This window comes from Cotesia glomerata, linkage group LG3 (genome assembly GCF_020080835.1).
Source record: "Cotesia glomerata isolate CgM1 linkage group LG3, MPM_Cglom_v2.3, whole genome shotgun sequence".
NCBI lineage: Eukaryota > Metazoa > Arthropoda > Insecta > Hymenoptera > Braconidae > Cotesia > Cotesia glomerata.
Window position 1 is genome coordinate 6,204,151 of NC_058160.1, and position 288,358 is coordinate 6,492,508.

The window sequence follows — 288,358 nt, forward strand, 5'->3', positions numbered from 1 at the left end:
ATTCGCTCAGCCCTTTTTTTATCTCGTCTTCTATCAATTCCATATCTTCATTGCCATATATCATTTTTATTATGTTTTCACATTTCATTTCTTTCATTATATTTTCTATTTGTTTTCCCCATTTTGTTGGATGTTTATTTAACACACCTCTTATTTCTTCTCTTAAACATATTTTCGGCCATCTTTCATCATCCATTTTTATTATTTCTAATATATATCTCCATACTCTTTCTTTCACTATCACTTCTATCATTAAGTTTTTAATTTAATAAACATTAAAGTAAAAGTTCATTTCATATTTTATGAATTCTTGCATAACAAAATATATCCGACAAAAACAGTAGCTTTAATAATTTCATTTGTTCAAGTGCATTATAGCTTAACTGATTACAAAGAACCTTTAGATGTTTCTTCATTTATAATGTAATAAAAGTTCAAAATTACAATAACTTAATGATGAATTTTTTTTTATTTAGTGGTAAGTGCATTTCAATGTAAATAAATGATATTTGATTTCTTTTAGTATAAGATACTTATAATTTCCTTTCTTTTATATAAATTTTTACTGAACAATGATAAATATATAATACAATAATGTATTTAAGAAATAATAATGAGTTCCAGGTATTAAAAAATTGTTCTGCATTGAGACTCCTTTCTTATGCAAGCTGATCAATAAAATGTATACTTGGGTTTGGATGCATGATAATATTGAACTAGCCTAGCACATTTCTAACATGTGCTCCTGAAGCAAAAAATAGTATAATGTAATTTTTGAATTTTTATTAAAAAAATTTACGAAGTTTTATTTAAGTATTTTATTTTTAATTTTACAAGCTAATTTATTATTTAATAGCAAAATTTCGTTTAACTTTATAAATACGTAGAAAGAATATAGCCTAAAGTGCCAACTCCTAAACACGGCGTTATGAATTATAATATTCTATTAAATAATATTTCCATGGTTATACGTGTATAATTACATTAATTTTGTTGAATGATAAAAACAAAAAAAAAATTTTCAAATTTCTGTTATTTTCTAAATCATTCACATTAAAGTATTATAATACTTTTCAGAATGTGACGAAGAAAAAAATTTTGTTTTTTTAATGGAAATTTCATTTTTCTCACATAAAGTCGATAAAATTTTTAACGACGGAACTACTATAGGGGAAGGTAGTCTAAAGTGAGTAAACTAACTATGGAGACTATACACAGGAGACCGAACTTGGGCTAAGCAAAACGGGAAAAAAGTGAGTTTCGTTGCTAGTTCTTGTTCTAGTGTATAATCTCCATAAAACTAACATTGAAGGCTCAAAAATTATTACTTATATTTGTCTATAATACACTGAAAAAAAAAAGTTTTCTGCTCGGCGCCATCTACTGTATTGCAACGAAAGTATCGTGACAGGTACAATTCGTAAAGCTACGCTTAGCAGTCTGGATAGCGACCATCGCGATCCATTCGGGTGCTATTCACGATAGTATTGTTATCGTTAGTATATCGTTTTCCTATAACCTCACTATCCTCTAGATAACAACGTGTGTATCGCGACAATAGCAATATCGTATCGTGCAGAGCAGAAATATTATATTACACTTCAAGGGCAGAAAGTATGAAATTCTTGCGCTGCGGGTTATGATGCCCGAGGTAGAGTCAAGGTATAACGAAATAGTATTTTTCTTACCTAGGGCAGGAGAATAAGAAATGTCTCAGATTACATGTAATTGTTGACCGAGGCGAAGCCGAGGTCGACAAACATGTAATCTGAGGCTTTTTTATTTCCTGCCCGTGGTGAGAATACTATTTTTCTCCTCGACGGAGGCGGAAAGCGGCATTTTCATTTAGAGCAGCGGGCGGAAAATTGACGCTTTCCGCCCGGAGGGGAAAAGACTTTTTTCAGTGTAGTAAATTTTTTTCCATTCAATCGGAGAGTTATCGAACTTCGAAATAGAACAAAAATATCGTATCATTTTAAACATAAAGTTATTTATTAATACACGAAAAAAAAAAATAACTTAAATCAAGAAGAAAATTCTTGAGCTAAGAAAATTTTTTTAGAGTTTCACTGTCTTAAATTAAGAAGAAAAATGTTTGATTCGAGTAAAATTTACCAAAGCCAAGAAAAATTTCTCAGTTCGAGAATTTTTCTACTTAAATCAAGACGATAGAGTTCTTCAAGATAATTTTCTTGATTCAAGCTAATTTTTTTCTGTGTAAGAAATAATAACTCTTCAAAAACTAATTCACCCCAACCTCCTAACTTAATGTAGGTAAACACTATAAACTAAACAAATCTTGATCAAAACTAATTTTAACACCTTAGTAATGTATCTAACCATCATTAAGAAAAGAATTCCTATAAGTCATACTGATTTAAATAATGATCCCAAAACTCATTTGATTAGTCTTTAGCTATAAGAGGAATTTTCTACTGCAATTAGCATTATAGTCTCATCCTAGGGCAAAGCGGAACTCAATTCGCTTTTCCCAAAAGCTTGTTTTTTAGTTAATGAATTATAAACTCAAAAATATAAAAAATATCACCAGTCCTTTTATCTTTTCTTAAAGTTAAATAATATTAAAACAATATATTATTCACAATATTATAGACATACTAAGAAATTTTTTTTTCTGCCTAATAACGTCATTTTGCGATCGAAAATTACCGTGATGCCTGATCGGAACTCACCGAAACTCGAGTGTTAGGAAAATCTTGGCGCACTCTCTTACTGATACTGGCGTTTTAATAGACAATATTTACGATCGCATGATACCCACTTGAGGCAGGCTACCTGCTTTGAGCTAGTATCTCTTACTTGAATAAAAAATGTGGAGCTCTCAAAAGAAACGAAATCACTTTTAGGTTAACCAATTTCGAACTTATTTTTTTGGTTTAAATTATTTCTTTCTAATCAAGTTAGTTGAAACTATTTTTTATCGATGTATAAATTATTTCTGTCACAAAAATAGATTTAAAATTTGTAAGAAATAAGCAATACTTTCGATATCAAAATCATAATTTCGAGATACTAATAAAAAAGTTAACTTGATTCAAGAGAAATAATCTTAGAGTACTATTTTGAAGAAAATGAATGTCTTGAACCAAGAAAAAAAATTATTATTAGTTCAAATAAATTTTTCTTGGTTTAAGAAAATTTTCTCCTGACTAAAAAAATCATTTTCTTCAAAATGATATTTTTGGTTCAAAATTTTTGTTTGAATCAAGTTAACTTTTTTGTCAGTGCATATAATAAAAAAAAAATAAAAAATTCAATTTTGTACCAATAAATTAATAAACAATTTAAGAAAATATAGTGCAAACAGTTCTTATAAATACAAATGAACAAAAAGTATAATAATGTTATTAAAATTTCTTCAGCATTGAAAGTATAAACCAAGGGTAACAAAAAGAGCCCTCAACAGTAAATAGCTGTATAATAAGCGGCAAGTTTAAAATAAAAGATAACAATTAGAGTTAAAATACTGTGAAGACGATCTATAAAGATAAGAATAAGGAAAGGAGAGTGATCGTTTAACCCACGTGTACGTTTTTTGATTTTGGTTAGATGTAGCGAGGGATAGGATGTAAGGAGGGTAGTTGTGACGCTTGTGCTCGAAAATCTCCATGAATTAAGTTGAAATATGCAGCCTGGTGGCTACGTGCACCGGCCGGGCATAGAATCCCAGCACCCAGGCCCACCTGTTTTGGCCACCCGTTCACTCTTTCGTCCGTCTGTGCTTCTCGGATGTGCCCCAGTTGGCACAGGTGTTCATTTAACTCACTTCGAAAGCAGTTCACCGTCTTGTTCGATTCATTATGACACGAGCGCCACTGGTACGTGTGGTGTGGCCTAATACAAAAAAGATAACTAAATACAAAACAAGCCCCGATAAAGAGAGGGAATAATAGATCAGAAATTATGATACCAATGTCTTTAACAGATCATCCTTAAGGCAACACTACACACACAAGATAATACACCTACTAACAAAGTGGTAGCATCTGTCTGTCAATGTATTATAGACCTATAAAATATAATATAATATGTGAGGAGAAATGAAAAAGGTATTAAAAAATAATAATTTATTGTCACGGTTTAAAAAAGATAAATGATTGCTGGCGAGCCAGTTTACTGTCTGTCATAATCATAATATAAACTATATACAATACACCATATTCATACATAATAATTATAAATGTATGTATAGATCAATAAGAAGTATTAACTTTAATTCTCATCTGTTCATTGCCTTAATAATATATTTACTTAAGATTACTCCATGTGCATTCTTAACCTTTTTTTTTCTCATATTTTATCGTATTAATTCTATTTTTATATCATAAATTGTTATATAATGTTTTAGATGCATTAGTAGGTTCATAGAAGTTGAGTTTTTTATATCATTACACTGAAAAAAAATTATTGAATCAAGAGAAAAATTCTGAACGAAGAAAATAATTTTAAAGAGTTTTATTATCTTAAATCAAGATGAAAAATTCTTGAATCAAGTAAAATTTACACAACCAAAAAAAATTTTTTAGTTTAAGGATTTTTCTAACTCAAATCAACAAAATGAATTTAATTATTTACTTGATTGAAGTTAATTTTTTTTCCGTGTACAATAGACTTTAGAATTGAAATCAAAATTTGTCAAATAAAAAATGAATTTCTTTACAAATTGAAAAAAATAATTTCGTAATTTTTTTTAGCGTCAGAGATAGCCACGCAGCACGCGTCTGACTCTAACGATCACCCAAGCTAAGCAACATTTACTGTGGTTAGTACTTGGATGGGTGACCACCTAGTCCAGCGCTTTTCCCATGTAACTATCTCAAGAACCTAGGAAGAGGTAAGGAATAGGCCGAATGCAGTACAGAATGCACCAGTCGGTCCACAGCCGCAAAAATTAAAAAGATTGAAGCATAGTCAGGTGGAACGTGCTAAGATCCAATATGAGAATGAAAAGGCTTTGTAGAGCTAGGAGAAAGAGTAATATTAGCCTTATAAGAACCGAGAGGGTGTACAAGTAAAATGATAATAATAAATAAATAAATAATTTCATAATTTTTCAAAGCAGTGTTTTATTATTGAAACTTAAAAATCCAACACCAATTACCGTATTCACTACCCCTTAACGTAGACTATTTTTGGTACTATCTATTTATCTGCTATACAACATCGTTGACTTTCTAACAATTTTTACTAACAATAATAACTTTTTTATTGTATCAAATTAGAAATGCCTTAATCAAAAATGTTAATTAATTGATTAAAAGATAAATATGTGAATAAAATCAATTCATGCGACCGTTAAAGTTAAAGATGCATTTTATGAAAAGGAAGTGAAAGCGTGTAGTGACTCGATGAGATGATTGGAGCTATAAAGTGCGCGTAAAAAATTTTTAGGGATTGAAATTATATTCGTTATATTTTACGAAAGTTAAATCAAAATTTTTAATAAAAATGATTAGAATATATACTTCTCACGTGTAAGTGGAAAATAAAAACTCTATACAGCGTATTAAAGCAGAATAAATTTTTTTCTCACGATTCCATTAAACGTAACCCTTTCTTACGTAAATAATTGATAGGGTTAAAAGGGGTGATGCATAAAACATGTAAAAATAGAGGAGGGGAGGCAAAACGGGATACTCCAAAAATTTATAAATAAAATTTTTTTTTCTTCATTTTTAATGTCATCATGCATCATATAAAATTTTTTTTTTTTTTATTAAGATTTTTCTCAAAAAAAAATATTTTTTGTTAACATTTTAGAGGCGTTTGACAATGTTCAATTAGGAGTATACTGGCCTCCAAAAATTTCTTAAAACATTAACTTCCCTATCCATATAAGCTAAAATGCAATCAGTAAAACAAAATTTTTGAAGTCTCACTTTTTTTGACGTTCTTTAAGGCAATTAAGCAATATTGAAAGTAGAAAAAAAAATTTTTTACGTGATGGTTTAGCTAGAAGAAATTTTTTTTCAAACTCCTAATAGACAAAAAGAAAGAATGAAGAAACAATATGTTTTTTTTTTCGTGCTACATTTTAGAACTCTTTTATTTTATCTTGAAATCAATTTTTACTTAAACATACCCCACCAAAAATTTTGAAATTTATTTTGCTGCCTTAATTTTATTAGAAGTGTATTTCTTTCAGCTGATAATTTTTCTTCTTTGTACGATTTTATAATCTGTCTGGGTTTTTTTAGTAAAATTATTGACAAGAAAAAAAAAATTTTAACTTCCCGCTAAGAAAATTGAAAATTTTCAAAAATCGAGGTTATTGTTTTTACCCCGTTTTTCGAAAATCGAGTTTTCATCAGATCTCGACGTTTTGAGGTCCTAGGAAGCTTCCCTGACTATTCCCGCGATGGTGTCCGTGCGGCTGTATGTATGTATGTGTGTGTGAGTGGGTGTGTGTGTGTGTAAACCTCTTATAACTTTTGAACGGCTCGGCCGATCGGATCGAAATAGGTGGTGATCCAAAGAGTATCATTGCCATTAAATTTCGTGAAAATTTGAATCGATTCAATTCGCTAGATTTTGAGAAATCTCAAAAATAGAGTTTTCAAAAAATTGTTTTCTTGGAATAACTTCTAAACGGCTTTACCGATCAATTCCAAAAACTACTCAGCTCTTAAGCTTAAAAAACCACTTCGATTGCCACCAGTCCCATCAAAATCGGTTGATTCGTTCGAGAGTTATCGAAAACGAAAAATTTCTAAAAAAGTGTTTTTTTCACATAACTTCGACATTTCTTTTTGGATCATTTTTGACAAAATGGAATAATTATTAGAGCTCAAAAAAATCACGTCGATCGCCACCAAGAACGTGAAAATTGGTTGATTGGTTCGTGAGTTATCGTTGTCTAAAAATTCGGAAAAAGTGAATTTTTCAAATTTCTCTAAGATTTTCGGTTCGATCAGTTTGTGTTGGAAAATATATCATAGATTTTTGAAAAAGTGCGTGGAATACTGCCAACCGCGTGAAAATCGATTCATTCATTTAAAAATTATTGCAGTTTGAAAATTCAAAAAATACTGTTTTATTAAATTTCTATCAGCCTTTTGAGCTCGAAGAGCTCAAAAGCATACAAAAGCTATTTCTTTGAGCTCGGAGAGCTCAAAATAACTTATAAATATAAATTGTATTTTTGAGCTCGAAGAGCTCAGAAACGTCATAAATGCAATTTCAAGCGTTTAGGTATGGAATTGGCGGGAAGTTGCAGGGATGGCCTTTAGAGTCAACCGTTTTCCAGATTTTTTTTTTCAAGTTTATTTCATTTTCTGAAAATAAATTTTTTCTTTCTTTTTTAGGATGTACCTACTTTATTTTTTTTCTAAAAAATAAAAAACATTTTTTTTTTACGTAAACTGAAAATTTTTATAACATACTTTGACGATAATTTAAAAAGAAACGATTCAGCGTATTTGAGCCTATAATAAGTTTGTATATCCTAAAGTATCCCTCCCCCTAAATTAACTATTTTTTTTCTCTCAAAATAATGTGCATTTCTTTTACAAAACATTTTTACTGACTCTCTGTTGTTTGGAACCTGGTAAAAAAATATAAGAATTTACCTTTACAGTACATGATTTATCAATAAAATACATCCATTCATTCCACTATCACAATAATTGGTAAAATATAAAAAGATGCAACTTTTATTGAAAAGACGATTCATATGAGCGCTATAAATGTTCCATTAGACACCAAGAATAATAGCTTCAAATAAAATAGTAAATATACATCTAAACATGTAAATAAAATACAAACGTAAAAACTTAATCTTTTGGAGGTAAAAAATAAGATAAAAGCTTCTGTGGTTAGTAAAGAAGTATAGCTACCTTAACCGTATACAGTTTTTTTTTTTTTAAAAAAAAGGTTAATTCAACTCTTTTAACCACTTCTTTGTACAAAAAAGTACTTAAGATCGCACGCACATAATCGTTATAAAAATCAACCTAACATAAATAATTGCATTTAAAGTCACAATAAGAGTACTGAAAGAAGAAATTATATGCATTTTTTTTATTTTTCAGTATAGTGTATTTCATAATGATATTGTAAACGTATAATCATCATTGAATATCATAACAACAATCAACAGAAATTATAAGCAGGAATATCCACACAAGAGAAAAATAAAAAATAAAAAACAAGAAGAACTGTCTGAAAGGAATAACTGTCTCGGACTCGAATGTAGATATAATTCATTTCCGTTGTTATATGTGCATACTTACAATTTAAAGCATACAAGAAGATGATGTCGACCTCATTATATTCCAGTATTATTCCAGGTTTTTATTAAAACTTTTAAGAATCAATAAACGAAGCGCGTTGCTTCCGGTTTATGGGTATTTATTGGGCGGGTGACACATCCTGTTACAGTAATACACAGGAAAGATGGAATTATACATTGATAAATATATATTCGTACATGTATATTTACACTTGTATTTATGTATCTGTGATCCATCATCGCCTAAATGCCGAAACCGCAGCGAAGAACCAGATGTTAGTGCCTTTCGTTGATGTGGCTCTTCATTTAAGTCTTTTTTTTCCCTGTGACCAGGTGCTTGAGTCTTGTGCTATTCTTTATATCTTTCACAACAACCAACAACACATAAGTATAACATAAGTCGGTAGTCCAGTATGATGTATATAGTATATAGTAGGCAGAGGAGGTAGCGGTAGAGGTAGACTGACTATATAACTCATGCATCACACACTATCACTCGCACGCTCGAGCTCACCTCCATGCTACATTTATCAATGGATCTTTGTATAATAAGCTAATCGGATGTATTATAAGGGGCGGCGTTCTTCCAACTCTTAAGTATACATTAGCTACTTCAACTCCGGGTAGAGTTAAGAGTCACGGGAAGAGTTAAGAGGAAGGTATTAAGTAAGGCGAGAAAAACAATGAGAGGAAGTCAAGGTCCAATGAGTACGTCGGTTTTGTTCCTTCGTATTCGATTCCACGGTTCTTTCTGTTTATAAATATAAAATATACATATATCTCTATGTTATGTCTTGTGTCTTTCTTTGTAATGTACTCTATGTAGTGCTGTAGATGTAGAGTAAAGTTTAGCAAATATGTTTGCATTCTCCTCATCTGTTCCTTTACTTCCATATTATTATTATATGGTTGCTTTACTTGGGTGATTCTTATAGAAAGGCACCCAGGCATATGTCCTATTATCACTCGTCGCAATTGTAATAGTGAGCGCCATCAAAAACTCTAACATCCATATACATACTATTTATCCTTATTTGCATTACCGCTATTTTTCAGCCGTTAATTGTTATTGTTTCACATGTTTAGTTCTAATCGTGAATTTTTAATTGAAAAAAAAAATTTTTATTGCTTCAATGTTTTTTTTTTTTTTTTTTTTATAAAATTGGAGTATCAATTTATAACCCTTATAATTATATCTGATAAAAAAATTGGTAATTATTTAGAAGTGGCTTTTTAAAAATAGAATAATATTTAAAAAAAAAAAAATTTTTTATTTCGATTTTTTTTTACTCTTTTAAAAATCCGTAAAATTAAGAAATTGACATTTCAAAATAGTTTTTTCATAGTATATTTATTTGGATAAGTTTTATTAATGATTTTTAGTAAATATTGAATTGTTTTCTATTTCAGAAGTTTCTAATCAATTTGATAAATTCATATTTTATTATTTTCCTGGTTCTCACTTTGAATGTGACGTAAAAATAAATAGTTGAAAATTTCCGAAACAGAAGCAGATTTTGACTGGTTGTTATTGCAGACACTGAGAGGTGAACCAGTACAAGAAATTTGCTAACTAGTCGGTAAATTTCTAAAACTCACAAGAGAAGGGAATGATCCCTTGCGGGAAAATCATAATGCAGCAGCCCAACAAGTCCCGAACGAAGGTAAGTAGATGGCAGCCAAAGAAGAAGACACCCAGTGCAGTAAATTTGTTATTCATAAGTGCCTCAAAGAGGCTATATATTCCTTTAATTTTAGACAACAAGTGCCCTAAAAGTTAGTCTGTAGATTCTTTAATGTAATGTAATATGATTTATCCTAAAATAATTTAAAAATTATTGTTAACATGAAATGAAATACTTAAGTAAATATGGTGCTAGAACCAGAGCTTTAAGTAACTATTAAGATGCAGAATAAATTAAGACATTGTGATGAAAAAATTGTAAAAAGCAGTTCTTACTGTTGTACAATGCTAAATAAATCTATCAAGTTGAAAATTTCCGAAAATTTGTATTTTTATTACTGAAAATAGAGAGGTCTTTTTCAATATAGTTGCCAAAAAATTGATCGTTTTAAAAAAAATCTTGAATCTAAGAATTAATTCTCTTGTTTCAACCAAAAAAATTTTTGAACAACCAATAATATTTCTAGTTTTAAATAAATTTTACTAGGTCCAAAATCTTTTCTATTTGATTCAATGCGATTAAATTCTTCAAAATAATTTTCTTGGTTTAAACAAAACACCCGTTCTCCAAACTAAATTATAACTCAGATAATAATACTATATAATTATTATTTCGATTATATTATATATTATTTGTTATAATAGAATAATGACATAATTTTCATAAATTGTCCAGTTTGATTTTTTATCAATATTATATAATTATTTGTCCCCGCAATCCCACATGTTGTAATGAATCGTACTATTATATATAATATGACAAAATGTCCACACATTGTGACTATAAAACTTAATAAGAGCTTACATTGCTCATCATGTGGCTTCCCCTAATATTTTATTTAACGTATCCACAACCCTCAAAACTATCGAGTATAAAGAAAACAAAACTATACTATAATTTTGATTACACGCAGACAGAATCAGGATTAAAAAATGATAATTACACACTTGTACATAATGATGAGTTGAAACTATCAACTAGCATATAGTGCATTTACCTATTCGAAGATTATAAGCTGATCACTACGATCAAAACTTACTGAACAGCTGGCTTCATTTTTGCAAACATATCAATCATCAACGAATAATATATCTCTTCCGAAGAAATCCAAATTAAAAATTCAATATCCATTGTACATCATAGCAAATCTTCTATTGCATAATAATTTGTAATTTAATGATTAGTTAATGTTGAATTAAATTTAATCGTAAATTAGTAGATAATACCTAACAGAATATGTACTTATTTAATTATAGTTATAACCTGTAATTATATATTGTAAAAAAAAAATTGCAAAATAAGCGCAGATTAAATACGGATAAGATATGATTTTTTATTTAAGTTAGTTTAGTTTTTAATATATATTATTGACAAAAACTTTTAAGGGGTAAAAATTTAGATATTAAATCATCACAACAATAAGTTTTTTAATTTTTCGCTTGGAAAATTAATCATTTTCAAAAGTAAGAAGCTATAGATTTCGGTCCGATTTTGATAATGCGGATTTTCATCAGATCTTTAAGTTTTGAGGTCCTACACTGAAAAAAAAGTTAACTTTTGATTCAAGAGAAAAATTCTTGAACCAAGAATATAATTTTGAAGAGGATAATTGTCTTGAATCAAGACGAAAAATTCTTGAATCAAGTAAAATTTCTTTAAATCAATAATTTTTCTACTCAAATCAAGAATATTAAGTTCTTCAAAATTATATACTTGATTCAAAAACATTTTTTTTTCTGTGTTGGAAGCCATTGCGACTATTTCCGGCTAGACGTCCGGCTATGTGTGTATGTGTCAACAGATTAACCGATTAAGATGAACGACACGGTGTTCAATAGTGTTCATTGAGACTTCGAGCTGAATAGATTTAAAGTCAATCGGTTGAATTTTTTCAAAGATATTCAAAAAATAAAAACTAAAAGAAAATTTTTTAAGTACATTTTTTTTTTGGTTTGGTAAAAATTTTTGAAAAAATTCTAAAAAACATCTTTTACAGAGTAGGAAAGGACAAAAAAATTTTCAGACTATTTAAAGGGGTTGGGATCAAAAGTGATCGATTTTGCGTGAAATACCCCTATATAATTATAATCAATATTAGATATATTTTATCCTGCGCGAAATTCGAATCTATTTAGAACTACTGCAAAAACTTATCATAATAAATTATTAACTACTGCTAGAAACTATATGAACCCTTGAAATTCAGGTCAAGACCTTTGTAATGATATTAAATATAATTTAAAAAATAATTATTTTATATGAATACGCCGACACAATATTTTCCTTGCAAGGAAAACATGTATGTTTTCTTAATTATAGATAGACTATTCATTTATCTACGCTCTCTGTATTTAATTTACAATATTCAAATTTATCATCTTTCCCATAATAACGCCACTTATTAATTATAACAAAGAATTTTATTTTTCAATAATTGATCAATTTTTTTAAATTATTTATTTTTTTATTAACTAGTTAGTGAATGAAGGAAAAATCTATAATATTCTTTCTCTGCTTCAAAATCATGATACTTATTCTTTCATATTTCTTCAATAATGAATATTTAAAAAAAATTTTTCGTTTCATAGTTTTTGCAAAAAATAATGATAACAACCTGAACTTTATTGAAATTACTAGCATAGCGATCTCATTGAGAGATCTCATGTAGGTTCTGCTGTGTAAACGCGTGGACCTTAAAAATAAAAAAAATTATTTTTCAAAGTAATATATTATAAGCCTGCGATATGTTTAACTTCGGACCGATAATATTAAAATAGTATAGAAATTAAAAAAATAAATCTCAATTATTAATAATTAAATACTAAATATCTTAAATCGAGATTAAAATAAAGACATTCATAATCCCTCCGAAGTCTCTGACTTTTATTTTGACAATATAAAAAAATGAACATTTCTTTTATAAAAAAATATTCATTTTAATTAAATAATAACACTCAATTTAATTTTTTAATTTATAAAACAAATTTTATTGCGTAATTTATATATAAACATCTGTTTCATCAATTATTAACAAATTACCGAGATAAAAAAAATTAAACCAAACTTTCATCGGCTGTTTATTTACATACACACCTGGTTAATTAAATCCTTTTATTCATTATTCATCCTTATATGTGCAAAATGTAATTTAACGAAAAGATTGATCTATATATCGATAAAATCAGTACAATAGTACAGCTAAAAAAATTAAAAATGATAAAAACTGTACTCCAATGATTAATTTGTTTAAGAAATTTCAATAAATGAACGATAAATAAGGCTATTAACGTTATTAATTGAGCAAAAAAAGTGAAGATAAAATAATTGAAATATGACGGTATACTTTTTAAATTGTCCAGGTTGTCATCATAACGTTAATGTATGCAATACACATCTGCACTGAATCACGACTCAGTGTGAAATCAGAAAGACTCAACTTATTACAATCTGGCCCCTCGCTCTTGTTAATTACCGATATTCTACAGATGTACGTGCTAATAATTTGGAGCAAGAAAAAGCTTGCATCTGGCAACAACTTTTACGACGATAAAGTGAAATTACTTTCCGCTTGCTCCAGATTTAATTATTACCTCGTTAATATATTGTGTATATTAAATAGTATATGACTTACTTTCAATGAAAAAAAAAAAATGTCTTCCTGAAAATCCATAAACTGCAAGATATATTTAACTTGGTGCTTATATTTGCTTGGATTGACACAAAAATTTTAAAATCCATAATTACAAGCAGCCGTTTATTATTTATTTTTTTTAATTTTTGATAAAATCGTGACTTGTTACAATGTTATAATTACTAAACCATTAAATTGATACTTTTAATTTTTATAGCATAATGCACCTGCTTACACTAAAATTTTTTGTTTTATTTTATCACAAATTTTCATTGTCAAGTATAAAAAATTCAGGTCAAAGTTTCTGAAAAAAAGAACTTTAATTGTAAGTAAATTGTACCCGAGTTTATATGGTGCAATAAAAAATTCTTATTTTTTAATTTGTTCTAATAAAAAATAATATATTCTGTAACTTTATTAATTTTTTGGCACGAAAATTTTTAAACTTTTAAATAGTATAGGATAAAATGACAACTGCCTACTCATAACATATTTTTTTACAGTTTAGCCCTGGTTAGCCATTTTAACCCCGGGTTTGCCGATGATTCATGTTACTAGATGATTTATTAAGCATTCAAATCGTTTCATTAAAATTTCTTGTCGGAATTCCGAATTTTTTTTAAAACGAAATTATTTCAAGCGATCGTGACTCACTATTTAATATTAATAACTCATAATTATACAAATTTGCATCGAATTATCGATTATAAAAAGTTTTTTATTTTTTTGATTGTTAATTGACTAAATTAAAAGTTGTAAAAAACATTATCAAATGTTTTTGAAAATAAAAAAAAAATATTTTTTAAGAAATTTTAAGCTTTTACTCTGAAAAAATGTTTTTTTCATATTAATTACAAAAATAATAAATAATTAATCATAAATATACTATTTCCAACATATATTTATATATATAAAATCTTGTACATAAAATATACAATCATAAATCATTTATTTTTAAATAAAATAAAAATGGTTGCAAAAATTATATCAAAAGTGATACTAATAATCTAACGTATCACTAAAATATAAAGATTTATACTTTTCGAAGACAAGTTTTGTATAATCTCATTAAAAAAAAAAATTATAAATGACATTGGATATATATCACTTCAAGGAAGCTTTTAGTTTTTTTTTTTTTTTTATAGCAATGTTAGTAAACTAATTAACAACAAACTTCGTTCTCTAAATTGATAATTAAAACAATGGATGTATAAATCTTTTTATTTCAATTTATCTACAATAACTGGGTATTAAGTCACACTAAAGTCTTATTATAAATTATTTACTTTTTCTATAATCATAATAAAGTAATCATATGCAAAAATAACCGCTACATAGGCGATTTAACAACTAGAAATACCATATTATCTAACATGGCATCGATCACAACTAATATCAACTAAAAATAAAACGCAAATCTGTTAGCAAGAGATTATAATTCTTTAATTTTTTGGTTTTAATCATTACTCATTTTTATAAACATATAAATATAGAAAATTACAAAAAAATCATTAGATTATTCGTGGTATTGACTTTTTTTTTAATTTATCGTAGATTTAAATATATAAATCGATTTAATTAGTTTATCAAAAACATGTACGCATACAAGCTAATTTATATAGTTTTTCACAGTTTAGATATGTATCAGATCTGGGAATTTTTTAACAAAATTGAATTTTTTTGCCTCAAAAATATTTCAGCAAAACTTGCTTTGAGAAATTCATAAATAATTTTTTATATATGATGTGCAAAATTATTAAATAATTTTTCATTTTTCATAAAGTTTCATTACAACCTTTCGTTACAAGCTATTAATTTTATAATTCAAATAAAAACAGCATATATAGATTCAAGTCTAAAAATGTTGTAAATTATCTAACGATAATTAAATATCTGACGAAAATAAATTTTTTTAACAATTTACATACAATTAATAGTAGGTATAGATAAATTAAATTTATCTACCTGGAAGTCCATAATTGATAAATAACCACAGACATTGTCAATGTGTATTATATATATATATGATTGGCATTAATATAAATGCGTTATATGTAATTATAATAGTAATGTTATATAAACTTAATAAATAAATAACTTATAATTATGGTAATAAATGATATTACTTTCCACATAATATATAAATGAACACAGATTATAACGTTGAAATTCCAACAATGATAATTAAATTTAGATGTAAATAAATATTAATAATATTACAATAAAATAAAAAATTTATAAATAAATTTAAACGTAAATTTTGTTGTATAATCATCAAACTGGAGTACTGTCGTCTGAATTTTTTATTGAAGCAGCTGCTTTAACAATATCCCCATCACATTGATTCAGCATTACTTTACACTCCTCAAGACCTATAAACTTATTTTCTTTCTTCAATAACGCCTGAAGACGTTCTAATTTAATAGCCGCTAATATATCCCAATTAGCGACATTGAGAGCGGTAACACAGGATTCAGGTGTTGATTGATCTTGCAAAACTTTCAACATTATACGAACCTCATCTGACTGAGCTCCATTATGGGGGCCACGAGTTCTACGTACATTTGGTCTGTCGCACGCAAATTCAAGTAAATCTTCACATGATACATGGTCAGACTGACGATAAAGATCACTTCCACGTGCGCTTCTATCATCAGTTTCTTGTATTTTCGATACGTTACCTGTTGTTGTTTTTGGTGATTTAAATTTTTGATCTTCATCTGAATCTGATTCATTCGCGGTTACATTAGCATCAAAGAGATTCAATGGACTTGATGTTTTATTTTGTAAATAACTAAATTCAGTTAATGCCAGCGCGTTCGATTTAACTGGCGCTAAAGCATCAGATTCGTCCCCATTCGAATTCAAGCTGGTTGATCGTAGGCTATTTACGTCATCTGTGATATTTTTGCTATCTGAATGGGTCTCAGTTACTACATCAAATGATAATTTGATGACGTTTTTATTTTGAGAGTTTTCAGAATTTATTAAATAATTTGAATTTTTAACAGCATCACTGTCTATTTTTTTGTGATTATGTTTTGAACTATCATCTGATAAATCGGAATTCTCGAGCAAATCTTCAGAAATCATTCCGCAAGGATGCGAACAATTATTTTCAAGAGACAGTGAGTCTAAAGCTGCTAGTTCAGAATCGATGCGTCGCTCGAATTCATCTGGACTGCAACAAAATTCATTTGGATGTTTAAATTTTTAATATTTAATATATTGTTACATATTATTAATAATTGCCTTGAATCCAAATTTACAGATTAGAAAATAAACATCTTTTTTAAAATTGATTATTTTATTAAAAAATGTTTTCTGGGCTTGTAACATTTTACATGGAATTAATTTGACTAATAACTATTTTGTTGATGTTGTAACAATTATTTTTTTTTCTTTTTATATAAAACAATAATATGGTACTTTGAATTTGATACAGCATAAAAAAATTATGATTCACTATGAATTCTATATAGAATTTAAATTTTGAAATTAAATTGACTTAAGGTAGTTGGGTCCTACGAGCAAAATTTCAAGAAACCTTCCAAATTTATAATATAAGTAATTAAATGCATAATCTATAGGTTGGGAAAGAACTACCTTAATAAAGAATTTGTCAAAAAATCATTTTTTTTCTTATAGAAATATTTAAGAAAAATTATTTCAAATTTTATGAATTTTTTTCATACGTTAAATATAGATTCTAAATTATGTGAAAATTTTTAAAAAACTAATTTTAATCTGTCAATAATCAAACTAATATTACCGATAGCATTTTTCTGTATTCATTCAAAATTTTACTTTAATATCAAATTTTTAAATTAAAAAATTCGGCTTTTTTGTTTCATTTATAAAAAAAATTTCATTTAATCTAAAATCCGTGTTTGAAGTATAAAAAAAATTTCTTTAAATTCGACTCACTCTTTTTTTTCTCTATTACATTTTGATAATAATATTAAAATGATTTCATGCAAAATTTAAAATTTTTTCAAAATCTACATTTTATATAAAATTCATAATTAATAAAAAAATTTTTTGCACGTGAAACAGAAATTATATAAATTATTTTTCATCCATCAAAAAATTCTATTGATAATTTAATTACCTATTAGGTGCTGGATTATTTGAAAGACTAGTTGTCGGAATCATTTGCGTTGAAAAAGATACATTTGGATTGGACAAATTGATGGAAGGAACAACTCCATCAATTTGATCTTCAACTGATGAGGTTGCAATAGCTTTGGCTAATGTCCGAGAGATTCCACCTCCAGGAATAATCAATGGGTGCTTGCGTTGGTGTCGTGGCAAATTGGATTTCGATTGCAAAGTTCTTGACCGATCACGAGGCGGCAGTGGAATAGGATTCTCCTCGAAATTATTTTGATTCTGACTATTTTCAATATTCATCAACGAGTTATGCCGTTCTAAAGACTGCGTTGAGAAAATAGGAAGCGAATTGTTTACCAACTCGCCCGTCTTTGGAAATGTTGATGAGCCAACCTGATAGAAATCGGTCGACAGTTTACTGTTATCAGATAATCCGACCGTTTCGTCGATCTGCGGAGTTGTAAGGCCCAAACTGAGTTGTTTGTTTCCGCGTACACGAGGCCTCACTGGTAATCCGGATCTCAACATTCGCAGAGGATTTGTGTCGGTTGTGCTGTCTAATGCTTGAGCTTCCACCAGGCTGTTGTACACTTCCTTAGCCTCTTCTGACAAGGTTGCCTAAGTAAGTTGCAGGAAGAAAAAAATAGATTTGGGATAAAATAAAATAAATAAAACAAAATATTGGTTTGAAGGGTAAATTATAAGATAAAAAAATTTATAAACTAAAAAATTATTTTATATATGAGAAAAAAAAACAAAGTTTGAGTATGCAATATAAATATAAGCAGTTCTTATACTTTTAGGACAAAGCAACAGAAAATTGTATTTTTATTTTTTATAATTAGTTAGAAATGCAAAAAAAAATTATTTATAACTTCTTTAATTAGGATATTATACGAAACTCCGGTTTAAAATATTTGAGCGATTGTTGAATTGTTTTTTTAATTTTGTTGTGATTTTTTGGAGGAAAAAAAGGGGGAGGTACTACAATACTAACAAATCTATTTTTCACATTGATAGTTTTTGATATTCTTCAAAGTTATACATAAATTAGTTGGCTCCCCGCCTTTATTAATCCGCAAAAATTACCCACGTCAAAATTTCTCATACAACAATATCTCAAGTAAAATAATTTATCACAAATTTATCTCAAAACAAAATTTATCACAACATAAATTAATCTGACGAAAATTAATCATCATTTGTGTGTGTTTATTCGATATTAGACCAACACATAAACTTGTTACCTCATTGTGCCCTTTTATCATGGTTTTTGTGTGTGTGTTTATCTAAAAATAGGCCAACACATAAGCTATAAATATTTAAATAAATTTTTATATAATAAAATAATACTGAATAAATTTTGACAATGACAAATAAAGCCTTTAAGAAAATATTGTGCAAGAAATTATTGCTGAGAATTTTTGTCGCGAGAAAATTTCGCATGAAAAAAAAGAGCCAACTTAATTTCCTCTCTTTACAGTGGAACTCGTACGTGTTTAATAAATATTCATTAAAATAATCAAGAATTCGGACTCAACAATCGATTTTGAATTTCAAAAGTTACAACTGTTGGTTTATTTTCAAACTTCATCAGACATCTACAATAAAGTTACAAATAAATAAATAAAAAATAATCAAATAAAAATCATGATGTAATGATTGACTTGGTAATATGAACCAGAGAACTGTTACGATGTTAAACTCGAATATAAATATTGAATAATTATCCTATTTTTTATTTGATTTTTTATTCTGTATCTGTATTTTATAAAAATTTATACTTTGTAACTATTTTTTATAGATTTATTTGTAACTTAATTGTAAATCCTTAATTAAGTTTGAAAAGAAACCAACGAAACGTCGTAACTTTTAAAATTTACGTCGATTTTTAAGTTTCCGATTATTTTACTCTTGTGTCAACTTTTCCAAGTTTTTTAAATAATTTTAATGTCTGAACAATTTCTCTTGCATTTTAAGCAAATATTATATTTCTTCTGTATTTTTATTGTAACTCTTTTAAGGTAAAGCTGCTGTTCTCGTGCACTGCCAATTTAATATTTGTCTTTAACCAAATAAACTCATTTTGCCATTAACTTACATAATTTTCTAATAATTTAACAATTTAAATTGTAAAAACAACTATTCAGTAATTTTTTGATTTTTAAAATTGAAAACTGTGAAAAGTTGTAGAAAAAAAAATGTTTGTTAGCATTGCAGCGTCTCTCCTAAAAAAAAATATGAATAAATATGGATTTAATTTTCCTATTTCAAAAATAAACGAACACGTTTTTCTTGCAGAAGTATCTATAATAATAATTATAATAAGAAGGATATAAGTAATGAATATTAATTGCGTTTAGTATAACTGTAGAATATCTTCTATATTTTATATATATAATGAGCATACAAATGAGCTATAAAAAAACCAAAAGGGCATAATTTAATGCAATAAATAAATTCCAATCAATCAATCATTTAATCATCGATTAAAATAAAGAAATGTATTTATAGTAATAAAAATGATAATATTTATGTATAAAATTTGTTGAATATAAAAATAAAAAAATATATGTACCATTCAAATCATTCATGCAACAGAATTTAAGCTGTTTCATTCTCATAAAATTTATAAAAAATTACAATTATGCCCATTTGTTCCTCAACTTTTAAATTGTAAAAAATTTGTAAATTTTATATATAAAAAATTCAATCACATGATGATCAGATTACTGTCGTTGATATAGTACAAGCATTATAGCATTCTAAGCGTTTATAAATAAGAAATATATGTAAAACATAGTCACATGTATGATAATTATGTTTAAATATGTATATATCGTCTCGACAAACCGGCCCCCAACAACGCAAGAATTTTAAAATTTTTTACTCCTATTTTCTCTACTATAAATTTAGACATTGTTTTTAAAAACACTAATCTAGTCTTAATATACTTTTAATCAATTTATCACTTAATTTCTCACCTACCCGATTTTTAAAATCAATAAATTATTAATACAATTTTTTTTAGTAAATACAAAAATATTTCTAATTATTTAAACAATTATTTTATCATAAAAAATATACATCATAAAAAAAAGTTTGCTCGGATAAAAGAATTATCAAATATTATCGTACAGTAATTAATTAAAAGACAAAATAAAGTAGAGGAAACAATATATAAATTAATATTCGAAAGTCTGATTGTTAATTCGATCCTATTTTCTTACGGCTGTCGGTCTAGTCTAAGTAGCCGAGGTCGATAAACCACACCGACCTTTAATCCATGATCACTGTATATACATTCAATACAGTTTCCGTTCCATTCGCACGCAGTACTTGATAAAACTTGAGGGGTTTATAGCCAGTGAAGATCGATCCGACGCTTCACTTTCTCTTACCATTATATTACTTATTATTTATTGTTATTAAGTCTTCTTATTGTCTATTGTGACTTTAACTAAATGTAAATCAAATGCCTCGAATGTTTGGTAGGTTAACTGATTAACAGACCATTAATAAACTATCAACTTACATTAATATAAAATAATAACTAATAAAATAACTCTTATTAAATATTCCTCATAACTCACAAATAAGTAATAAACTTTCTCAACGATCACTGTGTACAATAAATGATTCCAGTAATTAGCAAATGAAAATAACAGATTATTAAACGATAATTGGTATGTTATATTTTGCAAATTGAAATTTCATTTTTAATACTGTATTTAAAAAATTATAAGTCAATTTCTTAACTTTTATTACGTTATTGTGCATAATGATAAATGTCTTGAGAGAAAGCCAGCAAAATGTAATTAAATATAACTGAATAATTTATAATAAAAATTCTTAACGTCAAGTACAAAATTATTTGATTTTCTTCTTCCGTACTAAAACAATATCAGGCCATTTTAAAATTAGAGCAATGCAGATATTCATTATCCAGTCTAGTCATTGTAATCAGTAATAATTACAATTACCTCATAAATATTTAAAAAATAAATTCATGTGTCATTCATAAATTCTGAGTACTCGGAACTAGTGTCAGAGTCTAAATCTGAATTACTAGTGAAAGTTTGACTTGAACTTGGTGCACTCTCTGGCCAAGATACCGTCTGATTGCATAATGAAAATTGGGACGATAAAGAATTCAAAAAACTCGTTGAAGGCAGTGGTGATTTTTCAGAATTCTGAATAATCGAGTAAGATGATGCAACGTCATTTGGATAAACGCCTAAAGATTCCCGGTTCTTTTTATTGTAACCAACTTTTGAGTTTCCGGATACTTTTTTACGCCGTCGCTGAAATTTCAACCGGCTCCGTATGTCTGTGTCGGAATAAAAAATTGAATCTGAATCATCACTGCACTGACTGCTCGAGTAAAATGATCTGATGCTTTTTCTCGTGGTGTTTTTAACGGCATCTGACAAAGAAAAAGTACGTGGACGACATAAATTTTTATCTATATCTACTTTGTTATTGTCTATTGATCCAGGTTGTTTTATTAGTTTATTATTTCTATTAATTATTTCATTACGACAGCGTCTAGGGAATTCTAATAAACGCTGATGTGTCTTTGAATTAATTCCCATTTTATTACGTACTGCTGCATTCAAATGTAATTCTAACCCCGTGGCATTGCCTTCATTCATTAATTTCGGCTGCGCAATGTTATTAACACGATTCGGCTGATCGCGCATCGGGATATTTTCACTAGCCAAAATAAATTGTTCATTTGCTGGTAAATCAATACCGGTATTTAACTCAGACTTAATACCCGGCAATAATTCCAAATTTCTCGAATTACGTGCGATATTTTTGTTATCAAATTGTGTCACCGCGATATTTTGTGACAACTTTGACGGATCCTCAGTGCGCTTCTTATCATCTGGATAATGCTTAACATTTTTTGAAGTAAAAACTCCACATTGAAAATTATCTCCCATTGAAATTTTACTATTCAATTGAATTTGATTTTTAGTTTCAATATCCGACTGTAATCTCAAACGTTCAAAGTTTAATCTCAAACTTTCGGAACCGCTGCTGCTAATATCAATGTCTTTTTTAATTGGTTCTGAAATAAAAAGAGGATTGTGTAAAATTGAATACGGCAATAAATCACTTTTTTTCTTGAAATCATTTTTCGGATAATTTTGACCAGCTCTTATTGCATTGACATAATCATTTGAATTATCGGCAATTGAAGTTACAGGTTTTAAATTAGTTATTCTATTTGTTTGTAATCCGCAAGCAATATTTTGATCTTGAAGAGTAGTAGGCAATGCAGCAGCACCCGCAGAAGCGTTTACTTCTTTAATATTTTTAATTCCATCTCCATTAACATTTTTCTTAGAAAATTTATCAAAAATGTCAAAGTCAGTACGTTTATTAGGCACGGAATTTTTTATCCTCTCCTCAACCTGATATTTATTTAACAAACCACTATTGGATGAGTTTTGATTGAGCGTTTCAGCGATATACGAATTTCTTCGTAAATTACGAATGTCATCTAGCTTAGATTTATTAATTATCTGGTGTAAATATTTAGGATCATCAGTCAGTGTATATTTAGGCTCGTCAATTAATGTGTACTTGTAAAAATTATTAGCAAATTGATCATTACTGTCCGTAAGAGTACTAGTAGTTTTTAAATCTCTATCAGACATGTTTTCTTTGTAACAATCAAACGTTTCGGTCGGACATTCTAACGCGTTATCAGTATCGTAATTTTGTGATTGTTCGAAATAACGATCGATGTAACTAGTCGATATTCGTCGCGCCTCTTTACCGACATTGAGGTTTGGACTCGATAGACGCGAAGCTTTGCCATTCATACCTTGGGTTGAATTACGCGAATTACCTAGTGCGATATTACTGTAATTAATGGAACCTTTGTTATTACTGTTACTAGCCTCGAGAAATTCTGTTGATTTAACTAGATTTTGTTTCATTGCTTTGTTATTCAACATGTGATTGTCAAACGCCATGTCCATATAGGTGGTCCATGCATTTGATTTTGTTAAAAGTTCACGGGATTTAGCAAAACAAAATTCTGCTGAAGCTTTGTCCCACAAAGGTAACTTTAGAGTCGAAGGTGCTCCAAGTGATTCTAAACTTGAAACGGTGGATGATAATGATTGCAAACTCGAACATAGCCACTTTAGAAGTAGTATTTTGTGAATGAAAATTAATGAATATATTTGCAGAGAAAACAAAAAATTAATTTAGTGTTTAATTTAAAAGACAGTTATGTAATAAATTAGTTAAATGGTTCAAATAAATACATATGAGTAAAGAAAATATTTTTAGAAATAAGTAATTAAAATTAAAATATAATAATGGATGAGGATCGGGAAAAAGTGAAAAAAAATATAATTATTAGTCATTTTTTTTTCTAACTACCAAATGCTAGTATTTAAAAATATAAAATCTTTGCGATTTTTTATTTATATTCAAGTTATGTTAATTAAAAAGTAGGATATGATTGATTTTCATTTAAATATCTTTATCAAATTTTAAGTGCTGACGAACAAAAGGGCATGTTTTAATAAAACAATATAAATTGGTAACAATAGTTATTTTTAATGCTAAAAGCATTGATTTTTGTTGTAAATCACGATCTTATAATGCAAAATAATAAAATAAAAGCACCTTTATTCGTTAGCTTTTGTATAGAAGTAAAATAGCAATATTATTTTCAAATTTTGATTGAAATAAAAAATGTTTTTGGTTTGTTCAATATAAAATTTGTATATTCTTTGAGTTATGTTGAATAAATAAACATTAAGGCTTATATTGAACATGAAAAACTTTATTATAATCAATCAATGATTGCAATAAATAAATCCGATTGTTTTTAAATACTCGGGCCAAACTAGCAAAATGAAATATGCAAATTTACAAAAAAATATATCACGTACCTGGATATCTGGTATACTAGCAGCTTCTTCAGCGAAATGTCGTCTATCAGGTTTAGGGCTGTGCTGATGTGGTAATTTAAAAGAAAACTTCCTTCGTCGCGACGGACTTGAAGTTGTTACAGGCGACTCTGGTGGGTATTCAAGGTCTGTCATTGACCGAGCAGTTAACTCTTGCGCCATTGCTATCGCTGAATAAAGTGTCTTTTGGTCAGCTGCTGATATTGGTTTTACCTGTGATAAATTAAAACGATTTAATATAAAATAATAATTGATCAATTTAACACTCTAGTTGTGAAAAATAAAAACTTACCGTAGCCTGTTTCTTCTTGCTGCCTTGCTTTGATTGCATTTCACGAAGTTCATTCTTAACATTACTCGACTCATGTTCTGCAGATGTTGAATGTCCTTGTGGAGATGAAGGAGACGAAGTTCCTGTTATGAATATATCTGGTTATTTATATAATCATATAATATTAATTGCGGGAATTTTTAATTCTACTTACCTAATGATCGAAACATTTGATCCATTTCATCCAATAAACTTGGCCCAAAATCAAAATCAAGTGGCTTATCGAATCTCAATGCATTATCTTGATTCTCTTCATCACTTATTTCATGATACTCGTGATCGTTATTACCGGCATTATCAATATTCGTAGAAATAATAGATTGATCCTCATTTTTGTGAGTCATGTCAACGTGTGTAAGTCCGGAAGCTGCGTCTGACCACAGATTATCTGAAAGATAAATAAATGAATAATACTTTAAGAATATTAATCTATATTATTAAGAAAATAAGAAAATTTTTGGGTCCAGGATAGTCATATGACAAAATCAGTTTTTTTAGTGAAATTTAATGTCATTGCAAAGGTCTTGATTTGAATTTGTGCCTTTTCAAGGTTTCATATCATCCTGACCGATAATCAATTTATGATAAGTATTTAGGCTGCATTCGAAAATGCTCTATCTCTAGATACGTAATTAAGAAATGACCTTTTATCTTGTGAAATATTGAGATTTTTAAAGAGATAAACTCATCCTGACATTACACTCATCGAGACCTTTCATTTGAGTACCCACATCAATTTTTCATAGATATATATATATATATATATATATATATATATATATATATATATATATATATATATATATATATATATGTATGTATGTAAAATATATCAAAAATGTATGTGGGTACTCAAATGAAAGCTCTTGATGAGTGTAACATCGGAATGAGCTTATATCTTTAAAAACATCAATATTTAAGAAATTACAGTGCAATTTAACATAAGTCATTATTTAATAAAGCAAAATTTTATTTATTTATAGTTCACGAGTCACGGTAGTCAGATAGTGACTGCAAGGTTGCTAGTATTAATAAAATTAGTAGATAGACATAATATAATTACCATTTTTAGTTTGCATATCGAATGACGCATGTTTATTATTATTGACATTTGCGTTATCACGGTTACTATTATCATGATTATTTGAGTCTTGATAAAAAATTTGACTAGAATTAATAGCTGCATCTTCCTGTGGTTTATAGGGAGTTACAATTTGTCGTGGTAAATGAGGATATTTACCACCAAGAAAACTAATGTCGCCAAAATAAGCTCCGTCTAAGCCAACATGTCCAGTGTGCCGTAAATCGCCTTGCGGTGATGAAATCATATCAGTTCTTATTTTACGGCGATGAGATGAAAATGCATTTTTACCATCTCCTCGTAAAAATTCACCGGGTTTATTGCTTGGTAAATTAGATCCTAAATAAGCAATTGTATGAGCTGGACTAAATAATCCAGTTTTACCATTACTCAGTACACCTTTCCACAGTACATTATTAACTCCTTTAGTGAGTACTGTGATAACGTCACCTTGGCGATACGTCAATTGTCCAATTTCATTATTATCTTGTACGGCTTGTACTTGTTCGGGTTTTAAATCCGGTAATAATTCAATGAGCTCAGAAAATTTAGGGCGCTTCGACGGTTCATGTTGCCAGCATTGTTGCATAAGTGTATAATATTCTTTGGGACAACAATCGGGTTGCTCGAGACGTTGAAAATTTGGTTCATCGATAGCTTCTAAAATTTGATGGCCTGTAAGGGCAGCCCACGGTTGGAATCCGTAACTAAACATTTCCCAAAGTGTTACACCGTAGGCCCAAACATCACTGGAAGACGTAAATTTTAAGTATGATATACATTCAGGTGCACACCAAGCTATCGGTAATTTTAAATTAACGTTGAAATTTGTCTGATAATAATCTTTTCCAACGCCTAACGCTCTTGACAACCCGAAATCAGATATTTTAACTTTATTTTTCGAAAAGACAAGAATATTTCTTGCCGCTAAATCACGATGAATCAGTCTTTTTGCTTCGAGATATTGCATACCATCAGCTATTTGAATAGCAAAATCACATAATGATATTACTGGAAAACTCACACGTAGACTAGGTTGCTTCAAGCATTCCAATAATGATCTCAGAGGTGCTAATTCTGTAACAAGCATCAGTGAATTTGTATCTAAGACAACACCGTACAATCTTACGATGTGTTCATGATCAATAGCGTGCATAATCGCTGCTTCTTTTAAAAACTCAATTGGATTATTTTGCATACGCTCACGCGATAAACATTTTATCGCAACTTGAATTCTTTCTCCGTCGTTACTCCACACGCCTTGTTGTACGATACCAAACTCACCGATACCCAATTCTTTGTTGACAATAATAGCGTCCGCTGGTATCATGTGTTTATTTGGGACTTTTATTGGTGGCTTATCTTGTTTTTCAATAGATAGTACATTTATCGCTCCTGGAGGCGGTTCTTCACGTTTAGGTAGGAGCATTTTCTTGAATTTAGATAAATAATTTTGCGGGAAATGTCTTTGAAAGTATTTCTTCAAGCGACGCATCTCCGGCTTACTCATCCCGATAGCAGTCAAATCTTCTTCTGTCACATATTTCAACTGTGCAGTCGATTGGACCTTTAGATCTCCTTAAAACAAAATTTTTTTTTTTTTTTTTTCAATTATTAATTTTAATAACAATAAATTAATTTTACACTGAGAAAAAAAAATACTTTTACTCAATTAACAATTTCGTGATTCAAGAAATTCGATGACGATCAAATATTCTATTATTATCAATTATTAATTTCTGAAGAGAAGAGCATCAATATTTATCTTTGAATAATAGATAAACGAGAGAATAGCTTTATTTAAATTAAGTAAAAATTATTTCAATCAATTTAACAAGTTCTTGAGTTAAGAATATATATTCTTGAAAATTTTCAAGAACATGAATTCTTGTATCAAGAAAATTTTCTTAATAAAAGTATTTTTTTTTTCTCAGTGTAATATTTCACTTTTTTACTTACCTTTAATACCTGTATAATACTGTTGCAGCTCAGCCTCCATGAGAAATTCATACAACCCTGGACCAGAGTTGCGATAAAGTCCTCCTTGTGATTCTGAAGTCATTGAAAATAGATTTAGAAATATTGAAAATTCTCTAACGTGTAAAAAGTAAATAAATAAAATGAAAAAATGGAGAAAATAACATTTTTTGTCGTGATTTATCTACAAGTTATTAAAAAAAAAAAATTATTCTGCATGTAGAATAAATTCTTGAAGAATATTTATTTTCAGTATCTCCTTTGTATGTATATGCTTTTTGAATTCCAAGTAACTATTTTAGTAGAACAATTTCACTTCGACATTCTCTATTCATGACGTCTCTACTTAATAATGAACGCTCGAATTTTTTAAAATCACCATCACCTTAAAATATTTTACAATACTTATTCCGTTATTTACATTCATCCGTTGGCAAACTAAATAGAAATTACAAAAATACAATTAAATAAAATAATTACAGTCATTACTATATTGCTCCATAATTTTTTACAACAAAAAGTTGAAATGTTTTTATGAGTCAATTTCCTAGAAGTAAATAAAAAATTATTTCTTCATCATAAGCATTAAAAAAAAAATGCTAATGCGACAAAAATTTCATTCCTTATTGATCAGCAAATAATTACTTTCAAGACCTCATACACAGGCATCCGACGTGATTCATTCACCATACAATGCATGTACCCACTCAATATTACTGTTCTACATATAAGTACGTGAGAAACTATGAAAATCTATTAAAAAACAGCTCCTTATATTTTTGGACCCGACCGGTACTGGAATGAGGTGACGAGTCTATGAATATTTTTCCAAAAAAAAAATGTTATATTCTCATAATATTTAAATTAATTACCTATTAAAGTAAAAAATAATAAAAGTATATTTGTTTAAAAATAAATAAAAAAAATGAATAACTTACCCATTGTAAAATGAAGAATGCCTCAGAAATTTTTGTATTATAAAATCAAGACTCGTTGATAAATTATTAAGCAAATATTTGTAAAAAATAATTTGCAATTATTTGGTAATTGTATTTAGTCATTATTTTAAAAAAGTCAATGTCATGGATGTAATGTTATGGATACGATGTGCGTAAAAAATTTTTATCACCAGAATTACACAGTTATTATTATCTTATGACTGTTATTATCAATTAACGAATTAATTATTAGTATAAATATATAAAAATGGATTATAAAACCTAGTAATTATAACTATAACTATCAAATATATTTATTATTTTAATCATTAACTATCTTCTATGAACCGTCCACTTTCACCCCAGCCTCCGACTCCACCAATATCGCTTTTACATATACATGTCCTATGTCCTGATACATAGGTACACTTTTATGTGCATATATGAGATTTCACGGACTGTGTGTGATGCACAGGATGCACAGTGCTTACAACTACATACTCATTGCTTAAGACTCTTTTCAACGGTCGTGACTAGAACGACTAATATTTACTAATTTCTTTCAGACCCCGGTTTAATATAAATTTTTCATTGGTTTAAAATTCTCTTTTATTTTCCGATTGGACAGTTTGTAAAGATCCAAGAGAAACTACGAATTAAAAAATGGTATTCTATTTTATTTACCAATGACAGATTTAGTTTTGTAATTGGTACCACTGAGTTCAGTATCGGGACAATAAGCCAATACATGAATTTTGACGACTAGAAAAAAATAAAATAATGAAAAGTCGGAGGCCTTAACTCCGATTTTGAGTTAAGGTGCTTAAAAACATCTAATCAACATATTTTTTTTTTCTTAAGTGTTCGTAAATTGCATTTTATATTCCTGTGAAAATTATGTTTATTTCAATACTTTAATTAAGTAATTAAAAAATAATGTTGATGAATATGGCAGTACCACTTCGTTTAGGTCACTCAAAATTGTTCAAATCTGGACTTATTAGTGGATTATGTAAGGTTAGTAATAATTATTTTATTATTTTTTGTATTATATACCTTATAATTAATTATCTTATAGCTGCTATTTGTAATTGTCATGTAGATTTTTATTATTCATTGTTATTCAAGTATTTTATTTGTAAATATTTTCAATTATTGGTGATATTTATGTTTATTCATTTATTGATTAATTTTTCTTTATTAATCTCAATATAATAAAATTATAAATTCCTAACTCACCTATTTTTTTTTCTATAATTTAAGATTCTATGCTGTTAAATTTCTATTTATATATTTAATAATTAATTATGAAATTTTTTTTAGAAATAATAAAATTTCAGAAATTATTGATACAAAAATGACAATTTTTAACCTCTGAATCAACATACGTTGAAAATTATTTTTTTGATGGTTATTTATTAATTAAGATTTATATTCACATCCATGATGTTAAATTTAATAGTATAATTATCAGGAACTTGGACAGAAAAAAATTCAAATGCTAAATTTTAAAATACTATAACGTTTCGTTGTATTTCAAAACTTCTTCAGGCAAACTGTATAAATAAAAACAAAATGTTATTGAACAATACAACCAAATTAACAAAAATATAAATTAAAATAACACTAAGGGTCAGTTTTTCAATCCGAGATAAAATTTTATCCAAGGTATAATTATTATTGTCAGTTTATCGGTATATCTATGTACCTAAAATATATAGATATATTTTAGCATTGAATAAAATTTTGTCCTGGATTGAAAAACTGGCCCTAAAAATCTTTTTAACATTTTTACAAACGTTGCAGTATTTGAAAATTTAGCACTTGAATTTTTTTCTGTCCAAGTTCCTGATAATTATTCTATTATTTATTAATTGACATCGTTTAAATTGTTCTAATAGATCTAATGACTTTTAATGGTAAAATATTAAATGCTTATTAAACTTATTGATGATTAAATTATAAACTTTAAAAAACGAAACAAAGTATTTGAACTACTCAATTTTATACTACAAATAACATAATAATTATTTTATTTTTTAGTTAAGTCAACAAAAAAATGTGGCAAAAACACAAGTCGCATTTATCACTGGGAAAGTTATGCGACAAGACCGACCACCTCGTCCAGCGCCTTACGACTACATGAACAAAGATTATTCATTTTGGGATGTGTTTTTCGATCCTATGGAAGAGAGATTTGATGATAATACTAAAATAGTTGTTATTGAAGGACTACCGGGTGTAGGAAAAGATAAATTTGCGCGACAACTTGCTGAAGAACTAGAAATGTGTTACATGCCTCCATACAGCTGGGATGAATTTTTAATCACTCCATATGGATTTGATATGAGAAATCTCAATTCAAAGCTACCGATTGACGCGCAGTACTTTGATTTAAATATGTTCCTCAAGGATCCAAAGGGCCGAAACAGCGCATCTATACAGCATGGATATTATATGATGAGATACCGTCAATATATTAGGGCGTTGCAGCATCTGTTTTCAACAGGAGAAGGTGTTATTTTGCAGCGTTGTCCATGGTCTGACATGGTCTTTGCCAATGCAATGTTCCAGAGTGGATATATATCTAGAGGTGGTCTTACTTACTACAATAGTGTAAGAACCAACAGCCTTTACCATCTTTTCAGACCACATTTAGTTATATACTTGGACGCACAGATTCAAACGATAAAGGTAATTAATTTAAGAATCAATTAAACTAAAATAAATTCACCAATTTAACATTTAAAATAATTAAAAATTATTTTTTGTAGAATCGTATTCAAAGAAATGGAACACCGGAAGAGAAAAGCACGAAAGCATTCACTACTAAATATCTGAGTGACATTGATAAATTTTACAAAGAAAAATATATACCAAATATTTCAAAGCATGCCCATGTGTTGTTTTATGACTGGACTGAAGAAGGCGACATGCCAACAATTGTTGATGAAATTCAACAATTGGAATTCGATGATTTTGACAGAGAAACTGAAAAAATGGATGATTGGAAATTTACAACTCTAGATGCACAACGGGCAGCGAGAGGTGTCTTTTGTAACCAAGCTGAGGCATTGACTCACTCAACACTTGTCATGCGTTATGATATTCCAGATGTGATTGTATCAGGACAGGATCTCCATGATCACCATCTAGTATTAGCAAACCATCAAGAAACTGTTAGTATTAATTTGATATTTGTTTTTCTTTTATACTCTTAAATAACATGTGTGTAATACTAAACCAATTAAATTTTTTTTTCAGGAAGGAGGTGTTCAATACGCACCGGGATACGATCCACAACTCGACAAAGGTGTTTTGTTTAAAACTAAAGAAGAACATAAAATCAGATAAACTAACACAAATTTATTTATATGAAGTGGTAAAGCTGAAGCTGTTTATAGTCTTCTCTCGATATTATTTAGTCATTATGGCTTAGTTGTGAAATAATTCATTGTAAAATTCATTAAACCATTCGAGAGAATAAATCTTTTTTTTTTTAATTAAATTCACCTCTTTATAATCTTACAATTTAATTTAATCAATATGAAGTAATCTATATTTTCAAAAAACTTTAGGTAAGATAATTATCACCTTTAATTAAAAAAACATCTTTCAACTTATAGTCGTGGTTAAGTATAAAAAAATAATAGATCTTTATAATAACAATGAAACAATTATTTATTCTCGTCATTATTTTTTTTACATCCAACACCGATCAATTCAATGGCATTTAATTTATACTGTCAAAATAATTTTTTTACAAATATCTCACGGTCATAAAAAATAAAGAATTATCTACTGTTTATAAAAAGTTCAGTGCATCTAAATTAATTATTAGTCTCAGTAAATTAAATCACTCTAAACTATTCAATTGTTACTAGAAAAAAAAAAAAACGCCTGACTTTAAATTATTCTCATCGACAACACATTAAAAATTATATAAAAACTGGAAATTTTCTAGGTATTCATAATTAATTTTCTAAATAAAATTTTTGTATTTTTTTTTTTTTTTACAAATGAGTTATTAATTGAATGTCACAATGAAGAGATCAATTGTTTTACAAAATTTAAAGTTTTAGTAATAATTAAACTAATTAAAATTTCTCTCAGTGTATAAATACATCGAAATTTTTTTAAACACTGAAATTTTATTTAAAATTTAATTCATAATAAATATAAAAAAAAAACAATTTTCCTTGTTTCATTATCAACTTAATGAATAATAAAAGCTTAAAATTAATTCGCATATAAGAATATTATTTTACAGAGAATGTATCTTCTTATAAATATACTGAAGATTAACTTAAAATGGAATTATTTTGACAGCGTAAAAAAAATTTTTTTTTTTTTATATATATATATATATATATATAATGATATTTATATATAATATAATTTATGTAAACGTCTTTATTGTACATTTGTTAGGTATATACCATGAATATATGATATTTTAAGCTGTCAAACTGCAGCAAGAATTAGTTTTACGTGCAGTTTTATAAAATGCTTTAGATTGTATACTCAGACCTTCTGATTTTTGAACTAAATCATCCAATTTTTCACCTCTTTGTAATACTGCTTCTAAAGTGCTGTGCTGAAAATTATAAAAAGAAATTATTACTTACTATAGCTATTCAAACAACAATTGATTTATTAAAAATTGTTTTAATAACATACAAGTATGATTTTAGTTTCGTCCAGATCATTTTGCATTTTAGTCAATGAGTCAGCTTCCCGAGGATTTTGATACTTAGCAAGATAAACATTAGCTTGTGGAAAATCACAAGTCGGTTCATTCAATGTTGGCCATGAATTAGAAGGATACTTTGCTGCAAATTCATCTAATACTTTGGTAATAAGTGTATGTGACACTCTGTTCGGATATTCATGATCCGAAATTAAAACGCCAGCTAAACTGTCACCTCTTACGTAAACATGACACATATATTCTGTAAATGATAATTTTTTAATAAATAACTTTGTTAACTAACTTAATTTCAATCAATTTATACTCAATAAATATTAAAAATGGATAAATTTAATAATACATTTAAGTAACAATGGATTTATTGAGATAAAAAATTTTCAGCTCCAATAAATATATAACTTTTATAACAAGTGAGTGATTTTCAATTGATAAGTTTTTGAATAATGTAAAATCCTTGATATACTTTAATACCTTTGAATAACCCTAAACCTTCAGTTAAGTATAATCAATAATTTACATTCATACATTACAGAATTGCTTGATATTATCAAATGCAAAAATAATAGAAATATTTTTTAATAGAAAAAAATTCTATAAATTGTTTCAATGAATTAATGTTGTACAAATATTAAACAATAATAAAATAAATTGTAAAAAATTTGTATTGATTAGAAAGTGAAAATATTTATAATTTTTTTAAAAAAAGCAAAACATGAATTTTTAAATACTTATATTTATTTATTAATAAAAAAAAATTACCTCCTTCTTTAACACTTTGTCGTGATGCAATTTGAGTTCTCTCAGTTATTGTCTTACTCACAAATCCCATAAATTCTTTGACACTTCCACGTTGAAAATAGGAAAATGAATCAACGTCATAAACAGATTTTAAAGCTGTCGCTGATGTTGGACCTTTGTACAGTATTGTTAAAGCATATAATTTAACCATTTTTATCTAAAAAAAATTTATTTACATATATTAATTGATAAATAAACACAGTTAAAAATATTTTATATATAAATATAAATTCAATAAGTAGTACTTTTAACTAACAATTCGTCAAAAATTTCATATGGATTTTCTAATAACTATGTTATTAGATTCTATAAACAATTGACAGTGAAAAACGTCAAAATAGTATTTATATAGGTTATTATAACACAACTGTCGACCAAACCCTAATTTCTACTAATGCGAAATCAATTGGCCATTAACATTAACAAAGACAATAATTGTCTTCAATAAACTATAAAATATTGTTAACAAAAAAACTAATATGATGAGATTTGTCACTACTTGTCTTTTCTGTTTAAAAGAAAAAAAAATTATGACGTGTACAGTTGATAAGAAAATTACAAATTTTCTTCCGTGCCGGTAGTAAATTCGAATATTTTCTTACTTATTACTCACGTGCTTAATATTGTTTAATTTTTTCGATGACAATCATCGCAAGTTGCAATAATTTAATATAAAAATTTGATAAAACAACTGTCAAATATGATTTCAGCGAGAAATGTTCATTTAATATTCCGTAGATTACAAATCAATACCATTGGAAGGCATTGTAAATTCAGTTCAACACATTTACAAGGTAATGATATTTATTTTTAATTATCATAGGTTAAACTTTGATTTATTTATTTATTTATTTATTTATTTATCAACATATACCCATCGGCAATAGACCTCAATAGAAAATTTTGAAAATTAAATAACATTAATTAAAAAAATTAATTAGAATTTAATTAAAGAAAAAAAAATGAGAAAAAGTCTATATAGTATGAAAATTAAGTTAGCCGACATTTCAAAATTTTTAGAAATTTTTTATTGAAAAAATTTTACGTGTAAAAAACTCAAAAAACTATAAGTACAATTTTTTATAAATATCTTTTTAGTTGTAATTTAATTAATAAAAAAAATCAAAAATTTTTAGACGTCTGCTAACTTCAGTGTCATCTATATAGTTTATACGTAAATAAACAATTGTTTTTAAATATTTAACAAAAATGCACTGAATGTGCCACCGTAGAATTCCACTTCACCATTTAGAATGTTCACAAGATTTACTATTCTATCATGTGGTTCATTTACCACATAGCTTTTTATTGATTTACTTGTTGTCAGCAATCTTTTATGTAGTGAGATTAAAAGAAAATTGATCATTATGATGATTCTATACAACGCAGATATTAATCTATTTTCTATTAATTATTTTGTAGAAGACCAACGTGACCCAGGACCAGTATTTATAAATGATGAAGTACAAAAACTACTTAAAACACTTACGAGACCAGATTTGCAAAAAGTTTACCGTAAACGTAAAGACGGTCAACCCATAAAAGATCCTCAGTATAAGTTTATGACTGATGAAGAGCTTCAAGATCTAATGAAGAAAGTACAAGCTAGAGTTGATGAAAAATTACAAATGCCACCAGTGGTAAAAAAACGTAAGCCAATAACAGAAGTTATATCAAAAGACCCCGAAATCCAAGGGCATGATACGACTAAGTACGTTTTTACTGATATTACTTATGGAGTGAGCGCTGTTGATAGACTAATAGCCGTCAGAGATCCTGATGGTACTTTGAGAAAAGCTAATTGGGAGGAAAGGTTTCGTATGAACCAAACTTACTTTCCTGTTAAAGGACGTGAATTGGTTACACCTAGAATGTTTCAAGATGAATATTTAAAAGTAATTTACTTATTTATTTTATTACTTAATACAAAATACTTGATGATTAATACTTTATTGATTAATTTCAGGATTTATTAAAAAGAGAAGAGTACGAATTTGTACTAGACCGTGCGTGCTTGCAATTTGATCCAGATGATCCTGATTTTCATCGAGTTACATCTGCTGTTTATGAAGCAGTTAATAATACAAGTCAATTTAAAGTACTCCGATCAACGAGACACTATGGGCCGTTAGTGTTTTATTTAACCTGGAATAAAAACATAAATAATTTGTTACTCGAAAATATAACAAATGGCTTTATCGAAGATGCTGTACTGCTGATAAAATTGTACAATAAAATAAATCCGTCTTCTAAAGCAGTGGATATTACCCACGACGGAGATGATCTTAAGTTCATTCAAAATTTCGCTGATTTAGAATCACCTATTAGAGGTAAATTGATAGCTGCTATTCAATCATATAAAGAGTTAGCAGAAGCACGGAAGAAAGTTGAAAAAGGTGTAAAAGCAGCACATGGTATTGAATAATGTATATAATTTTATGAATAAATTTTTTATAAGTTATCTTTAGTTACTTTTTGTAATAATTACTTAATAATATTATTCCACTTAAAATATATTGCATTATTTGTTATCAGATCCTTCACTAATACTTATAATAATAATAATTGTTGTAATTTTCAACTGGACTCGAGCAGTTTCAATCTATAAAAGTATTTATTGACAAGTGATTTTAAAGTCAGTTGAAATTTATCAATTAATGTCATTATTAAAGATACGTACTTAGTTATGTAAATTAACGGAATCAAATTAAAACAGATTTATTTAAAATTAAATTTTTTCACTTAAACATTTTCTTATGTCGACAATAGTTTAACTAAAACATTAGTTTGTCGAGCGACGGATTTATCAACATCTTTTATTCTATTTAATGTTTTAATTTATAGGTTTTAAGATAATAAACAAAATCAGGTGCCTGTAGAAAATAAAATTTTTAAAAATTCATAACTGCCTTATTGAGAAAAATATAGCATTTATTGCAGAGATTATACTTACTAAACTTTCAAAAACTTGAGCGAATAATTTATTGGTATCTTTGAGGGTCAGTTTTACAAACCAGGTTTTTTATTAAAATTGAATTTATTTTTCTTTTATCAAAATACGAAGAAAACTTGATTTTAATACCAAATCTGTTTTGAAAAACTGATACTAAACAAATGTTCATAAAGTTTTGCATCATGACTTGATGCAAATTGATCTGTGAATAATTCGCAAACTGATAATTTTAACTTCCTAACTTAGGATATTGAATTTAATGATACTAAGGTTAACCAATATTTTTAATTTTTTGATTTTTTTTCATTTATTAAATTAGAAGTAAAAAATATTTTTTTAAAAGTGCACTTGAAGTTTTAAAAATTTTTTTTTTTTGAAATTGAATACTTACTGTCAATTTTTTTGATTTCTCTAACAACTAAATTATTATCAATAAAACTTTTAAGTCCAGTTTTTTAATTCAGGATAAAACTATTATTATTATTGCCAGTATATTTATGTATAGATATATTTCATCATTGGATAAAATTTTATTCTGGATTGAAAAACTGGTCCTTGGAGTCCACGTCTAGAAATTAAAAAAAAAAATAAAAAGTGCAAATTTTTAAAAAATATATTTTTTTTATAATGGATTTGTTATAAAAATTAAAAAAATTTTCAGATGTCTGCTGATTTCAGTATCATACTAATTTACTCTATTCTTTTCAAATATTTGATTAATTTTCATTAAATTTACCACAAATTTTAATTTCGTGACATGTAGGCGCGCTTTTATTTCAACCAATGAGGATTAAAAGACAAATTTTTCTTCCATAATTCGTTACTATCGATCATGAAATCTAGACAGCGCTCGTAGCGCCTCTACCACGTGCTCTTTACGGAGCGAAAGGATGCACATGGCGCCCTCCCCCCCCTCCAAAATATTAATTCCAAAACTTGGAGTTTAGACACTAGATGTCGTCAGCCATTTTGCATTTAATTTCATTTTTGCATTTAGTTGTGATAGGTTGTGTTTATGTTTATTTTCTGATTGCATGAAATAGAGAATTTATTTAATTAATTATGAATTCTAAAGAAAAAGAAAAATATATTGAAGAATTTGATTTTCCTCATTGTGACGAATCCGCAAAATATGAAAAAGTTGCTAAAATTGGTCAGGGTACCTTTGGGTATGTAAAAATAACCTTTTAAATAAAAAAATATTTTTTTCTAGGTTAAAAAATAAAAAAAAAATTCCTTTAAAATCAATCAAATTTCACCTATTCTAAATAGGTCTATAAATTATTATTTTTATTTTAATTTTTCAGGGAGGTGTTCAAAGCAAGGGACAAAAAGAATAGTAAGAAATTTGTTGCCATGAAAAAAGTCCTGATGGATAATGAAAAAGAAGGGGTAAATATATTTGTTTTGTTAATTTTTTTATTTGATGTTGAAGATAATCCTATTAATATTTTTTTATTGAAATTGTCAATAGAATTTATTAAAATTAATTATTTTATATGAATTAATTATTTTTTAAATTAATTATTTTATATGAATTTTTTCAGTTCCCCATCACTGCCTTACGAGAAATTAGAATACTCCAATTGCTCAAACATGAAAACGTCGTTAATTTAATTGAAATTTGTCGAACAAAAGCCACTCAATATAATCGTTATCGTTCTACATTTTACCTCGTTTTTGATTTCTGCGAACATGATCTGGCTGGTTTACTTTCTAATGTCAATGTAAAATTTAGTTTAGGCGAAATTAAAAAAGTAATGCAACAATTGTTAAATGGTCTATATTACATTCATAGTAATAAGGTAATTATTTTCATCTGGTTCATTTTATGGTTACGATTTTTAATGAAATTCATTGCAATGATTAATCACTGCGATTATTTTGAATAGATCCTACACCGAGACATGAAAGCAGCAAATGTTCTCATAACCAAAAATGGTATTTTAAAACTAGCTGATTTTGGGTTAGCAAGAGCGTTTAGTGTAAGTAAACCTGGACAAGCAAATCGCTATACCAACCGTGTCGTAACACTGTGGTACCGGCCGCCAGAGTTACTGCTAGGAGATCGAAACTATGGGCCTCCCGTTGATTTGTGGGGTGCAGGCTGCATAATGGCTGAAATGTGGACGAGGTATGTACTTACTTTTGATTAAAAAATACATTGTAATTTACATTTAATTGTCAGTCTAATTTTTATTGCTATTAAAAAAGTTATGACATTAAAGTTAGCAGTCACTTGACAATTTTTTATTTTTGTTAATTTCTGGATGTAAATTTTTTTTTTGCCACAATTTAGTTATAAAATTTTTAAAATTATTAAATATATGCTACATTAATTTTCATAAAAAAGTTAGAGAAAAATTATTTTTATATATTGATATTACTCATTTAAAATTATAAAAATCATAAATGTATTATCGATTTGTATTGATGAAATTTCTGTAATTTATTTTTCAGATCTCCCATCATGCAAGGTAACACTGAACAACAACAATTAACATTAATATCGCAACTATGCGGATCAATTACCACAGAAGTTTGGCCCGGAGTTGAAAGTCTAGATTTGTTTAACAAAATGGATCTACCCAAAGGACAAAAAAGAAAAGTAAGCGGATCTAATAATTTAATCCCGGAAAAAATAGACCTGGAAAAAATTTTAAAGTTATGAAAAATTCATATTATTCCATTAAAATTATTATAAAATAATAATAATATTTTTTTTTTATTTTTTTTTTTTGTAACAAAAAATGGAGCAATCATTCTAGGGGTGCTTGTTTTTCAGGAAAATTGTGGGTGTGATACAATTATTATTATTATAATTTTTATTATATAATAATTTTAATGAAATAATATGAATTTTTCATAACTTTAAAATTTTTTCCAGGTCTATTTTTTTCGATTACCCCAATAATTACATGGAACAATTCAGTACTCCAAATCAAAATTAATATGTAATAATTAAAATTTTTAACTCATACTTATATTAAAAATAAAAATTTTATTTCAGGTCAAAGAACGACTAAAGCCATATGTCAAAGATGCGTATGCATGTGATTTACTGGACAAACTTTTAATTCTTGATCCAAGTAAAAGATACGACTCTGACTCAGCGTTGAACCATGACTTTTTTTGGACCGACCCTATGCCTTCTGACTTGAGCAAAATGTTGGCTCAACACACACAAAGTATGTTCGAATTCTTGGCACCTCCACGAAGACCAGGACATATGCGACATCCTCATCATCCAGCACCTGCTGGCCCAACCAGACCTACTACCAGTGTAACCGACAGTGGTTATCAAGATCGTGTTTTCTAAAGTATATTACATATATTATAATGTTATTTATAATGCAATATTTTAGTAACGAGTAAATTTAAGGTTTGAAAAAAATTAAATTGTTGATCAATATATTTTAGCTTACATTCTTTTGATAGCAATACATATTTTGTATTAATAATTGTATGTCAACCATACATTCTAAATGACTGAGAACATATGTAGGGAAAAATAAGTTTTTTTTATAAAAAATCATATTAACTTTCTTATTTTTCTGCTGTAAGAAATTTTTAAGCAATGTGAAGATATTTAATTTTTTTTATTCAATGACAACTCACTATAGTTAATTTAAGTCATAGAATTAATATAACTAATTATTAATAAAATAAAAAATAACTGGATTAAATTATGTTTTTTTTTAGTACACAAAAAGTTTCTTCTATAAGCTTGTACTTTGTTTAGCACCGTTTCATGTACATAACAAAACAACCAGTTTTAATACTCATCGCTTCATATAAGTAAATTTACATATATATTTAGAGAGAGAGAGAGAGAGAGAAAAAATAATGATTTTATAAAATAATAAAACATTTTTATATATTTAAGTTACAACGATTCATGTATCAATTATTTAACTATTTTTTATAAGAGTAAAAAAATTTGTTTTTAAATTACAAACAAGGTAAAAAAAATTATAAGTAATTAAAATTAGTATAAAATAGTTTTACTAATTTATAAAATCATACATGTATCTATATATAATCCTTGAAATCACTAGTTTTTAGCATAAGATCAATAAAAGTTATAAAAATTCGTATCACATATGACACTTAATCATCCGCATTGAGAAATTGATCAAGTGGATTCGGACCTAATCTCCGAGGCTTCAACGTTGAAGTATTTGTCGAACTTTCAACTGAAAAAAAAATGATAAATTTATTTATATATAAATTTATTGTATTATACACTGAAAAAAAAAAAGTACTACTCTTCAGAAAATTTTCTTGTCACAAGAATATATCGACAGTACTTTGGTAAAACCACGTATCTTCTATGTATTTTAAATGAGAGATACGAGGTTTTACCAAAGTACCGTTGATATGGGGTATTCCATGCCAAATCGACCACTTTTGAACCCGACCCCTTTATATTTAGCTGAAACTTTTCTATTCTTTTCTACCCTTTGAAAAACATTTTTGAAAATTTTTTCATCCAACCCAAAAAAAGTTATGAATTTCCCAAAAAAGTGGCTTTTTTATTTTCAAATAGCCATAACTTTTTTAGACATTTTAAAAAAAATGTTTATTTTTGAATGAACTTTTCGAAAAAATACACAAAAAAAATTAAATATGATCAATTCTATAAAATAATCGGTTTTTTTTGGGCAAAATCGTTATTTTTTCAAAGTTGGTCACTTTTTTTCTTTTTTTTTTTTTTTTTTTTTTTTTTTTTCCCAAAAAAAACTTCAGTCAATTTGACAACTATTCCCGCTCATCCCGGGCAGGGTCGATTTTTTTATATATTTTTTTTATTTAATTGAAAAAAAAATTGTTAAATTTTCTAAAAAAAAAAAAAATTTTTTTTTTTCAATTAAATAAATTAAACCCCATATATTCTTAATAATTTTAAAGAATATATTTTCTTGTTTTAAGAATTGATCGAATTAATCGAATTATTTTTTGTTTAATTCAAGTGAACCTATTCGTTTGTTAATCTATCAAAATTAATGCCAATACTTTATTATCATGATAGATATTAATATTCTTTTGTCAAAAAACCAAAATTTATTTTAAACGATTCTTAAGCCAAGATATTTTTTTCTGGACAAAATTTTTTTTTTCTCAGTGTACATTAAGAGAATCTAAATCTATTTACCTGGATTTGGTTGTTGAGCATGCAAACAACTAAGCCACTCGGTCATACTGATCCTTCGATCATTATTTATGTCGCAATATCTCGGTAATTTTTTCCCGCATCTCCGCAAATGCCGATTGCTCGCAACCATAGTACGGAAGCTCTTCCATTCTTTTCTTTCAAGTACTTTATTTTTATTTTTATCAAGCATAACAAAGTGCCAAGTAGCTATCCTCTCTTCTTGAGACGCTGGCCACTTGTCGGTTGCCTCAACCGAGTCTGCGCTGGATGTTTTCATTTTTTTGTCCATCAGATCAATCAAGTCTCTGAGAAATTGTTTCTTTTTTTCATCTGGGCATCCTATTTCATTAATTTTCAATGAATAAATTTAATACTGAAACAGTTTTATTTATTATAAATTAAATAATGAACTACCTTTCATTGGTCTATTTGGTGGAGGTGCTGGGTGACAATTAGGAGTTGGTTCTTTTGATGAAGTCCCTGGAATCGGTTTTCCTGTATCCTGGTCCACGCAGAAGCAATAACTTGAATAACATTGAACCTTCAGGTATCTTCCATCCGGTGTGCACTCTGGTACGTAGAACGATTGGCTGCTGTGTTTTGAGTCTTCTAGTGCCGATTTTCTATCCGTAATACAGTCAATAGCTAAAAAAAATTTTAATCTGAAAAATAAACTACTCAACTTTAACTTAAATAATTAATTATATATTTTTATACCATCACTTTCTTCTTTAGTCGTAGAGTCGTCATTAAATGTTGGCCGGGTATGAACTGGCGATGGATTTTCCTTCAAAACTGGCAATAAAAATAACAAAATATATATTTATCATTAACAAATAAATATTAAATAATAAATAAGATAAAAGACAGTAAAAAATATTAGTCACTGCAAAATTGAAATTTATAAAACCATATTCATGCTATTAGAAGAAAATACACTGAAAAAAAAATTAACTTGATTCAAGAGAAAAATTCTTGAACCAAGAATATAATTTTGAAGAGGGTAATTGTCTTGAATCAAGACGAAAAATTCTTGAATAAAGTAAAATTTCCTTAAATCAAGAATTTTTCTACTCAAATCAAGAATATTAAGTTCTTCAAAATTATATACTTGATTAAAGAAAAATTTTTTTTCTGTGTACTGACAAGATTTTGAATTGAGGTAAAAATAAATTAATAGCCAATCACATATCCATGGTTATCAACATGCTTTCTTGGAGATAAACAATAGTCCTAAATAATTTGACCAATAAAATGCTTGAAGCCTAACATGAGCTAGATGAAGAAATTTAAACTAAAAAAAAATATTTCATCTGATAAAATAATTAAGCCAAATACAGAGATGGTGGGCAATAACTTTTCGGGGATCGAATTTCATGGCAAAAGGACTCACCTTGGTCCAAGGCCCGAGTCTTCAGGGCTTCAGAGACCTCACGCCGTCCTTCTGCGCCATTGAGTGACAAGAACAAAAGTACTAAATGATAATAAATCTATGTATACGTTAGTTAGCGAGTTACAATAAATGTCTAACTTGAGATTGAGGCATCAGAAATCAAAATTATCAATATTTAGTCCGTTTACTTTTTTTTCGGGTGAATTTACGTTTACCTTAAACGATATTAAAAATTAAAATTACTCATAATTTTTATCATCATCATTATTGTGATCTTCATTATCAGGAAGCTAAATAAAAGAAAATAAAGTAAATGAAAGACGATATTAACAGATTACTGCAGACATGATAATATTAGCAAACATAATAACTTCCGGACGTGGGAAGGGATGATTTACGAATGGCATAACTAATCCGAGCAATCATACATAAACTTTTGTCAGCTACCACCACGGCTAACTTCTTTATCCTCAATTACCTTAATTTCTTTGCTATGTGACTGCGTGTGGGCACAAACTTCCGGTTGGATTTACAAGTGTGACCGGAGTTCAAACTGTCTGTCAACAACATCCTGCTTTTATTCGTTTCCCTGACTCATTATATCAATTGTTATTATATTTTTAAACTTCATTTAAACATTTGCTCTTCAACTTCTATTATTTCTTAACTTCATTTTTATTAAACTACTATTTACCCGCACTCGTGTAAAAAAAAGTTTAATCCTTCCGGCAAGTCTATACTAGTTTTCATTAAATAGTCATATAATTTAATAGTCAAAGGAAGAAATCATCATTAAGTCGAAAGTCGGATGAATTGAATGTTTTTTACACGAGTATGTAAGAAGATAATTATTCCGGATGGCAATATGCTAAATTATAAAATAAATTAACTATCTAATCGATGAAACTTAAAAAATATATTTAGTTATGAAGGATAAGATGAGTAGAACCAAGAGCCACCAGTATTATGTAAAAAAACACTGTTAGAAAAATATTAAATAACATATATCGCATCAGACTTACGTGTAAAGTCATTGGCTAGACAAGTACTCCACTCTTGTCTAGACAACTTGAGATCATGATTGAGATCACAATTTTTAGCAAAAGTTCTCGCACATTTCTTCGGGCGTATAGCTTTCTTAGCAAGTTTTCTTAGCTCTTTATACTCAGCGCGGTCCAGATATCCATCCTCGTCTTTATCCAAGCTCGTAAACTTCCAGGTAAGTATACGTTCGACATTTTTATCACCTGTGAATCAATTATCCAGTTATTTTCAGAGTTATTTATTTGGACTTTAAAGTGGCATTAATCTATAAATATACATAAACAGCTTAACTATTTTTTTTTTTCAATTATTTGTACTATCTTTTTTTTATTCACAATTATAAAAGTCATCAATAAATATATGTAATGTTAATGGAAAATTAATGCTTAAAATTAAGGCAAGAGAAATGAAGAAATTGATAAAAATAAAAATATAATACGCGGTAAGTATGTTGACTCGAACAAGAAACCTGTAATCAGATGCATTTCAAACCCGACAATAATCACTTTAATTACATCGCCGTGACAACCAGCAATTACTCCTCTTTAAGATTTTACTTTTTTTTTAAGCTTTTAATTCGCTTCTTTACTACCTAGCGATGCCCAATACTCTTTTTTTAAGAACCTTTTCCATTTTTTTTATTTATTTCAGTTTGCTTTCAATAACTAGTAACATGCAAACTTCTAAGAAAAGGCTACTCAGTGATAAAGGACCTGTTCCATGATACACGTAAGCTGTCCTTGGCATATTTCGCAGGTTTTAAAAAAGCACTTTTATCTTTACTTTAATTTGGAGACCATATAATATTATATCTATTTATTTATACTGACGCCAATCGGCAATATACATTAAGAATTACAGAAATTATGAAGAGTATTAGAGAAAAATTCAAGCGATTAATTAATTAAAATTATATATAGTATATTGAAACAAAAAATTACTTGTAGAAAGAAAATCGATTTAAAAAATAGTGTAATATATAATCGAATTTTATCAATTTAAAAAAATTTTTTTAGATCGATAAATTAAAAAATAAAATTAAAAAATTAAAAACTAAAAATATGCATTTGTAGAAAATTTCTAAAACTGTAAAAATAATTTTTTAATTTTTTGGTTTGTAATTTTTTATTTATTTTAAAAAAGCCAAATAAATATCAGAAGTCTGCTGGATTCAATATCAAATTTTTTTTTAAGTGTCTAGGTTTTTGATTTAAGATATCTAAATTTTTTCAAAAGAAAAAAGTCAAAAGTTATTGATTGATTTAAAAAAATACAAAATCATTAAGTTTTAAATTTATATCGAATTTCTTGAATGAAAAAAATAATTTTGAAAACTTTTACAAATTTGTAACAAAAATGTATTTTTCAAAAATTCATGCTAAGAAAATTGAAAATTTTCAAAAATCGGGAAGTTATTGTTTTCACCCCGTTTTTCGAAAATCGAGTTTTTATCAGATCTCGACGTTTTGAGGTCCTAGGAAGCTTTCCTCACTATTTCCACGGTGATATCACCGTATCTGTGTGTGTGTGTGTGTGTGTGTGTGTGTGTGTGTGTGTGTGTGTGTGTGTGTGTGTAAATGTCTCATAACTTTTGAACGGATTATCCGATTCGATCAAAATAAGCGGCGTTCTGAAGAGTTTTTTTGCCCCTATAATTCTGATACTAATTTACAGAATTTAAGTCGATCAATTTTGAGAAATCTCAAAAATAAAATTTCGAAAAAATTCGTTTTTTGAAATATCTTTCAAATGGCTTAACCTCAAAAACCACGTCGATTGCCACCAGTCCGATCAAAATCGGTTGATTTGTTCGTGAGATATCGTTGTCGAAAAAAATTGAAAAAAATGTTTTTTTCAGAATTTCTATGAAATTTTTAGTCTGACCAGTTTACTCTTAAAAATTTTTTAAAGAACTCAAAAAACTTCGTTGAATGCCGTAAACCGTGAGAAAATCGGTTAATTCATTCAAAAGTTATTGTGGTTTGAAAATCCAAAAAATAGTGTTCTATAAAACTTCCAGTAGCCTTTTGAGCTCGAAGAACTCAAAAGCACAGAACAGCGATTTATTTGAGCTCGGAGAGCTCAAAATTACACAAAAATTATATTTTTGAGCTCGAAGAGCTTAAAAAATAAGTGAATTGTTGAGCACTTAGTTATGGAGGTAGCGGGAAGTTGCAGGGATGGTCTTTAGGGTCAACCTTTTTCCTAATTTTTTTTTATTAAAACTAGTCTCCACATATCAATAATTATTTTTAAAAAATATTTATTTACCATTATTAGAATTATTAGTCCGTCGGTACTCAATTTTAAAATTTTCAATGAGATTGCTATTGAATTTAGCCTTTTCAGTACGATCACAATTATTTCTGTGCCTGTTGTTAAATTGTCTCTTTTGTTTCCGTTTAGGTGTACGTCTTCTCTCACTAGAATTAGGCATGTCATCCAGAAGCTTTTCTGGAGATCGACTGGAAGTATCTAAGTAATCCAACGTCGAGGAAGTTGAAGACAGCCTTTTTTCGGGGCATTTTGGTTTTTGATACTTCACCGAAGTGCCCAAAAGCGGCCGACCTTGAGGAGTAACGCACCAACAATATCCAGTTTCCTTGTGGCACTGAACTGGTGCATAAGTACCATCCGGACGACAAATTGGTCTGTCTGTTGGACGGGCTGTTACTCTTGCAGAAAAGCAGGCCGGTGTCTCTGAAATTTTTTTTATATTAAATTAAACTCAATATAATATTTAGTAATACTTAATAGTTAATTATTTTTTATTATGATATGATTAATTACATAATAAATGATAAATATCTGAAGGAATTACCTGGACAAGGACCTTTGTGTTTGATGAGAATTGACTCGCCTTCACATTGTCTTGAAATAACTTGGCATTGAGAAGGATATGTCACCCCATCACTGCCGCAAACTGGTGTATCTGCTTTACCAAACATTGAACATTCTGCGATTTTTTTTCGACATTCTTCCTAAAAATATGAGTAAAAAAATTAGAACTTAATTTTTATAGAATGGGTCAATTATTAAAAGTTAAGCATTATAAGACTTTTTATAAAAATTTTCAAGTACTAATCAAAAATCTAAATAAATTAATTATAACAGAATTATTGAATAAAAAAGTCTAAAAGTTTAAATATGTTAAAATGAAGTTAAAACAATTTTTTAAATTCATAATTTATCTTCAAATAAAAAAAATTAACTTGCTTCAAAAAAAAATTTGAACCAAGAAAATAATTTTGAAATTTATAATATTTTAAATTGAACATAATAGTTTTACATTTAAATAAATTTACTTAAAAAATATTTTTTAAATTAATTTTCTTCGTCCAAGATTTCTTCTCTTGAATTAAGATAATTTTCTTATCAGTGGAATAATTAATAAAATTAAATACTGATGCGATGAAAATTATTTATAAAAGTTTCAAGTCTAAATTCTAGATAAAAAATTAGTAAGATAAATAACAAGTAATTTTTCTCAAGTTTAGTTCCATTTTTCAAACTTTTAAGCTTCAAAAATTAATAATAAAAAAATTGATTACATAAACAAACCATCATAAATCATGATTAACATTTTTTTTATCAACGCATAATTAGTCATTTATGTATAAAATATCGAAATACTATTTGAATATTTATAAAAACCATCATTTACAATCAAGCATCAAGATAAATAAAAGTTAATTAACAACAATAGATTATAAACATATCAATCATCTTGTTGAAAATTATTATTATCATAAAATCAATTTAAAAGATAATAAACTCATTAAATATGCATCAGTGTAGTAGTTACAGCTATACAATAATTGACTGTGAATAAACGAATTTTTTTAATAAGCGCCGCACATTAAAGATTGATAGGATAAAGAAATCAAAAGAGACTTGACAATAAAAAAATTAATGCATACATATTTATCATGTTTGGCTCACAAATCTCTTAAGCATACTAATTGATTACGGAACTCGAATGATTTTAAATTTCTGTTTACTTCTAGTATTTTAACAAAAATTTTATCTCTATAAAATAAAAAGAATCTAATGAAAAAATATTGATTGTCTTTCATGTAAAAATTGTAATGCAACTTTACTTGAATTAAAAAAGTCAAATGTTAAAATTAAAATTTTCAAACAATAGAATCCTTGACATTATTTAAAATATTTACTATTAGCAATAAATTATCTATATATATAATTTTGTTGCAGAATAAAAAAAATTTGTCTTTCATAACTGTAAAACCTTTCTTGTACTATAATATATGTATATGTAAAACTGATACAATCAGAAATTATAGTTTATAAAAAAAATTTCAGTAAAATTAAACGATTTGATTTCATCATTAAATTATATATCACTTTTATAAAAATTATGAAGTTTATTTGTGTCCATACATTCATACTCAATCGAGTCAGGTATTATACATGTATATATAAGTAAAAAAAAAAAATATGAAACATAGAGTGGTAAACATATATCTATTAAAAAGTGACTAATGGTTATCGTGTACATAAGTATATAAATATCTTAAACTTTGATGTTTTTTCATTGACTTAGATGAATAATATAATAGTAGTCTTGCTTTTTCTTGTTATATATATTTCTTAATATAAGATATAGCTTCTTAGTGGCGCCGAGTTAATCATTGCCATCGATCATTTTGCACTTGGCAAGTGATAATGACTATATACAAGTAAAGTAATCCTTTTTGGATTTTGTGGATCGATTTGTTATCACAGCCGTCACTCTTCTTTATGATCGTTCTACTTACTTCCCTCTTTCCTTATATTCATTTTATTTTTATCATTATCATAGTTATAACCACTCATTTTTTATTTCAATTTTTAATTATTATTAATGATTTTTTTTTAATCTATGATTTAATTTTTAAATTAAAAAACAACAAATTTTAACATCTAAAGAGTTTCGACTATGACCAATAAAAAAAAATAATCTTTTTTTAAACTTTTAATTTCGTAAAATTTTTATTATTTTGCATTACTGAGAATGTGTAGCGATGCGCTGGCAACAGTTTCCGGCAATTTTTTTACGCATTTCAAAGAAATTAAATTATCATTTTATTATTCACTCTCTCTACAAAGATAATTTAAAAAAAAATAAAAAAATTGATGACAAGGTGTATCGATGTAGTGGTGAATAATTTGTACAGATTGATTGGTTACAGCGTATAATTAAAATATTACATGCATGTTGATTGGTATGATATATGATCTATCATTTATCAATACATATATGTATGAAGATATGTGCGTAATCTATAAATAATATTAACGCAAGGACATCCGGTTATTTTAGCTACACTGTTTAAGTACTACGTCAGATATTTTTACCGTCCGTTGTAATTCTCTGGCGCCTGCAAGAATCGATCTGTTAATCGATAATTAAAACACTTATATAGTGACCGCTTTATGTCATTTCCTTGTTATGTAGTGTTAAAACCACATCGTAATTATAATTTACAACATAATAACTGATGTTACAGTGATAATTTCATGATAATTTATATCAAATCATTATAAGGTAAAAGCCCCAGTATATGATCATATACTGGTACATCTGGCCTTACGCCTAGATTTGTCATTTTATTTTGATCAGATTAATATCTTGAGATTTATCTAAGCTTTAAGTTTTGATTTGATGTAAAAAAAAATACTGATCATTGATCAAATGTAATCACAACTTGTTTTCGTATTTAGACGATTATAAATATTTTATATTATCTAGTTTGAATCTACAACTCCCGTATCGCAGAAAATATGCAGACACTTGAAAATAATTTGATATTTTGTTTTCAATTGTTTATAGTGTAGAAAAGAAAGGAAAGGAATTTTAAGTTAAAATAATTGTAAGCTGCACGCGATCGTAATTGACATAATAGCAAATGATTCCGTTTAACTTATGTCATAATAATAGTCTTTAATTGAAAAATAATAAATTTGTGCATTTATTTATTTACATTTGTAGATGTTGTTTTTTTGTTAAGCAATATACCTGTTTAATTTAATATAAATTGTAAAATTATATGTTTAAAAATCATTGGTGTCAGTTAATGCTCAGAATTTAATTGTATTTTTATTTATGGAAAATTTTTTTATCTGAAATAAAATTTAATACATAAAACTAAAATTAACACATATTTGATAATTTTTTAGTAAAAAAAAATTCCATTTCTGTAGATATTATAAAAAATTATGGATGCAAATTTTTTAATAATATTTGAACCTATGAATTCAAACTTGAAAAAAAAAATTATTTAAGAAATAACTATAAAAAAATAAAATCAATTTTTTAAGAACTATTTTATCAAATTATTAAAACGAAAAATTGAAATTTTCAGTACTTTTACATCCAAAAATTGAATGAATAAGTCTAATTACCTCTAACTTTAATTATTGTAATTTGATTGCAGCTAAAAATTTCACTTCTAAACAAATTTCCCTAGCGGTTTTGTAAATGCCGAAAAAATGTCGCAATTATACAGTATTAATGCGGTATTTTTTCAGCATTTTTTTGGTTGTTTTGGTCAGTTTTTTTATCGAAAAATTACGGAACATTTACCGTAAAAATGCGATACATTTACGCTGAAAATGCGGCATATTTACGGTAATAAGGCGGTAAAATGACTGTATTAAAACCATATTTAAAAAATGGTGTCAAATTAAATAACGCTCGGACTGGGATTCGAACCCAGAACCCCCTGGGGACATGTCGGCTACTCTACCATTTGAGCTACCCGGTCTATACCATATTGTTTTTTTACTTATTCTATATAAATTAAACCACACCGTCCATCTTACGATAAGCATATTTAAAATTAAATAATATAATTATATATGTGAAACAATATAACTTTTCGATTTTAGAAAATTTGCAATTTTCTAAGTGAGAAATTAGAAATTGAAATTAAAATTAGAATATATTTACTTAACATATGTATTATTTTATATTAATTATCGCTAAATACCTAATTAAAAAATAATATTCTACATATTTTTTATTCAAAAACAGTATTTGTTTTTGCAAAGTAGCGATGGAGAATAAAAAGCAAAATTTGAAATTTTTCATTTTATTCATTTCTAACATAGAAGTGAACTAAAAATAAAACTAAATCTTTAATAATTGTCCATTATGTCAGAAAATATTCGGCAAAATTACTGTATTATTACGGTATATATTTGGAATTTTTTGGGTAAAATTTTTGGGCATTAATGCAGTAATTGTATAGTATATTTTTGGTAACTGTACAGCATAAGTACAGTATACATACTGGATAACTACAGTATAAAAACTGGCCAAAACAACTATAGTTTAACCGCATTATTACCGAATTATAACGGTAAATATACGGTATGAGCATAAATGCCGAAAAATTACGGTATTTTTACGGCATTATCAAAACCGCGAGGGTTAATTTTACTAAGATCTAAAGTTCAATCACTGCCAATAAATCTGTTGAAAAAAAAAAATTTTATTGAAAACTAAAAACGAGCATTTGATTGATGTGATATAAATTTTCAATTCCAGATAAAAAATGAATATTTATAAATTACAAAGAGTCTCAATTGAATAATTTCATCCTCAATAAAATATTAATCAATACTGTTCTGAATAATTAATAAATAATTAATGAGAAGTTATTTGCTTGTATATTATCAAATTTATTGGCACAAACGATAAAACTAAAAATAAACTGACAAAAATAAATTTCCATTGATATCATTTGATCTTCAATAATAGATTATTCTTAAGAAATAAGAATATGTACAATTAAATAATATTAAGTAAAACATCACATGCCCTTATTCCTTCAATATAAATGAACTCAACTTACACTCATCTCAATTACAGCATTAGATGACTATCGTTTAAATTCGAACCAAGATATCTCATCTTTGTAATTGATCGATTGTAATAAGAAAAATAATCTTTCAATGAGGCTTAATAACCTACAGATAGAAAGTTCTCCAGTTAAATGAATGAAAAAATAAATAATAGTGGTCGTTAGAATGTAATAAACTTATTGTTTTACTTGTTACATACGATTTATCATGTTTGTGGTGTTAGACCTCAGAATATATATGTATACATGAGTTTTAACACATTTTGAGTATTTTTGTGAATGAATATAAAAAGGGCTGATTTATGGTACGGTAACTGAGTCAAATGGTCACGAGCATACGATAAAAGTTATCAACTCGTAAAAAATGGGTGAAGTAATACATTCTCATAACAAAAATAAATCCAAGATCTTCAAATCGAATAAAAAATATCTTTACTTTTTTTGTCAATGGAATGATAATTTTTTTTTTTAATTATGTTAAGTTGTCGCATTAAATTTTATATCTGTTTACACGTGGTATTAAGTAAGAATTACAAAAACGGAAATCAACAAAATTTAATTTAATTAACGGATAATAAATTTTAGTTTTTTAGTGTTTCTATTATCAAATACATAAAATTGGATGTTTATGAGTTTTTTTACGAATTATTGATATGTTTAATCAATTATTATCGAATTCATGTAACTTATAGAAATAAAACTAATTTCTTCAAAATTTTCCATTTCGTCTAATTCAGACTATTTTTATTTTGTATAAAAAATTGATTCGTAGAATTTATTAAAAAATGATAATATATGAAAATTTAATGAAAGGTTCTAATTATTAAGTTACTGATGTAATTTTTTATGAGTCTAAAGAAGAGATGATTAAAAAATTACATTATTATAAAGTTTGATTTAAACTTTCGAGGTAGACAATTTTCACTAAATAAACAAATAAAATTGCACCTTTATTGCAATAGTTTTAACAATAACTGAATATTTAATTAACATTGCATAAATTAATGAAATAATTATCACACAATGATAACGATAAAGCGTGTATAAATTTATTAATCTTGTAAGCACGAGATACAAATAACAATCTTGTAAATTTGTAAACTATCAAATGTTAACTTTCCATGCATATAAACTGTGCAAATATACACAAAGGCAGTGTAAATATTTGAATGGAAGCATAAATACATAATATTGCTTTCGTCATAAAGGCAAAGACTTTTACAAATTTACTGAGTGTCGTGTTTTTCTACTTTGCATACATCTCTTATACTTCGGTAAATAGATTATGATTGTATATAATATAAATTGTTTTAATAGTTAGTCAATTTTTAATTATAAAAGTATATAAATCTACAGTTTTTTTAACTTTTAATGAATGACAAAAAAAATTTAATAATTCACAAATTTTATAAAGCTTAATCAGTATATTTTCAATTAAAATCAATTTCTTTTGTCAACAAAATTCATTGAGACAAATTTATCTTGAATTATAAATTTTAAATATATTATAAATTATAATACTATACAAGTAATGCATCTTTCAGTATTGTGCGTATTTTTAGCTCAATTATATTCAATGCGCTTCGGAAAAATACGATTTTTAAAATAGTTTTTAAAAAAATTCATGTTAAAGTTTAATCTTCATAACATTTTATTTATTATTATATTTTATAAAAAAAAGTATCAATAAGGAATAAATTGTTAGATAATTTTATTTTTCCTATTTTTTTCATAAAATTAAAACTTTTCTATTTGATAATTTATTGGCTACTCATCATTTTATCATGAACATTTTAAATAAATCTTATCTAGTGTATTCATTTATTAATAATAAATAATTAACTGTATAGAATATGAAATACCAAAATTTGGATCTCCATATAAGAATTTATTTTATATTAAATTAAGATTGTTTAACAAAAAAAAAAAAATCAATAATTAAACTGAAAATATTTTAGTGCTGAAAATGTTGACAATATTGAAAATAGCCGACTTTGGAAAATTTTTATAATGATTAAAAACTAAATAAAATATTAATAGAGAAAAAAAAAATGATAAAAAAATATTTTTAAAAATTAATGTAAATGTTTTGAAACACTTCTTCCTAATAAAAGATAATTCGTCAATGATAAAAACTAATTATCGGATGTCCCTTACTTTCCCCAAAATATTAAAAACTTTCTACTTTTTAAAAGTTTCTGTTAGTTAAAATTATAAATAAACAAGATTAGTTTCTTTGCTGCAAAAAAAAAACATAATTAACAAATAAATGAAATAAAATTAATTACCTTGGCAATCGCAACGGTTGTATTTCCTACTACTTGACAATCTTTGAAAGCCAGCGATAAAACCACAAAAAATAAAATCATTTTTAGAATAAACGAGTTCCAAGTTTCCATTGTTTTTTTTTTATAACTTAATAAATTATAAAAATGTTTTATTAAAATAAATATTAACCACTTTATTTCAATGCAACATTTATTTAAGTAAAAAATACAATAAATAGAACCTTATCACAATCATATTCACTCAATTGCATGTAACTCTTGGGCACATACGATCGCTTCGTAAATTTCACCGATATTACACGTCGTTTCAAAATAAAATCCGTTTAAAATACTCATAATTACAGGGGAGAAAAACTCCCTCTACAATACTTTCATTGCATTTTTTAAATTTTATTATTTTTTCTTCACACTAAATTCACAGTTTGCGAATAAAAAAAATTTTTTTTTAAATTCCTTAGCATAAAATAGAGTTGAAAAAATAAAATAAAATAATTAAATTTATGACCTGTTGCCGAAATATAAAATATCGAATTAATATAAACTCCAATCGTGGCAAATGCTGGTAAGCAACTGGCACTTGCTACTCAGTATTGGAGCCTGGTGTCTGAGAGCTCTGCTCTGCTCAGTTGGTCTTGACAGGGTTTACTGTCTAACAGAGTGGAGAAATGAAGATGGAGAGAAGCGTGTGCGATATCAAAGAAAATAAGTCAGCCGGGATGGGATGGGAGAAGAGGAGGCAGACACCCAACATTTTATATACACTCTCTCAATTTAATGTCTGTACCAGTAGACTTCATTTTTGTTTTATTTATTACATTACATTATATCACATATATCATTACTTAAACTATCATATATATACATAATAATTCATATCGAAATTATTTGTTTCAGATACAAGATTAATAATAAATTGTTATTTTTATTCTTGCCAATCATCAGCTTCTTCATACATTAAAAAAAAAAATCAAGTGTTCAATCCAACCCTCACACAGAAAAAAAAATTAATTTGAATCAAGAGAAAAATTCTTGAACCGAGAAAATAATTTTGAAGAGTTTTATTATTTTAGATCAAGAAAAAAAATTCGTGAATTAAGTAAAATTTATTTAAACTAAGAAAAATTTCTTAGTTTAAGAATTTTTTTACTTGAATAAAGATCAAGACATTCTCCAAAATTATTTTCTTGATTTAAGTAAATTTTTTTTCTGTGCATGTGAATGTAGAAAAAAAAATAATTTTTACTTTTTTATTATGTTGTAAGTTTTCATAATTGCGAAATTTTATATCAATCAAAATTTCAACTTTTTGAATTGATTGATTGATAAAAAAAAATACTTAATTGAATAAAAAAGTTTACAATATTTAATTTTTTAGGCTAACATTCTTAAAAAAAATGAAGATTATATAATACTGAAATTAGAAGACATCTGACAAGTTTTTGAATTTTTATAACCAATCAATTATTATAAAAAAAAATACTTTAAAAAATTCGCAGTTATATTTTTTTTTAATCTCTGCATGTCGACGATCTAATTAGCAATTGGTCTCTCCTTATTTTTTTGAAGGTAAATTTTTAAGATTTTGATGCACCAATAATCTAATTATAAATTATTTGAATGATCCAAATCAAAATATTATACCTCTATTAGATATTAAATTGTTTTTTTAAAATGATAATAAATTCCGACCTAATTGTTTTTTCGTACAAATGGAAGATTCTCTAAAATAGAGTTAGACAATTTGCTAATTAGAACGTCGATGTGTTTTTCTCGTTAAATATTTTTCGTTATAATTTAATTGTTATAAAAATTATTAGATGTTTGTTAAATTTTGTATCATAGAATTTATTTATATCTTAATAGAGTATCTTGACAAAGTAATACGTGTTAACTGTGTGTAAGCTGACTAGTTTTTTTACTTATTTATTGTTACAACTATTATTATAATTTTTGCTAAATATTTGTTGTATGTTGGATAACTTCTTTATGGTTAGTATGATGAAAAAATACCTGACATGTATGGATATCATGGTATATAAAGCTAAGTAATAATAAGTATTAAGCTATCTCTTTAAAAGCCTGAAGAAGCTATAAATAAATAGCGAAATATTGCAATTAAAGGTTTGATAATTGGTGCTTACTGTTTTTGATCCTGAATACAAATATTAAACATGCGATCTGATTTTTTTTAAAAATTATATTGTAATGAATTTTTTAATTTCTGCTAATAACTTTAGTACCATAAAAATTTTTGTTTAAATAAATTTCTTCTTTAATTATAAATTTTTAAAGCGATCGTAAATTTCAAACGTTCACGATTGAAGTGTAGAGCATATGTTTTTTATTTCTTGCGATGGTGATGAAACTGATTGCTACCCTGTGTATAAATAAATTGTAACAAATAAAAAATACTTTTAGATATGGTGAGATGCAAAAATTCACCTGAAATTATATAGTCAACCAAACTGGAAGGTACACTGATAGAAGGATTTGTTTATAGTTAAAAATATTTGTTAATATTTAACAAATCATTTATTAGAGACCACTTTTAGTCCTTAACAAATATTTCTTAGTATTTAAATAGTATTTTTTCTAGGGCAGGAAAATAAGAAATGTCTCAGATTACATGTAATTGTTGACCGAGGCGAAGCCGAGGTCGACAAACATATGATTTGAGGCTTTCTTATTTCCTGCCCGAGGTGAGAATACTATTTTTTTCCTTGACGGAGGCGGAAATCGGCATTTTCATTTAGCGCAGCGGGCGGAAAATTGACGCTTTCCGCCCGGAGGGGAGAAAAGATTTATTAATATTTAATAAATGAAGATATGATTTATTAAATACAAACAAATCATTTTAAATACTAAGAAATATTTGTTTGATACTAAAAAATGGTCTCTAATAAATGATTTGTTAACTATTAACAAATATTTTTTTAATACAAATAAATCCTTCTATCAGTGTATACAGTCAACGCTCTCTGTATTGGACCTCTGTATTTGACCGCTCTCTGTATTTGACCACATTCTTCCTCTGTATTTGACGATTTTACACAGCTCTTATGGACAAGGACGAGTAAGACGAGTCAAATACAAATAGCGTTGACTGTACAGTCGACACTCTCTGTATTGGACCTCTCTGTATTTGACCGCTCTCTGTATTTGACCACATTCTTCCTCTGTATTTGACGATTTTACACAGCTCTTATGGACAAGGACGAGTCAAATACAGAGAATGGTCCTGTACGGGCGAGTCAAATACAGAGAGCGTTGACTGTATTATAAAAAGGTTATGCGCTTACAAGAGAATGAATAGGGAAATCCTGGATCCAAGAATTACGTATAGAAAAAAAGTAACAATAACATTTGGTCGAGACTGTTCGGCGACAACCTGATGTGTTATTCGAGTAGACTATAACTTAAAATCGTTGAGACGAAAGTTTTCAGATGGATGAAGTGTGACGATTTGAAAGTCGATACAGAGAGAGAAAGATAAAAAGAGTCTAAAGATTTTGGGGTCTCTTCTCTTCTTTATACTTTGTTTTCTTTCTCTCTTTTCACTTATTATTTTTTTTTTATTTTTTATTTTTTTCTCCAGACTCCGAAGGTTGTCAAGACATTCCCTTCTTTCAACGATAACGATTTCTCAGTAAATAAATAATAAAAATTCATTTATACATAAAAGATCAGACGATATAAAATAAATGGATAATTAATATATATAAAATTGCCTTGATTATTCAATTGAAGAATATGAGAAGTAATTAAATTTGAATAATCTAAAAGTAAAAGATAGAGTTAAAATTATCTTGAGTCTATTAATTGATCGTTAATCATTAGTAACTATCAAACAGTGACTAATATGTAATATTATGATTCGAACAACTTTTTTATTTTATGAAGATGATATTAAAAGCATAATATCTATGTAAAGAGATACTATAAACGAAAAGAGGATTTACAATAGTTATTATTGTAAATCATTTGGCCTGGTGGGAGTGGGAGGCTCTCAAAAACGATTCAAAACTGGTTACAGCCATTGGAATGTAGCTTTTAACACGATCCGCGGGCTATCCACGTTCAGAAGATCCCGCAGAGTGTTAGATACTCAGTCGACATCTCATCTACTCGTTCTATCTCATCTCTTTCACGGCGAATTTCAACAAGTTTGAAAAAAAAAGAAAGATAGATTAAGATACAAATAAAATAAATAAAGAGACGTTACGTTACACATGTACTTATACAAAGGAATAAAAGGAGTATGGGGGAGAGTGAAAAATGAGAACACATATTCACCAAAGTTAATCCTAGTTTTGTGGCTCGTTAAATTTTAATCAATGTCCTGATTTATTACATATCGACGTTCTAATTAGAAAATTGTCCAACTCCATTTTAGAAAAAATTCTCGTACTTCTATTTGTACGAAAAAACAATTAGTTCGAAATTTATTATCTTTAAAAAACAATTTAATATCTAATAGAGGTGTAATATTTTGATTTGGATCATTCAAATAATTTATAATCAGATTATTGGTGCATCAAAATCTTAAAAATTTACCCTCCAAAAAATGAGGAGAGACCAATTACTAATTAGACCGTCGACAGGTATTGATTATTTATTCAATTTGAATAAGTGTCCCCTAAGGACCGTAAAGTACAGAATATTATATTCATAATGAGTAATTTTATATACATAAAAGTAAAACATATTATATATAATATATAATGTTAATTAATTTTAATTAGATTAAGTTAAGCTATTGGAGCATTTTATTAAATGGCTTTATTAAAAAACTGAATTTAATACAGTTAGTAATGATTTTTTTTTAAACACACTTATTGATATCAAATTTAGTTTCCAATGAAGAAATAATTATTTTTCAATGAGTTTTTGATGTCAAATGTGAAAAAATTAAATTTTTCATCTCAGCTCCAATTGATAAATTATTTATTTGTAAATTGTAATGAAAATTAAAAGTTTATATAATGTAACAATAAAATAAGGTTAGTGTAATATTTATAAATAAATATATTATTTAAAAAACTCGAGTTGTTGAATGGGTTTTGTTAAGTATTCAATGCTTGAAATGGTTCAATAGATCATTAATTTTTGCACTCTTCAGTGCTCCAGATACTTCAATCGTTATTATTCATAGAGTTATAATTAGCGTGTTGATTTTAGTATTTGATTGAATAAAAATATATATTAATATAGAAAAAAATTTTGAATTAAAATAAATAAATTTATTTAATAATTTTTAACGCTCTTTTTTATACCAATTATTAAATGTTAATATTTTAGATAACTTTTAATAATTCTATTAAGAAGGTAATAATCGATGACATAACATTAAATAAATAAATCTTTACTTGAGAAAAAAATGAACATGTATTTTAAAAAAAAAAATATGTAATACATCAGTTATGATTTAATTAGCGCACTAGAAGCGAGTACATAAATATGAGTGATGCAAAAAATTCCGATGTGAAACGACAATAAGTGAACGTTAATTGGCAAGATCGAGATACGATAAAGATTGTAAGAGAATCGACGTCATAGAGTAAAAAATAAAAAAAATCAAGGAGCAAATATATATTTAATATATGTGGTGGTGTTTCTGGTCGTGCAAGAAATACAGAGTAGATCTTTAACAGCACTTTAAGCCACGTGGTTTGACCCACTACCGACGCGATGCAACAAATGGACCTATAATTACTACCAGTAAATAGTGTAAGACATCCTGCTGGTCTGCAAAATTTAATGTAGATTAAAAATATAATCGAAGATGCGAGATTAGATTTCAATCTTAGAAATTCTAGTGATGTAAAATAAATTATTTTGTCTAGTCTAATATAAAGATTATGTAAAATAGTGTTCTGTTTAAATTTATGAGAAGAAATATTAACACAAGTAAATTACAGATGCTTGAATTAAAAAAAGCTAATGACTAATAAATATTTGAAGCTATTAAAAATCAGACGATTTAAAATATATTATACAATAAATACAGAGAGATCATTAACAGGTACTGCTGTTCATCAATTGGACAGGTAAGCACACCTGTTCGGCAAGGTATGTCGAGGGCTTACCACCGACCGTCTTGTTTTCATCCAACAAGATACACTTTTTTTTTGCCAATTTGATGTTCTTAAATATATTTTATTATTATTATTACTATTTAAGGTGTTAATCAAACAAAAGATACAGGTTCGAGTCCTGGTCTGGGCTGTCCGAATTATTTTTTCGGTTACTGAAAAAAGTTACACTGAGTAAAAAATTACATCTTTTTCTAACAAAAAATTGTCGAAACAAAATTTTAATTGTTATTTTTACCTAAATTTTCTCTGATGATATGAGACCTCATATCGATAAAATATTATGGTGAAGGAATAATAATCAAAAATTATTCAGTCTTCAAGAATTTGGATCGGGAGAGTTCAGCTTAGAATAATAACTATCAATCTTTATTAATTATAATAATTATTATTATTATTAAAAAAAGAGTTTAAAAGGACTTGACACTCGTTTTCTATTCAGTCAAAGTGAATATCGTTTAAATATAATAATAAAAGAAAAAAATTAATATTTTGAGATAAATAAAAAAGTAATATTACCAAAAAAGAATTTAAGACGGATCATAATGATGAGAACAATAATTTAACAGGGTCCAAACTGAAACGGTTTCGTTTTGTGTGTTGAATAAAAAAGAATAATAAAAAAAGATTAGAGGATAACTGCCGCGACAGGGGTCTGCCCAGGTGGATCTGAGAGATGTTAAGACGGCAAAGATGGAAAGACCCTGGTACATTGGTGAAGCCAGACAATAGGACGCCAGAAGATGTTGCTTTTTCTTTCTTACGCATTATTATCCTTCTCGCTCGAGGATTCTCGGGCTTGTTGAGACCTTTGCATTATACTCGAATCGCCTTCTTCTTCTTCTTCTTCTTGGCCGTCTTTACTTCTTCTGTCCACTCTTGTTGGTCGTGTTGGTTCTTGATTCTTGGACCTTGCCTCTACTCGAAAACTTGAGAGCAGCGGCGTGTTCAACTCACCGCGTGAAACCATAATTTACGGGTCGTGTTTACGTACGTGGGCATATACCAGCCGATTCCATACGCCATGGGGCTACTTTCCTTCACGTACAAGCTACCTTATAAGCGAAATCCTGCTTTGTACGGAAAAAGTCTCGTGAGGGTTAAGTTAAGTATCCGTGTGACCTGTTCCGTACTTATGGTCTGCACAGGTGTGCACTGTCTATTTTATTTTATTTTTTTGTTCCACGAGCTTTTTTTTTTTATCTTTCTCTTATACTCTTATGCGTCTTTAATCTTTATATTTATCGACAAATACATACTCCATTTAATTTTGGGTCTTTTCAAAGTGCTATGAATACTTTCAATAAGATTTATTTTAAATAATCTACGCTGGTAAAAAAGTTTTAACAATAATTTAATGACCAAGTTTTTCAAATTCAAACATAAATTTACTTACTACCTTTGTAATATAACTGAGAGCGACAACTACATTATGTTATTTCTTAACAAAAGTTTTCTTTTTTCCAGAAAGTTTTAAAACTACTTAAAGATTCTAAGAAATCTACAAAATTACGGGAAATTACAAAACCGTTGGAAAATTTTCAAGGACTTATAAACTTCTCAAATTACTAGAAGCAATAAAAAGCGATTTTATGGTTGTTTAAATTTTAAATGTAGTAGAATGTGATCAACCGTAGATCAAAGAATTAATGGCCGAGATTACATAATAATTTTAATTTTAATAATGACTAGCAACCTTGCAGTCACTATGTGAGCTATAAAAAATTAAAATTTTGCTTTATTAAATAATAACTTTTGTTACATTGCACTTTACTTTCTCAAATATTGACATTTTTAAAGATATAAGCTCATCCCGGTGTTACACTCATCAAGAGCTTTCATTTGAGTACCCACATGGATTTTGATATATTTTTCATATATTCATATATATATTATATAAATATATAAAATATATGAAAAATTGATGTGGGTACTCAAATGAAAGGTCTCGATGAGTGTAATGTCAGGGTGAGCTTATATCTTTAAAAATGTCAATATTTCACAAGATACAAGGTCATTTCTTAATTATGTATCTAGAGATAGAGCATTTTCGAATGCAGCCTAAATACTTATCATAATAAATTGACTGTCGTTGAGAATGAAATGAAATCTTGAAAAGGCACAAATTCAAGTCAAGACCTTTGCAATGACACTAAATTTCACTAAAAAAACCGATTTTATCATATAACTATCCTGGAAACAAAATTGTTCTTATTCTCTTGATAATATAGATTAAAAAGTAATCATTATATTTTAAATGTTCTAAAATAATAAAAATATTAATTTTTGCTAGAACACGCATGATAATTTATAAATTAATCGATTTTATGAATACAAAAAAAAATGGAGCGTAAATTTTTTCAATTTTAAACTAATTACAATACTATGCTTAAAAATTCGATACTGATTTGGATTATAAAATTCCCGATCCATTGATAATTCTTGAAGTTTGTGCAATCAATCGGAGTTTTATGATAATAATCAATCTGTAGTAACACAATAATCTTATTTCATATGAAAGTAAAATTCAAGAAAAATTAATTTGCATTCAACGTATCAATAGTCAGTTTTCTAAAAAATAAAAAAATTCAATACTTTATTTTTAAAAAATTTTTATTTTTAATAATCGGTCATGAAAAAGTAGCTATGAAAATAGCTTTGTTGATTTATTTTTAATTTTCTATTAAATGCGGAAGCTTTCATCTCTCAGAAAATTTATGAATAATTGATTACTTAAGTATTTAAAAAAATTTTCTCGATTCCATAGCAATATCATAGTAGATATCATTATCATAATGATGTTTGCAATGTAATACAAGACTAGATATATGTATATGTTTATCGATACAAATCACTTTTTAAAATTTATAAATAAACAATTCCTGGTAAAATTCAATTCGTTGAATTGTGTTGTCCCTAATTTATTACTCTTGATTTGTGTAAATTTGTTATAGAAGATAAACTCATTAACTTACATCTATTTTAGTTACAATTGATAAACTCAAATGATGAAAATAGCAAATGTCCAACGTTTTTTTTTATTTTTAAAAATAAATTACTTATTAGAAAAATCTATGTAGAAGTTCTTCCCAATTGTTTACATGAATTTTATTTTATAAAAGTCATTAATTAAAAAATAAAAATAAAACGGGAAGTCTGCGGTTTTTTCTATCATAAATTATCACTTTTAAATAAATTAAAGATAAAATTAAGGAATTGTTCTCTAATTAAAAACTTTCAAGACAAAAATGTAATCATAAAAATTCAATGACAAAAAAAATGGACTATAAATTTGTAAGTTTATTGAGTTTTATTGTAAATACTCATGTGATTACACAATAATTGGAGTTGGTGGAGGTGCATCCTTAGCAGTTTTGATTTCAGAGCTAGGTTGTTGGTGAATGACCTCTTCTTTAGGTTCAACAACGTTAACGTTGTCAGGTAACGGCTTCTTGGGTCCAATTTTGCCATTTGGATCCCATGGCAACATGATCTTAACTTTAATACCTAATACTCCTTGTCTGAGGAGTACGTGCCGAGTGGCGGTATCGACATAATCTGCAGTTGGCTCACCAGAGTGGATCATCAATCCGTCAACGAATTTCATGCTCTTGGCACGTTGACCTCTCAATTTACCGCTGACCACTACTTCGCATCCTTTAGCACCGGATTCCATGATGAAACGGAGTACACCGTAACATGCTCTGCAATACAAGCAAACACGAATTGTAATTACAATTATATAAAGAAATAATTAATGACAATTATCAAAACAAATTTAAAAACAAAAAATACCTTCTGACAGCAAGACCTCCGATCAACTTGTAACGGAGAGACTCCGCTTGAGCGATAGCGCAGAGACCACGGGTGGCGACTTTTTCAGCGTACAATTCAACTGTTTGATCCTTAAAATTGAATCGTTTCTGAACGACGGAAGTCAATTCACGAATTCTGCGACCTTTTTCTCCAAGGACGCTTTGGGTGTGTGTGGCCATGAGGATGATCTCAGTACGAGTCGGGGTGACACGTACTTCGACTCCGGAGTAGCCATCCTCAGCGAGTTCACGAGTTAAAAACTCGTTCAATTCCGCTTTGAAAACTCCGTCAGCGACGAACTGTTGATTAAAAAATTTTTATTAGTCGATGTGAAAAACTTATTTTTTATCACCAATACTTAAACTATTGTCACGTGTAATTAACTTTAGGCGTTAACCTCAAAATTTGTTTATAGTTACTACGATCGTATTAAAATTAGATTAGTATGAAAAAATTATCCAGTTTTAATAATTGATTAATAAGACAAAAAAACACGGTTTATTTTTTTTTTTATTTTTAACAATTTTAAAGATAAATAATAGCGATAACATTCGTGACAGCCGAAGACAGTAGTTAATCACTAGTAATCCGAATGAACAAACATATTCCACCAATTAAATTATAAAATAATTAAAGATTAACATTCACGTCTTTCTCTTAACATATTATTTTTTCTTAAAAAATCCACTTAGAATTGTTATTTTTTACAAACCTTGCGCTTTTTTGAGATAGACCGTGCGGCCGCCATTATATTGAAAGAGAGAAAGAGCGAAAAAGAGCTGAAAAGACCGTACGACGGTCACGCGTGCACTGTCACAATTAAGCCCTACACCGGAAGTTCTAGTAACATTTTAACAACTAATATGTAAGAAAAATTTTTTTTAATTTAAAAAAAAACAATCAAAGTGATTAAAATTATTAAACTAAAAAATGAGTTATCGTTATTAAAATATTATTATAAAATTTAATTCGGTTTTTTGTATGTTAAAAAATTATAAATAGATATAATATATAATGGCGCGAAATCTAACCAATCGAACCAATCTAACCAATCTAACCAATCGAAGGTAGTATTTTGAATTTATAATTATGGAATCTTGGACACCTTACACGATTATAAAAGTATTTTAGGTGAAAATAACTACGTGCAAATATAAATTATCATATTAATACATAATGACAATAATGATAATAAGGGAGACAGATAAATTTTAGTTCATTTTATTATCCGTAATATTCAATTAATGTTCATATGGTACATGTAGTTATTTGTAAACACTATTGATTATTTCCATGATTTTTAATAATAAGAACATTTGTGTATATTTTATAAACATTTTTAATTATTCATAATCAATCGATTTGTTTTTAATAACATTTCTATCGAATTATATTTTTTTTTTGTTCATTTTCACGTCTTATTTTCTACAAAGATAAATGTTACTTTCTTTTAATAGTAATTCATTTTTTTCAAAATCATATCGCAATATGCTTTTTGATAAAAATTTTATTTTGATACAATTAAATGATAGTTTATAATACTCCTGTTAATTATGAGTGTAAAATAGCATTGTAAGCTTGGAAAACGCCTCCTGCTACTTCTACGGAACGTGATTTCAATGACAACTGAAAAAAATAAAAATATGTTTTTTTAGTTTTTACATTAACTGTCCAAAATAAACTATACAAAACAAATTCATGAATTTTTTTTGTATAGATTATTTGGTTTTAAAGCTCTATTGTACAAATCTGGAAAACTTACTGTAACATCTGGATTTCCTGGTTCGAATTTTAATTCAATAAGCACCCAAACATTATTCGTTAGTTTCAGAGATTGATAGAGCATATCTTGGCCTTCAACATTTCTTTTAGCGATAGTAAAAACATTACTTTGTTGCATTTTTTGGACTACTTGATCAGCTGTCAGTAATACTCCATTAAGCGTGTATTGAACCTAAAAACATATTGATATTAAATTTTTTCGATAGTGATATAAATAAAAAATATAATATTAAAATATCGACCTCATTTTGAGCTGGAATGTCTTTCCATGTTGACAGAAATACTCTTTTGTCTAATTGGCCGTCTTCCGTGAAATAAACATGCATGGGAACAAGACAAGCAAAGTAAAACACATCAATATTATTTTTAATAGCAACTTGAAGATTGTTCAATGGATCCATTCGTTGAACTGCACCGGTTGTTGTAAGTATCACATTAACTTCTACGCTTGAACCAGGACCCAGAGGAGCTGGTACTTGAAGAGGAGCAGAAAGAGTAAGTCCAAAGCTATTTTTATTCAATTGAATAGCAAAACCACCCATTGCTTGCATTGCTTTATTTGTGAATGTCATATCCATACTAATTTGTCCGTTCCTGAAAATCAAAATATAGTTATTTTTTTATAATGATAATAAAAATTTAATTTGATTAAATATATTAATTATTAGAGTGTTCCAAATTTAAACTTCAATGATGGACCTCTTAAAATTAGAATTTTGAGTTCCGCTCTTAACAGAAGTTGTGTTTGGACATTTCCTGAGATATTTTGAGCATAAGAGATTTATTTGATTTTTATATAATTTTTTAACAGGAGTTTTGTTTGGCCAAATTTTGAAATTTTGAAATTTTAGCAAAAATGCCTAAACAAAACTCTTGTTAAAAAATTCTATGATAATCAAATAAATCCTTTACGCTCAAAATATCTCAGAAAATGCCCAAACACAACTCCTGTTAAAAGCGGAACTCAAAATTCCAATTTTAAGAGGGCCATCACGGAAGGTTAAATTTAGCACACCATATTAATTATATTATACAACTTACTTTCTTGAGAAAGTACCCCAAATATCAAAACCTTTTCCTTTCTCAGCTGGAAGCCAATTAACTTTGGGAGGTACATAAGAAGTGATAGCTTGATTGAATCCAAATATATCACCAAGAAGACCTGTCGTTGTTTGAGAAACAGCTGGTGCTGAAGTGTCTGTTCCACCAAGTATTCCTTCCAAACCGTCTCCTAAAAGATCTAAACCTGTTGAAGCTACAGGTGCTGGTGGAACAATCGGTGGTCCACCTAAAAGTATTAAAAAAAAAAATTAACAAAGATATAAATATTTGGGGAATAAATAAAAACAAAATCCTAATGCTTTGAGATCCTTGTAATCATATAATTAATCAAAGTTGAGAGGATGTAGGATCTTAATAAAATACTAAGAAACTTTATTATTTAGCGACATTTCGTGCACTTTATTTGCACTTCCTCAGACTTCTGTTGTCAACAGAATTATTTTTTTCTGTTGTTAGCTAATTTGTGCTCATTTCAATTAATTAAACCGTGACCAATTATCGTGATCGGCATAGTATGAATTGTGACAAGAAATGTAATATTAGGTTGACGATGCTGAGATTATATTATTATATGTTTGTTATTGTAACTTGGTTTAAATTTATACGTCAATGAACTGTGTTGATTAATTCTATGTTATATTTGTATCTGCAGATAGCCTGAGGAAGTGCAAATAAAGTGAACGAAACGTCGCTAAATAATAAAGTTTCTTAGCGTTTTATTAAGATCCCACATCCTTTCAACTTTGATTAATTATAAAAAAAATTACTAACCGATATCCATACTGAGAAGATCTCCAATGAGAGAATCTTGAGCTGGAATAACTTGAGCTGCTGGTTGACTTCTAGCTTCATCATTAGAACTATTTCTAGCTGGCAATGATTTTCTGGCTCCAGCTGATCTACCCTCGACAAAGGCAGACGGTGGTTTATGATAAACTGACGCGAGACTTGAAATATGACAAATAAGTTCGTCAAGTAGCGTGGGCTCTAGTAAATCTGTTTCTTCGGAAATCAATGGTTTTTCAGCGAGTACAACTTCTTTAGCAGCTGCGGGATCCGTACTCAACAACCGCCAGTAAATGAATCCACGATCACGAAGATCTGGATTATCAGAATCTTGTGTCGCGAGACTCAAAACTTGCTGTACCAATTCTTGGGTATCAGTTGGACGTTTCAAGAAAAGTTTTACAATTGCAGTCAAAAGTTGCAACTGTACTTGAGTATTTTCATCATGGAAACCTTCTAAGAAACTTTCTAATAACTCGTCAGCATTATCAATACGCTCCGCGTATTCTCCAATAATCCAGATCATTGACGCACGTGCTTCTGGTTCATCCAAAGTATCGAGATTCTCACAAAGAGTCGAGATTATACTCTCATATTTGTTTGGATATTTACGGAAAATATCTTTTATAACAACAATAGCTTCTTGAACGACGTAATTGACCTAAAATAATTAAAATTAAAAAAATTATACATTGATTTGTTAAAATATATAAAACTGTATCAACTAATTACTTTTGTTTGAATAAGATCTAAAAGTGTAGACACACATCGCTCAGCAGATGGTTCAACTTTTATTGCGCATCTTCCAATAGCTCTGACAGCTTTTCTTACAAAGTCAACGTCAACTTCAGTAGCGTACTCTTTCAATTCCGATAAAACTTGTGCAATGTTAGCTTGAGATGCTAATCTAATCATAATGTCTAGTTTTTCTAATTTAACATAAATTGGGTCGTTGTATTTAACGAAAAATACTTTCATTTCGTGTTTTAAAATGTCTGGACGCTTTTGAACAATCAAATTAATATTTCTCAGAGCGACGTATTGAACTTCTGGCTCGGAACTGAGAAGAGTTACCAATGGGGGTGCCAGTTTTTTAGTCAGTGTAGCTACAAAATCTGATTCTGATTGTAACATTTCCATGAGCTTCATGAGAACCTAAATAATTTTTATTAAAATTAGATTGAAATTTGAATATTATCCACATGTATATGAATAAAAAAAATGATGCAAAACCTTGACTGCTGATAAAACAACTGCAGCATTGGCATGAGCTAATCGTGGAGTTATACGCTCACAAATACTTTGAGCTTCACGATCATCCTTCGGTGAATAATTAGCTAAAGAATCTAAAATAAAAACTTGTCCCCATTCAGTACATTCATTAAGAGCAGTCAACAATTTATTTATTGTCTGCGCATTCATTTCAACAAGTGGTTGTCCACTAGGACTGGCTTCATTGATCTCTGACAGCGCAGCCACAGCATTAGCTACAACCTTTTGACAGAAAAAACAAAAAATAGTAAATTATTAAACTCAAAAATAATTAATTAAAGGAAAAAAAAATAATGAAATTGTTGTGACACAAAATAAAAAAAAAAAATAATACCATTGGATTACTATCTGATAAAAGATCTTTCAATTGATCCAAAAATCCTTGGTCTTCAACCAATCCAGCGTTAATATCGTACAATTTAGCAACGCAAACGGCTGCTGTTTTTCTTACATACGGATCCTCGTCCCTCAGACATTTTCTCAATGGTTCACAAAGATATTCTGTTATTTTGTCGACACGAATGCAGCCCATAGTTCGTACAGCCAATGCACGAATCAGTGGATTTGGATCCTCACAGTCCTGCGCAAAAAATCGGGCAAGCCAGGGATTCAAGTCTAGTCATAATAAATACTAACTACTGATTTTATATTTACTAAAAACGACCTAACAAAAATTATTTATTTTTATTTGTCTTCTATTATTATTATTTTTTTTTCTATTAATATTTAATGATTATTATAATTTTTAAAAATTGCAAATTTTTGTTTTTTAACGAGATATAAAGTTTGGTATGGTACCTTTGTCATCGGAGATGTTGCTAGCTCCTTTTAGCGTGTCAGAACGAAAAAGGTCAAATTGGTCACCGTCACCATTTTTTAATATAATTAATTATATAATAATAAAACACGACACGAATCGATCACTTTTCAAAGAGCACGAGTTTTTCTTACTATTCGTTTATGTTCTTTTTAGTTATTGTAAAACAATCTTTCGTTCTGTTGTTCTTTTTTTTTTTTTTTTTAATATTTGAAAATGATATGGAATATTGTTTATATTTTGTTATTTATGTTTTATTAGTAAATAGAAAGACATTGTCACCTTGCAATAGTTAATATCACACATATCATTACACACAAACATACATTACACATTTAATAATATAAATTTAACGAAAAAATATTTTAATAAAATATTTACAACCAAATTAATTTATATTGATATTAATTGTAAAATAGTTGACACATAAAATTTTTTGAGATAGTAAAAAATATATACGTGCAATCAGCATTAGCAATGCGTAATCAGGCATTTTGAATGCAATAGACAGAAAAAATAGATTATATATTTTATTATTATTTATGTTAATTTATTAAATAACATATATAAAACCTGCATGCTGATTTTTTGAATTAAATTAATTAATTGAAATTTAAAATTTTTGTTAATAAAATTTTATGTAAGTATTTATTCATGCTAAATTTATATTATTATTGTATATACGTCTGTGCATAAACATACATTTATATTTTTATTTTTTAACATATAGAAACAAAATTGGTATGAGTAATATTAAATTTGTATTTAAACTTAATTATCGCGATATTTTTTCGAATTATTTTCGCTGGAATTTGGATTGACGACTAGAAAGTTAATTAGTGCTTAATTGTATAAATAATTACAATCGGATGAATATATTTTTTAAAAATAAATTATTAAATGCCGATACCAAATTCCAGTCTCGTGCTCTTTGAAATATAAGCGATTCTTTTGTCGATAAAAAAATCCATTCCATTATATTTTATAACGCAGACAGCCCTGTGCAAACTTATTTTATTTGCAAAGCACGGTCCATTTTATTTAATGAGACAAATTGATTAGTTTATAATTATTAATTATTAATCTAATATTATTTATATTGTAAATTTTCATAAATTTAGTTGAATAAAAATTTGGAATAAATTCATCTTATTAATGAGATAAAAATTACTGACAATTTGTCTCTGATAAAACAATTAAAATAGTGTAGTATGTATACAAAAAATAGCAAAGGTGCGTTAAAATAAATGTTCATATTGGTAATGAATTTATTATTTTAAAAATGATATTAATTTATTAAATTACCTTTACGAATGTGTTAACTGCCATGATAGCCATATCAGGTTGGCTCTTCGCATAATTCATTAGATAAAGATACACAAGTTTCTTTAACTCTAAATTATCTGTCTGCATGCAGTTGACGACATCGGGGAATAATGCTGATACATCTTTACCCACAGTCATCGACGCAATCACCTGAAAATTAATAAAAAAAATAATTTTTAATTGTGTAACATTGATAGATTAAAATTGAAAAAATTATGACAATTGCAATAGTGATGTTCAATTGATTTTTCTATATTTAATTTTATTTATGAAAATTAATTTAGCTTATATTTAATAATTTTAAAAATTTCATAGCAAATAAATTATGACAAAAAAAAATTAGAAAAAAAAAATTGACATGTAGAAATTTTAGAAAAATAAAAAATGCAATTTTTTAAAAATAATTTTTTTGATAAATAAAATAAAAAAATTATTAAGTGACTGCTAACTTTAATGTCATATTTTATTTTAATTTTTCAAGTACTTGTTAATAAACAGTTATGCGGCATAATCAAGTGAATAACCCTTAATTTAATTTATAATTTTCAATTATGCTACCCGGCTTCACACATAATTTAAATATGAATTTTTAACTTTTTTTTAAATTTAATTTCGCATGCAATTAGTACTAAATTTTATTTACACTCCAAAATTTTTTGATGAATGGTAATTTAAGTATTGTGGTGATAATTAAATTATCAAATAATTTTGGAGTAAATAAAAAATAAAATAAATTAATTTTAATTATATATTTAATAAATTACCTTCTTTACAGCTTCCTTTTTCTTTTCTTTTTTATCATTGTTTAATTCTGATTTCAATTCGAAAATTTCTCCCTTCTTCGTCGTTGTAAAATATTTCGAGTCCGACATTTTGCTATTAAAAATAAAAAAATAAAAAAAAAAGCAATTAGTTAAATCATCAGCAGTCGAGATATAACGTAAATAAAATTGGATTGATCCTGAACTATATAGTGTGCAAAGAATGGATCAATGTTTCACTACGTACTAATAATAATAACTCCAAAATTAACTATCAATATACACACTATAGGTAGTATATAGAATAATTTATATAATTTTTTTAATTGATAATCAATTAATGTAAAGTCGTAATTTATAAAATAAATGTAATTATTTTTTTTTGTTTTTCATCACAAATTGATTATTTCTCCTGACACCGAATGGAGTATGGAGATAAAATATAAATAAAATGAAAAGATAAATATAAAACTAATTATTACTTATTACAGAAATCAATTCGAAGAATGGGTATTGTTAGAGAAAAAATTAAAAAACAATTGAAGTATTTACCTAAACTAATAATAATTAACTGTCAAATATAAAAAATAACGATTTACTTGACAGCAACCACTACGGCAAAACGCCCCGCCTGGGCTATTGAAGTAGTACGTGAATACGTATTCACTTCCATTATTACCAACGTAAAAGTAACCAGACAGTATACACTTTTAATTTCTTGATATTGTTGAACATTATCGAGCCAATTGTTGCTTTGTTCAGTCAAGTAACCGCCTTGACTTCACGTGATATTCAAACTTCTCAGCTGATTGTTTATACTAGTACATCCGTACAATTTTTGTTTACTTTTTTTTATTTATATAATCATTAATTAAAAAATGAATTTATTTGATGAATTTTTAAACGCTGTGAATGATGTTAAGCTTGGGTTTATCGTGGCAATGGTAATTGGCTATAGTTTTTACCGTTTTGGCAAGAAAAGTATTCCTAATACAGTAGAAAAAAAACCTGAAGAAGTGGTATGTATTTGTTTAATAAATAAGTATTTTATTAAATATAAAATACAATTAAATTTATAATAATATATTTTAAATTAATTGCAGTTAATGGAGGCTAGTGATGATGATGATGATTATAAAATGGTTTTGGTTGTTAGAAACGATTTGAAAATGGGCAAAGGCAAAGTTGCAGCTCAGTGTGCTCATGCTGCTGTTAGTAATTACAAAGCTGCTAGAAAATATCCTAAAATTTTAGCCGGATGGGAAGATTGTGGTCAGAAAAAAATTGCATTAAAAGTAGCTACTCATTTTATAATTATTTATGCATTGATTGTATTTCTGTTTACTCAAATGGATTTAATTGCTTGTACAGGTGGATAACGTTGAGCAGCTGGAAGAAATAGCCAAGAATGCGAGAGCAGTTGGACTTATTGCCAGAGTAATTCAAGATGCTGGTCACACACAAGTCGAACCTGGCTCCAAAACAGTCTGTGGTGTTGGTCCTGGTCCTGCTCATTTAATTGATCAAGTAACTGGTCACTTAAAATTGTATTAAATTATACTGAATCAGTATATAAACATTATTAATTAAAATATTAATTATTTTTTGAAAATCAAATCAATAAATTTTCATTTAAATAACAAAAGTATGTTTTATTTTCAAAAAATGATTTATTAACACTGCTATTGCAGTAAATATAAATATATTATTAAATTATTATTGTTTGGAATGTTGCTTCGCTACATAAATATTTAAATCTACGATTTTGATAAAAATTTTAAGAAATAATTCACATGATTTAATAATTATCTTTTCATTGATTGTGCTTTATTTAATTAAATTAAATTAAAAATTAAATTCATTTTTTAAATTATCCGTTTTATAAAAAAAAAATAGTCAATTCAGTTGAAAAATTAACTACTAATTTTCACAATCATTTATATAAAAGAGGATTGTAATTAAATGATTAATTAGCAAATCTAGTTTTTGTTTTAGGCAAGCTCAATTCAGTCTCCATGCAACGATTGATTTTTTTCAAATATATTCGTATAAAATACTTGATTGAAAGTTAAAATCAATTTATTATTAATTTATCGTAAAAATTAAAATTTATCCTATAAAATTTTCTATTGTCAATATATAATAACAATAATATACACTTTTTATTAAAATGCAGTTATCAACCCATCATTCAAACTGAATTTAGTTTAGAATAATTATTAAATATAATAATTGAAATAAAGTTAATAATTAATTAGTTGTTACTTCAATTACTATAACGGGTTAAATATTTTCACAATAATTACATAAATAGTAACCAACAAAATTTACTTTTTTTCCTACATGAAATGTTAAATAAATTTTTTTTTTTGTATAAAAAAAAAAGTAAAGAACAGTAAAAATAATTAATTAATTAGTTAACTTGATTACACAGGAGGAGGTGGTGCTTTTCTGTGTATTTTGTTAAAACTAGTTGCACTACATTGTGATTCCGCAATAGATCTGCCATCTGCTTCATCTCTCCGACAAAGTTCTGGTTCATTTTGTAACCAGTTTTGTGTTTGACTTTGTTCAGATCTTGAAAGTTGACGTTGTTCACTTTCAGTAACATTACCAACTTCTTCAAGAAGTTTTGATAGAGATGGTGCTAGTCCCAATCCAATATTTCTCTCGTGATAAACTTCAGACATTGTCGGTGTCAATTCACGAGTTAAGCTTGTCAATGAAGTTGCTAAATTTCTTATATTGTGTGGAATACTTTCATTAGTTTGTGGTGTCTCAGGTTGATGATTAATTTCTTCGTTAGTATTATTAGTTGTTGGCATTCGTAATTTTCTTGACGCAATCGATCCTATTTCAGTGCGGACACTTAGTCTATCCAGGACTGCTGGTGGTAAAGGTGGTACCGGTTGTCGTCTTAATATCGTATTATGACCATTTTCCCAGTCTGTTACTGAACTGCTAGAACTGGAGTCAGGTCGTACTGTTTGTTCTTGATACAAATTTCTAATACGAGTTTGATGATTCAATGTCAGAGCAACTGGCGGACTTGGAGTAAACGCAACATCAGATTCACCTACAAGCAAAATAATATTACCAATTTTTTTTTATTAAACAATCAAATTTTAATACAAAAAATATATTTACCTCCTTCATTTGGATACGTCTGCCGTGGATTAGAAGCATTGGGTGCTTCATTAGTTTTACCATCAGGCTCACCCCGATGTCTCACGTAGCTTGCAAATGCTCCACCAAGTCTCGGCCGCTCGAGAAGACTATTTTTCTCCGGTTGTGAAACAGAAACAAGACTTTCCATTGAACTGCCTGAGTCTAAGCTCAAGCTTTTGGGAGCTTCTTGAGTATCTGGTATAATTATTAATAATTAAAAGTAAATCATTTAATTTGTAGACTAATTAGTAGGGTGGCGCAAAAAAAAAACCGACTATTTTTTTTTTAAGTCTCGAGTGAAAAAATGTTAGTTTTTGATGTTTTAAGAGCTCTCTCCAAAGGACAGCTTAAAAAAAATTTTTTAAGAGGTCGATCCAAATTTTTTTAAATTTAAAAAATCGTCAAAAATTGAATTTTTTTTTTTAATTTTTTTTCTCGTTACGTCATAATTTTATAAACCAAAAAAAAAAAAAGGTTTTCCTGAAAGATTCAGTTCAAAATGTGAATTTTAAAAGGTCGATCATAATTTTTTTTAATTTATTATAATGACTATTTAATTGAATTAGCATTTTTTTACTCTGAAATTTAAAAAAAACTATGAGCGACCTTTCAAAATTTAAATTTTGAATTGAAACTTTCAGGTACTTATTTTTTTTTTTTTTTGTCTATAAAATTATGACGTAACGAAAAAAAAAATTAAAAAAGAAAAAAAATTTCGATTTTTGACGACTTTTGAAATTAAAAAAAATTTGGAGCGACTCTTAAAATTTTTTTTTGAGCTGTTCTTTGGAGAGGGCTCTTAAAACATCAAAAACTGACTTTTTTTTCACTCGAGGCTCGAAAAAAAAAAAAAAAGCCAGTTTTTTTGCGCCACCCTACTAATTAGTAATTAAAAAAAAAGTTTCTTACCAAATAATGCTAACAACGCTTGTAAAGCAAATTGAACTGCCCGTCGAGATGCTTGTTTACTACTTCTAAGTGTAACTTCAGATTGTCCAACTTCCATTAGATCGAATCCTAAGCTAGCAAATAGCTCATGAGAACCCGATGCTCGCCAAACTTTAACTGGCAACGACACTTCTTGACCTTCAGTCGCGCAACTGGCTTTTCTCATTGCAGAAATAACATCTTCAGCTGCTTCTGGTACCTACAAAAAATATGAAGAGTGAAAAAAAATACATATTAAATAAATAACTAAATATCTCGCTGAGAAAAATGATGGTACCTGTAATAAACGAACAAGAGCATGCAAAGAAGCTGGTCCCAATCCTAATAACGCTTGTAAACTAGCACTACATCTAGTCAATCTTTCTTCTGGATCACTTTGAGGGAAAAATACTGACGAAGGAATACCATTACCTGCTGGCTCAAAACGGAATCCAACAGACATTAACAATTCTTTCCAACCAGTTGCCGAACCAACTTTGTTTTCAATACTACGTTGAGTTGTGTACATAGCATTTTTCTGACCACGGTGAATACGTTGAAGAGATTTCTCTACTAAATGTAACGTAACGCGTAATGCATCTCGACTCATTTCTGGTCCACTGCGTAGTAACTCTGCCAGAGCTTGGCCCATTAATGCAACTTTGTTGGAAAGTCTAGCGTCTCCGCCAAGTAACAGCCATCCAGCCCAATTCAGCGGGTGTGCAAAGTGTCTTGTGTGTTGAACGGTTTGCATGGCTTCTGCTAAAGCTCTCGACGCACGAGCACCTTGTAACATTGCGCTGTAGAACGCTCGTAGTAAAATACTACCAGCTGTTGAAGGTACAGGCCACATTGCAATGAGAACACACTGTGCGCCGGCATTTAAAAGACTCTTTGCTATTGCTTCAATGCCATCGGTAGTTATTTTGGTTGAACTTTCATCATTGTTCCAGCAATGCCCTGAAGATAATACAACTAAACGAGCAGTTAATCTCTGTCTCATTATTTCTGCTGGAGATACCAAAAATTCAGGACGCTGTGTATTTTCTTCGCTTTGATCGGGTGTAAATGTTAGGCTAGCTGAGTTCCATAAGATTGGTATGGTAAGGTGAATACATTCTGCGTCGGGAAGAGATCTTAGTACTGCAGATCTTGAAGCTTCAATGCCTATTAAATAAAAATAATAAGTAATGAGTATGAATTATTAATGTTAATTATTAAAAATATCAACCTGTTAGAGGACGTGACTCCAAAATCTCAGCAACGATTCCGGCTTCACTTTCTGCGGAGGCAACAGTCTCAGGCCATCCGTGTTCATCTCGTAATTCTTCAGGAAGTACTGGATTACCAACAACAAGAGCTGCAACTGTGGCACCACCCTCTGGCATCGGCGTACGGGACCTTTTCTTCAAAGCCGCTAAAGATGGTACCACCAACAAAGAAAATCTTTCACAGAGATAATCTTCACCAGAGGCTGCTTGTAAAGCCGGAAGAGGTGCGAGGTAAAGAGATTTCTCAACAACTAAAACTAGTTCTTTTCTCACTGGAGGAAGTAAATCTTCAAATGGCGCTAGAAGAATATCGTAAAGTGATTGAATTGAAACAGGTGTCTGCCAAGCAGGATCTTTGGATCCACGACCCCATCGTGCGCTTCCAGCTCGAGAACTTGCAGAACCAACACTAAAGAGACTACTTAAACTATAGGAACTAGCATTAAATCTGTTTCCTCTTAACGGCATTTTAGAACTCTCGTCAATCAAATCTGGCGATTCATCGAGTAATGCTTCTCGTGCTTGATTTACTTGTTGCTCAAGAGTCATTCCATTAGGCATGGTTGTTGAATGGAACCTCAAGAGTCCACGACTCGGCGCTAAACACCAGACATGTAATTCATTTTCAACCTCACTGCAAAATAATAATTGTTACAATTTGTAGACTGGACATTAGAATATTTTAATCTAATTAATAAAAAAAATAAAACATACCTGTAATATAAAACGATTCCTCTTTGCCGGTCGATAATTTCTGAGTAATGAGTAACATCTTCAAGATTAATACTCTTTGATCTTCGAGATCTTTCAGCCCAATTTAGCGCTTCTTCAGCACGGTTTAAACTTACTAATACTTTTTGCAGCATTCCATAAATTTCGACAAGTAAATCAGATTTTTTAGTCTGATTTGTTAAAATACTAGATGAACCATCGAGTGATTCTAATAAATTAGCAGCTTTCTCGAGTTGTTCAACAGCAATAGAAGCTTCTCCGGTTTGCCAATGAACAAGACCAAGTCGATGATGCAGTCGTGCAACTTCTTCGCGCCTCCCAAGACCTTCAGACAGTGAAAGGCCTGATTGGAGATAACTCAAAGCGCGAGGAAAGTCACCACAGAGATGATGTAGCCTTCCAAGACTAGAAAATGCAATAGCTCGTGCTGCTTGATCACCAGCTGCTGCTGCTAAACTTAACGACTGTTCTTGCAATCTTATTGCCTCTTCATATTGACCAAGAGCTTCTTGTGTTGCGCCAAGATTAGCACAGGCACGGGCTTGTAGTCCAGCAGCATCTAGATCTTCGGCTAAAGACAACTCTAATTGATGATGCCTAAATGCGGAATCTGGATCATCCATTAAAAGATGAACGACTCCTAAACCACTTGCAGCTTCTGCTTCTGCTACTTTATCACCTAGACCTCGTGCTAAAGCCAGTTGATGTGACAAGCAACTGACAGCTTGTTCGTGATTTCCTAACGCAGCATGGACTCGTCCTAAATCACCATAAGCTGAACCTCTTGCTTCTGGGCTTTCGACTTCATGAGCAGCTACAAGTCTTTTCTCGAAACACACTAGTGCCTCTTGTAGATTACCCGAAGCTTCACGCGCCCTTCCAAGCCCCCGATATGCTTTCTCTTGGTCTATTATACTTCGTAATCGTATAGCAGCTGCTAATTGCTGTTCATGACACTTGACAGCTTCTTCAGGGTCACCTAGAGCTTCATAACAATCTCCGAGATTTCCTAATGCTCTTGCTTTATCAAACAATGCTGTTCCAGTTGTCAAGGGTTCTAAAGTTGCTAACTGCTGCTCGAAATATCCTATTGCATCTTCATAATATGCCATATTTAATCTTGCGATTCCTAAATTTCCTAGCGCTTGAGCTTCAATTCCAGAATCCACTAGCTCTCTCGCACGATCTAATTGTTCTTGATAACACTTAAGAGCATGAGTATACTGACCCAAAGCCATATGAACTGCACCGAGATTTCCATGTGCTCTACATTCACCTCTAAGATCACTAGACTCTTGACGTAAGGTAAGTTCTTGGGTATGAAATCCCAGTGCTTTATCAAAGTTCCTTGTAGCGCGATGAGCGATTCCAAGTGCTCCATAGGCAGCTGCTTCTAAACTTCTATCAGCCGCTTGACGGGCTAAATTCAACTGACGTTGATGAATTTTAATGGCTTCTTCAGTCTCACCGAGTCTTAAAAGACAGTCACCCATATTACCCAAAGCTCGAAATTTTCCTGAGAGATGTTTCATCATATGAGCTATTGCTAAATAATATTTTTGACACTCGAGCGCAGTATCCAAATTTCCAAGTGCAAGATGAGCAAGACCAAGATTACAGTATGCTCGTCCCATACCTGATTTATCTTGTAAATCTTTAGCTAACGCTAAATCTTGATCATAATATCTAACTGCTTCTCGATGATTACCTAGACAATAATGTGCGTAGCCTAAAAAATGACACGCTTTGGCTTCCCCTTCAACATCATGAAGCTCTTGGGAAAGCATAAGATAATTTTCATAATAAGGTACCGCTTCTTCAAATCTTCCTCTTGATGATAAACAATTGGCTAAATTTAAAAGAGCACACGCTTCACCAGCAGCATCTTTTAGTTCTCTGGCTATTACCAGATGCGCTCTATAATGTCTCAATGCAGTTTCATGTCCTTGTACAGCTTGATAAGCAACTGCTAAATTTCCATGAGTACTTGCCTCGGAACTGCGGTCATTAACTTCTTTACTTATTGTCAATTCTTGCTTATGGTACTTGATTGCTTGTTCATAGTAACCTAAAGCATTGTATGCATTACCAATATTACCATAAGCCCGTCCCATTCCCGCTTTATCACCAAGTGATCGAGCTATTCCTAAGTGCGCTTGATGTAACTTTAATGCCGCGTCATGCTCACCTAAAAGTTGATAAACAATTCCTAAATTAGAGCAAGCACGACCTTCAGCAACCTTATCTTTTGTCGTCAAAGCAACATCTAGTTGACGCTGATGCCAAAGCTTTGCTTGTGCCAAATCACCTGCACACCGTGCTGCATGACCTAGTCCAGCATACGCTCTCGTTTCAATGGCTTTATCGCCAAGTTCTTGGGCTATTTTTAGTACATTTTCGTGGTAAGTCATAGCCTGTCCAAAATTACGACGATAATGATGAGAAGATCCAAGGTTACTGAAAGCACGAGCTTCTTCAACACGGTCTCCAAGTCTTCTTGCTATTCTCAAATGTTGAGTATGACAATCAACCGCACTCTCAAACTCTCCCATCGCCAAATAAACAGCTCCAACGTTACCTATCTCTCTGGCTTCTTGGAGACGATCTCCCATCTGTTTGACTAATTGAACACATTGTTTGTGTGACGCCAGAGCATTAGGCAAGTCCCCGATTGCAGTGTAAACATGCCCAAGACTTGTCAAAGCAGATGCTGCTGCTTGTGCGTCCTTACATTTCATCGCCAGGACTAATTGATATCTATGAGCTGTAAGAGCTTCTTTGTACGTTCCTTTACTGAAATAAGCTGATCCTAAATTACCGTGGGCTCGACATTCACCTTGGGTGTCGCCAAGCGATCTTGCTACTCCTAAAAATTTTAATGCAATTAAATAACTTAATCTAAGAGCTTAAAGAGTATAAAATTTTTTGACAGTCGTTATACAAACCTAAATCTTGCTGCATATAATTTATAGCTTTGTCGAGCGAATTAAGCGCCCAGTAAGCACTAGACAGTGCTGAAAATACGGAACCACGTAATTTTAAACTACATGTCCCGATCGCAAGAGCTGCTTCTAGCACTCCAGCTGCAGCTTTATACTGTCCAGCACCAAGAAGCTCTTGTCCAACAACTGAAATTACTACGAACGGAGATTCATCAAGCTTCATAGCTCGTAGTTGCTGGAATGTAGGCTCCAGTGTTGAACGCAGTGGAGATTTCAGTGAAGCTTCTACCAGTCCAGATAATAGTTGGGAATTGGATGGATCTCGAGCGAGACCAGTGGCAAAAGCCACAAGAGCTTCGCCATGACGTCCTAAACATTGTAATGCAACTCCTTGACGATAATAAGCCTGAAATAATTTTTTATCTTTATTTCGATTATATTTAAATATAATATGATAAACTGACAGAAATTTGATGAATAAATTATAATACTGTGATTAAATTATAAATTTAATTACAATAAAAAAATGCTTCTAAAAATCTTTACTTGTAATTTTTATTAATTTTCACATGTGAAATTTTTTAATTAAATTTTTTTTATAATAATTTAATTGCCATAAAGTTCTAAGAATATTTTTTATGTCTGTCAACTTCAGTGTCATAATAAATTGATAAAATTTATGAATAAGTCGTCTTACCTTTGGCCATTGAGGAACAAGTTCTGTAGCACGTACAGCATCCTGTAATGCTAATGCAAATAAACCCATTTTAAGACGTGCCGCAGATCTATTCGAATATAGTACATGACTAAGTGGATCCAAAGCAAGTGCTTCAGTGTACAATGTTGCTGCCAGTGCGTAATCCCCATTTTGACAGGCTGTATTACTTTTGCGTACTGTCTCTAGAAATAGAGCTCTTGATCCAGCAGCCAAGGCCGACGTACCTTCGGGCTCCACCTGTTATTTAAATTAATATTTTTTTATTATTATATTTTTAAATATCCAACTTGACTTTCAACGCAACGAAAAATATTTATTTGTATTTTACTTCACACTTTTATCACTATTTTTTTTTGTCAATCATGGAGTCGATATAACGGCAAAGAATAATTAAAGTAATAATTAATATTTACCTCAGAGATATCCCGATGAGACATTGTTTAAGACGAGCCGGTTGCATCGTCTTGCATAAGCATTATCCAGATCCTAAGTGTACTCACTTGGCCTTCGCGGCAGTATTCTCAAATATATATCACCCTCGAAAATTATAATAATAAATATATTATAATACGGAATAAATAAATATAATATATCACATTAAATATTATGTATAAACGTGTATGTTAACTAAAATTTGATGAATGTTTGAAATATATATGTATTATCAATTTAAATAGATTAAATTGGTTTAGTTAATAAAAAAGGAGGGAGGAAAGCGTCTTAGGGGGGCACCCACTGCATTCCTCAGGTACAGCCATCTTGGAATGTGACCTCTGGTCCCATCGTTGGGCCCAACAGGAGTGGGGGATCGGGGCCTGGTGGCCCCACTACATCACCACAATACACGGTACCACTACAGCTCCATGTAATCTACAGGTATACGCTAATATTATCAACATTAACATCAACACATTCTTTTTGCACTAATACCATGCCTTTATGGAACGTTAATCTTCATCTATAATAAATATACACCATTCATTTCATTCTGATCATCACACATTCACAACTGATCATTTTTATTGCTGTAAACCTTTCAATTATTTTTATTTTCACCCTTATTGCTCTTTATTTACACAACAATATTTATTGTTAATGAAAATTTATAGTGAAAGTATCTATGTTAATTATAATTAAATAGAACGCTTTGATTAAATTAAATAATTTCATTTATATTATCATAAATATTAAGATTTATTTGTTATAACTTTAACATAATATGCGTATATATAAAATAAAATTTAAATTTAATTATAAATTTTTTAAATTAACATCATTGAAATAATATAATGGTAGTTAAGATTTTGTATAATGGCAAAAATTAATCTGTATATACATATACTTGTGAATCTATTTGCAACATTTTTAAATATCTATGAATAAGCAAATATTGATATTTAATTGAGATTCTCGATTATAATAATAAATATTTTTGACAATTGATTGTTTCAAAAAACACAATAAAATATCAATCTTGTCTCAAGTTGTATATATTAGTTTGGAATGATTTGTGGAATGTTTTCAGTAGATGTTTTACTTAATTCATAATTAAAATTTCACTTCACCAACAATTCTCATGATATTATTATATTGCTTGATGAACAATAGATAATGTGACAAAGTTAATAATAAAGAGAAAAATTTGTATTAATTTTTTTTCCTTTCCAAATAAATCTAAGTATATAATTATAAATAAACTTTTTTTCCCATTTTAATTGATGGTACGGTAAGAAAAATATTATTCAACAAAGTAATAAACATAAAATTTTTATATAAATCTCTTAAAAAAACTTTTCTTGATTAAAAAAATTATTGCAAGATGAACTTTGGTTTTTTCTATAGTTTATAGGCATGAATATTCATATATTACTAAATATGAATATTTTTTACACATTTACATTATTAAATTACTCTATTATACCATCGCAAATAAAAAAAAAAATCTGTACAACGTGATAATTAATTAAAGTTTGAATTAACCCAGTTATAAATAATATTTAAGCTCGCTATTTTTTTATGTTGTATATCTTACTTTATAAATTTTTCTGTATAAAAATCATTGTCACTACTATCAAAGATTTAGTAAGAAATAAATTCAAAATATCGATGATTTTGTGCAATTTTTTGACACAATTATTTGTTTAGGGGGCACTTTGTATGTAAAATATATTACATAAATATGTGATAGATATAGTTTATGGCCATACTTTCTTAAAGAGATCCATAAATGAATCATAAATCATAAATGTTATGGCAACATCAAGACATACTCTTCCTAATCGTGGAACAGTTCCTTTGTAAAATGCACGTGGACCTTCTTTTTTCCAAACTTGTACAGCGCAATCTAAACTTCCTTTGTATTTATATGCTTCCAAACCCTGAAAGTTGAAATTAAATAAATTTACAAATATAAAACAAATATTTATTTCGAACACTGAAACGATTGATTATTACCTGCATCCTTGTTTTCACTACATCGATTGGAGTATTTCCAAATACTGATGCAGCACCAGCGCAAGCTCCAAATATACCGACAACCACCTTAGGTACTTGTTTATTATTGTCTCCACCACGATACCAATCTTTCATTGTCTCCATAACAAAAAATCTTATAGCTTGATTAGAACCCTGTTTCATTATTGTCGGCACTACTCCTTGATAGACTCCTTTCAAACCTGATAAAAACATATTTTTTTAGGTTTATCAAATTTTATTAATAGATTTTACACTCCAGCCTTGCGTCAGAGATTGGATTTATTTATAGAAATATGAAATAACTGGTCGATTTTATATAAAAATAAAATATTTTTTGAAAGAAAATATTTTTTATTTGCATATTGTCAGTATGCCAAATAATAAATAGTAAGTTAAAATTTTATTTCTTCGCGAGGTATATAAAAGTAGCCAAGAACTTTGACCATCCATCCGTTTTTTAATGATTTGGAATACGATTTAATTATTCAAGGTAAAAGTTTAATTTCTAGCAATTTTTTTTCTCAATTATCTTGTGTAAAGTTTGCTGAACGAAAAATATATACACAAAGTGATAAAGATGAGATACTAATACATTTATTATCCATGATTAGTATTTCCTTATCATTTTTATTATACTACTACACAGAAGATAAAATCTATTGAGTAAATACATTACATAATAAATAACGAATTATTTTAAATTTGAATGCTAGTATTGTACGTAATTGTTTCAAGGATTAAACAATAATAATAATAATAATAATATCTTTCAGCAACTATGCTGATTATAAAAAATATAAGGATGATTAAATTATGACTTTATGGCGTTAAATTAAATTATAAATGTATAAAACTTACCTTGCTCTTTTACAATAAGCTTAACTCCATGAAAAAAACTACGAAATTGAGGATTAGCAGATCGTTGATCATTGATAAATTTAACTTTGACAGTTTCCATTGGTGTTACAGCAAGTATTGCTTCACAAATACCAGCACATAGACCAGCTAAAAGTCGACGTTGTGCATTTAATGAACCATCAGCATCAACTAGTTGATTTTTAACAGTTTCAAATGCACCAAATCGCACAGCTGACTTTGGTATAGAACCATAAAGAAGAACAGGTAGACCGCGATATAGGCCAAAAAATCCATTTGTTTTTACTGTTTTTGTGACACAGTCCCATATTCCTGAATATTGTTTACCAGCACCAGCTTTCCCATCTAATTGCAATTGGGTCTTAACATATTCCGTTGGGTATGTAATACAAATCTCAATACCACCAGTTATTCCTCCTGTAAATAAGCATACATCAAATAAAAATTTATTAATAATCGTATGATAATTTATTACAGTATTATCGCAATAATACTTTTATAATTTACAAACAAATAGCACAAGGCCGTGCAATTAGTCATTTATTGACTTCAAAACTTATTTAAAATTTTATAATTTAAGTGAATTTAAGAAAAAAATTTACTGTCTGAATATCTGTACATTTTTATCAGTATTATTTATAAAAAAATACCGGCAATGATTCCTTTGACTCCAATATTAGATGATGCTGGAGCAGCAGCAGCACGATCCTGTAACCAGGGCCTTGATGGGAACGGATTACCTGGTACTCCTTTAGGACTGTCTTTATAATTAGACATTGATTGAGCAAATGATATAAAATCCATGCTTGCAAAATTTAATTAATTAAACAAGCAAACACGTTTATCCTGGTAACCTTACCCACCTCCAACCGGCAAATGCTGGAGGCAAACTAAACTCAATTCATCATGACACTAATTCTACAGCGAGGTCAATATCTTTTTTAAGCTATTTGTCGCTCCATGTAAATTCTTAGCTCCCACGTCATCTATTCTGTTGTTACTGGTACTGGTACTCGTAGCAAATAGCAAATTCCTTTTATTATAAAAAGTGTCAACCACTTGATATACACAGACACTAATTCACATATATGTAACATTCAAGTTTATTCATTGAAGAAAATGAGCTGTAATTGCTTCACTCATTATTGTGAAAGTTACATAGTTTTTACTATTTTCAGAATTTATGTAACTTGTTGAAAGTATATATTTTTACTTCTAGATGTTTTTTCATTTGAAAAATTACTTACTCGTGATATTCAACAATTAAAAATTGTAAAATGTTATAAAAATATTTATTTAACTAAAGAGAAATCAAATTAATTTATATTTATCAATTTTTAATATCTCATTTAAGTTCATATTTAATTATACGTTTGTTTGCATGTAACAAAAGAAAAGAAATGATGAAATTAATTAAATAAATTTATATAATCAATATTTACTTTTGAATGACTAAATTATTAAAATACAAGAGTTAAGTTTTATTTAAGTCTATGTTTTAGGATTACTTAAATTTTCAAATATTTTTTCTAAAACAATATTTGTTGTTCTAATTTAAGAATATTAAAACTAATCTTTTTGCTTGCTTAGCAAGATTCTAATCTTTTAATGAGAATTTTTTTTGATACAGCTTTTCCTCGATTAAATCTTAAATTAATAAATTAATGTGCTATGCTATCAACTATTTTAAGCAATATTTCAATTAGTTTGAGGTGAAATAATTAAAAATTTCAATACATAAATTGATAAATTTTAATAAAAAATCAGAGCAATATATGAAATATTTGAATTGCTCTGCACACGATAATTGTACAATTGTGAAATGAACAAATTTTTTATCAATTGATTAAATGTTTAGATTACAGATTATGAATTCTTAAATTTATGGTACATAAATGGGAAAATTATCTGGAACTGTTTACCATCCTGGTGTAGTATTGGCTAGTCGTCGCATACGCCTGTGAATTAAAAAGAAAAAAAAACAAATATTAAAAGTTGCATTGCAATTAAAATATTTTACAATTATAAATAACGAAAAATTACCGAGTATTTCTGTCTTGATCTCGTATTTTCTTTTCCATTTCAGCATCGGTAAGTGTTTCTAAGAATGGTGCCCATTGATCTGCTTCAGAAGGTGGTCTAAACGGAACTTCAACTGTGGGTAATGGAGCTTCAGAGAAAGCATAAGTTCTTTGATGCCAAGATAATTGTCCTCGTACACTAAAAATATATGTATATATAAATTATTTATGACACTAAAAATGGAGTAATTAAGAGAAAAAATTATTATTTTACCTGTAAGCAATAGCAGTGACAAATTCACCACCGAGACCTAACTCAGCGCAAAGCTTCATAGCAAATTTTTCAGGATTATTTTCCTTTTCCGACATGTCCCACTCAACTTGATCAACTAGCGATGTATTACCTACATGAATGTTTAATTTAATGATAACACGTTGATCACACTGGTCATCTAAAATAGTTTCCTGAGGGAATGCATCAATCTGTTGTCTAATTGCTTGTGCTATTGCTGGTACAAATGTCAAAGGGTTTAAATCCAAATCATCGCATAAAACTTCTGCAAATTGCTCTGGAGTTATTAAACTTTCTAAAATTTAAAATTAATAAATATTTAATCATTAAATCCATCGATATAATTTTTAAATAATAAAAAAATATATATATAAAAAAAAAAAAAATACCATTTTTATTCCACGTGAATGTATCACGAAGTTTTTGTCCTTCAATTTCCATATCTAAACGAATAGGAACAAGCATTTCTTGCTGAAGAGCATTCTCAAGATTAACTGATGGGTCGGTATCATCAAAGCTAAAATATTGATTAAAAAATCCATTTAAATTTATTCAAACATAGTCAATAGCTATCAATAAGTGTAGTACATACCACAGTGGAAAAGTTCTAACTTTTTTATTGTGAACTCTATTGCGATTGATCGGAGTTGCTTGAGGTACAGCGTCCAAGTGAGAACTATTTGGCAAACTAGGTACCCAAGCCATTGATTTTTTAGTTTTTCCTTCTCGTGGTGCTGGAAGCTCAGTGGAATGAACCGAAACAGCTTTATATTTCTCATCGTTACCCTCAATAATGTCTTCAACTTCACTTGCTCTCAACAAAGAAACGCTTGATGCTAGTACATGCTGACTCAATCCCAACTCAACTAATTTTTTTCGCTCCTCATTAGTTATAGATCTTCGGTACATTCCAGGGTAACGTTTATATAATGACCCGCGAAAAAGTCGCAAGTAATTACCGACTTCCGACCCAATACAATAATACTCTCCATTTTCTTCAACTTGAAAACTTATTGGTTTGTCACCGTACGTACGTAAAGCCATGATCGACTGTTTTTATTCAATTTATTACCCCAAGATAAATCTGAATTAAAAAAAAAATTTATATAAGTATGTCAATTAAAAACAATTAAATATGATGAATAAATTGGTAAAATACCATTTATTATTACTTGAAAAAGCTTTAATTTGAAAATAATAATATAAAAAATTACAAAATACCGACTACAATTATCAAAATAGGTTTATTGATTAATGGATTATCAAATAGCCAGTATTTTACCAGTAAAATTATAATTATAGAAATTTAAGGATAATTACCAAAATTTTATTAGTATCAATATCAATAAAAACAATTATTTTCAGCAATAACTCCAAAATAATTGAAACATTTATTTTTATTTATGTACCTACAACAACAACCGGAACTCTAACCAAACTTTTGATTATTTATGCCCCTGTCAAGGCGTCGATGGAGAATACTTGAATACTTTTCTTTTAAAAAAAATAGTGTTGGTACCACTGCTGATAAAAATTCGCGCCAAAGCATGTATTGAGTATAAAATATAGAAAGACATTATCAATTATACAGGTATCTATATATCTCCAATTATATCTTTCACAAAAAAATAGAAGATAAATTGGGAGTTAACAAAATACATTTAGTAAATAAATAAGAAATATTTATAAAATTACACATAAAGACATTATTAGATGAAAATAAAGTTAGCCGACATCTAAAAATTTTTATGATTTTTTTTATTAAAAAATTATTACAAAAAAATAAAAATATTTTTTCATTAATTAAAAACTCCAAAAACTATAAGTGCAATTTTTAAAAAATATTCTTTAGTTATAATTTGATAAATTAAGCAAAATAAAAAAATAAAAAATGTCGGCTAACTTTATTATTATCATTTTTAGAATCTTTACGTTAATATTTTTATTTCCAATATTGAAAATCAAAAATTTCTATTACAATTTAAAAACGTAATTTAATTTTATTGTAATTAGAAAATGATACTAAAATACAATTTTAATACCTCATTGTGTTAATACTTCTTAACTAATTTAATTGATCCCGGAAACTCAAGATTTAATAAACTTAAAATCTAATAGATACTTGTGATAATCACTTTATTAAATCATGTATGAGAATAGTGTTTGTAATTTTAATCATCAATCAATATTTGATTTAATAAAAATGACAGATCATAAAAGAATTACTTTTTCTTAAAGACTTAGTAAATAATGATTTATATCAATTATAAAGTGAAATGCTTAAGTAATTAACAAGTTTATTAAAAACAAAAAAATAATAAAAAAATTCGAGGAGATACGTAACTGCAATTGGCTTTTGTATTAAACCAATCACTCCAACGCATGCGCATTTAAAATCTAATTTTAATTCACCCTTTTCACTCCCACTGACATCGAATTATTTATACCTATATTGTATACAGATATAAACGTACCTTTTAAATATATATACATATATAAAAGCAGAGAGTAAGCAAGCAATAGTTACTGAGATCATACAACGAGTAAGTTAAAGCTGTTGGTTGTAACAGCAACCAACATCAATTGCCAAGTGCGAGTGGCCATTTTTTAATGGAATTTATCAGCCAAGTGAAAGGTTTATAAATACATATTTGTATGTATTGCAATTTACAATAAATTACAACTACAACAAAAAAATATAATCCAAAAGTGATGAATTTAACTCTAAAGAATTGTAGTTTTGGACGGCTCAGCAGGTAAGACTGCTTCTATTAGATTTTTTTCTTCATATATTTTGTTATACATATATATTCACAATGTAAGTATCTCCCATACGATAGGTGAAGTTTTATGACCCGGGACAAGAAGAGTTGAGTTCTTTAAGGGCCAGGGGCCATCGAGTCACGTGATCTATGTTTACTAAAATGGTGACCCATTGCAATTGACAAACAATTGTGTGCTTGTCATCACAAATATTCACCTTATGTGTTAGTTTCCTTTGTTACTTCTGTTATATGACTTGAGCATTATTAGTTTCAAGAGTTTTTTTATTATTAGTTTAATGTTATACTGCAGTTATTTGTATAATGCGCTACGCATCGGTGCTCGAAAAATTTCTCTTTCTGCATTTTAAAGTTACAAAAAAAGTGTTAGAAACTCTAATAATACAGTTGAGAAAATGATCTATATTTATGGGTTTCATTATTTGGGTTTCAAGTGTTTTTTTTTTTTTTTTTTTTTTTTTCACTGATATGTTGATATCATATGATGATTATTAAAACTGTTAATCTTTTATTTAATAGAAATGTATTTGTTTTCTTATTTTATTATTTGTTTTAATAGGTCCAGTGTATTTGTTTGTAATTAAGAATAATTGAATTATTCTATTCAACTGAATAAATGTATAAATATTGATGAAGAAAAGTAATCATACACGAGTGACTTGATTTATTGATAACAAGTGGTAATTTGAATATCTACAATTCAAGTTATAATTGATAAATATGTTTAATGTAGAAGAGTTCAGGTACTTATTATTATTTATTTAATTTTTTTTTTATGCTTGATGATTTAATAATAAGTGATATTTTTTATGCCCAAAGAATAGTTTACAGATGATCTTAGATGCAAGTAGGTGCCAATGGACAGAAATTTGAGAAAGGACATATAAATGTCATAGTACCCTCGCACTGTACCAACAAACGCCTGCGGCCAGCTGATTCTTAAAGATGGCCACTAATCAAGTTGATTATCAGTGGTTAGAAGAAATATTAATACCATGAGATGAGCATTCGGTCCGGACCGAAAATGTCTTTTCTTAATAATTATGATAATACAAATATAGAACATGTCAGCCTTGAAAATTTATGAATTTTTATTTCAGGGCTTATTCCATTATGGATTCGTCTAGAGTATCCACTTTCCTGATTTCGATTTTGCTAATCGTTTATGGAAGTTTTCGATCTCTTAATATGGAACAAGAAGCGAGAGAAAGAGAGAAAGAAAAAGAGCGAAAAAATTTGCTCAGTGGAATAGTTAGTGGTACTGGTGGTGCCGATAGTTCTGCTAGTTCTGGTGTACAAACTCTGGATACCATGCACGCTCTTTGTTTACCTCTTGGTGCTTCCATATCTCTACTTATCATGTTTTTCTTTTTTGATAGTATGCAAATGCTGTTTGCTATTTGCACAGCAAGTAAGTTCAATTGTTATTATAATTACTTATCTACTTCTAATCTATCTTTTCTATTTAACAGTTATTGCGACGGTCGCACTAGCATTTCTTCTTCTACCTATGTGTCAGTATATCATACGACCGTGTTCCGATGGAAACAAAATATCATTTGGAGTTTGCGGGAGGTTTACCAGTGCTGAGTTGTTATCATTCTCACTTAGTGTCAGTATAGTATGTATTTGGGTATTGACAGGACACTGGTTACTGATGGACGCAATGGGTATGGGTTTATGTGTCGCTTTCATAGCATTTGTAAGACTACCCAGTCTGAAGGTATCTACACTGTTACTCACTGGATTACTTATTTACGACGTTTTCTGGGTTTTCTTTTCATCTTATATATTTAGTACAAACGTCATGGTTAAGGTAAAATACATTATTATTATTGTTATTTTTATTATTATTATTATTATTATTATTAAAGAGCATTTTATTATTGTAAGACAGCTTTCCCGATCCAAATGATGGTAGACTAATTCAATTTTCATTTATTCACTATTTTCACCACACTATTGTCGGTATGAGCACTAGGGTGGCGCAAAAAAAAAAAAACCGACTATTTTTTTTTTTTTGAGTCTCGAATGAAAAATGTCAGTTTTTTATGTTTTAAGAGCCCTTTCCAAAGAACAGCTCAAAAAAAATTTTTAAGAAGTCGCTCGAAATTTTTTTAAATTTCAAAAATCGAAATTTTTTTTTTTTTTAATTTTTTTTCTCGTTACGTCATATTTTTATAGACAAAAAAAAATAAGTTCCTGAAAGTTTCAATTCAAAATTAAAATTTTGAAAGGTCGCTCATAATTTTTTTTAAATTTCAGAGTCAAAAAATGCTAATCCAATTAAATAGTCACTAATAAATTAAAAAAAAATTATGAGCGACCTTTTAAAATTCACATTTTGAACTGAAACTTTCAGGAAAACCTTTTTTTTTTGTCTATAAAATTATGACGTAACGAGAAAAAAAAATTAAAAAAAAAAAAATTCGATTTTTAACGATTTTTGAAATTAAAAAAAATTTGGAGCGACCTCTTAAAATTTTTTTTTAAGCTGTCCTTTGGAGAGAGCTCTTAAAACATCAAAAACTAACATTTTTTCACTCGAGACTCAAAAAAAAAAAAAATAGTCGGTTTTTTTGCGCCACCCTAATAAACACTCATACCATCTTCGGGTGAATATATATAATAATTGAAAATTTTTTACGACAATTTTAGTTAGGATTATATAAAGATGTTATTTTTTAACATATAAAGAAAAAAAATCTAAAATTTTTTATTCGAAAAATCTAGGTTCGAGTCCTGGTCTGAGCCTTCCGAATTATTTTTTCGGTTACCGAAAAAAGTTTCACTGAGTAAAAAATAACATCTTTATATGATCTTAACGAAAATTGTCGTAAAAAATTTTTAATTATTATATATATTCACCCGAAGATGGTATGAGTGCTCATACCGACAATAGTGTGGTGAAAATAGTTAATGAATGAAAATTAAATTAATCTACCATCATTTGAATTGGGAAAGATGGCTTACAATAATAAGATGCTCTTTAATATTAGTAAAATCACCGATCTTAGAAATACTGTTGAATAGTTATTATTATTTATTTATTTATTTATTTATTTATTTATTACTCATTAAATCTATTTTATTCTTTTAATAATAATTTTAATATAATTTTATTTTTAGGTAGCCACTAGGCCAGCCGATAATCCCGTTGGACTCGTAGCAAGACGATTACATCTTGGTGGAGTTGCACGTGAAGCTCCTAAGCTTTCTTTACCTGGCAAACTGGTTTTCCCATCAATGCATCAAGCCGGCCACTTCTCAATGCTCGGTCTTGGTGACGTTGTTATGCCTGGGCTTTTACTATGCTTTGTCTTACGTTACGATGCTTATAAAAAAAGCCAACTAATTCCCGGTGGTTGTGAAGCTGGAGTACCACCTCCAAGACATCTTGGTCGTATCAGTTACTTCCACTGTTCACTCATCGGTTATTTTCTTGGTCTACTCACTGCCACAGTAAGCTCTGAGGTTTTTAAAGCTGCGCAGCCCGCATTACTTTATCTCGTACCGTTTACGCTTTTGCCGTTACTTACGATGGCATATCTTAAGGTATAATAATTTTTAAATATTATTGATTATTAAATATTTATAGTTTCATAGTTGATGATTCTTAATTTTCATTATTATAATTTTTTTTTTAAAGGGGGATTTAAGAAGAATGTGGAGTGAACCATTTATAACTCATCCGCAAACAAAACATATGGATGTTTGACAACTGTCGTGGAATCGCACATTTCAAGTATTTCGCCATAAGAACAAAAAATTTAATACGTATGTAGTATCATATTTCAATTTAATACTCCTAGTTTTCATCAGTATCATACATACGTAAGTAAAATTCGCTTACATTTATTTAAGAAACATTTTTTTAAATAATTATTATTGTTTTTATACTAACATATATTTCATCATTTTAATTCAAGTTATGAAAAAAAAGAAAACTAAAAAAAAAAAAAAAATGCAATGAAATTACTTCACTTATTCATGTTATCGTTTGAATATTGTAAAAATGCACTATGAAGATTCAACGATATGTAGAATTTAGGTGTAAAACCATAAGTTATTAATGATCTTTAATTTAATAATTGATAATATTATATACATGGAGTATGGCTGACTGAGAAGAAAAAAAAAATGCGATTAAATTTTTTTTTATTTTCAAATAAGTGAATAATTAAGCGTACTCAATATTATTTACTCCGGAAAAATGTGATGTAAAAAAGAAAAAGATAATACTGAAAGTATCTATAAATCCAGAGAAATTATATTAGAGTCACTCAGTTTATATGTGTTCTACGTAAAATAATCGTAAATTAAACGGACAAATTTGTAATTAGTCAAATTATTTTTGCCCTAAATATTTTTTTTCTTTTTTTCTTTTATATTTTATTTATTTTGTATAAGAATTATATATTTAAACATAAATATTGAGGCAATAGTTCAAATCATTAAAATTGTAAATAATTGACATTTAATCGATTATATCGACATGTCAATTCAATTGTAAAGAAACGCGTATTGGTTGTGACTTTATTTAATGAACACGAAAATGCTTTTTATTTTTTTTTAATCTTATAAAAGCAACAATGTTATGTATATATAAATATTAATTATAAATAATTTTCTTTAGTGTTTAATTACACTTAAAGTTTTGGTAATTCTTTTAATGAAGAATTTGGTGATTATTCTGAGATAAAAAAAATAAATAAATGTGCCGAAACATTTTTCGTTTGTATCTTAAAGAATTATTTAAAAAAAAGTATAATAAAATTTAAGAAATAGAAAATTCTTTAAATTATATTGTTTATGTTGTTTGACTTGAATTTGTTGATTATTTAATTTATATTTAAAAATTTTGCAGCCACATGAACAAATTTTATTTTTAATCGTAGGAAAATTAAAAAAACTCTCTGCCTAAGTTTTTTTTCAATCTAATTAAAAAATACTGCTAATGAATATTGATAAGTAATTTATCGATAAAAACAATCTTTATTAATTTAATATTTTATTTTTAAATACAATGCAGACGGAATTTTTATTATATAATTTATTTAAAGTTTCTTCCATTTGACAATAATACTTTATTGATTTTTTAGGCAATAATTATATAATGATAAATTTGACTTTATTTTTCATTGAGAATTTATCCTATTTATACCATGGTATTCAATTAATATTTCATGCAGTGTAATTCCGTCGCATTAATAATAAATAACAAGAAATTTATAAATATACGATTGTTTTATAAATTAAATATAGTTTTTTATTTTATTCTATTTATTATTATTTGAAGAAATACGTTAAAAAAAATTATAACTACCAAGTAGCTGAAATAAAACTTTTTTTTACTATGACTAATAATTTTTTATTTATCATTAAATAAAATTTGTTGTACGTGAATCACTAAATTACATCGTTAAAAATAAATTTTTGTAATTAAAAAAATTTCGTTGCCACAGAATATCATTTTTATACAACTAAAACTATGTAATAATTATTCTTTGTACACAGTATTGATTACTTTAGGATCTATAAATTTTCTCGGTTTACCACAAAATTTACCATTTAACAATCTCATAAACACTGTAATAGTATTATATTGAATAAGATCAGTATAAAATAAAAATCTATTATAATTTGGGTATATTTAAAATATCCACTACTTATAATATATAAAAATTATTAAACTAATTAAAAAATATAAAAGTTTGATTTTATTGCTTTATATTAAATCGTAAACCGAGTAAAAATTAAAGAGTTATGAACAAAGACAAAATAGAAAAAAAAAAAAATAATAAAAACCATTGAACGAATACATCGTTAACAATAATATAATTAATTATTATTAAATTATAATTATTAATTAATAACTACTGTAAGGGCACTTGCTTGTGCTGTTGCAACTCAAAAATTGCATGTTTACAGCCATGTACATTTTTTTTATATATAAAAAAAAGAACAAATAAATCACGTTCACGTTTCAACGCGAATCATGTATTGTTAACATCTAATATCCTTGTCTTATATTTTCTTACTGTCATAATTATATTAATTATCAAATTAGTCATAATTAAATTAATATGAAACAAATTAAGCTATAATAATTAATTGTTTAAGAAATTGAGGAGAAAAGCGCACTTTCAAACAATATGATTTTTTATGAATTATTTAATTAATTTACATTATTAAATGAAGGTCGAACCGAGTTTTTCAAAGTTTTGTTTGGAATTATAAACAATTTAAAGTGACTCAATATACTTATTTGTTTGAAATTGTTTTTTATCTTCTGTAAATCTTTAATTATACTTATTAAATTAATCAAACAGAACTTTGATTAACAGCAACATTATCTAAATGTTTTTTAATACTCTCTAGTTCTTCCATATCAGTCACAGACGCTTCGCACTTGAAAACAACTAATGAGTGATAAAAATGTACGGCAAACGCAACAAATACAATTAATACAGGAATTACAATAATGGTGCTAGCCATCGCGGCCATAAATGAATAATCCCAAAATTTAACCCAGCACAATATTGCAATTTCAACGAGAAATAGAAATAGTCCAAGGACCGTTGAAAATGCCCAGGCTAATTCAATAAAACCTCTCATTCGTTCATGAGGTGACTCGGTTATTAAACGTGATATTTGAAGTTTACTAATAGCTTCAATATTTGGTAATAAATAAGTGCTTATCATTAATGCAAAAATATGTACGGATACTAATACTGTTGTGCAGACAGCGAACATTACAAAAAGCCATTCAGGTACTTCTGTTGGTTCGTTTATTTGAAGTTCAACCATTGCTACCTAGAACAAAGAATTTTTAACAAAATTTTTAATTATACATATTTATCATTATTGTAATTTTTTCCATTAAATACGAAGATAAATATTTTAATTTTTCATTATAATGTAAAAGAAGTTTAAAGAAGACTTAAGAATTATTCACCGGTGTTTACGATGCTCATTTATTCGATTTTCTTATCTTATTGGATAAATTATTGATGCAATACTAAGTGAAAAATAATATACATAATTAATGCTGACATAATAATTTACATACGATTATTGAAATTCCCAGAAGTGTTTAAATTTTGTATCTTAATTTTTCCATAACCGTATGCTATAATTTAAAAAATTTATTATATCTTATGAATCCTTGAAGAAGTTCCAATGAAAAAAATAACTTTGATGAGTAAGATTATTATCGCAATTCTTATATTATAAGAAATTCTGATTAAACCACAGTACTGTGAAGAAAAAACAAACATTAATTTTTTCTTGTAATTAATAAGATGATACGTGAAAAAAAATGTTATTTATTGTTTGTCTTTGCCTTATGTAATTTTCGATCTAATCGTCAATTAGCAATATACTCATAACGCCATATAGTCATATCAGAATTATTCGCGACTTGGACAATTAATTGGATAATTCAGGAAACACCTCTCATAATCAAACTAACATGAAATACCTTTGTCAAGCCAGTATTATTATTTGTTTTTTTTTTTTTTTATAATTAATGACATTAATTATTTTTTTATACTGTGAATTATATGAAAATAATTTCAATCCCAACACATTTTTTAAATTTATATTGTTACCTAGTAAATTACGGCAATTTATTCATTATTTTTTAATAGTAGTTCATAAAAAAAAAATAACAATTTGCAATGAATTTTAATTGCAGCAGTATGTTGGTAAATTATTTGAAATAATAGTAATAATAATAAAAATTATAATCATAAACAAACCATAGCAAATCCACTGAGTAATTCTGAAGTAGTAGCAGTTGCTTTTAGTTTAGCTCGACTCATATGAAGTCTTCGCCACGACAACCCTTGAGGACCTTCTGATTCATTTTGTTGTAAGTTCGGTGAATGACTAGACATTCCATTATTATAATTACAATTACAGCAATTAGCACAATAAGAATGATTAGCAGACAAATTATTGGTTGAGTATGACGAAGTAGTAGTGAAAGGTGAATTAGATATTTTAGCAATATCTATTGCAACAAATTTACCGGAATTATTATTATTACCAACTTTCGGAGACTTTAATGGCGACAAAGTAACTTCACTTTGGGAAGAATACAATAAACTTTTGGAACTATTGCCAATAGAGCAATTAGAATTGCTGTATAAGTGTGATTTAGATAAAAATCCAGCTGAAAGTGGCCTATTTCTCGACACTTGATTATAACTTGGCGTTTGTCTCCAATTCATCTGCCAAAAATCGATTTGTGTTGACTTACTGCATTTACCACTGACTGTTTCTTCATTAATACGTCCTCGTTTATCACTACTACTTATTACTATTCCAGTCTCGGAATTATTCGGACTCATCTCAACGGTACTCGTTAGATCTTTATTACTTAAGTAATTACTCGAATGGTCACTCGACATTGTAATTATTATTTTATGTATTGTTAATATCTCATCGTATAATCGTAAACCTTGTTAACTTTAATTGATAATTATTTTTTTTCTCTTTTTTTAAACATAAATCCTTCTGTTATATTTTTAAAGTATTTGATATGATAGATAACAAGATCGACTGTTTTATAAATCTCTGTGAGATAAGATTTCAAATCACATTCGCTCTATTAAATAAAATAATTCATTTGCACATAAATTTGTAATCACTTATTAAAATCTGGGCTATTAAATTTATAAAATACAGCCACTTATCACAATAAGACAAACAATTCATTGTGACACTTAAGCAATGCTGTCTATTTAAAGATAACGATAGCAGTACTGCAGAATGTTGACCGGTAACTGAATTTTGAGTCTCCGCACTCACTCTCAATGCTTACTGTCATGTGGGCAGCATAAAAAGTAACACACTGTACTCCCTACCCAGAGGAAATCATAACAATAGCATTAATTGCCTTGGAGTCATATCAGCCGCATAATAACCGGCTATATGTACAATTTCTAAGTGAGCGTTTTCCTTGCTCATATATTCTTACTATACTTGTAGCCAACGATCTTAAGCGATTTGCAGAATAGGTGATGCAAGACATTTTTACCTGCTAAATTTCTTCTCAGGTATTTGACTTTGATCATTTTATCATTACGACTTACTGTCGTACTTATAGTACAAGTCTAAGGTCAATGATATTAACATTCATTACGAAACTATTTTGTCTAGTTTTTTTTATCTGTCGCCAGTTAACATGTTAGAGTCTGCGTTAATCCGCATTTTTTATTACAAAAAATGATATCAAAATTCGATAAGGTGAAGAAATATTATTGTAACGTTTTTTAAGAAGAAAAACAGGAAAATTTATGATACAATAATTCAAGTATGAAATTTATTGTAGGCGTAGAATATTCAACTTTCATATGTTTGATAGAATTAGTATTATGATGCAATACTGAATTATCGGCATGAACAGTCTATTTATTTGATACATTAACATTATAAAGATTGTATGTCTAGTAAATATTATATTGTAACATAATAATTTTTAAATTAATTCTCATGGAAACATCTAACTTATTTATTTTAATCCATGAAGATAAAACAAAATAATTTAATTTAAAAAATAATTACTCAACATAATTTTATTTTACCGCATACTTCATACGAGAAGAATAAGTTTTGAGTTCAAAAATTTGAATATTTATTCAATTAAACGGTATAAACAATTTTAATAATTTTTAATTATTGGTAATTAATTTTTTTACACGAATTTGTTTTATCATTTGAAACATAAATAAATTTCTTGCTATAAAATTAGCGATAAGATGTAACGTTACTGACAAAGTATAAAAAAAGATGTTTATTAAAAAATATCCTTATGAAATTTGAAAAATGATTTGAGTCTTATATAATCATTGCATGCACGTATGACGTTGCGTCCAGAATATATACGTGTACATCATACCAAACATCCGGTAAGGATCTATATTTTTATGCATTATATACTTTTGATAGATTTTCTAAGATTTTAGAATTGACAACACTTATTTTATCTATTTCTCAGAAGCCGCTTATTAATAAGAACATCGAGCTAAAATTTTTCTGACTACTAAACCAGATGTATTGACACTAAGCTCATCAGAAGACTTCTGAAAGTTACTTGAATTTTTTATTATTAGAGCATGGGGATAAATTTTTAATTGAAAAATGTGCATCTAAAGCTTTTTAAAATACATCTTCTCGGATGAAACTAAAATTATCTGATATCTAAAATTTTTCTTTGTTTTTATTACAGATTAATTATAAATAAAAATATTTTTTCAAAATTTACACGTGTAATTTTTTTTAATTTTTAGATCTGGAATTTTTTTATTAAAATTATTTCATTATAATTTGGTCATTATAAAAACCCCAAAAATTGACAGATGTCTGTTGATTTCAGTATTATCTTCCAGGTTACTGAATTATCTTAAAAAAGCTAATGTTTTACGATAATACTTTGTTTAATAAAATAATTTTTTTTTTTTCAACAAAAAACTTCCAAGCACTTACTGCAAAAGAGGTTTTTGATGATTTTTTTGTGGAATTTATTTGACAATAAATTATATCCGAACAAACATTCCAACTGTGTTAGCTTTTATAGATTTGGCTAAAGCCTTCGACACGGTAAATCATAACATTTTACTTGATAAGCTTTGGAAATACGGTATACGTGGTATACCACACCAACTTCTGAAAAATTACTTGAGCAATAGAACACAATGTATTAAATTAAATAACCATACTAGTGAAACTAAAACTATTAAAGTTGGGGTTCCGCAAGGCACGATTCTTGGGCCTTTGCTGTTTTTATTATACATAAATGATATTTTTAAAGTGATACCAAGCAATGCTATAGTTTCCTATGCTGACGACACAGCTATTTCTTGTACTGGAAATAGCTGGAATGAAGTCAAATATAAATTAACTGAGTGGCTTAATAAAATAGATACATGGCTCAGGGAAAACCAACTATCTCTTAATGTAGAAAAATCTACTTTTATTACCTTTGGAAGCTACATAGACAGTATCCCAAATAAGTTTGATTTACAAATAAATGGTAAGCCTCTGACAAGAGTTGATAATTGTAAATATTTAGGGATATATTTTGATAAACACTTGAAGTGGGATAAACATGCCTATGAATTATCTAAGAAGCTTAACTATTTCACTTTCCTTTTTTACAAGCTTAGCCAGGTACTTAATTCTTCTATTTTAAAAACTATTTATCATGGACTGTTTGAAAGCATAATAAACTATGGCATTGTTGCATGGGGAGGAGCCTATAACAATTCAATTAAACCTGTCACATCTCTTCAACATAAAATAATTAAAAAGCTATGTAAAAATAATTACAACAATATCCCCTTGACAATTAGAAACTCATTTATAATAAATGCATTAACTTACTACTATCAAGAATGTAAAAGCCTATTCTATGAAAAATGTACAAATACAAGATCTAAGTTGTTAGTTCTACCAAAAATAAACAAAACTATTAGTACTCAGAATGCTTATTATGTAGCAATTAAATATTATAACAAACTCCCTGCTGATATGAAAACTATAGTCTGTAGTAAAAAATTGTTAAAAAAAAAGTTAAGTTACTGGATAAGAAACCTTAATGGTTAACATGCTTAAAAAATGTAATGGAAAATGCGAGTATTTGATTGGATATTTCTTTTTATGATAATTATCTATAATTTTGTATTTCTTTCTATATAAATTTATTACTTTTGTACTTATTATCTCTTTGGATTGTATTATCGACAAAAATTTTGTAAAAATTATATATATTGTAAAATTGGTATTTTTGTACTGGTTCTATAAACAGGTGTCTTTACACCTCGATAGAATTCTTTACCAGATAAATAAATAAATAAAATAAATAAAAAAACTTCAAGAGATGAAAAGTAAACACAGAACGAGAAATATCTACGAGTTTTTAAGAATTTTTTAATGTAATGTAAAATAATTTTTACCAGGAATAAAAACGATAAATCAAATATGAAATATTGTAAACTATATTTATGTGAGATAATGGTTTATTGATTTATTTTATTTTCATTTCTGTCTCAAAATTTTCATTTAAAATAAAGAATTGATATTTGATAGACTATTAAAAGCTAAACTTCAATGGTATGTATCCAAAACAATGAAATAAATTTAGATTTGCTTGCAGTAACAATCGTTAAATCTCTTATGAAACTTTGAGCGTTTCGATGAAATTGTAGTTAAAAATGAATGAGTACTAAAAAAAGCTATTTGAAAAATTCAATTTTCAGTTTATAAAAATTAAATTAGCCGACAACCTAAAATTTTTATAATTTGTTTTATTGAAAAAATTATTATAAAAAAATTAAAAGAAAATATTTCACATGTCGGATATTTGAAAAATTATACGTGTAATTTTTTTAAATATTTTTTGCTTGTAATTTAATTGATGAAAAAAATAAAAAATCATTTACAGTTTTTTAGAATTTCAACATGTAAATTTTTTAAAATATTAACTTGATAAAAAAATTGTCTGTCAATTTTAAAATTAGGTATCATTGCGCTGAATGAATTTATTTAAATTAAAGAAAAAAAAAAACGCGCGTAAAATAAAACAATGATGGCAGTATATTTACAATTGATAAAAAAGGCGTTTTGATAAAAAAATACCGACCGATCAAGAAACTAGATGACATCGACATGACATAGTTTTTATTTTTGTTGTATGTTTTCACCTAGCAATTTAAAAACATATAGGTATAGATGATGTGTATATAAATGTTGACGTTCAAAATGGCGACTACGGCGACAGCATATAACGGATGATGTCGACGTGGATATTGTGGTCCGATTATTAACGTGTTAAAGTGTGGCCGTTTATTTACAATCTATAAAATAATAAAAAATAAAAAATAAACAAAAACAAATAAATTATTTGTTAAAAATGGGTGAAGCTAAGCCACAACACGGCGCTCAAGAAATGAAGGGTTGGCTTTTTAAGTGGACTAATTATCTCAAAGGTTACCAACGGAGGTGGTTCGTCCTGTCAAATGGCCTCTTGTCATACTATAGGTATTTTTATTAATTGTCAATAATTATTTATTGTAATATGCTTTGTCATTTCACAAATCTCTGGCATCATCATATTTATATTATAATTTTTTCTTTAATGTCTATTGTACATGCTAATTATTGTGCCAAATAATATTTATTAACTTCCTGATATTTTACATTCTAACACAAGTTTCAATGACCTTCATGTTAGTAAATATAAACTACTGTGTTTTTGCATAATATAAACACAGTTTTCATTATTAAAACATCTGTCATAGTATTTATTAATTATATAAATATATTTCATTTATTTATTATTCAGTAATTCTGCAGATTGTAGGTCTTTAGTCTTAACTTAATTTAATAGCTCCTTATAATTTTTTTAATTTATACCCCTTTTTAACAATTAATTATGCTTTTATTGTCTGGGTGATTTTTTGTTATTTATCGGGTATTTCATTTTTTTCTAAGTTTATTTTAGGGCTACAAATTACTCCATCTGGAAGATTATTGGTTGCTTATTACTAATACATTGCAATGTATGCTAATAGAGTTGTTGTCTCACTAAATGCTCATTTCAATGGCTATTATTTTCTCTCTGGGTATTTAATTATTGTTAATTAATCTTTTCAACTGTGTTTCAATATCATTGCTGCGTAATATTTTATTTTTAACTTATATTTTTTCATCTATATACATATTATTTAAGTATTTTACTTAACACTTGTTCTGTAATTTTTTTTTATTCTTCGAATATTTATTTTTTAAATTGATGTTAATTTTTTACTGCTGTAACTAAAATATTAAAAAAAAATTTTTTTAATTATTTGAATATTTCACAGATTGATTTTTAAATTCAAATTATTTATGTAAATGAAATTTCGTCACTCTAAAGTATTAGATACAAATTTTATTATAAATTATTCATGTAATTATAAAGAGTTGTTTACAAATTTAGCCCTTTAATGTTCTGGAAGCGCAATGAATCTCAGTGTGAGCTGTTAGGGGAGAGAGCCAATCATAGACCGTTATGCGGTTGTGTGAAAGACGGTTTAGTTGTAGTAGTGTGTCCACGTGTCCCTTTCTACTACTTTTCTGGTCCCCTCTCCAAGAAAAAGACTATAGCTCTCTCACTTAAAGAAAAAGACATATGACTCGAATTAAGAGTGAGGATTCAAGGCCGAACATTAAAGGGTTAGAGTATTAAAAAACCATGAAACATGAATTAAAATATTTGACAAATCCTCAAGGTATAGAATCAAATTTATGGAGTAAACAGATTGAATTTCAAAATTAAACAATCAACAAATAATAATAAAATTGTATGTACTTGCTGATAACATTCTTGTTATCTATTTTTTTATTGTATAAAAAACCTGTCAATAAACGCGTTAAATTGTAATATTAATAATGTCAATTTTAATTTAATAAATGAAAAAAATCAACAACTATTTTTGTCAATTATAATGAATTAAATTCATATTATTACAAGTACGGTAGTAAAAAATTAATAAATTAAAAACGTTTATATAGATGAAAGTAAAATTTTTCGTTGACTAACAAATTATAATTTTTTAAATAAAATTTAGAGCGTAGCATTATCATTTACAATTGTTTATCACCATCTCTCCTAAATATTATGAAAATAATAATCATATTAGCAAAAAAAAACCTTAAAGTTTTCAAAATTTTGTTCATACATTTATGAAACTAAATTTTGTTTAGCTAACTAAAAAAAAATGAAGCAAAATTAGCACAAAGTGAATGTGGGCCTATTTGTTTTATGAATTGTTTAGGGCTGAACCAAAGGGGGGGCCAAAGATTTCGACACGACGCAAGCGGAGGGCTGGCAGTGCCTCCGAGTAAGTAAAAAATACCAAAAAAAGAATAAAAAAAAAGAAAAAACAACAAACATTTTTAAAAAATAGGAATTTCAAAATTCGATTTGATATTTCTTAATTGGATTTCATTTGTTTAATCTTCCATAAGTATGGTAATGGATGTTTATTCTTCAATATTCACTTATTATTGCTTGGAAACCCAATTTTTTTACTAAGTATTTTTTAATTTTATTATTTTTTCGCCTCTTTTCTGTTTTAAAATTCACGAATTATAAATATTTTTATTCAAACCATATTAAAAAAAAATTAGAAAAAATAAAAAAATTAATTTTTAATACGCTTTCAAGCTATTTGTACAAAAGCCCAATTATTTTGGCGTTTGATTTGCCCATTAGTTGCATAATGTTATGTATATATATTAAAATCTATACTATATAGTTATTCGAATAACTTTGGGGCTCAAGTTATTTCGATCATTTGTAAATATAAATCTAGATATTTATTAAATTTTATATAATTTCATTTACATTTACTTAAATCACCAGACGTTCACTGTTTATTATTTCGTTAAAGTAAAGTAAAGTTAAAAATATTTTTACCAGAACTACACCTTTTTAACTTTTAAACATTATCAGCTATGTAAATATTTATGTGGTGATAAATTATTTTTTAGGATATACATGCGTGCACACATCACATTATATATCACATCTATTGTACAAATTTTTTGTTCATAAATTAATTTAATTAATAACAGTTCATGCCTCGCATAGTTTGTAAAGTTTAAACTTTATAGTTTGACATACTTAAACGCAACTTTTTTATTTCAAACAAACACTCAAAAATTTTAAGTATAATTAAAAAAAAAATAAAATACATGAGTATAGTCTAATTAATTATCAATATTTAATGCATGGAGTTGAAACAGCACTACTTAATTACATTATTAACACAGCACAGTTGTATTTCTACGAGATTTGCATTTTTTTATTTTACAAGTAGTTTTTTTTTGTTTTTTTTTTTTTCAATTATAAAATATCCATTTTGTTCAGTTATAAATTTATATTTAAATTATAATTCTAGTCACAAGTGAACATATATTAATAAAAAAATAATTTGATATTTAATTTATTTATTTAAAAGAAATTAAAAAAAATATTTATTGTGTAAGTAATAAAAATAGTAATATGTGAATATGTGTTGACTGTGTAACTAGTTTTCTATACTTTTGGATATAACTTGGGCGAGTAGCATAGAGAAACTCGTGTGTTCATATGGTTTGTTTAGGAATCCTGCCGAAATGGCTCACACATGCAGAGGGGCTATATCACTTCATGGGGCCTTAATTCACACTGTGGATGCATGTACTTTCGTTGTAAGCAATGGTGGTACTCAAACATTTCACATAAAAGCGGCGACTGAGGTGGAAAGACAACAATGGGTCACTGCTTTAGAATTAGCCAAAGCTAAAGCAATACAAGCCATGGAGTCAGGTTTGATAATTAAATATTCTCTTTACCTAAAAATAATAAAAAATAAGACAAGTTAGTTGATTCAATTTAAATGTATTAAAAAACGTTTAATAAAACGTTAAATTAAAGTCCATAAATAAATGTATAAATTAGTACTTAGCGGAGAAGGACAAATCTCACTTCATGAGAGCATCGCTTCGTTTCAGAAGAAGAGGAGGAAGAATACCAAGACAATGACAATCAGAAAGGAGAGAACACATCAATAATTAAAGACCTGACTGAGCGGTTGAAGGATTTACAAACTTGCTACGAACTTATATCTAAACGTGGCACCCTTTTGACGAGATCTTTGGTAGATCTAGAATCACTTGAATCAGCGAGTCCAGATACTGCTTCGAAAATAAAAACTGTCAGTGAACGTGCTACGTTATTTCGTATTGCTGCTAATGCAATGATAAGTGTAAGTTCTATTATTATGTCTGCTTTTCAATAAATCAGTACCTGCAGTAGTTAATTTTGCGCTATTATTACTGTGATATGTATAAATAGTGTTTAGCTATAAAAAAAAAAAAATTTTTTTTTACAATATAAATCAGAAGTAAAGTAATGTCAGAAAATTAATTTCTTTCGACTAAATTCGGAAAGCTACGTATATATTCAATATTTAATGTCTTTTTAGCTGTCACATGTCCAATAGTTTATAACAATAAAAGCTTTGGTCAAAGTTATTTAACATTAGTATCGGGAAAATATTTGAGTAAAATAGTTTTATTATTATTTGAATACGCAGCATTACTTCTTTTTTATTTTTTTTTTAATTTACAGTAATTTGGAGTTTGTTTAAAAGCACGAGACTATTATTTAACAGTGCTTCAATGCGAGTGTTGAAAATTATATGTGAATTTGTATTATGTAACTTTTTTTGCATTAAATGATTATTGAGACTACTACTTCACGATAAAATGATAATAATAATATAATTAACTTGAATGATGTAGACGAGTAATGATTATCTTCAATTGGCCCAACAACAAGAACCAAAATGGAAAAAAATGCTCCAACATGAACGAGATCAAAAGGTACGAATAGAAAAAATGGTTGAACAACTAGCACGTCAACATTCTCATCTAGAAGAGGCTGCACAACATGCTTTACCACCTGGAATACCTGCAGGAAATCATCGATCAACACGTAATAATGATTCACAATATTTACAATACAGCTGAAACGATTCATTTTGATGATTGATTTAATATTAAAAAAATTATATGACTTTGAAGACATCATTCGAATTTTCGCGGTAGCGCGTCAGCATTTACAATCCGCGAAACAACATGAGATAGCACATTTACCATGCCATTGAGAGAGGAACATTTTCGTGTTATTTTTTTTGGAGTATCATTGTGAGTTTTATCTTACGATGATAAACTATATGTTTCTTATTTATGTTAAACTTCTGTCATTGGTTTATTTACTCAAATACTTAAATACTGTACAATACTAACCTTATCTGACTAACATATGTAGGTGTTATCCGTATGATTATTAATGCATGTTGTAACATACATGTAGTTATTGTTATATATGTCGAGACTAAATAAACCAATCACAGAAGTGAACCGAAGTGAGTAAAGAGACAAATCTAACTCGAGCCAACTTATACTTACTATTTGTTTAGTCGTTTTTTTGTGGTTATCTTCATAAAAATCTTACTAGTAATATAAAACAAGTTTCAAGTACAAAAACAATTACAAGCTAGGTTTGACAAACATTTAATTGTTTAAAAAGCTAAATTTTTTATTACCAATATTATTTCATAATATTTTTATGTAATTTGATTAAACAAATAGCTATGATTAATTTAATTAGCTTTTATAAATAAACTACATAGATTTTATTAGTGGGAAACAAAATGTCTGAACTAGATTTTTTTTATTACCGATAGAATTCAATTAAGTAATTGTTTACTACATGCTTATAGAAAACAATAGAAAATTTTACATCATGATCATTTTTTGTTATTTTATATTCTACTTATAGCAATTAAATTTAAAGTGTTTCAATGAAATTAGAGTTTGAAAAAAATTTATTTGTAAAAAAAATTTAATTATTTTTCTAATAAGGATATAACTACTTAATTATATAATTTTTTTATAAATGACATGTTAGTTACCCAATTAAGTTTATTGCTTATCTATCTAAAATTAAAATAACGTATTTTTCTTTTAAGATAATATGAATGTTAGTTTTTCTTTCATTTTTATTTATATGTTTAAATAATAAATTTTAATTGATTAATTGCATATAGATTCAGTGGCAAATACTTCACCATCAGAGGACGACGAAGACAATGTAGAATTTTATGACGCCGAAGAGTCTGACACATTCACACTAGCTATTCCTGGCAGTACAACCGGTAACTCGCTGTCACGTGAACGTGTTCGAAACGATTCACAAGGGAGTGATGATGGATCTAGTTCTGAAGGAGATCCAGCACCAATGTCTACCAACGATCCATCCCGAACCGATTCGTTCCACATCGTGACCGATTCTTCAGTATTGTCACAAACATCCAGAAATACTGCCGATCTGGATAATGTAAATGCTTACTTTATGATTTTTTCCGGGATTCAAAAAATTATAAAGATTCTTATGATTTTCTGAATCCCGGAAAAAATAGACCTGGAAAAAATTTTTAATTCATGAAAAATTCATATTATTTCAGATTTACTAAATTATTATTATTATTATATAATAATTTTAATGAAATAATATGAATTTTTCATAATTTAAAAATTTTTTTCGAGTCTATTTTTTACGATTACCCGATTTTTTAATTTATATTTTGTTTTCTACTTGACTGTAAATTACAATGTTGTTTTTGACTTTTAGTCGGATTGGAAAAGTGATAATGATGGCAATAATACCGGGATGAAGACTGTAAGTAAACGAATCCGAAGAACCCGGGTACCTGAAAAACCAAATTATCCATTAAATTTATGGAGCATTATGAAAAACTGTATTGGGAAAGAATTGTCGAAAATACCGATGCCAGTTAATTTTTCTGAGCCTCTTAGTATGCTACAGCGTTTAACTGAAGATTATGAATATGCCGAAATCCTTGACAGGTATTTTTTTTAATTAAGAATATAATTATCAATTTTATATGTTCAATAAATTTAATTTAAATTATTTTATTTCTATAACAGAGCAGCTGAATGTACAGATGCTTGTGAACAAATGGCATACGTTGCTGCTTTTACCGTTTCCAGTTACTCAACAACGGCATCTAGAACTGGTAAACCCTTCAACCCTCTTTTAGGTGAAACGTATGAATGTGATCGAACGGAAGATCTTGGATGGCGGGCAATATCGGAACAAGTATCTCATCATCCTCCAATGGTTGCTCAATTTTGTGAAGGTCGAGCGTGGCAATGCTGGCAGGAATTTACTATGGCTTCCAAATTCCGTGGTAAATATCTTCAAGTAAGTAAAACAAGCCTGACTGAATAAAGAATGTAAAGAAATTTGACAAACTGATAAATATTAATATCATTTAGGTAATACCTTTGGGTACTGCACATTTAGAGTTCAACAAAAAAATAGGAGACAAGTGTCCTCATTACACGTGGCGAAAAGTTACAACCACTGTGCACAATATTATTGTAGGTAAACTATGGGTAGATCAAAGTGGTGACATGGATATTATTAATCATACTGACGGTACTAAATGTCACCTTAAGTACATTCCGTACTCATATTTTTCACGTGATAGTCAACGAAAGGTTAAAGGTGTTGTTATGAATGCTGACAAAGAAGTTAAATGGGTTGTTCAGGGTACTTGGGATTCAAAAATTGAAATTGCACCTGTCATAAGTACTTCTGGTAGTCCAGATAATCCAATTTACAAAACAGGTCCATACACTCTTGCTTGGAAACGACATATGCCTCCGTAAGTTTTATTTTTATCTATGAAAAATATCGCATTTGGAAATTATTCTTATTAATTTAAAATATATTTTTTAATACAGAGATGATTGTGAAAAATATTATTCATTTACTGAGTTAGCCTGTCAATTAAATGAACCTGAAGACGGTGTAGCACCAACAGATTCGCGGATCAGACCTGATCAAAGGTTAATGGAAAATGGGCACTGGGATGAAGCCAATAAAGAAAAATTACGCCTCGAAGAGAAACAAAGAGCAGTACGACGAGCACGTGAAAGTGAAGCTGAAAAAGCAGCTGCTGAAGGTATATAAAAATATTTTTTTAAACTTTATCTGTAATAGAATGAGTCAAAGACAAAAATAATTTTTAATATATCTTGTATTTTAGGATTGCCATATACTGCTTATGAACCAGTATGGTTTTCAAAACAGGAAGACAAGATTACGGGTAGCTTATGTCATACTTACAACCATGAATATTGGGAATGTAAAAATAAAGGAGACTGGTCACGATGTCCAAATATATTTTAACATAATTATAATTATTATGAATTATTTATGGTTATGTACTTGCGATTAAACTTCCAAGAACTATGATAAATACAATTTATTTTAGAGATGAAAATACATTTGGCAAGTATTTATAAAAATAGTAATAAGCTTATTTTATTAATCAAATTTTATTCAATCATTGACAATTATTAATATTTGATTTATCATATATCAAAGAGCTTGATTTTCTCTTTAAAATTTTACAAAAAAATTTTTTTATTATCAAAAAGCTTTTAATCTTTTTTCTTGTTTATAAAAATTTATGTATAATAATTGAAACAATTGCCATTAATCGAAGTCGTTGATGATTAATAATAAATTACTATTTGAGTAAATGATTGAATGAGTAAGTTAGTATAAAAAATAACTGTATGTGTGAGTGCGATAAATGGGTGAAGAAAAACGAATTAATTAAATAAAATACACTATACGAACTTCCAAGATATTCATTTAATAAAACTTTCAAAGTTCTGTACACGACATAATGTAGAAATTTATAATATATATTTGCCTATTAATATTTATATATCATTGATTGATATAGATATATATACATATGCACGACATACGTAAGACCTAATCACTAATCAGTGTATGTGCATATCAATTAATATATAAATTGAAAAAAAAAAATTGTATATTCTCACAGTTGATAGGCTGCGTTCGATTTATTCACTTTGTTTATTCAGTTAATAATAATATGTTTATATTAAATACTCGCTTATTCTTATGAAAAAAAGAAAAAATAAACAAAAGATCAGAGTTTCAGAAAATTAAGTGAAAACAGTGGTCTATGATTTATTATTTACAATCGTCATAACTAATGAACTGTATCATAATTTTAATAATTCATTACCGATAACAAAGATACATTTTATGTACACAATATAAATAAATGAATAAAGTAAATTGAAAAAATAAAAGAAAATTAATAAAATGATGTAGAAAACTATCGTCTATATAAGAGATAATTATCCAACGCAATTTAAATGTTAATGCTTTTGTAGAATATTTAATTGATGCAAATTTATTAATTTTATTGTAAATTGTTATTTAAACTATTCAGCTAAATTTGAAAAGAAAAACCAAGACAATGCAGTGTAATTGTAAGTGTCATTTTATGTTATTAAACTGTTATTGTAAAATTATGACTAAAGCACAAGTATAAAATCAGTATTTGAGTTAAAAGAAAAAAATTACAACCTGAAAATGTAAAGTAGAAAAAAAGTAAATATTCAGCGATATCTTTTACAGTCTAAATTTATTAGTTCATCATAAGTGCCTACGGTTTTCAGTTGAATAAATATTTAAATAAATAAGGAAAGGTAATCAATAATAATATATCAATTTCTCAAATTACTCTGAATGCCAACTGGTTAAAGAAAAAAAATATTTAGATAGATTATAAATCGAATAGTTTTTTTTTTGTTACAAAAGATTTTTTGTTTTTTCTATAATTATTTATTTTTAAAAGTATGAAATAAACGACTGGGACAATGTACAATGTTTAACAAATACATCAGATAATTGTTATGATTTTTTATATAGAATGACATTAACTTGAAGAAAAAATTTATATGTATAAAAATCAAAATTAAAAAAGGTTTTTGTTACAATAATTCTGCAGCTATCTGTCCAACGAAATCAATCACAAAAAATAGTTGACAATATGCTTTGCCAATATGAATAACAATACGATCAATAACTTGCTACTACAAAATTAATACAACCTACATATGTACAGTGATTACAAGTAAAAACAATTGCGTGATAAGTAATATTTTAAATCTATTCAGCAGAGAATTCAGTTGCCTAAAATTTTATTGCTTTCTGTATCAGTCATTTACAATATTTTTACAAATAATACAGTTGCATATTACACAATTATTATTAATTTTTTTTATTAAAATTAATTACCTATATTACCTTATAACAATACAAATGTATAATGCACAAATATTTATATTCACTTGTCATCTAGCGTTACTTTAACGATCACACGTGATTTGATCTGACAGAATACTAGGAAACTTTTTTGCTCAAAATAATTTACAAATAAAATTCTCATGACAGCAATTTGATCCAATATTAATAATTGTGCATGTTATGTTTGTATTTATTTAAAAATATTTTTGAATAAAAATCGAGTGTTTTTACATTAAATTTCAATAAATTTTCTGAAGTAAGTGTTTTAATATAAATATAAGTACTGAAATGAGAATTCAGCCTTTTCACAATTTTTTAATTATTAATAGCAAGTAATTTGTAAATTTATATCAATTTTCTAATAATTGATATTTTCAGTATCAGTGAAAATATTAGATTGATATTAAAAAAAAATTATCATAATTATAAATAACACTAAAGTTAGCCGACTTTTTTCAATTTTTTGATTTTTTTTTAATTATTAAATTAGAGCTAAAAAATATTTTTTAAAAATTGCACTTGAAGTTTTTCAAGTTTTTTATAAATGAAATTTTTTTTTAATTATTTTGCAATAATTTTTTCAATAAAAAAAAATTCTAAAAATTTTTAAATGTCGGCTAACTTAATTTTCATTAATTATAATTGATTTTTTTTTTTTTAATTTTAAACTATTAATTGTAAATTATTTAAAATACTAATTAATAAGAAAATATTTTATTTATTTAATTTTTCTATGATGTAATATAAATTCTTTAAATTAATAATTAAAAAAAAAAAAAAAAAAAAAAACAGCAATCCAGTAAATATTTTACAAATACTCGATAAAAAAATTTTCAAAAAAACCCGCCAGATAAAATATGGATATTTTTCAAGTTGTGCATAAAACTGAAGTATGGAATTATGGGTATTTACGTCACGATAGAAATAAAAGTTGGTATTTGTGATAATTAAACTAATGATTATTTAAATAAAAAGTAGTCACCGTTCTGCGCAAGTAATTGCAGTAAGTAAAATAAAAATAACATATAAAATAAGAAAAGAGTTAACTAAAAATGTGGAATAAAGAGTATAATAAAATAAGTTTTAGATAAAAGAGTAGGAGACCGGGGCAGGTGTTTCCATTCTATCATCCCTGGATTCTTTTGGATAAAACGTGACGTCATACTAACGCGTAGTAATACCATTTACCATACAGTCGTTGCTCGATACAGTTGATGTAAAGTGGAAGAAGGAAGGTCTGACTCTGACGCTTGTAGCGTTTGGATTCTGCGCTTAGCCAGGAACTGCTTTCGATTGTTGGCGGGCGCCGCCATCTTGGTCAGTGAGCTCACGAGCGGCAGTACGAGAAGCCGTTGTTAGTTATAACAAAACCTATCCTCATTGTAATACCACATATTAATTTATATATTTACAAGTAATATTTCAAGTCGTTTATTTCCGTTCATATTTATATTTAATAATATAAATAATGGCTGAACGTGAGGATAATGTCTACAAGGCAAAGCTTGCCGAACAGGCGGAGCGTTATGATGGTGAGCACACATTTTACATTTTCATTTATTTTATTATTTTCATGTCTTTTAGCTCAATAATATATTTATAACATCCTCGATCATATTATTGAAAATAATTACCTCGACTATCATCTGTTTAACATTATAAATTTATTTATTTATCACAATTATATATTTAATAATAATTGAGTCATGGTGATCAGGATACCGGAAAGCGTCGAGGGTAGATAGGGTGCATGACAAGGACACAAGTGTGTACGTGCTAATAATATTTCATCAAGTACAATTACTGTATAAACCTAAAAATATTTAACCAATTTTGGTAATTGTTTTAACAATTTATAGACTAATCAATAATTTGGGTATTTTAGGTGATACGTATCCAGAAAAAGAAAAAGTTATTTTGCAATAATATAAATTAATGGAAGGTTCTCGGTGGCATTCAGTACTTGTCTCTCTCGCTCCCAGTTACGTTCTCTCTCACTCTTTCTCTTCAGCTTTAGCTTTATCTCTTTCTCAAGCGCTTTCTCTCTTCTTTATTCGGTTGATTCTGTCGCTTAGCCTATACCACATACTCATGACAAGAGAATCGAAAGAGCTCCTCGGATACGACGTTGCTAGGCGGCGTGCTCCAACTCATACTAAAGCTAAGATAGATATCTCGAAAGGTTTTACTTTTAAAATCCAACCATCAGCATGCTACTGTCTACTATCTATGTTATTTCGTTAATCACCAGGCTCATGACGCAGGACAATTCAATATTCAGTTCATCAACATGGTTTACTATGTACGTAGTAATGTGTTGTGCGCATCTTCTTTCTCGTTCTCTCTCTATTCTCCTTATTTTACCTTTCCTGTTGACCTCGGCCTTGAGAAATCGACCATGGGAAAAATCACAGTAGCCTTTAAGATTTTTTAAAAATCTTTCCTTTTTTATCTATAACTCATTTTTCACCCTAAAATTTTATTTTCATTATTCAATCTATAATAAATTTTTTTTAATCCGGGTAATTGGGTGATATTTTATATTGTTATTACAAATGATTAATTTAATATCTCAAATAATTTTTTTATATATATATTTTATCAATCAGTTAAAATATTAATCAATACTGATAATTAAGGAGCAATAAAAAAAAATTATTTTTTTAAATATTGTTGATAAGAAATTAATTACTTTGGGCATATTTATAATTTTTAGATCTTTTTTCTCTAGCATTCGTGTCATCTTTATAAATATGTTACGTCGCAATTTTAGTATAGAAGTAATAACTATATTTAACTACTGTGATATCTCTAATAGTAAAAATCGCTTAACTGTATATTTCAACTGAATCATTTACAGCTAAAAAATATGATTTTTAGTACTGTTTTTATGTTAATATTAAGATACTGCAGCCGTTGATTTTATCGAACAAAAATAAGAAAAAGTAGTTTCGACAATAACTTGTATTTTATTGATTTTTGCTAGTCGAGGAATTTAAAGTGGACAAGATTTATATGGGACAGTTTGATTAATAGCAAGTATACTTTTTTATCGGTAATAACATATATTTTTATGCTAAAAAACAAAAATTAACGGGAACAATTGAGGTAGAAAATAGGATTAAAATCTTTAACAATTACTTGAGCAATTCTTTATAAATGGTTAGATTTAAGTAACAGGATTATTACTGTTAAATAAATAGATAAAAAAGATGAAGAATAGTTAAGTACGTAAAGTGGCTCAAAAAATATTTGAATAGTAGTATTTAAAAGAATGAAAAGGTGTAAAAAAGTTGGGGTTAAATTTGAGGGTTCTGAAAGACGACAGAGGGTGCGCTTGAGACGGGTAGTGGGGTGTAAAAAGGGAGGTCATAGCTGAAGGAAAGTATTGATCTGCACCCGCTATCCTCTGTTTCTGTATTCTACAAACTACTATATACCACCTCTATACTCATTCTCAGCCTCATTACATAAATTTCGCTACACTTTATTTACTTTTGTTTACTTTACAACCATAAAGAAATGCTCTATTCAATAAAAAAAAAAAATAATAATAATAATAATCACTAATAAATGACAATATATCATTGTTAAATGCTACAATTTTACAGAATAATATCTGATGGATGAATGAATTTATTATTTTGTTTATGTACTTTCTTTTTCTTTATTAATTATTGAGTAAAAATTTTTTTTATCATTACAGAAATGGTTGAGGCAATGAAAAAAGTTGCTTCACTGGACGTTGAATTAACTGTTGAGGAAAGAAATTTACTGTCAGTTGCATACAAGAATGTTATTGGTGCTAGAAGAGCTTCCTGGCGAATAATTTCTAGTATTGAACAAAAAGAAGAGAATAAAGGAGCGGAAGAAAAACTCGAAATGATTCGTCAATACAGATCTCAAGTTGAAAAAGAGCTTAGAGACATTTGCGCGGACATACTCGATGTCCTCGATAAGCATCTCATTCCTTGCGCCTCAACAGGCGAGTCCAAAGTCTTCTATTACAAAATGTAAGAAATTTATATATATACATATATTTTTTATCCATTAATTAAACAATTACTTCTTTGTTGACAAATTTTTTAAAAGGAAAACTTTTAATGAAATTATAAAATAAAAAGTTTCCTTTCAGCAGCGATATCACTTTGTTTCACTCTATTGGAATTTTATTAAGCTCTGATGCTACGAGTTTATAAAATTAAAATTCAATACAAAGTATAAAATAGAACTAAATATAAATATAGAGCTATTGCTTTCTATTGTTGAATAGTATTGAATATATTTAACTAAAAAAGGATAAAAATAATAATAATAAAATATTTTTAGGAAGGGTGATTATCATCGTTACCTGGCAGAATTCGCGATTGGCACTGACAGGAAAGAAGCCGCTGAGAAATCCTTAATAGCATACAAAGAAGCGAGTGAAATCGCAATGACTGGACTCCCTCCCACTCATCCAATTCGTTTAGGATTAGCCCTCAACTTCTCCGTCTTTTATTATGAAATATTGAATAGTCCGGACCGAGCATGTCGTTTGGCAAAAGCAGCCTTTGATGATGCTATCGCCGAACTTGATACTCTATCTGAAGAGAGTTACAAAGATTCTACCCTCATTATGCAACTACTCAGGGACAACCTCACTTTATGGACCTCGGACATGCAGGGAGATGGTATGATACTCAATTGCTTTCCGATAAATTTATAAATAAACTTTTACCCTTACTATTTATTATTTTCTTCAATTACCTTGAAAAAAATATATATGGATGTATTCCTTTGAAATCCAGAGTCTGATACTGAACAACCGTTACTGCATGTTGACAATCCTGTATCCGATGACAATGATACTCATCCTTAAATTTATTCTACTTCCTTGTCTTTATTTTTCCTCTGTTATTTCTTCTACTTCTTGCTTGGTATGCTCAATAATAGATCATTTATTTCTATTAATAATATTATTGTTTATTAATTATTTATTTTTTTTCATTTCAATAGGTGAGGGAGAACAAAAGGAACAAACGCAAGATGTAGACGATCAGGATGTATCGTAACTTTAGTTTCAGTGAGTGTTATTTGCGCATACAATTGGGACACAATAAAAATAAAACAACAACAAATAAACTCTTATTAATTAAGTAAATAAACAAACAAAACCAACAAAAAATAATTAATAATAATAAAATGAAAAAAAGAAAGAAATAAAATTGAGGGGGTTGAATGTCGCGGTGGGAAGAAAAGAAGAGAAAAGAGGGAGGGTTAAAACGACTATGAAAGAGGGTGGAGATAAAAAAATAATGTGAGATCTTTAGTTACTTACAGTTATAACTCGTTAATATTACAACCTTATTAAAAAACAAAACCTATATTTAATAATTGGAAATGAAAATAAATCTTGTGGTAAGTTAAAATTTTTAACAACTATATTTACAATATGTGCACATGTATACAAAAACATAATAATAATAATAATTACTGAGTACATGAAAAAAAAAATTATAATTATTATTGTATTGTGTATAATGTACTCTTTTATTGATGTGACGTTTTTGCGCGAAGAAACATTAAAAATTTTTACATATCGAAGATTTACTTAACCATTTATTATTATTATTTTTATTATAATTATTATTCAATATGTTTTAAAGTTTAATTTTTATAATTTCAGTTGTTCTTTTTATTCTATTTTTTATTGTAAACATAAAACCGATGAAATTTTTTATGGTACTCATTGTATGAAAATTGATTTAAATTTAAAAGAGTAAAACTTACATTATTAAACATATTATTTTTTTTTATTTGATGAAAATATCTCTGTCTCTATAATATATATTATATTATCCAATTGTTGTATAAAATGTTCCTTCTCGCAATTCACATAATTTATTAATTATAAATATTATACTGATAAAAAAAAAGTCATCGTGATTACTAATACTCTGCTCTTTTCGTTCAAAACCCTCTTACTAACAATCGCGATACTTTGTGAACGTTCTCAAAACGTTTGTTGTCCCATATCGATAAAAAAAAAAAAAAATAAAAAAAAAACAGCGGCACGAAATAATTGATGCATGAATTAAAATGAATTATATCGCGACGAAAAGGAATTTAAAAAAAATAGCATTAAGGATCTCAAACCCATCGCAATAAATAAACAATCTCGTCGGTATAGCTTAGCACCTGTAATCATTAAATAAATAAAATAAAATAAAATAAGAAAATAGAGCTTACTACAGGGCAATTTATTCGTTTTAACTATGCATCTACTTTTCAATATTCCGAAACAAAAAGGTATTTAATTTATATTTATGTAAGCTAATTTTTCGTGAGATTTATAATAGTTATATCACAAGTCTACTTCTCATTGATTGTGATGGATGATATTAAATTTTTATTAATTGTGAGAATAATTGTAAAGAAAAGAACGAATATTAAGTAGATACATTTCTGGTCATATTTTATTAACGATAAAACGTTTTTCTTTTTTTATTGTATTTTTTCCTCATGAAAAAAATAAATCCTATGCCGACAACTACAATAAATAAATTTTAAAAATAAACAATCTCAAATATGTATACATGACCTTATTGAAAATTAATAACATAACTAATTGTTTAAAAAGCAATGAAAAATTATACAATAAAAAATAACTATAAAAATCTCCTGAATCTGTACTATAATTTTTTTTTTATTTTTCATATAATTAGTTGCTTTAATTATATTCAGTAGTATAGTATAAAAGGTAATAAATGAATCAATCGCTCTTTATATATTGTGGATTGTCGAGAATTACTTCTTTTCAATTCATATATATTGACGATTATGAATGTATATACTTTTACCTCCATTATTTTCTCTTTGGATTTTTTCAATCTCCCCCCGTGACATTTTATTTATTTAAATTGAAAAATGAGTGAGTAAATGTTTGGAAGAGGGAAAAAAATTTTTCTGTATAACGTTAAGTACGTGTTTTATTTTTAAAATATTGCGATTATTGTATGAGTAACAATATAATTCCATTATAAATTCAGGTACCACTTAAGTAGTTTTTTTTAATAAAATACTAATATGTTATATAAAAATAAATTATTTAGATTTGACTTTTTTTTTTTAGAATTTACAAACAAATTTTTGTTGAAAAAATACTTTTAGTATTACTCATCATAAAAGTATTATCATTATATTTTAGATAATTTTTTTTTTATATGAAAGAACGTAGTAAGGAGGATAAATTGATTAATTTTCTATACAAGAATAACTTTTTTTTTTTTCTCAATAAATTGAAAATAACAAATTAATACGATGGAAGTTTTCTTATAAGAGAATGGAGGATTAATGATTAAGAATTTAAAATATAATTGTAGACAAAATACATATTGAGATCAACTAGTCCGTATTTTACATTTAAAATTATTTTCGAATTCTCAGTAAATATTAAGCATAAATTTTTCACTGCAATTTATTTCAAGAAAATAAATTAATTAAACTGTAAAGCCGTATAATAAATGCTATGAATAAAAATATTATTGAAAAAAAAATTATTTTTTTTATGTAATTCAAATAATGTAGTTTTTGTAGTAACAAAAGTACATATTTTTTAGTACGAATATTTTATAAGTAATTTCAAAATAAATTCAAGCGAAATATTATATCAAAATTAATACTTGTTTAATTTTAATTTTCAAAAATTAATTTTTTTTTTTGTTAAGGTCTCAAAGTTTCCATGACTCAACATTCTCCAGAAAGAAGAGATTGATGAGATTTAATTAATTACCAGTTTTAAGAGTATAATTATCTTTCTCTTCGTGGTTTAGATTTTTGATTAACCTAAGCTTGACATTTTGAAGCATTTCTAATGATATCTCAGGTCGAGGTAATAAAAGATGATCCCTTTATATATATTTTATTAATAATATGAAGATACTCACTAGATGGTATAAGATTTCAACTCATTACAATAGACTAACTATTCATAATCAAGTACGCATTACTTACTTATTTTATTACAATATGCGAATTATTTCCAGGTAATAATATTAGTATCAACCCAAGCGGCACAAATTTTTTTTTGTTAATGTTTTGTTGAATTTAAGTTGACGATTATTAATTTTTTAACTTCTTATTGAGTGAAATCTATCAAAAAGTCAACATTTTTGTGTGACGCTTGGGAATCAAACATTTTAACTATTTATTTTAAAAACATATAATTTTTTTAAGCAGTAATTTATTTATCAAGTTACCAGAGTTAAAAAAAATTCTATCGCTTGAGTGTTCCAGTAATAAAAATGGTCATTAGATAAGCGAAAATCGGCTGAAAATAGATAGATTGGAATTGTAGATTTATTCGAGCATTGCAGATTTATTTGGGCATTTCGGGCTAAAAAGATCTGCCGATTTCACGCAGCGAAAAAATATTTACGCTTTTATATTTATCCATACAGTAGTCAACTATTGTTGAGTTCTTAGTGGATTATGGATGTAATCATGAAGTGCGGAACACCAGTGGTCCGTACTGTGGCTACACTCTATTTCATCTTGCCTGCATGCAAAAAAATGATATTGGAGAATTAATCAAAATATATAACGATGATTTCAATGCAGTTGCTGAAGGCAACTGTCAAACAATTTAGCTTTTATTTACAGTCGGAAAACAATTATTTATAAAGTGTTTGTTGGATGTACTTGAGAAAAAAAATAGTAATTGTTCTATTTTCGTTGAAGAATTGAATATTAAAATATTATTGCTGAAAAGAATTGATATTAAAAGAAAGTCTACAAAAATTGAAGATGCTGTTGATCCTACGTACAATTCATTGAGGCTTGAAATGAATGTTGAATATTGCGAGGAAGAAATGTCTCATGGCCATGATGTAGATCAGCGATAAAAAATTTAAGAGATTTAAAAGAATCTAAAAAACTTTTTGAAGCTTTTCTTTCAAAACGTGAAATTTTTTCGGTCGGGTACTTACAGATAGATTAAAAAAAAAACACCTAAAATCTTCGATAAATATAATAATATTCCAATTATTATCATTAAAACTTTTTATTTATCATACGATTGTTTATCTAATATAATTAATTGTTTTTATAATAACGATTTAACAAATTATAAATTCATTTTTGATGTTCTAACTACTTAAAAATAAACATAAATTATTATAATTTAATAAAAAAATTCTTTGATTTTATCTTAGAATAAGTGAAGTCTTTCAGTCTCAATAAAAAACACATTTTGAATGTTAAATTGCTCAAATTAAATTACTCAAAAAAAATCAACCTGCGTCTTTGAACAAGTTTTGTCAAGTTTAATTAGAAACATGTTTAATGAGTTTCTTCATCTTCTCGAGGACTCACAAGTATTTTTCTCGGTCTTCGTCTAACGCCTTCTCCACGACTCAAAATTCTACTCAAAGGACTAACAGCTCCGGCCATAATTGGCGAGAGATTTACATTTTGAAACCTGTTGCGATTTTTAAGACCGATTGGAGATCTTACTTTATAATTTTGACTTCGTTGTTTGATTGATTTAAGCTTGACATTTTTAAGCATTTCTAAAGATATTACAGGCCGAGGATCTGAAGCTGAAGCCTTTGGTTTTTCCTGTAATCAAAATTTCTCATCTATTCTTCATTTTCTAACAATAAATAAGATAATAAGAATTATGGTAACATTACCTTGTCAATCTTAGGTGCTTTTCGTAATGTCACTTTAAGAAGATCATCCATCGTAATAACAGGTCTTTTCTCTATCTGTGGTATAGAGGATTTTCTTGGAGTAAGCATTTTATTATTTTTAGGAGTTTTCTGCGAGGATAACGGCGATGGGAGAGGTGGAGGCGGTGGCGGTGGTGGTATGCCTCCAGAAGCTTGTTTTTCAGCAGTTTTCGAATTAAACTGAACTACTTCCAACATTTGAGATAACTTTTTCAGTTCTTTTACTAATGTATCATTGTCATCAGATATTTTTTTATTGGAAATTTTCAGGCTTTGTACTTCACTTACTAACGAAGAAAATGTAGTTTCACTTGCAGCGCGAATCTGAAAATAAATTTTTATAAAAATTCATACACTTATAATTTTTTTGAATTATTACTTACCTCAAATATTTCTTGATTCATGCGGTCAAATTTTTCAATCAGTAATGATAACATTCTATTAATCTCAGTTATTTGTTTATGTGGTAATCTTACTTCAGTTTTTGGATAAATTTGTATCTCTGAATTGAATAATGAATAATAAACTTTCTTACATGCCTGTTGGATGAAAACGTCAATTAGTAATAGAATTTTTTATTTTAAATTTATATTAGTTTAATTTAAATTAGTTAATGATACTGAAATCAAGAGATATTAAAAAATTATTTGGCTTTCTTTCTTTAATTAAATTAAAGATGAAAATTAAGTTAGCCGACATCTAAAAATTTTTAGAATTTTTTTTTACTGAAAAAATGATTACAAAATAAAAAAAGATTTTCATTTGTAAAAAATTTGATAAACTGTAAGTGCAATTTTTAAACAATATTTTTTAGTTCTAATTTAATAATTAAAAAAAAATCAAAAAATTAAAAACGTCGATTAATTTTAGTATTATAAATTAAAGATAAAAAAATAGCAGTTATAGTTTTGCAAATTTTCTACACGTTAAATTTTTTTTTTTCATTTTTTTGTCATAATTTATTTAATTAAGGAAATCTTAAAATTTTTTAGATATCTGCTGACTATTTTAGTTGATATTTTTTATTCTTTGAAACTTATCATTCATATTTATCCGATCAAAGTCAATTTTTATTGCAACATTTTCAAATTATGCTGGTGTGAAACTTGATCGTCAATATTACAGAAATTAGTGACTGATCAGATGACAAAAAATTATTTATTTTAATTAATTTATTATTTTTACTATTTCATTAAATTATTATTTTCTTTTTGTAATTTATTTTAATTTTAAACTATTATTATACAGATGAATTTCTAAAGAAACTAATATTAATAATAAAAAATATTTACCTTTTTAAAAATATTTTGTATCCAATCACTGAAGAAAAATACTTTAATAAATGGTATTATTAACCATTCAAATATCATAAATGAATTTAAAGTATTCCTTAATACAATACTATCATTCATACTTCGTTCAAATGATATGATCGCTTTAGTCGGCTGTGAATATAAATGCAAATAAAATTGAATATTCAAGTACAATTTAAATTAATTGAAAGAAAGTATAAGTTGCGTTTATCAAATATATAATTTTAATAACTTACTTTCGTCATTTTAGATTCAGAATTTCGAATAAAATTAACAGGTTTTATCAATTCAAGTGAATCAGTCAAGTGTGTCCTCACTAGGTGTTGAAAATGATTGTTGTTCTCATTAAATTCGACTTCATACTTATTTATCATCTCAGGAGTAAGTTGAGTATTTTTTTCAACTAAAGATTGTCGCTGAAGTTTATTCAAACTTTTATAATTAGGATTGTACATTGCCACAATATTTTTACTAGCCAACATCTCGTCAAATATTTTAAGCTGGCCTGTTTTTATAATATTATCACAGTTCAATATATTAACATCGCCTATAAGACCTGAATTAAATTTTAAGTTCTGTAGTGCAAAAATATTTAGATTAAATTTGTTTTTAGTCAACCAATACTCCGAAGTCATTATTTTTTATCAAATTTAAAGTTATTATTTATTTAATCAAATTTCTTGAGACGTTTTATTCTCAAACTCAAATAACCAATTACTATTAAATATACAATAAATGATAATTTATAATAATACAATATGAAGTACTGCCCCAGTGTAACACAAATTACTTACTACTTAATGCTATTTTCAATTGAGTATTCAATCAAAGTATACTATTTTTGTTGATTGATGTATACTTTGAACACAGACGTGACACTGTCGAAAAGTAATTATAGTATTTGACACTTTGAAATAAGTCGGAATGTAAACAAACCAAATTCAATATAATGATAAAATGTAGTCAATATTATTTGCTCTTAAAATAATTTTAATACAAAATAAAATATAAAATTCAAGTTATTCTTCTATTGATCAGTTTTATTTATTCTTTGTACTATTTTACATTAACTTAGAACGCAAATTGAGTACTATTTTATGTAATTTAACATTTTTAACGCTAGTTGCAGTAAATGCGAAAATTTTTCTTTTTTTTTTCTGAAATACATGCCAATTAGATTTTAATACGAATTGTTACAATTGTTATTTATTTATTATTATTTTTTTTTTTTTTACTTGAAACGTATATTAATATACGTGTTTTAATAATCTATTATTCATTTACACAGATGTTCACTTCTTATTCACAAAGTCTTCACCCTTTTGAATGTTCTTCTTGAGTTCTGGAATCGCAGCAGCCAATAATTTTTCTTCAAAGGCACTCAGTTTTCCCAAACCAAGATTCTTTTCTACTCCATTTTTCTATAGATAAAGTAAGAAAATAAATTAATATTATAATTAACAATGATGTAGTCATAAATTGATGAGTTATTTATTCAAACTTACGCCAAGGAGAACAGGAGTTGAGAAATATTTGGCTTCGGTAACGTTAGATCTCACGTACGCGCACTCGACGACATTTTGTTCGCCATTGAGTGCTCGAATCAGTGAAAATCCAAAACGGGCACCAGCGTACGCCATTGACAGAGTAGCTGATCCAGTTCCAGCTTTAGCTTTAACAACTTCTGTTCCAGCTTCTTGGATTCTCTCAGTAAGTGCCTTGAGTTTATCATCTGGGAATGAAACACTTGGTTTCGCTTGCGAGATGACAGGAATAATAGTAATACCACTGTGACCACCAATTACTGGTACAGATACTTTTTGAGGGTCCAATCCCTGTTTAGAAAAATATAATTTCAATGATAAAAAAAATAAATCAACTTTTGTTGATAAAAATAATCTAATCTGATGAAATATACCTTAGCTTCACCAATGAATGCATTAGATCTGACGATATCCAATGTGGTGACTCCAAAAATCCTGTTTGGGTCGTAAACACCAGCTTTTTGCATAACTTCACTGGCAATAGGTACTGTACTGTTAACAGGGTTTGAAATGATGGCAATGAAAGCCTTTGGTGCTACTTCAGCAACGGCTTGTGCTAAATCCCGAACAATTGATGCATTCGTGTTGAAAAGATCATCACGAGTCATTCCTGGTTTACGAGGTACACCAGCTGGGATGATTACGACCTTAACAAATTAAATAAAAATATATTTATGATGATAAGTATTTAGGTTGCATTCGAAGATTCTCTATCTTTAGATACATAATTAAGAAATGACCTTGTATCTTGTGAACTATTGACATTTTTAAAGATATAAGCTCATCCCGATGTTACACTCATCATGACCTTTTATTTGAGTACCCACATCAATTTTTTATATATTTATATATATGTATATATGAAAAATATATCAAAAATGCATGTGGGTACTCAAATGAAAGCTCTTGATGAGTGTAACATCAGGATGAGCTCATATCTTTGAAAATGTCAATAGTTAAAAAAGTGCAGTGCAATTTAACAAAATTCATTATTTAATAAACTAAAATTTTTAATTTTTATAGTACACGTTACGGAAGTCACATAGTGACTCCAAGATTACTAGTCATAATTAAAATTTGATTAAAATGATCTACCTGAACACCTCGGAGAGAATCTTTCAATTGATCCGGGCCAGCAAAACCCTTAACTTTTGAGTGGGTATCGATGTGAGACAGATCAGCAGCAACTCCAGGAGTATTGACAATATCATAAAGCGATAATTCTGTTACGAGAGGTGATTGCTTGAGCAGAAGTGATAAAGGTTGTCCAATACCACCACTGGCACCCATGACAGCGACCTTGGCATTTCGCTGAAAAATTAAAAAACAATTAATTACGCTTTATTTACATCCGATTTTATTAATCACAAAAAAAAAAGAAAGGAAATTTTAATGAATGAAATAAATTGATACAAAAATTATGCATTTCTAAAATCAGTTGCATAATTCATTGGATAACTTATCAATTTAAAAATTATACTGCCCACGTGAAAATTATCATTTATAAAAAATTAATAATAAATTGTGATTACATATATGAATTAATGAACGGAGATTACGATTAAATAATAGTGGCAATCATTAGATAACTTCAAGGCTTTATTAAATAATGTCAAATTCAATACAATAAAGACAAGAAATATTTTTTACCTGAGAGCTAGTTGACAATTGTTTGGCTCCTTGAGCAATAACTGAAGGTTTAAGAAGACGTGGCAACATTTTTGATATTTTTTAAATTTATTTAGTGGGAAAAAAATAAATCAAATTAATATTGCTGATCAATTTATAAATTTTATGTGATTTAGTTCAATTAGTCGATAACCCCTGAATGACGCCCGAACGACCTTCTACAATACACGTCGCTGCTGGCCCTCTTTCGTAGCTCCAAGTGGCTCCAAGCAAGTTGATTGTCGGATGATGTTGGATCTGAGAATTGATCTTGGTGGTAGGCCTAGTGAGATTTCATCCATCGATGACTTAAAGTCTAGTTTTGAATCGCTTTAAATTCTGTCTAGACCAATTAAAGTCTTGGAACTCCTGATAATTTCTGTTTTTTATCTGCGGCTGCTGTAGCTAACTGTAAAAAAAATATACTAGGTACTTTTTTTTATCGTAAACACACTGTATTTTCGCGCGCTCATTTATATCCACACTATTTAACTATGGAAGGTAAGGAAGGTATATAGAAGTACTTCTACCCTCCATATATTTAACATACATATGAAATATGGAATAGTGATTATTGATTTTTATTTGTATCATTGGCTGCGTCAAGTTTACTAAGTTCTTAGCAGATCTAAGCATATCTTGTAGCAACAACTTAAAATAACTATATTATTTTTTTTTTAAATCTCTAATAAAACAATGCAAGGTACTTATATTTATTTAAGTGTGTCTAAAATTAATTTTTTTGGTAGATAAAGTCAGCCCTGCTCAGAACTTAGTAAACCTGAACGCAGCCATTATATTCATATGCTAATATTTTCGTATTGTTTAATTAGCTTTGCGTACTTGTTTGTTGGATTAATGGATCATACTGTCATATATTAAATATGAAGGTAATGACATATAGTAATAAATACTTTTTTAGTGCAATAATAAATGATTTATAAAACACGCATTTATAAGAAAAATTTACTATTGATTAAATAATAAAACCTTGAGTTAATTTGTTAATCAATTTAGTTCTAATAGATTAATTTATCTTGAATTTTTTTTTTTTAATTATACTCAACAAAAATTTATTATTATTTTGTAAATAATTAAATACTTACGATTTATGTTGTAATCGAATTAGAAGTTATTAAGCTTGCAAAAAAAAATTTAAATAAAAATATATATTAATTAGGTTAAGCTTAATGTGAAAAATGGATAAATAAAATTTTTGGTTTAAAAATATAAGATCCGTTATGTATTTTTTAAATGAAAGATTTCTTCTTTACCGAGGATCCATCTTGGATACTCGCACACACACGAACTAATGCATAAAAATATTTATACGCGATTTCATGTCATATAAATATTTATAAAACTAATTAATTAGATTAATTTGACACTCAATGAAGAAATAATAAAGAAGCTATCAAAGTCTTCGAATGATAAAAATAAATTGATCATAAAATTGATGTTTGTATTGATTAGAAAACATAATTTATTACATACATATTCACATTTTCAGTAAACGAAATTGGAGGGTATAGGTATGTGTGTATAAAATATATGTAGTATGTATAATGAGCAAATGTGCGCAAATAGCGCTTCTATTCATCGCTTTATAAGGAAACTACTAAAAGTTGTGAAATAATATGCCAGCTAAAAAGTGATTGAAACAAATAATTTTGTAATCTCGAATACAAAGAAAACAGCCTGGATAATAATATTAATATTTATTTAATATTATTTTTTTCTAATTTTTGTCCTCGTGATTATTTTGTTGAAGAGAACTATATGGCTGCATAATCGTTTATCCATTAGCCGCATGGTTTGTAACTAATTACTTTGTAATTTATTTTACCCGTACTATAATTATAATTATTGTTGTTATTATTATAAGCTGTCGTTAAAGCAATGGTATCACTAACAGATCTAGTGTAGTTTGTTTATGTGTGTTTACAGTGAGTTCATTTACAATGTTAAATAAAACATAAAACTTATTTGTTTATATATCTCATAAAAATAATATTGATGACATCAAATATTGCGTTACATCACGGTTATTATTGCACATCAAAAAACAAATCATTATTTTATTGATAAAAATATGTAGACCTAAAAAGTTTGGTTATGTTGACGATATATACATTTTTCTGTCATATAAAACAGTTGTATCATTGTTGAGTACTTATTTATATAAAATATAAATAAAATTTTAATTATTTATTTAAATTACAACCTCTTGAGTGAGTTTTATATTTAAATTATTTTTGTATCAATGACAAAAATAATAATAAATACATTTTAATAGTTAGTTAATTAGTATTGATAAATGAATAATTATTCCATATGTTTTAGAAGTTAATGAGAGATGGCGGAACGGCAACAATCGCCATCTGAATCAAAGCGTATGTCATTGGATAAAATAATAGATGCAATGACTGCGGACTTGAAGAATCCAAGTGAAAATTATGTGCAATTCGGAGCAACACAGTCACAAACAACGACACCGAGTTGGGGACACTATTTGACAAGTAATAGCAGAAATTATTCAGCAAATCAATCACCTCCGCTGTCGCATCAAGTTCACCATCCAAATTCAACTCCAAATATATTACCGGTTAACTCTGTATCCCCGCCGATTTATATGCAAGATGTTCCAAGATACAACAACACCAATAATATTGGAGATCCTATTTATTTTTCATCACAAGCAGTTAATCATTTGGGAATAAATGAAAATAATGATTTGATTGGTACAATCGATGTTGGCGGTGGCAATTATATCAACGTGATTTACGGTAATGGACCAGTGATTGTTTCAGATCAATGCCAAGTTAATAATTTATCTGGGTATAATGGGCATCAGAGCGTTGCTAGAGATCGTGAGTATGGGCTTTTCAATGAACCGCGAGTACCTGTTCAACATAACAGCAATTGCCATCAAAATACAAATGGCAAACAACTTATTGATAATCTTGTTGGTAATTGGGTACCAAACCAATCAGGTACTTACAGTCCATTTGGTAGCTCGCCGAATGTTACTCCAGTACAAAATTCTATTAGTGTTGGCGCAGTTGAACAAAAAAAAGAGGTTGAAGAATTACCCAAGAGCTCGCCTCATTCACAGCCGAAAAAACAGAGAATTGTTGCTGAAGTTAAACCAATGAGACCATCATACTCATCTGTACTCACTAAATCAGCTCCATCACCTTCATTGCCTCTAAATACATTGACTGCTAAAACACAATCGGATAATGGATTGAAAAAAACAGCTGGTAAAAATTCTAAAAGCAAGAATAAAATCGGTTCATTAAAGCGACAGAATTCTTCGGGAAGTGACGATCATGGTTCACCTAAAATTCAAGTTCCTAAAAAATCAATTGATAATAAAAATCATAATAATTTATCACGACGTTGGGTTTCATTGGATAATCTTGAAATACACAGTGAATCTCATGAAATGGATGCATTTAATAGATCTGATCAATTTGAGAAACGTAAAAGCATTAAGACTTCTAAGAAAAATGATAAAGATGAAACTTTGTATAATAATAAATTACAAAATGGCAATATTAAATCACCTGGTAATATACAAAAACGTCCAATTCAAATAAATAATAATCTTAATAATTCGTTCAGTAATTTTAATCAAGCAACGATGACAGAAAAAATTGATAAAAATCAGCAGCTCAATAATAGCAGCAGCAGCAGCAACACTAATAATAATATTAACAATAATAATAACAGTAGTAATAGTAGTAAAAGTAATAAAGAGGAAAAAAAATTAATAAAGGATAAAAATTCAAAACGTTTTCATGCTGAAAAAGCTCAGCAAATAAAAAAAGGTCAGAAATATCGGAAACGTGATAATCGTGATTTTCCCATAAAAGATTTTTGTAAAAATTTAAACAAATATGCAAATCGTTGGTGTAAAGTTTTTTTAAAAATTTGTACATGGTTACTACATCTAATTTCAGATGTAGTAAGTATGAGTACTAATCTTGTGATACAATTTTTAAAATGCATGTGGTTTCACACTGTATTATATTTAAAATACTCATGGGGTTATGTAGTGTCAACATTTCCCAAAATACGTTTTTTAAATGCCATAGGAAAACGAATAGACGGCTGGCTTGGTAATAGCAGATTTGCATTCTGGCGACGTATCAAAGCAAATAATAAAAAATTAGATAGAGAAGAAAATACAAATTGGATACCAGGTAGATTGGAAACAAATATATCACTGCCAAGCACCGGAGAAGAAGCAATGAAAAGGTTATTAGCTTGTAAAGGAAAAGATCCTTACAGTATACTAGGAGTTACTCCGACGTGCTCGGATGATGACATTAAAAAGTATTATAAACGACAGGCCTTTTTAGTTCACCCAGACAAAAATAGTCAACCAGGTGCAGAAGAAGCATTTAAAATTCTTGTTCATGCTTTCGACATTATAGGCGAACCGGTAAGTTATTTAATACTTACTTAATTATTATTGTTACATACTTATATACTTGATTTTCCAATTATTGAGATTTTTTTTTCTCTAGGAACGAAGACAAGCATTCGATCAGTCGAGGCAAGTTGAAGCGGCTTGGGGAGAATTAAGTGATTTATTATCTCAATTACATCGAAAAATGGAACAAGCGGCTAATACAATTAGATGTACGAACTGCGGATTGAGGCACAAACGAATTCCTACTCAAAGACCTTGTTATGCAGCAAGATTTTGTAGTCAATGTAAAATTCGTCATAGTGCAAAAGAAGTAAGACTGATGAGTCTTATATTTAAGGGGACCCGGTAGTCTAGCGGCCTAAAATTTAAGCTATTTTAAAAATTTTATTTCTATATGAAAGTAATGACTAATACTTCCAATTTTTTTTACACTTATTCTATTACTCATTAACTACACAAAAATGAAAATCAAAACAAAAAAAAAATTTTTTTATAAATTAGAAAAATAACGCTGAAGTTCCCCTCTCCAAAAAAATGGACCTGACTGATGCGTGTCGATTGATCTCTCCCTCTGATCTGAAATAAAAAAAAAAAGACAGATTTTTAATTAGTATAAGTATAGTTATCGCCGGAACTAGAATGATAAAAAAAAGCATTTGACAATATGGCGCGTAGTTAAAAGTACGAATCTGAAACTAGTTTTCAAAAAATACTTTTAACTACGTGCCATTTTGTTAAATATATTTTTTTTTCATTCTAGTTCCGACGACAACTAACTTATACTAATTAAAAATCCGTCATTTTTTTTTTTTTCAGATTAGAGGGAGAGATCAATCGACACGCACCAGTCAGGTCCATTTTTTTTTTGAGAAGGGAACTTCAGCGCCATTTTTCTAATTTAAAAAAAATTTTTTTTTGTTTTGATTTTCATTTTTGTGTAGTTGATAAGTAATGAAATAAGTTTAAAAAAAATTGAAAGCATTAGTCATTACCTTCATATAGAAATAAAATTTTTTAAAATAGCTTAAATTTTAGGCCGCTAGACCACCGTGTCCCGTTAAGTATAAAATGTCAAAATAATGAGTAATTATTCATTTATAATTTTTATTAGGGCGATATTTGGGCAGAATCACGAGTTATGGGTTTTTTATGGCATTATTACGCTTGTATGGAAGGAGCTGTGTATGACGTAACCGATTGGGCTGCTTGTCAAGCTGGTAATCTCAAACATTTACGGGCAAATACACATAGTGTTCAATACCGGATTGTCTTGGGACAACGTCCGTCGACTCAGTCACCCAGCAGTGGTAACAAAAAGCGACAACATATGGACTCTAATCCAACGTACGTTTTTTTTTTCTTACTTATTTAAATTAATTGTTCATCATGATCATGAGTTAATTAAAATATTTTTTTTTTTGCAGTGACGCTGATTTTGAAGATTTTTTAAATAATCTGTACACACACAATAAATCGGGCACGTCGACTACTACTACTACTACTACTACAGAACAACCGACTGCAAAAAGTGATAACCGTCGACGAAAAACAAAACGCAAATAAGGGATATAATGTTAATACATGGGTGTTTTTATGATCTCTTAGCAATGCACTTTGTATATCGTTATCGATAATGGCTAATGGATCCACTTTTTATTTTTTGTGTACTCATAACAATTCTTTTTTCTGCCCTCCAGGCGGAAAGTGGCAACTTTCGGCCCGCTGCGCTAAACGAAATTGCCGCTTTCCGCCTCTGTCGGACAGAAAAATAGTATACAAACCTATGGCAGGAAAATAATAAATATCTCAGATCACATATATGTCGACCTCGGCTTCGCCTCGGGCAACATATATGTGTTCTGAGACATTTCTCATTTTCTTGCCACAGGTGTGTAATATACTATTCTTTTTCATATCCATTTCTTATATCAACTTTGTTTTTTATATCCCATCGTTTTTTCACACTATTGTTAACTGATATTTAAATGTTGACCACTCTCGTCAATCAGTGATACTATAAATGAACAAAAAATGAGATCATATTTTCTCAATTAAAAAAAGAGGAACAAAAATCAATCGAATTTGGCTACATAAAAAAATTTTTTTCTTATTTAATTATTAGTAAAGTAAATAAACATTGATAATTAAAAGTAAAAAATTTATTTTATTTATTGGAATTATTATAAAAATACTTTGGTTACTTAAAAATAATATTAAATAAATTATGTCCACTGTTCCAACATTCCTTCTAAAAATGCAAGTGCATCGATATTATCAATAGCTTGTTGCAAGTCCTTTTTTTGAACTGTTTTTTTTCTCGCCTGAACTGTATACTTATAAGCTTCTTTTGCTATTGAATCAATGAATAACTCCTGTAAAAAAAAAAAAAAAAAAATATTGTTAAATTGACTTGAAATTTCAATGAATCAAGAGTATTTTGAATACAATTAAAATGAATAATCAAACCAATTATTTTTATAACCAAAATTTTATGAGCATTGTCTTTAAAATTTGATTAATTTATAAAAAAAAAGTCATGAAATTTTTCAATTTATTAAATGATTTGATAGTTGATTTAAGTTTGTCCAAAGTAATCTTAATTTATAATTAGCTGAGATAAAAACAGATGTTAAGTCTTTAGAATTACCGTTGATTTAGTTATAAGAAACATTGCTTCCTGATTAATTAAGTTAACTTCTGGATCAGTTTTAGCAATAATTTTAACTCTTCCCACAGGTAATTTCAGCAACTTTTCTTTGGCTTCTTCATCAGCTACAGGTACACTTTCAGGTTCTTCTGGAGTTTCTTGCTCATCTGGTAGATCAGCTGTTTGATTTAATTGCTCTTCTACATTTAATTCCTCTTCTTGAATTTCCATAATTTATTTTGTCTCGTATTCAATCTGAAAAAAAAAAAACTTTATTGAATCAAATTTAATTAGAAAATCTCAGTGATGAATTTGAAACAATTTTTTAAACCAAACGAATATTTTTAACTAATAAAAGAAATTGAATTGTTGGTAATTTACATCAATTTTATTTTTCAGTTGAAAAATTCTATAAAATAATTTTTTAAATAAACAATTAAATATTTGCTTAAAAATAATTGCATACGTGCTCTCAATTATCTGATTACCTGTTTACAAAACGTTGTTTGGTTTATGAGAAAAAAAATATTGTGCAATGTATGAACAAAAAAACTAGATTTAAAAAAGTTACTATGCACGTGCTCTCGTTTTACCTAGTAAAATAAATAATGATTAACAAACTATTTATTTAGTAAAAAGTAAAAAACTCTGAAAGAACAGTTAATAAATAATTTTGAAGGTAAATAAATAACTTATACCTTTAAGTAACTGTATGAAGCTTAAGAATATTTTCAATGAACGACTAGCAAATAAACACACCCTACAACCGAGAAAAAATTCTAAAGTAATAATAATGTTACTCCTTAGGTATGTATTTTGGTGCCGGTTACATTTTTTAGGTTAAATATTAATAAAACCTAATAATATCTAAATGATATATTTTGAATTAATAAAAAGTGTTGTTGACGAAAATGGACAATAGAGTGACAATATACAACCCAGATGATGATGAAGAAGATATTAATAATGAAATATTTGCTGATATTCAACCAGTAACTTGGATGAATGATTATGAGGATGATGATAATTTAAACTATGATCTAGATGAGATTAATAATTTTTTTCATAGAGTTGACTCTGATCAAATAATTTATGCTGAAAAAAAGAAACGGTGTAAATTAATTGGTAAATATGTTATGGGCGATTTACTTGGTGAAGGTAGTTATGGCAAAGTTAAGGAGGTACTCGATTCAGAAACATTATTTAGACGAGCTGTCAAAATATTAAAAAAACGTAAATTACGAAGGATACCTAATGGTGAACAAAATGTACAAAGGTATATTTGTTAAACTAATTATTTCTTATCCATTTTTTAAATTTAGTTTAATCAATAACATCTACAGGCTTTGACATTCTTTGAGTTGACAAGAAAAACAATGTCATTAAATGTTATTTTTAGACACTAGAACTGGCGACTATTTTTAATTAAAATATCTATTTTCAATTTAATAAAAAATTATATTGTTAAAATTTTATTTTCTGCTTTTTAAAAATATAACTGAATTTATTTTTAGTCTCGCAATAGTAGTAACTTATATAAAAATTAATTTTTTATATCTATGCAGTTTTATAAGACGTTTAATTTTATTTAACTGCTATCTAGACACTTGAACTTGATAATAATTTATTAATCCTTTTTTTTTTAATTACAGAGAAATACAATTATTAAAGAGACTAAAACATAAGAATGTTATTGAATTAATTGATGTATTATACAATGAAGAAAAAGAAAAAATGTATTTAGTTATGGAATTTTGCGTTTGTGGACTTCAAGTAAGTTGTTATTTCATTCAATAATTATTTAATAATGTAGATAAATAATACATAAAAAATATCTATGAAATAATTAACAGGATATGTTAGAAAGTACGGCCAATAAGAGGTTTCCGATATGGCAAGCACATGGATACTTTACACAACTCTTAGATGGTCTAGAATATCTCCATAGCAAACGAATTATTCACAAAGATATTAAACCGGGAAATTTATTACTTAGCCTTGATGGTACTTTAAAAATAAGTGATTTTGGTGTTGCAGAGGTATTAATTATTATTAAATATAATATTTATTGTATATATTAATAATTAATAAAAAAAAAAAACAATTCTTCAATAGGCTTTTGATATTTTCGCTGAAGACGACACTTGTACGATGGGACAAGGTACTCCAGCATTTCAACCTCCAGAAATTGCTAATGGATGCGAGTCATTTGCTGGTTTCAAAGTTGACATTTGGAGTTGTGGAGTTACTTTGTAAGTAATGGTGACTCAAATAATAATTCTATTTATTTATTGAGACAGTTTTTCTTTTTTTTGCAACTCAGGTATAATATAACAACGGGTATTTATCCGTTTGAAGGTGATAATATTTATAAATTGTATGAAAATATCGGTAAAGGTGAATATACAATACCAGACGAAGTAGAAAATAGTCTGACAACACTGTTAGAAGGTATGCTACAAAAAGAACCAGAGAAAAGATTTACACTGCAAGAAATTCGACGTCATCCATGGACTATTTGTCGACCGGAGCGAACAACTGATCAAGTACAAATACCACCAATTAAAGGCAATACAGGACATAAAATGACCGTACTACCATATTTAATGGATTATTACTATGGGAGTGATGAAGAACCTATGTATTATACAGCTAGACAGCTAAGTGGTAAGATTAATTATGTAAATTATTTAATATTATACTATTAAATTAGACCGTTGATAGTAGCTTTGTCTGATGAGATTATTTATAATTTTTCAATCAACAATGAGGATGTGATTAATTTAAAGATTAAAATAGTAGTAATATAAATCTTGAAGGATAAATATAATTAAAATTAATTGAATTTTCAGAGGAAAGAAGACTTGAAGAATTGGATGGCATTAGTAGTGATCAAAAGAGTGTATCCAGCAGTGGTAATACTAATAAATTAACACCTAGTAACAGTAAACGACGTTGGCGTAGACCGATCTCGAGTATTAGTGTTAAAAAATTAACTTCTTGCAAACCATCGTGATTCAATTTACTTAAAGTTAACATTAACGATTAATTTTTGTTTGTAACTATTATAATTAGGCGGTTAAAGTTCATTAAGTTTAAAAAAAAAAACAAAGTGTTGAATACTCTTTACGTGAGAAAAAAAAAAATACTGCCATGAAACTAAATATTTTTATTAATTTAATAATAAACATATTTATGTGATTAATCATATAATTAATAATACACGTATACACTTTTTAAATAAAGATATGTGTATACATGTTAATGATTATTAAATACATTAATATATTGATAAAATAAAAAATATATATTGTAAATTGTTACAAATATATTGTAACTAATTATTTTTGTGATATTAATATTAAATAATTATTGTAATAAGTCTTTATTGATATTTCAAGTATTTATGTATATTAATTATACTATTGCTTTTCTTTTAAAGCACTCTAAATTGACCGGTTAGAAAAAATTATTTCACTTCATTATTAGTATCTGTGTTTTTTTTTGTTTTTATTGTTATAAATATCATGTTAATGAGTATCCAGCACTTTTCATACTTTTTGTTATACAAAATTGCGTTGTCTTCTAGTTGTTCAAATTGTTGAAGACATTATATGAGAATCTATAAAACGTTTACGTGAAAAAAAAAAAATAAAAATATAAGAAAAAATTCACAGTCAAAAATAATAATAATATAGTTGTTAGTATATAAATGTACGCTTCATAATATTTGAGAGGATGAATTCATTAACTATGTTGAAGAGCATAGTAGTAATTTAAACCTTAAAATGGATCTTATAGATCTACTGTGTAATTATAGCTTCTAGTAACAAACGATTATGGCCTCTGAATATATAACGAAATTCAATATTTATTTTGCATTTATAAATATTTAAAATAACAATCGAATTTTGAGACGCGATACCATTAATGTTTAAAGTATTTCTTAGGCCTTACTTTGCACAATTTTTGTGCATTAATGTATTAAATTGTGTACATATGTTAATAATATCATTTATAAATTTATTTGAGAGAGCTTATAATAATTATCGATTCGTTATATAATTGAATGCTAATATAATTAATATTAATAAGATTCTGATTAGTTGAAAAGTTTTTTCAATTACTATTAAATTGTAATTGAAAATCAGTCATCAGGTATATTAAAAAAAGAAACTAATAATATTACATCTTAATAGATTGTAAATAATTATGATAACGCATAACTAATCGAGTTCTATTTAGCTTGCCACTGGTAATATTAATGTAATTTCTACTAAAACTTATCTTTTTATTATACAATGGAAATATCAATTTTCAATCAATTAAAAATAAGAGTATACGCACTACTTAATTGTTAATTATTAATTTATAAAAGTAAAGAAAAAATAACTTACTACCAATGTGCCGATAAAAGTCTTCAAGACTCTTAAAAAGTTACAGTTACTTTATCAATTTATTAATAAAAGAAAAAAAGTATAAAAAAAAAAAAATTGTATTTTTTTTTACGCTAATATCCGCTATCTTGTATATGACAGAATAATTGCATGATATTAGTTAATAATATTTATCGTGTAAAGAAATAATATGAGATCCTTATAAACCTGTTGGTACAAGTACAAAGTTATAATTGTAACGGGTATTTATTGTTTTATAATTATTTGTTGAAGTCAAATAAATTCACTTGACACATTTAGAGACAATGAAAAAATTGTTAAGAATTTTTAGTTAGACATGATTTAGATGTTAGATTATTTAATTTTTAATTAATATGTTAAGTTGTGATTAATATATATATATATAGATAATTATTAATGATAGTTATTACCTAATGATGTCTATTTAAAAAGTGGTAATAAATAATACCAGCGTCTTTTGAAAGACTGACGGTTACTTGTAAAATGTAATTAGCGAATTATTTTATCAAAATATTTTCATTTTATTGCAATTGTTTCTCTTGATAAAACTTTTTAATCTATATAATTGTATATCCAGTTGGCAGTATATTTACTCAAAGATGATAATTTTAAGAGATCACTTATTTTTTTCTGTAAAACTGATAACTCATTCAAATGCTTAGAAGTTCATTTTCTTGATATTGATAGGATCTATTTCCTTTAAATAGTTATTTGATAAATATTAAAATTATTTTGAGTAGAAATTAAGTAAATTAAAAAAAAAAAATCAATAATGAACGAAAATCGATTAACTATACTAACACTGACTGGAATTATGTGTGGAGTAATTATTGGAGTAATACTAAAAAATTATAGTAATCGACAATGGTCCGAGCGTGATATTATGTACTTTCAATTTCCTGGTGAAATATTTTTACGAATAATAAATTGCTTAGTTTTACCATTAATTATATCTAGTGTAGTAAGTGCTAGCTGTTATCTAAGTAAATCAGGTAGTATTGGCTTGAAGGCTTTTTATTATTATTGTACCACGACATCCCTTGGAATTATATTAGCTGTCACACTCGTTCAAACAATAAAACCCGGTGAGTTCTATGTCAACAAAAATACAACAGTATCTAATCATATCAAAAAATCTGTAACTGCTGATGCATTTTTAGACTTACTAAGGTACGTTTGTCTTGTATTGATTATTTTTCATTTTTGAACCAAAAAAAATAAAATTTAATTTTTACAGAAATTTGTTCACTGATAACTTAATAAAAGCATCTCTTAGTCAGGTAAATTAATTTTTAATTAATTAATTTTAATAAATTAATTTTTAATTAATTAATTTTAATAAATTAATTTTAATTAATTAATTTTAATAAATTAATTTTAATTAATTAATTTTAATAAATTAATTTTTAATTAATTAATTTTAATTAATTAATTTTAATAAATTAATTTTTAATTAATTAATTAGATAGATAGATAGATAGATTTGTTACATTGTACAGCAGTAAGAACTGCCTTTTACAATTTTTTCATCACAATTGTACTGCCTCTCTCTATTTCACTGCGTTCGAATTTCTTTCAAATTTTTCACTGCGTTCAAAGTTTCTGCCTTTCAAATTTCGCATATAGATATCGCAACCTGCTCTTTCAACTTTTTATAATCTCTGCGTAACTCTTGCGGCTGTGGACCGACTTTGTGCTTCCTGTACTGTATTTACCCTATTCCTCACCTCTTTCAAATGGCTGTTGGAATAGTGGCGATGGGGAAACCACAGAGAAAACCCATGCCAGTACAAGTCGGCTACCGGAGCAACCCCCGACTGTTGGTTTTGGAACTATTCGAACAACCGTCGGGGCTCGAACCCTCGCCTCACGGCATGATGTACGAACGAATTAATACGATATAATGACTTAACCCGCTCGGCCATCCTGCCGCTATATTTAATTAATTAATTAATTTTTAATTCATTAATTTTAATAAATTAATTTTTTACAAGTACTGAATAGAATTTTAATGAAATTTGTATAAAATTTATTTAGTATCAGACGCAAATAACGAGCCCACTCAATTCAACAAATGGTACTCTTTATTTTATTATTTAATTTTTCTAAATCAACTGTTAAATTTTCATAAATCTTTTCGATTATTTATAATTAGATGAAAATATAAACTCTTGGGGAATACACCATCGAGATAACGACGGGACTAATGTGCTTGGCATAGTAGGATTTTGTCTAATTTTGGGAATCACTATCGGACACTTAGAAGAAAAAGGAAAGCCTCTGAATGATTTTTTTAGATCATTATCTGATACAGTCATGCTCATGATGGACTGGGTGATAATGTAATTATTTTTTTATGATAAATTACTTATCGAAGTACGAAACTAAAAATATCAGATGACGTTACTTTAGATAGCGTAAAAAGCGAGAGACTTTTTATCTGTAGATACAAAAATTATTAAAATACAAGTTTCAAATTATTGCAATAAATTTCAAAATTTATACATGTAAAATTTTTTTTAAATCTGAGTAATGTATTCTTAATTAAGCATAAAAAATTCTAAAAGTATACTTTTGTCAGCTAATTTTTCCACTGATTAATGTCTATATAATTTGCAAACATTGTTTATAGCTCTTGGATAACGTAAAGAATTATAAAAGAATTTAAATCGTAAAATTATTAAGAAATGTTTGCTTTTGTATTAGTCATTAAGATTAAAATATTTTTTTGCTCGATATTTTTGATTATTTCAAAACTTAAATTCAATCATACGCAAAAAAATGATAAAAATATTCCTTCAGGATTGTTCCGGCAGCCGTTCTATTTTTGATTCCTGGAAAAATATTAGAAGCTGAAAACATAACATTGATGATATCCAACTTGGGTCTTTATGTACTGGTAGTGTTTGCTGGATTATTTATACACAGTTTAATTGTATTACCTCTTCTGTACTTCATATGTACAAGAAAATCACCGTATTCTTTACTGCTAAAAACAGGTCCTGCGATCATTACAGCTCTTGGAACATCTTCCAGGTTTTTTTACTAATTTTTGTCCTTTTATAATTAAATTATAAGTAGCAAAAACATACACAGTTAAATAAAGTATTGAAATTGCAAAGTAATTTTTCAGCACAGCTACTGTTCCAATGACGATAAAATGCCTCAATAGAATCGGTGTTAATCCAAAAGTGTCTCAGTTTATTGCACCAATCGGCGCGACCATTAATATGGATGGTATTGCATTATATGAAACAATTGGAGCATTATTCATCATTCAGCAACGCGGGCTTGATTTTTCTTTAATGCAAATTATATCAATAGCGTAAGTCTATTAATTTACAAAACAATCATCAAGATCAATAAATAATGCATGTAGTTTATTTTAGAATAACTTGCACAGTGTCTTGTATCGGAGCCGCCGGATTGCCAAGCGGTGGATACGTAATGTTAATTGTTGTACTCGAATCAATTGGAATTCCTGCTGAAGATGTCACATTAATTATAACGATTGACTGTTTTATGTGCGTATTATAAAATGAAATTACACTGAAATTAATCAAAATTAAATTAACCAACATCTTACAATTTTAATAATTTATTTTATTGAAAAATTATTTTTAAAAAAAATTTCATATGCAGAAAATGTTAAAAATTACACATGCAATTTTTTAAAAATATTTTTTGCCTTAATTTTATTAAAATAAAAAATCAAAAATTGTTGAACGTCGGCTAATTTTAGTATCATTTGAAATTATCAGACATTTGACAATTTTTTTATTTTTCTTGAAAAATAAACTAGGTCTAGAAAATTATATTTACTCATAAATTGCATTTATAATTTTTTAAAGCTTCTAATGATCGAATTTTTTAAATAAATTTTTCTTGCTATAATTTATTTGTTAAAAAAATTTTTAAAACTATCAGATGTCTCTAAATTTCAGTATTATATAATGAAAGATATTTTTAAATTTACGGATTATTAAGTATTTAATAAATAATAATTTTTAATTCGTTTTTTTTTAGAGATAGAATACGAACAACTGTTAATATCGTTGCTGATGTCCTTGGAGCAGGAATCATAGATCATTTTACTGACAAAAATGATTTAGAAGAAGAATTGGAAACACCTGGGCGGTCTTTAATCAATCGCGAATATATCAGCACAATTTATTAAAAATCAAAAAAATTATAAAAATATCAAGTTAATAAATACAGTGCATAATTTAAAAATTATTGTTCTTGTTCTGTAAACATTTCTTGGAAAAAAAAAAATATATGCAGTGTATATTAATTTAAAAATTTAAAAGAACCGCGTAAACTAATACGAGATACGCCCTCTAAATGCGGGTCTAAGAAACTTTTAAAACAACTGAAAATTTTTTTGACAGATCGATACAAACATCCCCGACAACAAGACGCCTGCCGCTAAATAATGAAACGATATTTTATTGCATCTGCTCTTCAGTAGAGATGAAAAAAAATAAAGACTGAAAAAAAGAGTACATGGTAGCTGGTAGTTTTTTAATTTTTACTGATTATTTTAAACGGGATAATTTGGTTCCTTTTTAATAATTTAATATATAGTTAAATAATTTTAAAATTGACATTAAAATAATCTACTGTAATAGATCATTTAAATCAAGAATATTGCATTTTTTGTGGAATAAAAAAGTAATTATAGTTACGGGTTGATGGGTTTGCGTCCGTTACAGAATATTCGATTTCTTGTAACGGTTATTACAAGTTTTGAATTTTTAATAAAGGTAACTATTTTTATTTTTGACAGTTTAATATTTTTTTGCACTTTCACTTACAAAAAATTGGAATGTAATTTTTTATATTTTAGGTAGTATAAAATTATTTAATTGAAATAATGCGTCCGGATTCACGAAGCGTCTCTTTCACATTCCACCGTGAGGTTTTGAGTGACCGGAATTCTCCAAGGATTCCACCAAATCGTAACAAAAATTTTCGTCAAAGACTTCAAGATCGATTTGACAAAGAAAAGCCTGATAGTAGCAAAGAAAAATCTAAAATTGTTAAAAGTGCCGATAAAAGTTGGAATAATATTAGTTTGAGTACTGTATCCGCGGACTCACGACGTGCATTTCGCAATGGAGCTGAAAAATTATCTAAGACAATTATATCGGTGCGAACAACTATTGGAACTATTTCACAGGTAAATACTTGTATTTTAATTTAAATTTAAATTATTATCAATTGTTAAAATTTAAAAATAATTTAATCTAAATTTTCTTCTTTGTAAAGAAATTCCGGAGTTCAACTAGGCGAAGACAAATTTTAGATGAACAACAATCACCCTGTAACTCTCAAACACCACAAACCTACTCAAGAAATTTGTTAGGACGCACTCCAACAAAATTATACAGTCCATTTGGCATTGAATCACCCAAGCATGCTTGGGATAAAGAAAATGATTCTGTTCCATCGTCAGCTTCTTCTAAACACGAGACTAATGAAGCACGTCGACCATTTCGTTTTATCAAAAAACGTGGCTTTGCTGCTTTGAGATAAACGTATTAATACTTATTTCAAGATTATTAATATGCATCATAATCATAATATATTGCTTGGGGTCTATAATTAATCATACGCTGTGTAATTTATCCTACGAATTACGCGAGAATCATTCCTCATCACTACTTAGCTTATGAAAATTTTCGACCTGTCATTTATCGACGAAACAAAAAAAAATATCATAAGGGCTTTATTTATAATAATAATGGTATCGCTATTTTTTTACTTTAATACCATTTTTTACTACTATACTATTGAATATAGTCTTTATCCTAAAACTAAATTCCAATAAGCACAAATTTTTTTTTTTTGCAATTTGAAGCGTGATTAATCGGAGTAACTTGGGAAAAATTTTTCTAAAATACGCGCTTATTCGAAAGCTTATTATCTAATTAAGTTATTGGTGAAAAAAGCCTAAATTTATTATCAATTCTAAAAAGCCAAAGTTACGTCGAATGTAACAATTTATTCTAATACTTTTTTGTACCAAAAAATAATTTATTTTTTATCTAATTTAAAATTAGTAATAGAACCAATCAATGAAACAATAAAGCCAACAATGGATTTGATTTAATAAATTTTTTGTGGAGTTTAAATAAGCATCATCGAATCATCGAATCATGATTAAACTAGATATTTAAAACTCTATGGATAATAATTAAACTGAACTGTTACTTTAAGACTTATTAAAAAAACTGTTGCCTAAAAATCTAATTTTTTCCGTTAAATATTTATTAATAAATATAATTTGTAATCAGTATTTTACAAAATAAAATATCAAAGATTATTCAAACTAAACTTGTTTTTTTTTTTTTTTTTTTTTTTTTTTCATCAAAGCCTGTCAATTTAATTGTATAATTTTAAATGCATTAAACTTTGTAAATATTTAATTTAAAAAATGATTAATGGAAAGTATGCCCGATCTTCAGTGACAGTATTTTTTATCGATTACGAAGTTCATTAATAAACGAACATATTTTAACATAAGAAATTCATAAAGATATATTTAAATTGTACATATATAATAAATACAGCAGGAAATATAAACCAGAGCGTCAATGCGCACGATCTATAAATTTTATATCGCGCAGACGTTTACGACCACCGCAAAATGCGACATAATACTGCACCCGAAAATTCTCTTCGCTGAGATAAAGAAGGGGTAAATAATTAAACAATGCGGCAAGAGTCTTTAAGAACTTCTTTCATCAATAGTGTTGCATTATTAAAAAAGTAAAAGAATGTTCTTAATTAAAAACAAACCTTTCAACCATTGTTAATTTAATTGGTCACTCAACAAATACTTAAATCCAATGAAGAATAACTTTAAAGAATAGTTTGCATAGTTCACCAGCTATCGATCGGAATAAGTAGGGTTTAACTTTATAATACTCTTATCGTAGGTGGATTATACCACCTTACCCAATTTTCATTTTCATCTTTTACATATTCTGCCAAGAAACGATCTATGCCACTTACTAGTTTATTTCAGCACACTCTATATAAAAAAAATCTAAATTCCATTACGCTAATGCCAAAAAATTTTTCGCACCATTAATTTACTCATTATTCGTTAATTCCAGTGACACATTCACCTGCTGAATAATTTAAATTTCATTAAATCATAACTTGAAATTATTTTACATTTAAAATTCCATTGCGAGGTTCCACTTACAAAGATCATAATAAGTAGTCTATGTACATTTAATGAGTAAGCCGTCAATGAGCATTGTTTACTGCAATGTAACCCAAACTAATTGCATTAAAGGGCTTAAGCTTTGAATAAAGCAACTAAATAATTATATTTGTCAATGCTTTTACCTAATTTAGCTGCATTGTTAATTGATACAAGGGGCGTACTTTTTTTACAGCATAATAGTGGGTTGCATTGGTTGGTCGACAGGGGTGTAAAGAGGGAGTATATGGAGCTCCGAAAGGGTGTTTGCGAGAGGCAGGTCAGGGTTGGGGCCCTGGGGCTCAGTTCTGCTCAGTACGTTGTCCGTATTTGTCCGTACTTGATCACTTCCTTTTATAAGTTTATAACTAAAAAATATTAAGTATAAATTATTAAAATAATTTGAAAACATTTTGTTATTTATAATAAAATAAACGATGTTAAAATAAATGAATAAAAAAAGAAATAATAATTAAAGAAGAAAAGAATACATACTTGCGATTAAAAAAATAAAAATATAAAATATAATTCAAGTTATGTCGATGAACAAAATTTGATGTGTTATATTTAACACTAGTGGACATGACTAAAAGTCGGTCAGTGATTTAACGAGTGTGTGAAGAAAAAATAAGTCATGAAATATATGGTTATATAATATTGTTCGCGCGTATATAATACTACTATCGTATTTGCGTTAATTCACACAATAGAACGCTTCGTGAATTTTTTACCTTTTAGGTTTATTATTATTGTTACTTAGGTGCTCACTAAATATTTTTTCTTCTTTAAAATTTGTTTCTCGTTCTCTTAACTGTTAAGTATAGTAAAGTCCGAGCCCTCTCTTTTGATTTAAAAAATATTATTTCTCAGTCTCTCTTCAATAAAACAGCATTAACCCTTTCTCATTTTATTTCTCTTGTGTTATCCCCACTCTAGCGTCCTCGTTCTGTCGCGTTACTTCTCCCACCAGTTCCTGACAGCTTGGTCGATTCACGAGTTTGCCTGGATACACCCGCGTTTTCCCGGGCCTTTGCGCCGCGATTTATATACATAGTGAGTTTTATTTATTATTTATATATTTTTTTATTTATACATTACTTTTTAATATATTTTTTTATTGTTATTAACAGCTATCAGTACGCTTATAGTTTAGATTTTGTGCAAAAGCTTTTTATTTAGAGCTAATGCATCATAGTTTATGACACTTTACGTTACGCACAATTTCTAACCAATAAAAATTTCAAATGATGCGATAGTTGTTTATTTTTTATTGTTCAATATAATTTAATTATATTAATACATTTATTGTAGTATAAATTTATTTATAATTATTTATTTTACCTAAAACTGACTAATATGAATTTTTTTTTTCTTTTTTTTTTTTTTTTTTTTTTTTACTGAGGACTGGTTGCTTTCCTGGGCATAACCTAAAAAATAAATTTGTTGATGAATTATAGCCAACAATAACTGTGATGATTTATTTGTGATAAATACATATATGTATATATATTTATATATACATATATAAATGTATGTAATAATAATTGTAGTTTTTTTATTATTGCATTTGTTTGTTTGTTTCTGATATGCAGGTCTGGCGTCGTATATACTTATTATTGAATTTTATTTTTATATTTATTTTTTTTATCAACTGCTTCTTTAAAAAAAGAAAAAAAATTTCATAATCAGAGTCACTTTTACTGGTATGCGGGAATCCGGGATAAAAGTAGTAATGCATTTGTTTATATTTTTTGTATTTGCTGTACGTCCCGATGTTTATCAACGACGCAATCAGTTGGATCACTCAATCATCGTATTGTCACCATCAGTGTCACAAGGCATCAACAAGAGGTTCGAAAAGAGGAAGAAAAAATAGTTAGTTACTCTGCGTAGGAGTGACACTAATTGCGTCATAAAATTTAGATCAACTTGTTTCTGAAACGTGATATTATTATTCAACTATATTTCAAAATGAGCGAACAAAATGACCAACAGAACTTATCTGGGGATGAACCTCGTACTAATCTTATTATTAATTATCTACCCCAAAGTATGACGGAAAAGGAATTATACAGTATGTTTGTAACCATCGGACCAGTTGAATCTTGTCGAGTTATGAAAGATTACAAAGTAAGTTTCAGTATTTTTTTATCATTATTTTCTTTTGTTATTGGTTCCTAGAAATTATATCACAGGCAACTCAAACAATATGTTTAAGTAATTTAAATGCCTAAATTTCCAAGAACTTGGCAATAATAAAATAAAAAAAAATTCTATCGAATTTTACTATCAGTTATATTTAAAAATTAAATACTTTTTGTTTTTGTTACTTACAGACTGGATACAGTTATGGTTTTGGTTTTGTCAATTACGCAAAGGCAGAAGATGCTGCTACTGCAATAAATACGCTCAACGGATTACAAGTTCAAAATAAACGATTAAAAGTATCGTTTGCAAGACCATCCGGGGAAGAAATTAAAGAAACAAATCTTTATGTTACGAATCTTCCTAGGTAATTGATAAAAAATAATTTTATTTTCTGAATAAATTTAATAAGTAATATATATTTTTCAGAAATGTTACGGAAAATCAAATTGAAGATCTTTTCAATAAATTTGGACAAATAGTACAGAAGAACATATTAAAAGACAAATTAACCGGCTTACCTAGAGGAGTTGCTTTTGTTAGGTAAATTATTAATATAAGTAATCGTTTAATTGGCATGACATTAAAACCTTTAGAGAGTTAGAAAATAAAATAAAATTAATTGGATTTAATTCAAAATTGTTACAAACAGCTGGCTTGTAGAATTAAATTCAATCTTTATACTGCTATTCCAATTTACTATCTTCGCAGAGAGTATATATTTATTTAGCCAAGTTATATTCTGTGCCAGAATATTTTAGCCAGAGCTACCTGGCGCGAATCTTCTTTGCTCAATTTCATTTTACGTTTGTTCTATAAGTGACCTAGTTTACTCTGAAAAGTAACTTGATGAAAGCACACAATCAAAAATTTATATTTGCACAATAAATTAACCATAACAGTCTGTTGAAAGTTGTTAAAATAAGTGTCTACTTAAAACTATAAATATATATATTTGTATACGTATTGTATATACGTACCGACATAAATATAACTTAATGTATTCGATATCAATATTTACTCAAACAATAATTCAATCTATCTTTTCACTCAATTTATGTGGCTTTTCTTCAGGTATGATAAACGCGAAGAAGCACAAGAAGCAATTAATCATTTAAATGGTACAATACCCGATGGAGGTTCAGAGCCACTGTGTGTTAAAATCGCAGAAGAACACGGAAAACAAAAAGCAGCTTATTATGCTGGGTGGCAGGCTGGATACAATCAAAGTCGTGGTGAGTATTAAACAGTTTGTTTATTTTTATTTTTATTCTTATTATTTATTTATTTTATTTCAATTATTTTAAAACAAGAAAATTTTGCAATAGACATGAATATTTTATCAATTGATTATCTAAAAAAAAAATGCACCAACTAATCTAATATATTTTAATAAATTAATATATTTGTTATTGATTGTAACCGCGATTTACTGAAAAAATTTTTTCATTGCAAAATGACAAATATATAATTGCTGTAAATGTATTGTTTTTCGGTACGCATTGTAAGTTATAACATGGATATAGCCGTTAGCCGTCGCTTATTTCTCTGTAAAAAATTAATCTCTTAATATATTTATTGTAGTATCGATAAATTGATTTATACGGATATACATTTTAACTGTTAGGAAATCTAGCATGTGTAATCTTTAAAACTTAAAGCACAGCGTCAGATATTAATGACAATGACGGCTAGTTTGCTGTAACTAATTAATATTTTTTGTTTATAATTTTTATAGTTACTGTTTAATAGTTTATTTGTTACTTTTTTTTCTATTGTTCCCATTTTTTCCGCGTAAACATTTAACCCTAATCTAAAAAATGTTTTGCCAGATAAGAAGTTCGCACCTAACTCCGCTCTCAACAGCTTATCGCACTAGTCAAAAAATCAACTATTAACTTAATTAACTATATTATATCAATAAATATTAATTATAATACTATTAATAATTATAATAATATTCTTACTAATATAACTACAAGCAATGGTAAAGAAATAATTTATTAAAAATTAGTCCAACTTGACGCAATCATAATTATAAAATTGAAATTAGTCTGGTCTATCCACTATACGCAAATTTTAAATTTCGCGTTGAAAAATTATATCAACGAACAATAAATGTAATTAACTTATTAATTAATTTGCGGAATAGTAAAAAAAGCGTACTGTATACTATTAGATACTTAATTAAAAAAAGTGTTTGTATTGTGTTAAAAATCAAAAATTAAGGCGCTGGATTAGCTTATCCTTTCCACCGATGACTACATTAAGAAACGGACGGGTCTGCCCTTGGTCTCACTATGTCAGGATTTTCTTTATGTCATTGGACTGGGGTCAATTGGATTTGTTATAGAATGTTTTATTTTTATTACTCATTTAATTATTAACAATCGTACTATTACTGTTATTAATATGACTATTACCATTACTATAATTATTAATATTATTTAAACTTGGACTTCCTGACAGTAAGTTTATTAATTGTTTTTATCTGTTAGGATTCATTTATTGTTATTAATAATTACTAATTATATTATTATATTTTTCTATTGTTCAACTTTGACTTACTGACTGTAAACAAAACACAAAATAATAAGTTAAATCAATTGTCTTTCGTACTATTATAAGATTTTTGTATATTGTTTTTTGTAAATTGTTCAAAAAATTTGACACTAAATACAGATGTTTTTTTTTTTGTAATTATTTCACGCTTTTTTTTATCTTGACCCATAAAGTCCTACTTATAAATTTTAAAAACTATGACATGATCATAATATTAATGATATGTACTTAAGTATTTAAAATCAAATCATTGTTACTAACATGACTAAAATAATAAAAAATTTTTATATAATATTTGCTTGAGCTGTAATAAGCGTGCATAAATAATTAATGTAAAAATACAACATTGGCTGCGATTGCATTTATATTTAAAGCTTCATTATTATTATTATTATTATTATTATTGTATTAATTACTGTATGCATGAGTGTTTAATTGAAAATTTTTAATTCAACTAATAGATTAAAAAATTTATTTCTTTACATCGAACATTGATAAATTATAAAAAGGAAAAAAAAAAAGTTGTGATAACAAAAGAGGCATACCTCTAAAGTTATTTTAATCTTATATTTCTATTTTACTGCTTACCATTTGGCGAAGGAGAGTGTCTATATGGAACGAGGAAAAACTATCAGCAGTTTTCCAATTTTAATAAATAATTTAAATAACAGCTTTTAAATTTATACAAATTAAATATTTAAATTATTTTTAAAATATACCATGTCTTAATTTATATAAAAGGATGAATAATATTTAAGTTGCTGAGAAAATGAGTATGTTAATTTTGCAAATTATCTAGGCTAAAATTGTAATTGAGAAAATTTATGTTAGTGTAAAAATAGTTGGTGTGCTGTAATAATTTTTAAATAGTCAAATATCAGAGTAGTGAGCTGTAATAAAAAATGAATTATTGTGTAATTTCTTTGATTAATCATTATCAGTTAAATAATGATAATAAAAGAGTAATAAATTTAAGTATTGTGAAAACTCACGCAACTTGTGCTATTTAAAATTTTGTTGGCTGTAATTAGATCGTTGAATTATAAAATGTCAATATATATCAATGTATACATTCGTTAAGATAAAATCAGGTTATAAGGCGCTTATCAATGCATAAAATAATTGATGTATTAATTATAGTTACTACTTAGAGGCTTAGTGGTAAAAAATACGCTCAAGCAAATTTAGATGTATGTTAATTAAAGTTATAGATATTCTATTACCATTAATATATATTTTTCAGAGAGTAAAAGTTATTCAAAATTTTCTTAATCTATTTCATTGTTTTTCAGTATCTGAATTATACTATTTTTAATATTCGTTTTACTTGACAAAAATTTGCATGAAAAAATTGATTTACAAAATTTCCTTTTCTTTTTTAATGTTTTATTTTTGTGTATTTAATACATTGCAAAATATTACTGACCTAAAATATATAATATCATAAATTGATATAATTAAAATGAAAAAAATATCAAACTTTCAAAAATTATTGTGATAGAAAATAGATAAATAGTATCTTCGGGAATTCTTCAAATAAATTATTAATACTAAATGCAATTAATTATTGTTGCGTTAATTTTAAATTAAAAAATGTATGGTCAAGAGATATTTGTATATAAATAAAATCGTCAATGTAGAAGAATGATGACTAATGGATCGTATATTGAATGATCAATCAAGAAAAGTTTGGTAGTAGCAACGATGGCTGTGATAAATGATACCAATACTATTTACTAAAAAATCAACATAAGTAGAAAATATAATAAGCGTGATTTCTTCTTAATATCTTTAACTAAATTAATAAGTAATTCTATAAAGTCATAAAACACAATATGTATGCTACGTATTTAATAACAATAATAATTATAATGAAAAATTATTGTAAAGTATTATTAAGATTGATGTGAAAATTAATATGTTCGTTACCATTCAAAATAAGCCGCTACAATAATTGATATTTCAAAATTATAAAATGTTTAAAATTAATTATGTAAATGTACTTTTTTATGTTTGTTAATATTTAATTAATTAAATTATTATTATTATATATTTATAACTTTTCTAATGATTTAAATAGTGATGAATATAAAAAACAGTGTAACTTGAAAATTGTTTTCAAATTTATCATTTAAATAAAATTTTTTATTCATCAATTAATAAAAACTTCTTTGATTAGTTTTTTTTTTTGATGAAACAAAGTTATTATTAGTATTATTGATAATAATAAGATAATATTAAGTATTTCAACAGCAATCAATTGACAACAAAGTGGGAATTGATTAAAAAATTTATTATACTTTTAAAATGATTAAATAACTAATTTAACAATGACGTGACATGTATTCGTGAAAAAGTGAAAAATTAAAATTAAGTAGTTGAAAACAGCGTCAAAAAATTAAATAAATTCACAAGTAATTATGATGAATGGACAGGAGGTAATTTCTTCCTTAACTTCTTCACAAAAAATTCGTATTTTATTTACTTATTTTTTAAATTATTTATGTAAACATTACAGCTCGCACTTACAACAATTTAATTTATAAACAAAATTTTATTATATATTTATACTTGTATCTATAAATCATCATGTCTTTAGCATTAATTTTGCTTGAAGTTGCTATTTGAAAATAATTTTATTTATTATTTATTTTGATAATAATTTAAGCAATTTTGTTTTTTGTTACAAAACATAATAAATATATAATTTTCAGGTGGAAGTAGCCGAGGTCGTGGAGCAGCAACTGGTGGAGCCGTAGCAACCGGAGTAACCGGAGTCGGAAGAGCAACGCCAATTGGTGCTCGAGGTGGACACCACGGAAGCTTTATCGGGAATGGAGGCGGTGGTGGACCCGGTGCAATGAGAATGGAAAAAATTCATCCTCATAGATTCAACCCTATAGGAATGGGTGGTGGTTATGTACAATCGCACTTCTGGTGACCACAAATGAATGTTTTAAATCTATTACAAGTCAATAAGTAACTATAAAAAATATGACAAGCAGATAAAAAATTAACGATGATACTAAAAAGTGTTTCGGCAACGCTCGGGTAGACGTTACCACACTAGTTGATCCCAGTCGGAGTTATTCTTCTTCAATGGAGTAGCTAAAATGTCGATAATCTTTCATTTTAATAGTTTTTATTTTTTTTTTCTTTTTTTTTTAAGGGTGAAATTAATTTGCGAATGTTTTATGGTCACATGTCGCATCCAAAATCTCCGTCCGAGATGAAAGGAAAATGTGCGTCGTGTGTATTTTAGACAATGTATAAAAGAGAGTGCTCTATTGTGAAACAATGGCACCTTAAATAATTTTAATTTTAAATGACGTAAGATTTATTAAAAAGAAGAAAACGACGAGATAAATATTTTATGGATTTTTTAAAAATATAATTGTGAATAACAAGTGCCATTGTTATTCATTGTGAGTGCAGAGAAGAAAAAAAATTTTTAAATTATATCTCTAAGACTTTAAATTTAATAAAATAACAAAATGTTCTTTCGAATATTAAGAAAATAGTTAGTTGAAAATTGACTATAGTCATAATGATGAATTTCTTATATTAAATTACTAATTGAAAAACAAATTCCATTGGTTTAATTTAGTAATGTATTTTAAGTAATGTGAAAATTCGTTATTAATATTGTAAAGAAGATTATGTTATGAAACCTTAGTTTTAATGTTAATATACCGGTGTAACTTATGTCTGTAATACAATTACTCGATGATATCCATATCATTATGAGAACAAACTATTTTTTTTTTTATTTTATTTTTGTTTTTATCATATCAATATTATTTTTAAATCACAAACCAAAAAAATATTATTTTAGATTTTAATAATGATTTAAACATCATATATTTACGTTATTTTTTATGAGAAAAGAAAATTATTTTAAATGGGATTTGTGTAGAAAAATTGAAATTAATTTTTTTCTATTGAATTCTAAAACATAACATTACAAAATTAATTTTTGTTGAATTTTCTACACAAGTACCATCAATTATGAAGTTACTTTAATTAGTTACTATACATAGTTGTAATTATTATCTTGATAATTTAATTATCAAATATATAATAGAAATTTGTAAATATATCAAAGATTTTAATTAACAACATACAATCATTATTTTTTAGATGAGACTGAAATTTATAGATTAAAAGAGATAAAATCAACAGTTTATCCTGATATATGCATGTTTTATTACTCAATTAAATTTAATTTCCATTTTACCTCATATACATTTTAATTATGTTAAGTAAAATAATATTATTGAAATTGCGGATTTTAATAGTTAATAAATTAAAACCAACTTTTTGATAACACTGTTATAGGAGTAGTAATAGAGATAACAACAACAATAATAAAAGACCATTTTTCAAGATCTTCAATTCATTATTTATCGTATATCAATTAATTAAATAACAATCTTTAACTTTATGATTCATCAGGCATGAAATAAATATTATTATTATTATTCTTATAATTATCAAGATTGCACTTTATTTTATAGTAAATTAGAGAATACTCATAGAGTTTTGTGTCAAGTAATTGCCAGCAAATTAAAACTCTTTTTTACGAGCGCAAAATCAAGATAGTGAAAGTTCTAAGGCATCATTGTATCATCAATTTCAGGGTTTTAAAACTGCCGGGTTCGTCATAAATAACTAACTGCTTCTAATGGGGTAATAACTTATTTGAACTATTATTTTTCCCTGAAGAAAAACTCCCAAGTTAACTCATAAGTGTTTTATGAATCAAATGACCTCCAATTTTATTAGTGTAAATTACTTTAATAACAAATTTAATTATTTACTAATAAGTATGGATTTTTTTCTTAATTAATAAAAATTAATTCTTTTAAATATATTTTTAATTTTTTTTTTGGCGGTTCGGAAAAATGATACGAAGCAGTTATGTTTTAAATTAAACTAATGCAATTTTTTTAAAAAGTAAACATCTATCAGCACTTAATTATTTAAAGATAAATTTATTTATTATCTTTTCCACTACATAACTATCATATTTATTTTAAAAATCTTCAATTTTCTGCAATCAAGGTTTTCATGATAGTATATTGAATCAATATTATTGAGAGTAAAAATATGACAATAATTTTTTGAGTCAATATGGGATGTAACATGATTTTCTAAAATATCAGAAGAGTTTTTTCTGTGATACATAGAAAACATTATTGTTAATGAATACAATTTTTTAATTATACATTAAACAAAAAACTATTATTTACAATAACTCTCAGTATGGAGACAATTACCTTTTTTTTTCTATTTCAAATTACTTTTTTATTAGATTCTTTCTTCAGTATCACTTAAAATACTACTTTTGATATCTCACATAATTTTTTTTATCCTGTATTGAATATACTACTGTAGTATTTTAAGTGTTATGTGAAAAAAATTGTATAGATATGTATATAAGAGAACATATAGTATACTAAATTATTTTAAACGATGAGCACAACATGACAATTTTATTTACTCTTACACACAACAACAGTCTCTTTTTAAAGTTTTTTTTTTTTTTTATTTTTTCATTTTAATACTAATGGAAATAATATTAAAAAAAATTAACTGATGAACTATTTTATTTATTTTATTAATAGCATTACAATTTTGCAGCATTTATACCCAGTAATATTTTAAATTAGAAAAGATAACAAATATTAAATATTAATATTAATAATAGAAATATTAATAAAAGTAAATATTTTATACTCAAATCACTTTAAGTCTTACAATTGTTTAATCTTTGATTGTTTTGAAGAAATATTGCACTAAAAAATAAGTTTTAAAAGTATTTTTTCTAAAAAGCAGCATTTTATATTATTATTATTTTTAGTTATTAATAATAATTATTATTCATAAACTAGGCATTTAAATTAATCAATAATAGAAAAGACAATGTTTTAATTAAAAATAAACTTTGTACTAAAAAAATATTTTTAAAGATCATTCGATGATTTACTGCCGAGTACTTAGAGTTTTCTTTAAATTAAATAACAATTTTTTTTAATTATTCTTACGAATTTCAAAATGAGCATTGTTGAATTCATCCAATCACAACATTGCCCTTCAAGAGGCAGCTAGCATTTTAAAATCAAGCGAGATGCCTTATGATGAGCCGTAATGTAATTAGAGTAACATTTAACTTCACTTATATACACTGTTTAAAAAATAAAAAATTTTACTAAAAAGTAAAATAAATACAGTTCTGTTTAATATTGAGTGACTACGTCAGTAATTGAGTCAAAACTAAGACTAGTATTTAAAACAAGCAAAATTTATATTATTGCCAACGTCTCATTGTGACCACAGGATACTGTGGCTTGGAGATTATAAGAAACGCGGAAACAGGAAGGGGCGGGTAATCGCATTCAGCCAAGATATGTATTACCATTTGGGTTGAAAGGAAAATAACTTTTAAAAAATAATATTTTACTTGTTATTACTATCAAATGATAAAATATCAACTACTTTATTCTAAAATTGCAGAATCTTAAAAAAAAAAAAAAAAAACATTTAAATGATATTTACTAAAATTTGTGTCTAAAATAATAAAAAATTGCGCAAAAAAACTTATATTAATTTTCAACGTAATTATGACAAGTTTTTTTTAATTACTACAGAGAAAGTTGCTTTTTTATATTTTAAAAATTTTTGATAAAATAGTTTATATAACATATGTTTTAAAAAATCGATACCTTTTGAAACCCGAGCAACTCTATAATAGATGACAAAAACCTATTACCTTTGTTATGACTTGTTAAATTTTTCAACGGCGAAAGTAGAAACTGCTTGTATAAATTACTTCTGTTGGGGTTCTAATTTGCTTTGTCATACTCTGTTTTTTTTTGTACTAGGGTCTTAAAATTTCGACTGAACCTTAGTTAGGAAAAAGAAAGAAATGAAATTTATCAATAAAAAATTATCGTTTATTTTTGCAATTCATTTTTAAACTTTAATATTTATTTGATCAATGTAAAAAAAAAAAAAATTTGGCCGTTTGCTAAATTTTAATTTCATCGTTTAAAAATAAATTTTATCGATTAATTACTAAAATTATTGTTTGAATTATTTAGGTGGAAATTATTGCTTTTTAGCAACAATTTTTTTTCCGTGTTATACATTTTTTACTAGTTTCAAGTTATAAAATTAAATTTATCATAAAAATGAACAATTTACTTATTAATTCACAGAAACTCAATACGTAAATAAAAAAAAAAAAAAAATAATACTTCGAACTATTAAATTCAAAGGTCCTGATTCGTAAACACTTAAAAATTGATAACTAAAGCTAAATATACTTATAAATAATTCATTAAAAGATTAAATTTATCAGTGAAAATTGTTTAGTGTACCAATATTTAAATCTTATTTCTATACAATAAATATGAAAATTGTTACCGATTTTATCGTTGGTGAGCACAATAAAAATTCAATTTAAGTGAATGATTAATGAAAGAATCGGACATGAAAGACTGCTTCAGCAACTTTGAATTTATTTCGGTGATATATTTGTCCTGTGAAAAAGACCATTTAAAAAATAATTCTTTTCCTCCCTTTATTTTCCTTCCCTCCACATGCCTCTGTAACTCCTCATACACATATAATACTCGGGCTTGCTCTTTTCTTGCTGCGTCCGATTCAAATAATCCTGGGGAGTCGGAGTGAGATTGTAAAATAGTTAAATTGAAAACATCTGGAATGAAAATACGAATGTACATCTGGTATTTAAAAAAATTGTTTTAAAAAATATAACCGCAACATTATCCTCATAAATAGTATAAATAAAATAACATAACTAGAAAAAAAAACCATTAATTTTCGAAAGATAAGACTTAATTACGAATAACTCATCGAATTTATATAGCTTTTACGTCAATAATCGATCGATAAAAAACACTTTATTTTTAAATATCTATTTTCATGTAATAAATTTTTCTGGTTACTATCAAAGACTAAGAAAAATATTTAATGAAACATTAAATAACGAAATCAGTAAATTATACATGCACATTCGGAGTTTAAATTACAAATTATATTAAACCGATGTCGTATTGTAAGGTCAGATTATGACGCCCCACTATTATATACAATATACCACACTCGTGTAAGTTGTGTTATATATTTTAATATATATGCTTCACACGCATCATTATCATGTAATAACTCCGATACAACTGCTTTACAATCAACCGTATTGAAATTTTTTAAATTAAGTATCAAAACTTTTAATACTCCAAAAAATGATATTTTTACATATTTTAAATACTAATTATGATTACTTTCAAATAATAATAATTTACAACTGAAACTTTATAACTCCAATGAAAATAAATGTGAAATAGTTTACATAAAAATACTTACACTTATTTGAAAAAAAAAATCAAGATAAATTTTAAATACACAATAAAAAACTCTAAAATTAATTTTTTTTTTCATTAAAAATTTTGTTCATTTTAAAAGTAAAATTTCAGTTGTATAAAAATCACTAAAAATAAATAATAAATAATTAAATTTATAATTGCACATATGTTTACTTCTAACGGTGCGAATTGTCGTGTAAAATTGAAGAAGAAAAAAAACAAAGGGCAAAAAAGGCGCGAAAAAATAAAACTTTTGATCCGTGAGAAAATAAGCGCATGGTGTAAGTTTGACACCCGAAATGAAACTGAAGCCTTAATTCACCAGTAGCAGTGTTTGAGCGTCGGATTGGATATACTATAACGAACATATATGCTCAGTATGATTCAATGTGCTAGACCCATAGGGTGTCCAAGGCGGAGTGTAAAATTTTAGGGGGAAAGGGAACTTCTAACTACAACACGTGGTGATTCTTCCATCCACATCCAAATCCAGCACAACGTTTCAGTTTGCCTTTAAAAGTATTCTTTGTGTCCAATTTCTTCCTCCCCATGCTGTTTCTGTACGATCCAACGATCCATCACATTAAACTTTAAGGGATGCAAGGGATTACCCTGCAATCTACCGGTCGCATGCATTTCACTTAATTTAAACTCTTGATACGAACACTGATAGAAGGATTTCTTAGTATTTAAGAAGATTTCTTAGTATTTAAAAAATATTTCTAAGTATTTAAGAAATATATCTATTTCTTATATATTAAGAAATATTTCTTAAATACTAATAAATGTTTTTTAAATACTAAGAAATGATTTCTTAAATGCTATGAAATCCTTCTATCAGTGAATAAGAGTAACAATCCGATCTCGGCTTTCTTTTCCTTCATAAATTTATAAAACGCAATGGAAAAGTGCAAGGTCATGAAGATGGCATCCATTTATGCGGTGGGAAATTTGCATTTCCTGTTTGCAATAAATATGTGTTTAACAATATCTTTGGATGTGTTGTTATATGGTCCCATAATATAAAATATGTTGTATCAGATGGGCGCGTTTGAGACAGCCAACAGACGAATGAGGATTGAGGGGTCCAGAATGTGTTATATAGACATAATGTAGATATAGATATAGAAGAGGATTGCTCTGTTCTTTGGTAAGGATGTAATGGTTTCATGTGTAATTTTACTTCTGTTGCCTGTGCTGGTACTATGATGGAATATTAGGGGCGATGTTCAAAGGAAGTGGCAAAGAGTACAGTGTGGAAAGTTGAGAGAATTATGTTTATGAGAACAGCTGAGACTTGCACCGAGTTGCTTATGCTGTGTCATAAGAGCATTTGGTAACTCGTAAATTCATTATGATTATCAAGTTTGTTTTTTCTTACTTAATATGATAAATTATTTTGATCTAGGAAAAAATTGTTTGAAATTTTATAAAATTTTCTACTCGAAGAAATCTGGTAAAATTACACACAATATTATACTTGACAATGTAAATAGTTAATTTATAAATCGAACTTTATAATAACTTCATTTTTTATACATATAAAAAAAAAAATTAACTTGAATAAAGAAAATAATTTTGAAGAACTTTATCTTGATTTGTGTAAGAAAATTCTTAAACCAAGAAATTTTTCTCGGTTTAAATAATTTCTGCTTGATTCAATAATTTTTGGTCTTGATTTAAGTTAATTTTTGTTTTTTAATATAGATCTCATAAAAAAGTATTTATATTGCAAAATTCTATTAAATGATTCTACTTCATCGATGAAAAATATAAATATTTTTGGTATGAATGTTTATTTACATGTAGTTATGATTAAACTGTCTGTAATTATACTACATTTTTTGTTTGTATCCTAGATTGCCTGATGAAGTGCAAATATAGTGCACGAAACGTTGCAAGAAATAATTAGATTTCCTGGTGTTTTATTTAATGATTCTATAACCTCCAATTGAAAAACTTATCACCTATAAATATTTTTGTTTATTTTATTGTTAACGATTGTTTTAAAAAAATACCAAATTTTTTACAAAAATGTTTGAAAATTTTTTATCGAGGTTTTAAGAAGAAATAATAGTACTAGTCAGCTGAGGTTTTTGATTTTTTTTTTTTTTTTTTTTTTTCATCTATGAAATTAGAACTAAAAATATTTTTAAAAAATTGCGCTTATAGTTTTTCAAGTTTTTTTTTTATTTTTTTGTAATAATTTTTTTAATAAAAAAATTTAAAAATTCTTAGATGTCAGCTAACTTAATTTTCATGAAGAAATATTATTCTTATAATAAATAATTACTATATTTTATTATAATAATAAAAATTGATTTTCTACATAGTAAGCCATGAAATTATCAATTTAAAAAAAATTATTTAACTTTTAAAAATTACCTTTAAATAGTGAAAAGTTGAAATGTATCAATTTTTAATTTTCAAGCCCGTAAAAATAAAATTTAATGAAATATTTTGAAATTATAATTATCATCAATTCAACAAGAAAAATTTCATTACCATAATATAAATCGTTGAATTTAGTGTATAATTATTTATGTGCAAAGATATATTGTAAGGTCATTTTATCGAACTTGCGTGTAAGAATCGCATGAAAAATAACAATTTTATTTATAAATTGTATTATTTTAACTTTAAATTTGTAGAACTGTTCTAAAACATTCTTATTTCTTTTATATATGAGTAAAAGAATCTTTCATCACTTAACCAGAATCTAAAATGACCTGAAGTTGACACGCGATGAATGAAAAGAGGCCAACGGCGATAGATATCAGTAAGATCGCTGTTTTTTTCATATACATTTTTCCACTAGATTTTTAGTAATTTCTTGTAGAAAAAAGTTATGTATTTAAACAGATGCTGAGGGGAAACGAGAAAAGTATCACAGTTTTATGGTTTAGTAACTTGTGTTTGCTTTAGACTTCAATCTCACCTGGTACTCGGTGCTCCCGTTCAAAGACCTTATAGTTCAATAGTTTTATTTATTTTCTTTATAGTTACGCATAAATTGTAAGCATTAATCAATTTTCTATTGTACTGCAATTTTCAAGCCTTAAGTTAATTCAACCTCTATATTGTCTTAAAATTAAATGATAAGGAATTTTAGAAATCTATACAAATTTTTTTATAAAATATGCAGCTTTTATTGTATGAAAATCATGAAAAAATTAACTTATTCATTTTACTCAATTTCATTTTTGTACGAATTACTTTTACATATATTTAAATACAAAAATACAATTTATATAATAAATAAAAATAGCAATATTATAATGAAATGTATGAATTCAATTGATATAAATATTTAATATTCGATAGTCACAGTCTTCGTTTTCAGATACTCATTAAGTGCTTCCTGGCCTAAATCTTTGCCAAATCCTGATTGTTTAAATCCACCGAACGGTGCAGCTACATCAGTTTTATTGTAAGTATTAATAAATACCGTTCCAGCATCTATTTTTTCAGCAAAACGCAAAGCTCGACTGATATCCTTACTAAGAACACCTGAAGCAAGCCCGAATTCGGTATTGTTAGCACGCGCTATCAATTTATCTAAATTGTTAGAACTAAATTTGGATATGATCATAATTGGACCGAATGATTCTTCTTTAGCAATGAACATTTCATCTTTGACATTGGTGAAAATAGTTGGTTCGAAGTACCATCCTGGTCTATTTAATCGTTTTCCACCGTAGACCAAAGTCGCGCCTTCTTTCACACCTGTCTCTACAAATTCGATCAGTTTATCTAGATGATTCTTGTGATTCTGTGGTCCGTGAGATGTTTTTCTATCCAACGGATTCCCGATAACTATTTTTTTAACTTCTTCAACAGTTCGCTTCACAAATTCATCGTGAATCCTATCTTCAACAAAGAGACGGCCTAAAAATGAAAAAAAAATTTTTTTTTAATTATTTTAAAATTATCATCGTTGTCGATGATATTAAGGGGGAACACCACTGTGACGATCGAAAAAAAAAGGTGATTTTCGGGAATTTTTTTGACAGGGAAAATAAAGGAATTTGGGGATCGGATTTTTTTTATTTTATTAAGGGTGAATTAAAGATTATTACCCTAAATTTTTATTAAAAAGTATTTAATTATTAAAAAGTTATTAACAATCTCGTAGAGCACTAGAAAAAATTTCCCCCTCCATGGTCGGTTCGATAATTCAAAAACAGAACATCTAAAAATAAAAACCCAAATTGCTTTTTAATCAGTAAGGATGTAATTATCGTCGCACGTACGAAATTTTGAAAATTTTAATTTTTAAAAAAATGGCGACTGATTGAAAATTTTCTCACTATTCTTACTTTTTTTTTTGTTTCAACCCGATTAAAAAAATCTTTAAAATAAAAATTTTTTTAATTCCGTACGTGCGACGATAACTACATCCTTACTGATTAAAAAGCAATTTGGGTTTTTATTTTCAGATGATCCGTTTTTGAGTTATTGAACCGACCGTGGAGGGGGAAATTTTTTCTAGTGCTTTACAAGATTGTTAATAACTTTGATAATAATTGAATATTTTTTACTAAAAATTTAGGGTAATAATCTTTATTGTACCCTTAATAAAGTAAAAAAAATCCGATCCCAAAATTCCTTTATTTTCCCTGTCAAAAAAATTCCCGAAAATTACCTCTTTTTTTCAATCGTCACAGTGGTGTTCCCCCTTAAAAAAAATTTTTTTTTTTTAACCTGCAGCGATACAATTTTCTCCTTTATTGAAAAAGACACTGCTCATGCCAACTCTAACAGCATGCTGTAAATCAGCATCTTCAAATATAACAAGTGGACTTTTCCCACCTAACTCCAAAGAAACTTTTTTCAAATTACTCTCTGCACAGCTTTTCATGATCGTTTGCCCGATTTCCGTAGAACCAGTAAACCCAAGCTTTCTAATTAGTGGATGATTGACAATAGACATTCCTGTCACTGAGCCATTACCGGGTACAATGTTAATAACGCCAGGTGGAATACCCGCTTTAACCGATAGTTCAGCAAACTTAAGAGCAGTGAGCGGCGAAGCTTGAGCTGGTTTCATCACAACAGTGTTCCCGGCAGCTAAACAAGCTGCCATTTTCCATGACAACATCATTAGTGGATAGTTCCAAGGTGTGACCAAACCACACACTCCAATGGGCTCTTTTTTGGTAAAAGTTAAATTACGATTTGGCCTCGCATGCGATATAGGAATAGTTGACCCTTGGATTTTGTCGCACCAACCGGCAAAGTATCTCCACGTTTCAATTGACATTCCTACATGAGTTTTTAAAGCCAGAGTGTAAACAGCTCCCGAATCGATGCTCTCAATCGTTGCCAATTCTTCTTTATGCTGCTCCATCAAATCTGCCAACCTGTTTTAATTAAGAATATATAAAATGCATTAAAAAGTTTGGTAAATACAAAAATATATACTTCAATCACGCAAACGTTATATTTTTTTCATTTTTAATGAAAAAGTACAAAACATTTCAAGTGAAATTGTCGAAAAAATAAAATGAATCTTTATTATTAGACTCAAAAAGTTTTGTAAATTTAATAAACACGAATAAATAATTATACTGTCTTCGCACTTAAAGTATGCAATGAAATACTTGAGGTAGTTAAAACTACACTAAAAAAAAAAAAATTAACTAAATTAAACAACAAGAGAAAAATTCTTGAACGAAGAAAATCATTTTGAAGAGTTTAATTGTTTTGAATCCCCGTGCAAAAAAAATTCTGATTCAAAATGAATTTAAGATTGAAATTCATATTTTGACACAAATATGAATTAGTTATGAGACCAATCCAAATTTGAAATTGATTTGTAGATAAATTATAATTTATAAATTATAAATATATATAAATTAGAATGCCTGTAGAACTTTCGATCCTGCTTCAGAATTTTAATAAAAACTTAAGAATATTTTATGTATAAAATTTATCCTAAATATTCTTGTTTTTATTAAAATTCTGAATCAGGATCGAAAGTTCTACAGGCGTACTAATTTCTATATCTAAAAATCAATCTCAAATTTGGATTGATCTTAAAACTAATTCATATTTGTGTCAAAATATGAATTTCAATCTTAAATTCATTTTGAATCAGAATTTTTTTTGCACGTGTCAAGACGAGAAATTTTTGAATTAAGTAAAATTTACTTAACCCTTCAGCACTCTCGCTATAAGATTTTCTCTCACGCTCATCAATAACTCAAATTTTCTTTCAAATTTCAAATGGAATGACTATGTGATTTTTTTTCTATCTGCCAAAAAATTAATATTATTTCAGATTGCAATATTATTATTTAAATTGTTCTATACTATAAAAAAATAAAATAAATTTTATTAACTCTGTGAGATATTTTCTCATCGCAATAGTAAAGTAGAGGGGTCAGAATTTAAAAAATCAGGTCTGATCGGTACAGTTCGGAGGTTCTTGTAAGAGTGCATTTGTGTTTGGATGTATTATTATTAAATATTATTTATAAATAAGTCAATTTTTTTTTGTTTTAAAAAATTTATCTTGTTTGAGATTTTTTAAATTAAAGGGGCTATAAGCATGCGTGCGTTTCCACAAAAGGCGTGAGAGTTTTTCTCATCGCGCGAGTAATGATAGTAAATCGTTTTGCGAGATTACTGAAGGGTTAAACCAAGAAAAAATTTTCTACTCAAATCAACAAAATGAAGTTCTTCAAAATTATTTACTTAATGCAAGTTAATTTTTTTTTCCTAAGTACTATATTAGCATTTATAAGACAAATATTTAAAAAAAAACTAACTTAAAAAGTAAAGCACCACGATCACGGGCACTTATTTTGCTCCATTCTCCCTCGTCAAATGCTTTCTTGGCAGCTTTCACTGCCAGATCAACGTCCTCAGAAGTTGCGCTCTCAACGTGACATATAACATGCTCATCATGTGGATCAATGGTAGGTATTGGTTTACCGTGGCCATTGACAAACTGTCCGTTGATAAAAAGCTGACGTGGAAATTTTAAATCAAGATTATTTGCACGAACTTCAACAGCATCATATTTAACGTCTTTCCCGGCTCCAGTAGCTCCTCTACCTGCTGCAATAACTGACGTTGCAAATTCAATGAAAACTGGTGCCATAAATACATCTGTGTTTTGCATTGTCACGCCAATAAGGTCTTTAACTTCTTCGACCAGTCTTACTACGTCCATGCTACCAGCACCTGTGGATTCAATTATTTTTCTTTTTTTAGGCCAAGTGCCAATAACATATACAAATATAAATCTGTATAAATAAACAAAAACTATTAAACTTACCACAAGCAAAAAAATCTGTATCATTGTCTACTTCTACGTTAAGAATACTTTTCCAAATTTGTCTTATCGATTCAACATTTATTTTTTCTTCATCCGTAAAGTCGATGCTCGCTGATTCACTGACCTTCCCGTACTTGGACGCCAGAATCGTTTTAGTTCCAATTTTAAGCTTCTCGACGTTCACATATTTTCCATCTGAAGCGACGACTAATAAACCGCTGTCATGAACAATCCCAGTGTTACCATCGACGTCGACAACATCTCCTTCAGGTTTCTTTTCACTCCACAATTTCGATCCGTAAAAGCGGACTTTTTGACCATCCAATGTTGTCCAAGCACCAGGTGTACTATCAAACGCTCGAATAAAATTGTGAATTTGTAACGCAGATTTACTTTTCCAATCAATCTTCTGCAATTCTTCTTTATTTAATAACGCATCATAGGTTGCACCTTCTGCAGATTGGGGTATTTTCGGCGCTTTTCCACTCGCCACAAGATTTACTGCTTCGCCCATTGCTTTAATACCTTCTGGATATAAGAAGTTATTGTACAAGGTATCTAAAGTGTCATCTGGATCAACTGAACATGATTTTTGTAGCAAAATAGGGCCTGTATCCAAACCATCGTCGGCCCAAAATATTGAAAATCCAGCTTCTGTATCGCCTTCAATCAAAGTCCTGAAAATATAAATTATTATTTTAATAAAGTTTTCTGCAATCATTTTATATGAAAACCTGTTTGGATACTGTTACATGTCTTTCTAACTCGTTTGTCGGGAAATAGATTTTTTTACTTTCTCAAACTGACATTATACTTCGTTACATTTACAAACTTTCTTTAAATTATTATTGTATATTAAAATATTCAAAGTTTAACGTTATATTGAAAAGTTTTTAACAATTTATCTATTTATTTTTCTAATAAATTTTAATATTAAATAAAGTTTGGTGTTTTGGAAAAATCTTGAAATTATTTTTATAATTTAAGATGTCTTTATTCATTTAATGTTTTTTGAATTAATTTAATTTAATGTATATTTTATTTAAGTTAAAATAATACTAAAGTTAGTTGTTTTATAATTCATAAGACAACATTTTTTCATAATAATTTGTTTGCTTAAATAAATATAAAGTAAATAGATATTTCTGATAAAAATTAAATTGTATTCAAGTTAAAAATATAAATTGATATTTATCAAATTTTTTTTTTTAATATAAAAAAGGCATGATAAATAATGAAAAAATAAAACTCACCAACTTATAGCACTCGCACCACGATGACGAGGAAGAATAGATGGATGATAACAAATACTTTTGTGTTTTGGATGATCGATAACTTCCATTGGAATAAATTGGGTGCAAAACGGTAATACATTAAGATCAACATCAATACTCTTGTAAAGATCTAAAATTTCAGGTAGCGGCACACCTTTACTTCGCCATGCTTTGATTTTAAAAACTGGAGTATTGTCTGCTTTTGCTGTCGCAGCTGTTGGATAATCAACAAAATCACTATAAGCATTATAAATTCAATATTATTCATTGAATTAGGTACATAAAATAATAATTACCTAAAGGATCTTCTCGATTAGATTTATCCGGTATTGTAAACACTCCAGTAATTTTGTGACCATCTTGCTTCAGAAGTTTATAAACTTCTGCTGCGAAATTACTTTGACCTATAATTGCTACTTTCAACTGTGCCATTGCCGTCTAAATTATAAAAATAAATCGTAATTATATTTTTAGTAATTATAATAATCTATATATAATTTAATTATTAAACTAGGTAAGCTTCTGTAAAAATAATTTCTTTAAAAGTGTATGCAAAGATTAAGTGTTCAATTTTTTTTTTCTATCCAAGCTAGGAATAACTTTTACAAACTAAAAAACTTTATCCATAATTAAGTAGTTAATAATTTTTACTTAATAGTTCACGTACTTAAACATTTTTCAATTTTTAATTTATTTATTGACTTATTTTAAACTTGAATTTTTTAACAAGTAGATTATTAATTATTTGTAATAAATCTAAGTATTAAAATTATCTAAGAAAGTGTAAATCTAAAAAAATTTACTATTTTTAGAATGTACTGTCATGAATATAATCCAGCAAATTAACTACAAATAGAATAACAAAGTAATCAAGGAAATTATACTCATGCAAGTTAGTGACTATCATGCAAACAAACTAAATTCCATGACTTACCTATATTTACATTACACTACGTACAAATATATACCTCACAATTCCTCGTAAAACTTCGAAGCTGCTGTAAATAATTAAACTAAACTAATAAATATAACATAAAATTTCAATTTAATTTAATTAATTTATCAAGACAAAAAGAAATTAGTAGACAAGAAGCTATGTGCGTACTACGTACTTGAAAGATACAATAAAATTTCTACAAGTGCATTGAATTACAAGCTCTACACGTGCTTGATAACATATTTTGGTCAAAAAACATATTTCGAGTAGAATAATGATTATTATAAATTATTCACCGTATATACAGCAAATGTGCGTTTAGTTTGTAGTAACAAACGACTGGAGAACATTATTACTTTATAGTTTAAAATTAATAACTTATAACTTACAAAAAAACTAGAGAAGTAAAACTGAACCGGTGCCAGACGCCGTTATAACCGTCTCGTTTCTATGTTCTAGAGTACGTGGTGTAACGAAGGTTTATTCACGTGGATATCGATCGCCTTTCTTGTACGAATTGAAAGTTTACTGAACTACCAGAGAGGGAAGTGGACTTTATATAAGACATTGCTATCTATCGTATTAGAGGGTCAAGACCTTCAAGATTCTTCCCCCCTACTGTTGCGATTATTTAATTTCATATTTGTATAGATTGTGTTTAATATTTTAGCTAAGTTACTGATAATTAATACTTTAAAAACGTCTTTTGAGTGTAAGTGCTTTTTCTTTATTAAATACGATTCTAATTAATTGAGTTTTAATTAAAATTTTAATGAACTAATTTTACTCCAGACACTTCAAGTACAGTAATTAGAAAATGATTTAATTAATTTAAAATTGATACATATTTTTTTAATTGTTTAAATCGAGAGTTTCTTCTGAGCACAATTAGTTTGACATTTTTGATACAAAGCTTTTTTTTTTTAATATCTATTTGAGTTGATTTTGATAAGGAAGAAATTGTGTAATTTAGTGAAGAAATAATTTGAAAAATTATTAGCTATATAAATTGAAATATTTAAGCTTCTTTGAATTTAGCTTCTTTAATTATTTTTAAGAAATTTTATATAATTTTAGACCTTGAAAAAATTTCATTATCATCTTCAATTACATTTGTAATTAACTATAATTATAAGCATGAGCAGTGAAAATTGGTAACATTAGGAGTTTGGCAATATTTCATAGTTATTATTGATTATAATATCTGATATTACAAACTATTATAAATGTATAATACATTTGTTTATTTTTTCTTTTCTTATCTGTAGATGCTGACGGTTTGATTAGTCGATATTTCGTCAAGTTTATATTTTTATCTGTTTTATTCTTTAGTTTTACTAATTAATAAATTTAAACTTTTTAAAGAAAGCATACTTATAATAATATAAAAACAAATCGGATTATAAGTGTTGAAGCACGGTGCTTGACAGATTAATTAAGACTCTTAATTGTGAACAAAAAAAAATTCCATTCTTTAAAAATATTTTTTCACTATTTGATTTTCTTGAAACTAAATCTGATAATTTTTTATTTTTCAAATTTTCGAAATGAAAATATGTAAAAAAATAATTATGCTTTCAAATAAAAAATTTTTTTTAAATATATTGTCGGATATAAAATGTACATGACTGACTATTAATTTATCAACAATAGCAACTAAATCTTACAATCAATTTTTCTGATTGTTGCTTGACAATAAAATCAGCTAATCGTTCAAAGAATCATTAATAAAAAAAAAAAAAAAAAAAAAAACAGCGTATACTACAACGAGTAATAATTGAAACTGTATGTATCGATTTAATTTTTAAAGTAGTTAAAATGACAATTGGTAAGCTTTTTTATTGAAGTCAATATACTTTTTTTAGACTGACAATAAAAGATAACAGCGATATAATTTTACAAATTTTAAATTTAAGAAGTGTGAAAAGTTACTTTGAGTTTTGAGAGTCTGAGCACAGAAAAAAAATTTACTTAACCCTCGGAGTACACTGGGGGTCATTTTGACCCCAGAATTTTTAACTTCCCGCTAAGAAAATCGAAGATTTTCAAAAATCGGGAAGTTATTGTTTTCACCCCGTTTTGCAAAAATCGAGTTTTCATCAGATCTCGACGTTTGAAGGTCACAGGAAGCTTCCCTGACTATCCCCGCGAGGTTGTCACGGTGTGTGTGTGTGTGTGTGTGTGTGTGTGTGTGTGTGTGTGTGTGTGTGTGTGTGTGTGAAAGTATGTGAACCGCTTATAACTTTTGAACGGCTTGACCGATTTCATCGCGGTTGGTGCCATTCGAAAGGGCTTGACCAAACTTAGATTTTGAAAACTATTTGGACCGATTCAGATCAATAGATTTTGAGAAATCTTAAAAAAACTGAAAAAAAATTTTTTTTCAAATGTGGTTTTTTTGGAATAACTTTTAAACGGCTTAAAGGTTCAATTCCAAAAACTAATCAGCTCTTAACCTCAAAAAACCACGTCGATCGCCACCAGTCCGGTCAAAATCGGTTGATTCGTTCGAGAGATATCGTGAACGAAAGAAAACCGAAAAAAGTGTTTTTCCGAATAACTCCAAAATTCCTAGCGCGATCAATTCAAAATTTGAGATTCTTTGTGAGGCTTAAAAAACTGCGTCGAATGCTTCTAACTGCGTAAAAATCAGTTTATTCATTCAAAAGTTATTACGGTTTAAAAATTCAAGAAATAGTGTCTTATCAAATCTCTATCAGACTTTTGAGCTCGAAGAGCTTTAAAGCATAGGAAAGCAATCTCTTTGAGCTCGGAGAGCTCAAAATAACCCATAAATTGTATTTTTGAGCTCGAAGAGCTCAAAAACGTCATTGGTGCAATTTTAAGCGCCTAAGTATGGAATTAGCGGGAAGTTGCAGGGATGGCCTTCAGGGTCAACCGTTTTCCTAATTTTTTTTATCCTAAAATATTTCTCGAAAATAGGTTTATTTTTAATTAATTTTTTCAACATTAAAAACTACCTATTTAATTCAAAATAATAATTATTGTATTTAAAAGAGCATTGTTTTACCTACTAAAAATGTAATAACTTGAATTCCTATAAAATTCATAGTTTCTGAGATATAATTCTTCGAAAGTCAAGTGGAGTCAATTTGACCCCGTGTGTACTCTAAAGTTCTGTTCGGAGGTGTGTACTCCGAGGGTTAAATCAAGTAAATAATTTTGGAGAACTTCACCTTCTTGATTGGAGTAGAAAAATTCTTAAACTTAGAAAATTTTCTTGGTTTAAAGAATAAAACAACAAAACTCTTTTAAATTATTTTTTTGGTTCAAGATCTTTCTCTTGATTCAAGTTAAATTTTTTTTCAGTAAAAATTAATGGAAAATTTTACAGATAATTTGCTGGGTCACTCTGTTGCATTTTTTGACTCTTAATCTGACTTGTATTAGTTTATCTTGAACGCTCCATCTAAATATTTTTCCAACACTCTCCAACACATGTATAGATTATCACAATGGCATGAGAAAAAAATAAAGTTATGATAATATGATTTTCAAATGGGTCATGTTCTGGTGAACCCCAATGTGAGATAATAAACTTACCGGAAATAACTGGTTATAAAAGATATTTTCTTCTGACAGGGTTATAGTTCACCGATAAGTTGTTCATCGTCAGTTATCAATCAGTATTAATTGGTTTTACGTGGTTGCATTTCGATTGAATCAATAAATATATGCATACAATTATAAATATAGATTTAGAGCCGAACATTTGGGAATCCTACAATCGTAACTTCTCTCTTTCTCTCTCCTATTGCATTTCTCTCTCTCGAATTATTAGTTATCTCAGGTCTCGGAGTATACGCATGTATTTCGAGTATGACCTCTATTCCTGTCATTTATTATATGCAACCCACGCTCTCATGCATGTATATCTCTCATTGTTTCTTGTACATCAGTTTAAAAATAAGTATAATCTAATTTAATATTAATTATAAATTATTCTCTGATAATAATGTATTTATTTAAAGCTAATAGATTTATCAACATTTATCATATTATTTTTTAATTATAATATTACATTGTTAACAGAAACATTGTTGCAAATTAAAATTGTGATTAGAACAAATTAAGAACTTCTAGAAGTATTTAAAAAATTTTTCGTTTTTAAATCCAAGATATTGTGGTATCTTCATGTGCTCACCATTTGTTACTTCTTTTTGGATATTATAGACATACTAGAACATATGTCCGAAAATTTTTCGAGAAATTCTTAAGATTATTGTCATGGTCGTGATTCATTGATGGTTTTATATTGTATACATGGATTCTACTTTGACTTTGTGACCTTACCTTTGAAGATAAATAGAATGACGGAAGTTAAACAATCACTTATCTTGTAGATCTGCCAAGAGTTTGAAATGTGCCAGAAAATTAGTTTTTCCAGCTGAAAGACATCTTTTACTCATTTATTACTGTGCATTCAAGCTGAAACATATTTTTTTTAAATAAATATTTATTTCCAAAAAACTAACACTGTATAATCAATGAACGATAAATTTTTTACAGTTCATTAAAACAGTTTTAAAGTTTTTTAAATATTTAAAGAGTTTTATGTATCAATAACGTACACGGAGAGAAAAATGTGGAAATCATTCCTATAATTTTAATGAAATGTTTTCCTATACCATTTTAGGAGCGATTACTTAAATTACAGGAATTGTACCCATAATTTTTGGTAAATGTTACTATAATTATGAGAATGGTTCCTATAATTATAAGTTATAATTATAATTATAATTACCAAAATATAATTATAATTACCAAAAATAATTAATTATTAAATAAAATGATCATTATAGGTATCAATCCTATGCTCATTATGGGAACCATACCCATAGTTTATTGGAAACGTATTACACTCATCGAGACCTTTCATTTGAGTACCCACATGCATTTTTTATATATTTATATATATTATATAAATATATATATGTATATATGAAAAATATATCAAAAATGCAAGTGGGTACTCAAATGAAAGCTCGTTATGATTGTAATATCGGGATGAGCTTATATCTTTATAAATGTCAATAGTTAAGAAAGTAAAGTACACTTTAACGAAAATCATTATACAACTGTAATATCGGCATGATTCCCGTAATATATAGGAATAGTTTCTACAATATTATAAGAACCATTCCCATAATATATAGGAACGTTTTCAATAAACTATGGGTATGGTTCCCATGATGAGCATAGGATTGATACCTATAATGATCATTTTATTATAGGAACCATTCCTATAATTTTTGGAAAGGTTCCTATAAATTTCTCTTCGTGTACCTATAATTATTTTAAAAAATTTCATTATAAAAAAAATGCAATTTTTAGAGATAAAAAATATTGTTATAAATTAAAAAAATATTTTTTCTATTTGTTTTTACGAAAATAAATCAATGACCTGATACTTGTAATTTGCAATGATGTGAGAAAATCTCGACAGCAATATAAAATCAGAATAAAATCAAAGTAAAAGTTTACTATAAAAACCATATATGTGATGCCATCTGTTGGAAACATATAAATGTTTAGCTGTAAATAAATAAATAATCAGCAATGCCTTTTTAATTAGAAGCTGATAAAGAACACAATGTGTCAGCTTTAAAATGTTGTTTGTTTGATTATTATTCCGCTGTATTTATGTTTTAGTGCATATTTGTATTGTGCTACTTCAGTAATATTATGATATTTATTCAGCTGTACGTCGTGTCTATTCTAATGTGTAAACAAAGTAGTTAATAAGTTTTTCATAGAAAACTGAGAGTTTTACTTCATGCTAAAAGTAAAAAAAAAAGCAGTCAAGATAGTAAAGTATGAATCACCTACTTAAGTCTCAACTTATTCTCAGTGTGCAAAGTAATTTCATTATCTTTTTATGATTATTAGTCGCAATTTGAGTTGATTCTTTGTTAGATATAAATAATAGATAATGAATATAAAGAAATAATTTACAATTAAAGAAGAAATATCAACCAATTAATTAAATTTTACTGTTGATTTTTTTTTTTAATGAAAAAGTGTTGATATATTAATCTATAACAGTTATCAATTATTTAAATTTAATCTTGAACTTGAAATGCTTCCATTAGCATATTTCACTATTTATATCTCGAGTTGATAATTGTGTGATTTACAAGGAAATTAGACGGAAGACTTGATATCTGAGAAGCATTTTTCAAGATCACACTATCTAGAAATCAAAAAATAAATATAAAATAGATAATTTACAACCGTACACGGAGAAAAATTAATAATAGTATTTACTATACGAAAATATTAACTCCTACTATCTGAAATGGTAATAAAATTAATTAGTCACAAAATAATAGGTGTTATCATTGACAATTGTACTAGTTACTATTAATAATGGTAACGATTACTATCAAAAATGATAATTGTAATTATTAAAAATTATAACTGCTATAATCGAAGATGGTAACTGTAACCATCTCAGATTGTAAAAATTCTGAAAGAAAAAATAATATAAATTTATTTTATTTAATTCTTTATTCGCATCCATATTTTAGTTATGAACATTTTTTCGTTTAAAATATTAAAACAAATAATAACACAATCGTTTAAATCCATATATGATAAAAATTTCCAAATATTAGAGCTGTTATTGATTATTTTGAATGATTGAGTATGATTATCAAAATAGCAATCATCCAAGATTTGGGGTACTAAAAAAGTCTTATTATTATCAATTATTAATATTTTTTCACAAGATAAAATAATGAAACATTATTTGATGGTTCCATTATGATTGAATTAATTGTTATCCTATAATCTATATTATTAAGAGAATATCATTGAGAGAAAAAAACTCTATCTCTAGATTCATAATCAATAAATGATCTTATATCTTGTGAATTATTGACATTTTTACAGATATAAGCTCACTCCAACATTATACTCATCGAGACCTTTCATTTGAGTACCCACATCAATTTTTCATATATATATATATATATATATATATATATATATATATATATATATATATATATATATATATGAAAAATATATAAAAATGCATGTGGGTACTCAAATAAAAGCTCTTGATAAGTGTAACATCGGAATGAGCTTATATCTTTAAAAATGTCAATAGTTAAGAAATGACATTGTATCTTGTAAACCATTGACATTTTTAAAGATATAAGCTCACCCTGACATTACACTCATCGAGACCTTTCATTTGAGTACCCACATGAATTTTTTATATATTTATATATATATATATATATATGTATATATGAAAAATATATCAAAAATGCAAGTGGGTACTCAAATGAAAGCTCGTTATGATTGTAATATCGGGATGAGCTTATATCTTTATAAATGTCAATAGTTAAGAAAGTAAAGTACACTTTAACGAAAATCATTATACAATTAAGCAAAATTTTATTTATTATAGTTCGCAATTCTTGGCAGTCGCATAGGGACTGCAGGTTGCTAGTTTTGATAATTTGTGCATTGAATTTCTTCAACAGAATGCATAACTTGAACAGGTCAATGAGTTTATTTCATCTACTAGCTTTAAGAATATCATTTAATTCAATGCAGAAGAAAAATTACATATAATCAAGCTGATTCGGTGCATTTCAAAATACGATACCATCAACTGGAGCAAAGAGTATGCTCACTTTAATTGCAATTGTTAAAGGGAAACATTTAATTTAAATAATGAGATAATTATGATTAATAATTAGTTTAAAGCTTCATTGTATTCAACATTTTTTTTTGAAAATCTTAGATTTTTTGAAAATTATGTTTTTTAAAAATTTTTTGTAAGATTAAAATTTTTTTTTTGAAATTTGAATTTTATTGAAAATTTTGATTTCTTTGGGAATTTCAATTTTTTTTTGAAAAATTTGGCGTTGAAACTTGTGTTAGACAAACAAAAATTTAAATATACATTCAATCCGAATTTAATCCCGATTTTTTGTGTACTACACTGCGCTACAACTACTTTTAGTTCATTCAGAAATGCATTCACGCTAACGCAAATTTTTAATTTTTTAAATATTTTTTACTAGCTTAGATAGTAGCTATTATTATTACTGATGGTAACTGTAACCATCAGATTATATTAGGAATTACGATTTTGATAATAGTAGTAACTAGTTAAAATAATAATAGCTATTATTACTGATTACCATCATAATAGTAGTAGTTACCATCAGGATGGTAACTACTACAATTCAGATGGTTTACATAATTATTTAAATAATATTTACTACTATCGAATTCAGTTAATAGATTTTATCATAACTAGATAGTAAACTCTACTATAAAATTTTCTCCGTGAAGTTTAAACGATAAACAAAGTAAAAAATAAAATAACATTAATAAATTGTGTTTCTATTTTTACCAAGCTGTTTTGGTACTTTTAACATATCCATTGCAACAAAAATATCACGGGTTACTTATATTCATGCGCGGATGAAGCTTTTCCCGGTAGGTCAGGATCCTATCCGACGTTCGCCTCTGGATACATGCGCGAAATTTCTCGGGTCAATCTTGCTGCAAACAAAATTTATATCACCTGTCATTCTCGTTTATTCTGAATCGACACACTACTCTCTTTAACGGTGAAGGAATGAAATAAATATATAATATTAATAATAAATCCATATCTTCTTTTTCATAGTTCATATACACTCACACAAAGAATTTCATCAATATAAAATCGTTGGTGAATTTTGTTATTAAAAATCGACAGTAATAAACGCGCACACTCCTTTCTAGTTCTATCTCCTTTTTATCAAGTTCTCACTTGCGCGAGACAATATACCGATTAGCGGCGGCTGGATCCATACGACAGTCAGACGTCTTGATAGCATAAATCTCGTTCTCTTAAATTGCTAACTATATAATAATAATTCTACAATTAATTCGGAATTTTACTTTATTTTAATTTTCAATTTTTTTTTTACTTATAGAGTTGATTATTTTTAAATAAATTTTCGAAGATTATAACTGACTTCAATATACGACTTAAAAGTTTAATTTCTAACACGCAGTTTTTTGAGTCAGTGTTGAAAATGTTCTCCGCATCAATTTACGTATACCTCATCAGCATTTTCTTCTCGGCGAGATTAACGCTGCAAGTAAGTGTATACTTTTTAATTCTACTTTTATTAAAGTTCTAAATCTTCGATTTTTATTATCCATAAATAATTTCTTCATATTTAATTAAAGTGAACTTTGTTTTCTATTGTATGATAAGAAATCGCTGGTGTGCAATTGATAGTTCATTTACCTAGAAAATTAAAATTCTCAGTTATTTATTTATTATAATATAACCCATTGAATTGCCAACACTAATTTTAATCAGTAATAAACAAAAAGAAGAGTTTAAACAAAGCAAAAAATGAATTTATTTAAGACACCGGGTAATTCCTGCAGGAAGTGCGGGAGGTGCATTAGAAAAGTCGATACGGAAAATTTTAGTAGGGCACTAGTGCATATACCACCTACAGTAACATTGATTATTTCTTCATTTTAATTATAGTTATAAACATAAATAAACACTGATTGATTTAATAATTTATAAATAATTAACTTTTTTAGGCTTCCTCGCCAACTTCAAATTATTACATCGGTGCCGTAGTCGAGTATCACCCCGTTACTAAGGGTGATAATGGCACTGCCATTGCTAACGAAAATGCAAAAAATTATCTCACATTTTTAAAGACAGCAAGTGAAAATGTACATACTTTTATTTATTTTCAAAAAATACACACTGATTAAAATAATACTGTATGAGAAATAATTTACTCGGAATCAATTAAAAATATTTTTTCATAAATTTATTGACAGTATAAAAAGAGCTTGTTTATTTAAATAAACTTAATTAAGTAAGAATTGAATTTCTGAGTCAAGACTTTTGACTATTATCAATATTTCGGTGTGCGGTATTATTTGTTTCAGTGAAACAAAAGAGTACTTTAATAAAAAAATTTTAATTAAAATATTGTAGGAAGTTGATATTATTGTTTTTCCGGAGAATGCACTTTTTAGTGGAAAAACATATCCATTAAATGAGCGAAGCAATTATTTGCCACACAGTACGTATTTACCTCATCCCAAAGACTCTAAAGTACCATGTCACGATACATCATCAAATGTTATGGAGGTAAAAATTTTATGTTTCTTTTATTATTAATAATAATACTTTAAATTGTACTTATGTGAGTTGAAATCTAATAATTTTTTAACTTTTCGAGACATACTTTGCAAAAAAACTGCGATCATAATTTTATCGATTTTCTACATGTACAATTTTTTAATTTTAGTTTTATTTATATATTAATTAATTTATATATAACAAAAATAATATATATTAAATAATTAATTTATATATAACAAAAAAAAATTAGTCACTTAACATGGTGTGATTTTTTTAATAATCTGTAAAAAGTTCAACCTCAATTTCTTAAATCGCGAAAAAAAATATAAAGATACTTTTTTTGTAGAGAGCTTAATTTTCGATCAATAAGATTCTTATCAACTTGATCGTACTTCTTATTCTTTAGACCGAGTATTAATTTAAAGTAAAACTTTGCACAAATTTTTATTGAAAAAAACTTTTACCCAAAATACAGATACGTTCACTGATAAAAAGTTAATTTAATTAAAGGGAAAAAATTCTGAAACCAAGAAAAATTTCTTGCCTCCAAAATTTTCTTCTTAACTCAAGAAAATTATTTTTTTAAAAATAGTATTTTTGATTGAAGATTTTTTCTCTTGAATCAAATCAACTTTTTTATCAGTTTGAAGAAATCTCCAAAATTATTAGATGTCGACTAGTTTCAAGATCATTACTATTACTATGACTACAAGTAATAATTACCAAGTATTGACGTATAATTTAGTTACGTACATGTATAAAAATAAAATTCATAACGCAAGAATAGTTTAAAGACGCGTGCCGTATATAATTTTCCAATAATTTATATTTAAACTCGAGTATTTGATGTGTAACTTTTATAATCGACTTTTTTTTACTTCATCAGGCTGTGAAGGCCATGTCTTGTGCGGCAAAACGTCATGCTATGTACATTGTGATAAATGTACGTGAAAAGGAAAAGTGTACCGGTGAAAATTGCTCCAAGGACGGCCACAATCTTTACAATACAAATTTAGTGTTCGATAGAACTGGAGCTATAATAGCCAAGTACAGAAAATGGAACTTGTTTGGCGAAGCTGGAATGAACAGAACATCAAAGCCAGATATTTCAACTTTCCGGACTGACTTTGACGTTAATTTCGGGCAGTTCATATGCTTCGATTTGCTGTTTGGTACACCGGCGATAAAGCTCGTTCGTGAGAAGAAAGTAACAGATATTATTTTTTCAAGCCACTGGTTTTCAGAGCTGCCCTTCCTTACCGCGAATCAAATTCAAACTGGATGGTCTTACGCACATAATGTTAACTTCCTCGGCTCTGGTTACAACAACCCGGCAACTGGCAGCGGCGGTAGTGGAATTTACGGCGGAAAGGATGGTCATTTTGCACGTGTTTGGAGCGAAAAATCAGCAAATGCGCTGATCGTTGCCAAAATACCTAAAATAGTTAATGGTCAACATTCCCAGCCAATAAATCCCAACGACGCGATGGTATTCTTCTATTCAATAACCGAAATACCTACCATTAATCAACAGGAGCCAGTACCGCAGCAAAAAATAAAAATGGATGATCTTTCGCCCTACACTACTGAACTTTTCCAACCCGCTAATGGCACTCACAATTTAACTATCTGCAATAATGACTTGTGCTGTAACTTCACTACAAACACTGTTCATCGTGATGATATGGTACAAGGTGCTGCTAAATATTATAGGTATGTTTTTTATTGATATAAAATAAGTAAATTCGTTTATTTTATTGATCATCTTGATAAAATAAAATTAAAAGTGAATTATTATAGTTACAAACTATTTTTTTTTGTTAAATATTTTATCAATTTTAGTTAAAACATTTTTTTAATTAATGGATGCAAATCTTAAGTTTATGTAAATTTTTAAAGTTAACGCAACTTTAATTTATAATTTCATCTCCGAAATGGACTTAACTTTTACTAGACTTTAATTTTATTCAGTTTATAATAATGAGTAATGAATTATTGGATCTTAAACGTTTAAAATTTTAAAGAAAATAAAAATTACTAAAAACGCATTTTTTAACGCCCTTTATAAAACTATTTCAAAACTATAAATCAATATATTTTTAAAGCTATAATAACTTTAATTTGACTTTATATTATATTAATCCTTCAAATTAGCACAAGTTTAATATTTGTTTCCGACGAGTTAAATGAGTATAATTAATTATTAATCAACTATTCTCATGATTATTCTAAGCTTAATATTAATATCAACAGTTTAACATGAATTTGAAGTTTCAAAAACATTTTGAAAGCTTTTTTTATGAATTATAATGAGACGAGATTGAATTTTAAAGCTCAAAAAGTTTCAATAAAAATAAAAAAAAACTATCGCAATTAAAATGAAAACACTGGCAGTGATAAAATTCTAACTTTCCATATCCAGTGCAGAGATTAAAGTGTGTATAAAAAAATCAATTGAATTATTCAAAAGTAAATTAAAATTTTTAGCAGGTTTAATAAAATTGTAAATACAACTTTTATTGCTGTATTTTTAGTTATAAATACCGGAGATGGAAATTATTGATTGGCTAGCAACTACTTAATCTAATTAGTTAATAAATCAAATTGCTCTTTGAGATTGATTAATTGAATTGTGTTTCCTGAGTACATTCGATTATTCAATCACCATCGTGCAATAAATTAATTGAATACGGTATAAAATTGATTAAATAATTTGTTAATTGTTTATAGATATCGATTTGCTGTATTCAATGGAGTGAGATCATTTTCAGACATTGGTACTGGAGGTGTAGAAGTTTGCAGTGTGATTTCATGCCTTGATGAAAATCCAACAAGTTGTAATCAACGATTCGATACCAATACTATCATTGTTCATCCCACTACATTTAATTCAATTGTCATTTCAAGTGTAACTAAGGATTCAACAAATGTCACTCGTGTACCATTGAGCATAAACACTGAACTACATCCATTAAATGTCACAGACTTTACATTTGTTAGCAACAAAATAAATGCAACTCATGTTAGTTTAAAATACACATTGACAAAACCACGTAAAGATTTGATGACATTTGCAATTTATGGAAGAAACTTCACAGCCGATGGATTGCCAAAAACTACATCTGCTTCAGCACAAATAATTCCACCTATTTATTTAATGTCAATACTGTTGATTATTTTAGGCATTGGTAATACTTACCAAGTAAATTCACTATTAAGCTTTGTGTGAAGTGTTACTTTAATGAATTACATTAAAATCAAACTGGAAAATAGAAATCCTGCCCAAATAATTCCTTGAATTATGAAATAATTAAAGGGATAATTGAAATAAAAATATAAAATATAAAATATAGCATAGTTAAATCATTTAAATTAATATAATCAAAGATTGAATAATTATTATTTTACCTTTAATTATTTCATTTAATATTATGAAGCAATTAAATTTAAAAAATTGTTTCATTCTCCGACAAATTCCGAAAGTACTTTTGTTGTTAATATTGTATGTAATTTAATGTAATATTTTCAAGTCTATTTTTTCTGGTTGTACTTGAATCACACTCAGCTATAGCTTTTATGCTCTATTTTAGAATACACGTTAATCCCTTGGATAGTTTATAATAAAATACCGTATTGCATTATAGGGGAAAAAAGTGCTTTATAGAGTTTAAAAAGCTCTCAGGCTTGTAAGTTTATAGGACCAGAGGATTTTATTAATAAGATAATCATCCCATAAGTCATTAATGCTCTAATAACATAAAAAATCAAATGAATATATTTATCAATTAAATATTAACGTTATAATTAAGATAAATTTTTATTATTAATGTATATTTTACTATAACGAAAAAATTCAAGTTAATTCATTTGTTCATAAATTTTATTGACACAAATTTAAGTATTGAAATGTTAAAATTAAAATATTAATTTTAAGACTAAATTATTTTTTATATTTTAATTTTTTTAAATACTTTTTAGTTGAAATGTTAAATACAATTTTAATTATAATAGATTCTAAGAAACAAATACAATTTATTGAATGTTATTCATGTGAATAAAAAAAAGCCTTTCCAACAAAGTTTTTTTCTCGTGCCGTAATAATGAATATGAACGTAATTCATATATACAAATTAAAAATATAGAATTATAAGTATTATCGTTATAATAATAATAATAAATAACTAAATAAAAGAGCTTGTTTAGATGTTATTACTTTTAATTATTTAAATCAGGACATTATTACTTTAATTATAAAAAAAAATTATAATTAATAACAACGAAAAAAAAAAAAAAAATTAAAAACAAAAAAAATAGAATGGTTGTCGCGTGAGTTATCAACTCTGTATATAGAGTTTAGTATCTTATGTAAACTGTTAAATAAATGAGTTTCAATAAAATACCAACTCTGCGAGTTAATTAATGTAATGTAATGTAATGAAACGAAACAAACTTATTACAAATATCTTTGTAAATACATATCAATCATTATTGCATATCAATATATTATCTAAAATTATGTACAATCGTGGTCATTAATTTAAGTATGTTTTTAACATTACTGGAAAATAGCCGTTTGTAAACTAGAACGTTTATAAACTATAAATTTGAGAATTAGTTGATAATTTCATTTGCAAAATTATTCGCAAATAAAAAATCATATTAATGAAATTATCGAAATGGAAATTTCACCAAATATAAATTCAGTCATTTATAAAATAGCGAAAAACAAAAATCTGTGGCTACGTGAATTTAGCCAATTCTTACTGCAGAAACTTGTAAAATTAGCCGATTGTAAACTTTGTGAATTGTAAAATTAGCCGTTTTTAAACTTTTTCTAACTCTTGAATGGGTCGGTCGAATCTGCTCTAATTTCCAGAAAAACTAAATTTATGGAAGTCCTTTTAGATGCCTCAAATTGTTTATTGATCCGTCGATCCAGACAAGAATTACGAGAGATTTAGAAACGGCTAATTTTACAATTCATAAAGTTTACAATCGGCTAATTTTATAAGTTTCTGCAGTAAGAATTGGCTAAATTCACGTATCCGCTGATTTTTGTTTTTCGCTATTTTATAAATGACTGAATTTATATTTGGTTAAATTTCCATTTCGCTAATTTCATTAATATCATTTTTTATTTTCAGCTAATGTCACAAGTGACATTATCAACTGATTTCTAAATTTAGAGTTAATAAACATTCTAGTTTACAAACGGCTATTTTCCAGTAATATTAAAAACATACTTAAATTAATGACCACGATTGTAAGTTAAATGTTTATTATAGTTAGTAATAATTATCTAATATCTTGGTATTTTAAATTCTGGTGCGCCATCACTACTACTACCGCCTGCTGGCTTTCGTTTGTTCATAATATTTTGAATTTTCTGCCACTCGCGATCCAACTCAGCTTTTTCATTCTTTTCCTTATTATATTTACGAGTTCTACGACCATCAGCCATTTTAACACCATACTGAAATGCAGCTTTAGGCAGTGCTTCTTTGTTGTTCATGTACTCGCTGTACTCTTCAGGTGTATCAAAGTCCCACCTTCCGATCGGGCCTTTCTTATTGCCCAAATCCATTTTGGTGTAATCAACTTCATCGTCTGAATCATCAATAGCGTCTTGCATCTCATCTAATCCAGGATAACACTCGGCATATCCTTCCGGCTCAGGAGGAACTTTATTATGAATACTACCTTTTTTGGGAGCTGATGCACTTACTTCAGCAACTCGTGCCAATATATTTGGTAGTTGTGGGGCATTAGCTTTATCATCAAGCATTTCAATCGAATCAAGTGGTTTGTTGAAGTATGAGCTCTTCTTCTTTTCTTTATTCGCTGATGAGCTTTCCTTGTTAGATCGACTGGGTACGTACTCGCCAATGTCGCCGTAAATGCTGTCGTCTTGTGGTGGACGATTGGGAATTTCAATTTCTCCTATTTCTTCACCTTTTCCACGACCATCTTTATTTTTCTTTCCTTTCTTTCCGTGTCTGTTACCTTGACGTAAATAAGAGAGAATTTGCGCTAATTTGTTGATAACAATGTCATTTGTTGTTAATGTCGGAGTCGCGTCAATTGTTGGAACATCAGCTTTACTTCTTATTAGTGTTGTAGGAATATCGACTTCCGCATTTTCGTCCTCCAATTCAATAACATAAGCCATACGTCCTGGTGTAAACAATTCATTCCTTTCAACTGTTTTAGATTTCATTGTTGTAATTATTTTATGAATATTACGGCCGACTTTTGTTTTGAAGAGCGTTTCTTCGGGTTTCTTTTCAACTTCTTTTTTTTCTTTAACTTTTTCTTTCGGCTTTATTAATTTTTCCATTTCTTGCTCTTGTTCTATTTCCTTGGACTCTATTTCACTCCGTACCTGAATGAATAATTAACAAAAAATACATTAATATCGGATTAATAAAAAATAAAATTAAGGGGGTATTCTAGTCTAGAAGCATGAATTTCAGGTAATTTTTTGAAGTGTCGTAAAAAAAAGGCAACCAATATTTTTAGTATACATTTTTTTATGTTATTTATTAATATTAGAAGAATACAGAAAAAAATGAAAAAAGTTGAAAATTCAAAAAATTAGCAGCTGATGAAGTGGGGAGGGGGGGTCCTCAAAAAATTGGCACGTGACCATGTTCACAATTCCAACCCTCCTAGAAATCTGAAATAAAAAAATAAAAAAGACAACATTCGGCCACACTCGAAATGGAAGGTAGATTTCATAGAATGAATCATCATCTTGTCTCAATAACTTTCGTTTGACATGGAATGAAATTTATTTTAACATACATAAGTAGGTTGTATTACACATTGCCTGAAAATGGTTCAATTGAACTTTTAACTTCGATAAAATAACTAATAATTGTCAAAAAGTTAACGTTATATACGTCAAATTAGAAGAAATTTTATTAGCTTTTACATGAATTTATCAAAAATTAGCTATCTTTTTGTGATTAAAAGTTATACATAAATAAAGTCGTCAAAAACGTAATTTTTACTATTTTGATCATTTTGAAGAGCTACTATTTCTCAACTAATCGAAGTATTTCGCTGAATTTAAGGCTCATGCAAGCTAATTGTCCTAGGAATCTATATACTCAATTTCATAAGGATCTGTTGAGAATTTTCGACAGAGTAACATTCATAAGTCGGTTGTCCTATACATTGCCTGAAAATGGTTCAATAGAACTCTTAACTTTGATAAAGTAACTAAAAATGATCAAAATGTCAATGTTATACACGCCGAATTGAAGGTAATTTCATGAACTTTCACATGAATTTATCAAAAATTAGTCATCTCTTTTCAATCAAAAGTTATACATCAATAAAGTCACCGAAAACGTGATTTTCACTATTTTGATAATTTTAAGGAGCTGCCATTTCTAAACTTATTGAAGGATTTTGCTCATCTTCGAATTCATTCAAGGTTATTATCCAAAGAATATGTGTAACAAATTTCATCTAGATCCGTCAAGAATTGTAGACACAATCGCGGCAACATCCCGCGTTATATTACATATGTATTAGGGTGTGCCAAAATGTAACTTCTTTGATGGACCTCTTAAAATTTATTTTAAAATATATTTTGTGAAAAAATTTTTTTTCAACTTTTCCCTAGTTCACGCCATAGCGACATTACTCTAAATTAATAATCTTTTTTATTTTTTTATGTCAGATTGCCAGGAGGGTTGGAATCGTGAGCATGGTCACGTGACAATTTTTTTAGACCCCCCCCCCACTTTATGAGCTGCTAATTTTTTGAATTTTCAACTTTTTTTATTTTTTCATTTGTTTCTGTATTCTTCTAATGTTAATAAATAACTTATAAAAAAATGGATGGTAAAAATATTGATTGCCTTTTTTTTTACGGCACTTAAAAAAATTACCTGAAATTCATGCCTTTGGGCTAGAATACCCCCTTAATAAAAATAAATTTTACCTTTTGTAGTAAAGCATAGTCCAAACCTTTGACCAAGTGAGTGTGCTCCATGTCACCACCCAAGAATTTCGACTGCTGGATAGCGATTCTTCTTCTTTCAGCAGCATCTATACCAGATTTTATATCCGGAGCAACTGCTCGGTATGCACTGGCATTGTTTATTGGATCTTCAGGCGGAAGCTCTCCAACTGTACCATCTCGTCTTTCGCGAGCACGGTCTCGATATTTCTCAGCCAACTCAGCCATTTTGTCTTCTTCTTGTTTTTTAAGTTTTGCATAGTAACTTTTTTTCTTTCTACGCAATTCAGCACGACTGCCTCCGCTAATTGACGGAGTTTGAGCTGTTTTAGCACTTGCGTCTCTTACTGTACCAGGCACTGATGCTGGAGTTGCTGATGGTGCTGATGTTCGTGGTGTCATCAACAATTTTCTAAAGTCATCGTTCGTTAAACGAACTGACATGCTTCCGTCGTCTTCCATTTTTGATTTTTTGTTTTAATTATCTGAAAATTATAAATAAATGTAAGTTAATTTTGCTATAAAATTGTATAATTTGCATTAGAAAAAAATTGTATTGAATGTAAAAATTATTTTTTCAATTTATAAGCACCAGATATTAATTATATTGACATTGTTCAAGTTTCCTAATAAAAAAAGTTCAATTCAAAATTGAAAAGCAGATACTAAATTAGCAAAACTTTGACAATATATTTAATTTTAATAAAAAAAAAAAAAAAAATTAAGGATTAATAGAATAAAAATATGAAAAAATGCATATGAAACTTACTCCAATATATTTTTCTGTTATTGTTTTTTTTATAATTTTAAATTACAAAAAAAAATTGTCACACGATTGTTATTTTCTAGTATTATTAAAAAATCAAATCTCTAATATAATAATTAACTGAATAAGAAAAAATAATTAATAATTAATTAAAAAAATTGTTTACTTACCCCAAAAAAAAGATATATTATTTTTAGGTTAATTCGATAAAATTTGCTATATAACTTTTTAGCAATCAAAATTAAAAAAATGTATCTGTACCAATTGGTATATTAAACAATCAATAATACTTGAAACAAAAGCACTATTTAAAAAATTTTTTTTTATACATAATAACAATTATTCTTGTGACGGCACCAATATTTGATCCGAATTGTGACAAAATTTTTGTTATTTTCATCTCTTACTCTAAGATTGTAGAAAAAAAATATATCAGTAAGAAAGTAATGTTCTTAACCATCAGATGTAAAAGATTATTTTCCATGATAAATGACATTTCCTAACCTCTTGATGGTTAATATGTTAATATGCAGTAATACATAATTATCCAATACTGGGTAATTTTCTTTTAGAACTAAATTTTCATTGGCTGTGTTAATTTAAAGTCGACCAATAGTCTTCCTGTTGCTAGTCAGCTGGAGCAAATGGAATTAATTTTCAGTAACGTCGACAAATGTCTGCTCATTTCAAAAATACTCTTCAATGACGCAAAAAAATCATTGAAAAAGAATAAAAATATGACAATCTGAAGAATAAAATAAAAACGTAAGTAAAAAATAATAAAATAAAATAGATTTGATGAAGAGAAATAAGGAATAAAAAGCGATTTTTATTGGATGAGACAGCCCTGTAGGTGAGTGGTGCGCAGAATCTCTTAGTGGGAGCCGCGGATGTGGGAGCAGTTGTGTGTCTCACCCTCGAATACATTTGATCGAACGTGAGAGTAAATGAGACCGACAGTGTGGGTAGAAAGAGGCAGAAGTCGGGTGCTCCTGGGGACAGAGGAAGAAAGAGAGTGAAGAATAGAAGGCTGGGCGTGAGAAAGAGGTGGTAAAGACATCAGAGCACGGTGAGCGACTGAGCGTCGTCGTCGTGAGCCTGCTGAAACACATCGAGTGCTAGTGGCGCGGCCCCGGTGTGTGCTCTGCTGTGTGTTGTGTCGTCACGGTTAGGATTTATTAACAATAACAATAGTAATACTAACTCTTATAATTTGCAAGTTAAAAATAATATTTGTATTATTAATAACAATATTATTATCGACTGCTTTATTGTTTCAGTGGTATCAATAAAGTATATATTCATTAAATAATAATATATATTTGTGTGGGTGAATAGTGTGCGTGGTCATATAGGGCCTCTTCAAAATGGCAGACAGGCGGCCCGCGGAGGAAGCCGCGGCCACCGACCTGAGTGACGATAGTCGCGTGCTTCGTGAACGACACAAAAAACGCGTGGTAGAAAATCATCAATTGATGATGATGACGACGACGACGATGAAGACTGTGACGACAAATTGTTCAAGTAATAATAATATCTGCAGTGGTTTTGGTTCTGGTTCTGGTTCTGGTTCTAGTTCTGGTGGTTGTAGTGATACAACGTCGGTGTTATTTGATGTAAATAATCATCCCCATTATCATCATCACAATAATTCTTCACGATTTATTGTTGATACAACACGACCCAATGGTAGTGATAACGCTAGTTATTGTCATAATTATAAACATAATAATAATATTAATAATAATAATGTTAATCTTGAAAATAACGGGAATTTTGATAAAATTATATCAAAGTTTGTTAGTAATAAAAGTGGTAATAATGTGTGGGAAAATTGTGATGTGGTTGATGATGATGGTGACGGTGATGGTGAAGATGAGGAGGAAGACGATGATGATGATGATGATGATGATGATGATGATGATGATGAGGATGAGGATGAGGATGATGATGAAGATGATGATGAAGACGAAGAAGATGTACCGGAAAATAAATTAAAACGAAATAATGGAGTAAAAAATGGTAAGAGTGTTAATAGAAAGGCTAACAACAAGGCTGGGTTATTGAAAAAGTCAACAATAATACAAAAGGAGCAGCGTATTAGAGGTATGGTTTTGGAGCAAAGTGTGACTGATGAAAATAGTATTGATGATATTGTGGTTTTAGTTAAATACGGAGCATCTGGAGATTGTGAAACAGATGGGAATAGAGAGCCAACTTCGATTTCAACTACGGTTGTAGATGCTGCTGCGGCTGCTGTCGCTGTTTCAGCTATCCCTGAAACTGTTAAAGATTTGCACCAGCACAAGCATAATAACCAGCAGCAGTCGAAAAAATCCGTGTCGAGTGATGTCGAGGTTGTTGCTAGGTTCGGCAGTCCTTTTAAGGGACAGATTAGAGCTGCTGAAGACACCCTCGTTGGACCCTGCGGCAAGAAGCGATGCGCCGATCGATACGACAGTTCTGAGAGCTCCGACAGGTAAGAGAGATAAAGATATTACGCTAATCTAGAGGCTAATCCTCTACACATTGTTTTTTAATTAACTTATACAATCATGGTCATTAATTTAAGTATGTTTTTAATATTACTGGAAAATAGCCGTTTGTAAACTAGAACGTTTATTAACTCTTAATTTGGAAATCAGTTGATAATGCCATTTGTAAAATTAGTCGCTAATAAAAAATGATATTAATGAAATTAGCGAAATGGAAATTTCATCAAATATAAATTCAGTCATTTATAAAATAGCGAAAAACAAAAATCTGTAGCTACGTGAATTAAGCCAATTCTTACTGCAGAAACTTATAAAATTAGCCGATTGTAAACTTTACGAATTGTAAAATTAGCCGTTTTTAAACTTCTTATAACTTTTGAATGGGTCGGTCAAATCTGCTCTAATTTTCAGGAAAACTAAACTTATGAAAGTTCTTTTAGATGCCTCAAATCGTTTTTTGATCCGTCGATCCAGACAAGAATTACGAGAGATTTAGAAACAGCTAATTTTACAATTCACAAAGTTTACAATCGGCTAATTTTATAAGTTTCTACAGTAAAAATTTACTAAATTCACATAGCCACAAATTTTTGTTTTTCGCTATTTTATACATGACTGAATTTATATTTGGTGAAATTTCCATTTCGCTAATTTCATAAATATCATTTTTTATTTGCGACTAATTTTACAAATGGCATTATCAATTAATTTTCAAATTTATAGTTTATAAACGTTCGAGTTTACAAATAGCTATTTTCCAGAAAACTTAAAAACATACTTAAACTAATGTCCGCGATTGTATATGTTAGAAGCTTCTTTGTTTTTATTATTTATTTTTATTTACAATTATTTTCAGTTTTATATTTATATATTTGTTTATAAAGGTATTAATGGATCATGAATTGTGGAGCTAAAAAAACAATTGATCTATATTAAGAAATGTTTGTCGTTTGTCATGTTTCTTTATCATATTTCTTTTACAATTTATTTTAAAGATTAATTTTTAATTTTTTTTTTTTTGGATACTCTCGATGAGATTTGGCTGATTAAGTCATAAAATAAAATTAATAGTTTACAGGATGTTTCGACGACAGATCGTTTTGTTGTTGAGGTCGTTGCACCGTGAGTATAGGTCTAGTATAGTTACGCGACGAATGGTACACGAATGCGTATGATGGGTATACACATAGCTACTTTGTCGCGTGTACGAGGAATACACGCTTGCGCTGCTTTGTACTGCTGCGATGATATGCTTGCACTTTCTCGTGCAAGTTATTTTACTACTGTGTGCACCAAAGGAAATAAGCAAAAAAGCGAGACAGATAAATATAGCGAGAAGCTAATGTAAGTGATGGGTGATGGGTTAAGGGAGTAAAAACGATGAGAGTACATATACATGTAAAAAAGGCGAGGCTCAATACTTATGCGACTACTGCCATTGAATTTAAGTATAAGAGCTAATACTAAAAGTTTTTGAGGGTGACGAGGAGCATAGAAACGACTTGGTTAAATTTTCTACCGGTCTTCAACTTTTTTTATTTTCATTCTTGCTTTTTTTCACGAGCTCGAGGACTTTTTTCTGACGGCGAAAAGCACTTAGTACTTGCAGGAAATCGATTTCTATTGAAAGTTAGTCGCCGAAAGATTTAATCATGATCATTCGGAATACATGAGTAACACTTGCTGTGAATTGAGGAAATTACGTGTTTCGAGGACGGACGGAATGTCATCGTTGGGAAATATTGTAACTTTAATTATTTCCAGTTTAATTAACTTGAAATAGTTTACTTTGCTATGTTGGGTTAAAATAGTTTGGAGTCGAAATTTGAAGATCCTAATATATTGTTTAGTAGTTGAATTAATCGTTCAGGTTTTTAAATCAAAATCAATAAGCTATATAATTTAGTAATTGGAAAAAATAGATCCGGAAAAAATTTTAAAGATATGAAAAATTCATATTATTTCATTAAAATTATTATAGAATAAAAATAATAATAATAATTGTATCACACCCACAATTTTCATGAAAACCAAGCACCCCCAGAATAATCACTCCATTTTTTGTCATGAAAAAAAATATTATTTTTATTTTATAATAATTTTAATGAAATGATATGAATTTTTCATAATTTAAAAATTTTTTACGGATCTATTTTTTCCGGGATTCATATAATTTTATAAAACATGTTTTATAGCATGTATTAGTAATAATACTGAAATTAAGATATCTTATAATTTTAAGGATCTTCCGAATAAATAAATTATTATAAGCATAATTTAAAAAAAAAACTGTAAATGCAATTTTTTATAGAGATTTCTTGGTAGTAATTTATTTTTTAAATAACATAAAAAAATTGGTAGATGTATGCCAACATCAGTATTATGAATTAGTGAATGGATTTGCTAGCTTTGATATTATTAACTTTTAATTTCTAAATTCTTTTCATTTATATTTAATTACTGTACATATAGTCTTGCAAGTTTACTACTTACGTTAGTTATTGGAGTAAAAATAAATCACTTAAATTTTATTTTTTTCCTCAATTTTAGTTAACAATCTTTTTTTCATCAAAATGTTTCAATATTAAATAAAAATTCTATTAATCAAACATTATTTCGGTACGTGTTCAGCTAAGAGACCTTGATTAATCATTACCGTAAAAAGCATGATAAAACTTTTTATTTTTCTTGACATTTTTATCAGTTTTGAAAAAATCTAGTCATCAAATTAGTTTTTTATGTTGTTTTTTTTTTTTTTTTCTATTTCCATCAAAAACAAGTCCACACTAAAAATTAAAAAAATTTTTAACAATAAACCAAAAAAAAACATTTGCTATTATAAAGTAATTTATATTATTAACTATCTAATTATCGCTTACGGTAATTAAATCTAAATTAACGGGCGATTTGTGATAATTAACAAAATAAACGTATATTCTTTTGATATATAAATTTAGATAGAAAATAACATTCTATATAGATAAAGTGTTTTATTTTTATTGCTGTACATATTAGTATTTCATAATTTATGTTTAACTTTAATCCGACTGATAATAATTCAAATTTTTTATTTAACTAACAATCGAATTTATAATTAAAAATTGAATTCAGTCGTTCCTTGATTAAATTTACTTATACAATATTTATCCTTTAAGAATCAAAGAGTAAATACACAAGTTAAAAAAATTAGCTTTTGTAATAAACCTTGAATATAAATAGTTAAATATGTATTATGTGTTATATGAAATGTACTTTTAAAACCAGTGAAGTTGTCTTGTGACCGTGACCATGGCCGTGAAAGCGAAATTCGTGAATGAAATGATACAAAAGTAAATAAGTAAGCAAACGGGAGTGAATTGGAGAAAAGAACTTGGTCCAGAGTGGTAGGAAAGGTCACCGGTTTTGTAAGTTCGTATACTTGATACTATACAATCACTTTTTAAAATTGCTTCTTCATCCACACTTATCTAGACATTACGTCATTAATATTTATAATTCAAGTTAAATTTCTTTTTTCTTTTTTAATTAGTAACATTTTGGTTATAAATATAATCTTCCTTTTTTTTAATCAACTCACTATTAAAAACTCACTAGTTAGAGGTAACGCGCTAATTAACGCGATGAGCTAATGGTGATAATTTATAAAAAACATAATTTAGTCAACAAGAAATTACACGAATAAAATACATGCTCGTAAAGTCTATCGATTTTTTAAATTAATCCCGTCTGGATATTTATTAATATTTTATTGATAGTATAAATTGTATTGATATATATGTAATACGTATGCAGCTGTAAGAGTCAATTTTTTTTATTGATCTATAATAAATTATTTTCGTGGAGGCGGTGTTTTATGTTTGACAAGTACATGCGATTCGACGGATAGAATATCGCAAAAAAAAAAATAAATAGTTAGTTAGATGAAAGAGAGTAAGAATAAGATACGTGGAAAATATTTTCTCATATGCTAATCGCGATGTAATGTTGCAATAAACAGTTTAGAAAGCCAAGCACATAATAATTTAACAAGTCTACAAGTCCACAAGTACACATGCAATAGAATTCTCGGTAAAAAATGGAATTTAATAATTAACATCACTTTTGCTACTTCTACTACCGATATTGATCGATTTATATTAATTTAATTGTACCACGAAATCAACGGCAAAAACAACGTTCACATGATGTTGAGTTTGTAGTGAGAGGATTTTGTAGAACACCGTAGTAAGGTTTTACTATACTGGTGTGCATGGTGTGTATTTGTATATATATATAGTATAGTGGGAACAACTGGATATCATGTCGAGGCCAATATAGCTTTGTTGGAAGAGCAAACCAGAGTCGTTCTTGCAATCAAAAGACCCCAGATTTCAATCCCAGTTACATTAGCTATGGCTCAATCCTTCAATTTTCTAGTCATTTCTTCTTACATTTATTCAACGTCGTGAATATTATCTCTCGGTTATTTTTTTATTTTTTAAAATTTATATCCCTGCATTAGCAAGTCTATCGGAACTAAAAAAAGAGTTATTATTTTTTCAATATTGCCTTTTGCCTTTCACTTCTTCGATTCTAATTGTCAATAAATTTAAATTGTTTTTTCTATTATCAATTAAAATTTTCCAATTTTTTAATTTGCAATAAAAATTTTTTTTATTTTATTTTTAACTGGCGCCGGGAATTTAATCCTAGCCTCCCGCACAAAAATTTAACGACCACTTCTTCAATTATTATGAAGTATTATTGTAATTCATTAGTTTTTTTAGTAAAAATTTAATGGGTTTAATTTTTTAAAATCAATAACTAACTATCAACAAAATAGTAAAGTGAATAGTTGAAAAAAAAGAGTATAGTTACTATAGTAGACGAAAAAAACAGAAACAGCCAGTCGACGATTTAGTTAATTTCCGTTCAGCTATACATGTGTTGTCGACGCTACGAAACGTGTCAATCGAAATGAAATTTTCGTTTGTATGCGTCGCATGGTACGATCAATACCTGAGAGAATTTACAATATTACATATGTATAGATATATAGATAAATGCACATAAGAACCCGCGGCGAAGCATCATCAGCGAGTATGTAATTATTTCTCGATTAGGGTGATTGATCTCTGATGAATCCAGCTTTATTGGCTTATAGTGTTACTGAGTTCGGTGTTTGACCACTCTCCGTGTCTGATGCTTAAAGAGAATTATTAACCACGTCAATCTGATTCACCTGTTGAGAGTACATTGAAAGACATTTTGAGTGTATTATCTAGTTTGCTGTCGTATCGAGATAGAATGCTATTATAGTTATTGCTTTTATTTTCATCAAAGTTACGTCAAATTTTTCATTTTTACTCAAAAGAGTATTACATTATTTCTCAATTTTCGATACCTGTCACTTCTTCTTTTATTCAGCTGTTATAATATTTGGAAAAAAAAAAGAGTGGGTACTTAACTATTATAATTCAGTATAATTTATTTGTTACTTTTTTAACATAATCTTTATTATGTTAATAAGCACTACTCAGAATATAGATATTCTTAAAAAAGCAGTTGTGTTCTTGTTTCACTGAATCTTTTGTTATTTTTTCCTGAATGCTTCTATTAAGTCGACTGTACAACTGTTACACTTGTTATTTTTATTATTTATTTTATTTATTTATTATGAACTTAACATATAATATGTTATTTTGTTATACCTCTATTATCAATTTATTAAAAATCGTAGATATATAAAAATAATAGAATCGCGAAAAAAGTTTCAAACATTTTTAAGTTTAACAAAAAATCGAATTTTTTCTTTGATAATAAATTCGTCTTTAGTTTAAAACTCAATTTAAATATAAAGCAAATATTTTTCTTAAATAATTGTGCAATGTGTTGAATTTTTAATTATTCATATTTTAATATGAATTTTATCATAATACTGAAATCAGTTAGAAATCAATCCACTGTTTAGTTTTTTTAAAGAATAAATAAAATATAAGAAAATTATTTAAAAAAATTTACATTTATAGATTTTTGAAAAGTATAAAAGTATAAAATCATCAGGTATCGGTAAATTTTAGTTTCATATTTTATCATTTAAGTTTATTATTAGATATTATTGATTAGACGGAACAATAACTGAATAATCTTAATAATTTTATTTGAAATTCATTAAGATTAATACATTTAAAACTATATTAATAAAATGATAGGATACGACGTTAGATAAGAAGTCAACAGCAGATACTTGAAGTATGAGATATGAAAAGAGTTATAATTGATAAAAATTCTATTAACTATTTTTATATTAAATCTAATTATGTTGAGAAAGAATATAACATTAAACTTTTTGAAAAACTAGCTTTCGAACAATCTAATTGATCATCGAGAATAAATATTAAAATTTATTACTCGTGTCGTGAAAAAAAAAAATTTTTATAGTAAATTGCAATAAATCTTATTTTTATTTCAATTCGTCATATAAATCCTAACAAGTAATAAACATTACGTAACGTAACATAATGCATGTATAAATTAAAAAATGAAAATGTTATTTATTGTTTTTCAATACTGTCGTCAAATTGATTCACGTATAAAGAAATTTTTTTTTCTATTCACTTACCTATATTATAAATACTTAAGTAAAAACTTATTTCATAACCAAGTGCATTTTCTCAAAGAAAATAGTGTTTTTTTTTTTAAACAAAAGTAGTGAACGTCACTATAGTTTTTGTATTGAATGTCAAGCGTCACCGTTGAAGGCAATTTTGATCTCAGTTTATTTTGCAACATTAACGACAGAAAATGCAATCTTTGATTAGATCTAAGTACACATTACAATAATCGCTAGAATAAACTAAAAAAAGTGAGGGCAAATGTTTAGTCTTTTACTATTGGACTGAAGCAAGGTCTGCAATGCAATATTAATTCAATTTAATGCATTACATTTTTATCGGTCTCTCTTTATTTATTCTTTAGTTTGAATCTTTTCATCCTTGTTAGATGTACTTGCACTTCGGATACTTAAGATCCTTCGGTTAGATTTCTTCAAGTTCGGTTGACGAGATAGAATGTATGTTCGATCTATGGTGTAATCAAATAAACATTATTTTTCCACGCATATTAAATTTACTGTTTATTATTTTTTAAACAAATTGTTATGACCAACTTTTATTCGTTATTAGTTTGTTCTATGCGCTAATAACATTTTATTTTATTGTCAATTCGCAAAAGTTAATTATAATAATTAGAGTTATTATACTGTGACATGCGAGAAAATATTGATTATGATCGTAATAGCAATAGTTTGTTGTTAATTTATGAAATATGCAACTAACAGTTTTCAATGTTTTTTTCTTTTTTTATTGAAGTACACAAATTGTTGTTAATTATAATTATAAAAAGGATAATATAATGGCAGTAAAAGTGATTACGATGTCCGCAGTGGTGAAGGTGATCGTGGCCTCGCTAAGAAACACTATTATATTATATATAAATATAATACACGAAGCGAACATAACAGAGTTATACTTGGTAGTACCAACCTAGGCCTAGTCTCGCGATGCATTTTGCAACTGCATATTTTCGCAATAGCTTCTTTCGAAGTACTACTTGATGTTCGTTGTAAAATCGAGTCGACAGTCAGTAACTAAATGTAAGAGAATGTATACTGATACTTTTTATAGTTATATTTTGACGATGAGATTTATAATGATAATAATGTGTAATGTTCATGTTTCTGTTGATTGTAAAATTATATCGTCATAATTGTAAACGGTGATTATTATTATCACTGAATAAGCGATTATGATTATTAATGGTCGAGCTTGATCAGCAAACGGCTGATATACTATCTGGAAAAATTGAAAGCGTTATAATCAGCATCGAAAGATTCATTTTCATTACTTGTATTATAAATTAGACGTCAAAATAAGAATAAATACAAGAGTTTACTTACATTGTAAAAAAATTTTTGGACCCGGTGTAGTGTAAATGAGCCGGTGTAAAAATTTTCGGGTGAAAATTACACCAAATACCGTGTTACATTTAGAGGGTTTAAATTTAATATTTTTACACCTTCAACTGTGTAAATGTATAATTCACGATAATTTTGCGTTCAAAAATTAAATATCGACTCTACACGCTGAAAAATTTATGGTGATTTCCAATTGTTAAATTGTATGGGCGCAGCAGTTTGTATTTGTAATCATGTGCTTCACGGCTCTGACATTCTTAAGAAGAAATAATTAAATCGCGCAAAATTATCAGAAGAAAAACTTATTTAATTCTATTTATAAATAAATACATTAATCATGAATATATATATATATAATAATTTTGAAAAATATAAAATATATGAAAAATTCATGTGAATACTCAAATAAAAGGTCTCAATGAGTGTAATATCGAGATAAGCTTATATCTTTCAAAATATTATTAGTTGACAAGATACAATGTAATTTCTTAATTATAGACTTTTTTAAAGATATAAACTCATTATGATGCTAAACTTATCGAGACTTTTCATCTGAGTACCCACGTGAATCTTTCATATTTTTTATATATATGATATCTGTGAAATATATAAAATATATAAAAACGATATTATTTTGAGCCACACTAGCTTATAATATAGGCCTTGCAATCGGACTTCATAAATTTAAATTATTTAATGTTTCCAAAAATTTTGCAATTTAAGTTTGAATTCATTCTTATTGTTTGATTAGTAATTATGCAAAATTTTGAATTAGTTGTCAATTGATTGAAAATTTATTACTTTCTTATTCACTGAAAAAACAAATTAACTCGAGTAAAGACGAAAAATTCTTGAATCGAGTAAAATTTACTTAAACCAAGAAAAATTTCTTTGTTTAAGAATTTTTCTACTCAAATCAAGAAGATGAAGTTCTTTAAAATTATTTACTTGATCGAAGTACATTTTTTTTTCTGTGTATTATCATTTCAAACTTTAACAGTTGTGAAGTGTTAGATAGAGTCTTTACGATATTGTTTTAATAGATTAAATTATTTTGCTATTAAAGTAATAACAAAGTTTATGTTTATGTACTTGGAAAAAAATGACTTTTTGAAAAATTTATATCCATGCGTTAAGAAATCTTTCCAATAAAAGTTTACGATACGTCAGTGATAAAACGATACAAATCACTTTGTAGTCTGAGGAAAAATGATTTTATATTGCGAATAAAGTACTTTCTAGCGATTCTTAAAATGTGTGATAAAGAAATTCATTGCAGAATTCAACTATAGTGTCTAGGTAGAAGAATTTATTTCCCTATGCAACTAACGGTATAAATTTATAGTCATGGAATAAATAGTCAATTTTTTTGATCACTATAAGAATATTTTTCGTGCTATTATTAATTTGACGTAAATATCTTTACACAGAGAAGTTTTATAAAAATTCATAAGATTAAAATTATCTTGGACAAAAAACAATTTTTTTATTTTGTGACAATTTTAGTTTCTCGAAATATTTTCTATCACCAAAAAAATTTTACTCAAAATTTTTAAACAAAAAAAATCAACAATTGTATATGTACATTTAAAGTCACCAGAATTTTTTCTCACGCAAAAGTAAGCAGCATAGCAAAACAACTGACAAGCTTCAATTCAGCTGCATAAACGGCAAGAATGTCAAGGAGGTGTAATACATACATACATATATAAGGATATATATGATGATGTATACATATTCTCACGCCAATGCAATATTTCTTGTTACTGGAAACAAGACGCTCGTATATAGAAATCATTGCACATCACACGTGTCTTAATAATTTATTTCAGTAGCTTTTTGCGATTTATCTTTACAAATCCAATTTGTAAATACATAATTAAACAAAAAGAAATTTTTTTAAAGTTAATTATCCATGTCCATAAATTTCTAACTTTTTCGGAGCAATCGAAATGTCCGAGATTATCCCCTGACTTGTAACGCTTATGTTTATGACAAAGTAGTTTTCACCCTCATACTGAGTTCGGATCGATCAGATAAATTTTCAGCAAAAGAATATATACGACGTGATATGAAGCGCAAAATATAAAAGTCCAAGTTAGTTGGTTGTTGGGCATGCGCGTTATCATCGAACCCGGCACTACTTTGTAGGTTCGTGGTTCGTGTACTATACGAGCCATTTTCTCTAAGCTAGTATAGCACTGCCATATACAAAATACATACGTCAGTTAGAGGACTTCCACACATAACACTACTAGTAGGCCAGACAAAGAATATGGCGTGGCAACTAGTCACGATGACCTGGGTTCCTTATGACCTCAAATCTCTGATCTAATTAACCCCGTCTTGTTTCTAGTTTAGACTTTTGTCTTCAGTCTTCAGTCTTTCGTCTTGTTTTTTGTTCCATACAACAATAACAAGCAACTACTTTAGACGAGATGCCGAAAGAACGAAGCCAAGTTAAAGTTGGCTGCTTCACTATTTCACTCTTCACCCTCCACTCTTGTTAAATTTTTTTTCTCAACAAACAATTTAATCATGTTTGTATTTTTTAACCAGCTGTCGACTGTCGACTTTCAAAAATTTTTTTCCCTCAAATAGTTTCAGGTTAATTGTCCATATAATTAACCGATTAATATTATGTATTAATTTAAACTCTCGTCTGGCAAACGATCCGTTATCACGCAATGTTTTTTACAGCACCTTAATTTAGTATTGCAATTGCGTATGTTCGACCCCTTGTCGTCTAAAAGAGGCAATACTTGTCGCGTTTCCGTGATCGGCTTAAAGGGTTACATAGGCCCCCCGCGTTGTTTGCTAATTAACCAATTTTATTAACTGCCCTCTGTTGTTCTGTGTACTATAAAATCAACCATCGGATATATATGTAACATAATAAGAAAAAGATAAATGGAATAACTTAACCTTTTATTTACCGGGAAGAATAATTATTTATTACTTTGTCATCAATAATGTATTTGATAACCAAAATACAAGAAAACTTAATATTCTAATTTTATTACAATCATTTGAATTAAGTTTAAACTTTTTGAAAAATTGAAAAAAAAAACAACGTAGTTTGATTTATTATTTTTATTCGTATCGTATGATTTTAATTTATTGGCAAGTTGAATTTGTGTTTGAGATTAAGAGAAAAATTTTTTAACTAATAATTTGATTACTCAAAATCAACTTTTCAAAAAATGTAAACTTTCTGATCCTAATAATTAGTGATTATTTTTACACACTTCAGCAAATAATCTAAGAACGGATTTGAATTAATTTTCTATATCAAAATTAATTATAGTAATTAGTTATTAGAAATTTGACTGATTAAAAAATTAAAATTCCTTTAATAAAGTAAAATCGATTATTTAATTTAATTGTCGTAACATAACTAGCAAATTATAATCTCAAATTATAAAGTTTTTTTAAATCAATATCGATTGTTATTATGTACGAGAATACTTCATCTGCTATAATTGAATACTTCATCAGCTATAATTGAAAATAATAAAAAAATATCATTGACAAAAAAATTCCTTCATTAAAATTACAATTAAATTAATGTCCGACAACGGAAATTGTATGTATCGGCCTTACTTTGTTATAGTTATAAATAATTGAGTTATGTAAAATAAATGCTTATTCGATTGTGAATCATAATAAAATTCATTAAACATGAAAATAAAACTCCGCTAATGGATTTGTTTCTCACATGTGAAGAGTTTTTAATATCTTTTTATTTCGTAATGTTTAAATTATTGGACAATAATAACACGTATGGTGAGTATAGTGAAGTGAAGGGAAATAAAAAAAAAAGGATTTTGTTGTAAAAAGACGTTTATTTCCTTTTTAATCTTCTTCTAAATCTCGTTTTCCTTTGTTCGTCCCTCTTTGTCGTACGTATATATCGCTGTTTTCTCATCTTCCTTAGTGTATTGATTTGCGCTCGATTTAGCGCGCGAGCCCCCAGAATTTGTGGAATGCCCCGGCCTGGAAACCCGTCAATCCGGTTTTTCTAATTGCAAAAAGGATTTAACATTAGGGGAGAGGGAGCAGCCGCGACTGGTCAAACTCTGCCGGACCTCCGTACAATCCCTCAGGATTCTATAGTTTGTCCAGTTGGTTATATTACACTACACACTCTAATAGTGACTAGTCCTCGGAGGAACATTACAACTCAAAACTTATCTCATAATAAACAACTTTGTCGTAGTTTAAATCCTTTGTTATAACTTATAACATTTACTTTTATACTTTTAAACTTAACTTTCTCACGTCCTGGTTGTCGTCATTCGTATTATGACTAATAACTATAATCTTTATTAATCATTTTCAATGGTACCTATATTTATACATCTTAATATATCATAGATTAGGATCATAATTAATATAATAAAATTTTATCTACTTTATTTGTATCATTTTTAATTAAATATATGGGACGAATTTAATTATCATTGCTCAGAATAATAATATACTCTGACTAAAAAATATTTTGCTGAAATAAGCCGATTCGGTCGTGGATTTACTTTTTGAAATACTGGTATTACTTTGATCCGAGCGCCCAAATCATGGATTGACCTTTTTAGTAAGCCTAGAAATGATAAATTTCATATCCAAAATTTAATCGCTTTCCATATTTATAAAAGTATCTTTTGGATTAACAAATTGAGTACTTCAAAGTACATGAGTTATTGCTTAAAAGTTTTTTGATCAAACTTCAAGATTTCAACCCTTAGAGAAAAAAAATTAAATATATTACACAGACATTGAAAAATTACTGCATCATCTGTGAATTGTTAACCGAACGGCAAAATCTACAAATTTTTCAAAAATTTATGAATAAATTTTTAAATAAAAGCATGAATTTTTTTTTTTTTTTTTTCAATTTGTTCAGATTTTTATGCTTTTTACAGGAAAATATAGTACAGCACTCATCAAATTGATCCCTCAAAACTTTTGATAAACAAGACATAGGTATTTTCTAAATCAAAAAAAGCCAGTAAAACATTTTCTTCAAAATTAACCAAACGAAAAAAATAAGTCGTATTAGTTTATTTTCTGATTCTTTATGGCCAAAGATCGCTTAGAGACTCTTTTCATCTAAACAGTTATCGTTTTTTTAACTTCCCGCTAAGAAAATCGGGAAGTTATTGTTTTCACCCCGTTTTGCAAAAATTGAGTTTCTATCAAATCTCGACGTTTTGAGGTCATAGGAAGCTTCCCTGACCACCCCCGCGATGTTGTCACTGTGTGTGTGTGTGTGTGACTATGTGACTTGCTTATAACTTTTGAACGACTAAACCGATCGGAATCTACTAAACGGCGTTCCAAAGAGTTCCCTCAAACTTAGATTTCCTGTGAATTTGAACCGATTCGGACCGATAGATTTTGAGAAATTTGAAAAAATGAGAAAAAAAATTTTTTTTGAAAGTGGTTTTTTTGGAATAACTTTTAAACGGCTTTATCGATCAACTTCAAAAACTAATACGCCCTTAAGCTTAAAAAACCGCGTCGATCGCCGCCAAGAACGTAGAAATCGGTTGGTTGGTTCGAGAGATATCCTCGATAAAATATTTGAAAACAAGTGTTTTTTTAACATAACTCCGACATTTTTTGGAATAAATTTTAAACGGATGCACCGATCAATTTCAAAAACTAATCAGCTATTAGCATGAAAAAATTACGTCGATCGCCGTCAAGCCGGTCAAAATTGGTCAATTCGTTCAAGAGATATCATGAACGAAAGAAAACCGAAAAAAGTGTTTTTTTGGAATTACTTCAAATTTCTTAGTTTTATCAATTCAAACTTGAAGATTCTTCATGAAACTAAAAAAATTGCTTTAAATTCTGCCAACCACGTGAAAATCGGTTGATTCATTCAAAAGTTAGTGCGGTTTGAAAATTAAAAAAATATTGTTCTATGAAACGTCTATCAGACTTTTGAGCTCAAAGAGCTCAAAATCATAGAAAAGCTATCTTTTTAAGCTCGAAGAGCCTAAAATAACACATAAATTGTATTTTTGAGCTAGGAGAGCTCAAAAACATTATTAGTGCAGTTTTATGCACCTAGGTATGGAACTAGCGGGAAGTTGCACGGATGGTCTTCAGGGTCTACCGTTTTTCTAATTTTTTTTTAAAGAAAACTAAATTTTCAATCAATGCTTTGATTTAACCCTTTTATCAAAAAGTAAGAAAAATATGAATTTTCAAATAAAAAAATTAAGAAGTCTTACAGTTTGCAAAAAGTTTAAATGACTTATGTGGCAAAATCAGTTTCAAAAGAGAATTAATCTTGTGTCAATTAACCTTGACAATAATAAATAATCATTAAATGAAATTGACAGAGATTGTCTTTGAAAGGAAAAGCTCGTGTTCTCGTGGTAATTTTATAAAGAATTTTCGAGCTTAACTGCGGCTCTTAGAAATTAAAATTAAGATTTGAAATTCTAAGGAAACTTTTTTTTTGATACATATTTAAAAGTTTTTGAATGGGACTTAAAATCGAAATTTTGTTTTCAAAAATATTCTAATATGAAGAATGTAAAAAATTATTTAAAATTTTTAATTGTCGTAAAATTAAAAATTTTTATGCTCATTAATTTTTTCACGAGTATTTTAACAAATTTCAGTAATTTTATTCTTAATCAATCTTCCACACACACTTATACGCTGGTTGAAAATTGTAGAGAAACAGTATATGTAATTGCAAATGCATTTGAGAAGAAGAGTAATAAGGAAACGATTGACTCTCATTCACTGTATAGTTTTAAAGTTGAGCCTAAAAAACTGGTTTTATCATTAGGAGTCTGAGCTCTGGCTTTCAGTCTCCCTAAAACGTTTCATGTTATAGTAGTTCTTTGTCCACACCTTGGAATTTTTTGTATGCTTCATTTTTTTTTTTTTTTTACGTGTTTTTATATTTTATACATCCCGAGAATTCTACAGCTGTATGGAATATATAATATACATCAGTCGGAATAGTTAATAGAACGAATTTTAGTTATTTAAAATTTATAACTTAAGTTTCAGACTCACCGTTTTTTCTTATTTATAATAACCAAATTGCAGATTTAAAAAAGTTTATGATTTATACGTTGCGAATTTAATTTTATTTTAGATTGTAATTTAGTTAAGCTTTTTTTCAAGAGTACAAAAATAAAGGAATCAGCGTTGAGTAATTTGAGAACGTGACTTGCATTGCGTATATTCGAGATACATAATATTGTGAGTTTCTATTCAAGAAGTAACGTAAGAATAAACTGGATAGAGGAACTGTATTGCTATGTAAACTCATCTAAGTACCAAAGTTATTGAATTGTAATTTTTATACATAAACAAATTATGTTATTTAAAAAATAAACCTTATCATAATTTTCATCAAAACTTTTACTAATGGTAAATTGCAATTGCACGATACCTTCTCGTGGTTGAAAACAGTTCTACTCAAAAAGAGTCATGCATTTTTATGGCGATGACGTACTTGCCATCTGATGTTTAAAACCTTAAGCGCTCAAAACGGGTCATGCTAATGTACATGATGCCATTTATCAAAACCAAGTTTAAAAAAATCAGTTAACATGAGCATACTCTCGCTTAAAAAACAATTGATATAAACTCATGCAGGTTGAGAGAAACTCATTTTTTTCGAATCAGGAAAATTCAAAAACTGTTCATTTCACAGACATCGATTCAAATACGGCGAATTTGACTTCTTAGACCTATTGCTCATTACAAAATATCATAAGCGATAAGTTGATCATTAAAAAATCCGGAAAAATTGTGAAATAGACAAAAATTTCGACTTTTTAATACAGTAAAAGAATTCCAAAATTCTTAAATTATAACTTTATTTATCATTCAATTTGACAGCAATTCCCAGCCAATATATCATTTATAGGGCTCACTGTCTCTTCTTGAAACTGAAAAACCATTTTCAGTTTCAGGAGTAAAAAAATTTTTTTTTTTTTTATTTTCGTTCATAAAAAAACGTTCGGAACTTCAGGTACATGCAATTTCATACCTAAGAAATCTCATATGTGACACATCAATCTCTTACGACTTGCTCGACTTTTATCCACATAAATTTCTTTTTATCAATCATTTTTTCTTTTCGATTTTCACATTATCGTGTATTCTAAAGTAAAATGGCAAATCCCAGAGTTTGTCACAATCTCTGTCTTCAACTTTCTTATTCCATTATATTCTTCTCCTCACTTTTTCTTCACTTAAGCTAAAATACAGGTTGAAATGCACAGTCGCTACTGTTTCAAAGTCATTAGCTATTATGAAACCGTAAAGCAGCCCTTATATTATTATCTGTCGAGGGTTTTTTCTGCTTGAATTGTTATCATTATCTTCCAGAGCTTGCTCATAACATTTTTGTCTTGCAATATTAAATTTGTTGCTCAGCTAAAAAAATTCTAAAGCATTTATAATTTAATGAATTTTTTACGCAGCATAGAAAAGGGTCAAAAAACAATAAAACTGAAAAGAAATGAACGAAAACTCGAGTATAGCATCCTTAGTCTCAGGGGTCTCTGAATACGACCAATCGATCCGGCTGGTTCGATGGACCGTACAGGTCGTTACAAAATTCTTTTCAGCTTTTCTTAAACCGTAGTTTTTTTTTTCTTTTCATTTATCGCTAATTTCTTGTTGTCGACGATTCGACCTGTTCGATCGTGAGACTCCATACCATGAGCAGAGGAGGTAGAGACTGTTCCATCCCGAGTCACGATGACAAGAACAAAAAAGATCTTGGTGTGTCCAAGCTGATATACCGTAATTGGTCTTCAATTAAGTATCGGTTAAAGACAATTAATGCTATACTCTTAAGTTGCCTGCCCAGAAGTCAGTCTTTCCTCTCCTGGCATATATAGACCCAAACACTTCAAAATTCCATCAGGTTCGTCCAACTCTTTTTTTTTTTTTTTTCCATCTTATTTTATTCTCTACCTTCGCGTTTCCCTATGGGACAATGTCCTGCATTGAAAATAAAAATAAAAAAAAAAAACAGTACTCAGGAGGAAGAGGGCGTGGAATCTTTCTGACGTATTTCAGTCACGAGAACGTTATTGATCATGGATGAGAGCCATGGAAGTGAAACAAATACAAAGAAAAAAAAACACAAATGTTGAAATACTGAAAGGGAATATAGAAATTATGAGCTAAGAAATAATGCCATTTATAATACAGTAAAGTGAGTAAAGATCAGTTTAAATATTTCAATTATTTGTAATGTAATTTAAAGTTAGTTCTTTTAGTCAATAACATGTCCAACCGCTATTCTTTTAAAATAACACAACTGGATGCCTGTAATTAGGTCAATGCAAAAATATATTAAATTTTTTGAAGGAACAAGTATCTAAAGGAAATTCTTTCCTCGTGGATTAAAGGACGGATGTAACGAGACATAAGCGAACAGTTGTTCTGGAAAATAAATGAAGCTATGCTATTCATCAGTCATTTTTTCCTTCTCTTCCTTTTTCTATACATACTATAAGGATGAGAGAGACCCATTTTTTCGCTCACGGCAGCTCGTCAACTCTTGCAAGATGATCTTACCCTCCCTATATCTGCTTCCAAAACTATCTTTGTCTTCCATGTGGTGATACCTCCTTCTTTTTTTATCTTTCTTTTACTTCCAAACTCGGTTGTCGGGTGACTTTGGATCTCAGTTTCTGTTCTAAAAAGTGCTCAAGTATATCCTCTAGTAATTTGCCAACCTCTTATACATTGTTACAGACAAAACATTGCCAGCTTTGAGCTATTTCATAACTTATTTTTTTTATACCAAGTGTATTACTTTAAGTAATTGGAACTAGTTTTGTTATAAATATAAAAATTATGCTTTTTGTTACATCAGCTTGTTTTTAGTGATTGAATTACTATTCGACGGAAAATATCGAATTAAAAACAAACATTTATTCATGTTACATAACAACCTTGGGAATATTACAAGAGTATGTTTTAATTATGCTACAGTTATTGATGTTGCGGTCGCGCACCTTTAATTTATTGATCGAACATTAGAAAGAATAAAATAAAATAAAAAGTGATAGAACATCCAGGATGTGAAGATTAAATTTATTGATTCAAATTCATGATTTTCCTGTTTGAATAGTGTTATGAAAATACAAGGGGCTAAAACCAGGATGTGAGAAAAGACGGGTGTGATCAACCCCGTGCCTAATAGTGCTACTACACCTGGAGCTTTGAGCACCTTGCAAACTGGTACTTTTTCAGCACACTTCATCTCGTAGAACTTGTCAAAAAATTCAAGAATTTACTCATGCAAAACAAATATTCAAAGATTTAGAGTTTTTATTTTTTTTTTCATCATAACTAATTCATTACGCTTTCAATTTAATTGAGATTAAATTTTTCATAATGTATAGAAAATATCTGGACATAAATATTAAGCCAGCTTGAGAAATTTTGAATCATAATATCTAAATTAATGAAAAAATTAAAGAAAATTTTCAACATAAAATTAGGAAAACGGTTGACCCTGAAGGCCATCCCTGCAACTTCCCGCTAATTCTATACCTGGGCGCGTAAAATTGCATTTACGACGTTTTTGAGCTCTTCGAGCTCAAAAAAACAATTTATATCTTGTTTTAGGCTCTCCGAGCTCAAAAAGATAACTTTTCTATGCTTTTGAGCTCTTCAAGCTCAAAAGTTTGATAGAAGGTTGATAAAACACTATTTTTTGAGTTTTCAAACCGCAATAACTTTTAAATAAATGAACCGATTTTCACGCGGTTGGCGGCATTCGACGCAGTTTTTTAAGCCTTATGAAAAATTTCTGAGTTTATATTGATCAAACTAGAAATTTCCGAGTAATTCCGAAAAAACACTTTTTTGGGTTTTCTTTCCTGCACGATATCTCTCGAACGAATTAACCGATTTTGACCGGATTAGCGGCGATCGACGTGGTTTTTCAAGGTTAAAAGCTGATTAGTTTTGGAGTTGATCGATAAAGCCGTTCGAAAGTTATTCCAAATAACCACTTTTGAAAAAATTTTTTTTTACAGTTTTTTTTAGATTTTCCGAAATCTATCGGTCCGAACCAATCCAAATTGTATTCAAAATCTAAGTTTGGACAAGCCCTTTCGAATGGCGCCAACCGCGATCGAATCGGTCCAGCCATTCAAAAGTTATTAGAGGTTTACATATTTACACACACACACACACACACACACACACACACACACACACACACACACACACACACACACACACACACACACACACACACATACACAGACATAGTGACACTCTCACGGGGATAGTCAGGGAAGCTTCCTGTGACCCTCAAACGTCGAGATCTAATGAAAACTCGATTTTTGTAAAACGAGGTAAAACCAATAACTTCCCGATTTTTAAAAATCTGAGATTTTCTTAGCGGAAAGTTAAAAAAAGCAATCAACTTTTTTTTACATTGAATTTCAAAATTTAATTTTGAGTATAATCCGAATAATTATTCAAATTGTCATATGTTGTTAATGATATATATGTTCATTGATTGGTAGAAATAATGAATAAAAAATTAATATTACTACATGTAATTTTTTGAAATTTTATTCTAAATTTTTAAAAACTAAGTTTTTAATTCCCTTAGTCGTTTTTAGTTGATAAGCCTGACAAAAAGAACTTATATTAAAGAATGCTATATTCATACTTATAATATTAGAATGAAAATTTAATTTGTAAATCATTAATCAAATACTTGAAAAATAATGGAAAAAAATAAGAACTATACATTTTTTGAATTCCTGTTAGTTGAACTTAACTAATACAATTTGCATCAGTCAAAAATTTTAAGATAATCTTACATTTTAAAAGTCAGCAATATTTAATTATTGCACAAAAAAGACAGGTTTTTCTAGTACAACACAGAAAATCATTCGGCAATCACATTTCAACAACGATAAACAAAAATCATTCCACCGCTTCCTCTACCCCTAATAGATATTCCAGTGAACTTTAACCGCATAATTGATTTCGAAAAATTTTTTCTACCTTAACATTTTTTTTATTAATAGGGCATCTGCCAATTCTCGTTTAGTCGAGTTGCCATGAACGCAATCCCACTGACAGATTGGTCAGTCCACAATTCAATATCGACCACCCTCGTTATTATCCCTTGATATCGTCGGTTCCCCTCGTTCGTGCGAGAGTTCACCGGAGGACTATTTTCCATTGAATCTATATATCTATATATACATCTATACACTTACATTACATATATAAGGGTTCGTTTCCTCTGGTAAGTAAATGGTATGAACTGGCCTTTAATTGTTGTAGGAACCGAGTGGATCTTACGTACCCTTCTTGAGCCGTACACAATCGAAGTCTAATACTGAGCACACCAACCCAACATTTAGCAGTAGGCCCTAAATTCGTAAACTTTTGTATCTATGACGTTATTTTTCAAACTGGTAGCTACGCCACCAGATGGGGAGGATTCTTAATTGGCTTCTGCTCGGAAATATCCATTATACTTTTCATATTATTCGTAAATCAATTTTTCTCTTGATCGGACCATAAAATGAAACGCTTAATTTTGTGAGTTAAAAATTAATATCTTTGTAAAAAATATTTTTTACGTTTATGACTATTGTCGTTTGTGATAATCTGTAAAAAAATTTTCGAATATAACCTAATATGGTCATATATAAACAGATATGAAAATTAGTGATCGCAAAATGTTTTCACTAAAATTTACGTGATAGAATCATAATTTTAATCCGTGGATTCTTCTATATGCGTTCCGCCCTAATAAAAGTGAATAACGATGGTAACTGATGACTTTTAAAGCAAATAAAAGTGGATGACAGTAGCAAGAAGAAGACTCGTTTTTAATGATACCTGAAGATGTTAAACATACTGAGCTACATTTTATAATACATGTCCATCACTTCCTCGTTCTTAAGATCATCGACATTTCTTAAACGTTTTTTAAAACTGATAATTATCAGTTTTCTCAATCTTAAGACAAAAATTCTCGCGCAATAAATTATCATTTAATGAATGTTCACGGTAATTGTGTTATTAATTTTAGCAATTAGCAATCTTGATCAATTATAATTAACCTTATGCCATGTAACATACGCTCACGTAGTATTTTTCCGACATCAAAAATTTTGTTTTTATAAAAGCACATGGTGATGTTTATAGTATTATTTAAAAACTCGTAAAATGTTATTTGCTTCAAATGATCAAAAATTGGTGAGGATGAGGGTAATACGGGCGTCAGTAGGAGTCAATGGGTATGACTCATCTCCATCCTTAATATGGATCTATCTATAATATACACAATTTTTCATGGTGGGAAATAATATACCCTGTAGTTTGTTATGATTCTTTACGATGTTACATGCTACGTATCATTTTTGTAAGATCTATTCTTCTTGATATGATGGGAAAAAGCTTTGAACTTAAACTTGGTACATTTGGTTTTTGCTCAAAGCTGTACATATGTTATGAACATTTTGAATTTAGAAATGGAAGAATACATAGGCTAAGGGTAAACAGAATCTGGCTTACCAACCACAAGCTCGTTAGACACATGTGTACTACCAGTTCTTTGATATTCAGTGCTGTATAAATATATATATGTGAATGTTGAATGCGCTATTGTGTTTAGCGTTTGGCATTGTAATATTAGATCCTCGACTATAGAAAGCGATATTGCTAGAAAGTAAAATTCAAATCCCGCATGTTGTTTTCATACGCACAAGATTTAAGATTATTTATCTATGTATATAACAGATACTATTAAGTAATATAGAGCTAGTATGCTTATTTTTGTTTTTAATTATTATTATTATTATTATTACTGCAATGGTAACAATTGTTGTTAGGTTATGCTAATCAATTAAATATTTTATCGTGAATGTGTAGGAATGCATTGTAAAATCGCTTTGTATTCCACACAGTTTGATCTCTGGTCGAAATTTCGGATACGTGCCTCGAATTTGATGATACATATTTGTTATCCGGATGTGCATCTGTTATATTATATTGCGTGTACACGTCTGTGGCCTCAAGGTGTTACTTCTCGAGGTCATTCTTTAATATTTTTTGCGTTCACCTGCTTTGCTCTAATGTGTATCGTACTTCAGCATAACTCCAATAGCAGTTTATACGACGTACCAATATGAATATTGATTATCGGAAAAAGAAGACTTTTAAAAAAGTTTAGTCGGTAAACCACCAAAAATTATGGTTTTATATGTATATATTTTTCAAAATAGAAATTGTTCACTGCTACCTTTTTATTTCCCTTTTTTAAAAGTTTTGATTGAATATTGATAATCCACTGGTGCGTGTTATGTAAAACTAGCTACACATATACAAAATGTTAAAAAAGTTTTAATGCAGCTGTTGCCCTTTTTGTGAATAAAAAATAAATAAATTTATACTATCATATCACGTTTAAGTAATAATTCTGTTCAATATACTATTTTATTTGATTAATTTTTGCGTGCGTAGCTTTATTGAATATTACTACTAATCGGGTAGTGAAAGATTAAATTCTTATAAATTATTGAATTCTGAGCTGTCACATTATTCTCGTACTAAGATACCTTCAATCTATATTAAAGCTAATACCCGGAGACTGCTGTCTCGCAGCATAATATCGTTGTATTTGCATATTTTAACTTACATCGGTCATAAGTTCATAGGGTTGATGTCCGCCTGTTGGGGTGATTGGAGGTCGTTTTATATAAGCACTACTACTGTATTAGTATTCCGTATAACGTCTGCGCCAATACATTTTTAGACAATGCATGGACTGGTAATAAGCTAAGGGGTGATTTTATAAAATAATCCCTTGCACTAAAGAAACTTAGCTATAATCCACCATCAATTTAAAAACAAGCTAGTTTGATTTTTTTTTTTAATAATTTTTTTCTATTTTTAATTAAAAATTTTTATTTTAGAACTTAATACTTGGTAACTAAATCTTTTGTAAGAAGACAATTCAACGATTTTGTGCCATCTATCGGAGATTTTCAACATTACCTTTGATTAATAAATTATGTTTGGGCTTACATGACCATTATTATGAATGGCCAAAAAATGATATAAAGCCGTATCAGAAAAATTTTTTACGGGTTGAATCAGATGACAATAGCTACCGATTTAAGACAAAAAATTCTTGAAGTAAGACAGCTTTTTTATTTTCAAAATAACTTTCTTGAATTGTTTTCTCTTAAATCGAAATAATTTTTCTATTAATGTTTTTTAATGTTTAAAAATACTCCAGTCACTCATCGTTATGATTTACTATCAAGTTTTACTTATCTTGACAATTATCTTAAGTTAAATAAACACTCATTAACGATAGCAAATCGATATCAACATTAAAGTTTTATTACTATCATAAGTGCATGCAAAATGAATCTTACATCATTGATAAGTGCCTCTTGATTAAAGTAATGGTTATTATTATTAATATCATTATTTTTCGTAAGGTTAAAAAAACAAGAATAAAAATTTGCGCACAGTTTGTTATTATTCCTTGATTATTTTCCTAGGGGCACTTTGAGATCAGAAACACCGCATGGTTCTAGCTCCCGTCTCAATTCTTTGTCGCCATCACGATTCGACGCTTTTATTCGCCATGGCATGACACGCGCCCGAGGTTTTATCTTTCCTCACCATGTGTCGTGTATGTGTTGTATGATCCTGTTGGTCCAGCCAAAGTTTCACCCATCAGGGGTGATAGCCACGTGCGGTCTTTACCCCATCTTTTTTCATTATAATGATTCTTATGCACCACAATGGCTCTAGCTTTTTTTAGTCAATCATCTGTAGGACCTATAAAGTATAAGACCTCAAAAACTCGATAAATTAGACGTTATCACGGTAATTACTACTCTATAGTCTACGGAATTAATAGCTTCTGGTAATTAAAAATTAAATGACGGGGTCAAGAATGAATTATTCAGTTGACAGTTAAATTCAGACTAGTGAGAAGTACAATTTATATTAAGAATTATATGTATTAACATAACATGGTTATTTTTTATTAAATGTGTAAATGAATCGTGATTAAAAATTGTTAGACCTAATATCCTGTCGCTTCGTCGCATAACAGAATAAATCGATGCTCGTTTAAATTAGTGACTAATACTGTTAGCTCTCTCTAATATTCTATTTAAGCGATTTGTGCCGGGATCTAACGTCAAATAATTAATAATAATTTAACATTGGAAGTAGGCTAACTAATAATTTAACATTCGATCTCGATTGTAAATAGATCTTTGAACTTTTAAGCAATAAAGTTTAATTGCATATAATACGTGTGTAACACGTATATTTAGCACGAGACACCGTTTGTCTCGGGATGTTTTTAATTGAAATCCCGTAAAAAAATTCTGATATGACCAAACATGATTTTATATGATTTTCAATGAGAAGTAGTGTTAAATATCTTCAATAAAGGGCGCATGATTGCTGAAATGTCTTTAAAATTTCTTGAAAAATCATACACACACTGATAGAAGGATTTGTTTATAGTTAAAAATATTCGTTAATATTTAACGAATCATTTATTAGAGACCACTTTTTAGTCCTTAACAAATATTTCTTAGTATTTAAAAGGATTTATTAATATTTAATAAATGGATATCAGATTTATTAAATACAAACAAATCATTTTAAATACTAAGAAATATTTATTTAATATTATAAAGTGGTCTCTAATAAATGATTTGTTAACTATTAACAAATATTTTTTGATACAAATAAATCCTTTTATCAGTGCAGTAAAAAATTTTGTGTTAAAAATTTTTATGTTAAATATTTAACACTTTTTTGTGTTGATTTAGTAGAATAAATGTTAAATTTACACATAAATATGTTAAATATTTAACACAAAAATTTTTAACACCAAGCTTTTTGATACAATGACGCAAAATTTTTTACTGTGTAAGAAATTAATTTTGTCTATAACCTGATTTGGCCATTTATAACAATATAAAGTCATATGCGGTTCTATAAAAAATGTTTTTCATGGGATGCAAATCGTTTAAATAAATTAGGCTTGATCACTGAATTATAGATCATTAATTTCGAACCCGTATAAGGCGTTTTAAATTGTATTTTTTCTTGTTAATTTAAACATCTGCCTTTACTTAAAAACATGGGTATTTTCATGGACAAGATCATGTATAGGTACGATCGATTACACAGGAGAATCCACATACATTGTGAGCAGCTGCCGCCAATCGAGAGATCTTGAATTATTTCCATAAGTCATGTCACTCCCATGCAAAACGTTGATTCTTTGTCACGATAAATATTATGCTGGCTGGCAGTCTACTGCCAAGTAGAGTCATGCCCTTACTGACAGAATTGGTATAAAAAAATGTATTGCATATGAATAATGATAGTAAAGACATTAATGAATTGCATACGTACGCATAAAAATGTAGACGTTAATTGATTGTAAGTGTATTTGATACTTAATGCTCTATTCCATTATATAATTTATAGCCAGTGTTTATCGGTAATCATAATCATAATCATAGTCAGTAAATTTAATAACGGTATCAAGCGATATGTAACTAGATCCATCTAATTGATATTCTTGATATTGTCTTTTTATCCATAAATTCAGTTAAAGCAGCCGCCTTATCTTTTTACTCTTCAAATAAGATTTTGCAATTGCATTTAAAATTTTTTCCACCGTTCTTGTTCCTGTTTCTATATTCTTTATCTTTTCATTTTGCAATATCTTTCTGTCCTATCTCTTCTTATTGCCTTTCCAGTTAATTTACCCTCATCGAACTCTATCCTTTACATTTATACAAGCGATAAAATTGCTTAAAACCGGTGCTAGAGTAGTTTAATTGTGCTGGTGCAGTCTTTCATCCATTTATGGGTCTCAAAGACATTTATTTATTATCAATATATACACATTTGTATACAGATGTCATCGCCATTACGGTTGATTTTAAAAACACTTTGAACCGGTGACTGTCCGACAATAATCACAATAATCTATCTCATTAACAAGAGCTATGAGTCATATTTATTAAAACATTATCGTAATTTAGCAATAATGTGGAAAATTAAAATATCTCTCGTTTAATATGAGTCAATAGAAGCCGAGTTGAAGGAAAATCTACCCGCTGCTATGCTTTATACCATCGATCAGTGTGATAATAAAACAAACTTGTTAAACTGACATTGTATTTACTAAGCTTCCGGGCGTGCTCTCAGCCGCACGGTGTTTTTCTTTGTAAAACGTGAATAACGTTGATTGAAACAATAAGCATAGTGTTTTTGATCTTGAGTAATGTGTATAACAAATATCGAAAATTATCAATAACTTTTAGCATTTTGTAAACAACCATTCAAATCTAATTTTAAAACCGGGTGCTTTCAAAATATTTAAATTAAGCTTTCTTTGATGATAACTATTTCATAACCATAAAATTTGCTTGAAAACACAATCAAATTTTCTAAAAACTTAATTTTTCTTCAACACTACAACATTTCAAACTTAAAAGAAAAATTCTAAACTGAAAGTTAAATAACACTTTGCACAAGAATTTCATGTTGTTCAATTAAGGTAGTACTACCGGTTTTAGAATTGAAGTTCAGAATTTAATAAAATTTGGCATATTGGTACTTTATAATATCATAATTAAGCAGTAAAATTTTTGGAAGCCTGGCAAGTCCTGAAAAAAAAATATTATTATCTACATAGTTTTGCTTTTACCATTGATCCTTATGGAGAATCACAAACTTTATTTTATTTCAAAAAACTGGACGTTCAGATTCTTATAAAAATCAAGACAACGAGAGAAAATAATATCTAGAACATATTTAATAACAATCAGTATGGTTTCCAAGAATATGAGAATATTTATTAATAAAAAACATTCAAAATTTATCTCTGTCTCTCTTTCTCCAACGTGATTTAGTAAAGGGTAATCTACTACGTTAATTAAATAAGGTTAGGTTTTGGGATTTGACTCTTGTGGTAACGGTAGTACTACCTTAAAAACTTGTACACAGTAAAAAATTTTGTCTAACATTAACACAAATAGTATGTAAAAATAACGCAATAGTGTGTTAATAAAAATGTCTATCGATATAATATGCATAAAAAATTTGATACATTAAAATGTTAAAGTAATACGAAAAAAAAAAAAAATGGTAGATTTACACAAAATTTTTTACTGTATATTCGATTGAAGCCTTTGATTTTATCGACAGAAGATCGTACAAATAGTTAGTGAATGGAGATAAAAAAATCTTGATTCAAGAGTTTTCTCTCGAAGAAAAGAAATTTTCGAAGTGAGGAACATTTTTCTTAAAATAATTTTTTTAGTTAAAGATTTTTTATTTTCGGAAGCTATTTTAGAATTTCTTAACGATTTGAATTAACCATTCGAATTTTTTGCAAATTAGAACCCACAATGGTACAAAATACTTGATATCGTATATTCCTGTAAATAAAATCGTGACCCCATCCTACTTTGATAGATCGGTGTTGGTTATTGCGTCGGGGGTATGTTTTATGGGCCATAACAAGTCAAGAGGGAAGTAAGCGAAATCAGTGAGTTTGGTGTAACGTGTAACGTGTAAGCTCATGACTTTAGACTCATTCTGATCTTATCGTTATCAAAATTGACAGTTTTCCGTTATGCGAAATTATTTATCTCGAGTTTTCATAATGTAAAATCCAAACTATAAAAATAAATTAACTGTACTGAATTTTAAACATTTTGTATTATGAGTTCATCAAAGATTACATCAGCAGACTATTGTTAATGTTAATAACATTGACTACAATCATGTACAAAATAAAAATGAATTTTACGACTATTTTACATAATTGAGTCTTTTCGTCAGGTAGATATTACCCTTGCTATATTTTAAAAAATATCGAGGGAATAATTCGAAAAAAATTTTTGAACAATAGAATAATAAAAAAAGTAGAATTCTAGGTGACATTAAAAGCTGTAATGTTGAGAGAATAATATAGAAAAAGAAAAAAATTGGTTGCAGAAAAGAAATAAGAGAGAAGTTAGAGAGGAAGTGAGAGAGATTGCCTACTACAGAGGATTGGTAGACGTATCGACCGCTGTAGAACGGTATTGTAGAAAGGGTCTTTCGTTTGGTTGGAAGGGATGCATAGACGGCTTTTGCGCGAAGAGATGAGAAGAGCGAATCAGCAACTGCTGGGATGGCGGCGAACATGGGAAACGAAAAGAGAACTAAACACCCTATCTTTCTTTCTTTCTCTCTGTACACCTATACATATATACTCCATAAAAGTATTTTCGTACAGCTGAGGGTGGAGAATGAGATAGCGATGGGCGAGATGTCACGCTTCCCTTTTAACCTTTTTTTTTTCTCTCTAGTACATGCCTATTCTATAAAAAATCTCTAAATCTTGGAGTATTGAGTGTACGGTCAGGTAATTTATAAAACAAACATAATAATAAACCACTTGAACAACTTATTTTCTTTATTAGTCGGTGATGCATGATCTAGTACTTATTGTACTCATGTATTACTCCTTGTACGGATAGTACAGAGGAAACAATAGGTATTCATGTATAAAAGTTGACTAACTCTTTCTGGTCGGACTTTGGTGTGTATGTAGTGTGCTCGACTTTTATTGAGTCTTGACACACGCAAAAGTCCCTCGTTGCATTTTATGCGTTCATCCCAGTTTACTGCACATCAGCGAATTCTCCTTCGATGAGTTTAGTAGTTAAATAAAGATATCCCAGTTAGTGCCTCTTTACGATTGTCTCGTCGTTAAATATCTTTGTTCGAATATCTTTCTATTTTTATAGAAAGAACAAAAATTTATCGTTTAAGTGTTTTCAAAAATTACTCCGATTTATACGGATCGACTTGGAGTTTTATTAAGATTCTAGACGTCAGAATGTTATTTGTAAGGTCGAGATTTCAATAGGTTTTAGTGACTTTATTTGTACTTTTAGATAACATAACAAGAATTTATGTTTACATAGTTTACGAAGTTTTCCAACTTTTTTTCTTATAAATTATTTCGCTTAGATAAAAATGTTTAGTAGGTTATAAGTTTATATTCAAAATGTATGTAAATTTTCAAGTAAAAACTATTAAAAAAACCTCATTAACACAAAAAAAATTCCAACAACTAGCCATTGTGTAAAATAAAAATGCCCAACAATATTAAATCCTTCACCCACACTTTTCTCTCTATACAAAGACAAAACATTTACACTAAGTGTCTAGTCAGTTACTTTATTAATGCAATTAAGCTTAAGATTCACTTTGAAAATTATTTAAAATCAAAATATTAAGATAAGAATAATATTTATTATTATAAATACACAGCATGTTAAACTTGTTATTTTACATTTAATTGTTTCATTTAATTATTAATGATCGAGACTTGCCGTATTTGCCAATTCAATGATGATTATTATTCAAATAAAAATCACACCGTTTTATTATTTGTTAATTTTTTCAAGTTTATTTAAGTTGTATCATGTCACCGTTAATCGTTATTTACCGATTTTAATGCCATCTATTACTTGTCTTATCCTCAAAGCAATGTTGTGTGTGTCTGCAAGAAATGAAGAAGTAATTTTCTACATTACGGATTACTATCGGAGAGTGAAACAAGTTACATTCGAGAAAAGTCGCTTAACTGGTTACTTGGGTTTGATTTTTTAGTAACAGGTGCTAGCAGAAATGCCGTCTGAATCTTCAGTGATTCTTAAAGTGATAAATGCCATCCGCGAGAATTCATCTCGGCTTATTTATGTCCCATTCATTCCTCACGGTCTGCACTATGTACAAACACCAGATAATTATTGATAATAGACTGTATATCTATTCTTGTTCCGGGTTATAATTACATTCTGCGGACACTAATCTATATTCATTTATATCCAGCTTGTTGTATAATTTTGATTGTAATTAAACTATTCAATCAAACTGGATTAATCGTAATCCATAGTTCATATCATATTTTATTATGAAACCTTGTTATTAGTTAAATATGGATCCTCAAAGCTGTAAAAATAAAATTCTATCAGCCGGGTTTAGAATTCGGTCTTCTAAAATGAAACAGCACGACGTATCTTTACGATTTTTTTATAGTTTGGTCATTTCTGAAGTCACATATATTCTTTGGTTCCCGCTATTTACATGCATTTAGAGTATCAAATTATCATATTCATAATTGATAAACGGTTTACAGTAGCATACTTATTATTTTGTAACAACTTTTAATTTCATACAGTAATAAAAATTAAAAAATTGATATAAAAAAGTTTTAAAAATTTTTAACATAAACTTTTCTGATGCATTAATATCAACAATTTTTTGTGCAACTATTTCCTCACAAGTATAAAAATGACTTTGGTTAATTAACTGAAAAAAAAATCGAATCAACTCAAGCGAAGGTAATGCCTAGATTAAACCCAGTTTTTAAATGAGGTGTTACTGATCTGATAAAATATTAAAAATCCTTTCAATGATGGATTTTACAGCTGAGTGATTTCAAGAATAAAAGTGACAATAGCACTGTAAAAAGACGCGATATAATATTATTATATCATCGAGAACAAGGATTTTAAAATATAAATGTAGATATTATATTATATCGCAACAAAGGAATTGCCATGAGAGACATTCTATTTCATGGTCGATGACATTGAGAATTAATGATAACGGTGTTTGTGTTTAGCGACAGTTATTACATTTTTTTATCACTTATATTATTATTTTATGTTTACAATTGGAGATTAGGTATATCATTGCTCAACAAATATTTAGTCAATTTTTTATCTTCATTACACTCCAAAATTTCCCAACAATATATGGATTCAATGACTCATTTTCTGCATCAATTCTCATCATTGGTTTCATTTATCATTAAAACCTTTTATTTTGTTTCCGGTTCAATTTGTTCTTATACTTTATTATTGATCGTCCGAAATATACATTGGATAAATTAAAAATTAGATTCGTCGGCAATATCTTCTTTAGCATTTACACTAACCGGCTTCATCTATATAGACGTACAACATACACTTTCTTTTCAATGAAATTATATTTATCATGTATTTAGATTAATATGTTTTATTCTAGAAAATAACTAGTCTCTTGTACTTTACGAGAGGATCAACATAAAACAACACAGTAATTATTGTAACACTTAATCTTTTACTTAGATACTATATTTGATACTAAAAAAGACACAAAAACGATTTTATGTCTCCACAAATTTCTATCCTTGGATATAACTATAATCTCCGCTCAGTAATGCAAGTTTATTCTCTACACTTTGTACCACGAATATCATTGTAACATAGAAATACATTGTACCAAAATTTTACATTAACTTTCTCTATTTTTAGTGTGTTCTAAGTATGAATAAAATTAATGCAAAAGCAAACTATATATATGAGGTCCTATATATATGAGGCCCTCAAGTTTGATTTGTTTTCAATAATTAAATAATATTTATCCACATATTTTAATAAGTTTACGATCTAACTAAAAGGGTGACCGGTTTTATTTTCTCAAGCCATAATTTTTCATATTAAAATATGTCCACTTTTACTATTTTTTTGTATCCCTATAATTTATCAACGTTCCGGCCCCTTCGATTCCTTACATTCTCACTTGTAATTTTTCCGTGTCCCTTCAATTTTTCCTATATATTCCTCTTCTATTACTGACTATTATTTATCTTCAAATTCATGGATATACGGTGATCTCAATATTAATAACTTTCAAATAAATTATTTTTCTTGGAGCAAATTTGTAAATAGAACATTATCGTATAACTCGTGAAAAATTTTCTGATATGGCCTGATATGTCCTTATATGCCAATATCAGGTCTGATATGCCAATGTACACTACTCAAAAAAATTAAAGGATCAAAAAAAAAATCTAAATTAAAAAAAAATTTTGTTCTTAATTGTGTTATTGCTTCTACATCGATGAATAGTTGAGATAAACAGAAAAAATGGTGAAGATAAATTTTGTTCACACCAAAACAAATTTCGACTGCGAAAACTCTATTGAAGAAATTTTTTTATAACTTTGATTTTTTTTTCAAATAAAAATATTTGGTGAGAACTGAATTATCTAAAATCGGGGTAATACTAATAACTTCCCAATTTTTTAAAATTATTAATTTTCGTAGTGGAAAGTTAAAAATTTCATTAAAAAAATTAATTTGAATGTCAATAAAAATACTAATAACTTTTATTATTTTTATGTTACAGGTGAGTTAACGTTCAATACATACCATAAAAGCAACGATGAAGAATGTAAGCACTGAAAAAGTATTAACATATTATTAGTAACTGTAATTAGTAATGTAATTTTGATATTTTGCTAATAGGAACGTTGTTGGTGTAAATTTAGAAACATATTCTGTTAAAATTTCTGATATTATTGTAAACTATAACGATCACTACTCACTTGATATATTTAATGTAAATAAGCGTTAATATAATTAATTACTATAATAAATCTGACTCATATATTCAATCATAAGAGTCAAGTTTCGAGTATCCGAAATATCAGACGAAATTCGAAGTAGAGAGGAGAGTATTACTTACTGTATGCTATATAGTATCAGTAGAGGTACTGGGTGACGTGCTGTAATCTTCACACCGGAAGATCGCACCCCACGCAGAAGGGCGTGGTCTCTCATTCTCTACCGGTGCACAACTTTGACTTCTAGTCGAGAAACCTCGTATCGCAAGGTTCGCGCATTACTACCAGTTTTATCTAAAATCCAGATCTCTATGGAAATTTTCAAGGATTAAATTTATATATTTATCATTATAATATCATAAGATATTAATATAAAAAAGTTTTCAGGGCTAGAATAAGCCATAAGCAGGACCTGCCTACACAGTAAAAAATATTGTGTAAAATCAACACAATTTTTGTGTCAAATTCGGTCGACATTCGCAACAACTACACAATATCTTTTACTGTGTGCTGCATTAAAAAATTCGCGTTAAAATTATGAGAATTATCAAAATAAACCATTTAAATTCATTTCTTTCTTTCTTTCTTGACGAAATAATATCACAATCTGTCTTCATTACAAAAGATATACAAAAAAAAATAGTTCAAAAAGCATATTGAGCGTATAATGATGCTAAAACAACATGAATGAATCTAGTCGAGATTCAATAAATCTAAAATAATATAAATTTAGTCTAAATTATATTTGATGCTGGATTAGTCGATGAAATCTTTAAATATATGCAAAAATGAATATTCCTTCAATGAATATTATAAGAAGGTGTAAATAAATACAGATTGACAGTTTTTTAATGTTCAATTAATCATGTTTAAATAAAAAATTAGTCATTCAAGTGAAATACTACAACTCTGAGCATACACTGATAGAAGGATTGGTTTATAGTTGAAAATATTTGTTAATATTTAACAAATCATTTATTAGAGACCACTTTTTAATCCTTAACAAATATTTCTTAGTATTTAAAAAGATTTATTAATATTTAATAAATAAATATCAGATTTATTAAATACAAACAAATCATTTTAGATACTAAGAAATATTTGTCTAATACTAAAAAGTGGTCTCTAATACATGATTTGTTAACTATTAACAAATATTTTTTAATACAAATAAATTCTTCTATCAGTGTATTGATGGCTGTCTTAAGAGATCGACAATATGATAATAATACTAAGTAAAGTTCTTATATAATCCTGCATTCATCAACATTTGCAGACCATTCAAAAGTTCAAAAATAATTTCACGAGTTTAATAAAATGTAATTTAAATTAAATTAGGCTTATTTGAGCTTTATTTGGGATCTTTTAGCATCATTATAGGCTCAATATGTCTTTTTAACTCGGTTAAGTTAGATTAAGGTTTACTTAAGTTACTAATATTAAACACATGTTTTTGTGTATAAGAAAATTATCTCAATAGAAGTTTTTTTTTTCAGTATATAAAGCTAACAAATTTAACATTACATGCCGTGTAAACAATATTTATTTAAAGATATAATCACAAGTAATCCGGGTATCTGATCAAAATCCATTTATATTTATATACTTATATTTACATATAATTATATAGCGCGCGTTTTGGGGTTATAGCTAAATCAGATAAAAAACTTAAATGTGCGTAGGACCCTATAATATATAAACCGATGTAGTTTACATCGCGTAAATAGTTTAACATAAATGACTCAATGACAGAGCGCCGTAATAGAGAGGAACTTGTAAATATTTGCAAAGTTTATCGCACTTTCTTAAATAATTATTTTTGTTTGGTCGCGTGTTGCAAGCGTGTTTTCAATGAGGGTGGTACATGTCGGTACGGAAAAGCACCAGCACCAGCCGAGCTACTCAACTCTACGCTACGCATGGGGTATACCACAGACAAAAATAAATGAAGACCCCGTAGATAACAGGAAACCATACGACCCACGTGGTTCAGTCTTCTCGCGCAATCTGCCTAGAGAGAATCTCTTTCATTTATTGTATTATATTCAATATTTTTGTTCACATTTTTATCATTTCATGCTTTAAAAGTAAAGCTATGAAACCAAAGTAAGTCCAGTGATATATCTTATTTTTAAAAATTAAACATTTAATTTTCATCAAAAGGTTAGCGTTCAATGTCAAGAGCGTGCATAAAGATTTATATTCATATGAAAGTGAAAAAATGATAAAATTTATTGCATGCAACATTTAATTTAAGAATTCAACATTATTTTTAGTCCGGCTTTCGTCTATAATTCTTGTATTAAATAAAAATAACTCTAGTTAATCTATCAGTGAGTTGTAAGTGGTAATTGCAAGATATCAGTGTAATTAAGAAATTATTAAGATATCACGTTCTGTCTTACATATGTGACACGTACTACATGTGAAATCTCTGTTTCTATATCATACAGTTGTTACTATTTTGCTTTGATTTTCATTTTTTTTGTTAGTAATTTTCTTTGATTATTTTTTTTATTTTGCGGTTTCAATGACTTGTACTAACAAATTTATTGAAGGCTATTAAAAATATTTTTTTTAACAGGGATGTTTTTCTAAGGTACGGGCATACTTGCTTATTTTTAGAGATACTTAAATAATTATACAATATTTATTATATAAATTTTGGTCACAATCATAAAAACTTTAATATATTTTATAATTACAATTATTTTCGTTAAACCTTGAGGTATTCAAAAATAAATCTTATTTTACCGTAGGTACTTTTTTTGTTTATCGATTTAAAATTTTTATAGCTTTAAAGTAGATTTATGAGAAAAAATTTATGACTCCTGTTTTATTTTTAGTAAAAATTAAAAAATAGGTCAATTTAATTTATTGCGTTTTACTTAAAAAATTTCTTTAATTTTTATAATAATTTAAGAATCAATTAAATTTTCTACAATTTCATAATTTAGATAAAAATCATATCATTATTATAATTTTATTTAATCAATTAAAAAGCTATTTAAACTCAAAAACAATAAAACATGTAAAGCTTTTTTTTTTTTAAATGAATGAAAAATTTCTATTACTTTTCAAATGAAGGACGTTTTTTCATGAATATTTATAAATTACTTCAAACAGAAATCTATAAAACTTCCAATTTGTAAACTTGTATACAGATTTGATGAATCGATAAATCAATCATGAAAATCTAATCTACAATCATACTGCGAATATAGTCTTGCACACCTGTTCAACTAAATATAGGTCACGTTTGGATAATGGTTAGGGGATATTACTCATATCGTATTATTTTTCTTATACTGTACATGTAGAAACTCTTTACTACATTAATTTTATTGGTTTCTTCCTTTTGAGCCGACTTAAAAAGGAATGAAATAAGAATTTTAATATTACTTTTCACACATACAATAAATGCGTGATTGTGATTATCGTAGAAAATCTATTAAAATTTTTTTCTACTCTCAACTATATACCGAAAGGTTATTTATTTTCTAAAGATCTTGCAAAGATTCGTTTCATAAAAGTTAACTTATTCTTATAAGATTTATCAACGGCAAAATGCGCTAGAGAGAAGTTGGTAACATTGAATAACCAACTCAAACTTGCAGAATTGACTTGTCAACGGAAATTTGTTAAAAGCCGCAGGGACAATAGGTTCATACCCACTGTAGTAAATGTAGCTAATGTGCGATGACCTAGTTGCATGAGACATATTTGATAACGCGCTAACTGTATTGTCATCATTATTAAACAATAGTGTTACAATGTTATATATTTTTATTGGTTTTCTTCTTTGATTAAACTTTTCTGGTAAGTTTGTGATGAAACTTTTAGAAAAGTATTCAATCGAATTATTTTTTGTTTTATGAAGAATGTTAAAAATAAATCCATGAAAATTGATCTGAAACTTATAAATTATTTAATAGACGTTATTTAATAAATTCATACTTATGAAACAGTTAATTAGAGTACTTAAAGGAGTGATTATGACCTGAGGTTCTAAGACAAAAGACAGATCTCTCAAATTAGCCAGCAAGATCTCTTGAAGCAAAAACAGGTACACTTTAAGTTTCACGTTACAGAATTCAGTTAATTCATAGTCATTTGCAGTACATTCATTGTTATTTCTATGTTTTAATTACATTGTCTACTTGTTTTGTAGTAGCATGAAAAAAATATTATTTACTTAAATTTTAATGATTACATAAGAACTTAATTAAATATTATTTCTCTTGAATGACTAATTTTCTACTTAAAAATCATTAATTGACAATTAAAAAACTGTCAATTCGTATTTTCATTCAATTTATAGAGAGAATTATATTATAATTTCATTCAATTAACAGAGGCTACTTGTTTCGATGACCTGCACACTGACTGAAAAATTGCCTCAATTTTGTTTTCTCGAGAAAAAATCTTGTACCAAAAAAATTAATTGAAAAATTTTTTTTCTTAATCAAGTACACGGAAAGAACAATAACCCACTGTACATCCTCGTATAGTAGACGGAAAAAACGAGATTTAACTGGTTTCCATGTTGGACGGAACCTAATTCCATCTATAGTGAAAAAAATTTACAAATGGTTACTACTTCTATGTAGACTGTAGTAGGTACAGTTTCCGTTTATTTCAGTTCAATCCGAGATGGGGCTCAGAGCCATCTGAGATTTATTTGTCTCAGATGGTTATCAGTACCGCGCGCATGCTCGTAAGTCCCATCTTACATAGAAGTGGCGTCCATTTGGAATTTAATTAGAATCTATCTGCAGATAGTACCTATAGCATGACCATCATAGTTATTTATAAAATTCTTAATATACTATAGATAACAGTATGTTACGATTGGTTACGTTAGAGACATGTCCTTTGATCACTTTAGTAAGACTATATAATATACAATCACGGACGTTCTTTAATCTCTGAAGTTATTCATCAACTATGCACACTGTCCAATGAGTTAAGGATTATCTTATTTCCAGAGAAAGAGATCCTATAAATTACATGTTTGAGTTAGATTTAAACATATCGTAGATACTTAACAACAAAAAATCATTAGCAAAGTTTTTAATCTAATAAATAATGTTTATATTGGGTATTATTATTTATCGGAAGATATATTGATGTCCTTCATGCCACCTGTCGTGAAACTGGCATACTTGCTTTCGTGGCCGTCAGGTGTTTCAGTATCGAGGTATCGAACAAGAACAAGAATGAGGACACCAACAGCTTGACGATACTCCCGATTACTACAAATATCACGTAATCCTGGTTATACAACTTGGAAGCATCTGTGATATGCTTGTAGACTTTGAATGTGCTTTCTCTAAATTTCACTAATATAACATAACATAACACAATATAATAGCTCGCGACAATGTGTTATTTTTAATTTGTTGGCTGTAAAAACGACAATGAGTAAAAAACAATAATATTTATTGAATATCACAAAAATAGCACATTGGTTTTAATAAAAAGAAAAAACTTTGCGCTATTTGTACATGAAACAGTTTCAGCTTTTGTTGAAATGAATAAAACGAAGGAACATCATTTTTTTCATTTTTTGCAGAATAAAGTGATCATAATATGGGTTTTTTTGTCTATGATCTGAAGCTGAAGATAAAAACAAGTATTTTAGCGTAATGTACGTCTCCTATGTGCTCATACGCACGTATAGTTACATACAATATGTATACACTAATGTAAGCTATATTCGCTACACAGAGAGCAGGAAATGGCCTCTGCCTCTGGCTTTACGTCCAGTACAGCTGTGTGTTGTTGTTGCTGCTGCATCAGCTGTCGGCCTTGGTAGAGTGCAATTACCTCGAGCTGGTCAACAGAGAAGAGGCTGAAGAATTTAGAGGAACAGGATTTAACACAACAACTGGAACTTTAACTAGACGCTAACAATATGCTTCAAATCCTTGCCAATCATTTAAATAAACTAGTCTTAGTCATCAAATTTTTACAGCTATGAGCTATAAATGTAATATGGATGCGAATTGTGATAAATTCGGGTTTGTAGATTGATCGGTTGAATGAGGAGAAAAATAAACACACAAGAACCATCAAATTATTCATAACAACTTGATATTTAATGAGTCTATAAGTGAATAAGTAAACTTTTATGTCTATAGTAACTTTTTTCCTTGTTGTCATGCTGACACATATTTGGATTGCGTTGGAAGTTGAAATATTGAAAAAGGTCATGTTTCAGTAAGAGATAAAGGCGTAAGTTCAAAAATTTTCAAAATTTTAGAAGAGGTGGATACAGTACGGATGATAAGATCCACTTTATATCTAATTTTTGTTTTTTTATGATCGAAATTTAGTGAAAATGAAGTTTAGTGAAAGGAAGTAAAAGTCATCATTTTTGATTTTTTTTTTACAAAAATTTGTACATTTATCGTAATAGTATTATATTTATCTATAAATTAAAAAAAAAAGCGCATTATCCGGTCTACTACTTAATTTTTTTCTCAAGACAGTCAGCAAAAATTGAATTTTGAAACTATAGTCGAAATATATGATTTATGTAAATATGTATTTGAATTTTTAATCATAACGTTTTCAAAAACAATGTAATTAAATTTTCGTTTTTAAATCCTCAAGGTCTATACTTGTTTTTAAAATATGCCAAAAAAAAAAAAACGAAAAATTCACAAAAGTTTATACCAAAATTTTTTGTACTTGTTGAATACAAATCATACAATACAAGAGTCGAAACGTAATAAAAGAAAAATTATATGATCTTTCATTTTTGATCCAATTACCATTGGTCGAGTTTCTTGTATTATCAAAAATGGTTCACTTTTTTCTGTATTTATCATTTAATTAATAATAACATTTAATTGTTCAATGAAACACTATTGTCATAATTTCTTTGGTAAATATCTTCATACATGCTACGTTTATTCTACATAACTTATCAATTTGTGGTAATAAAAAAATTTCATCAAGTAAAAAAGAACGTTTAAAAAATTTAATTTCTGAAATTATCTGGGAAGATACTCTGGTAAATAATTAAATTAAGTATTCGCCCGGTATAAGGTTACTATATTATACATTATTAAACAATTTCATGTTCTTTATTTTCGCTTACTCATTTTATTCATCATAAGCTAAAAAGTTATTTACTTTCTTATTTTTTTTTTTCGACGGTAGCCATCTAGATATATTCTTCAGCTACCTTGCTTTACAAGTTTTGGTAATTTTTCTATTTCCCTTCAACTCTTTCTACCACAATCTCTTATGAATTCTCTCAACCTCATCTGTTACATTATTCATATTGAGTGTTGGACGAGGTGCAGTTTGTCAGGGTCTTTTATTCAGCTTCTTTTTTTAATCTTGATTTACTCTTTAATAATAAGTGTCTATAAAGTAAGTTGATTAAAAAGTCCTCGGTTCTGAATCGTGTTAAATCATTCTGGATAGCATAATGTTTATTAAAAAGTTTTCCGCTTACGTTGTATACTAAGATAGATAATCATTTTGAAAACAATCTTCGGATGAAATTTATTCTTTTTCTACCGTATGGTATGCTATACAATATAAACAAAATGGATATCTCAAGTACAATTGCCAAGTATAAAGTTAACGTCTTCAGATAGTATTGATGAAGAAAATAAATTACAGTCTTTAGAACCTGTTATTGGCTGTTATCAAAGATACATCCATCATGTCCATGCATGTGGAAGATTGCATTGCGAAAATGGTGTTCTTATCATTATCAAGGCTTGTGTATTTTAACGCATGTAAGGAGTACCCGTGTACCGGCATCCTGGAGTCCTATAGTGGGGCCCGAATAGCTGTGCGTGTCTTGTGCGGGACCAGAATGTGTCCTTGGCCGAGGTACGTTGACCTTCTTGAGTATATACGGCAACCAGCGCGCAGGTCCGGATTTTATTCTAACAGGGCTTAAATTTCCTCTGATTTTATTCTGATTGGTTAGGTAGTTTGTTAATCTTTTGCTTCGGCTGAAAAAAAAAATATGATGTTACATCAAAGCTTTGTTTGTACTTTACTTTATATTTTGTTTCTTTTTTTTTTTATCAAAAGATAATTTTAATCATCAGCAATTCAATTTGAACAAATTGTTAAAAAATTTTTTAGTAGATTAGTTTCTATAATTTACACTCAGTACAGAATCTTCACGCTTGAATTATTATAATTTCTTTAAAAAATAACAATAAAAGTATGCTTTATAAACTTTGTAACCATAAAAAACTGCTCAAAAAAATTAAGGGAACAAAAAACAAATTTAAGTTTTCAGTCATTTTTAACGGGCTGTATTTCAGTGAAAAATGGTCATATCGAGAACTTGAAAAAAGTGTTTTAAACGATCGGCTAGTTTTTGGAAATTTAGACAAAAACATGAGAAAAAAATTTTTTTTTTCTGGAAACAGATTATGACCGCGAAAACATTGTTGATGAAATTTTTTCATAATTCTATTTTCTAGCAAAAAAAAATTGTTTTCTAAATTTTCTTGTCTATCTTCACTATTCATCGATGTAAAAACAACAAAACAAACAAGAAAAAAATTTTTCAGTGAATTCAAAAATCACTGAAAAGTATAGATTTGTTTTTTTTTCTTCTAATTCTTGTATGAGTAGTGTATTTTTTTCAAAATTAGTTACTAAGCTTTTTCTTTGTTAGTTTTGTATTTTTGTTGTGATTAATATTGAATGTTTGAACTGATTGTAGTGGAATTATTACAATATGAATTTTAAAAGGCTTATATCACTAGGTATGAAATTCTCTCTTCGTAATAAATAGAGTTTTTTTTCCTGCAAAATTTTATTCTTATACTCGAATTTTGAAATATCATGTTTCATGCATGTGTATCTTCTCTTCAATCATTAAAAGTTGAAAAAACGAACAAAAGGAAAAAAAGTGTTTCCATAATGAAGATGAAGTTGGAAAACGGTAGACTGAGCACTAAACAAGCACCGAAGTCAAGTAGATTAAATAACGCGATTGCATGCAACCATGATCCAACTCTGAGGCATCAACTATCTCTTTGGTAGCTATGGATATTTTAGTTGTATCTGTTAATTCCGATGATGTAAGCTTGTGGGAGAAATTGTAATGTTTATTTTATTTCCATGCAATAAATCATCCTTTAAAACGCTGATCTGAATTTAAAAAATTTAAAATTTTGACTTGCAAAAACTAATTTGATTAAAAAAAAAAGAAATCTTGAACCAAGAAGATCATTTTACAAATTTCATCATCTCTTCAATCAAGTTCATTTTTTTTATCCGTGTAATAAATCAAAAGTCTGATATAATTTCAAAAAAATATTGAGCATTGGCTGGCGGACAAAAAATTAACAATTTTTTAGATTTAATTTTTTGGAAATTAGTTTTTTCTCTAAAAAAAACTAGACGATGGATTGTTTTCAAATCTTAAATTTCAAAGTTCAAAAAATGTTTTTCAGGAAATTTGCTCGAAACTCTTTAAAGATTTAATAATTTAAATTATCGGGTTATTTAAAACATAAAAAAGGAAATAAGCTTAACGCCACTTAGCCCTAATACATCTAGAATTATATATAGTCCACCAAGTGGGTCTGTAAGCCAGCTATGGTTTTCATCATTCACGAGCCAATTCTCGTAACTGCAGTGGCTGTCATAGCCTATACTCAGGGTTTTTCCTGGAGATCTATTATTACGTACATTATGGTTAACTCACCGGGCTTGCAGTTTGCAGACTATTCCCTTTCCCTTACCCCCGTTCTATGTAATCATAAGGAAGATATCTTCTTAATACTTTGTAGTTTGTATTTTATTTCTCTATTGCTTTCTCAGCAGAATATACACTCAAGTTTGTTGATCTAAACATTAACATTTATTAGCATACAGCAGTAAACTCTTCTGCAAAATACACAATGAAATTCTTATTCCACCATATATACTTATATTCAATAGTTATAACTATAACTGTTATGTACTTACCCGAGAGTTGGAAGCTACAAAAAACGTGCAGCTCAAAAACTTGATGATTAATGATGGATGATAATTTAATAATATTTAAAAATAATGCAACGCTGACTGGCGAGTGAAATCTAATATACACGAATGCACTTTCTCGTATTTATATTAGTATCCTATCATGCACATTTGTAAACTTAGCTATGTCGTCTTTCAACTTAACTCTGTTGCACCTTATTTATAAACATACCGTTTAAGTTGCATAAACGAGTACATGGAGCATACACCGTATGAACTCTATACTATCGATAGAACAGAATGGTTATGCAATTGCGGATAGAGAGTTTGTGCAATATATAGGCCAGGGACAAGTTTATCATATACTTATATGTACGTATGATAGTTGACTTCTGCATATTGTCTGAGCTCCTGTTAATGTTATTTTTATTTTTATTTCTATACACTATTTCCGGTTTTATTATCGTGACAAACAGTAAATAACCGTATCATGTAATAATTAATACAATGTTATGCTAAGTCTGAACTGAAAAGTCGTCAACTGTAAACTGGTACTCCCAGTATAAGTTTATTCACGATAATTTTTAATCTATTGATATTTAAAAATTTTCCATTAGTCATTTCAATCAGGTTTTTTTTTTTAATTTACTTTAAAAGCAACTCAACTTTTCTTGAAAATGTTGATAACAAAACGTTCATTTTCAGAATCTTTCAATAGAATATTAAACAAAAATTTCATTTGGTATATAAACGAAATTTTCATTTTATAATAAATAAATTTTTTTTTATAACATGAATTTTTATAAAAAAATATAGTCGAATTTACTTTCTAATCGAAATTACCCTAAAAATTTTTTTTTCTGAAGAAAATTTAACATTATGATATTATTTTTGCATAGAATATTTACTTGCAAAAAAATTTTATAAATAATTGTAAGAAAATTGAAATGGTTATTTTCATGAATTTATTGTAAAGCTAGCAAAAAATAAAGGACATGAGCCTATTCATTATATGAAAATTAACGATCTGTAGGGTAGAAGTACCGTTTGTGGCCACTGTACTGTTTATGGCCATTTATTGTTCAAGTAAACAATAGAAATGAATTTATATTTATAAACCATTACAAACTCAATTTGTTTTAATATAAATTTTTTAAAACTTAACAAAAATATGGTTATAATATTATAATTTTTTATAAATTAATTCAAATGTTAACTGGCTGGTTCTACCCTATTTTCAAATAAACGATATTGAAGCTTGGTCATTTTAATTTAGGCTCTGATGCAAAATCATTTTAACTTCGAATAAATAGTGTGGAGTGTTGTAACAGAAAACCTATACGATTGTAAAAATTTGATCAAATTCGATGCTAAAAAATTAAAATCATAAACCATATAGAAAAAAAAGGAAATAAATTACATACCTTAGGAAAAAAATACGCATGCGCAATATAATCTACTGTTTGTGTATTTACTTACGTCTGTGAAGGCTTCATGTGTAACAGGTCTATTAAAGTACAAGCTCAGACAAAATTTTTATTTTAAATACTGAACGAAAAATGAAATCATTTTGGTTTCGCGGAATCAATTTCATCAGAATGATAAATTAAATGCGGATATGAAACGTTTTTTAAAAAAGAAACATTGACATGAATTTTCTTAGCTTCATATTACGGGTGCAAAAAAATAGTATAATTACGAAACTATTGCATATGCACACAGTCTTCTTCTTGTTGGCTCGTATAAATTACAGTAATTCATGCGATATCGTTATTTATTTAGCGTCGTAAATTTTACCTTAGCAAAATAATACGATCTATCTATGAATTTTTTTTCAGTATCCATTAGAGAAAAAAAAAGTACTCAAACTCATCTGTACAAGATTCGAGTGCATTAAAGCTTATAAAAAGCAATATTATGTTGAAGAAAATAAGTAGCGGAAAAAATTGTTTGGATGATATCATATAAATATAAAGCATGGTATGGTATGTATTTATATTTTTTATTTCAAAGTTACGTGCTCAATTTTAAAAGTACATCACGCGTGTAAAAAACGAGTATAACCTGTTAAAAAGACTTGCCGATCTGAACGACGGGTTACTGAGTTGAGCGACGGAGTTCCGGCAGAGGCAGAGGGTTTGCCAACGAGAGTGGCGAAAGTACATGATGCGGAACCAGCCGTACCTGAAAACAATATTGCATTGTATGTATTTACTTTACTTGTTTGGATGTTAATCCAGGTCAGTAACTGCTGGATGTACATTTTGTAAAAAGATTCGCGCACACCTTACGTCACATCAAAGAAACTTTATCGAACTAACATAAAAGTGATAGTGTACATATAAATTGTTCATAAAAACTTATATTGAAACAATGCTCATATGTACAAAGAATAAAATTTTAGTAGAAAAGATAAAAAATTCGCCTTTGCGATCCATGCCGACTCGTTGTTAAATATTATTACATACATGTAACATATAAACCTGTGTTTTAAAAATTACGTATGAATATGAAGGAAGAAATTAATTAAACAAGTAATTTAACATTAATTGAACATACATATCCTGAGCAACTAAACTGCAAATGGTTAGGCAAAAAAAAAAAGATAAATTTAATTACGAAGTTATTCTCATATTGCATGTTCGAGAAGCTGATGTTACTCCGCTCGGTTGTAAGTTGTGATGATAAATAATTAGTTAATCTATTGAAGACTATTTTAATTATAATAGCGAATTCTGACGCTAAAATCATTATCCAGAGCTGTAATGAGCTCATAACTCATAACTAATGAGGAAATTACGCTCGACAGTATTACCATTTGGATATGTGTAATCTTATTGCATGCTGAGACAAGACTGGTTACGATCGACATCTAGTGTGTGTACTTTCTACGATTAATGAATCAGATGTTACTGAACTCGTTGTTATATCTAACAGGTTTTCCAGGTGCAACCGTATCAAATACTTGGGTAGGTCTTGAGATCTGTTAATTTATCATAATCGAGAATCAAATGATCAAAATAACGCTCAAAGTACCAGGTATTTTTGTACTACAGTTACTGTTGATTAATTGCAGTATAAAGTATATTTTAACTTAATCCGGAGACTTGCGCTAAGAATGGATTCAAATATAACGCAACATTTAAATAAAATACTCAAGCTTTATACTTACTATTTGCCAATATAATGAAGACTTGTGTGAATCTTTGTCGATCTTTTATAATTTAACATGGTTACTGAATTAATCAAAAGTTTCATACTTTAAATATTTCATTGAAAGCCATATGAATATAGAAAATCAGAATAAGCTTCAGGAAACATTATGATGTTTTTTTGTGAAAAAAGGAACCAAGTAGCCATTTGGTTGCATCTTTTGTGAAATTTCTTAGTTGTCGCGACACATAGTAAAACTACCATTAAATGTTTCTACCACAAACATATGTTTCACTGCACAGTAGTGTCATAGAAAAGCTGTGAAATCTTCTCTGAAAGACATCCCGTAACATTTAAATTACATTCTATAAACAAAGGTTAAAAATAGCAAGTGAGTTATTGATAAAAAAGTAGTAATTGCAACGATGACAAGCCTGAAATGTCGATATCAATGTACACCTAGATGTATTTATCTCTATTTTGATCGTGTTTCTTATGCTAAGACTACCAGTAAGATAGTCGAATTAACCTAAAGTATGTGGTTTCAATGTAGATGTTAATCTGCTCGAAGTTTTAATTGGATATACTCATTATAATTGGATATACTTAAGAAATCTAAGCAATGTAAGTCATTCTGTACCACAAAATGCTGAGTAAACTGAAAGCACAGAGCAATATTATGCCGCACCTACTCATACTACATTATTTGTACATATATGTGTACATCAAACCCGTAAGTTATATAAGTTACACACATACATGTGTGTACAAAATGCTTTCTTATCAATTAACCTTGACTGCTTACTGTAACATTAATTATGTTTAACTTCCACAAATTATATAAATACTCACTATATCTCAATACTTTTGACTTGATGTCCTATAGATAATTAACTCAATTTTTCATGTATTAGTTGATGTAGTTTTTGTATTGGATTTTTATCTTAGAAAATGACAGGGTGATTATCATAATGACGTTAATAAATCACAAATGAAAAGTCTATTGATAAAAGTAAATTACAACATCGATTTTTTCATTACTGTAATTATATTGAGCTTTAGACATGTTATATGATTTATGATATATTTAAATAAGACTAGATTTTTTTCTGAAATGAAAATTCAACCTGTAAAGTCATAACAATATTTAAATGCCTAAATTAAGTAGATTTTTATGGATTTACCAAATTTCGTGACAGTGTTTAAAAAATACTCATTGTTCTCAAAATTTGACACTGAAACTATTTCAATTTTAGGCTTTGGATTTAGTTATTTAGTTATTCATGTCAATTTTCTAGTGTGACGCCTTGAGAGATTTTTGTTTTTCTTAGCATGGTGTCGTGTAGCGTTACTGGTACTTGAAAAAAATTTTTCAGTAAAACTTGAGTGTCTTAAGACATCCCGCTGAGTTTAGTGTCAAAATGTATCGACCGGTTTTTGTTATGACATCATTATACTGAGGGACTAACTGTGCGAAAAATTCATTGTATAGACCAGCATAAATCACCATTAATTTTTTTCATTTTAATGAATATTTGCATTCTTTGTACATAATACAGTTGAATATTTATTTGTTCAGTCACCAGACAAAAGCCCTAAAGATCAAACAAAATGTATTCAAAGTTCAAACATTAATTAGTACCATTATTAGGCAAGTGAAGCGAAGCTCTACATTGATGACAATTTTACTTTTTGGGGTATACTTGATGAAATAAACATCTAGAGATGTTAATCATCATTTTTGAAAAAAAATAATGCGTATAAATAAAAAAGTAAATTTTATTTTTGATGTATATTAAATTTTTTTGTTAAATATTTTTTTATTAAAAAAAATCATGTTTTTTTCTCAAAAGTGTTTTTTTTTTTTTATTACGGTTAGGTTTCTTTTCATTCTTTACCAAAATTGAAAATTCACATGCTATTTTAAAGCATATACTTTTCGCTATTAACAAAAAATGTTTTGCTACTAAATGTAAAAACAGAGTAGTAATGAATATCAGTCTTATTTCCTCGTTCATAAATGATCATTTTTTATTTGATTACGATATTGTGCAAAATATTTGCACGGGTCAGTTAGTATATTTTGATTATAAAAAAATAAATTTTACAAAATACGCTTTGAAAGCCTTTATAAAATTGTGTTTATAGCTAGTTTAGTATATTTGATATGATTGCGATAAAAAATTATGTATTTTTAATAAGAATCTTTGAGAATCGAAAAATTACTAATTTTAACCTGGATAATTGAAATTTAATAGCGAGTTTATTTACTTAGGCAAAAAAGTATAAATTTTTAGATGATGATTGTTTGTCCTCGTTGAAAGGCTGTAATTTTGATGTTTGGGAACAATCTGGCAGCTAGTATGAAAGCTAATGTAAAAAAGAATAGAAAAGGAAGAATATTAGGCGGAAGAGGCATGAGACCACCCGCATTGCGTTTCTAAAGGACTCTAAAGCAAAACGAGGGCGGCCATGATGGTTCCAAATGCTATTTGTTGTCGTCATTTTGTAGTAAAACAAGAGGGAATAGCAAAAAACCCCAGAAGGACTCTACTCCCTTTTATACTTTTATACTCATACTACCGTCTTCTATTACGCTGTGATGCTTTTCTTTTGTATATACACACCATACTATATATACATCCTTCTTTTTAGGTTTAAATTCTCCGCTAACTTTCGAGATCCTCATTTCATTCTCTTTTGCACTTTGCCGGTTTAGTTCTGTCTTGTAATGTGCCTCGATTCATGCGGAACAAATCATTGCATGCCCACGCACAAAGACAAGTTATTTAAATTTTACATATTATTCTTTTATGCATTTTTTGTTTCTTACAGTGCAATCGCTTTTAGAATTCTTCATTAAAACAATTGTTCAATTATTCGATGCCTGTGATTAAGTCATAATTCATAATTAATAATCCGTATATTTATACCGTTGCTTTTTTCTGTTTTCATTGTCTGTATTACTCAGATAATGAATATGTTAATTATAACCAATCATCTTTTTTTTTCTGTAACAGTCTTAATTTTTATTTATATATTTTTTCTCAACATAATTTAGTTAATCAAGCGTGCATGAAAGACTCGTGGAAAAAATAGACCTGCTTAAAAAAATGCTAATGTATAAAACATTTAAAAAAAAATGAAGATAATGAATTTCAATTTTTGTCTTTTATTTGCTAATAAATATTTGATTTTAGTTTAGTATTTTTAGGAAAAAAATCAAAATATTTTATTTGAAAAAAAAAAAGAAAAAATTAAAAAAATGTTCAAAATTTTTAAATTATTGGTGATTTGTTTGTGTAAAAAATTTTATAGGATTTAAGAGCATAAATCTGACAAAATAACATTTTTGTTTTCGAATTTTAGAGAACGAATAATTTTCTTTTGATTTTTATGCTTTTAAGTCATAACTAAATTTTTTCTAAAAAAAAAAGTATTAAGTCTAGTTAATTGAATAATATTTAAAATCTTTGAATTAAACGCTTCCGTTTTATTACAAATTGTCAACTCAGATGAACAAAACATTTCAGGGTCAATATTTCTATTATAAATAAATTTAATTACGCGAGTAATTTTATTTATTTCCATTATTCAAGCACATAAAATACATTACTAAAAATGGCAATTAATGTACACTTTTAAAATGATAAATCTTGGCTCACATTCACGTCACATTATTATTAACTAGCAGTCATAACAATAACAGTGCCTTTAGCATTATACACCGTAGATTAATAAGACAATAAAACCTGAAGAGTTTACAATTCTTTAATGAAGGGGAAAACACGTCCGGCCGGAAATACTCTTGACTTGCATCACGTAATCGTTCACATAACCATATACATACATACGTGTAATATATTAGTGGATTGGATGGATGCGACGACTAGTTGGCAGTTAAATACAATTGGCGCATACAATACAATGCAAAAAGTGAATACGTGTTGCATATATATGTGCGAATTTATAACACTTAGTTTGAGTTAGTAACAAACGCATTATATGCAATTCACATAGTGTTTAACTCAGAGCTTACTAATGTACTCGTTTGTTATTACGTTTGCAAGCTACACACCTACATGGTCATAAATGTCATCAAATGTTCATGTCTATTCCTTATCTGTGCATGAATTATACAGTGTACATTTTTTATCTATGATTAGGAGATTTAATTTTTGATATTATGTTAATCAAAATGATAACTTTTTTACCATTACTGTAATCGATGAGAATTTAACTGAAAAAAGTAGCAAAAAATATTTATGAATTACACTCTGGTAAAAAATTAATTTGATTCAAGAAAAAAAACTTTGGACCAAAAAGATCATTTTGAGGAGTTTTATTATTTTGAATCAAGCAGATAAAACCTTAAATCAAACAATTTTTCTTAGTTTAGTAAATTTTTCTTGATTCGAGAACTTTTTTGCTCGATTAAAGATAAAGAAATTCCTAAGAATGATTTTCTTGGTTTCGGATTTTTTCTGATAAATAAAATCAATTTTCCTATCAGTGTATAAGTATTAAATTTGGAAAGAAAGACATTTTCATGTAAAATAAATCATTGTTAAAATTAAAATTAAAATTTTTCATCACATGAAAGTTGAGATTTTCATTAAATTAAATTAAATTACATCGATTTCTTAAATATTTAATCTTTTTATTACAAATGATAACAGATAAAGTAATTTTATATTTCAATATCGACAACCGTAAAATGTGTATACAAAATTATTAAAAAAAAAAAAAAAAAAAAAAAAAAAACAACAACAACATTAAAAGAGAATTACAAAAAAGTTAGTTTGTATTACTGAAATATATCAGCCTGTGGTGCTCTCACATTACCAGACATAAACATTTTTGTGTATGAATTTAAAATGAAAGGCATAGTCGTTTTTTAAAAACAAATAATTTAGAACAAAATGTTTAAAATAAAATAACCGGTATGTATGTGCTTGTATGAAGTAAAATGTATGAAGTTTATGTCGAAAAAATATGCACGAAAATATTTAACTTTGACGGTTTCCAAGTGTAGGCATTAATTTTTTTAATTACGTTACAAACACAATTTATATACATCGTGGGGTTAGTATAATGAATGAATGAACACTACGTGTGATGTAGGTCTCACTGATGTGGAAAATTATACCCTTTCGTTTTAAAAAGTCATGAACTTTGGATTAAAACGGGGGTTAATTGTCCACATGCGACTATATTTGATTATTTTTATTATACTTAAACACATTTATTTTTCTCCGCAATAATAAATGTTTCGTATGTATTTTTAGTATCCTATTAAAATAAGTTATTTTATACTCAATCAACTTTACGGTTATTAAACGTTTACGTTTTACGTAAGAATAATTTCTCATGTCATTTATTCAATTCAAATGTTTTTTTTTGTAACCAAGTATTTAATAAATTAAAACAAGAATAATTTATGGAAATATAATAAATTGCTAAGTACGAAGTAAAGATACTGCAGATGACATTTACTTAATTTTTAATGTTTATCAAAATTTATAAGAAAGTTATTTTTAATTTTACAATACGAGGCATTAATTTTTTAAGAATATTTTAATTTCTTTCGGAGACAATGAATTAATTATTATTTTTATGAGTGATTCGTCTTTTTAGACAAAATTTTTAATTTTTAATTAGAATACGTGTTAATTCAATGAAATTTATTATTAATCAATGAAACTTCACAAATAAACATAAATAAACATTTGGTGAAAATAAACTTTAAATGGAAAAATGTTCTCTTAATAAAAGCGTTTATTTGAATACGCAATTTTATTTTTATAAAAATCCAATTTTCAAACTAACATATAATCAAAACTAAGCTTTAAGCAATGAACTTATATAACTGTATTAAATAATTTGCTATGAAGAATATCAAATTTCTCCGAATTAAATACTAAAAGAATTATAAAGATGTTACTCATAGCTAAAAAATTTGTTACTCCCCCGCAGGTACCTTTCAGCCGAAGCGAAAGAAGAAATTACTGGAATTCCTGGGATTTCAATAGATAGATAAATTTATCTATGCTAAAGCCAGCTGGCTAAATGGCAAAAATATATACATTTTACATAATAATTCAATGCAAAATAATCATATAGCAAGATTTTTAACTGATTATACACGCTAAGAAATATTTTACGGATATCGCTATGCAAGTATGGTTGTAAACATCATTTTGTACAGGATCCAAGATTTTTATTGGTTGAGATATGAGATTCCTGCGAAAAATAGTCAGTATTATGACAAAAATATAAGCGATAGTTTATTCGATGCGGAATTAGATTTTGAGAAGGACGTTATTCTTTTTTTACCGGAAACCGAAATTTCAATTTGCTATAAACAAAAAGAATACCTCAGTTTTTTGTTTATAAGTACAAGTGATAGTGAAAATATGAAAAAAGATTGTTAAACAAGAGAAAATTCCCTAAAAAAAAAAGTCTCAACTCCGGGAACTTAAGCTTCATAATCAATAATTTTAAACGGACGCGCCGACGCTAGGTAAGAGTGTAACCCAAAAATTTATTTTTTATAGTACAAAATATTAATTTAAAAATCTAAAATTATTATACAATCTAAACATTTAAAGAAACCAAATTTCGTTGGAAAAAAATTTTTTTATCGATCTTTCAAAAAGTCAAGCTATGGTTAATTAACTAATTTTTTCTGGTGTTCTGTTTTTATAGAAAACACCGTAGAAATTTAAACAATAGCTTTACAAATCTATTTCTTTGTAAAGCCATATGTTCTTATGTACTTTATTAATTAATTAATTAATGAGATAAATCCAAGAAATTTATAAAAATTGTTTACTTTGTTAGTTATAAATTTTTACAGTTGTTAAAATTTTTTGTTTACATTTGTTTTTTTTCTTTAATAAAAATATTGGATACTATTAAGTATGGTGTTTATAGCCATACTCGCATAGCGATATCGGCAAAATATTTCTTACCGTGTACAAAATCATATAAAGTACTGTACATGTGTCTTACAAACTTATAAACTAATTTTTGTATTAATTCGCTACATTTAATGTAAGGACAATAGAGATAATTTACTTTATTCTATTTCGATTCCGCATCAAGTACAAAAAATATTATTTAAAAAAAATGGATTATATTCGAAAGTAATAGTCTCTACTTATGCACTTGTAATTTAAAATACCAATGAACTCCGAGAGTTATAACTAATAGCTATAGTAATTAAAACATAATTAAATTTTTCTGTCCGGAAACTCACGTACATCCTGACGAGTTTGCTGAGAAGAGTAACAGGATAATCACTTGTATTACTACGATAGGAATAGGAAGATAAATTTTGAAAACCACGTTGGTTTTAAAAGAAGTTACAGCTGTTCTTTTCTATTTCTATTCATACACGTGAACCGGTATTCGCAGTTAAATATTATCGTGGGCTGTGGGTTTCCTTCCTTTACAATATACCTGAGTAAAGTCCTTAGTTGAGCTATAGCTATATATCTATATAGTAACTATCCCATGGACGTGACGAAGCACATGAAGTATTATACATGTATAGTTTGTACATTCATACAAATACAACATAGGACAAAATTTATATTATGGTTATGGTACGATAGTGGAAAGGCAAGGCGTCAGTGTGACCTCGATGTGTATTCTTGATCCTTAAATATATATATATATATATGCTCAGAGGTTGTGTAGGTCTTACTCCTATCTTTCTCACTCAATCACTCTCACTATTTTACTATTTCTTTCTCTCTCACTCTCACTCTACAACAGCAATGAGTTTTGGTTTAGGTCTAGGTTCTGTATAGTTGTATTATGTGTAGTAGTCATCACTACCCCTCTTAGTAACCCCCTTCTCCCTCTAGTTGCAGTGCCCCCCAAAAATAGGGAGCCCCCCTTCTCATTTTCCCGTCGACATTTTGAGTCCTATTTCAGTCGAACTCGTGTCCTGCTCCAACACACATCGATTATTTATAAATTTCGGCAGTGTAGTTCTTATTTATTTATTTATTGTTATTATTAATATTTTTTATTTATCCTTTTAATTGATAAATAATTGTTTATTTTTCATTTATCAAACTGGCCATTAAAACTTTTAATAAAAATAATATAATACAGTAATTGGAGTTTTATGAATTACTACAATTAGTAACTTTGATTTATAGTTCAACCATAACATTGATTATTGTAACAATTACTTGTTTGAGAAACAACTTCCGGTTTGTAGTGAAGTGCAATGATAGTTTAATTTTATTTAACAATATTAATAAATATGTATTTCTAGCGAGGTGGGTTAATTTATATCTCTGTGTGCCTATTTAATTATTCCGGAAGTTATGTAAGCTCAAGTCAATGTTGTGAGGAATTTACACGTGTTAATTAAACATATATTAGTGTGGATATTATTAACATGGTACATATAAAAGGGATTTAATCTGCAGTATTCAGGATTTATTATAATACTCTTGATTATTACCGTGTTATGCTGGCAATGTGAGTTTTTCAGAAAATATTTTATTTCATAGAAATAATGTAATTAATATTTATAACTATGCATACATATTTAATTTATAATATTCATTAAAAGTTAGGGTTAAAGAGTAAAAGTTTCAACATTAAAATGAGTATGTAATATGAAAAATGAGTTATTATAAAATTAGTAGACAGATGATTCTAGAGAATATTTTTAAAACATTAAAAATTTATTCTTTTAAAACTTCTATATGTATTTTTAGAATTAAATTACTATAAAACTCTTTAAATTGTTACTTGCAATTATTTTATGACAATTATTCATATTAATTTTTTATCCATTGTGTACATAACATTTTAATATTTTTTTTCTCTAATAATTTATTTATTGAAGGAAATTATAAAAATTGTTAGATATTTGTAGATTTAAGATCGATAAAAAATTTCGAAGTTATCTGTATTTTCAATTTAATGATATAAACAAAAATTAAAGATTTTTTCTTATAAACTAAGGGTCGAGCATGTCACATTTTAGAAAAAATTCTTACCTGGTTTATTAGTAGCCATTTTAACTCCGAAAAACAAACCCGAAAATAAGAATTTAAGAATTATTGAAATAAAATTTAGTTAATCCTCTGTGTACCTAAGGGTCTAAAGGCTTGTACTTCGACTTGTCTCATATTAATATAAGTGAAAATTTAAGTATTTAAGAAGATTCTTCTTAAGTTGTCTGGTAGTAAAGTGTACAAGGTATGACAAGTTTTAAATACAAAAGACACTTAAAATATAACCTTGTATTGAAGAACTTAAAACGCTAAAAATTACTAAGAGGTCATTAGCCTCAACTGTAATATATCATAAATCGTAAATATTAGAAACTAGATACAATATCTTTATGACTTGTCGTAATTCATGTAATATAAGTAACTGTAGATGTATGGATTTTACAATAGCCAACTAAGCATATTGTTTTGTTATTACACGGTTTAAAATTTTTTTTAATGTCAAAGATCAAATATTTGAATTATTTTTCTTGAGAATTTTTGACTAGATCTCAATATAAATATTTCGAAATAAATTATTTTAATCCGGAAGGGGATAAATTAACCCTGGCGTACCCACACAAACTCGCCTGCAGGTTTTAAATTATAGAATAAGCTTAAGCATAGATATAGAGGATCTTCGTTTGTGTACAATTCCAATATTGTACCAGCGATTTTTTTCCTAGTTATTATACGAAGGAAACGCTTTACTCGTACTAGCTGTGAGAATCTGTCCATTTTGGCTTTTAAAAGCAGCTGTTCCTCTCATATCTGCTCTCTCTATCTCTGTCCCTATGGCATTGAAGTATATCTTTTATCCTTCTCTTCTCGCTCCAGTCGCTCTATCACAACTTACAATTCTCCACTCGAGTTTATAGTTTAGTTCAACAGGAGTTGAGTTTCTGAGAGCAAACTATCGTTAAATATTATAAAAACGCCGTGTATTTACAAAAGATCCGAGCAAATAATAGCGTTTTTTTTTGTTCGATTATGCAATACCGATTTTTGTTTAAATATAAATTTACACGACGGAATCAATAAACGCAAACTATTTTTCTAATTTGAACGTTTTTTAAATTTAATTTTGTTGAATTGAATTTGGATTAAAACTACACATTCATAATTTTCAATTATTCGTTCATACTGAATTCATCATGCAAAATTTTCATGAAAGAAACGTCACATTCATCTGGATTAAAACTTTTTTTCAAAAGTAATTAAATGAATTAAAATTTTAATAATTTTTTAAAGTAAAAAAAAATTTGACAAAAGTATTTAAAATTTTGTAAATACTAAAAATTTCTTTGTAACTTTTCACTGTTAATTATATTATTGAATTATGAACTAATAAAATTTTATGGTAATGGTCTGGAAGTGGGGCTCCATCTGTTTGGCCCGTAAAAAATTTTGATGTGGCTTTACAAGATTAATCTTTTTTTATTGCTTTATTGAATAGTAAAAATGAAAAAAAAAAAAAACAATTTTTTTTTTTTCACAAGAATTATATTGTTAACTCAAAAAAATTTAATGGCATAAGGAAGGATCCGAAATTACTCTGGGTTAAGTATTCCCTTGAATTCTTAATCGTGAAGAAATTTTATCGTTGGCTCATCTTTTACACTCTGCTTCGTGTAAATCAAAACCAATTTTTTTTATATTACTTTTGATTTCTTTCATGTAAAATTTTTTAATTTGAGTTTGAGCTATTTAATAATTTTCTTCGAGACACATATCATTTCCATCACAAGTTAACTGTTTTCATTTTAATAAATTTTACTATTGACTGCAACAAAACAAAATAATTTTTTTACATTACATTATTTCAAAATATTTGATTAAATGAATACAATCAAGCAATGTTTCAAAATCATAATTATAATTAATAAAGTCTCAACCGGAAGTACTATGAAAAAAAATCAATAAATGTTGATACTCTCCAGAATGTAAATTACTTGTATGAAAAATTTGATAAAATATTTTAATTAAAAAAATAGTGTAATTAATTTATTTTAGTTTCTGTTCATGTCTCATAATAAATTCATTCCCTTCGTTCAATAATCTTCGTCAAAACAAATAAAAAAAAAATTCTCACTTTATTCCAGAGGATGTGAGTGTTTTTTTTTTGTCTTATCTCATTCGGTGAATTTTAATTTTTATCATGAATGTTTTAAGGTACAACATATAACAACACTGAATAGTAATGGAGCGTAAATAAAAAATTTATCTGTAATATTTTAACAAACAGTTTTGTCCATTTGTACGAAGTTTTACAAAGGGTCGTACTGTTGTAGCAAAATGCAAAAATAAATTATCTCGGCATCGTTAAAATTTAAAAATAAATTTGAATGACGTTTATATTTGAGTGACATATTTTAAAATGGTATAATTTTTTTATTCGACATTGACCACGAGATCCTGCTGTTGATCCGTATCATTGCTCTTGGAATTCATTCTCAACTCCTCAACAGAAGAATTTTTCACTGCTCGACTCTTGATTCTTATGATGTTATGTGATGTATCTTTCGTCTTGAGATGAAAAATAAATAAAAAAATACTTAGAGCACCGAGCTGAATTAGTATAGGCGCTACAAAAGTTAAAGATATAGAGAAGCACACCAGCAATATGTAGATTTTGATCATAGCCCTTGTGAACGTGTACGGAGTATGAATAAGCAAGCACCCTCTATTTTACTTTCTTGATCTACCAATACTAATACCTCCTTGAAACATTCACCATTTTCCTCTTCATATCATCTAACAAATAGCCAAGATTTTCTCCAGTGACGTCGATGAATTTTTATGACAAGAAAAAAAAAGATGAAATATCCTTGTTGGATTGCTAACCAATGTCTTTATGGTAATATTTTACCTCTTATCAGAGTATGCATACATTTCGTCGGAATTTTTATTTGATTTAAATATCAATTTAAATTTTATAAAAATATACACAATAGTTCAAGGTTATTTTTGGACTATTCGAAAATAAAGTTCCTTTCAGGTGTTCGTTCTATCACGCGATAGTTCGAACTGAGCTTCCTCACATATAATTATATGCTTGCACTAAATATCAGATTGCCGTAATTCATTGTCAGCAAATAACCTTGAATTGAATGATTAACGTAAGGATTGGTAGAAGTAATTAGTTTTAATGCAAAATAGTAAAAACTCTTTCGAAATTTTTGGATCGTGTCAAGATATGATTATAGGTAGATTCACCAATTTTTATTTATTTAGATTTTCAATGCCAACGCTTAAAAGCCAAACGGCCAAATAATAAATCACATCGATTTTATAGTTCACATATATGCTGGCAATAGTCTCATACATATAGAGAATATTTATTTTAATAATTTAATAAAAGTTCAAACGCAGCAATTTCATCGTTTTCCCAGTTCATTATTTTCCTTCTACCTCGGAATTTAGAAATAGCAGATGCTTTTATTTGTAATTTTAAAAGATTCCAGGCTATGTGATTTTATGATATCAATCGGTAGTCAAATAGCTCATATCAAAAATGAATTCTCATGGGAAATAGTAGTAAAATTTGGTTTTTAATATATAACATTGTTGTATTTAACTGCTCGTCGGTCTGATCGTTAAATATCCAAATCTTTCTTAATAAACATTTTATACAGAAACTTCGCGGCTGCCCAATTTTAAAATACAGTAACTGCAAAATTTTTATACCTGATTTTTTTTTAGTATTGTTGCATTTTTTATAACTTTTAGACCTTAATTTCAAGTATTTTTTCTTAAAAACATTTATATTCAACTATTTTCTATTCATAAATCAAATTTTTCATCAATTTGACGGGTAAACTTTTTTTTAATAAAAAAAATTGGAAAAAATTTTGAAATGTTAGTTACTGTGCTTCAAAATTGGGCAGCCGTTTCGCTTCGGCGAAAACTTCGGCGAAAAAAATAGCAGGCCAAATAGTATTTTATGGTAATTCATAATTTGAAATAGAAAAAAAGTGTTTTAAATCGTTGAATTTTTGAGGAAATTTTGTAAATTAAAGCCATAAAAAACGTCTACATTAACAGAACCGGGATTTTGTTCTTAATAACAGTTGGATCTAATATGTTTATCAAGTACAAAAAAGTGACCGAGTATCAAAATCCAGCCAAAAAGAGAATCAAAAATTATTTTAGAAAAACATATTTTTTAAATTATTTTGACAGTAACGTCTCTCGAATGAATTAACCCAATTCAATACGAGTTGTACCATTTGCCTTTTGTTTTTAGGAATAGAGCTGAATAGATTTTAGAATTGACTTGTACGATAGTCAAAAAATTATTGCAAGAAAACATTTTTATCAATGAAATTTTTTTTTCTTTGAGATTTCTCTCATACACTATTATAAAAATTACTTAAATAGCTTTTTAGGATCTCGAGGTGTAAAAATTTAATACACTCGATTTCTGAAAATCGGACTAAGATCATTATCATTAAAATAAGTACAGAATAAAAATATTTTTCCATGCATCTATAGAAAAAAATACACAAAACATAGTAAAGAAAACTTTTTTATCTTTTTATTTAATTGTTATCAATTTTTTTTTTATCTTGTCTTCCGTAACTGTTGAATATTTAGATTTTTCTTTGATGTATATTAATCAAATTCTGTTTCACTTCGTTTTTGTATTCTTTTATCAAACAGAATATGTAATTGAGTTTTAAAAGTTTTTCCCTGATTTTTTAATGGAATTTCGGGATAGAATGTTATGTAACTAAAACACTAAAATTCTTCTAAAAAAGTCATTTGAAATAATCCATAAAGATAAAAAAAAAAAAAAAAAACGTCTACATTAACAGAACCGGGATTTTGTTCTTAATAACAGTTGGACCTAATATGTAAAACAGTAGAAAGAAAAGAATTTAGTCTCATTCCTTATTGAAGATAATAAAGAATAAATATTTATATTATTTCTTTGGTGAACTTTGATTGGAGTATTGTTAGTTTCATTGGCAGCGGGCGTCTCATGGCAATGAACTTGATTTAATATTCGACGTAATGCGACGAGTGAAATGATTGTACAGGAAAGAGAAAGAGAAAGAGAGATGGAGATCGCGTACTGAGGTTATAAAAAAAGTGAGAGTAATGACACCGAAGCAAGTTTCACGTTGTATAGTATAAGTAGTTGGTATGCTCACTTTGGGACAAGGTTACTGTTACTGTCGGTTGATGGTTAACTTTGGTTCGTAGTCGGTTCGGTTCGGTAATGTATATAACTGTCGAAACAAGGAGCTTCAATTGCCAGATGAAATTACTCGGTCATAAATTCAATGAACTGATGATTGCGAAAATCCTCTATTCACTTTTATTTTTTTTTTTAATTTTTACGCAATATTTTACAAAGCCAGAAAAAATACTTGTGATAATTCAATATTTTTTTCTTAGTTTATTAAACTACATGCAAAATATGACTTTATTTTTAAAAATAAAAAATTAGTCGTTGTTATAACGTTTAGTCATTTTTATAAATAAAAAATTCTGTATAAAAGTAAATATTTTAAAATAATTCTACCAGTTTATATTGAAGTAATTACTCATGGTTTCTTCAAAAATATAATAAAAATTACAACAATAAATGTTTCTTTTAAAACATCTTATTTTAAACAAACTTAAATTTTAAATATTCGCTTTATTAAAATCAGCTATACTCTAGATATGAATAAGGAATTAAACTAAGTTGATAAAAAAATGAATATCTATTTAATTTTTATTTTTTCAGTAGGTCCTGGAATTTTTCTTTGAGTCAGGACAAAGTTAGGAAATTAAAAATACAATTTCAATCGTTACCTTGATGTATTTTGTATACGAAATCTAGAAACGGTAAAGAAAATTTGAAGTACATTTTTAGGGTGTCTATAAATCATAAGACTAGAAATATGACTTTTCAAAAACTGATTTAAAAAGTTCATTCACAGAAAAAGAGAAAAAAATTACAAGATAGTTGACAAAAGACATTCCTGTAAATTTACACAGAAAAAAAATTCTTGACTCAAGAAAATATTTAGACAGACTAAAACTATTGTATTGCGCAGAGTAAAATTCTGTACCAAAAAAAATTTCCGTGTCTTGTTTATCTCTATAGCACTCGATTTTCTCAGTTAAAGTAAACCTTTTTGATGCTATCTTCTTTTTAAATTTTTTCGATTTTTCAATCGTCAAGTATTAGAAACATGAAACAAAAAATTTTTTTAAGTTGTCTGTTAAAATTTTAACAAAAAAACAATTCCAAATTACAATAATTTATTGTAATTATAACAAAATATTGACTAATTTTTCTGTACAATTTACAAATTAAAATATTTCATATTATTACAATTTTTCAAAAAAGTGACAATTCTCAATCGCGATATTGCAATTCTGAAACAAATTTCATAAATATCTAAAAAAAAAGTCTACAATTTCATCTAATGATTTTTTAACTAACAAAAAACACATTCGTCTATAGCATCACTATTTTTAATTACATTGTTTTGCGCACTCTAATACAACAAATAAAATAAATAACAAATCCCATTATTATTTTCCAGACAAATATGACACTTTATTGTTATTAGACCATAATACAGAGTAAGTTTATTATGAACCATAAACTTTGTTTTGTTTAATTTTTTTAAACGATAATTTGCATCAAGCATCTTAGAGCGTGCTATCGGTTCTCTCTTCTAAGAATCCAGTCTCTACTCCAAGTTCCCTCTTGTACTTGGACCAATACAAATTTTTGTTCTCATTCGTATATAATATGACTAAACAGGTTTACACAGACTATCGCGAATACAGTTACAAGTCAACTTGCACTACAACAGGTTACACGCCTGTATTCTCGCCCACGTGTTTACATTTATCCAGTACATAGCATATAGTGTACAGTACAGTATTATGTAGGGGTACATATCGTATTCCATTTATTCAGCTAAACATATGCATATGCATACATTTACTCCGTTCACATGGCATTATTTATATGTTACATTAATGTGCGTATGTACGGCTTTAATTTTATTTATCCAGTTTTACTTATTTATCGTTTACATTAGTGATAACTATTACGGTAATTCACCGAAAGTGAGACTACAGTCCTTACCTGTCTTCTATTTGACTCTCTTTTGTCTTATCTATATCGATATATAATTAAAAGGTGAAGGAAAATTTTTCTCTGGTGTATTTATATGATAAAATCGATTCTCTTTGATTAAATTTAGTACCATTGGAAAGGTCTTGGCAAAAATTGGTGTCTCTTCACGATTTTATATATTTTTTATTGATAGTCAATTTTCTATGTTTAGTTTTTTGAAGTAGTTTTGAATGATTTGTTGTTTCTATAAGTTTGTTGCGTCATATTTATCTATTGAATATTGGTAATTGATATTGTCATAGCAACCTTTTTAATTTAATTTAATTCAAAAGTACTTTAACCATGCATAGCGTGATTAAAAATATCGAAAAAAATTCAGCTAATTTATATTATTAAGAGAATATAAAAAATTTTTTTCCCAAGATAGTCATATGATAAAATCGTTTTTTTTTTTTGTGAAATTTAGTGTCATTGCAGAATTCTTGACTTGAATTTGTGCCTTTTCAAGGTTTCATATCATTCTCACCGATATTCAATTTATTATAATAAGTATTTAGGCTGCATTCGAAAACACTCTATCTCTAGATATATAATTAAGAAATGACCTTGTATCTCGCGAACTATTGACATTTTTAAAGATATAAGCTCATCCCGATGTTACACTCATCGAGATCTTTCATTTGAGTACCCACATCAATTTTTCATATATTTATATATATATATTATATATATATATATATGAAAAATATATCAAAAATGCATATGGGTACTCAAATGAAAGCTCTTGATGAGTGTAACATCGGGACGAGCTTATATCTTTATAAATGTCAATAGTTAAGAAAGTACAGTGCAATTTAACAAAAGTCATCATTTAATAAAGCAAAATTTTATTCATTTATAGTTCACAAGTCACGGCAGTCACATAGACATAGTCACATAGTCACATAGACTGTGAGGTTGCTAATTAATATTATTATAATATATATTTTATATTAAGCTGTTATGGATGTAGTCTTATTGTTATTATCTCTGTAAAGTGTTTTGTTTTTATCTTGTCTGTTAAGCTAGGTTATTTTGTATTATGGCTTATTACATGGAAGTTAAGTACATACGTGTTATGTGTTCTTATTATTGTTACGCTCTGAAAAAATAAACAAACAAAAATGTTGTTAACTCAGAATTAAGTATTTCCTGTTTAAGAAATAAAACTTGATTATTGTACTCAGTAATATTACTTTACTGCATAAATAATAAATAAATGAATGATGTTTGATGTGTTGTAACACCTGAGACATCTCAACCTCAACCTCTACCTCTGGTTGGTGATTCTCAGCTGCAATGTTCAGCTGCAAAAAATGATACTTAAATACCAGGTACATCCGTCATTGATTTCCAATCCTTGGCACGTGCTTCTACATAAAGGGGAATACATCATCTCATCAATGTATATATGTATATACGTATGTATCTAAAGTGGTATAGGTCCTCTCATCCAGCCGCTACTCTGCTTGTCTCCATGTTGTCGCCGTCGTTCTCTTCATGATGCACATACCGCAGTCATCAGAAAGGAAATGCACTGTGTGCTTGAAATTCCGTTACGCCGGTCGATCAATTCAATCAAATTACTGATATTTTTTATTGCTGATTCTCAAGCTTGTTAATTTTGTTTTTAGATTATTTTTATTTGCAATTTTTGGCATTCAAACGCGTAAAAGGTTACAAAAATTGCTTAACCTTGACGAGTTGGGTATAAAGCATAACTTCACGTGCTTAGCGCTATGAGGTGTGCAAAAAAAAATTACGACTCACAAATATTTTCTTCAAAATATTAATATCAGTTTTCTCAACTAACAAAATGATCTATAAAATACATTCTTGAAAAAATTTGATTTTTTTTCGGAATGCGTGTTGATGTTTCTTTCAAACTTTATATCAAACCTTCAATTTATTGAAAAAGACTATAATACTCAATGCACAAAATAAGTTGTAGTTTAAATTTATTTATTTATTTCACGAGAATAATTCTAATTGGTAATTTAAAAATTTAAAGATTATTACTTCACATTATTAAAAATTTTTGAATTTAGTGTGCGTGCAATTAGCATAATTGAATCAATTTTAAAGTTTTTCTAAATTATACTCCATTAATTAATTTGATCAATATTATAAATATTTCACTTCATATCTTGAAAAGTGTCGTGGGGGTGTAAGAGATAAATATGTATTTTTTTCGCTGAAATGTTCTTTTTACACAGTGAAAAAGGTTCAAAAAACGAACTCTTAGATTCGGATTTTATCCTATAGATTTATGAAAATAAAAAAAAAGTCATGCATATCATAAATTATTCCACTAACTTTAATAAAAACAAAAAAATAAATCAGCATTAAATTTTTATTCTCAGCTATTTTTGACTATTTCCATAATTCTTTTCAATAATACAATGACATACTTGTAAGTAATTTCATAACAAATTATAGTTCATATAAAAAGTAATAAAATAATTTAGGGTTTTCGAGTAAATGTCAAAGCAATAGAAAAATATGTTGAAAAGGGTCTGTCAATCAGCTATTATTTGTGAACAGTCACGGGATTAGATGGAAAATATCTAACACCCCTACACAGATGTAGCTGTTGGTTTGATTATATTTCTCTATGCACGTTGACAAGAAGTAGAGATTCTAAATCCTACAGGCTTTCAAAATCACCTGACGCAATGAGTTATGTACTGACATATTTTCTTTGTTACCTTAGTCACGAGTACGGAATTAAATAAAAGATGTTTATTTTCAAATTTTCAATGAAATATTTTTGTTAGAGTTTGATAAAAAACGTGAGAACTTTTCAGATTAGTTCATAAATAATAATAAATAGAAATGATAATAATAATAATAATAATAATATTGATGATTAAGCTTTAATGAAAATCTGGGACTAATTAAGTTAAAAAAAGGGCTTAGTTATAGATTTATACAATTAGTGATAGTAGTATTATTTTTGTCAGTGCCTGATGGGTATCATCTTAGCAGTGTATTGGTAAATCAATATAATCACTATAGAGTATAGAGTGCGTAGATTTATACCAAAGGAAGGAGGGTCATGTAATTCCCAGACGGACGAATGGGTCATCAGCCACCCTTCCGTTAACTTAGCAGACAAGGGTAGCAACCCCTTTTGTTAGCTGGGTGCTATTTTCAGGGATTCGTCTCAACTTTGAATCGCAGAGAATAAACTGCAGCTGCCATTTATACTCTCATATGTTTAAGACAAGAGTCTACGTGGGTATAGGTCAGTTACATCATCAAGATCTCCCAACATTGCCAACAATTTATACGTTTCGTTTATACTCTATAGTATGTAATATCCCTCAATTTTATTTGAACTCGGCTATTGTTTATTCACCCTCCGATTTTCTATATATATTTATATTTTATATTTATACATAAATAACAACTATTGTGTTCACATCATATTTATACTTGGATAGTATCAATCGTTTTCATTTCGTATAATATTTCATATATTGATTTTTCTCTGATAAATATACGTGGGAAAATGTTTAAGCTATCGCGAATATTATGTCACTTGAAATAAATCCGAATTTATATGGGTCTAAAATAAATACAGTTCATGATTTAAGTTTTTTTTTTTTTACATTAAAGATGTTTTGCATTTTAATACTTCTTATGTCTATTAAAAGCTTGGAATTTTTAATTGAAATTTTTCTTAGTTACTTTTTAAGCTTGGAATAAATTTTTAGTTATTTTTTTTTATCTGACAATTTTTTAGGATTATTTTTAATAATTAAATTACTATAAAAAAAAATTCCACTTGAAAAGACTTTAAAAAATGTTCTTCATTCCTTGGTTCGAGTTGAATAGTAATCAATAGTATCAGGCCAACATATTCTTCAATTGTAATGCTTCTAGAAAAAATTTTCCATTTGATAATTATAAACACAACCACTTTTTTAATGAATAGTTACTACAACAGCAATTTATAACGTAATCTATAGTTGGCAAACATAAAAAAAACTTCAGCTTTCTGCAAAGACAAGCTAGGGTCAGTTTGGAATTATACTTGAAGAGAAGCTATAAGCAGTAGCATAAAATGACGTCCCTCTATTTCAAGCAGAATTTCATAGCAGTATGATTGTATGTACATGTACGTAGAGAGGCACATAAATAAAAACACTTGGACGCTATCATAAGAGATATAACATATAATTCCATGCCGACTTGACTTTTGATCCGTAACCTGCTCAACAATTGCTTGATTGAGAGTTATTTTGAGTTTGTTAGCTCGAAAAACGACTTTTGCTTTTTGTTTAATCTTATTTACGGATTTAAGAAACACAAATCAATCAAACTAAAATTTTTTTATCATTTTTTTCTAAACTATAAAATTATAAATATTTATAGCTCAACTGTTTCCAGCAAAAGATTATTCACGCGTATTTTAAAACAAAAATTTATTTTAAATTGGGATTAAAAATGAAGCAAACATAAAAATTTGATTAATTAGTCATAGCAACCATCTAATTTTCTTAGAGTCTATTCTATAGATACTGTAGGGGTGATGTTGATACTGCCATGAACAAGAATAGTGGATAGGATGCGTGGTAACACGGTGTAATGTATTGATTTAAAGTTATAGCAAATATATTTTCTGCATGACAACTCGAGCGATTTTTTTTTTGCTAGACCCAAGCGAATTTTCTTTCATTATGGAATTACAAATCGCGTGACCTTTGTCATTTTATTCACTTTGAATTTATAACACAAAGTAGTAATAATAATAATTATAATATAATAACGTAAAACGCACATTACATTACTGTACATCGCTCATCGCTTTTCTTAATTTAAATATATTTAATAATAATAATAATAATAATAATAATAACTAATAATGAATCTGTTAATGTTAATCGTCCATCTATACTTTTATCTTTATCACATATCCTTCAAATTGTAAAAGAACAATTCACATTATTTTAACGACTCTTGAAGATAAAGTGATTATTAATTAATACAATTTAATTTTTTCGAGTCATTAACTTCTACTTATAATTTATAATTCAGTGAGGTATATGACCTCTTTATTGGTCATGTCCCCTCTATCAGACAGTTAATGATAAAATTATATTAAACCGTCTGTTGTTTAACTAATGTTCCTTTAATTATACTATTTGTACAAGATAATAATAAACAGCATAAAATTTAATGAAATGAAAACTTATTTTATTGTAATAAAATTAATTCTAATGATTTTCTCGTAACATTTATTACAGAATTTTAAAGAAATTGGTTTACATTAATATTTGAAATTCCATCCCTTTGTTACTTTTTTCTTACCTTTCTTTTAATGTGGTTTTAATTGATAACTTAAGAGGTAACTACAAAAGTTAGAGAACCAAATCATTAAAAATTGTTCTTTCGAATCTGATTTTCCATTTCATGTTTTTCAAACACATGTTTCATAATACTTAAGTATATGAAAAATTCGTATTTGATGGTTTTGGTCTTAAATAATCAGCAACTATTCATTTTATAGACTTCAACTTCAAGATATGCGATTAATTAGAAAATTTACAAACGTATTAGGGACCAATGACAATACATTGATTTAAAAACATTATTTTAGTATTCTGATCAGGATTATCGGGGTAGAAAAAATTGACCTATTTTACAGGTTAAAAATACGACCTTTAAAATATTACAGTCAAGATTATTCTTCTTTTCATTAAGTTCAATATTATAAAGGTGCTGATTATCGATTATACTTAAAAATTTTGAAATAAATGGTAGTTTAAAAATATAATTATCAATACGGTTTAATATCAAACAAAACTAAAAAGTAGAGAATATTTATGAATAAGTTTAAAATAAGAATAGTATATAGATTCATTTTATTATAAAAGAAGTGTGGGGTGCTTTTTAAAGTATTTTTTTAGTAACTTTGCTTTTATAAATATCTACCAACAAAATATTTACAACAATTGATATCAAGCAACTCCTTTTTTTCAATAAAATGAATATTTTATAAACTGCTCTATTCTTATTTTATAAATTTATTCTGAATTATTTTCAACTGTTTAGTTTGGTATGCTATCAAACCGTATTTTTTGGTTTTTTTTAAATTATAATTTATTGAAAAATCAAATAATGCAAGCTCATTTTTTCATAAGTACTAGTTAAATTATTTAAAAAATTTCAAATATTCTGATCAGTTTAAAAGTTATCCCGAACAAATAACATCTTTTTTTTAACCTCTTCTAAAGAATCCATGACCTTAAAGTTCAATTCAAATTGAATAGAATCAACACTATACTAACATAAAGAAATATCGCTTACTCATTTAAGATTTTGTGATTGTGTCAATTCTGACACACCCTTTATTTAGAAAAAAAATATTTATATTCACTTTGCCTTAATAAAAAAATTCAAAATACATTATCAGTGGTGAATAAATTACACATATATGTACATGTTCATTTTACTATTAATATTCATATAGAGCAATGAACTTGTCAATTTTTTAATAAAATTATCGTATTTTATCTATTTTGATAATACATATCTTAAATCCAAACAAGGGTTATTAAAAATGAGTATAACTGGCCTGAATATTACACGAGAACTTACATCACTATTATTTATATGTGTCTTGACCTTTAACACACAAAACACTACTATACAAGATTCTCACTGCACCCTCAGCTCCAGCTTCTTATTCTTATTTGTATTCGTATTCGTATTCACAGAGATGTTAAAAAGCCCCTTTTCGTCTTTCCCGCAAACAAGTCCTTAGCCTTTGTCTCTTACCCTTCTATTATATTTCTTCGCTTCAACATACGTTATAAATATACACATTGCGTTTTCTGTAATTTACTCTCTTTCCCTTCACTTTCCACCCACGCCGCCTTTTATGTACACCGTATTACTTTCCACACTATATTCGCACCATAAACCGCCTGCTATTACATATTAATTGATCATTATCATTATATTACAACGAAACTACCAACCATTTTTTTAACTTCTATTCTTAAATAAAATGATCTATCTTTTATTTTAATCGTCCATTTCGAAAAAGGTTTATCATGCTTTTTCACATCGTAATATTTTTTACGCTCTTTGGTTTCTATTTACGGTAGTACATTTTTTGCCATACAAGTTCATTCTGTACTTTATAACTACTATCTTTTACGCGACGGTATAAACTTTTTTTGATCAATAATAATAAAAAACTAATGCAGAGTCAGAAAAAACTGTAAATATGAAAAAACGGAATTATTGATTCATATTTATTTTAAAATTATTTATTTCAAAATCGTTATGACATCTGTTTTATGGAAATCTAAGACAACTATTCAAAAGTGGTCTGCTTAGTATTGGCTGTAAATAATGAAAATTTTTGACATTTCGTATTTTTTTTCTTTGTTACATTCTTCGACAAGCTAATAAAAAAAAATTTTGACCAAACTTGGAATTTTTTAATCAAAATTGAGTTTATAATTTAAAAATTTTTATATTCTGGGAATCATTTTCATAAATGTATTCACTTAAAATTGAAAAATTAACATCTTTGAATTTTTTTTAAATTTGCATTTCATGCACAACCTGAAAAGACATTATAGTTTTGAAAAATTAAGTTCTACTTTAATTTGTGGGTTAAAAGTTATAATTTTAACTTTTTGATTTGTTATATTTTGAATATTAACTTATTTTTTTCATACATTAACTACCATAACTTTTCGAAATTCTTTAAATTTTTTGGAATATAAGTATTCCGAATTCTCTATAAATCTTAAGTAATTTAGAACTTTCCTAATCAATCTAGAACTCTGATATCTTGAAGTTATCAGCATTTAAATTTATTTCATGAACTTTATTAAAATAGCGCTCAATTCTTCGAGAAAATCTATTTCTTATCAAAATTCAACCGTTCAAAATTAATACAGAAAGTAGAGTCTTTAATGTCATGTTAATTTATTTTCATCTTTCAAAAATAAGTTTTTTAATCAGAAGTAAACCTTTTTTAAAATGAAAAAATTATGTATTAATAATGACCAAAAAAATATTGAAAATTAAATGTTTGCAAGCAGGTAGAAAATTCGCTGGACTGATTGGCAATGTTTGGAAATATAATTATGTTTGCGTTGTCGGTAATATAATTATCGAGTACACATGCAATTTTCCTTGGTATCGTCCATTTAGGATTCCTGCTGCAGGCGGCTCTAAATTACATTAATCTGCCTCAGTTCCGAGATTGGAGATTGAGCTGATTTTAAATTTCTCAAATAATATTATACAATTAGGAATACCTTTAAGAATATTTATTAGCTAATTGGTAATCAACCAGACAAGATAATAAATGACAATAACACATTATTATAATTATGTTTTCAGTGGAGTCGCAGTATCTTGTGGAGAATGCAGTAGTAGCGGAACAAGTGACATTACAGAACCAGGGTCACCATGCAGCACGAGTAGCGATGAGGGCGTCGCAATTCACGGTAAAGCACCAAGTCCATTGCCATCAATACCCAAACTGGCACCACAGACATCTCCCCTTCTAAATGGGACCAGGCCCCAGTGGCCCTGGACCCCGCCGTTAGCAGATACTGCCTGTTCGACCTACAAACGACTTAATAGCGAACCTGAAATAGGAACACTGCCAAAAGTAACTGCCGCTGACCCCACGGTCCGTAGTACTAAGACATCTAATAAACTTCAACATAATCATCACCAACAACACGAACTACAGGGAAAAATAACCGAGTACTTCAAGACTCAAATTAAACCCCAACAGTCCAAGGTTAATATTTCTTTTTATTCTTATAAATTGATAAATCGATTTCTAAAAAGATGATTGAGAGATGTTGACATCATTTCTAAAAAGACTCCTATAAGGTAAAAGCCCCAATTATTGACGCTATAAGAGACAAAGTTATGATTTCATTTTTTTTAAGCAATCAAATATAAATATCGATGAATTTTGTTTGTGGTAATGTCTTCAGTAATGTTTTAACTAATCAATTTCTTTTTTTAAAATGATAATCAGTGATATTTACTAATTAATTTTAAATAATTAAATATATGATCTGGATACACCAATTATTGACGGGTTAAAAAACTGATTGATCTAATTATTGACGTACCGTAACCCCAATTATTGACGCCCCTACTGCACATGCGTCGAATCATTTGGTTATATTGTTATTTATCAAAAACTTGATATAAAGTAATCAATATTATTAAAGTTAATTAATAATAATTTCTATGAATGAATAGTTATTATGAAAAATATAAAAATTTATTTAAAAACTTATTTAACACTAAAACACGCCGAGTTATTTGACAGTTAAAAGCTTTGAATATAATCGCTATAATCGCGTATATAACGTATTTTATACTTAAAAAAAAAAGGCGTTATAGCGCTGTTGACTAGCTGTCAATATGGGATTCACCATAAAAATTATGAACTAGTTATTGACTCCCATTATTTAAATATCGTAAAGCATACAATTAATTTCGATTATTTAATTTTATAAATATTTCATATATTGTTAATTAAAAAAAAAAATAGATCATATAATTACATGAAAAAATTAATTTAAACTCGGCAGTTAAAAAAAATGCTTTTCTAACCAAAGTCGTTAAGAAAACAGACGCTCGTAAGCTGATTTGATGAACTGGTGCTAACTTATTTTTTTTTTTAATAATTAATATTTAATATTTTGAACTGAATGTGATTTTTTTCAATTTTTTAATTAATTAGAATTTAATAAAAATTTATTTGATCGTTATTCTTATTACAGATAATTTAATATATTTAAAAATAATTTAGGGTGTCAATATTTAGACCCCCGTCAATAATTGGGGCTTTTACCTTATCGATAAATTAAGATTTTCACAAAAGAATTAACGTTTTTAATGACTTGTTCATTTTTCAACAGGTTATAGGCCGAAAACTCTAAATTTTTAATTTTCATATCATCAATACAAAAGCACCCTTTTGAAAATTACAAATTAACATTCTTTTTATTTAGTTATTAGTGTCATAGTCTATTTTTTTTAATATCTATTTATTGAACAAATATATATACACTGAAAAAAAAAATTCTTGACTGGAGGGTAAATTTTCTTGGCTCAAAAAACTATTAAGGAAGATTGAAAATTTCTTGAATGAAGTCAAAGTTTCTTGAGCCGAGAAAATTTTTTCTTGTTCCAAAATAACTTTCGTTTTCCTTAAAATTTTCTTAACGCAAGAAATTTGTTTTTTGGGTGTACACTGAGGAAAAAAAATACTATTATTAAGAAAATTTTCTTGATACAAGAATTTATGTTCTTGAAAATTTTCAAGAATATATATTCTTAGCTCAAGAAATTGTTAAATTGATTGAAATAATTTTTACTTAATTTAAATAAAGCTATTCTTTTGTTTATCTATTATCCAAAGATAAATATTGATGTTCTTCTTTTCAGAAATTAATAATTAATAATAATAAGATATTTGATCGTCAGCGAGTTTCTTGAACTAAGAAATTGTTAATTGAGTAAAAATTTTTTTTTTTCTCAGTGTAGTTAAAATTACACTTTTGTCGAATTTTTGACTATTGTTTGAAATCACCAGCAGATGACGTGGTAGTATCATTTTAATAGGATGTATAATTCCTATCAAGTCACAGCCAGATATTCAAAACCAAATTTTTGGAAATATAAATAAAAAATGCTATTTATTGTGTGTCATATTAAAAATGTATACGCGGTTCATAAGTTTACTTTCGATTCTCTATATTAAAATTTAAGTCTTTAATATTAAAACAAACTCTTTCTATGCTCCATTATTGAAATTGATAAAAATTTGATCATTTTTGAGATTTATCTAATCGATAAATTATAAAAAATTTCCAAGTATTATGTAGAAATTGTTAAAAAATATAAATACAAATTTTTTTTTAATAATTTCTTAGTACTAGCTTATTTGTTAGGTAAATTTTAACTTGTTTTTTGAACGGATTTACAACAGAAAATTATTTTAAAATATAAAAATAATTTAGAAGTTTTTGATGAACAATTTTCAAATACAGAAAAATTTTAATTTGCATGTTTAAATTATAAATTTATTAAATAATAAAATTTTTTATTTTCAGACAAAGAAAAATTCAGCAGACATGTCAGTAATGGTAGCAAAAAATTCCCCGGAATTCCGTAGGCCACTCACGGTTCAACGTAATAAAGGAGGCTTAGCAAAGTACCTGGGTGTGGTTACGCCAAACAGTAGATCTGTTACTAATGACTGGGATGTTAAATCAATGGGAATTCCATCCTCGCAATTACCGGGTAATAAAAAATTATCATCAGTAACACCCCGAGTCAGTGTAATGAAATTAGACAAATTGTTTGTCAACAAAACATTACCCGGATTGCCGATATCAAGCGACGTGTTGTCGAGTATTCCTGGCTGTAAGATCTCATCGCTAAGACTGACTGGTGAAGCAAGTCCTAAACCTAGTGGTGAATCACCTCCATCAACACCTACACCCACTTTAGAAGCCAGTGAACCACTAAACGTCGGCTTTGATAATAAAATAATTAAACCAATAGTTAATGATAATAAGAACTCTACGGGAACCTGTACCACCGTTAACAATAATAATTGTAATCAAACTGTTACGAGATCTCTTAATAATAATATTATTATTAACAGTAGTAGCAATAATAATATCAATAACAATAATAGTACCGGCAACGGCATAAGTAACATCATCAACACCAATATTGTTAGTATTAGTAATAATAATGATACTGCTAATAACAATAATAATAATAACAATAACAATAATAATAATAATAGTGATGCAATTAATAACAATAATAATCATCAAGAAATAAGTATTTTACGATCAACGCAGCCGAGTTTATTAGAAATTTTTGAGAGTAAAATCGAACCGACGATAGTGAGGTCTGTAAAAGAAGACGATGAAGAAGAAGAAGAGGAAGAGGAAGATTCATCGAGAAGCAGCGAATCAAAGCCATCTAGTTCACCGATTCTTTGTGAGCCGACTACCATAAGATTTCCAGCCAGAGCGCCGACTAAAAATGGCGCACGAGCAGCTGATAGCGGAATTTGTCGATGGGACAAGTGTGAAGCTAACTTTGAATGCAGCGGCGCTCTACTCGAACATTTACAGGTAATTTCATTTAAAATTTTTTATAATTGATCAATAATGATCTGTAAAAAAGATTAGATAATTGATGAAAATTAATTTTGCATATATTTAATAATTTTAAGAATTTTATAACAAATAAATTATGGCAAAAAAAAAATTGATATGCAGAAATTTTAAAAAATTAAAAATGAAATTTTTTTTAAATAATTTTTTTTGTTAAATAAAATTAAAAAATTGTAAAGTGACAGCTAATTTTAATGACATAGATAATTGAGATAAATATATGATAATGATAAATATTGAATAATGTTATTAAATACCTTTTGTAATGGATTATAATTGCAGACGGCGCACATCAACACACAAACTGGCGGAGATAATTTTGTATGCAATTGGCAAGGTTGTAAAGTTCAAGGTAGAACTTCCTGTTCGAGAAGATGGTTAGAGAGGCATGTTCTTTCTCATGGTGGCAATAAACCGTTTAGGTGCATCGTCGACGGATGTGGCAACAGATTTAGCTCACAGGTATATTGACATGGCCTTTTTTTCGTCTACTCAAAAGTTAATGAGATTCAGTTTTATTAAGTTGGTTAAAGCAGGGTTGCCGTTTATGAAACCGGAAATTCCTTCAAAGTTTCTAAGGTTATCCGACAAAAGACAAGTTTTATCGGAATTAATCAATAAAATTTTTTTTTGCTAAATAACGAATGTGTTATTAATAAAAAGTAGCAGAGAAATTTTTTTTCAATTGATAAAATACTGATACATATTTTAGAAAAATTATTGTGAAAAAATATATTTAAAAATTTTCTCAAAATTTTTCTTAGGCAATCGATCTAATAGTTTAGATTTCAATTAAATTTATTTTTAAAAAAAATTTTCTGCTTTCTGTTAATTTTATACTCATGCTAATAAACATTTCGGATGTAAAACCTATTTCAGCTTTTTGTCAAAAAAATCTATTACAGTAAATAATTTTTATAAAATCATCCGAATTTTTTTATCGTAAATTTCAAGTCAGTTTTCTTAAAACTATCAATTAAACAAAATTTTTCAAGTTCCCAAAATTCTGCAAGATATTTTTTTAAACTTTGGTAAACATGAATTATGATTTTATAATCAATTCTCATTATTATTTACCTTACTCTTACTCCCTTGATTTCTACAAGTTTATTAACCAATCACAATCAGTTATTGTTATTAGTAATTAACATAAGAAAATATGTTAAAATTTTTTGCTACCGAAAGAACCAGAAGACGGAATTTCTTGTTAATAAATTTATATGGCAATCTTGTTGAAAAAAAAAAAAAAATGCTAATAATTATATTTTAAATAAGTTAATTTATATTCATTTACTCATAAATTTAAAAAACAATTACCTGTTTATTAATTACATATAAGCAGATCATAAAATAGGTTTTTAAATTAACAATAAATGTTTTATCGGTGAAATAACTAATGACAGATAATAATCTCATTATGAATAATTTATCGTTTTTAAAAATCAATAAAAATTAAAAATGAATATAAATAACTAAACCACAACCATATAACTACACTGATAGAAATGAATCTCGAGGGTAACATTACAAATACAAAGATATAAATAAAAAACTAGCCGTAGTTACTGTGTCGCGGCATATGACTATTCTCCCGTAAAATTAAAATTCATTGATATGTTGATTAAACTGTTTATTACTCCAAAGATTACCTAGTAATGACTACTGATGTACAGCCGTTCCGTTCCTTACTGACAGAAATCCAATAACTGAAGTCTGAGGCAAAAAAAAAATATCATCTTGCGTCAACCGTTCGAATAAATCCGATGTCATCAATAGAATTTCTTCAAATATATTTTCGATTTTTGTCTTAATTCTTATCATTTTCTTCGGCTAATACAATAATTGAATTGTTTCTTTTTCTTCTGAGGCTCTCGCATTTTAATAACTATTTGACTTTTACTTCTAATTCTAAACAATAACTAAACAAAACAAAATAAAGTTGAATTACTGCACAGTTCTGGAAATTGTGCTCTCATTCGCTTGAAAAATATTTTCAAATTTAAATTACACTCCAGTGTACGTAATTTTGATTTTCATTTGAATAATAAAATTGTTTTCTTCTTCTGTTGTTAAGAAGCTAATTGCAAGTGATGGTTTTTCGTAAGTTTCACTTCGTTAGATATACGAAGCTGAATTTTTTTTTCTATCGATCGCAACCTACATTTCGTTCACTCTACGAGACGTTTATTTTTTTTTTTTTTTATGTTTTATAAAAATAGTTACTCAATAATTACTGAGTAAAATTCACTGATTGAAATCAGTGTCAAACCTTTGAAATGATCGACTTGATTTTAAATTTTATTGAGGCGATCAACGTTCAGTTTGTCTTTGTTTACGTTTGTGGAATGTATTCTTCAAATACTGTTTATCCAAATATCAAATAAGAAATTGATAAATGTTGCAAACTTAGAGTTGATTCGTAATACTTTACTGTGTCGAAATTATCTAGTCGCCTTAGACATTTTTTTATGCTAGGCATTTTCTACGACAGCCAAATCCATTGTTTTTTACTTTACAAAAATGGATTTTTTGCCTCACAAATAATCGATAATATATTTTACAAAATTCATTGAAATTTATTTTTCTATAAATTATATTATTATATTAAATATTGAATAAAAAGCTATTAGTAAATTAGCTGGGACAAGGCTCTCCTGGAAAATGCCGTTGTCACCATATCTCATTTAATTTTTTGTTTTTTATTACAGATCGCTTTAGAAAGACACGTAAATAATCATTTCAATCAGCCTGAAACGAGTAGCAGTAGCAGCAGACGAAGTTGTGAAAACGGTGGTAAATTAGTTCGGAGGAATGGAAAGAAGTTGAGATACAGGAGGCAGCCGTGGTCAGGTAAATTATCAGTCATTTTGAGTATAAAGTTTTTAAATGTTCAAGTGTCAAAAACATTTGTTTCAAGGAGTTGAAGTTTTTAATTTTAAATAATAAATCAACTGAATATTGAAATATTATTTAGATTTATCAACTATTTTAATAATTAAAAAATATAATGCTATATCGACGTTCTAATTAGCAAATTGGCTAACTCTATTTTAGAGAATCTTCCATTTGTACAAAAAAACAATCAATTAAAAATTTTTTATCACTTTAAAAAACAATTTAATATCTAATAGAGATATTATATGTTGGTTTGGAACATTCAAATAATTTATAATTGGAGTATTGCTACATTAAAAAGTTAAAAAATTACCCTTTAAAAAATAAGGAGGATATAATATATTATGAAAAGTGACGAAATAATAAAATTTAAAACTCTAAATATTACTGAAATATCAATGGAAACTCAACGAAATTTTTTACCTCACTTTAATAGCACCCATTGAGACATAAAATAATTATACTTCAGACGCATGCTCGTTTACCGTTTTTGACAGAGGATAATATACGGAAGTTTCCATCGTATAACTATAGAACAAACTTTTTAAGCTTCCCACTCCATATAAAATTTTAGTTTTTATTTTATTAAAATTTTCAATCAAGCGTGACAATTTAAAATTCATATTCTTCCAAAAATACTAAAAATATCTCAAATTTTTAGACTTTTGTTAATTCCATAAAAAATACTTGCAATGTTTTGGAATAGCCTCTGATCATACTACCTATCAATAACAATGAATATTCAATAAATATATTTATTTATTACAGCGAGGTTATTTGATTACTTCGACAACGGAGTGATGGAGGGCCTTCAACATAGATTATTAGAATTAGCCAAGTCAAGAACTCAAGGTCAACTGGCAAGCACACCTGGAAACTCAATGACCCTAACTAGTCAAGTACGTTAAAATTATATTAATTACTGTTACTATTATTGTTATTATTATCTAAGCCTTGTAACTAATATAACTATTAATTTATTAAATTAAATATTAAAGGTCTTAGCTAAGAGAGTTGAAACGGACGGAAAAACAAGAGTGCTGTTACGTTGGTATCCTCAGGACATGTGAGTTTATCATTTTTTTAATAACTTTGAAATTGTAAATAATTTTATCCGTATAAAAAAAAAATTTGATCTATCAAGGCAAAATTTATTTTCATAATAATCAACTAGCAACCTTGCAGTCACTATGTGACTGCCGTGACTTGTGAACTATAAGTAAATAAAATTTTGCTTTATTAAATAATGATTTTTGTTAAATTGCACTGTACTTTTTTAACTATAGATGTTTTTAAAGATATAAGCTCATCCCGATGTTATACTCATCAAGATCTTTCATTTGAGTACCCTCATGCATTTTGATATATTTTTCATATATAAATTTATTTATTTAGCCATATCAAAGCAAATTTTAAGGGAGTTGGGAAAGAACGGATAGGGCAAAGGGGGGACCTACTCAGTGGGAATTTTTTCGTAATTGAAAAAATAATCAGACAGCCCAGACTGGGAATCGAACCCAGATCTCTCGGTTACGCGCCAAGGGCTCTACATATATAATACATATAAATATATGAAAAATCGATGTGGGTACTTGAATAAAAGGTTTTGATGAGTGTAACATCGGGATGAGCTTATATCTTTAAAAATGCCAATAGTTCACGAGATATTTGTTAAAATGCCCTGTACTTTCTTAATTATTGACGTTTTTAAAGATATAAGCTCATCCTGACGTTACACTCATCGAGACCTTTCATTTGAGTATCCACATCAATTTTTCATATATATTATATATATTTATTTATTTATTTATTCATTCATACGCCAATCGGCTTTATACATTAGATTTACATCAATTATTTTTGGTTATGGGTGAAAAAAGAAAATAAAAATAAAAATATGTAAATAGAGTATTGACATTTCAATAGAATTAAATTTAATATGTATATATGAAAAATATATCAAAATGCATGTAGGTACTCAAATGAAAGATCTTGATGAGTATAACATCGGGATGAGCTTATATCTTTAAAAATGTCAATAGTTCACGATATACAAGGTAATTCCTTAATTATGTATTTAGAGATAGAGCATTTTCAAATGCAGCCCAAATACTTATCATCATAAATTGACTGTTAGTGAGAATGATATGAAACTATGAAAAGACACAACTCCAGGTCAAGACTTTTCCAACGATACCAAAGTTAACCATAAAAATTCATTTTATCATATAAATACACTGGCCACAAAATTTTGCTTATTCTCTTAATAATATAGATAATTACTAATTAAAAAAGTATTTTTATTTTTATTTTTCATACTTTTGTGAACTATTAATTATAATTGTTGAATATTTTTCATTTAAATTAAGTAGAAGTTGATTTTTATGATAATTTAATCATGACGCTTTGTTATAAAGATAATTCTTTTTTTTACGGGTAAATAAATGGCTGTAATTATTAATTATAAATAATAATTTGTAAATTATTTTTTTAGTGCGCCAGACGAGTGGGTCCTTGAGTCAGAAGTAATAAACACAAAACACATAGATATACGTAAAGCAACAACTACCTCGATAGACGAGGTAAGTTTGGTTTTATATCCTGCGGTACAAGGAGGAACACCACCAGCAACACGAGTAAAACAACGCCGAAAACCGGTTAAAAATTCGTGATAATATCAAATAAACTTATAAATGAATAAATATTATATATATAGATACAGATTTATATATATAAATAAGAAATATAAATAAGGAAGATAAATAACGTCTCACGCCTTAAGCTAGAGCTAAGACACATCACGTATAGAAAAGCTAAAGAAATAATTAATGACTGAATGACGAAAAAATTCTTTTTTATTTACGATGATGACTCATAACTGCCAGATTAATTTGCATTTACTCAATTGCAATTAAATAAATGCAGATTAATTTTTTGAATCTTATTATATGCGCTATTTATATACACAACAGAAGACAAATAAAATAATTTAGAACAAATTTCTGAGGAACATCAGTGGAACACACAGTGGAGTAAATGGAACCAAGCATCTTAAGAAAATAAATAATCATCTGAAAGAAAATCAAGATCGAAATCAAGATCATGACCAAAATCAAGACCAAGACCAAGATCAAGACCAAGAGGATTAAGAAGAAGAAATTAATTACGACGGATAAATCTCATATTCTAAATGTCAAATTGCAATTACATTAGCACTCTAAGGTCCTAATTATATAAATATTATATAAATTTGGGCTGTAAATATCTATGTGAGGTTGAGTGAGAATTAATCAATGTTCTATTAGGTTATAAAATATTTATAAATTAAAATTAAATATGTAATTTAAAGAACCTTAGACATTGATTTGAATTCTCAGTTTAGTCTGTGATTCAATCCATAGCCTCAGGTAAGTCTAGAAGTGTCAATTTGTATTTGGTCCGAATAAGTGCCTCACTGTTGTGGATCGTGGCGTTCGTTAAAACTTAATTAAACTTAACTGACTATTAAGTTAAGTTAAGATAAAATGAAAATAAAAATAAACTGTCTATTTAATAGAAAATTGACAGTATTTAATAATAACAGTTAATAATAAAAGTAAAGAAAGGATGAATGGCTAAAAAAACGTGGACAGTTTGTTTCGAATTATACCGATAATTAAATGTTAATCATTAGCATATAATTATAGTACACAAAAATAATCACTCTGGTGGCCTTATGTACCAATTGTTAATTAACAAAAAAATAATTATTATCTCAGACACTTCTAGACTTATGTGCTAATTTTTTCTTATACACTGAATCGATTTATTTTAAAATTGACGAAGTTTGTACTTCCTAAAATCTACGTCCTAAATGGCTTTTGAATTTAATTAAGAGAATTAATCACACAGACACACACGTACACTTATACACAAGTCATGGAAAATTTGACTTAAAAAGTAATGAATGTGAAATTTATTTTCTGATTGGTCATTATCAGTTTATTTAAAGATAAATAATTGGTAAAAGTGAACTTAGTTTGAGGCTGTTAAATACGAGATTTTTTTTTTTAGTTAAATTCAAAGTTCAAGTTATTTATCAATTATTGATTTTTACTCCATTAGTGTTCTCTGATATTTATTTAATGTTTATTAAAAATCTTGTACAGCATAGCACAGCAGATGTGATTTTTATTGACATTTAAATTGTTTAATTTTTTTTTTTTTTTAATTATTATAGTTATAAATAAGTAAATTAATATGAAATTTTAGTTCAATTTTCACTGCCTAATTTGAAACTTGTGATAAACATAGTTACCGATTACATAATTTGCTCAATAACGATTGAATTTTTAAAAGGTATATTGTTTTTTTTCTTTTTTTAAATTTTTAATGATTGAGTTTTTTTTAAATAAACTGCCCGTTATGCTGTACGAATACTAAAAAAAAATATAAAATGAGCTGATACCTCTTAAAAGGGGTTAGAAATATACGAAGGCTGTGTTTAAATTTTTCCACGCCTCAAGCTGGGGTTAAAAAAGGACAAGTCATGAGTTTAATACGAATGTTTAATAAAATAAAAATTGTAAAAAAGAAGAAAATGATTGATTGAGTTTACAAATTGGTAAATTATCATTTATTCCAAGAACGTAGCCTTCTTATTATATATGAATATATATTAGTAGTAGCAATTAATTAAAATTAATCGATGAATTTAATAAACAATATTATTTTATTGTAAATTTAGTGAGGTTGCGTACGTTCTTGGACAGTGAGGATAGTTATTACGACAATGTACACATATGTAGTTCGGTTACTTGTAAGAATTACTTGTAAATTGTGAGTCGGAGCTAAGATTAGGAATTTACGAAAAGATATAGAGTGAGTAATAAGAATAAGTATAAGAGTAAGGATTAAGTATAAAAAATTTAAAAAAAATACAAAAAAAATGAAGAAATGTATGCATGAGAGTGAGGATTATGGTTTATTTAATTAAAGTAATAATGAATAAAAAGAAAAAAGCGTTTATGTCGACGTTGTATTGTAATTAGACGATATATATATGATGAAGAAGGATCAACACAGACATGTACACACCAGCTAAGGTACACTGCCAATACGTGTAATTTATAAGTATAGAGTGATTAATTAATTATAATAATGTTTATTATAAGGATTATAATTTCTTATGCTACTTTAATTTAAAGTAAATAATAAACGTTTTATGATTAAAATGTGTCCGCGTTTATCGGGCCCGACAAAATACTTTATTAATCTACGATAAATGCTCGATTAGTAGTTTTTAAGCTCGCGGTTAAAATGCAGCAGCCTCGTGGTAATTTCTTTATTTAATTTTAGATTAGATCTTTTTTTTTTAAATAATCTTATTAGTTTTTTTTTGTAAATAATTAGGTAAATTATCGTACAAAGGCATGTGAGCAGCTAAATAATGTTTCTTACGCATGTAACCGACGTGCGTAGACACGTATCTTTCGACTCTTGTAGAGTCTTGGTTTTTTTTACTTTTTTTTTATTTTTATTATTTTTCTTCCATACGTTAAAAAAATAATTAGAGTTAAATTTTTAAAACAAAAGGGCTGCGACGCACAATACTAAACCCTGACGCCGAAATGTATTAAATTTTAGGGTAATACTTATTATTGATTATCAATTATAAATTATTATTTTAATAACTTTGTCTAATTAACGACACTGCCAAATCTATGCTGCCTAGTTAATTTCATTTTATAATACGATTTTTCGTTGCACTAATTGCTTATTATATCATTATTTTCTGTCTATTTTTTTTAAGAAAAGATGGTGAGATCATTTTTACTATTGTTGTTAATTGTTATACATTTTTTTTTGGTTAAATAAAATTAAAGTTATAATAATTTTTTACTATTAAAATAAATTACAAAAATAATATCACAGCAACTTTTATAATTTTACTTATTTTAAAGTTTAAAAAATTTATTATAAATGATTTATAATGTTGAAGTTTCAACACTTTTTTAATGATCTCATCGTCTTAAAAATTAAAATTTTTATATATTCGACGGTAATATAAAATCAATTTTGTTTTATTAGAATAACTGTATATTAATATAGATTATATGAAATTAAAAATCAAGTAATACATTCAAACAATATAAAAATTAATTATAACATCTACTGCTATTTTATTAATTGGCAATTTAGTCATGTCAATTTTAAAAATACACCATCAAAATTATTTATTCCTTTAATTCATTTTAGAGCCTGCATTCGATCAAATCATTTTATATCAAAATTTTTAATGATTCATATAATAAAAAAAACCTTTTTTTTTGAAAATTATTTTAAGTTTCTTTTAACTAACTACCAATGGCAATACTTTATTATAGAGATTGACACTGCCGAATTTAGAAATTTTTTTGCGTGAGGGTTTTTTTTTACTTAAAATTTTAATCGTGATTTATTGTTAACCAAATTTTTTAAAAATGCGTGCCCTTTTCTTTTTTTTTTTATACTTATACTGAGAAAGGGTTCGACTTTATGGTTAATTGTCGGAGTTCATTTTAGATGATTTTTAAAATTGTGTTAAGTGGCTTGATCACCAACTGATAAACGTGATAGATAATATTAATATAAACAAAAATAAAAATAAAATTAATGACAAAAATAAATTTTTATAATAGTGATAATAATTAGCCGGCATAAAATGAGTATTTGTGCAATGCAGTTTTAAAATGGGACCAATTTTAAGAAAAAACATTTCGTGAGCCTAAAAATAAAAATTGTTTAAGTAAAACATTTGATCATTTATGACGGTGGTTATCAGTGGTGTGATCATGCTTGATCTCCATAATTAACAAAATTATTATTAAAAGTTAAATAAATGTTCGATCAAACGTTGTGATCATCAGATGAAATTATAAATTTTCAAGTCTAAAAATAAACAGTTTGAATTTTTAATTAATTTACGTTCCTAAAGTTAAAAGTCTATCAATTTTTTTTTATTTAAGATATTTGAAACTAAATAATCGTGTAGAAATAAATATTAAATACAAATATAAAAAAATATTAAGTAAAACGTATTAAAAAGTTGTGTTGTAAAATAATTATTTTTTTTTACATTTTCAAAATTTATTTTCAAATGGAAATTATTGAAAAAATTTTGATTTAATAAGAATAATCGACAAAATTTTGTTTTTCTTGTATATGTTTAAAAAATTACAATCGAAAAATGTAATAGACATTTTTTTTTTATTTTAATGTGATACATTTGTTACGTTTTAAACTTACTAATTAAATAATAAATTGAAAAAAAAAAAGTTATACATCCTTTTAACTTCAGGACCGCGAATTCATTTTAAAGGCTGAATAAAAATTGAAAATTGAACCGAATAAAATTCGTCTTTAATTACCGTAAGAAAATGTTTAGATTAATTAAATTAGACTGAATTTTATTTTATTTCTTAATACAATGTGTTCTTAAAAATAAAAGAAAAAAAAAAGAATTAAGTAACATAATAGTGATTAATAACATCTTTGATATTAGTGAAAAATTAATTTTATTCAATTAATAGAAGTTCTGATAAATAAACGACGACCCTTTCTCTTAATTCCTTAATAAAAGTATAAAAAAAACGATAGTAAATAATTTCTTTTTAATGCCAATTATTTTAATTTAATGATTAATTATAGTTTTCGTATAATTAAATAAAATCGTTAACTGTATGATACACGAACATAAATAAACTATTGAAGTAAGAATATTTGTTTACCGCCGACGATTTATTTAAAAGTAATTGTGTAATTGTAGTGATGATTAAGCTCAAACGCTAAGTTATCCAAATTAATATTTAAAAAGTGGCCATCACCGCCGAATTAACATATAGTACTCTTATCTCGTAAAAATAATAATAATAATAATAATAATAATAATAAAATATCAATATCCTGAGTGCGGATGAATGTCTGTAATTAATATTTTTTGTAGAGATAAAAATGAACTATTGTGGAAAGTAATTTTAAAAGAAAAATTTTGCTAGATAATTTTTAAATAATTGTAAATATTCAACTAATTATATAACAAAGTGAAATAAAATTAAATTTTCTGGATAAAATAATAACTGGTTAGAGTTGCGAGTATTCATATTTTTTCAGGACATAGAGAAAAAAAATAAAACAAACTTAAGTGTTTTGACGCAAAAGTGAAATTTTCAAAAAATTGTATTTTGAATAAAATCTTAAATTTTATTTAAATAATATTAATAATAATACAAGTGCAAGTGTGTAAAACCAAAAGTATTTGTTACATTTTTTTTTAATCTTGTCTTTTTTCATATTCATTACATAGTATAAAAATATTATTAACGATTTCTTATTTTCATTATGTACCTTTATTTTTTATTTCTGGTGACATTTTTTATTTTTTATTAAGAATTTTTAATGAGAACAATTCAATGAATTACGTGAATATTCGATATTTATTGTTTTTTGATTGAGTTATCTATTTAATAGTGTAAACATAGAAGTACTTTGATACAAAGTTTCTAAGTTTTATTTAACGAGCATTATAATGCAAAAATTTTTCAAGTAGACACTCGGGTACATAAGTTTGTATATTTGTTAATGAAAATTATAATATTAAAAATAATTGTTAAACATTATCCCTAAGCTCGGTGATTTTACTTATCAAAGAGCATTTATTATTGTAAGCCAACTTTCCCGATCCAATTTGATGGTAGACTATGTAAATTTTTATCTATTAATGATTACACCACAATATTGTCGGCATGAGCACTCATACCATCCTCAGGTGAATATATAATAATTAAAAATTTTTTTATTTTTTAAGACAATTTTAATTAGAATTATATAAAGATTTTATTTTCTTACTCAGTGACTCTTTTTTGGCAACCGAAAAAATAATTCGGAACGCTCAGGCCAGGATTTTAGCTCTGAAAATAACATCTTTATATAATTCTAATTAAAACTGTCTTAAAAAATCAAAAAAATTTTTAATTATTATATATTCCCCCGAGGATGGTATGAGGCTCATGCCGACAATATTGTGGTCTAATCATTAATAAATAAAAATTTATATAGTCTACCATCAAATTGGATCGGGAAAGTTGGCTTACAATAATAAATGCTCTTTAATAATTAAAAATAATTTATGTTTCTTGTCATTGGAAGTAATCAATTGTTTCATTAATTAAAAATATAAAATAAAATCCCAAATATTTCAATAGTTCAAGTTTTTAAACAAAACTAATGAATGCAATTAATAAAAATTCTCTCAAATTAATATAATTATGTTCACCTTTCACGTTAAAATTGAAAATTTTTTCTTTAATTAGTACAATTAAGTTGAAATTTAAATAATTAAACTTTAAAATTAATTAAGATTAAAATTTTGAGAAAAAAAAATTAATGCATTTTAAATTATTAAAAAAATATTGTGATACCGAAGCCAGGTATTTAATAATTTCAAGTTTTTTCTGAAACAGTAAATTAAGGAAAAAAATCATTTCATAATTATAAATAAGTTGAATTGTTCTCTTCTTAACTAAATTTTATTATTTTTTGTTCTTAAATTAAATTTTTTTGTAATAGTGAATAACGGATAAATACTTGATAAAATTAATAATAGGCGAGTGTGGTTGAAACAAATAATAAAATTTAAAAACTAAAAAGAAAATAAGTAGTTGCAAATAAATAAAAGAAAATAAAAATAATAAATAAGTGGTTGAATATTAATCGAAATATAAAACTATTTTTCGAGAACTAATTCACAATCTTATTTAAATTTGTAAATATTTGCTATAAAATAATAACAAAAACAATAATAATAATAATACTAATAATAACGATAATATTATAAATAATAATAAAAATAATTATGACTGTGTGAGGTAATTATTGATAGATACTTAGACTTAAAAGTGCGTATTCAGTTATGGTATAAAAATAATGGTGGTGTTTGCATCTATTATGAATCTTTATAGAGTGCAAATTAATAATAATAAAAAAATAAATTCTATATGACTATATGCGTGTAAGAGAAATAAAAGATATTAAGAAATAAAATAATGAGTAATGAGTTACGAGAGAGGAACCAATAATAAAGTGTGAGAATCTTGGGGTATTCGCGATCATGGGCCACACATGGACACGTGGTTACGGACTCGAGATTAATTATCTTTTTTTATTTAGTTTTTTACCTAACTAGATGTCTTTTCATTTTCAATTATCAATTATTATTACATATATTTTACGTATTAAATAATTAAGTACTATCGAGAAAAAGCCTGCATATAATGTAATTGAGTATAGCAATGTATATTACTATTGTATTGAGAACATTTTATTAAAATACAACCGACTTCGATTTAAAGTTTTATTTTCATATTTATTTATATCATTCATTTATTTTTCACGGATTAAATACATATCATTATTGTTTAACCACGTTCCTGAAATCCTGAATCGCGGATTCCTGTGTATTTAAAGAATGTCATTTGGTTTTGATTGAAAAAAAAATTTTTATATGTTAATTCAAACTTGTATATACCAAATAATAGTTAATAAGAATTGTAAAAATTGTAAAAAGTTAGCGCAATTCATATTATCAAATTATTGTAAAACAAGATTTGTACTCGAGGGCTTTTATAGATTTTATCTTTATAATTTTATTTTAAATTTTTTATGCATGCAACGATTATAATTTATTTGTTATAACTTTATACATTTTATTAGATTCTTTGGTTTTTTTTTTTTTTTTTTTTTTTTGAAGCATTAGTATTACTTATTTGAGGAGACAAGAAGCTGAGGATCATTTTTACATTTGTATTAAAGTTAAATCAACTTAACTATTTCATTAGTTAAAACATTAATTTTGATAAGATATTTTAATTTAAATTTAATACAAATATTAGTTATTTTAACAATAGGGAGTACATAATCGATTGGTTGAAAAATTTTGAAGTTATGGTAATAATACGTTTTTTTCAAAATTTTTTGTCAACGATATCTTACGAAAAAATGAATCGATTTTGATTTTTTAAGCGGTGTTCGGCGTCATTTTTTTCAGTTTAAGAGCTAATTAAGTAGATTATGAAGTTGATCAATGAAACAGCTTGAAAGTTATTTTGAAAAAACATAATCATAACAATTTTCTTCTCGAATTTCTCAAAATCTATTACACCGAATTGGTTCAAATTTACGAGGAAGTCTAAGTTTAGCTGAATCTCACAGAACGACACCAATTTCGTTCAAATTGGATGAGCTGTTCAAAAGTTATGAAATATCTACATACACACACACACACACACACACACACACACACACACACACACACACACATCCGGGCCTTTTCGTAAAAATATTCAGAATAGCTTCCTAGGACTTCAAAACATGCAAATCTGATAAGAACTTCGAAAATCGAGGTGAATCAATAACTTCCTAATTTCTGATAATGATTGTTTTTCATAGCGGAAAGTTAAAGAATTCAATAGACATACTTAATTAATCGTGGGACATCATTGATTAAATATCTTTAAGCATCAACTTTTTAGATGAAAAGTAGATTCTACAATAGCTAGAAAAGATTTTCTCAGCTTCTTAAGTTTCCTAGTAAATGCTGTATACTATCAATTATTTTATAATACACTGAAAAAAAAATTTTTTTCCTCCTAGAATACTAAATTTTTTACTCGAGTTTTCTTGATTTAAAAAAACTGGTATTCTTAAGCTAAAAATACCACGCTTTATTATAAGGCTAGTTTTTTGACAGTGAGAAAATGGTATTCTTATGGTTAAAAAACTTTCGTATTTTAATCATAAGAATACCAGTTTTTTAACCATAAGGAAACATTTCCTAGATAGAAAAAAACTTTTTTTTCAGTGTACGTTTAAATATCTTATACTATTGATTTTTCATAATTTACTCTTACTTCTTTTTTATTTCGTTGTTTGGAAAGCGAAAAAATTTTGTAAAATGAAATGTAAAACTTTTAATGAGAGTAAAATTTTGTTGAGTCGTGTGGTTGTAAGTAAGCGCATATCAGAGTGTTTTTGAAAATTTTGAAAGCATTATGAGTGATGATTCTGAGAAATGGTATGAAATTCTTTACGTATTAATGAGAAATTATTTTTCGGAGTAATTTCACATTTGATGTGATGTAGGATATACCAATCTATAATCATGTTTATACATTGTAATGTTCGTTTAAATTTCTAAAAGACGCTGAGATGGAACGAGTACATCGTAGCACGATTTGATTACTTACATTTTCTGTAGAAGTTTTTTACAACACTTTTTTCACTCCTCCGTATCGAAATAAAGTGATAAAAAAAAACTTGATTCAAAAGAACAAGTCTTGAACCAAGAAGATCATTTTAAAGAGTTTGGTTATCTTGAAACAAGCAAAAATTTTCTTGAATTTAGTGAAAATTTCTTCATAATCTAAGAATACTTTTTCAGTTCGAGCAATTTTCTACTTGATTTAAAATGATCAAACTCTTGAAAATAATTCTTATGGTCAAAGATTTTTTCTTTTCTATCAAGTTAATTTTTTATCTTCGCACGTTTTATCTAATAAAATAAAAAAAAAATTAGAAGGCGTTTATCTTAAAAATATTTTTATTTTGCATGTTTTGAACTATTTTTTATATTTTTGAATCTTATACTAATTATTTATCAGAAAGATAAATTATTTTATTTAATTAAATAAAAAAAAACTTTATTCTAATTTTTGCAATCGATGTTTTGACTAGAAAGAGTTTGCTTGTATTAAAAATGGGCAATCTTTATTTTTAAATAACGAAAGATTATTGTTTGTATTTCTATTTCTATTTCTATTTGTTTCTAGTGTATAGGCTTTTTATGCCCCTTTACACCCCAAAGCCTTTCTCAACATTAATGATTTTGCTTGGTTACTGCTCTTTATATTTGCGGCTGTGGCCCGACTTGTGCTTTCTGTACCGTATTCACCCTGAACCTCACCTTCTCAGGCTGTTGGAACAGAATCATGGGGAAACCACAGAGAAAACCCATGATAGTACAGTCGGAGCTGGGCGAAGTCTACAGTGATTGATAAGGAACTCTTCTTTATCAACCACTGGAGCATTAGGCCCTTCTCCTAGTGTGCAGAGATCCCTCGTGCTAGCCAACGCTGACTAGGGTGGTCACCCAATTAAGTTGTAGCTTAACTGGGTGATCGCCTAAGTCAGACGTGTGCCGCCCGGCTATCTCTGCCACTTCCAGAGGCTGGCAAATGTAACACACATATTTATAATTATAATCACTGAAAAATATTGGTGCGTGCCGGGATCGAACCCCGGTCCCACTCTTTCGAAAAGCGGGCACCGAGCCGACTAGGCTATTGCCTGCCTAAGATTATTGTTTGTATAAAATTTAATTTTTTATCAAAAGCATGCGTTTTTATAAATCGTGTTCTTAACATCAAAAAATTAAATGACATCACAAACAGGTGATTACCTACCGAGAGAAAATATTTATAAAAAAAAAAATTTTTTTAGACAATTTTTTTAAATTAAAAATTTTAGTTTGAAAGAAATTCTTGTCTTTCTTACTTTAATAATACTTTTTATAGTTTTCAGACTTCAGGGATAAGTTTACTAATTGGTCGACAATTAAAAAAAAAATTTCTTTGTTCTTTTTGACTTTAGGAACGCGATATATTTTCATTTAAGAAAAAGCTTCAAAATGCTTTTTTTTCTTCTTTATTTATTTTTAATAAAAATTTAAACATTTAAGATTTATAAATTTTATCAAAATTAAATTCTTTAAGAATTATTAAAAGAACAAAATTGAGTATATATTAAGGGGTGGGGAGCATCTCTGCAGAGAATTTCTCTACATTTTATAATCCCTCAGCAGAAATCTTTATCTTAAAAAATTGTCAGTATAAAACTCTACAATGAAAACAAATCAATTTAAAAAATCCTTCATTTGAAAATCTCTCAGGAAACAATTGATTAAAATGAAACTTCTCTACATCGTAAAACTCTCAGGCGATGCATTTCTCAGAAACAAAAGCTCGATAATTTGCTAAATTCATGTGTATTCTTTTTTCATTAAAATAATAAAAAATATAAAGTTTTTTGAGATCTCAAAATGTGATCGTCCGATGAAAACTAGATTTAAAAAAATATTTTATAGATGTTATAATTATTAATAACTAGAACTTTATATTTTTGATTATTTTAATAAAAAAAGAATACACATGAATTTAGCAAATTGTCGAGCTTTTGTTTTTGAGAGATGCATCGCCTGAGCGTATTACGATATAGAGAAGTTTCATTTTAATCAATTGTTTCCTGAGAGATTTTCAAATGAAGGATTTTTTTAATTGATTTGTTTTCATTGTAGAGTTTTATACTGACAATTTTTTAAAATAAAGATTTCTGCTGAGGGATTATAAAATGTAGAGAAATTCTCTGCAGAGATGCTCCCCACCCTATATTAAGCACTTAGAACTTCATTCAAAAATCATTAATTAATAATTGAAGCATGTTAAAATTTAATTTAAAGAAAATAATTGTTTATTACTCTGATAGAAGGATTTGTTTATAGTTAAAAATATTTGTTAATATTTAAGAAATCATTTATTAGAAGCCATTTTTTAGTCCTTAACAAATATTTCTTAGGATTTTATATTAAAAGATTTATTAATATTTAATAAATGAATATCAGATTTATTAAATACAAACAAATAATTTTAAATACTAAGAAATATTTGTTTAATACTAAAAGTGGTCTCTAATAAATGATTTGTTAATAACTATTAACAAATATTATTTAATACAAATAAATCCTTCTATCAGTGTATTTATAAATTATTTTTAACATTCAACTATAAATATATTGATCTTTTATTGTCCTTTCTTATTAGTTATTATAAATTCCCTTGAAAAAATTGTTAATTATAAGTTATTTTCTCGTTTTTCTGCATCGAAACTTTAATTTTCAGCGATTGCTCAAGCAGCGAAAACGATGCACTGACTTATCCAATCAAATGTCGTTTCTTTTCTTCACCAATTTTAACTTTATATAATTATAAAATGAATTAATTAATTTACTTGTGTGTTTATGTTCTTCAAATGCTATCGAATAAAACTATGTAAGAAAATAAATTATTACATAATTTAAAAAAAGCAAATTCATGATTGCTATAAATAAATGCATGCACTAGTTGAAATTTCCGTTGGGATCTTCTTTATATTATTACAGTCTGCATTGAAACGTAATACCTGATTATAATCGTATGTCTCGAAAGATAAAATTTACTGTAAGTTAAGGAGGAAGTTACTGAATAATTGTTAACATTTTTCAAGCCTCACTAAACTCAAAATAAAATACTGACGTCGATAACAGTTACTTAAAATATCTTACAAAGTTTTTTAACCTTTAACGACAATTGCTATAAAAATAATTGCCCATAAACCAGCTCTAATTTATTAACCCTTTATAACCAAATTTTTATCTTTTTTATATGTTCATTTTTTCTCCATAAACATTACAATTTTTTTAACTATCAAATTAATTACTTAAAAAATTGCTTGAATTTTGCGTAGTTAAAGATATTCTTAATTTACAATAATAAAATTAAAAATACGACCGAAAATCACAGCACACAATTATTATAATTATTAATGGCGATAAATAAAGTACAATAACCAATTATTTTTTAATAGCCAATAAATAACGTTGATCGTTTTGTTTGAGCTTCATTTTTAAACTCATTTAACATTGCAACTCATGCTTATTATACTTTACTTGTACAGAAAGATTTATAAATAGGAAGGTTATACTTTCACTGACATAAACATGTCATAGTTAACTATTTTATTTTAATTTACTAAACTATCATACTATTATCCTTCACTTAAGACAAGAGCATACGTTAAGCAGTTTTCAAAAAATTAAGTTTAGATTTTTTTGACTTCCCATTTTGAAAATTTTGGAAGTTATTTAATTAAAAATAATCATAAAATATATCGGAAGTTGATTAGAAACTCCCGTTTAAATATTACGCATTTAAAAAATTGTTATTTCCAATATGTATCTGCAAAAATAAATATTCTATTAAGCTTAAAGTGACGTTACGGATTTAAGATTATACAGCGCATTCTTAAAAGACGTTTTTTTTTTTAAGAATCTGTCAAAACTTTAAACTAGTTACGTAATTTCAGATCTGTTACTCTTAAATTACAAAATTTTTCGAGCATCATAATAATTATTGTCAATAATAAGTGATTTTTTAATTAAAAAATAAATTAATTTATTAATGAATGGCTACTATAATTTTGAAGCGAGATAAAAATCTTTCGGAAAATTTTTCAAGAAATAGTATCATCCTTTTAAAAAAATTTAATTGGCGAGTAATCGTAATTAAACAACAACGAAAATCGGAAAAATAGCAGTATCTTATCAACAAGTTAGAGAGGATCAACGAACTCTTTATCGATTTGACGAGACAATGAAATAATGACATGACGTCATACCCACAACAAATAATAAAATAAACAAACAAAAGTAAAAGAAGTAGAATCTTTTGGTATTGTAAACAAACAGAAGACAGCAAATAAAAGTTTTTCGAGTTTTAAGTAAAAAAGCAGTTTAAGTATCCGAGGTTGTTATACACCCGAATGAACTTGAGGTTGCTCGATTTGCTCGTTCCTTCTCAGTCTTCAACTTGAGGAAGGATTCAAAAAGAACAGAACAGAACAGAACAAAACAGAACAGAATGGAATGGAATGGAATGAGAATATAACTATAACCAATGCTGATGCGATTACGAGCTTCATTTCTTGCTCTCTACTGCCGGTACTTCACAGACTTTTACAGTTAAGGACACATCTTACCGTGTCCACTAATAAAATTAAACCTTACCGTTCACTGCGACAATTAAAACTTAACCGTTGTTGCGTTTCTTATTTTATTAAATTTCATTTCATTTATTTGTCTGTACTCAACTTCGTATTTGTCTTAAAATTTAACTGGTATTTATCTATTTATCCTACTGTAATCCTCTCAGCAAATATATACTTGCCCCTGATTAAGAAAATGGAACGATTTCATTAAATAATAATCTTTATTTAATTAACTTGACATTCATTCATTTTCTCGGTAAATATTTATCATCTTGTTAATCATCATCTTTTATCTTGCGTTGATAATACTTACTGATATTTTAATTGAGATAATTTTTAAATTCAATTATTATTATTATTATTATTATTATTATTATTATTATTATTAAATTATGTGAACGCGACCCTAGAGATCGGATAGAATATTTGAAATTTAGCTGTAAGTCATCGTAGAGTCATGCTTGATTTATTTCCCGTCGAACGATCTAAGTTTCCGGGAGGATGAACCAACAAATCGATGAATTCACTCGGGAGTATCATCCATTATTAAAACCTCGTCCGTAGTCCGAATTAAGCTTAACTCTTTAAAATTGTTGTCTATCTCGCCGTAACTAATCAGGCCACGGTTCAAATTCTCACGAATGATTCGTATAAAAATTTGTCGTTAGATAAAGATTCTCTTAATCATGAAAAAAAAAAAAAAATAGAGAAAAAAAGCTGCTCGTGTTATTGACCGCTCACGTGACTTGCGAAAAATTTCGTAATATTTGTTTATTATTTGAATAAGTTTAACAAATTATCACTGGCAGCGATAGCAAGAAAGAAGCTGAATATATATACTTTGTAAAATCATGATTATGTTTGTGAGATTCATATATTATGCTATAATTTGTATTAATAACTGATAAAAACTATGATAAAATTTCCTGAAATTTCACTTTTTAATTCGGTGCTGGTAATATACATTGTAATTTAACTAACAATTTATAATTATTGATTTTTGTTCTGGTAAAAAATCGTCAGGTAAAAGCTGCTTACGGTAAAAAGAATTTTTCAAGAATAAAGTTAATTAAAGATCTTTAATATCAAATTTTTTAATACTTTAATAGATTTTTAAAAGTTTCTTTCAAAATAGTAATAAAAAAATTTTTAGAATCGAATTATTATTATTACAATTAGAGAGGAATGATTATTTCAAACTTTTAATTAATATTACTTTGAATTTAAAAATTACGTAGTTGCTAAACTGTAAAATTTTAAGCTATTTCGATTTATTGATTATTTAAATTTTTTGCTTAAAACAACGAAAATAATTCTGAAATTATTTATTATAAATTAAAGTTTTGAAAGTAAAAAATCGAAGTAATTATAAATATAATAAAGATTAAGATTATATTTGTGTCAATGAAATAAATCCGCGTAAAAAGAAGTTAGATGATAGTCTAATTAAAAAGCTTCTGAATTTGACATAATTCCAAACTTTAAAGAGAAATTCAATAGAGCCAAACAGTTCTTTGAACTTGGTCATCTATTTCATAATTTCTGACGTTTATTTTAAGATCTTCCGTTCATTTATAGTTCCGGAAGGAAATAATTTGAAACTTGACTATTTCCAAACGCAGTCGATAGACATGTAATTTTTTTCGACATCTGGCTCGAAGGATTTATTTTGAGATTTTTCATTCATAAGAAAATCCCGGAAATAATGTTGAATGTTTTTATAAAATTTTTTCTGTAAAAATTTTGTATTCATTTTAAAGACAATTTCCAAAGGTTGCATGTTTAAAAATTGACATCTTTTTTCTTAAATGTTCGATTTCAGCAAAAAAATTTTTAATTTTACAAGCATAAATTTTTTAATTAAAATTTTCCAGATTTTTTATGTTAGCAATAAAAATTAAAGATTTTGATTTAATCGCAAATTAGATCAAATTCAGAAGTTTCAACTAATGACTATCTTTAAACTTTTTTTACGCGAGATGAAACGAAAATTGAAGCAGCTAAAACATCTTTAGGCTTTATACATTGTAATCATAACCAAAACCACAAAAAATGTATTATTTTATGTAATTAAAGACTGAATTTCTTAATACATACAAATAATATATAAAATTGTAGAGAGTGTTATTTTTTACTCTATGATCTATGAAGATGTTACATCCAAATGTTGTAATATAATAAAAGATTATTATGGTAAAAAACAATCCTTGACTTTGCTAGATGACCCCATTCCAGTATCTTTCAATCATCGTTGAAAAAAAGCTGAAAGTTTTTCAGGATGCATAACATTGCATTCCTATAATCTTTCACTCTCTTTCACCTATGAAAAAACTTATAATAAATATATACCCGGGCTCCTCACGAGTGATTGAACCCCAGGCCTGGAATGAATCATATACTATAGAATATATATTTGTATATCAATAATTTTTAATTTATACTATACAATCACTTTATAGCTTTTAATAAATTCCTTAAGATTACTGTCTTATTTACTGTCTCTTTACTTACACTATCCAGTTCGCTTATTTCTCCACTTAATTTTAATCTTGTGTATTCGTGGTATCACAATTTATACACTTATTTTCCTCTTTTTAGTCTCTCTACGCTAAATAAAAGTCTGACCGTGATTTCTTATCATAACTAGCACACCATAGTGTTTCATTGTCATGCGACATAAATTAATACAGCCCACGATAAACGATACTTAGAATTTATGAAGGACAGAATCAAATATTGAATTTTTAATTACTTTATCTATCAATTTTATAATTAATTAGAGGAGTAGGCCTGAAAAAATTATATCTTGATTATTAAAAGTTCATTTTTAAAAAGTTTATGATGACAATGATGAATTATAATGTACTTTTTATAAAGAGTTTATTATTAGTAGAACTAATTATTGACTAGAATTAATTATTAACTCAATTATTTGAATTTTTGATCATTAGTTGCTAAGTATTGATTTTTTAGTTGATAATAAAAACTTTGATATGTATAAAATTGAATTAAATATTTTAAGACCAAATTCAACGAAAATAAAAAAAATTAGGTGTAAAAAATTTATTTAGTATCATAGGATTCAATTAAGTGGAAAGAGTTAAATATTCTTGAAACAAATATACATTTATACTCACAATAAGTGGTTTTCTTAATAGCCTATTTTTGATGGAATAATTAAGTTAAATTAATAAAAACCTAGACATTGAATATAAAAAAAAGACAATTCTATTATTACATAATTAAACTGACCAGTTGCGAAAAATTAAAATTAATATTGAATATCTTCTGATGCATATACATTTTTAAATACGAAATGTTATGTTAAAATAAGGAGACATCTGATTACTTTTTGGTTTTTTAAATAAATACTTTTATATTTTTCTTTATAATTTATACAGGTGCAATTTTTATACTACTGAAATGAATAAATATCTGAAAATTTTTGAAATTTCTTAACAAGTAAATTGTTATGAAAAAAAAATCCACCTGTAAAAATTCAAGAATTATGATAAAATTTTCTTAAAAATATTTTATTCATACTAATTTATATATTAAATAAATCTTAAAAATGCTCAAATGTCTAATTATAATTTTTAAAGACATTTTTTTGTAATTATAATTATAATTAATTTATCCAAGACAAATCCTCAAAATCATGATACTGAAGTAAATATACATCTGACGAAATTTGAAGATTCATTTGACAAAAAAAGTTTCACATTTAAAAATTTTAAATGCATTATTTAAATAATATTTTCTTGTCACATTTATTTTTTAAATATGACAAGTGTTAAGTGATTTTATCATCATAAGAAGTATCTAATCTTTATGACATTGAAATTGGCAGACACTTATGAAAATTAAATTAGCCGACATTTAAAAA

At 27.6% G+C, this 288,358-nt stretch overlaps 28 protein-coding genes and 5 long non-coding RNA genes across 60 annotated transcripts; 14 read left to right on the plus strand and 19 right to left on the minus strand.

Annotated features, from left to right (window-relative positions):
* Window positions 1-3,386: 3,386 nt before the first annotated feature.
* Window positions 3,387-8,791, minus strand: LOC123260928. The gene is made up of 3 exons (XR_006508570.1): window positions 8,450-8,791; window positions 8,253-8,391; window positions 3,387-3,855 (listed from the first exon to the last, which is right to left on the minus strand). It is a non-coding gene; the product is annotated as an uncharacterized LOC123260928 (long non-coding RNA).
* A 6,062-nt stretch (window positions 8,792-14,853) lies between these two features.
* Window positions 14,854-29,420, minus strand: LOC123260871 (activated Cdc42 kinase-like). 2 transcript variants are annotated; one of them, XM_044722215.1, is made up of 8 exons: window positions 28,949-29,404; window positions 27,993-28,085; window positions 26,016-27,611; window positions 25,107-25,340; window positions 24,914-25,035; window positions 24,604-24,834; window positions 17,679-18,298; window positions 14,854-16,748 (listed from the first exon to the last, which is right to left on the minus strand). In XM_044722215.1, exons 1-8 carry the CDS (start codon window positions 28,950-28,952, stop codon window positions 15,842-15,844), a joined length of 3,807 nt encoding a protein of 1,268 aa, XP_044578150.1. In that variant the 5' UTR covers window positions 28,953-29,404; the 3' UTR covers window positions 14,854-15,841. The 2 variants fall into 2 exon arrangements, with proteins under 2 accessions (XP_044578150.1, XP_044578149.1); XM_044722214.1 differs by lacking the exons at window positions 14,854-16,748; window positions 17,679-18,298 and adding an exon at window positions 20,795-23,841 and having other exon boundaries at window positions 28,949-29,420.
* Window positions 28,277-28,877, minus strand: LOC123260927. The gene is made up of 3 exons (XR_006508569.1): window positions 28,656-28,877; window positions 28,491-28,557; window positions 28,277-28,395 (listed from the first exon to the last, which is right to left on the minus strand). It is a non-coding gene; the product is annotated as an uncharacterized LOC123260927 (long non-coding RNA).
* Window positions 29,421-29,695: 275 nt separating the features above from the next.
* On the plus strand, window positions 29,696-32,436 carry LOC123260895 (NADH dehydrogenase [ubiquinone] 1 alpha subcomplex subunit 10, mitochondrial). Its single transcript, XM_044722265.1, has 4 exons — window positions 29,696-29,965; window positions 30,992-31,642; window positions 31,723-32,127; window positions 32,213-32,436. The coding sequence occupies exons 1-4, from the start codon at window positions 29,885-29,887 to the stop codon at window positions 32,300-32,302; spliced, it is 1,227 nt and encodes a 408-aa protein (XP_044578200.1). The 5' UTR covers window positions 29,696-29,884; the 3' UTR covers window positions 32,303-32,436.
* Window positions 32,437-33,308: 872 nt separating this feature from the next.
* On the minus strand, window positions 33,309-34,917 carry LOC123260914 (synaptobrevin homolog YKT6). Of its 2 annotated transcripts, none has more exons than XM_044722299.1 (4): window positions 34,714-34,917; window positions 34,419-34,614; window positions 33,629-33,900; window positions 33,309-33,545 (listed from the first exon to the last, which is right to left on the minus strand). In XM_044722299.1, the coding sequence occupies exons 2-4, from the start codon at window positions 34,606-34,608 to the stop codon at window positions 33,405-33,407; spliced, it is 603 nt and encodes a 200-aa protein (XP_044578234.1). In that variant the 5' UTR covers window positions 34,609-34,614; window positions 34,714-34,917; the 3' UTR covers window positions 33,309-33,404. The 2 variants fall into 2 exon arrangements, with proteins under 2 accessions (XP_044578234.1, XP_044578236.1); XM_044722301.1 differs by having other exon boundaries at window positions 34,703-34,917.
* A 144-nt stretch (window positions 34,918-35,061) lies between these two features.
* LOC123260902 (28S ribosomal protein S22, mitochondrial) lies at window positions 35,062-36,924 on the plus strand. Its single transcript, XM_044722277.1, has 3 exons — window positions 35,062-35,251; window positions 35,880-36,352; window positions 36,424-36,924. Exons 1-3 carry the CDS (start codon window positions 35,158-35,160, stop codon window positions 36,880-36,882), a joined length of 1,026 nt encoding a protein of 341 aa, XP_044578212.1. The 5' UTR covers window positions 35,062-35,157; the 3' UTR covers window positions 36,883-36,924.
* Window positions 36,925-38,406: 1,482 nt separating this feature from the next.
* LOC123260899 (cyclin-dependent kinase 9) lies at window positions 38,407-41,247 on the plus strand. Its single transcript, XM_044722272.1, has 6 exons — window positions 38,407-38,579; window positions 38,718-38,802; window positions 38,958-39,215; window positions 39,303-39,544; window positions 39,871-40,018; window positions 40,421-41,247. Exons 1-6 carry the CDS (start codon window positions 38,473-38,475, stop codon window positions 40,727-40,729), a joined length of 1,149 nt encoding a protein of 382 aa, XP_044578207.1. The 5' UTR covers window positions 38,407-38,472; the 3' UTR covers window positions 40,730-41,247.
* Window positions 41,248-41,398: 151 nt separating this feature from the next.
* LOC123260885 (SPARC-related modular calcium-binding protein 2) lies at window positions 41,399-55,820 on the minus strand. Of its 4 annotated transcripts, none has more exons than XM_044722253.1 (9): window positions 55,159-55,820; window positions 47,824-47,983; window positions 47,274-47,702; window positions 44,981-45,205; window positions 43,959-44,006; window positions 43,283-43,360; window positions 42,980-43,210; window positions 42,566-42,904; window positions 41,399-41,606 (listed from the first exon to the last, which is right to left on the minus strand). In XM_044722253.1, exons 1-9 carry the CDS (start codon window positions 55,267-55,269, stop codon window positions 41,521-41,523), a joined length of 1,707 nt encoding a protein of 568 aa, XP_044578188.1. In that variant the 5' UTR covers window positions 55,270-55,820; the 3' UTR covers window positions 41,399-41,520. The 4 variants fall into 4 exon arrangements, with proteins under 4 accessions (XP_044578188.1, XP_044578187.1, XP_044578186.1 ...); XM_044722252.1 differs by having other exon boundaries at window positions 43,959-44,009; XM_044722251.1 differs by having other exon boundaries at window positions 43,959-44,039.
* Window positions 55,821-64,546: 8,726 nt separating this feature from the next.
* Window positions 64,547-65,928, minus strand: LOC123260910 (40S ribosomal protein S3). Its single transcript, XM_044722292.1, has 3 exons — window positions 65,779-65,928; window positions 65,046-65,365; window positions 64,547-64,954 (listed from the first exon to the last, which is right to left on the minus strand). The coding sequence occupies exons 1-3, from the start codon at window positions 65,812-65,814 to the stop codon at window positions 64,582-64,584; spliced, it is 729 nt and encodes a 242-aa protein (XP_044578227.1). The 5' UTR covers window positions 65,815-65,928; the 3' UTR covers window positions 64,547-64,581.
* A 343-nt stretch (window positions 65,929-66,271) lies between these two features.
* LOC123260876 (AP-1 complex subunit beta-1) lies at window positions 66,272-73,550 on the minus strand. Of its 2 annotated transcripts, XM_044722227.1 has the most exons (12): window positions 73,425-73,550; window positions 72,876-72,987; window positions 72,091-72,261; window positions 70,767-70,793; window positions 70,303-70,548; window positions 69,930-70,190; window positions 69,429-69,851; window positions 68,682-69,357; window positions 67,890-68,136; window positions 67,091-67,442; window positions 66,829-67,020; window positions 66,272-66,692 (listed from the first exon to the last, which is right to left on the minus strand). In XM_044722227.1, exons 2-12 carry the CDS (start codon window positions 72,981-72,983, stop codon window positions 66,618-66,620), a joined length of 2,778 nt encoding a protein of 925 aa, XP_044578162.1. In that variant the 5' UTR covers window positions 72,984-72,987; window positions 73,425-73,550; the 3' UTR covers window positions 66,272-66,617. The 2 variants fall into 2 exon arrangements, with proteins under 2 accessions (XP_044578162.1, XP_044578163.1); XM_044722228.1 differs by lacking the exon at window positions 70,767-70,793.
* Window positions 73,551-73,553: 3 nt separating this feature from the next.
* Window positions 73,554-74,455, plus strand: LOC123260917 (peptidyl-tRNA hydrolase 2, mitochondrial-like). The gene is made up of 3 exons (XM_044722304.1): window positions 73,554-73,891; window positions 73,976-74,167; window positions 74,244-74,455. Exons 1-3 carry the CDS (start codon window positions 73,751-73,753, stop codon window positions 74,424-74,426), a joined length of 516 nt encoding a protein of 171 aa, XP_044578239.1. The 5' UTR covers window positions 73,554-73,750; the 3' UTR covers window positions 74,427-74,455.
* Window positions 74,456-75,174: 719 nt separating this feature from the next.
* LOC123260867 (tetratricopeptide repeat protein 28) lies at window positions 75,175-83,515 on the minus strand. Its single transcript, XM_044722210.1, has 9 exons — window positions 83,044-83,515; window positions 82,610-82,867; window positions 81,916-82,318; window positions 78,953-81,836; window positions 78,199-78,872; window positions 77,266-78,134; window positions 76,950-77,187; window positions 76,020-76,235; window positions 75,175-75,948 (listed from the first exon to the last, which is right to left on the minus strand). Exons 1-9 carry the CDS (start codon window positions 83,065-83,067, stop codon window positions 75,299-75,301), a joined length of 6,216 nt encoding a protein of 2,071 aa, XP_044578145.1. The 5' UTR covers window positions 83,068-83,515; the 3' UTR covers window positions 75,175-75,298.
* A 407-nt stretch (window positions 83,516-83,922) lies between these two features.
* LOC123260904 (tricarboxylate transport protein, mitochondrial) lies at window positions 83,923-86,924 on the minus strand. The gene is made up of 4 exons (XM_044722279.1): window positions 86,632-86,924; window positions 85,964-86,398; window positions 85,085-85,305; window positions 83,923-85,008 (listed from the first exon to the last, which is right to left on the minus strand). The coding sequence occupies exons 1-4, from the start codon at window positions 86,783-86,785 to the stop codon at window positions 84,826-84,828; spliced, it is 993 nt and encodes a 330-aa protein (XP_044578214.1). The 5' UTR covers window positions 86,786-86,924; the 3' UTR covers window positions 83,923-84,825.
* A 797-nt stretch (window positions 86,925-87,721) lies between these two features.
* Window positions 87,722-89,780, minus strand: LOC123260901 (SWI/SNF-related matrix-associated actin-dependent regulator of chromatin subfamily B member 1). Of its 2 annotated transcripts, none has more exons than XM_044722276.1 (6): window positions 89,615-89,780; window positions 88,887-89,378; window positions 88,684-88,811; window positions 88,277-88,589; window positions 88,025-88,201; window positions 87,722-87,939 (listed from the first exon to the last, which is right to left on the minus strand). In XM_044722276.1, the coding sequence occupies exons 2-6, from the start codon at window positions 89,336-89,338 to the stop codon at window positions 87,900-87,902; spliced, it is 1,110 nt and encodes a 369-aa protein (XP_044578211.1). In that variant the 5' UTR covers window positions 89,339-89,378; window positions 89,615-89,780; the 3' UTR covers window positions 87,722-87,899. The 2 variants fall into 2 exon arrangements, with proteins under 2 accessions (XP_044578211.1, XP_044578210.1); XM_044722275.1 differs by having other exon boundaries at window positions 88,887-89,382; window positions 89,615-89,778.
* A 925-nt stretch (window positions 89,781-90,705) lies between these two features.
* On the plus strand, window positions 90,706-95,833 carry LOC123260896 (signal peptide peptidase-like 3). 6 transcript variants are annotated; one of them, XM_044722267.1, is made up of 8 exons: window positions 90,706-91,050; window positions 91,135-91,281; window positions 91,637-91,820; window positions 91,897-92,051; window positions 92,178-92,488; window positions 92,550-92,893; window positions 94,207-94,632; window positions 94,727-94,914. In XM_044722267.1, exons 4-8 carry the CDS (start codon window positions 92,023-92,025, stop codon window positions 94,793-94,795), a joined length of 1,179 nt encoding a protein of 392 aa, XP_044578202.1. In that variant the 5' UTR covers window positions 90,706-91,050; window positions 91,135-91,281; window positions 91,637-91,820; window positions 91,897-92,022; the 3' UTR covers window positions 94,796-94,914. The 6 variants fall into 6 exon arrangements, 5 of the variants coding, with proteins under 5 accessions (XP_044578202.1, XP_044578201.1, XP_044578204.1 ...); XR_006508564.1 differs by lacking the exon at window positions 91,135-91,281 and adding an exon at window positions 95,007-95,833 and having other exon boundaries at window positions 94,727-94,911; XM_044722266.1 differs by lacking the exon at window positions 91,135-91,281.
* Window positions 95,834-96,449: 616 nt separating this feature from the next.
* Window positions 96,450-100,536, minus strand: LOC123260900 (calcium release-activated calcium channel protein 1-like). The gene is made up of 3 exons (XM_044722273.1): window positions 100,307-100,536; window positions 98,841-100,150; window positions 96,450-97,893 (listed from the first exon to the last, which is right to left on the minus strand). Exons 2-3 carry the CDS (start codon window positions 99,492-99,494, stop codon window positions 97,402-97,404), a joined length of 1,146 nt encoding a protein of 381 aa, XP_044578208.1. The 5' UTR covers window positions 99,495-100,150; window positions 100,307-100,536; the 3' UTR covers window positions 96,450-97,401.
* A 3,296-nt stretch (window positions 100,537-103,832) lies between these two features.
* LOC123260879 (oxysterol-binding protein 1) lies at window positions 103,833-113,806 on the plus strand. 3 transcript variants are annotated; one of them, XM_044722240.1, is made up of 11 exons: window positions 103,833-104,124; window positions 105,903-105,968; window positions 107,235-107,440; window positions 107,626-107,879; window positions 108,418-108,610; window positions 109,728-110,017; window positions 110,312-110,547; window positions 110,629-110,905; window positions 110,980-111,371; window positions 111,451-111,671; window positions 111,756-113,806. In XM_044722240.1, exons 1-11 carry the CDS (start codon window positions 103,997-103,999, stop codon window positions 111,896-111,898), a joined length of 2,406 nt encoding a protein of 801 aa, XP_044578175.1. In that variant the 5' UTR covers window positions 103,833-103,996; the 3' UTR covers window positions 111,899-113,806. The 3 variants fall into 3 exon arrangements, with proteins under 3 accessions (XP_044578175.1, XP_044578176.1, XP_044578177.1); XM_044722241.1 differs by having other exon boundaries at window positions 103,834-104,124; window positions 107,629-107,879; XM_044722242.1 differs by lacking the exon at window positions 105,903-105,968 and having other exon boundaries at window positions 103,834-104,124.
* A 1,120-nt stretch (window positions 113,807-114,926) lies between these two features.
* On the plus strand, window positions 114,927-119,954 carry LOC123260909 (14-3-3 protein epsilon). 2 transcript variants are annotated; one of them, XR_006508565.1, is made up of 5 exons: window positions 114,927-115,377; window positions 117,552-117,858; window positions 118,175-118,518; window positions 118,636-118,764; window positions 118,844-119,954. XR_006508565.1 is itself a non-coding variant. In XM_044722290.1 (4 exons), exons 1-4 carry the CDS (start codon window positions 115,314-115,316, stop codon window positions 118,897-118,899), a joined length of 771 nt encoding a protein of 256 aa, XP_044578225.1. In that variant the 5' UTR covers window positions 114,933-115,313; the 3' UTR covers window positions 118,900-119,954. The 2 variants fall into 2 exon arrangements, 1 of the variants encoding a protein (XP_044578225.1); XM_044722290.1 differs by lacking the exon at window positions 118,636-118,764 and having other exon boundaries at window positions 114,933-115,377.
* Window positions 119,955-123,020: 3,066 nt separating this feature from the next.
* LOC123260891 (proline-rich protein 11-like) lies at window positions 123,021-125,517 on the minus strand. Its single transcript, XM_044722259.1, has 5 exons — window positions 125,108-125,517; window positions 124,851-125,003; window positions 123,942-124,097; window positions 123,520-123,882; window positions 123,021-123,445 (listed from the first exon to the last, which is right to left on the minus strand). The coding sequence occupies exons 1-5, from the start codon at window positions 125,504-125,506 to the stop codon at window positions 123,167-123,169; spliced, it is 1,350 nt and encodes a 449-aa protein (XP_044578194.1). The 5' UTR covers window positions 125,507-125,517; the 3' UTR covers window positions 123,021-123,166.
* Window positions 125,518-125,890: 373 nt separating this feature from the next.
* On the minus strand, window positions 125,891-128,446 carry LOC123260903 (malate dehydrogenase, mitochondrial). Its single transcript, XM_044722278.1, has 5 exons — window positions 128,066-128,446; window positions 127,511-127,726; window positions 126,790-127,062; window positions 126,377-126,706; window positions 125,891-126,292 (listed from the first exon to the last, which is right to left on the minus strand). Exons 1-5 carry the CDS (start codon window positions 128,132-128,134, stop codon window positions 126,164-126,166), a joined length of 1,017 nt encoding a protein of 338 aa, XP_044578213.1. The 5' UTR covers window positions 128,135-128,446; the 3' UTR covers window positions 125,891-126,163.
* Window positions 128,447-128,781: 335 nt separating this feature from the next.
* LOC123260878 (dnaJ homolog dnj-5) lies at window positions 128,782-134,191 on the plus strand. 3 transcript variants are annotated; one of them, XM_044722238.1, is made up of 5 exons: window positions 128,782-128,973; window positions 130,427-132,533; window positions 132,619-132,834; window positions 133,636-133,868; window positions 133,949-134,191. In XM_044722238.1, exons 2-5 carry the CDS (start codon window positions 130,440-130,442, stop codon window positions 134,085-134,087), a joined length of 2,682 nt encoding a protein of 893 aa, XP_044578173.1. In that variant the 5' UTR covers window positions 128,782-128,973; window positions 130,427-130,439; the 3' UTR covers window positions 134,088-134,191. The 3 variants fall into 3 exon arrangements, with proteins under 3 accessions (XP_044578173.1, XP_044578172.1, XP_044578174.1); XM_044722237.1 differs by lacking the exon at window positions 128,782-128,973 and adding an exon at window positions 129,631-129,896; XM_044722239.1 differs by lacking the exon at window positions 128,782-128,973 and adding an exon at window positions 130,089-130,314.
* A 477-nt stretch (window positions 134,192-134,668) lies between these two features.
* On the minus strand, window positions 134,669-135,771 carry LOC123260920 (DNA polymerase epsilon subunit 4). Its single transcript, XM_044722307.1, has 3 exons — window positions 135,660-135,771; window positions 135,172-135,426; window positions 134,669-134,896 (listed from the first exon to the last, which is right to left on the minus strand). The coding sequence occupies exons 2-3, from the start codon at window positions 135,400-135,402 to the stop codon at window positions 134,747-134,749; spliced, it is 381 nt and encodes a 126-aa protein (XP_044578242.1). The 5' UTR covers window positions 135,403-135,426; window positions 135,660-135,771; the 3' UTR covers window positions 134,669-134,746.
* Window positions 135,772-135,834: 63 nt separating this feature from the next.
* On the plus strand, window positions 135,835-138,320 carry LOC123260893 (serine/threonine-protein kinase stk11). The gene is made up of 6 exons (XM_044722261.1): window positions 135,835-136,447; window positions 136,824-136,944; window positions 137,025-137,210; window positions 137,287-137,423; window positions 137,495-137,838; window positions 138,024-138,320. Exons 1-6 carry the CDS (start codon window positions 136,083-136,085, stop codon window positions 138,185-138,187), a joined length of 1,317 nt encoding a protein of 438 aa, XP_044578196.1. The 5' UTR covers window positions 135,835-136,082; the 3' UTR covers window positions 138,188-138,320.
* A 991-nt stretch (window positions 138,321-139,311) lies between these two features.
* Window positions 139,312-143,825, plus strand: LOC123260889 (excitatory amino acid transporter 3-like). The gene is made up of 8 exons (XM_044722258.1): window positions 139,312-140,759; window positions 140,827-140,869; window positions 141,627-141,666; window positions 141,745-141,931; window positions 142,392-142,625; window positions 142,723-142,914; window positions 142,979-143,113; window positions 143,616-143,825. The coding sequence occupies exons 1-8, from the start codon at window positions 140,362-140,364 to the stop codon at window positions 143,764-143,766; spliced, it is 1,380 nt and encodes a 459-aa protein (XP_044578193.1). The 5' UTR covers window positions 139,312-140,361; the 3' UTR covers window positions 143,767-143,825.
* On the minus strand, window positions 142,652-143,685 carry LOC123260929. The gene is made up of 2 exons (XR_006508571.1): window positions 143,566-143,685; window positions 142,652-143,070 (listed from the first exon to the last, which is right to left on the minus strand). It is a non-coding gene; the product is annotated as an uncharacterized LOC123260929 (long non-coding RNA).
* A 352-nt stretch (window positions 143,826-144,177) lies between the features above and the next one.
* LOC123260915 lies at window positions 144,178-145,633 on the plus strand. The gene is made up of 3 exons (XM_044722302.1): window positions 144,178-144,355; window positions 144,439-144,771; window positions 144,861-145,633. The coding sequence occupies exons 2-3, from the start codon at window positions 144,466-144,468 to the stop codon at window positions 145,125-145,127; spliced, it is 573 nt and encodes a 190-aa protein (XP_044578237.1). The 5' UTR covers window positions 144,178-144,355; window positions 144,439-144,465; the 3' UTR covers window positions 145,128-145,633.
* Window positions 145,634-146,677: 1,044 nt separating this feature from the next.
* LOC123260925 lies at window positions 146,678-147,392 on the minus strand. Of its 2 annotated transcripts, XR_006508567.1 has the most exons (4): window positions 147,301-147,392; window positions 146,952-147,173; window positions 146,806-146,866; window positions 146,678-146,728 (listed from the first exon to the last, which is right to left on the minus strand). It is a non-coding gene; the product is annotated as an uncharacterized LOC123260925 (long non-coding RNA). The 2 variants fall into 2 exon arrangements; XR_006508566.1 differs by having other exon boundaries at window positions 146,678-146,866.
* A 349-nt stretch (window positions 147,393-147,741) lies between these two features.
* LOC123260908 (sex-lethal homolog) lies at window positions 147,742-155,269 on the plus strand. Of its 3 annotated transcripts, none has more exons than XM_044722287.1 (6): window positions 147,742-147,858; window positions 148,601-148,935; window positions 149,142-149,317; window positions 149,380-149,493; window positions 150,025-150,185; window positions 154,227-155,269. In XM_044722287.1, exons 2-6 carry the CDS (start codon window positions 148,777-148,779, stop codon window positions 154,451-154,453), a joined length of 837 nt encoding a protein of 278 aa, XP_044578222.1. In that variant the 5' UTR covers window positions 147,742-147,858; window positions 148,601-148,776; the 3' UTR covers window positions 154,454-155,269. The 3 variants fall into 3 exon arrangements, with proteins under 3 accessions (XP_044578222.1, XP_044578224.1, XP_044578223.1); XM_044722289.1 differs by lacking the exon at window positions 154,227-155,269 and adding an exon at window positions 150,783-151,220; XM_044722288.1 differs by having other exon boundaries at window positions 147,763-147,858; window positions 148,398-148,935.
* A 7,919-nt stretch (window positions 155,270-163,188) lies between these two features.
* On the minus strand, window positions 163,189-169,944 carry LOC123260877 (cytosolic 10-formyltetrahydrofolate dehydrogenase). Of its 7 annotated transcripts, none has more exons than XM_044722231.1 (8): window positions 169,788-169,944; window positions 169,396-169,456; window positions 168,758-168,899; window positions 168,441-168,675; window positions 167,188-167,864; window positions 166,676-167,093; window positions 164,607-165,265; window positions 163,189-163,790 (listed from the first exon to the last, which is right to left on the minus strand). In XM_044722231.1, exons 3-8 carry the CDS (start codon window positions 168,891-168,893, stop codon window positions 163,213-163,215), a joined length of 2,703 nt encoding a protein of 900 aa, XP_044578166.1. In that variant the 5' UTR covers window positions 168,894-168,899; window positions 169,396-169,456; window positions 169,788-169,944; the 3' UTR covers window positions 163,189-163,212. The 7 variants fall into 7 exon arrangements, with proteins under 7 accessions (XP_044578166.1, XP_044578165.1, XP_044578167.1 ...); XM_044722230.1 differs by having other exon boundaries at window positions 169,396-169,459; XM_044722232.1 differs by lacking the exon at window positions 169,788-169,944 and adding an exon at window positions 169,695-169,746 and having other exon boundaries at window positions 169,396-169,459.
* A 5,317-nt stretch (window positions 169,945-175,261) lies between these two features.
* On the plus strand, window positions 175,262-183,203 carry LOC123260886 (vanin-like protein 3). The gene is made up of 6 exons (XM_044722255.1): window positions 175,262-175,278; window positions 178,368-178,535; window positions 178,999-179,136; window positions 179,408-179,563; window positions 180,444-181,270; window positions 182,288-183,203. Exons 2-6 carry the CDS (start codon window positions 178,470-178,472, stop codon window positions 182,784-182,786), a joined length of 1,686 nt encoding a protein of 561 aa, XP_044578190.1. The 5' UTR covers window positions 175,262-175,278; window positions 178,368-178,469; the 3' UTR covers window positions 182,787-183,203.
* A 760-nt stretch (window positions 183,204-183,963) lies between these two features.
* LOC123260888 (protein Red) lies at window positions 183,964-188,678 on the minus strand. Its single transcript, XM_044722257.1, has 3 exons — window positions 188,466-188,678; window positions 187,512-188,014; window positions 183,964-185,939 (listed from the first exon to the last, which is right to left on the minus strand). Exons 2-3 carry the CDS (start codon window positions 187,989-187,991, stop codon window positions 184,857-184,859), a joined length of 1,563 nt encoding a protein of 520 aa, XP_044578192.1. The 5' UTR covers window positions 187,992-188,014; window positions 188,466-188,678; the 3' UTR covers window positions 183,964-184,856.
* Window positions 188,679-189,190: 512 nt separating this feature from the next.
* LOC123260873 (1-phosphatidylinositol 3-phosphate 5-kinase-like) lies at window positions 189,191-272,511 on the plus strand. Of its 2 annotated transcripts, XM_044722223.1 has the most exons (9): window positions 189,194-190,401; window positions 190,462-190,774; window positions 260,879-261,287; window positions 263,626-264,666; window positions 264,991-265,170; window positions 267,417-267,558; window positions 268,372-268,502; window positions 268,602-268,669; window positions 270,098-272,511. In XM_044722223.1, exons 1-9 carry the CDS (start codon window positions 189,663-189,665, stop codon window positions 270,273-270,275), a joined length of 3,201 nt encoding a protein of 1,066 aa, XP_044578158.1. In that variant the 5' UTR covers window positions 189,194-189,662; the 3' UTR covers window positions 270,276-272,511. The 2 variants fall into 2 exon arrangements, with proteins under 2 accessions (XP_044578157.1, XP_044578158.1); XM_044722222.1 differs by having other exon boundaries at window positions 189,191-190,774.
* LOC123260926 lies at window positions 230,210-233,698 on the minus strand. Its single transcript, XR_006508568.1, has 3 exons — window positions 233,207-233,698; window positions 232,944-233,125; window positions 230,210-231,225 (listed from the first exon to the last, which is right to left on the minus strand). It is a non-coding gene; the product is annotated as an uncharacterized LOC123260926 (long non-coding RNA).
* Window positions 272,512-288,358: the final 15,847 nt, after the last annotated feature.

Coding starts and splice junctions, on each gene's coding strand:
- LOC123260871 (XM_044722214.1), bottom strand. Junction 27,612..27,992: donor GTATTATACAGGTATTAAAG/GTAAGTAAAAAA, acceptor TTTTGTTTTAAG/GAGATCTAAAGGTCCAATCG. Junction 24,835..24,913: donor GCAAGAAGAAACAGGCTACG/GTAAGTTTTTAT, acceptor AATTTATCACAG/GTAAAACCAATATCAGCAGC.
- LOC123260895 (XM_044722265.1), top strand. CDS start 29,885: ATGTTGATGAATATGGCAGTACCACTTCGTTTAGGTCACTCAAAATTG. Junction 29,966..30,991: donor TTATTAGTGGATTATGTAAG/GTTAGTAATAAT, acceptor TTTATTTTTTAG/TTAAGTCAACAAAAAAATGT. Junction 32,128..32,212: donor TAGCAAACCATCAAGAAACT/GTTAGTATTAAT, acceptor TTTTTTTTTCAG/GAAGGAGGTGTTCAATACGC.
- LOC123260914 (XM_044722299.1), bottom strand. CDS start 34,608: ATGGTTAAATTATATGCTTTAACAATACTGTACAAAGGTCCAACATCA. Junction 33,901..34,418: donor ACAAAGTGTTAAAGAAGGAG/GTAATTTTTTTT, acceptor TATCATTTACAG/AATATATGTGTCATGTTTAC. Junction 33,546..33,628: donor ACGAAACTAAAATCATACTT/GTATGTTATTAA, acceptor TATAATTTTCAG/CACAGCACTTTAGAAGCAGT.
- LOC123260902 (XM_044722277.1), top strand. CDS start 35,158: ATGATTTCAGCGAGAAATGTTCATTTAATATTCCGTAGATTACAAATC. Junction 35,252..35,879: donor CAGTTCAACACATTTACAAG/GTAATGATATTT, acceptor ATTATTTTGTAG/AAGACCAACGTGACCCAGGA. Junction 36,353..36,423: donor TTCAAGATGAATATTTAAAA/GTAATTTACTTA, acceptor GATTAATTTCAG/GATTTATTAAAAAGAGAAGA.
- LOC123260899 (XM_044722272.1), top strand. CDS start 38,473: ATGAATTCTAAAGAAAAAGAAAAATATATTGAAGAATTTGATTTTCCT. Junction 39,545..39,870: donor ATGGCTGAAATGTGGACGAG/GTATGTACTTAC, acceptor TTTATTTTTCAG/ATCTCCCATCATGCAAGGTA. Junction 40,019..40,420: donor CCAAAGGACAAAAAAGAAAA/GTAAGCGGATCT, acceptor ATTTTATTTCAG/GTCAAAGAACGACTAAAGCC.
- LOC123260885 (XM_044722251.1), bottom strand. CDS start 55,269: ATGGAAACTTGGAACTCGTTTATTCTAAAAATGATTTTATTTTTTGTG. Junction 47,984..55,158: donor CAACCGTTGCGATTGCCAAG/GTAATTAATTTT, acceptor TCATATTTTTAG/GAAGAATGTCGAAAAAAAAT. Junction 44,040..44,980: donor TCTAGCCAATGACTTTACAC/GTAAGTCTGATG, acceptor ATTATCATTTAG/TACTTTTGTTCTTGTCACTC.
- LOC123260910 (XM_044722292.1), bottom strand. CDS start 65,814: ATGGCGGCCGCACGGTCTATCTCAAAAAAGCGCAAG. Junction 65,366..65,778: donor CTATCTCAAAAAAGCGCAAG/GTTTGTAAAAAA, acceptor TTTAATCAACAG/TTCGTCGCTGACGGAGTTTT. Junction 64,955..65,045: donor GGAGGTCTTGCTGTCAGAAG/GTATTTTTTGTT, acceptor CTTGTATTGCAG/AGCATGTTACGGTGTACTCC.
- LOC123260876 (XM_044722227.1), bottom strand. CDS start 72,983: ATGTCGGACTCGAAATATTTTACAACGACGAAGAAGGGAGAAATTTTC. Junction 70,191..70,302: donor TATCAGATAGTAATCCAATG/GTATTATTTTTT, acceptor TTCTGTCAAAAG/GTTGTAGCTAATGCTGTGGC. Junction 67,443..67,889: donor TGGGGTACTTTCTCAAGAAA/GTAAGTTGTATA, acceptor TTTGATTTTCAG/GAACGGACAAATTAGTATGG.
- LOC123260917 (XM_044722304.1), top strand. CDS start 73,751: ATGAATTTATTTGATGAATTTTTAAACGCTGTGAATGATGTTAAGCTT. Junction 73,892..73,975: donor AAAAAAAACCTGAAGAAGTG/GTATGTATTTGT, acceptor AATTAATTGCAG/TTAATGGAGGCTAGTGATGA. Junction 74,168..74,243: donor AGAAAAAAATTGCATTAAAA/GTAGCTACTCAT, acceptor TTGCTTGTACAG/GTGGATAACGTTGAGCAGCT.
- LOC123260867 (XM_044722210.1), bottom strand. CDS start 83,067: ATGTCTCATCGGGATATCTCTGAG. Junction 82,868..83,043: donor CTCATCGGGATATCTCTGAG/GTAAATATTAAT, acceptor TTTAAATAACAG/GTGGAGCCCGAAGGTACGTC. Junction 82,319..82,609: donor TTGTTCCTCAATGGCCAAAG/GTAAGACGACTT, acceptor AAATTATTTCAG/GCTTATTATCGTCAAGGAGT.
- LOC123260904 (XM_044722279.1), bottom strand. CDS start 86,785: ATGGATTTTATATCATTTGCTCAATCAATGTCTAATTATAAAGACAGT. Junction 86,399..86,631: donor AGTCAAAGGAATCATTGCCG/GTATTTTTTTAT, acceptor GCTTATTTACAG/GAGGAATAACTGGTGGTATT. Junction 85,306..85,963: donor GCTTATTGTAAAAGAGCAAG/GTAAGTTTTATA, acceptor TGTTTTTATCAG/GTTTGAAAGGAGTCTATCAA.
- LOC123260901 (XM_044722276.1), bottom strand. CDS start 89,338: ATGGCTTTACGTACGTACGGTGACAAACCAATAAGTTTTCAAGTTGAA. Junction 88,202..88,276: donor GTCACTGCTATTGCTTACAG/GTAAAATAATAA, acceptor ATATATTTTTAG/TGTACGAGGACAATTATCTT. Junction 87,940..88,024: donor GATCAAGACAGAAATACTCG/GTAATTTTTCGT, acceptor TTTAATTCACAG/GCGTATGCGACGACTAGCCA.
- LOC123260896 (XM_044722267.1), top strand. CDS start 92,023: ATGGCCACTAATCAAGTTGATTATCAGTG. Junction 92,894..94,206: donor GTACAAACGTCATGGTTAAG/GTAAAATACATT, acceptor TTTTATTTTTAG/GTAGCCACTAGGCCAGCCGA. Junction 94,633..94,726: donor TTACGATGGCATATCTTAAG/GTATAATAATTT, acceptor TTTTTTTTAAAG/GGGGATTTAAGAAGAATGTG.
- LOC123260900 (XM_044722273.1), bottom strand. CDS start 99,494: ATGTCGAGTGACCATTCGAGTAATTACTTAAGTAATAAAGATCTAACG. Junction 97,894..98,840: donor TACTCAGTGGATTTGCTATG/GTTTGTTTATGA, acceptor TCTTTGTTCTAG/GTAGCAATGGTTGAACTTCA.
- LOC123260879 (XM_044722240.1), top strand. CDS start 103,997: ATGGGTGAAGCTAAGCCACAACACGGCGCTCAAGAAATGAAGGGTTGG. Junction 107,880..108,417: donor CTGCTAATGCAATGATAAGT/GTAAGTTCTATT, acceptor TGAATGATGTAG/ACGAGTAATGATTATCTTCA. Junction 110,018..110,311: donor ATACTGCCGATCTGGATAAT/GTAAATGCTTAC, acceptor TTTGACTTTTAG/TCGGATTGGAAAAGTGATAA.
- LOC123260909 (XM_044722290.1), top strand. CDS start 115,314: ATGGCTGAACGTGAGGATAATGTCTACAAGGCAAAGCTTGCCGAACAG. Junction 117,859..118,174: donor AAAGTCTTCTATTACAAAAT/GTAAGAAATTTA, acceptor AAATATTTTTAG/GAAGGGTGATTATCATCGTT. Junction 118,519..118,843: donor CTCGGACATGCAGGGAGATG/GTATGATACTCA, acceptor TCATTTCAATAG/GTGAGGGAGAACAAAAGGAA.
- LOC123260891 (XM_044722259.1), bottom strand. CDS start 125,506: ATGACTTCGGAGTATTGGTTGACTAAAAACAAATTTAATCTAAATATT. Junction 124,098..124,850: donor TACAAAATATTTTTAAAAAG/GTAAATATTTTT, acceptor TTCATCCAACAG/GCATGTAAGAAAGTTTATTA. Junction 123,883..123,941: donor TGAATCAAGAAATATTTGAG/GTAAGTAATAAT, acceptor ATTTATTTTCAG/ATTCGCGCTGCAAGTGAAAC.
- LOC123260903 (XM_044722278.1), bottom strand. CDS start 128,134: ATGTTGCCACGTCTTCTTAAACCTTCAGTTATTGCTCAAGGAGCCAAA. Junction 127,063..127,510: donor ATTCTCTCCGAGGTGTTCAG/GTAGATCATTTT, acceptor TAATTTGTTAAG/GTCGTAATCATCCCAGCTGG. Junction 126,293..126,376: donor CAACTCCTGTTCTCCTTGGC/GTAAGTTTGAAT, acceptor CTTTATCTATAG/AAAAATGGAGTAGAAAAGAA.
- LOC123260878 (XM_044722238.1), top strand. CDS start 130,440: ATGGCGGAACGGCAACAATCGCCATCTGAATCAAAGCGTATGTCATTG. Junction 132,534..132,618: donor TCGACATTATAGGCGAACCG/GTAAGTTATTTA, acceptor TTTTTTCTCTAG/GAACGAAGACAAGCATTCGA. Junction 132,835..133,635: donor TTCGTCATAGTGCAAAAGAA/GTAAGACTGATG, acceptor AATTTTTATTAG/GGCGATATTTGGGCAGAATC.
- LOC123260920 (XM_044722307.1), bottom strand. CDS start 135,402: ATGGAAATTCAAGAAGAGGAATTAAATGTAGAAGAGCAATTAAATCAA. Junction 134,897..135,171: donor TTCTTATAACTAAATCAACG/GTAATTCTAAAG, acceptor TTTTTTTTACAG/GAGTTATTCATTGATTCAAT.
- LOC123260893 (XM_044722261.1), top strand. CDS start 136,083: ATGGACAATAGAGTGACAATATACAACCCAGATGATGATGAAGAAGAT. Junction 136,448..136,823: donor GGTGAACAAAATGTACAAAG/GTATATTTGTTA, acceptor TTTTAATTACAG/AGAAATACAATTATTAAAGA. Junction 137,424..137,494: donor TGGAGTTGTGGAGTTACTTT/GTAAGTAATGGT, acceptor TTTGCAACTCAG/GTATAATATAACAACGGGTA.
- LOC123260889 (XM_044722258.1), top strand. CDS start 140,362: ATGAACGAAAATCGATTAACTATACTAACACTGACTGGAATTATGTGT. Junction 140,870..141,626: donor TAAAAGCATCTCTTAGTCAG/GTAAATTAATTT, acceptor AAATTTATTTAG/TATCAGACGCAAATAACGAG. Junction 141,667..141,744: donor CCCACTCAATTCAACAAATG/GTACTCTTTATT, acceptor ATTTATAATTAG/ATGAAAATATAAACTCTTGG.
- LOC123260915 (XM_044722302.1), top strand. CDS start 144,466: ATGCGTCCGGATTCACGAAGCGTCTCTTTCACATTCCACCGTGAGGTT. Junction 144,772..144,860: donor CTATTGGAACTATTTCACAG/GTAAATACTTGT, acceptor TTCTTTGTAAAG/AAATTCCGGAGTTCAACTAG.
- LOC123260908 (XM_044722287.1), top strand. CDS start 148,777: ATGAGCGAACAAAATGACCAACAGAACTTATCTGGGGATGAACCTCGT. Junction 148,936..149,141: donor GAGTTATGAAAGATTACAAA/GTAAGTTTCAGT, acceptor TGTTACTTACAG/ACTGGATACAGTTATGGTTT. Junction 149,494..150,024: donor AGAGGAGTTGCTTTTGTTAG/GTAAATTATTAA, acceptor GCTTTTCTTCAG/GTATGATAAACGCGAAGAAG.
- LOC123260877 (XM_044722229.1), bottom strand. CDS start 169,748: ATGTTCTCCAGTCGTTTGTTACTACAAACTAAACGCACATTTGCTGTA. Junction 167,865..168,440: donor GGTGCGAGTGCTATAAGTTG/GTGAGTTTTATT, acceptor TTATATTTTCAG/GACTTTGATTGAAGGCGATA. Junction 163,791..164,606: donor AGAAAATTGTATCGCTGCAG/GTTAAAAAAAAA, acceptor TTTCATTTTTAG/GCCGTCTCTTTGTTGAAGAT.
- LOC123260886 (XM_044722255.1), top strand. CDS start 178,470: ATGTTCTCCGCATCAATTTACGTATACCTCATCAGCATTTTCTTCTCG. Junction 178,536..178,998: donor CGGCGAGATTAACGCTGCAA/GTAAGTGTATAC, acceptor TAACTTTTTTAG/GCTTCCTCGCCAACTTCAAA. Junction 179,564..180,443: donor CATCATCAAATGTTATGGAG/GTAAAAATTTTA, acceptor TTACTTCATCAG/GCTGTGAAGGCCATGTCTTG.
- LOC123260888 (XM_044722257.1), bottom strand. CDS start 187,991: ATGGAAGACGACGGAAGCATGTCAGTTCGTTTAACGAACGATGACTTT. Junction 185,940..187,511: donor ACTATGCTTTACTACAAAAG/GTAAAATTTATT, acceptor TTATTCATTCAG/GTACGGAGTGAAATAGAGTC.
- LOC123260873 (XM_044722222.1), top strand. CDS start 189,663: ATGGCAGACAGGCGGCCCGCGGAGGAAGCCGCGGCCACCGACCTGAGT. Junction 267,559..268,371: donor CAGGAGGCAGCCGTGGTCAG/GTAAATTATCAG, acceptor TATTTATTACAG/CGAGGTTATTTGATTACTTC. Junction 268,670..270,097: donor CGTTGGTATCCTCAGGACAT/GTGAGTTTATCA, acceptor TTATTTTTTTAG/TGCGCCAGACGAGTGGGTCC.